The sequence below is a fragment of the Oncorhynchus mykiss genome, unplaced genomic scaffold (genome assembly GCF_013265735.2).
Source record: "Oncorhynchus mykiss isolate Arlee unplaced genomic scaffold, USDA_OmykA_1.1 un_scaffold_156, whole genome shotgun sequence".
In the NCBI taxonomy this organism is placed as follows: Eukaryota; Metazoa; Chordata; class Actinopteri; order Salmoniformes; family Salmonidae; genus Oncorhynchus; species Oncorhynchus mykiss.
The window spans coordinates 640,736-923,701 of NW_023493666.1; the positions used below are offsets into that span (position 1 = coordinate 640,736).

General features: G+C 41.4%; 5 protein-coding genes, 2 long non-coding RNA genes and 108 other non-coding genes across 117 annotated transcripts; 55 read left to right on the top strand and 60 right to left on the bottom strand.

The window, feature by feature from the left end:
- Positions 1 to 1,916: 1,916 nt before the first annotated feature.
- On the bottom strand, positions 1,917 to 1,989 carry trnar-ucg. The gene has a single exon. It is a non-coding gene; the product is annotated as a tRNA-Arg (tRNA).
- A 554-nt stretch (positions 1,990 to 2,543) lies between these two features.
- On the bottom strand, positions 2,544 to 2,616 carry trnar-ucg. The gene has a single exon. It is a non-coding gene; the product is annotated as a tRNA-Arg (tRNA).
- A 3,696-nt stretch (positions 2,617 to 6,312) lies between these two features.
- On the bottom strand, positions 6,313 to 6,385 carry trnar-ucg. The gene has a single exon. It is a non-coding gene; the product is annotated as a tRNA-Arg (tRNA).
- A 554-nt stretch (positions 6,386 to 6,939) lies between these two features.
- On the bottom strand, positions 6,940 to 7,012 carry trnar-ucg. Its single transcript has one exon. It is a non-coding gene; the product is annotated as a tRNA-Arg (tRNA).
- A 1,180-nt stretch (positions 7,013 to 8,192) lies between these two features.
- trnar-ucg lies at positions 8,193 to 8,265 on the bottom strand. The gene has a single exon. It is a non-coding gene; the product is annotated as a tRNA-Arg (tRNA).
- A 1,180-nt stretch (positions 8,266 to 9,445) lies between these two features.
- Positions 9,446 to 9,518, bottom strand: trnar-ucg. Its single transcript has one exon. It is a non-coding gene; the product is annotated as a tRNA-Arg (tRNA).
- A 1,180-nt stretch (positions 9,519 to 10,698) lies between these two features.
- trnar-ucg lies at positions 10,699 to 10,771 on the bottom strand. Its single transcript has one exon. It is a non-coding gene; the product is annotated as a tRNA-Arg (tRNA).
- A 554-nt stretch (positions 10,772 to 11,325) lies between these two features.
- Positions 11,326 to 11,398, bottom strand: trnar-ucg. Its single transcript has one exon. It is a non-coding gene; the product is annotated as a tRNA-Arg (tRNA).
- A 2,086-nt stretch (positions 11,399 to 13,484) lies between these two features.
- Positions 13,485 to 13,557, bottom strand: trnar-ucg. The gene has a single exon. It is a non-coding gene; the product is annotated as a tRNA-Arg (tRNA).
- A 996-nt stretch (positions 13,558 to 14,553) lies between these two features.
- Positions 14,554 to 14,626, bottom strand: trnar-ucg. Its single transcript has one exon. It is a non-coding gene; the product is annotated as a tRNA-Arg (tRNA).
- A 1,550-nt stretch (positions 14,627 to 16,176) lies between these two features.
- Positions 16,177 to 16,249, bottom strand: trnar-ucu. Its single transcript has one exon. It is a non-coding gene; the product is annotated as a tRNA-Arg (tRNA).
- A 466-nt stretch (positions 16,250 to 16,715) lies between these two features.
- trnar-ucg lies at positions 16,716 to 16,788 on the bottom strand. The gene has a single exon. It is a non-coding gene; the product is annotated as a tRNA-Arg (tRNA).
- Positions 16,789 to 17,702: 914 nt separating this feature from the next.
- trnar-ucg lies at positions 17,703 to 17,775 on the bottom strand. Its single transcript has one exon. It is a non-coding gene; the product is annotated as a tRNA-Arg (tRNA).
- A 554-nt stretch (positions 17,776 to 18,329) lies between these two features.
- trnar-ucg lies at positions 18,330 to 18,402 on the bottom strand. Its single transcript has one exon. It is a non-coding gene; the product is annotated as a tRNA-Arg (tRNA).
- Positions 18,403 to 19,675: 1,273 nt separating this feature from the next.
- Positions 19,676 to 19,748, bottom strand: trnar-ucg. The gene has a single exon. It is a non-coding gene; the product is annotated as a tRNA-Arg (tRNA).
- Positions 19,749 to 20,214: 466 nt separating this feature from the next.
- trnar-ucg lies at positions 20,215 to 20,287 on the bottom strand. The gene has a single exon. It is a non-coding gene; the product is annotated as a tRNA-Arg (tRNA).
- Positions 20,288 to 21,810: 1,523 nt separating this feature from the next.
- trnar-ucg lies at positions 21,811 to 21,883 on the bottom strand. The gene has a single exon. It is a non-coding gene; the product is annotated as a tRNA-Arg (tRNA).
- A 277-nt stretch (positions 21,884 to 22,160) lies between these two features.
- trnar-ucg lies at positions 22,161 to 22,233 on the bottom strand. The gene has a single exon. It is a non-coding gene; the product is annotated as a tRNA-Arg (tRNA).
- Positions 22,234 to 23,229: 996 nt separating this feature from the next.
- Positions 23,230 to 23,302, bottom strand: trnar-ucg. Its single transcript has one exon. It is a non-coding gene; the product is annotated as a tRNA-Arg (tRNA).
- A 1,551-nt stretch (positions 23,303 to 24,853) lies between these two features.
- On the bottom strand, positions 24,854 to 24,926 carry trnar-ucg. The gene has a single exon. It is a non-coding gene; the product is annotated as a tRNA-Arg (tRNA).
- Positions 24,927 to 25,392: 466 nt separating this feature from the next.
- trnar-ucg lies at positions 25,393 to 25,465 on the bottom strand. Its single transcript has one exon. It is a non-coding gene; the product is annotated as a tRNA-Arg (tRNA).
- Positions 25,466 to 26,461: 996 nt separating this feature from the next.
- trnar-ucg lies at positions 26,462 to 26,534 on the bottom strand. Its single transcript has one exon. It is a non-coding gene; the product is annotated as a tRNA-Arg (tRNA).
- A 1,551-nt stretch (positions 26,535 to 28,085) lies between these two features.
- trnar-ucg lies at positions 28,086 to 28,158 on the bottom strand. Its single transcript has one exon. It is a non-coding gene; the product is annotated as a tRNA-Arg (tRNA).
- A 466-nt stretch (positions 28,159 to 28,624) lies between these two features.
- trnar-ucg lies at positions 28,625 to 28,697 on the bottom strand. Its single transcript has one exon. It is a non-coding gene; the product is annotated as a tRNA-Arg (tRNA).
- A 554-nt stretch (positions 28,698 to 29,251) lies between these two features.
- On the bottom strand, positions 29,252 to 29,324 carry trnar-ucg. Its single transcript has one exon. It is a non-coding gene; the product is annotated as a tRNA-Arg (tRNA).
- A 277-nt stretch (positions 29,325 to 29,601) lies between these two features.
- trnar-ucg lies at positions 29,602 to 29,674 on the bottom strand. Its single transcript has one exon. It is a non-coding gene; the product is annotated as a tRNA-Arg (tRNA).
- A 996-nt stretch (positions 29,675 to 30,670) lies between these two features.
- trnar-ucg lies at positions 30,671 to 30,743 on the bottom strand. Its single transcript has one exon. It is a non-coding gene; the product is annotated as a tRNA-Arg (tRNA).
- Positions 30,744 to 32,458: 1,715 nt separating this feature from the next.
- trnar-ucg lies at positions 32,459 to 32,531 on the bottom strand. Its single transcript has one exon. It is a non-coding gene; the product is annotated as a tRNA-Arg (tRNA).
- Positions 32,532 to 34,622: 2,091 nt separating this feature from the next.
- trnar-ucg lies at positions 34,623 to 34,695 on the bottom strand. The gene has a single exon. It is a non-coding gene; the product is annotated as a tRNA-Arg (tRNA).
- Positions 34,696 to 63,986: 29,291 nt separating this feature from the next.
- LOC118947145 (zinc finger protein 2 homolog) lies at positions 63,987 to 84,845 on the top strand. Its single transcript, XM_036972404.1, has 5 exons — positions 63,987 to 64,502; positions 71,035 to 71,159; positions 74,565 to 74,728; positions 75,342 to 76,622; positions 83,002 to 84,845. The coding sequence occupies exons 4-5, from the start codon at positions 76,271 to 76,273 to the stop codon at positions 84,702 to 84,704; spliced, it is 2,055 nt and encodes a 684-aa protein (XP_036828299.1). The 5' UTR covers positions 63,987 to 64,502; positions 71,035 to 71,159; positions 74,565 to 74,728; positions 75,342 to 76,270; the 3' UTR covers positions 84,705 to 84,845.
- A 15,077-nt stretch (positions 84,846 to 99,922) lies between these two features.
- Positions 99,923 to 99,995, top strand: trnaq-uug. The gene has a single exon. It is a non-coding gene; the product is annotated as a tRNA-Gln (tRNA).
- A 2,096-nt stretch (positions 99,996 to 102,091) lies between these two features.
- trnaa-cgc lies at positions 102,092 to 102,163 on the top strand. Its single transcript has one exon. It is a non-coding gene; the product is annotated as a tRNA-Ala (tRNA).
- A 540-nt stretch (positions 102,164 to 102,703) lies between these two features.
- On the top strand, positions 102,704 to 102,775 carry trnat-ugu. Its single transcript has one exon. It is a non-coding gene; the product is annotated as a tRNA-Thr (tRNA).
- Positions 102,776 to 104,480: 1,705 nt separating this feature from the next.
- Positions 104,481 to 104,552, top strand: trnaa-cgc. Its single transcript has one exon. It is a non-coding gene; the product is annotated as a tRNA-Ala (tRNA).
- A 540-nt stretch (positions 104,553 to 105,092) lies between these two features.
- On the top strand, positions 105,093 to 105,164 carry trnat-ugu. The gene has a single exon. It is a non-coding gene; the product is annotated as a tRNA-Thr (tRNA).
- A 1,705-nt stretch (positions 105,165 to 106,869) lies between these two features.
- On the top strand, positions 106,870 to 106,941 carry trnaa-cgc. The gene has a single exon. It is a non-coding gene; the product is annotated as a tRNA-Ala (tRNA).
- Positions 106,942 to 107,481: 540 nt separating this feature from the next.
- trnat-ugu lies at positions 107,482 to 107,553 on the top strand. Its single transcript has one exon. It is a non-coding gene; the product is annotated as a tRNA-Thr (tRNA).
- Positions 107,554 to 108,944: 1,391 nt separating this feature from the next.
- trnaa-cgc lies at positions 108,945 to 109,016 on the top strand. Its single transcript has one exon. It is a non-coding gene; the product is annotated as a tRNA-Ala (tRNA).
- A 545-nt stretch (positions 109,017 to 109,561) lies between these two features.
- On the top strand, positions 109,562 to 109,633 carry trnat-ugu. The gene has a single exon. It is a non-coding gene; the product is annotated as a tRNA-Thr (tRNA).
- Positions 109,634 to 111,023: 1,390 nt separating this feature from the next.
- On the top strand, positions 111,024 to 111,096 carry trnaa-cgc. The gene has a single exon. It is a non-coding gene; the product is annotated as a tRNA-Ala (tRNA).
- A 4,046-nt stretch (positions 111,097 to 115,142) lies between these two features.
- Positions 115,143 to 115,214, top strand: trnat-ugu. The gene has a single exon. It is a non-coding gene; the product is annotated as a tRNA-Thr (tRNA).
- Positions 115,215 to 116,604: 1,390 nt separating this feature from the next.
- On the top strand, positions 116,605 to 116,677 carry trnaa-cgc. The gene has a single exon. It is a non-coding gene; the product is annotated as a tRNA-Ala (tRNA).
- Positions 116,678 to 117,111: 434 nt separating this feature from the next.
- On the top strand, positions 117,112 to 117,190 carry trnat-ugu. The gene has a single exon. It is a non-coding gene; the product is annotated as a tRNA-Thr (tRNA).
- A 1,385-nt stretch (positions 117,191 to 118,575) lies between these two features.
- trnaa-cgc lies at positions 118,576 to 118,647 on the top strand. Its single transcript has one exon. It is a non-coding gene; the product is annotated as a tRNA-Ala (tRNA).
- Positions 118,648 to 119,187: 540 nt separating this feature from the next.
- On the top strand, positions 119,188 to 119,259 carry trnat-ugu. Its single transcript has one exon. It is a non-coding gene; the product is annotated as a tRNA-Thr (tRNA).
- Positions 119,260 to 120,650: 1,391 nt separating this feature from the next.
- Positions 120,651 to 120,722, top strand: trnaa-cgc. The gene has a single exon. It is a non-coding gene; the product is annotated as a tRNA-Ala (tRNA).
- A 1,255-nt stretch (positions 120,723 to 121,977) lies between these two features.
- trnaa-cgc lies at positions 121,978 to 122,049 on the top strand. Its single transcript has one exon. It is a non-coding gene; the product is annotated as a tRNA-Ala (tRNA).
- A 540-nt stretch (positions 122,050 to 122,589) lies between these two features.
- On the top strand, positions 122,590 to 122,661 carry trnat-ugu. The gene has a single exon. It is a non-coding gene; the product is annotated as a tRNA-Thr (tRNA).
- Positions 122,662 to 124,052: 1,391 nt separating this feature from the next.
- Positions 124,053 to 124,124, top strand: trnaa-cgc. Its single transcript has one exon. It is a non-coding gene; the product is annotated as a tRNA-Ala (tRNA).
- Positions 124,125 to 124,664: 540 nt separating this feature from the next.
- Positions 124,665 to 124,736, top strand: trnat-ugu. The gene has a single exon. It is a non-coding gene; the product is annotated as a tRNA-Thr (tRNA).
- Positions 124,737 to 126,127: 1,391 nt separating this feature from the next.
- Positions 126,128 to 126,199, top strand: trnaa-cgc. Its single transcript has one exon. It is a non-coding gene; the product is annotated as a tRNA-Ala (tRNA).
- Positions 126,200 to 138,613: 12,414 nt separating this feature from the next.
- trnaa-cgc lies at positions 138,614 to 138,685 on the top strand. The gene has a single exon. It is a non-coding gene; the product is annotated as a tRNA-Ala (tRNA).
- Positions 138,686 to 139,230: 545 nt separating this feature from the next.
- trnat-ugu lies at positions 139,231 to 139,302 on the top strand. The gene has a single exon. It is a non-coding gene; the product is annotated as a tRNA-Thr (tRNA).
- A 1,391-nt stretch (positions 139,303 to 140,693) lies between these two features.
- On the top strand, positions 140,694 to 140,765 carry trnaa-cgc. The gene has a single exon. It is a non-coding gene; the product is annotated as a tRNA-Ala (tRNA).
- Positions 140,766 to 141,310: 545 nt separating this feature from the next.
- Positions 141,311 to 141,382, top strand: trnat-ugu. Its single transcript has one exon. It is a non-coding gene; the product is annotated as a tRNA-Thr (tRNA).
- Positions 141,383 to 142,777: 1,395 nt separating this feature from the next.
- Positions 142,778 to 142,849, top strand: trnaa-cgc. Its single transcript has one exon. It is a non-coding gene; the product is annotated as a tRNA-Ala (tRNA).
- A 545-nt stretch (positions 142,850 to 143,394) lies between these two features.
- Positions 143,395 to 143,466, top strand: trnat-ugu. Its single transcript has one exon. It is a non-coding gene; the product is annotated as a tRNA-Thr (tRNA).
- Positions 143,467 to 144,849: 1,383 nt separating this feature from the next.
- Positions 144,850 to 144,921, top strand: trnaa-cgc. Its single transcript has one exon. It is a non-coding gene; the product is annotated as a tRNA-Ala (tRNA).
- A 545-nt stretch (positions 144,922 to 145,466) lies between these two features.
- trnat-ugu lies at positions 145,467 to 145,538 on the top strand. The gene has a single exon. It is a non-coding gene; the product is annotated as a tRNA-Thr (tRNA).
- Positions 145,539 to 146,933: 1,395 nt separating this feature from the next.
- Positions 146,934 to 147,005, top strand: trnaa-cgc. Its single transcript has one exon. It is a non-coding gene; the product is annotated as a tRNA-Ala (tRNA).
- Positions 147,006 to 147,550: 545 nt separating this feature from the next.
- Positions 147,551 to 147,622, top strand: trnat-ugu. The gene has a single exon. It is a non-coding gene; the product is annotated as a tRNA-Thr (tRNA).
- A 1,383-nt stretch (positions 147,623 to 149,005) lies between these two features.
- trnaa-cgc lies at positions 149,006 to 149,077 on the top strand. Its single transcript has one exon. It is a non-coding gene; the product is annotated as a tRNA-Ala (tRNA).
- A 545-nt stretch (positions 149,078 to 149,622) lies between these two features.
- On the top strand, positions 149,623 to 149,694 carry trnat-ugu. The gene has a single exon. It is a non-coding gene; the product is annotated as a tRNA-Thr (tRNA).
- Positions 149,695 to 151,097: 1,403 nt separating this feature from the next.
- On the top strand, positions 151,098 to 151,169 carry trnaa-cgc. Its single transcript has one exon. It is a non-coding gene; the product is annotated as a tRNA-Ala (tRNA).
- Positions 151,170 to 151,714: 545 nt separating this feature from the next.
- trnat-ugu lies at positions 151,715 to 151,786 on the top strand. The gene has a single exon. It is a non-coding gene; the product is annotated as a tRNA-Thr (tRNA).
- Positions 151,787 to 153,169: 1,383 nt separating this feature from the next.
- Positions 153,170 to 153,241, top strand: trnaa-cgc. The gene has a single exon. It is a non-coding gene; the product is annotated as a tRNA-Ala (tRNA).
- A 546-nt stretch (positions 153,242 to 153,787) lies between these two features.
- trnat-ugu lies at positions 153,788 to 153,859 on the top strand. The gene has a single exon. It is a non-coding gene; the product is annotated as a tRNA-Thr (tRNA).
- A 963-nt stretch (positions 153,860 to 154,822) lies between these two features.
- trnaa-cgc lies at positions 154,823 to 154,894 on the top strand. Its single transcript has one exon. It is a non-coding gene; the product is annotated as a tRNA-Ala (tRNA).
- A 540-nt stretch (positions 154,895 to 155,434) lies between these two features.
- On the top strand, positions 155,435 to 155,506 carry trnat-ugu. Its single transcript has one exon. It is a non-coding gene; the product is annotated as a tRNA-Thr (tRNA).
- A 1,383-nt stretch (positions 155,507 to 156,889) lies between these two features.
- On the top strand, positions 156,890 to 156,961 carry trnaa-cgc. Its single transcript has one exon. It is a non-coding gene; the product is annotated as a tRNA-Ala (tRNA).
- A 545-nt stretch (positions 156,962 to 157,506) lies between these two features.
- trnat-ugu lies at positions 157,507 to 157,578 on the top strand. Its single transcript has one exon. It is a non-coding gene; the product is annotated as a tRNA-Thr (tRNA).
- An 898-nt stretch (positions 157,579 to 158,476) lies between these two features.
- On the top strand, positions 158,477 to 158,548 carry trnaa-ugc. Its single transcript has one exon. It is a non-coding gene; the product is annotated as a tRNA-Ala (tRNA).
- Positions 158,549 to 160,518: 1,970 nt separating this feature from the next.
- trnaa-cgc lies at positions 160,519 to 160,590 on the top strand. The gene has a single exon. It is a non-coding gene; the product is annotated as a tRNA-Ala (tRNA).
- Positions 160,591 to 161,128: 538 nt separating this feature from the next.
- trnat-ugu lies at positions 161,129 to 161,200 on the top strand. The gene has a single exon. It is a non-coding gene; the product is annotated as a tRNA-Thr (tRNA).
- Positions 161,201 to 162,558: 1,358 nt separating this feature from the next.
- trnaa-cgc lies at positions 162,559 to 162,630 on the top strand. Its single transcript has one exon. It is a non-coding gene; the product is annotated as a tRNA-Ala (tRNA).
- Positions 162,631 to 163,168: 538 nt separating this feature from the next.
- On the top strand, positions 163,169 to 163,240 carry trnat-ugu. Its single transcript has one exon. It is a non-coding gene; the product is annotated as a tRNA-Thr (tRNA).
- Positions 163,241 to 164,631: 1,391 nt separating this feature from the next.
- On the top strand, positions 164,632 to 164,703 carry trnaa-cgc. The gene has a single exon. It is a non-coding gene; the product is annotated as a tRNA-Ala (tRNA).
- A 540-nt stretch (positions 164,704 to 165,243) lies between these two features.
- Positions 165,244 to 165,315, top strand: trnat-ugu. Its single transcript has one exon. It is a non-coding gene; the product is annotated as a tRNA-Thr (tRNA).
- Positions 165,316 to 179,712: 14,397 nt separating this feature from the next.
- Positions 179,713 to 184,113, bottom strand: LOC118947141 (piggyBac transposable element-derived protein 4-like). The gene is made up of 5 exons (XM_036972400.1): positions 183,865 to 184,113; positions 182,537 to 182,701; positions 182,225 to 182,412; positions 181,071 to 182,050; positions 179,713 to 180,731 (listed from the first exon to the last, which is right to left on the bottom strand). Exons 1-5 carry the CDS (start codon positions 184,111 to 184,113, stop codon positions 179,713 to 179,715), a joined length of 2,601 nt encoding a protein of 866 aa, XP_036828295.1.
- A 4,613-nt stretch (positions 184,114 to 188,726) lies between these two features.
- LOC118947142 (piggyBac transposable element-derived protein 4-like) lies at positions 188,727 to 196,546 on the bottom strand. Its single transcript, XM_036972401.1, has 4 exons — positions 196,293 to 196,546; positions 189,997 to 190,976; positions 188,794 to 189,657; positions 188,727 to 188,761 (listed from the first exon to the last, which is right to left on the bottom strand). Exons 1-4 carry the CDS (start codon positions 196,544 to 196,546, stop codon positions 188,727 to 188,729), a joined length of 2,133 nt encoding a protein of 710 aa, XP_036828296.1.
- On the top strand, positions 192,736 to 192,807 carry trnaa-cgc. The gene has a single exon. It is a non-coding gene; the product is annotated as a tRNA-Ala (tRNA).
- trnat-ugu lies at positions 193,348 to 193,419 on the top strand. Its single transcript has one exon. It is a non-coding gene; the product is annotated as a tRNA-Thr (tRNA).
- Positions 194,811 to 194,882, top strand: trnaa-cgc. The gene has a single exon. It is a non-coding gene; the product is annotated as a tRNA-Ala (tRNA).
- trnat-ugu lies at positions 195,423 to 195,494 on the top strand. Its single transcript has one exon. It is a non-coding gene; the product is annotated as a tRNA-Thr (tRNA).
- A 5,587-nt stretch (positions 196,547 to 202,133) lies between the features above and the next one.
- On the top strand, positions 202,134 to 208,017 carry LOC110518512 (pheromone-regulated protein PRM7-like). The gene is made up of 4 exons (XM_036972402.1): positions 202,134 to 202,559; positions 202,668 to 203,360; positions 203,495 to 203,556; positions 207,994 to 208,017. Exons 1-4 carry the CDS (start codon positions 202,262 to 202,264, stop codon positions 208,015 to 208,017), a joined length of 1,077 nt encoding a protein of 358 aa, XP_036828297.1. The 5' UTR covers positions 202,134 to 202,261.
- Positions 208,018 to 208,472: 455 nt separating this feature from the next.
- Positions 208,473 to 210,530, bottom strand: LOC118947146. The gene is made up of 3 exons (XR_005041789.1): positions 210,365 to 210,530; positions 210,202 to 210,271; positions 208,473 to 208,518 (listed from the first exon to the last, which is right to left on the bottom strand). It is a non-coding gene; the product is annotated as an uncharacterized LOC118947146 (long non-coding RNA).
- Positions 210,531 to 214,237: 3,707 nt separating this feature from the next.
- LOC118947149 lies at positions 214,238 to 216,820 on the bottom strand. Of its 3 annotated transcripts, XM_036972405.1 has the most exons (4): positions 216,643 to 216,820; positions 216,483 to 216,519; positions 215,962 to 216,206; positions 214,238 to 215,765 (listed from the first exon to the last, which is right to left on the bottom strand). In XM_036972405.1, the coding sequence occupies exons 1-4, from the start codon at positions 216,801 to 216,803 to the stop codon at positions 214,352 to 214,354; spliced, it is 1,857 nt and encodes a 618-aa protein (XP_036828300.1). In that variant the 5' UTR covers positions 216,804 to 216,820; the 3' UTR covers positions 214,238 to 214,351. The 3 variants fall into 3 exon arrangements, with proteins under 3 accessions (XP_036828300.1, XP_036828301.1, XP_036828302.1); XM_036972406.1 differs by lacking the exon at positions 216,483 to 216,519 and having other exon boundaries at positions 216,643 to 216,694; XM_036972407.1 differs by having other exon boundaries at positions 215,627 to 216,206.
- Positions 216,821 to 238,591: 21,771 nt separating this feature from the next.
- On the top strand, positions 238,592 to 243,015 carry LOC118947152. Its single transcript, XR_005041794.1, has 4 exons — positions 238,592 to 238,700; positions 238,883 to 238,960; positions 239,181 to 239,289; positions 242,839 to 243,015. It is a non-coding gene; the product is annotated as an uncharacterized LOC118947152 (long non-coding RNA).
- Positions 243,016 to 248,241: 5,226 nt separating this feature from the next.
- Positions 248,242 to 248,313, bottom strand: trnat-ugu. Its single transcript has one exon. It is a non-coding gene; the product is annotated as a tRNA-Thr (tRNA).
- Positions 248,314 to 248,984: 671 nt separating this feature from the next.
- On the bottom strand, positions 248,985 to 249,056 carry trnaa-ugc. The gene has a single exon. It is a non-coding gene; the product is annotated as a tRNA-Ala (tRNA).
- Positions 249,057 to 250,427: 1,371 nt separating this feature from the next.
- trnat-ugu lies at positions 250,428 to 250,499 on the bottom strand. Its single transcript has one exon. It is a non-coding gene; the product is annotated as a tRNA-Thr (tRNA).
- Positions 250,500 to 251,170: 671 nt separating this feature from the next.
- On the bottom strand, positions 251,171 to 251,242 carry trnaa-ugc. The gene has a single exon. It is a non-coding gene; the product is annotated as a tRNA-Ala (tRNA).
- A 1,371-nt stretch (positions 251,243 to 252,613) lies between these two features.
- trnat-ugu lies at positions 252,614 to 252,685 on the bottom strand. Its single transcript has one exon. It is a non-coding gene; the product is annotated as a tRNA-Thr (tRNA).
- A 671-nt stretch (positions 252,686 to 253,356) lies between these two features.
- trnaa-ugc lies at positions 253,357 to 253,428 on the bottom strand. Its single transcript has one exon. It is a non-coding gene; the product is annotated as a tRNA-Ala (tRNA).
- Positions 253,429 to 254,797: 1,369 nt separating this feature from the next.
- On the bottom strand, positions 254,798 to 254,869 carry trnat-ugu. The gene has a single exon. It is a non-coding gene; the product is annotated as a tRNA-Thr (tRNA).
- Positions 254,870 to 255,540: 671 nt separating this feature from the next.
- trnaa-ugc lies at positions 255,541 to 255,612 on the bottom strand. The gene has a single exon. It is a non-coding gene; the product is annotated as a tRNA-Ala (tRNA).
- A 1,371-nt stretch (positions 255,613 to 256,983) lies between these two features.
- Positions 256,984 to 257,055, bottom strand: trnat-ugu. Its single transcript has one exon. It is a non-coding gene; the product is annotated as a tRNA-Thr (tRNA).
- A 671-nt stretch (positions 257,056 to 257,726) lies between these two features.
- trnaa-ugc lies at positions 257,727 to 257,798 on the bottom strand. The gene has a single exon. It is a non-coding gene; the product is annotated as a tRNA-Ala (tRNA).
- A 1,509-nt stretch (positions 257,799 to 259,307) lies between these two features.
- Positions 259,308 to 259,379, bottom strand: trnat-ugu. Its single transcript has one exon. It is a non-coding gene; the product is annotated as a tRNA-Thr (tRNA).
- A 671-nt stretch (positions 259,380 to 260,050) lies between these two features.
- trnaa-ugc lies at positions 260,051 to 260,122 on the bottom strand. The gene has a single exon. It is a non-coding gene; the product is annotated as a tRNA-Ala (tRNA).
- A 1,365-nt stretch (positions 260,123 to 261,487) lies between these two features.
- On the bottom strand, positions 261,488 to 261,559 carry trnat-ugu. The gene has a single exon. It is a non-coding gene; the product is annotated as a tRNA-Thr (tRNA).
- Positions 261,560 to 262,230: 671 nt separating this feature from the next.
- trnaa-ugc lies at positions 262,231 to 262,302 on the bottom strand. The gene has a single exon. It is a non-coding gene; the product is annotated as a tRNA-Ala (tRNA).
- A 2,079-nt stretch (positions 262,303 to 264,381) lies between these two features.
- Positions 264,382 to 264,453, bottom strand: trnaa-ugc. Its single transcript has one exon. It is a non-coding gene; the product is annotated as a tRNA-Ala (tRNA).
- A 1,346-nt stretch (positions 264,454 to 265,799) lies between these two features.
- On the bottom strand, positions 265,800 to 265,871 carry trnat-ugu. Its single transcript has one exon. It is a non-coding gene; the product is annotated as a tRNA-Thr (tRNA).
- A 671-nt stretch (positions 265,872 to 266,542) lies between these two features.
- Positions 266,543 to 266,614, bottom strand: trnaa-ugc. The gene has a single exon. It is a non-coding gene; the product is annotated as a tRNA-Ala (tRNA).
- A 1,371-nt stretch (positions 266,615 to 267,985) lies between these two features.
- trnat-ugu lies at positions 267,986 to 268,057 on the bottom strand. The gene has a single exon. It is a non-coding gene; the product is annotated as a tRNA-Thr (tRNA).
- Positions 268,058 to 268,728: 671 nt separating this feature from the next.
- Positions 268,729 to 268,800, bottom strand: trnaa-ugc. The gene has a single exon. It is a non-coding gene; the product is annotated as a tRNA-Ala (tRNA).
- A 2,098-nt stretch (positions 268,801 to 270,898) lies between these two features.
- Positions 270,899 to 270,970, bottom strand: trnaa-ugc. Its single transcript has one exon. It is a non-coding gene; the product is annotated as a tRNA-Ala (tRNA).
- Positions 270,971 to 271,963: 993 nt separating this feature from the next.
- Positions 271,964 to 272,035, bottom strand: trnaa-ugc. The gene has a single exon. It is a non-coding gene; the product is annotated as a tRNA-Ala (tRNA).
- Positions 272,036 to 273,597: 1,562 nt separating this feature from the next.
- Positions 273,598 to 273,669, bottom strand: trnaa-ugc. Its single transcript has one exon. It is a non-coding gene; the product is annotated as a tRNA-Ala (tRNA).
- A 1,560-nt stretch (positions 273,670 to 275,229) lies between these two features.
- Positions 275,230 to 275,301, bottom strand: trnaa-ugc. The gene has a single exon. It is a non-coding gene; the product is annotated as a tRNA-Ala (tRNA).
- Positions 275,302 to 276,866: 1,565 nt separating this feature from the next.
- trnaa-ugc lies at positions 276,867 to 276,938 on the bottom strand. Its single transcript has one exon. It is a non-coding gene; the product is annotated as a tRNA-Ala (tRNA).
- A 2,104-nt stretch (positions 276,939 to 279,042) lies between these two features.
- Positions 279,043 to 279,114, bottom strand: trnaa-ugc. The gene has a single exon. It is a non-coding gene; the product is annotated as a tRNA-Ala (tRNA).
- Positions 279,115 to 280,476: 1,362 nt separating this feature from the next.
- On the bottom strand, positions 280,477 to 280,548 carry trnat-ugu. Its single transcript has one exon. It is a non-coding gene; the product is annotated as a tRNA-Thr (tRNA).
- A 671-nt stretch (positions 280,549 to 281,219) lies between these two features.
- trnaa-ugc lies at positions 281,220 to 281,291 on the bottom strand. Its single transcript has one exon. It is a non-coding gene; the product is annotated as a tRNA-Ala (tRNA).
- Positions 281,292 to 282,966: the final 1,675 nt, after the last annotated feature.

Genomic DNA, 282,966 nt, shown 5'->3' on the forward strand with positions numbered 1-282,966 from the left:
AAACATGTCCATATTAGCTGATTTAATGAAATTAAACGACCACGAAAATGCCTCAAAAGCCCAATTTTCTGTTTCGAAGTCAGACGCCTTATTCACGAGGCAACACCTTCTACTTCATATTCTCCGATATAACATCAAACAGACGTTGCTTAGCAACAACAGACATCAAAGTTGTGAACCTATCCGAATGAGGACAGCTAGTGATATTTTACAAGTACGAAAAGACTATGTCCCTCAATCTTGCGATGCCGAATCAGACACAATATTTCTCAGGCCTTGCTGTCTTAGATTATTAAAGTTAAACAACAATGTACAAGTTTTTCAAAGCAACAAGAACAATGCCTTATTTCGGGAAATTGCAAACATCTTCAAATTAGCTGAGCTAATGAAATTAAACGACCCTATTTGATATCATACAGACTTTGCTATGCTACAGTAGACATCAAAGTTGTGATCCTGTCCAAATGAGGAAAGCTAGTGATATTTAACAAGTAAGAAGAGACCTTTTCCCTCAATCTTGCGATGCAGAATCATACACAATATTTCTCAGGCCTTGCAGTCTAAGATTATTAAAGTTGAATAACAATGTCCAAGCAACAAGACCAATGCCTTAGTTTGGGAAATTGCAAACATCTTCAAATTAGCTGAGCTAAGGAAATTTAACAACCACGAAGGGACTCAAACCCACAATTTTCAGATTCAAAGTCAGACACCTTATCCATTAGGCCACACAGTCTACTTAATACATCCATATTTCACATCATACAGACATTGCTTAGCAACAACAGACATCAAAGTTGTGAACCTGTCCGAATGAGGAAAGCTAATGATATTTAACAAGTACAAAGATACTCTTTTCTTCAATCTTGCGATGCAGATTCAGACACAATAATTCTCAAGCCTTGCAGTGTTAGATTATTAAAGTTGAACAACAATGTCCAAGCTTTTCAAAGCAACAAGACCAATGCCATATTTAGGGAAATTGCAAACATGTACAAATTAGCTGAGCTAATGAAATTAAACGACCCTATTTGATATCATACAGACTTTGCTATGCAACAGTAGACATCAAAGTTGTGATCCTGTCCAAATGAGGAAAGCTAGTGATATTTAACAAGTACGAAGAGACCTTTTCCCTCAATCTTGCGATGCAGAATCATACACAATATTTCTCAGGCCTTGCAGTCTAAGATTATTAAAGTTGAATAACAATGTCCAAGCAACAAGACCAATGCCTTAGTTTGGGAAATTGCAAACATCTTCAAATTAGCTGAGCTAAGGAAATTTAACAACCACGAAGGGACTCAAACCCACAATTTTCAGATTCAAAGTCAGACACCTTATCCATTAGGCCACACAGTCTACTTAATACATCCCTATTTCACATCATACAGACATTGCTTAGCAACAACAGACATCAAAGTTGTGAACCTGTCCGAATGAGGAAAGCTAATGATATTTAACAAGTACAAAGATACTCTTTTCTTCAATCTTGCGATGCAGATTCAGACACAATAATTCTCAAGCCTTGCAGTGTTAGATTATTAAAGTTGAACAACAATGTCCAAGCTTTTCAAAGCAACAAGACCAATGCCATATTTAGGGAAATTGCAAACATGTACAAATTAGCTGAGCTAATGAAATTAAACGACCCTATTTGATATCATACAGACTTTGCTATGCAACAGTAGACATCAAAGTTGTGATCCTGTCCAAATGAGGAAAGCTAGTGATATTTAACAAGTACGAAGAGACTATTTCCCTCAATCTTGCGATGCAGAATCATACACAATATTTCTCAGGCCTCGCAGTCTAAGATTATTAAAGTTGAATAACAATGTCCAAGCAACAAGACCAATGCCTTAGTTTGGGAAATTGCAAACATCTTCAAATTAGCTGAGCTAAATGAAACTAAACAACCACGAAGGGACTCGAACCCTCAATCTTCTGATTCGAAGTCAGACGCCTTATCCATTAGGCCACGCAGTCTACGTGATACATCCCTATTTGACATCATACAGACATTGCTTAGCAACAACAGACATCAAAGTTGTGAACCTGTCCGAATGAGGAAAGCTAATGATATTTAACAAGTACAAAGATACTCTTTTCTTCAATCTTGCGATGCAGATTCAGACACAATAATTCTCAGGCCTTGCAGTGTTAGATTATTAAAGTTGAACAACAATGTCCAAGCTTTTCAAAGCAACAAGACCAATGCCATATTTAGGGAAATTGCAAACATGTACAAATTAGCTGAGCTAATGAAATTAAACGACCCTATTTGATATCATACAGACTTTGCTATGCAACAGTAGACATCAAAGTTGTGATCCTGTCCAAATGAGGAAAGCTAGTGATATTTAACAAGTACGAAGAGACCTTTTCCCTCAATCTTGCGATGCAGAATCATACACAATATTTCTCAGGCCTTGCAGTCTAAGATTATTAAAGTTGAATAACAATGTCCAAGCAACAAGACCAATGCCTTAGTTTGGGAAATTGCAAACATCTTCAAATTAGCTGAGCTAAATGAAACTAAACAACCACGAAGGGACTCGAACCCTCAATCTTCTGATTCGAAGTCAGACGCCTTATCCATTAGGCCACGCAGTCTACGTGATACATCCCTATTTGACATCATACAGACATTGCTTAGCAACAACAGACATCAAAGTTGTGAACCTGTCCGAATGAGGAAAGCTAATGATATTTAACAAGTACAAAGATACTCTTTTCTTCAATCTTGCGATGCAGATTCAGACACAATAATTCTCAGGCCTTGCAGTCTTAGATTATTAAAGTTGAACAACAATGTCCAAGCTTTTCAAAGCAACAAGACCAATGCCATATTTAGGGAAATTGCAAACATGTACAAATTAGCTGAGCTAATGAAATTAAACGACCCTATTTGATATCATACAGACTTTGCTATGCTACAGTAGACATCAAAGTTGTGATCCTGTCCAAATGAGGAAAGCTAGTGATATTTAACAAGTAAGAAGAGACCTTTTCCCTCAATCTTGCGATGCAGAATCATACACAATATTTCTCAGGCCTTGCAGTCTAAGATTATTAAAGTTGAATAACAATGTCCAAGCAACAAGACCAATGCCTTAGTTTGGGAAATTGCAAACATCTTCAAATTAGCTGAGCTTAGGAAATTTAACAACCACGAAGGGACTCAAACCCACAATTTTCAGATTCAAAGTCAGACACCTTATCCATTAGGCCACACAGTCTACTTAATACATCCCTATTTCACATCATACAGACATTGCTTAGCAACAACAGACATCAAAGTTGTGAACCTGTCCGAATGAGGAAAGCTAATGATATTTAACAAGTACAAAGATACTCTTTCCTTCAATCTTGCGATGCAGATTAAGACACAATAATTCTCAGGCCTTGCAGTCTTAGATTATTAAAGTTGAACAACAATGTCCAAGCTTTTCAAAGCAACAAGACCAATGCCATATTTAGGGAAATTGCAAACATGTACAAATTAGCTGAGCTAATGAAATTAAACGACCCTATTTGATATCATACAGACTTTGCTATGCAACAGTAGACATCAAAGTTGTGATCCTGTCCAAATGAGGAAAGCTAGTGATATTTAACAAGTACGAAGAGACTATTTCCCTCAATCTTGCGATGCAGAATCATACACAATATCTCTCAGGCCTTGCAGTCTAAGATTATTAAAGTTGAATAACAATGTCCAAGCAACAAGACCAATGCCTTAGTTTGGGAAATTGCAAACATCTTCAAATTAGCTGAGCTAAATGAAACTAAACAACCACGAAGAGACTCGAACCCTCAATCTTCTGATTCGAAGTCAGACGCCTTATCCATTAGGCCACACAGTCTACGTGATACATCCCTATTTGACATCATACAGACATTGCTTAGCAACAACAGACATCAAAGTTGTGAACCTGTCCGAATGAGGAAAGCTAATGATATTTGACAAGTACAAAGATACTCTTTTCTTCAATCTTGCGATGCAGATTCAGACACAATAATTCTCAGGCCTTGCAGTCTTAGATTATTAAAGTTGAACAACAATGTCCAAGCTTTTCAAAGCAACAAGACCAATGCCATATTTAGGGAAATTGCAAACATGTACAAATTAGCTGAGCTAATGAAAATAAACGACCCTATTTGATATCATACAGACTTTGCTATGCAACAGTAGACATCAAAGTTGTGATCCTGTCCAAATGAGGAAAGCTAGTGATATTTAACAAGTAAGAAGAGACCTTTTCCCTCAATCTTGCGATGCAGAATCAGACACAATAATTCTCAGGCCTTGCAATATTAGATTATTAAAGATGAATAACAATGTCTTAGCATTTCAAAGCAACAAGAACAATGCCTTATTTCGGGAAATTGCAAACATGTCCATATTAGCTGATTTAATGAAATTAAACGACCACGAAAATGCCTCAAAAGCCCAATTTTCTGTTTCGAAGTCAGACGCCTTATTCACGAGGCAACACCTTCTACTTCATATTCTCCGATATAACATCAAACAGACGTTGCTTAGCAACAACAGACATCAAAGTTGTGAACCTATCCGAATGAGGACAGCTAGTGATATTTTACAAGTACGAAAAGACTATGTCCCTCAATCTTGCGATGCCGAATCAGACACAATATTTCTCAGGCCTTGCTGTCTTAGATTATTAAAGTTAAACAACAATGTACAAGTTTTTCAAAGCAACAAGAACAATGCCTTATTTCGGGAAATTGCAAACATCTTCAAATTAGCTGAGCTAATGAAATTAAACGACCCTATTTGATATCATACAGACTTTGCTATGCTACAGTAGACATCAAAGTTGTGATCCTGTCCAAATGAGGAAAGCTAGTGATATTTAACAAGTAAGAAGAGACCTTTTCCCTCAATCTTGCGATGCAGAATCATACACAATATTTCTCAGGCCTTGCAGTCTAAGATTATTAAAGTTGAATAACAATGTCCAAGCAACAAGACCAATGCCTTAGTTTGGGAAATTGAAAACATCTTCAAATTAGCTGAGCTAAGGAAATTTAACAACCACGAAGGGACTCAAACCCACAATTTTCAGATTCAAAGTCAGACACCTTATCCATTAGGCCACACAGTCTACTTAATACATCCCTATTTCACATCATACAGACATTGCTTAGCAACAACAGACATCAAAGTTGTGAACCTGTCCGAATGAGGAAAGCTAATGATATTTAACAAGTACAAAGATACTCTTTTCTTCAATCTTGCGATGCAGATTCAGACACAATAATTCTCAAGCCTTGCAGTGTTAGATTATTAAAGTTGAACAACAATGTCCAAGCTTTTCAAAGCAACAAGACCAATGCCATATTTAGGGAAATTGCAAACATGTACAAATTAGCTGAGCTAATGAAATTAAACGACCCTATTTGATATCATACAGACTTTGCTATGCAACAGTAGACATCAAAGTTGTGATCCTGTCCAAATGAGGAAAGCTAGTGATATTTAACAAGTACGAAGAGACCTTTTCCCTCAATCTTGCGATGCAGAATCATACACAATATTTCTCAGGCCTTGCAGTCTAAGATTATTAAAGTTGAATAACAATGTCCAAGCAACAAGACCAATGCCTTAGTTTGGGAAATTGCAAACATCTTCAAATTAGCTGAGCTAAGGAAATTTAACAACCACGAAGGGACTCAAACCCACAATTTTCAGATTCAAAGTCAGACACCTTATCCATTAGGCCACACAGTCTACTTAATACATCCCTATTTCACATCATACAGACATTGCTTAGCAACAACAGACATCAAAGTTGTGAACCTGTCCGAATGAGGAAAGCTAATGATATTTAACAAGTACAAAGATACTCTTTTCTTCAATCTTGCGATGCAGATTCAGACACAATAATTCTCAAGCCTTGCAGTGTTAGATTATTAAAGTTGAACAACAATGTCCAAGCTTTTCAAAGCAACAAGACCAATGCCATATTTAGGGAAATTGCAAACATGTACAAATTAGCTGAGCTAATGAAATTAAACGACCCTATTTGATATCATACAGACTTTGCTATGCAACAGTAGACATCAAAGTTGTGATCCTGTCCAAATGAGGAAAGCTAGTGATATTTAACAAGTACGAAGAGACTATTTCCCTCAATCTTGCGATGCAGAATCATACACAATATTTCTCAGGCCTCGCAGTCTAAGATTATTAAAGTTGAATAACAATGTCCAAGCAACAAGACCAATGCCTTAGTTTGGGAAATTGCAAACATCTTCAAATTAGCTGAGCTAAATGAAACTAAACAACCACGAAGGGACTCGAACCCTCAATCTTCTGATTCGAAGTCAGACGCCTTATCCATTAGGCCACGCAGTCTACGTGATACATCCCTATTTGACATCATACAGACATTGCTTAGCAACAACAGACATCAAAGTTGTGAACCTGTCCGAATGAGGAAAGCTAATGATATTTAACAAGTACAAAGATACTCTTTCCTTCAATCTTGCGATGCAGATTCAGACACAATAATTCTCAGGCCTTGCAGTGTTAGATTATTAAAGTTGAACAACAATGTCCAAGCTTTTCAAAGCAACAAGACCAATGCCATATTTAGGGAAATTGCAAACATGTACAAATTAGCTGAGCTAATGAAATTAAACGACCCTATTTGATATCATACAGACTTTGCTATGCAACAGTAGACATCAAAGTTGTGATCCTGTCCAAATGAGGAAAGCTAGTGATATTTAACAAGTACGAAGAGACCTTTTCCCTCAATCTTGCGATGCAGAATCATACACAATATTTCTCAGGCCTTGCAGTCTAAGATTATTAAAGTTGAATAACAATGTCCAAGCAACAAGACCAATGCCTTAGTTTGGGAAATTGCAAACATCTTCAAATTAGCTGAGCTAAATGAAACTAAACAACCACGAAGGGACTCGAACCCTCAATCTTCTGATTCGAAGTCAGACGCCTTATCCATTAGGCCACGCAGTCTACGTGATACATCCCTATTTGACATCATACAGACATTGCTTAGCAACAACAGACATCAAAGTTGTGAACCTGTCCGAATGAGGAAAGCTAATGATATTTAACAAGTACAAAGATACTCTTTTCTTCAATCTTGCGATGCAGATTCAGACACAATAATTCTCAGGCCTTGCAGTCTTAGATTATTAAAGTTGAACAACAATGTCCAAGCTTTTCAAAGCAACAAGACCAATGCCATATTTAGGGAAATTGCAAACATGTACAAATTAGCTGAGCTAATGAAATTAAACGACCCTATTTGATATCATACAGACTTTGCTATGCTACAGTAGACATCAAAGTTGTGATCCTGTCCAAATGAGGAAAGCTAGTGATATTTAACAAGTAAGAAGAGACCTTTTCCCTCAATCTTGCGATGCAGAATCATACACAATATTTCTCAGGCCTTGCAGTCTAAGATTATTAAAGTTGAATAACAATGTCCAAGCAACAAGACCAATGCCTTAGTTTGGGAAATTGCAAACATCTTCAAATTAGCTGAGCTTAGGAAATTTAACAACCACGAAGGGACTCAAACCCACAATTTTCAGATTCAAAGTCAGACACCTTATCCATTAGGCCACACAGTCTACTTAATACATCCCTATTTCACATCATACAGACATTGCTTAGCAACAACAGACATCAAAGTTGTGAACCTGTCCGAATGAGGAAAGCTAATGATATTTAACAAGTACAAAGATACTCTTTCCTTCAATCTTGCGATGCAGATTAAGACACAATAATTCTCAGGCCTTGCAGTCTTAGATTATTAAAGTTGAACAACAATGTCCAAGCTTTTCAAAGCAACAAGACCAATGCCATATTTAGGGAAATTGCAAACATGTACAAATTAGCTGAGCTAATGAAATTAAACGACCCTATTTGATATCATACAGACTTTGCTATGCAACAGTAGACATCAAAGTTGTGATCCTGTCCAAATGAGGAAAGCTAGTGATATTTAACAAGTACGAAGAGACTATTTCCCTCAATCTTGCGATGCAGAATCATACACAATATTTCTCAGGCCTTGCAGTCTAAGATTATTAAAGTTGAATAACAATGTCCAAGCAACAAGACCAATGCCTTAGTTTGGGAAATTGCAAACATCTTCAAATTAGCTGAGCTAAATGAAACTAAACAACCACGAAGGGACTCGAACCCTCAATCTTCTGATTCGAAGTCAGACGCCTTATCCATTAGGCCACGCAGTCTACGTGATACATCCCTATTTGACATCATACAGACATTGCTTAGCAACAACAGACATCAAAGTTGTGAACCTGTCCGAATGAGGAAAGCTAATGATATTTAACAAGTACAAAGATACTCTTTTCTTCAATCTTGCGATGCAGATTCAGACACAATAATTCTCAGGCCTTGCAGTCTTAGATTATTAAAGTTGAACAACAATGTCCAAGCTTTTCAAAGCAACAAGACCAATGCCATATTTAGGGAAATTGCAAACATGTACAAATTAGCTGAGCTAATGAAATTAAACGACCCTATTTGATATCATACAGACTTTGCTATGCTACAGTAGACATCAAAGTTGTGATCCTGTCCAAATGAGGAAAGCTAGTGATATTTAACAAGTAAGAAGAGACCTTTTCCCTCAATCTTGCGATGCAGAATCATACACAATATTTCTCAGGCCTTGCAGTCTAAGATTATTAAAGTTGAATAACAATGTCCAAGCAACAAGACCAATGCCTTAGTTTGGGAAATTGCAAACATCTTCAAATTAGCTGAGCTTAGGAAATTTAACAACCACGAAGGGACTCAAACCCACAATTTTCAGATTCAAAGTCAGACACCTTATCCATTAGGCCACACAGTCTACTTAATACATCCCTATTTCACATCATACAGACATTGCTTAGCAACAACAGACATCAAAGTTGTGAACCTGTCCGAATGAGGAAAGCTAATGATATTTAACAAGTACAAAGATACTCTTTCCTTCAATCTTGCGATGCAGATTAAGACACAATAATTCTCAGGCCTTGCAGTCTTAGATTATTAAAGTTGAACAACAATGTCCAAGCTTTTCAAAGCAACAAGACCAATGCCATATTTAGGGAAATTGCAAACATGTACAAATTAGCTGAGCTAATGAAATTAAACGACCCTATTTGATATCATACAGACTTTGCTATGCAACAGTAGACATCAAAGTTGTGATCCTGTCCAAATGAGGAAAGCTAGTGATATTTAACAAGTACGAAGAGACTATTTCCCTCAATCTTGCGATGCAGAATCATACACAATATTTCTCAGGCCTTGCAGTCTAAGATTATTAAAGTTGAATAACAATGTCCAAGCAACAAGACCAATGCCTTAGTTTGGGAAATTGCAAACATCTTCAAATTAGCTGAGCTAAATGAAACTAAACAACCACGAAGGGACTCGAACCCTCAATCTTCTGATTCGAAGTCAGACGCCTTATCCATTAGGCCACGCAGTCTACGTGATACATCCCTATTTGACATCATACAGACATTGCTTAGCAACAACAGACATCAAAGTTGTGAACCTGTCCGAATGAGGAAAGCTAATGATATTTAACAAGTACAAAGATACTCTTTTCTTCAATCTTGCGATGCAGATTCAGACACAATAATTCTCAGGCCTTGCAGTCTTAGATTATTAAAGTTGAACAACAATGTCCAAGCTTTTCAAAGCAACAAGACCAATGCCATATTTAGGGAAATTGCAAACATGTACAAATTAGCTGAGCTAATGAAATTAAACGACCCTATTTGATATCATACAGACTTTGCTATGCTACAGTAGACATCAAAGTTGTGATCCTGTCCAAATGAGGAAAGCTAGTGATATTTAACAAGTAAGAAGAGACCTTTTCCCTCAATCTTGCGATGCAGAATCATACACAATATTTCTCAGGCCTTGCAGTCTAAGATTATTAAAGTTGAATAACAATGTCCAAGCAACAAGACCAATGCCTTAGTTTGGGAAATTGCAAACATCTTCAAATTAGCTGAGCTTAGGAAATTTAACAACCACGAAGGGACTCAAACCCACAATTTTCAGATTCAAAGTCAGACACCTTATCCATTAGGCCACACAGTCTACTTAATACATCCCTATTTCACATCATACAGACATTGCTTAGCAACAACAGACATCAAAGTTGTGAACCTGTCCGAATGAGGAAAGCTAATGATATTTAACAAGTACAAAGATACTCTTTCCTTCAATCTTGCGATGCAGATTAAGACACAATAATTCTCAGGCCTTGCAGTCTTAGATTATTAAAGTTGAACAACAATGTCCAAGCTTTTCAAAGCAACAAGACCAATGCCATATTTAGGGAAATTGCAAACATGTACAAATTAGCTGAGCTAATGAAATTAAACGACCCTATTTGATATCATACAGACTTTGCTATGCAACAGTAGACATCAAAGTTGTGATCCTGTCCAAATGAGGAAAGCTAGTGATATTTAACAAGTACGAAGAGACTATTTCCCTCAATCTTGCGATGCAGAATCATACACAATATTTCTCAGGCCTTGCAGTCTAAGATTATTAAAGTTGAATAACAATGTCCAAGCAACAAGACCAATGCCTTAGTTTGGGAAATTGCAAACATGTTCAAATTAGCTGAGCTAAATTAAACTAAACAACCACGAAGGGACTCGAACCCTCAATCTTCTGATTCGAAGTCAGACGCCTTATCCCTTAGGCCACGCAGTCTACATGATACATCCCTATTTGACATCATACAGACATTGCTTAGCAACAACAGACATCAAAGTTGTGAACCTGTCCGAATGAGGAAAGCTAATGATATTTAACAAGTACAAAGATACTCTTTCCTTCAATCTTGCGATGCAGATTAAGACACAATAATTCTCAGGCCTTGCAGTCTTAGATTATTAAAGTTGAACAACAATGTCCAAGCTTTTCAAAGCAACAAGACCAATGCCATATTTAGGTTAATTGCAAACATGTAGAAATTAGCTGAGCTAATGAAATTAAACGACCCTATTTGATATCATACAGACTTTGCTACGCAACAGTAGACATCAAAGTTGTGATCCTGTCCAAATGAGGAAAGCTAGTGATATTTAACAAGTACGAAGAGACTATTTCCCTCAATCTTGCGATGCAGAATCATACACAATATTTCTCAGGCCTTGCAGTCTAAGATTATTAAAGTTGAATAACAATGTCCAAGCAACAAGACCAATGCCTTAGTTTGGGAAATTGCAAACATGTTCAAATTAGCTGAGCTAAATTAAACTAAACAACCACGAAGGGACTTGAACCCTCAAACTTCTGATTCGAAGTCAGACGCCTTATCCATTAGGCCACGCAGTCTACATGATACATCCCCTATTTGACATTATACAGACATTGCTTAGCAACAACAGACATCAAAGTTGTGAACCTGTCCGAATGAGGAAAGCTAATGATATTTAACAAGTACAAAGATACTCTTTCCTTCAATCTTGCGATGCAGATTAAGACACAATAATTCTCAGGCCTTGCAGTCTTAGATTATTAAAGTTGAACAACAATGTCCAAGCTTTTCAAAGCAACAAGACCAATGCCATATTTAGGGAAATTGCAAACATGTACAAATTAGCTGAGCTAATGAAATTAAACGACCCTATTTGATATCATACAGACTTTGCTACGCAACAGTAGACATCAAAGTTGTGATCCTGTCCAAATGAGGAAAGCTAGTGATATTTAACAAGTACGAAGAGACTATTTCCCTCAATCTTGCGATGCAGAATCATACACAATATTTCTCAGGCCTTGCAGTCTAAGATTATTAAAGTTGAATAACAATGTCCAAGCAACAAGACCAATGCCTTAGTTTGGGAAATTGCAAACATGTTCAAATTAGCTGAGCTAAATGAAACTAAACAACCACGAAGGGACTCAAACCCACAATTTTCGGATTCAAAGTCAGACGCCGTATCGATTAGGCCACGCAGTCTACGTGATGCATCCCTATTTGACATCATACAGACATTGCTTAGCAACAACAGACATCAAAGTTGTGAACCTGTCCGAATGAGGAAAGCTAATGATATTTAACAAGTACAAAGATACTCTTTCCTTCAATCTTGCGATGCAGATTAAGACACAATAATTCTCAGGCCTTGCAGTCTTAGATTATTAAAGTTGAACAACAATGTCCAAGCTTTTCAAAGCAACAAGACCAATGCCATATTTAGGGAAATTGCAAACATGTACAAATTAGCTGAGCTAATGAAATTAAACGACCCTATTTGATATCATACAGACTTTGCTATGCAACAGTAGACATCAAAGTTGTGATCCTGTCCAAATGAGGAAAGCTAGTGATATTTAACAAGTACGAAGAGACTATTTCCCTCAATCTTGCGATGCAGAATCATACACAATATCTCTCAGGCCTTGCAGTCTAAGATTATTAAAGTTGAATAACAATGTCCAAGCAACAAGACCAATGCCTTAGTTTGGGAAATTGCAAACATGTTCAAATTAGCTGAGCTAAATGAAACTAAACAACCACGAAGAGACTCGAACCCTCAATCTTCTGATTCGAAGTCAGACGCCTTATCCATTAGGCCACACAGTCTACGTGATACATCCCTATTTGACATCATACAGACATTGCTTAGCAACAACAGACATCAAAGTTGTGAACCTGTCCGAATGAGGAAAGCTAATGATATTTGACAAGTACAAAGATACTCTTTTCTTCAATCTTGCGATGCAGATTCAGACACAATAATTCTCAGGCCTTGCAGTCTTAGATTATTAAAGTTGAACAACAATGTCCAAGCTTTTCAAAGCAACAAGACCAATGCCATATTTAGGGAAATTGCAAACATGTACAAATTAGCTGAGCTAATGAAAATAAACGACCCTATTTGATATCATACAGACTTTGCTATGCAACAGTAGACATCAAAGTTGTGATCCTGTCCAAATGAGGAAAGCTAGTGATATTTAACAAGTAAGAAGAGACCTTTTCCCTCAATCTTGCGATGCAGAATCAGACACAATAATTCTCAGGCCTTGCAATATTAGATTATTAAAGATGAATAACAATGTCTTAGCATTTCAAAGCAACAAGACCAATGCCATATTTAGGGAAATTGCAAACATGTACAAATTAGCTGAGCTAATGAAATTAAACGACCCTATTTGATATCATACAGACTTTGCTATGCAACAGTAGACATCAAAGTTGTGATCCTGTCCAAATGAGGAAAGCTAGTGATATTTAACAAGTACGAAGAGACTATTTCCCTCAATCTTGCGATGCAGAATCATACACAATATTTCTCAGGCCTTGCAGTCTAAGATTATTAAAGTTGAATAACAATGTCCAAGCAACAAGACCAATGCCTTAGTTTGGGAAATTGCAAACATGTTCAAATTAGCTGAGCTAAATGAAACTAAACAACCACGAAGGGACTCGAACCCTCAATCTTCTGATTCGAAGTCAGACGCCTTATCCATTAGGCCACGCAGTCTACGGGATACATCCCTATTTCACATCATACAGACATTGCTTAGCAACAACAGACATCAAAGTTGTGAACCTGTCCAAATGAGGAAAGCTAGTGATATTTAACAAGTAAGAAGAGACCTTTTCCCTCAATCTTGCGATGCAGAATCAGACACAATAAATCTCAGGCCTTGCAATATTAGATTATTAAAGATGAATAACAATGTCTTAGCATTTCAAAGCAACAAGAACAATGCCTTATTTCGGGAAATTGCAAACATGTCCATATTAGCTGATTTAATGAAATTAAACGACCACGAAAATGCCTCTAAAGCCCAATTTTCTGTTTCGAAGTCAGACGCCTTATTCACGAGGCAACACCTTCTACTTCATATTCTCCGATATAACATCAAACAGACGTTGCTTAGCAACAACAGACATCAAAGTTGTGAACCTATCCGAATGAGGACAGCTAGTGATATTTTACAAGTACGAAAAGACTATGTCCCTCAATCTTGCGATGCCGAATCAGACACAATATTTCTCAGGCCTTGCAGTCTTAGATTATTAAAGTTAAACAACAATGTACAGGTTTTTCAAAGCAACAAGAACAATGCCTTATTTCGGGAAATTGCAAACATCTTCAAATTAGCTGAGCTAAGGAAATTTAACAACCACGAAGGGACTCAAACCCACAATTTTCAGATTCAAAGTCAGACACCTTATCCATTAGGCCACACAGTCTACTTAATACATCCCTATTTCACATCATACAGACATTGCTTAGCAACAACAGACATCAAAGTTGTGAACCTGTCCGAATGAGGAAAGCTAATGATATTTAACAAGTACGAAGAGACTATTTCCCTCAATCTTGCGATGCAGAATCATACACAATTTTTCTCAGGCCTTGCAGTCTAAGATTATTAAAGTTGAATAACAATGTCCTAGCAACAAGACCAATGCCTTAGTTTGGGAAATTGCAAACATGTTCAAATTAGCTGAGCTAAATGAAACTAAACAACCACGAAGGGACTCGAACCCTCAATCTTCTGATTCGAAGTCAGACGCCTTATCCATTAGGCCACGCAGTCTACGGGATACATCCCTATTTCACATTATACAGACATTGCTTAGCAACAACAGACATCAAAGTTGTGAACCTGTCCAAATGAGGAAAGCTAGTGATATTTAACAAGTAAGAAGAGACCTTTTCCCTCAATCTTGCGATGCAGAATCAGACACAATAAATCTCAGGCCTTGCAATATTAGATTATTAAAGATGAATAACAATGTCTTAGCATTTCAAAGCAACAAGAACAATGCCTTATTTCGGGAAATTGCAAACATGTCCATATTAGCTGATTTAATGAAATTAAACGACCACGAAAATGCCTCTAAAGCCCAATTTTCTGTTTCGAAGTCAGACGCCTTATTCACGAGGCAACACCTTCTACTTCATATTCTCCGATATAACATCAAACAGACGTTGCTTAGCAACAACAGACATCAAAGTTGTGAACCTATCCGAATGAGGACAGCTAGTGATATTTTACAAGTACGAAAAGACTATGTCCCTCAATCTTGCGATGCCGAATCAGACACAATATTTCTCAGGCCTTGCAGTCTTAGATTATTAAAGTTAAACAACAATGTACAGGTTTTTCAAAGCAACAAGAACAATGCCTTATTTCGGGAAATTGCAAACATCTTTAAATTAGCTGAGCTAAGGAAATTTAACAACCACGAAGGGACTCAAACCCAAAATTTTCATATTCAAAGTCAGACACCTTATCCATTAGGCCACACAGTCTACTTAATTCATCCCTATTTCACATCATACAGACATTGCTTAGCAACAACAGACATCAAAGTTGTGAACCTGTCCGAATGAGGAAAGCTAATGATATTTAACAAGTACAAAGATACTCTTTCCTTCAATCTTGCGATGCAGATTCAGACACAATAATTCTCAGGCCTTGCAGTCTTAGATTATTAAAGTTAAACAACAATGTACAAGTTTTTCAAAGCAACAAGACCAATGCCATATTTAGGGAAATTGCAAACATGTACAAATTAGCTGAGCTAATGAAAATAAACGACCCTATTTGATATCATACAGACTTTGCTATGCAACAGTAGACATCAAAGTTGTGAACCTGTCCGAAGGAGGAAAGCTAATGATATTTAACAAGTACAAAGATACTCTTTTCTTCAATCTTGCGATGCAGATTCAGACACAATAATTCTCAGGCCTTGCAGTCTTAGATTATTAAAGTTGAACAACAATGTCCAAGCTTTTCAAAGCAACAAGACCAATGCCATATTTAGGGAAATTGCAAACATGTACAAATTAGCTGAGCTAATGAAAATAAACGACCCTATTTGATATCATACAGACTTTGCTATGCAACAGTAGACATCAAAGTTGTGATCCTGTCCAAATGAGGAAAGCTAGTGATATTTAACAAGTACGAAGAGACAATTTCCCTCAATCTTGCGATGCAGAATCATACACAATATTTCTCAGGCGTTGCAGTCTAAGATTATTAAAGTTGAATAACAATGTCCAAGCAACAAGACCAATGCCTTAGTTTGGGAAATTGCAAACATGTTCAAATTAGCTGAGCTAAATGAAACTAAACAACCACGAAGGGACTCGAACCCTCAAACTTCTGATTAGAAGTCAGACGCCTTATCCATTAGGCCACACAGTCTACGTGACACATCCCTATTTAAACAACAATGTATAAGTTTTTCAAAGCAACAAGAACAATGCCTTATTTCGGGAAATTGCAAACATCTTCAAATTAGCTGAGCTAAGGAAATTTAACAACCACGAAGGGACTCAAACCCTCAATTTTCAGATTCAAAGTCAGACACCTTATCCATTAGGCCACACAGTCTACTTAATGCATCCCTATTTCACATCATACAGACATTGCTTAGCAACAACAGACATCAAAGTTGTGAACCTGTCCGAATGAGGAAAGCTAATGATATTTGACAAGTACAAAGATACTCTTTCCTTCAATCTTGCGATGCAGATTCAGACACAATAATTCTCAGTCCTTGCAGTCTAAGATTATTAAAGTTGAATAACAATGTCCAAGCAACAAGACCAATGCCTTAGTTTGGGAAATTGCAAACATGTTCAAATTAGCTGAGCTAAATGAAACTAAACAACCACGAAGGGACTCGAACCCTCAATCTTCTGATTCGAAGTCAGACGCCTTATCCATTAGGCCACGCAGTCTACGTGAAACATCCCTATTTGACATCATACAGACATTGCTTAGCAACAACAGACATCAAAGTTGTGAACCTGTCCAAATGAGGAAAGCTAGTGATATTTAACAAGTAAGAAGAGACTTTTTCCCTCAATCTTGCGATGCAGAATCAGACACAATAATTCTCAGGCCTTGCAATATTAGATTATTAAAGATGAATAACAATGTCTTAGCATTTCAAAGCAACAAGAACAATGCCTTATTTCGGGAAATTGCAAACATGTCCATATTAGCTGATTTAATGAAATTAAACGACCACGAAAATGCCTCAAAAGCCCAATTTTCTGTTTCGAAGTCAGACGCCTTATTCACGAGGCAACACCTTCTACTTCATATTCTCCGATATAACATCAAACAGACGTTGCTTAGCAACAACAGACATCAAAGTTGTGAACCTATCCGAATGAGGACAGCTAGTGATATTTTACAAGTACGAAAAGACTATGTCCCTCAATCTTGCGATGCCGAATCAGACACAATATTTCTCAGGCCTTGCTGTCTTAGATTATTAAAGTTAAACAACAATGTACAAGTTTTTCAAAGCAACAAGAACAATGCCTTATTTCGGGAAATTGCAAACATCTTCAAATTAGCTGATTTAATGAAATTAAACGACCCTATTTCACATCATACAGACATTGCTTAGCAACAACAGACATCAAAGTTGTGAACCTGTCCGAATGAGGAAAGCTAATGATATTTAACAAGTACAAAGATACTCTTTCCTTCAATCTTGCGATGCAGATTCAGACACAATAAATCTCAGGCCTTGCAGTCTAAGATTATTAAAGTTGAATAACAATGTCCAAGCAACAAGACCAATGCCTTAGTTTGGGAAATTGCAAACATGTTCAAATTAGCTGAGCTAAATGAAACTAAACAACCACGAAGGGACTCAAACCCTCAATCTTCTGATTCGAAGTCAGACGCCTTATCCATTAGGCCACGCAGTCTACGTGATACATCCCTATTTGACATCATACAGACATTGCTTAGCAACAACAGACATCAAAGTTGTGAACCTGTCCGAATGAGGAAAGCTAATGATATTTAACAAGTACAAAGATACTCTTTCCTTCAATCTTGCGATGCAGATTCAGACACAATAATTCTCAGGGCTTGAAGTCTTAGATTATTAAAGTTGAACAACAATGTCCAAGCTTTTCAAAGCAACAAGACCAATGCCATATTTAGGGAAATTGCAAACATGTACAAATTAGCTGAGCTAATGAAATTAAACGACCCTATTTGATATCATACAGACTTTGCTATGCAACAGTAGACATCAAAGTTGTGATCCTGTCCAAATGAGGAAAGCTAATGATATTTAACAAGTACGAAGAGACTATTTCCCTCAATCTTGCGATGCAGAATCATACACAATTTTTCTCAGGCCTTGCAGTCTAAGATTATTAAAGTTGAATAACAATGTCCAAGCAACAAGACCAATGCCTTAGTTTGGGAAATTGCAAACATGTTCAAATTAGCTTAGCTAAATGAAACTAAACAACCACGAAGGGACTCGAACCCTCAATCTTCTGATTCGAAGTCAGACGCCTTATCCATTAGGCCACGCAGTCTACGGGATACATCCCTATTTCACATCATACAGACATTGCTTAGCAACAACAGACATCAAAGTTGTGAACCTGTCCAAATGAGGAAAGCTAGTGATATTTAACAAGTAAGAAGAGACCTTTTCCCTCAATCTTGCGATGCAGAATCAGACACAATAAATCTCAGGCCTTGCAATATTAGATTATTAAAGATGAATAACAATGTCTTAGCATTTCAAAGCAACAAGAACAATGCCTTATTTCGGGAAATTGCAAACATGTCCATATTAGCTGATTTAATGAAATTAAACGACCACGAAAATGCCTCTAAAGCCCAATTTTCTGTTTCGAAGTCAGACGCCTTATTCACGAGGCAACACCTTCTACTTCATATTCTCCGATATAACATCAAACAGACGTTGCTTAGCAACAACAGACATCAAAGTTGTGAACCTATCCGAATGAGGACAGCTAGTGATATTTTACAAGTACGAAAAGACTATGTCCCTCAATCTTGCGATGCCGAATCAGACACAATATTTCTCAGGCCTTGCAGTCTTAGATTATTAAAGTTAAACAACAATGTACAGGTTTTTCAAAGCAACAAGAACAATGCCTTATTTCGGGAAATTGCAAACATCTTCAAATTAGCTGAGCTAAGGAAATTTAACAACCACGAAGGGACTCAAACCCAAAATTTTCAGATTCAAAGTCAGACACCTTATCCATTAGGCCACACAGTCTACTTAATTCATCCCTATTTCACATCATACAGACATTGCTTAGCAACAACAGACATCAAAGTTGTGAACCTGTCCGAATGAGGAAAGCTAATGATATTTAACAAGTACAAAGATACTCTTTCCTTCAATCTTGCGATGCAGATTCAGACACAAAAATTCTCAGGCCTTGCAGTCTTAGATTATTAAAGTTAAACAACAATGTACAAGTTTTTCAAAGCAACAAGACCAATGCCATATTTAGGGAAATTGCAAACATGTACAAATTAGCTGAGCTAATGAAAATAAACGACCCTATTTGATATCATACAGACTTTGCTATGCAACAGTAGACATCAAAGTTGTGAACCTGTCCGAAGGAGGAAAGCTAATGATATTTAACAAGTACGAAGAGACAATTTCCCTCAATCTTGCGATGCAGAATCATACACAATATTTCTCAGGCGTTGCAGTCTAAGATTATTAAAGTTGAATAACAATGTCCAAGCAACAAGACCAATGCCTTAGTTTGGGAAATTGCAAACATGTTCAAATTAGCTGAGCTAAATGAAACTAAACAACCACGAAGGGACTCGAACCCTCAAACTTCTGATTCGAAGTCAGACGCCTTATCCATTAGGCCACACAGTCTACGTGACACATCCCTATTTAAACAACAATGTATAAGTTTTTCAAAGCAACAAGAACAATGCCTTATTTCGGGAAATTGCAAACATCTTCAAATTAGCTGAGCTAAGGAAATTTAACAACCACGAAGGGACTCAAACCCTCAATTTTCAGATTCAAAGTCAGACACCTTATCCATTAGGCCACACAGTCTACTTAATGCATCCCTATTTCACATCATACAGACATTGCTTAGCAACAACAGACATCAAAGTTGTGAACCTCTCCGAATGAGGAAAGCTAATGATATTTGACAAGTACAAAGATACTCTTTCCTTCAATCTTGCGATGCAGATTCAGACACAATAATTCTCAGGCCTTGCAGTCTAAGATTATTAAAGTTGAATAACAATGTCCAAGCAACAAGACCAATGCCTTAGTTTGGGAAATTGCAAACATGTTCAAATTAGCTGAGCTAAATGAAACTAAACAACCACGAAGGGACTCGAACCCTCAATCTTCTGATTCGAAGTCAGACGCCTTATCCATTAGGCCACGCAGTCTATGTGATACACCCCTATTTGACATCATACATACATTGTTTAGCATCAACAGACATCAAAGTTGTGAACCTGTCCGAATGAGGAAAGCTAATGATATTTAACAAGTACAAAGATACTCTTTTCTTCAATCTTGCGATGCAGATTCAGACACAATAATTCTCAGGCCTTGCAGTCTTAGATTATTAAAGTTGAACAACAATGTCCAAGCTTTTCAAAGCAACAAGACCAATGCCATATTTAGGGAAATTGCAAACATGTACAAATTAGCTGAGCTAATGAAATTAAACGACCCTATTTGATATCATACAGACTTTGCTATGCAACAGTAGACATCAAAGTTGTGATCCTGTCCAAATGAGGAAAGCTAGTGATATTTAACAAGTACGAAGAGACAATTTCCCTCAATCTTGCGATGCAGAATCATACACAATTTTTCTCAGGCCTTGCAGTCTAAGATTATTAAAGCTGAATAACAATGTCCAAGCAACAAGACCTTTGTTTGGGAAATTGCAAACATATTCAAATTAGCTGAGCTAATGAAATTTAACAACCACGAAGGGACTCAAACTCACAATTTTCAGATTCAAAGTCAGACACCTTATCCATTAGGCCACACAGTCTACTTAATACATCCCTATTTCACATCATACAGACATTGCTTAGCAACAACAGACATCAAAGTTGTGATCCTGTCCAAATGAGGAAAGCTAGTGATATTTAACAAGTAAGAAGAGACCTTTTCCCTCAATCTTGCGATGCAGAATCAGACACAATATTTCTCAGGCCTTGCAGTCTAAGATTATTAAAGTTGAATAACAATGTCCAAGCAACAAGACCAATGCCTTAGTTTGGGAAATTGCAAACATCTTCAAATTAGCTGAGCTAAGGAAATGTAACAACCACGAAGGGACTCAAACCCACAATTTTCAGATTCAAAGTCAGACACCTTATCCATTAGGCCACACAGTCTACTAAATACATCCCTATTTCACATCATACAGACATTGCTTAGCAACAACAGACATCAAAGTTGTGAACCTGTCCGAATGAGGAAAGCTAATGATATTTAACAAGTACAAAGATACTCTTTCCTTCAATCTTGCGATGCAGATTCAGACACAATAATTCTCAGGCCTTGCAGTCTTAGATTATTAAAGTTGAACAACAATGTCCAAGCTTTTCAAAGCAACAAGACCAATGCCATATTTAGGGAAATTGCAAACATGTACAAATTAGCTGAGCTAATGAAATTAAACAACCCTATTTGATATCATACAGACTTTGCTATGCAACAGTAGACATCAAAGTTGTGATCCTGTCCAAATGAGGAAAGCTAGTGATATTTAACAAGTACGAAGAGACTATTTCCCTCAATCTTGCGATGCAGAATCATACACAATTTTTCTCAGGCCTTGCAGTCTAAGATTATTGAAGTTGAATAACAATGTCCAAGCAACAAGACCAATGCCTTAGTTTGGAAAATTGCAAACATGTTCAAATCAGCTGAGCTAAATGAAACTAAACAACCACAAAAGGACTCGAACCCTCAATCTTCTGATTCGAAGTCAGACGCCTTATCCATTAGGCCACGCAGTCTACGTGATACATCCCTATTTGACATCATACAGACATTGCTTAGCAACAACAGACATCAAAGTTGTGAACCTGTCCGAATGAGGAAAGCTAATGATATTTAACAAGTACAAAGATACTCTTTCCTTCAATCTTGCGATGCAGATTCAGACACAATAAATCTCAGGCCTTGCAGTCTAAGATTATTAAAGTTGAATAACAATGTCCAAGCAACAAGACCAATGCCTTAGTTTGGGAAATTGCAAACATGTTCAAATTAGCTGAGCTAAATGAAACTAAACAACCACGAAGGGACTCAAACCCTCAATCTTCTGATTCGAAGTCAGACGCCTTATCCATTAGGCCACGCAGTCTACGTGATACATACCTATTTGACATCATACAGACATTGCTTAGCAACAACAGACATCAAAGTTGTGAACCTGTCCGAATGAGGAAAGCTAATGATATTTAACAAGTACAAAGATACTCTTTCCTTCAATCTTGCGATGCAGATTCAGACACAATAATTCTCAGGGCTTGAAGTCTTAGATTATTAAAGTTGAACAACAATGTCCAAGCTTTTCAAAGCAACAAGACCAATGCCATATTTAGGGAAATTGCAAACATGTCCATATTAGCTGATTTAATGAAATTAAACGACCACGAAAATGCCTCTAAAGCCCAATTTTCTGTTTCGAAGTCAGACGCCTTATTCACGAGGCAACACCTTCTACTTCATATTCTCCGATATAACATCAAACAGACGTTGCTTAGCAACAACAGACATCAAAGTTGTGAACCTATCCGAATGAGGACAGCTAGTGATATTTTACAAGTACGAAAAGACTATGTCCCTCAATCTTGCGATGCCGAATCAGACACAATATTTCTCAGGCCTTGCAGTCTTAGATTATTAAAGTTAAACAACAATGTACAGGTTTTTCAAAGCAACAAGAACAATGCCTTATTTCGGGAAATTGCAAACATCTTCAAATTAGCTGAGCTAAGGAAATTTAACAACCACGAAGGGACTCAAACCCACAATTTTCAGATTCAAAGTCAGACACCTTATCCATTAGGCCACACAGTCTACTAAATACATCCCTATTTCACATCATACAGACATTGCTTAGCAACAACAGACATCAAAGTTGTGAACCTGTCCGAATGAGGAAAGCTAATGATATTTAACAAGTACGAAGAGACTATTTCCCTCAATCTTGCGATGCAGAATCATACACAATTTTTCTCAGGCCTTGCAGTCTAAGATTATTAAAGTTGAATAACAATGTCCAAGCAACAAGACCAATGCCTTAGTTTGGGAAATTGCAAACATGTTCAAATTAGCTGAGCTAAATGAAACTAAACAACCACGAAGGGACTCGAACCCTCAATCTTCTGATTCGAAGTCAGACGCCTTATCCATTAGGCCACGCAGTCTACGGGATACATCCCTATTTCACATCATACAGACATTGCTTAGCAACAACAGACATCAAAGTTGTGAACCTGTCCAAATGAGGAAAGCTAGTGATATTTAACAAGTAAGAAGAGACCTTTTCCCTCAATCTTGCGATGCAGAATCAGACACAATAAATCTCAGGCCTTGCAATATTAGATTATTAAAGATGAATAACAATGTCTTAGCATTTCAAAGCAACAAGAACAATGCCTTATTTCGGGAAATTGCAAACATGTCCATATTAGCTGATTTAATGAAATTAAACGACCACGAAAATGCCTCTAAAGCCCAATTTTCTGTTTCGAAGTCAGACGCCTTATTCACGAGGCAACACCTTCTACTTCATATTCTCCGATATAACATCAAACAGACGTTGCTTAGCAACAACAGACATCAAAGTTGTGAACCTATCCGAATGAGGACAGCTAGTGATATTTTACAAGTACGAAAAGACTATGTCCCTCAATCTTGTGATGCCGAATCAGACACAATATTTCTCAGGCCTTGCAGTCTTAGATTATTAAAGTTAAACAACAATGTACAGGTTTTTCAAAGCAACAAGAACAATGCCTTATTTCGGGAAATTGCAAACATCTTCAAATTAGCTGAGCTAAGGAAATTTAACAACCACGAAGGGACTCAAACCCACAATTTTCAGATTCAAAGTCAGACACCTTATCCATTAGGCCACACAGTCTACTTAATACATCCCTATTTCACATCATACAGACATTGCTTAGCAACAACAGACATCAAAGTTGTGAACCTGTCCGAATGAGGAAAGCTAATGATATTTAACAAGTACAAAGATACTCTTTCCTTCAATCTTGCGATGCAGATTCAGACACAATAATTCTCAGGCCTTGCAGTCTTAGATTATTAAAGTTAAACAACAATGTACACGTTTTTCAAAGCAACAAGACCAATGCCATATTTAGGGAAATTGCAAACATGTACAAATTAGCTGAGCTAATGAAAATAAACGACCCTATTTGATATCATACAGACTTTGCTATGCAACAGTAGACATCAAAGTTGTGAACCTGTCCGAAGGAGGAAAGCTAATGATATTTAACAAGTACAAAGATACTCTTTTCTTCAATCTTGCGATGCAGATTCAGACACAATAATTCTCAGGCCTTGCAGTCTTAGATTATTAAAGTTGAACAACAATGTCCAAGCTTTTCAAAGCAACAAGACCAATGCCATATTTAGGGAAATTGCAAACATGTACAAATTAGCTGAGCTAATGAAAATAAACGACCCTATTTGATATCATACAGACTTTGCTATGCAACAGTAGACATCAAAGTTGTGATCCTGTCCAAATGAGGAAAGCTAGTGATATTTAACAAGTACGAAGAGACAATTTCCCTCAATCTTGCGATGCAGAATCATACACAATATTTCTCAGGCCTTGCAGTCTAAGATTATTAAAGTTGAATAACAATGTCCAAGCAACAAGACCAATGTTTGCAATTTGGGAAATTGCAAACATGTTCAAATTAGCTGAGCTAAATGAAACTAAACAACCACGAAGGGACTCGAACCCTCAAACTTCTGATTCGAAGTCAGACGCCTTATCCATTAGGCCACACAGTCTACGTGACACATCCCTATTTAAACAACAATGTATAAGTTTTTCAAAGCAACAAGAACAATGCCTTATTTCGGGAAATTGCAAACATCTTCAAATTAGCTGAGCTAAGGAAATTTAACAACCACGAAGGGACTCAAACCCTCAATTTTCAGATTCAAAGTCAGACACCTTATCCATTAGGCCACACAGTCTACTTAATGCATCCCTATTTCACATCATACAGACATTGCTTAGCAACAACAGACATCAAAGTTGTGAACCTGTCCGAATGAGGAAAGCTAATGATATTTGACAAGTACAAAGATACTCTTTCCTTCAATCTTGCGATGCAGATTCAGACACAATAATTCTCAGGCCTTGCAGTCTAAGATTATTAAAGTTGAATAACAATGTCCAAGCAACAAGACCAATGCCTTAGTTTGGGAAATTGCAAACATGTTCAAATTAGCTGAGCTAAATGAAACTAAACAACCACGAAGGGACTCGAACCCTCAATCTTCTGATTCGAAGTCAGACGCCTTATCCATTAGGCCACGCAGTCTACGTGATACATCCCTATTTGACATCATACAGACATTGCTTAGCAACAACAGACATCAAAGTTGTGAACCTGTCCGAATGAGGAAAGCTAATGATATTTAACAAGTACAAAGATACTCTTTCCTTCAATCTTGCGATGCAGATTCAGACACAATAATTCTCAGGGCTTGAAGTCTTAGATTATTAAAGTTGAACAACAATGTCCAAGCTTTTCAAAGCAACAAGACCAATGCCATATTTAGGGAAATTGCAAACATGTCCATATTAGCTGATTTAATGAAATTAAACGACCACGAAAATGCCTCTAAAGCCCAATTTTCTGTTTCGAAGTCAGACGCCTTATTCACGAGGCAACACCTTCTACTTCATATTCTCCGATATAACATCAAACAGACGTTGCTTAGCAACAACAGACATCAAAGTTGTGAACCTATCCGAATGAGGACAGCTAGTGATATTTTACAAGTACGAAAAGACTATGTCCCTCAATCTTGCGATGCCGAATCAGACACAATATTTCTCAGGCCTTGCAGTCTTAGATTATTAAAGTTAAACAACAATGTACAGGTTTTTCAAAGCAACAAGAACAATGCCTTATTTCGGGAAATTGCAAACATCTTCAAATTAGCTGAGCTAAGGAAATTTAACAACCACGAAGGGACTCAAACCCACAATTTTCAGATTCAAAGTCAGACACCTTATCCATTAGGCCACACAGTCTACTAAATACATCCCTATTTCACATCATACAGACATTGCTTAGCAACAACAGACATCAAAGTTGTGAACCTGTCCGAATGAGGAAAGCTAATGATATTTAACAAGTACGAAGAGACTATTTCCCTCAATCTTGCGATGCAGAATCATACACAATTTTTCTCAGGCCTTGCAGTCTAAGATTATTAAAGTTGAATAACAATGTCCAAGCAACAAGACCAATGCCTTAGTTTGGGAAATTGCAAACATGTTCAAATTAGCTGAGCTAAATGAAACTAAACAACCACGAAGGGACTCGAACCCTCAATCTTCTGATTCGAAGTCAGACGCCTTATCCATTAGGCCACGCAGTCTACGGGATACATCCCTATTTCACATCATACAGACATTGCTTAGCAACAACAGACATCAAAGTTGTGAACCTGTCCAAATGAGGAAAGCTAGTGATATTTAACAAGTAAGAAGAGACCTTTTCCCTCAATCTTGCGATGCAGAATCAGACACAATAAATCTCAGGCCTTGCAATATTAGATTATTAAAGATGAATAACAATGTCTTAGCATTTCAAAGCAACAAGAACAATGCCTTATTTCGGGAAATTGCAAACATGTCCATATTAGCTGATTTAATGAAATTAAACGACCACGAAAATGCCTCTAAAGCCCAATTTTCTGTTTCGAAGTCAGACGCCTTATTCACGAGGCAACACCTTCTACTTCATATTCTCCGATATAACATCAAACAGACGTTGCTTAGCAACAACAGACATCAAAGTTGTGAACCTATCCGAATGAGGACAGCTAGTGATATTTTACAAGTACGAAAAGACTATGTCCCTCAATCTTGTGATGCCGAATCAGACACAATATTTCTCAGGCCTTGCAGTCTTAGATTATTAAAGTTAAACAACAATGTACAGGTTTTTCAAAGCAACAAGAACAATGCCTTATTTCGGGAAATTGCAAACATCTTCAAATTAGCTGAGCTAAGGAAATTTAACAACCACGAAGGGACTCAAACCCACAATTTTCAGATTCAAAGTCAGACACCTTATCCATTAGGCCACACAGTCTACTTAATACATCCCTATTTCACATCATACAGACATTGCTTAGCAACAACAGACATCAAAGTTGTGAACCTGTCCGAATGAGGAAAGCTAATGATATTTAACAAGTACAAAGATACTCTTTCCTTCAATCTTGCGATGCAGATTCAGACACAATAATTCTCAGGCCTTGCAGTCTTAGATTATTAAAGTTAAACAACAATGTACACGTTTTTCAAAGCAACAAGACCAATGCCATATTTAGGGAAATTGCAAACATGTACAAATTAGCTGAGCTAATGAAAATAAACGACCCTATTTGATATCATACAGACTTTGCTATGCAACAGTAGACATCAAAGTTGTGAACCTGTCCGAAGGAGGAAAGCTAATGATATTTAACAAGTACAAAGATACTCTTTTCTTCAATCTTGCGATGCAGATTCAGACACAATAATTCTCAGGCCTTGCAGTCTTAGATTATTAAAGTTGAACAACAATGTCCAAGCTTTTCAAAGCAACAAGACCAATGCCATATTTAGGGAAATTGCAAACATGTACAAATTAGCTGAGCTAATGAAAATAAACGACCCTATTTGATATCATACAGACTTTGCTATGCAACAGTAGACATCAAAGTTGTGATCCTGTCCAAATGAGGAAAGCTAGTGATATTTAACAAGTACGAAGAGACAATTTCCCTCAATCTTGCGATGCAGAATCATACACAATATTTCTCAGGCCTTGCAGTCTAAGATTATTAAAGTTGAATAACAATGTCCAAGCAACAAGACCAATGTTTGCAATTTGGGAAATTGCAAACATGTTCAAATTAGCTGAGCTAAATGAAACTAAACAACCACGAAGGGACTCGAACCCTCAAACTTCTGATTCGAAGTCAGACGCCTTATCCATTAGGCCACACAGTCTACGTGACACATCCCTATTTAAACAACAATGTATAAGTTTTTCAAAGCAACAAGAACAATGCCTTATTTCGGGAAATTGCAAACATCTTCAAATTAGCTGAGCTAAGGAAATTTAACAACCACGAAGGGACTCAAACCCTCAATTTTCAGATTCAAAGTCAGACACCTTATCCATTAGGCCACACAGTCTACTTAATGCATCCCTATTTCACATCATACAGACATTGCTTAGCAACAACAGACATCAAAGTTGTGAACCTGTCCGAATGAGGAAAGCTAATGATATTTGACAAGTACAAAGATACTCTTTCCTTCAATCTTGCGATGCAGATTCAGACACAATAATTCTCAGGCCTTGCAGTCTAAGATTATTAAAGTTGAATAACAATGTCCAAGCAACAAGACCAATGCCTTAGTTTGGGAAATTGCAAACATGTTCAAATTAGCTGAGCTAAATGAAACTAAACAACCACGAAGGGACTCGAACCCTCAATCTTCTGATTCGAAGTCAGACGCCTTATCCATTAGGCCACGCAGTCTATGTGATACACCCCTATTTGACATCATACATACATTGCTTAGCATCAACAGACATCAAAGTTGTGAACCTGTCCGAATGAGGAAAGCTAATGATATTTAACAAGTACAAAGATACTCTTTTCTTCAATCTTGCGATGCAGATTCAGACACAATAATTCTCAGGCCTTGCAGTCTTAGATTATTAAAGTTGAACAACAATGTCCAAGCTTTTCAAAGCAACAAGACCAATGCCATATTTAGGGAAATTGCAAACATGTACAAATTAGCTGAGCTAATGAAATTAAACAACCCTATTTGATATCATACAGACTTTGCTATGCAACAGTAGACATCAAAGTTGTGATCCTGTCCAAATGAGGAAAGCTAGTGATATTTAACAAGTACGAAGAGACTATTTCCCTCAATCTTGCGATGCAGAATCATACACAATTTTTCTCAGGCCTTGCAGTCTAAGATTATTGAAGTTGAATAACAATGTCCAAGCAACAAGACCAATGCCTTAGTTTGGAAAATTGCAAACATGTTCAAATCAGCTGAGCTAAATGAAACTAAACAACCACAAAAGGACTCGAACCCTCAATCTTCTGATTCGAAGTCAGACGCCTTATCCATTAGGCCACGCAGTCTACGTGATACATCCCTATTTGACATCATACAGACATTGCTTAGCAACAACAGACATCAAAGTTGTGAACCTGTCCGAATGAGGAAAGCTAATGATATTTAACAAGTACAAAGATACTCTTTCCTTCAATCTTGCGATGCAGATTCAGACACAATAAATCTCAGGCCTTGCAGTCTAAGATTATTAAAGTTGAATAACAATGTCCAAGCAACAAGACCAATGCCTTAGTTTGGGAAATTGCAAACATGTTCAAATTAGCTGAGCTAAATGAAACTAAACAACCACGAAGGGACTCAAACCCTCAATCTTCTGATTCGAAGTCAGACGCCTTATCCATTAGGCCACGCAGTCTACGTGATACATCCCTATTTGACATCATACAGACATTGCTTAGCAACAACAGACATCAAAGTTGTGAACCTGTCCGAATGAGGAAAGCTAATGATATTTAACAAGTACAAAGATACTCTTTCCTTCAATCTTGCGATGCAGATTCAGACACAATAATTCTCAGGGCTTGAAGTCTTAGATTATTAAAGTTGAACAACAATGTCCAAGCTTTTCAAAGCAACAAGACCAATGCCATATTTAGGGAAATTGCAAACATGTCCATATTAGCTGATTTAATGAAATTAAACGACCACGAAAATGCCTCTAAAGCCCAATTTTCTGTTTCGAAGTCAGACGCCTTATTCACGAGGCAACACCTTCTACTTCATATTCTCCGATATAACATCAAACAGACGTTGCTTAGCAACAACAGACATCAAAGTTGTGAACCTATCCGAATGAGGACAGCTAGTGATATTTTACAAGTACGAAAAGACTATGTCCCTCAATCTTGCGATGCCGAATCAGACACAATATTTCTCAGGCCTTGCAGTCTTAGATTATTAAAGTTAAACAACAATGTACAGGTTTTTCAAAGCAACAAGATCAATGCCTTATTTCGGGAAATTGCAAACATCTTCAAATTAGCTGAGCTAAGGAAATTTAACAACCACGAAGGGACTCAAACCCACAATTTTCAGATTCAAAGTCAGACACCTTATCCATTAGGCCACACAGTCTACTAAATACATCCCTATTTCACATCATACAGACATTGCTTAGCAACAACAGACATCAAAGTTGTGAACCTGTCCGAATGAGGAAAGCTAATGATATTTAACAAGTACGAAGAGACTATTTCCCTCAATCTTGCGATGCAGAATCATACACAATTTTTCTCAGGCCTTGCAGTCTAAGATTATTAAAGTTGAATAACAATGTCCAAGCAACAAGACCAATGCCTTAGTTTGGGAAATTGCAAACATGTTCAAATTAGCTGAGCTAAATGAAACTAAACAACCACGAAGGGACTCGAACCCTCAATCTTCTGATTCGAAGTCAGACGCCTTATCCATTAGGCCACGCAGTCTACGGGATACATCCCTATTTCACATCATACAGACATTGCTTAGCAACAACAGACATCAAAGTTGTGAACCTGTCCAAATGAGGAAAGCTAGTGATATTTAACAAGTAAGAAGAGACCTTTTCCCTCAATCTTGCGATGCAGAATCAGACACAATAAATCTCAGGCCTTGCAATATTAGATTATTAAAGATGAATAACAATGTCTTAGCATTTCAAAGCAACAAGAACAATGCCTTATTTCGGGAAATTGCAAACATGTCCATATTAGCTGATTTAATGAAATTAAACGACCACGAAAATGCCTCTAAAGCCCAATTTTCTGTTTCGAAGTCAGACGCCTTATTCACGAGGCAACACCTTCTACTTCATATTCTCCGATATAACATCAAACAGACGTTGCTTAGCAACAACAGACATCAAAGTTGTGAACCTATCCGAATGAGGACAGCTAGTGATATTTTACAAGTACGAAAAGACTATGTCCCTCAATCTTGCGATGCCGAATCAGACACAATATTTCTCAGGCCTTGCAGTCTTAGATTATTAAAGTTAAACAACAATGTACAGGTTTTTCAAAGCAACAAGAACAATGCCTTATTTCGGGAAATTGCAAACATCTTCAAATTAGCTGAGCTAAGGAAATTTAACAACCACGAAGGGACTCAAACCCACAATTTTCAGATTCAAAGTCAGACACCTTATCCATTAGGCCACACAGTCTACTTAATACATCCCTATTTCACATCATACAGACATTGCTTAGCAACAACAGACATCAAAGTTGTGAACCTGTCCGAATGAGGAAAGCTAATGATATTTAACAAGTACAAAGATACTCTTTCCTTCAATCTTGCGATGCAGATTCAGACACAATAATTCTCAGGCCTTGCAGTCTTAGATTATTAAAGTTAAACAACAATGTACACGTTTTTCAAAGCAACAAGACCAATGCCATATTTAGGGAAATTGCAAACATGTCCATATTAGCTGATTTAATGAAATTAAACGACCACGAAAATGCCTCTAAAGCCCAATTTTCTGTTTCGAAGTCAGACGCCTTATTCACGAGGCAACACCTTCTACTTCATATTCTCCGATATAACATCAAACAGACGTTGCTTAGCAACAACAGACATCAAAGTTGTGAACCTATCCGAATGAGGACAGCTAGTGATATTTTACAAGTACGAAAAGACTATGTCCCTCAATCTTGCGATGCCGAATCAGACACAATATTTCTCAGGCCTTGCAGTCTTAGATTATTAAAGTTAAACAACAATGTACAGGTTTTTCAAAGCAACAAGAACAATGCCTTATTTCGGGAAATTGCAAACATCTTCGAATTAGCTGAGCTAAGGAAATTTAACAACCACGAAGGGACTCAAACCCACAATTTTCAGATTCAAAGTCAGACACCTTATCCATTAGGCCACACAGTCTACTAAATACATCCCTATTTCACATCATACAGACATTGCTTAGCAACAACAGACATCAAAGTTGTGAACCTGTCCGAATGAGGAAAGCTAATGATATTTAACAAGTACGAAGAGACTATTTCCCTCAATCTTGCGATGCAGAATCATACACAATTTTTCTCAGGCCTTGCAGTCTAAGATTATTAAAGTTGAATAACAATGTCCAAGCAACAAGACCAATGCCTTAGTTTGGGAAATTGCAAACATGTTCAAATTAGCTGAGCTAAATGAAACTAAACAACCACGAAGGGACTCGAACCCTCAATCTTCTGATTCGAAGTCAGACGCCTTATCCATTAGGCCACGCAGTCTACGGGATACATCCCTATTTCACATCATACAGACATTGCTTAGCAACAACAGACATCAAAGTTGTGAACCTGTCCAAATGAGGAAAGCTAGTGATATTTAACAAGTAAGAAGAGACCTTTTCCCTCAATCTTGCGATGCAGAATCAGACACAATAAATCTCAGGCCTTGCAATATTAGATTATTAAAGATGAATAACAATGTCTTAGCATTTCAAAGCAACAAGAACAATGCCTTATTTCGGGAAATTGCAAACATGTCCATATTAGCTGATTTAATGAAATTAAACGACCACGAAAATGCCTCTAAAGCCCAATTTTCTGTTTCGAAGTCAGACGCCTTATTCACGAGGCAACACCTTCTACTTCATATTCTCCGATATAACATCAAACAGACGTTGCTTAGCAACAACAGACATCAAAGTTGTGAACCTATCCGAATGAGGACAGCTAGTGATATTTTACAAGTACGAAAAGACTATGTCCCTCAATCTTGCGATGCCGAATCAGACACAATATTTCTCAGGCCTTGCAGTCTTAGATTATTAAAGTTAAACAACAATGTACAGGTTTTTCAAAGCAACAAGAACAATGCCTTATTTCGGGAAATTGCAAACATCTTCAAATTAGCTGAGCTAAGGAAATTTAACAACCACGAAGGGACTCAAACCCACAATTTTCAGATTCAAAGTCAGACACCTTATCCATTAGGCCACACAGTCTACTTAATACATCCCTATTTCACATCATACAGACATTGCTTAGCAACAACAGACATCAAAGTTGTGAACCTGTCCGAATGAGGAAAGCTAATGATATTTAACAAGTACAAAGATACTCTTTCCTTCAATCTTGCGATGCAGATTCAGACACAATAATTCTCAGGCCTTGCAGTCTTAGATTATTAAAGTTAAACAACAATGTACACGTTTTTCAAAGCAACAAGACCAATGCCATATTTAAGGAAATTGCAAACATGTACAAATTAGCTGAGCTAATGAAAATAAACGACCCTATTTGATATCATACAGACTTTGCTATGCAACAGTAGACATCAAAGTTGTGAACCTGTCCGAAGGAGGAAAGCTAATGATATTTAACAAGTACAAAGATACTCTTTTCTTCAATCTTGCGATGCAGATTCAGACACAATAATTCTCAGGCCTTGCAGTCTTAGATTATTAAAGTTGAACAACAATGTCCAAGCTTTTCAAAGCAACAAGACCAATGCCATATTTAGGGAAATTGCAAACATGTACAAATTAGCTGAGCTAATGAAAATAAACGACCCTATTTGATATCATACAGACTTTGCTATGCAACAGTAGACATCAAAGTTGTGATCCTGTCCAAATGAGGAAAGCTAGTGATATTTAACAAGTACGAAGAGACAATTTCCCTCAATCTTGCGATGCAGAATCATACACAATATTTCTCAGGCCTTGCAGTCTAAGATTATTAAAGTTGAATAACAATGTCCAAGCAACAAGACCAATGTTTGCAATTTGGGAAATTGCAAACATGTTCAAATTAGCTGAGCTAAATGAAACTAAACAACCACGAAGGGACTCGAACCCTCAAACTTCTGATTCGAAGTCAGACGCCTTATCCATTAGGTCCACACAGTCTACGTGACACATCCCTATTTAAACAACAATGTATAAGTTTTTCAAAGCAACAAGAACAATGCCTTATTTCGGGAAATTGCAAACATCTTCAAATTAGCTGAGCTAAGGAAATTTAACAACCACGAAGGGACTCAAACCCTCAATTTTCAGATTCAAAGTCAGACACCTTATCCATTAGGCCACACAGTCTACTTAATGCATCCCTATTTCACATCATACAGACATTGCTTAGCAACAACAGACATCAAAGTTGTGAACCTGTCCGAATGAGGAAAGCTAATGATATTTGACAAGTACAAAGATACTCTTTCCTTCAATCTTGCGATGCAGATTCAGACACAATAATTCTCAGGCCTTGCAGTCTAAGATTATTAAAGTTGAATAACAATGTCCAAGCAACAAGACCAATGCCTTAGTTTGGGAAATTGCAAACATGTTCAAATTAGCTGAGCTAAATGAAACTAAACAACCACGAAGGGACTCGAACCCTCAATCTTCTGATTCGAAGTCAGACGCCTTATCCATTAGGCCACGCAGTCTATGTGATACACCCCTATTTGACATCATACATACATTGCTTAGCATCAACAGACATCAAAGTTGTGAACCTGTCCGAATGAGGAAAGCTAATGATATTTAACAAGTACAAAGATACTCTTTTCTTCAATCTTGCGATGCAGATTCAGACACAATAATTCTCAGGCCTTGCAGTCTTAGATTATTAAAGTTGAACAACAATGTCCAAGCTTTTCAAAGCAACAAGACCAATGCCATATTTAGGGAAATTGCAAACATGTACAAATTAGCTGAGCTAATGAAATTAAACGACCCTATTTGATATCATACAGACTTTGCTATGCAACAGTAGACACCAAAGTTGTGATCCTGTCCAAATGAGGAAAGCTAGTGATATTTAACAAGTAAGAAGAGACCTTTTCCCTCAATCTTGCGATGCAGAATCAGACACAATATTTCTCAGGCCTTGCAGTCTAAGATTATTAAAGCTGAATAACAATGTCCAAGCAACAAGACCAATGCCTTAGTTTGGGAAATTGCAAACATCTTCAAATTAGCTGAGCTAAGGAAATGTAACAACCACGAAGGGACTCAAACCCACAATTTTCAGATTCAAAGTCAGACACCTTATCCATTAGGCCACACAGTCTACTAAATACATCCCTATTTCACATCATACAGACATTGCTTAGCAACAACAGACATCAAAGTTGTGAACCTGTCCGAAGGAGGAAAGCTAATGATATTTAACAAGTACAAAGATACTCTTTTCTTCAATCTTGCGATGCAGATTCAGACACAATAATTCTCAGGCCTTGCAGTCTTAGATTATTAAAGTTGAACAACAATGTCCAAGCTTTTCAAAGCAACAAGACCAATGCCATATTTAGGGAAATTGCAAACATGTACAAATTAGCTGAGCTAATGAAATTAAACGACCCTATTTGATATCATACAGACTTTGCTATGCAACAGTAGACACCAAAGTTGTGATCCTGTCCAAATGAGGAAAGCTAGTGATATTTAACAAGTAAGAAGAGACCTTTTCCCTCAATCTTGCGATGCAGAATCAGACACAATAATTCTCAGGCCTTGCAATATTAGATTATTAAAGATGAATAACAATGTCTTAGCATTTCAAAGCAACAAGAACAATGCCTTATTTCGGGAAATTGCAAACATGTCCATATTAGCTGATTTAATGAAATTAAACGACCACGAAAATGCCTCAAAAGCCCAATTTTCTGTTTCGAAGTCAGACGCCTTATTCACGAGGCAACACCTTCTACGCCATATTCTCCGATATAACATCAAACAGACGTTGCTTAGCAACAACAGACATCAAAGTTGTGAACCTATCCGAATGAGGACAGCTAGTGATATTTTACAAGTACGAAAATACTCTGTCCCTCAATCTTGCAATGCAGAATTAGACACAATATTTCTCAGGCCTTGCAGTCTTAGATTATTAAAGTTGATTAACAATGTCAAAGCTTCAAGACCTATGCCTTAGTTAGGGAAATTGCAAACATGTTCAAATTAGCTGAGCTCATGAAATTAAACAACAACAAAGGGACTCAAACTCTCAATCTTTTGATTTGAAGTGAGACGCCTTATCCATTAGGCCACGCAGTCTTCGTGATACATCCCTGTTTGACATCATACAGACTTTGCTATGCAACAATAGACATCAACGTTGTGAACCTTTCCGAATGAGGAAAGCTAGTGATTTTTAACAAGTACAAAGATACTCTTTCCTTCAATCTTTCAATGCAGATTCAGACACAATAATTCTCAGGCCTTGCAATATTAGATTATTAAAGATGAATAACAATTTGCTAGCTTTTCAAAGCAATAAGAACAATGCCTTATTTTGGGAAATTGCAACTTGTCCATATTAGTTGAGTTATTGAAATTAACGAGCCTCTGCAAGTGCTGGCGTGTAAACTAACAAGTCCACCAACAGCATAGCCTGACAAGACTGGACACTTTTGGTTGCTCCTTGTAGCAAATCCTACCTGCTGGGGAATTATCTCAAATGGTAGAATGCTTGCTTATCATGAGAGAGGTAGTGGGATCGATGCTGGAATTCTCCAAAAACACTTTCTTTCTTGGCTCCAAGAAAGCTCCAGTTCACACTTCATGCAGCCTTGTCTTACAACAACCGACTGTCATGTAACAATGACAAGTAATGCTGATGTCACAATGTCAGATGAAAAAGAAAGACATTACTTACTTTCAGCGGTGCAGCGTAGCACACACTATTGAGGCCCACAAACAAAGCTGTGGGCAGTTTCCTTGAAGCCAAAGCAGAGCATAAAGAAAGAACAACAACTAATCCCAAAATCCAGGATCAAACCAGGGACCTTAAAATGTTCAGTCTCACTCTCTCCGAACTGAGATATTTCTGCAAGTAGCTGAACTTATTTCTGTGGCACTCTTGACGAAACACACGCATGTGAGTCACAATTTGACACTTAAAATGTACCTCATGGCCAGTACTGGGATCGAAACAACACCATTGGCGTTATTAACACCACGCTCTAACCAACTAAGCTAACCGGCCACTGGCTATGGAGCACAATTGTTGAGATGCACCGAGCCCCTGCAAGTGCTGTCGCAGAAACTAACAAGTCCACCAACAGCATAGCCTGACAAGACTGGAACCTCTTGGTTGCTCCTTGTGGCAATTACAACCGGCTGGGGAATTAGCTCAAATGGTAGAGTGCTTGCTTAGCATGCGAGAGGTAGTGGAATTGATCCGCGCATTCTCCAAAAACACTTTGTTTTTGTGGATCCAAGCAAGCTCCTGTTCACACTTCATGCAGCCTTGTCTTACAACAACCGACTGTCATGTAACAATGACAAGCAACTTTCATGTAACACTGATGTCACAATATCAGATGAAAAAGAAAGACATAACTTACTTTCAGAGGAGCAACGAAGCACACACGATTGAGGCCCACAAACAAAGCTGTTGGCAGTTTCCTTGAATGCCCCGCTAGACCGTAGCTTGTTAGGTCTGAGCTCAGCGACTATGAAAAAAGTACGCCTATAATGAAGCCTGGCCCTAAATTGCAGGTGCTTTTGGGTGACAATGGAAGAACATTTAGGGTTAGAAGCACAATTCGACCTTGGGAACATTCCTGATGTCCTCCCGATCCGTGCAAGCCTAACCGTGACCGTGTGGCATTAACCCTTAACAGTTAAAATAAGGTGTTTACATCAAACAGTTTTCAATGATTTCTCTCCCCATAGGAATACATTGCCTGCTCCCCTAAATTCAACCTGAAGCCGATGTGGGTTATGAATACCTTATGAACCTGACTTTGATAACAATCCATAACAAACCAACCAAAATAATTTTATTCTCAAACCAGTTAAGAAAAAACTAGACTTATTTTTAAATCGTTTATCTTTGTTGTTCCATAAAAAGTATCTGTGAGGGGAAAAATTGTGTTTATATGCTAATTCAAGCTAAAATTGTTTGCTTTGGCCCACTTTACTGAGATTTTATCAATATCAAAATTACATTGAAGCAAAAATTCTAAACCACCAACAGAGTCAAATAAATACTTAGGGAAGACATTCCAAATACTGATATGCTTCTTAACATACTTCAGAATCCAATTTATTTGAAAAGTATTATTTAGAGTAATGAAATTGTAATGGGTGCATGTTGGTGGCAGGGAAGTCAGGCGCAGGAGAACGAACTTGGTATAAACAGAGTCGTTTAATAAATGCTCACAAAAAATTCCAAAACCAAAATATATAAAAAGGGGTACAAAACCCCTCGCGCACCAACACATAACTAGCACAAACATACAATCAAATAATCTCCGACAAGGACATGAGGGGAAACTACACAACATGTAAAATACACAACATGTTAAATACACAACATGTAATTGATGGGATTGGTCCCAGGTGTGAAGGTAGACAAAACCAATGGATCAGTGATGGCTAGAAGGTCGGTGACGTTGACCGCCGAACACCGCCCAAATAAGGAGAGGGACCGACTTCGGCGGAAGTCGTGACAGAAATCTAAAACCTCAAGACCGCCTTGTTCTCGGGTATTAGTGAGAATATATTTTCGTAGATAGTGAGGCTTGTTCCTCCAAAAAAATTGTAAAGAATCTTATGTAAGTCCTTTACAATTTTAGGGGGTAAGTCAAGTGATAATGAGACATAAACCGATCTGGATAACCCTTCAGCTTTGGATAATAAAACCCAACCATATAACGAAATATCTCTCATCAACCAGAGGTTCAATTTCTTCTTTGTTTTCTCAATTGAGTTAAAGTTCAATTCACTCCTTTGTTTTTCATCCTCGCATATAACAATTCCAAGATAAGGTTACTTATCTTTAAGTGGGATACCATATAATTAATTCCTGTAAAACACAATCCTTTAGTGGAAATAAGACTGACTTATTGATATTAATTTTCAAACCCAAAACTAAGGAAAAGTCTTCAATACAGGAAACTGCTTTAGAAACCTCATTCCTGTCTCTTTAAAATATGGTGGTATCATCAGCCAGTTGACATAGTTTAAATTCCTTGCCAATTGCTGAAACACCTTGAAAATTCCCTTTCTTGATTTGAAGAGCCATAATCTGAGTAACCAATAAAAATCTAAATGGACTAATTGGGCAGCCCTGCCTAATGCCACGGCCAATATCAAATCTTTGGGATGTCCCGTGAGCTAATTTTACAGAGCTAGTACAACCACTATATAAAGTCACCAAACCCCAAAAAACGTATTGTTTTGAACATACACTCATGTTCTACAGTGTCAAAAGCTTTATAAAAATCAACAAACATAAGAAAACTATCAAGGATGAGGTCATTATAGTCAGTCATATCTAAGATCTAAGATCAAACTGATGTTATTACTAATGTGTCGACCATGCATAAAACTAGATTCTTCATCAATTATATGATGCAAGCCTTGTTTCAACCTCTTAGCAAATAATTTCCCATCATTATTCAACAGGCTAATGGGTCTCCAGTTGTCTATATAAAGAGTATCCTTATTAAGTTTGGGAATCAAAGTAATTACACCTTGCTTTAAGGAAGCCGGTAACTCCCCATTTCCTATTGATTCATGAAACATAGCAAGAATGAAAGGAATCAATTTATCATTGAATGCTTTATAAAACTCGCTTATTAAACCATCATTTCCAGGGGACCTATTGTCCTTAAGGCTTTTAATACAGTATTTTATCTCAATTTCAGATAACTCATCATCACAAAAATCCCTGAAATCATTATCTATCTTCTTAGCAATGTTTGCAACACGTCATGCTCTATCAACTGAGCTACGAAGGAGCACGTCGACGTCACTAGAATGATGACAAGCAATTTTAACGGATTATAAAGGGAATCATACAATCCCAAACTCATTTCTATGGCAACACATTATCGAACGTGTGTTGTCAAGAGACATCTAACCAATGTTCTATGGAACATTTTCTGTGCGAAAACAACAACTTTAGTTTGCTGCTGACAACAAACTTGTTTGATTTTTGAGACCTGAGAACAATCGACTGAAATGCCTGGGTGCTTTTCAAGACTGGAGGAGAGAGTGCGTGGACGTCGGCGTCCTACTGCGTCAACAGGTTGTTCAAATTCATTTGTGGCTTGTTTTTCGCCTTTTTCTGTTTTGCAGGGTTCGTGATCGTCGACAGGTGGACAGCGACTTCAAAGAGGGTATGTGGAGTTTACAACTCTTCTTTTACTACATTTAACAATGTCATTATAATTTTCAAAATGTGTATTTCTATCATTCAGACTTGGCAAAAATGTTTGTGCTAGAGATGTTGTAGCTAGCCAGCTTGCTAGCGAACATTAACTTTAGTAACTGTTGCTAAGCGATCAACTTTTGCTACCTAGCTAACTAGTATTAGCAATCTTGCTACGTTTTAGCGACTCAACTGGTGTGGGCCATCTCCAAGGAGACAGCCAGGCTTAGTCCAGAGGGCATCCCCTACTGTGCCACCAAAGTGCAGTCCATCACTTGGATCCAGGTAAGGCGTAAATACTACTGAAATAGTATTAGATTAGGCTTTTCTTCACTTATTCCATTTGGCCTTAACATGTATTCTCTCTCTGTCAGCGTGTGGCTGGCAGGGTGACCCACTATGCGTCTCACCTCCGCCATGAGATGTCTGTGGACGTGACGCTTGGCTGCTACCAGGTAAATAAACTATTTCCTATGTATATAGACTAGACATTACTGGGCATTTTTTAAATAGATTTGGTGTGTTTTCTAATAACGTGTGTGTGGTAAACAGGTGTGTTGTGTGTGTTTTGAGCAGCAGACTGATGTCTCAGTGGTGTACGCCACTCTCCACATGGAATGACCATAATTCATTGCCTTGTCTGTGTTTCTTTTACACCTGCTATGTAAAAGAGACAGAAGAATGCACGATGGTCAATGCTATCTGGGATCCTTGGGACATCCCTATCCTAAACCCTACCTTAACCCTTTTAAATGTCAACTTCAATGGGCTAGGGACGTCCCAAGGATGTATCTCTACCTGAAAATACATGATCTAAGTGATTGATAGTTGGTATTCAGCAGTCTTAAAGCCTTATTTATTTGAATGAACTACTAAAATAGTGATTTTGTCAGAGAGAATAAACAGCAGAGCTACACGTTATTCACTGACTGATCCATTCATCCTTCCATCCCTCCTCAGCCTTCCTCTCCTCTGAAGACCCACTGAGGGTGGAGCTCAGTCAGAGAGCTGTTGAGGGACTGGTTAGGAAGAACACTTCTATAGCCAGAGAGGTGAGAGGTCACACGTGGTTTAGATGGTAAATATTTATGTCCCCTTAGCGGTTCATCACGTAAGCAAAAGGGAAAATGTTCCATCATCTATGTTTATTTACATTCGTGCAAATTGTCCACTGATATTGGTGTAATTTCCCCTCAGGCACACACATTTGTTCTTTGATATTATGAAGGTCATTTGTGTAGAATGTACTTTTCCCCACTCATTCACCCCATCTCTTTACATTGCTTATTTATATTCAGTGGCCAGCCTCAAATTCCGAACACAATGCCCAGCCTGGTAGATCTGAACCTAATGCAGCTTGGAGGGATCAGATGACAGAAGTCACATTTAGATGCTCCATATCCACTACTTTGAGTGTTTTATATAATATGACTAAATATGTTTATTTCTGTGTTGCAGGTACAGTCAAGAAATGGAACGGCAAGGCCACAGAGCATGACATAAGCAGAGCTGTGGGAGACCACCTCAATCCCCTGGTAGAGCTGGGGGTGGTGTTTACCACTCCACCACGCCTTCAGCAGGCTGGAAAAGTGATGCTGTTTTTCATAGTAAGATGGACCAAGAGTCTGTTGATTGTCGGTCATTGGGTTCATTTGTTTTGTAAGATGTTCAAATCAAATCAAGCTTTATTTATACAGCACATTTCAGACATGGATGCAACACAATGGAAAAAAAATGCAATATCCAACCCCAAAATATAGGCTTGTTTTTTAGGAGGGGTTCTGATAGACACTATAGGGGTGTCCACTGAAAGTTGACTAGTAATAACAACTGGGACATAAAATACATCCCCCATGTGACCCACTAAATCTGCCCAAGAAGAGGAAAGACTAAAGAAAAACCCACACCAAACTTAAAGACAGAAAGACCCAGTACCCAATGTCATGCTCTAGTACATTTGGGTTGGCACATGTGAGAATGAACCCTGATATTCTAAAAGAAGAGCAACAACGTCAATATAATTATACCCGAAAATTGTCAGTTGATTGTATACATAATTGATTACTAAATGTTACATGATTTATGAATGTGAAATATCAAAACCAAATGTTTGTTAATATGTATTGTATGTATAATATAGAACATAAAGTAATATGTATAAATCACTGATATCGATTTGGGGGGAAATCCATATGTACGAAGGAGTTATTGAATCGAACAACTAAAAAACAAATGGAAATGGGAGATAGATTTTACCTCACTGGTTAGAGGACAACCTGCAGAAGACAGTCAGCTACATTTGGGAGTGATGCATTTAAATCTTGGGGTCACTAAACAAAGGAACGCAACACTTATTTGTCATCACTCATCAATATCACGTTGAAATCAATTGTGCGAGAGGAGGGAGATGAGGTTGCATGTCCTGTTAAAACTAACAGCTCAAAAACCACACAGAATCTGGGAATAATGTGTACATCACTGGTTAGAGGACAATTTGGAGAAAACAGTTGGCTACATTTAGAAGTGTTGCATTTTGATTCAAGTGGGTCACCAACATGGTAAGTGTAACACAGCTCTTTTTGTGTTAGTCACTTTTTGTTAAATCACAGAAATAGTACTCTTTCAATTCAGAGCTTGGATTTTTCCCAAGGCTAATATCCATATCACGCTGAAATCAATTGAATTAGGGCTCTACATTGTGAAACTCCTTAAAATACTCATACTACAATGTTAAAACATTCTACATTGTGACATTAATTTATTGATATCACGAAATAACTAATTTGTGTGTGTATTTTCTGATGTTTGATCAGAGATCTTTTATCAGAGTATCTCCTGTCACACTGATCACAGCTATAAGATTTCTCTCCTGTGTGTATTCTCTGGTGTGATGTCAGCTGGCCAGATGGACCAAAACTCTTCACACATTGACCACAGCTATAAGATGTCTCTCCTGTGTGTATTCTCTGGTGTTGAGTCAGAGTGCAAGATGCACCAAAACTCTTCCCATATTGACCACAGTTATAATATTTATCTCCTGTGTGTGTTCTCTGGTGTGATATCAGGCTGGTTGACTGAGTAAAACTCTTCCCACATTGAACACAGTTATAAGATTTCTATCCTGTGTGTATTCTCTGGTGTGATATCAGGCTGGTTGACTGAGTAAAACTCTTCCCACATTGAACACAGCTACAAAGTTTCTCTCCTGTGTGTGTTCTCTGGTGTAGAGTCAGAGTGCTAGATGCACCAAAACTCTCTCCACATTGACCACAGCTATAGCATTTCTCTAGACATCCACCATGAGACCCACAGCTGGTGCAGCTGTATTAACTTTTGAGGATCTGCCAAATCTTTTCAGTCTCCTGAGAGGGAAAAGATTTTGTTGTGCCCTCTCCTAGTCTTGGTTATACCCACGTGGGAGACTGAAATATGAACTGAGGTCCACACTCCAGTCCAGTTGATGGTGGTAATGCACCTTAAAGTTGGTTGCCAACTGCTATATAAAGTCCAAAGAAAAAAAAGAAGCCTGAAGGAAGGAGAAATTACGAGAAACCAATTTGGTTTACCGTTTGGGGCGTCGCAACTGGTTACCTATTTTGATGTGATATGAAAGTATCATGTGAAATTATTTTGTTGTGATATGAAATTATTATGCGAGTACAGCAATTTATGTTTCTAGAAACGTATCGCAAATTGATTGATTATCGATTCACATTTCGATGGAATATTTGACGATTTTGGCTGCCAGAGCCAGTCTACCTCTGAAAGAAACATTACAGTCCTTGGACCTTGAGGAGTAACGGGGGCAGCAATCACATGTTGAAAGAATAACAAAGCGAACTCCCTGCCCGTTTCGGTAAAAAGGGATGGGGCTGGAGAAATGCAACCATCCATGATATCAACATTATTGTTTTAACCATGTTTTGAGGATATACAGTGTTTGTTTATATTTACTGACAAACATTGGAGTAAAAGAAAGCTTAAATTTTGGGGTTTTGATGGGGTACGACAGTTGAACTAAGCTCATGAGGAAGTGAATTCTTCAAGAAACAATGGGTACATATCATTAATGTATAAGTCCCAAAATGGATGTGACAACTGCTGATTGCCCCTGTAAGAGTACATATTGGACTAATCTAATAGGACATATTGAGGACTACAGTATTTCATGCATTGCCATTGGATGCATTTGATCAATTGTTAACGTTTTGTTGATGGTCCACTCTTGATGTTCTACACGTTACAGTGTAGCTTCAGCCATTACTACAGAACAACATTAAAGTGTAGAACCCCTTTCCTGCATATTGGTTCAACGACTGCAGAGACGGTACTTACTGGTGTTAAACAAATCTCCAACCTCCTCTTCTTCCTCCTTCTCCTCTTTCAATGTGACAGTCATCTCCCCCTCCTCCTCTTTCACTCCAAAAACTGCATCCTCCTTTTTCTCTTCCTCTTCTTCTTTTACTGTAACATCCTCCTCCTCTTTCACTCTGAACGCGTCTTCCTCTTCTTTCACTGAAACGTCTTCCTCTTCTTCTTTCACGGTAACAGCCTCACCCTCTACTTGTTTTTGTATTGTAAGAGCCTCCTCTTCCTCCTCCTCTTTGATGAGAGCTTCCTTATCAGGAGGAGAGTAGCTTAGTGAACTCATGGTCGGAGAAGTTAGCTAGCTAGCATTAGCGACTAGCTCAGTTCTAAGCTAACTTAGCAAACCAGCTAGGTGACAAACAACGTAAATATATAATTAAGTGGGTCAACAGTTACATACGACAGAAGTGTGTTTAACAAACAACAAAACAGTGTAAAGAGCGTGAATGTTGTAGCTATGTTTGCTAGCAAGCTACCGAGGTGTCTGACTAGCTGTTGTTGTTGAAGGAGCGTCCCGTCTACTAGATTATACGTCACACTGGCAGCGTCGCCTGAACCTAAAAGACGCACATCGCCATCTGCTGACTGGAGTGGGCAACGCAGCAACGGAAGCAACATTTTATTTTTCATTTATTTAAAAAAAGTGTAATATTATATTAAGTCGTTCAAAAAGAAGCATGTGTTGATTGATTCGTGTTTAATGAGTTAGAATTTAAAATAAACTTTACACCCACTACACATTTGCATTGAACTATACATGGATCCTTTTGACCCCAGAGGCATATCTTTTATCATAGCCAAAATGTGGTTTATTCAATTCTCCCAATTTTTCTTGACTTTTTCAATCAACTTGTTCTTAATAAATCAAAATATGGTTTAGTGTTTCCTTTGGAGTAATTTTGACCCCAGCCAAAAACACCTTTGATAAATAGGACGTTTATTTCAAATCAAAATCAAATCACATTTTATTGGTCACATACACGTGTTTAGCAGATGTTATTGCGGGTGTTGTGAAATGCTTGTGTTTCTAGCTCCGACAGTGCAGAAATATCTAACAAGTAATATCTAACAGTTTCACTACATATACCCAATACACAGAAATCTAAGTATTTGGATCTAGGATTCTCTGTAGACATGATCCATTCCACCAGAGGGTGGAGGGGCACCTGTATCAGTGGTTTTGACCAGATAAACACCTGAAGACACACAGTATAGTGCCTCCCTTGTGCTCTCCTAAGATTGGACTTTTCTATATCACGTGACTGTGTACAAAACTGCCAATGGTAGAAAACTCTGCCAGCAGTAGAAAACTCTGCCAGCGGTAGAAAACTCTGCCAGTGGTATACAGTGCATTCGTTAAGTATTCAGACGCCTTCACCTTTTCCACATGTTGTTACGTTACAACCTTATTCTAAAATTGAATAATTCCCTTCCTCATCAATCACACAATAGCCCATAATGACAAACCAAAAACTTTTTTTTTCTCATTTTTGCAAATGTATTTGAACTATTCAAACCCTTTGCTATGAGACTCGAAATTGAGCTCAGATGCATCCTGATTCCATTGATCATCCTTGAGATGTTTCTACAACTTGATTGGAGTCCACTTGTGGTAAATTCAATTGATTAGACATGATTTGCAAAGGCACACATCTGTCTATATAAAGTCCCACAGTTTACAGTGCATGTCAGAGCAAAAACCAAGCCATGAGGTCAAAGGAATTGTCCATAAAGCTCTGAGACAGAATTGTATCGAGGCGCAGATCTGTGGAATGGTACCAAAAAATGTCTGCAGCATTGAAGGTCCCCAAGAACACAGTGGCCTCCATCATTCTTAAATTGAAGAAGTTTGGAAAAACCAAGACTCTTCCTAGAGCTGGCCACCCGGCCAAACTGGGTAATTGGGGGAGAAGTGCCTTGGCCAGGGAGGTGACCAAGAACCTGATGTTCACTCTGACAGAGCTCCAGAGTTTCTCTGTGGAGATGGGAGAACCTTCCAGAAGGACGACCATCTCTGCAGCACTCCACCAATCAGGCCTTAATGTAGGAATGATTCAATTGGCAAAATGTATTTCAATTGACAATTCTGTGAACTGTTCTGTGAAAGGAGCTTGCAGGGATTTGTTGTCTTGCATGTTGCCTACTTTGATGCTAATTAACATTTTCGAATTTGAGAGTAAAGAGACACAAATATATTGATAAAGTATTTGTATTTATTATGGATCCCCATTATTTCCTGCCAAGGCAGCAGCTACTCTTCCTGGGGTTTATTATGGATCCCCATTAGTTCCTGTCAAGGCAGCAGCTACTCTTCCTGGGGTTTATTATGGATCCCCATTAGTTCCTGTCAAGGCAGCAGCTACTCTTCCTGGGGTTTATTATGGATCCCCATTAGTTCCTGCCAAGGCAGCAGCTACTCTTCCTGGGGTTTATTATGGATCCCCATTAGTTCCTGCCAAGGCAGCAGCTACTCTTCCTGGGGTTTATTATGGATCCCCATTAGTTCCTGCCAAGGCAGCAGCTACTCTTCCTGGGGTTTATTATGGATCCCCATTAGTTCCTGTCAAGGCAGCAGCTACTCTTCCTGGGGTTTATTATGGATCCCCATTAGTTCCTGTCAAGGCAGCAGCTACTCTTCCTGGGGTTTATTATGGATCCCCATTAGTTCCTGTCAAGGCAGCAGCTACTCTTCCTGGGGTTTATTATGGATCCCCATTAGTTCCTGCCAAGGCAGCAGCTACTCTTCCTGGGGTTTATTATGGATCCCCATTAGTTCCTGCCAAGGCAGCAGCTACTCTTCCTGGGGTTTATTATGGATCCCCATTAGTTCCTGCCAAGGCAGCAGCTACTCTTCCTGGGGTTTATTATGGATCCCCATCAGTTCCTGCCAAGGCAGCAGCTACTCTTCCTGGGGTTTATTATGGATCCCCACTATTTCCTGCCAAGGCAGCAGCTACTCTTCCTGGGGTTTATTATGGATCCCCATCAGTTCCTGCCAAGGCAGCAGCTACTCTTCCTGGGGTTTATTATGGATCCCCATTAGTTCCTGCCAAGGCAGCAGCTACTCTTCCTGGGGTTTATTATGGATCCCCATTAGTTCCTGCCAAGGCAGCAGCTACTCTTCCTGGGGTTTATTATGGATCCCCATTAGTTCCTGCCTAGTAAGAAGTAAGGTCAGGGAGCGTGCTAGCCTGCCTGAACCGCCCCTTAAGAGCAAAAGATATAAATGATGAGTTATGAATTAACAGGTATAAATGATGGGTTATGAATTAACAAGTATAAATGATGGGTTATGAATTAACAGGTATAAATGATGGGTTATGAATTAACAGGTATAAATGATGGGTTATGAATTAACAGGTATAAATGATGGGTTATGAATTAACAGGTAGAAATGATGGGTTATGAATTAACTGTTACGGTGAGTGAATGAGGACCCAAAAGCGAACTAACTTAAACAGAGCTTCTTTAATAACCAAACATAGGTAGGCTCAGATAGACCGGCAGATTCCGACAGGACAGGACAAGGTTACAGCAAACATGACGATAGTCTGGCTCAGGCATGAAACACAACAAACAAGAATCCGACAAGGACAGGAACAAAAACAGAGAGAGATATAGGGACCTAATCAGAGGGAAAAAGGGAACAGGTGGGAAACGGGGTGAATGGGTAGTTAGGAGGAGACAAGGCACAGCTGGGGGAAAGAGGGGGAGAAAAGGTAACCTAACAACGACCAGCAGAGGGAGACAGGGTGAAGGGAAAGGACAGAAACACACAACATGACAATACATGACAGTACCCCCCCACTCACCGAGCGCCTCCTGGCGCACTCGAGGAGGAAACCTGGCGGCAACGGAGGAAATCCTCGATCAGCGCACGGTCCAGCACGTCCCGAGAGGGAACCCAACTCCTCTCCTCAGGACCGTACCCCTCCCAATCAACGAGGTACTGGTGACCACGGCCCCGAGGACGCATGTCCAAAATCCTGCGGACCCTGTAGATGGGTGCGCCCTCGACAAGGATGGGGGGGGGGGGGGGGGAGACGAGCGGGGGCGCGAAGAACGGGCTTAATACAGGAGACATGGAAGACCGGGTGGACGCGACGAAGGTATCGCGGAAGAAGAAGTCGAACTGCGACAGGATTAATGACCCGAGAAATACGGAACGGACCAATGAACCGCGGGGTCAACTTGCGAGAAGCCGTCTTAAGGGGAAGGTTCTGAGTGGAGAGCCAAACTCTCTGACCGCGACAATATCTAGGACTCTTAGTTCTACGCTTATTAGCAGCCCTCACAGTCTGCGTCCTATAACGGCAAAGTGCAGACCTGACCCTCTTCCAGGTGCGCTCGCAACGTTGGACAAAAGCCTGAGCGGAGGGGACGCTGGACTCGGCGAACTGAGATGAGAACAGCGGAGGCTGGTACCCGAGGCTACTCTGAAAAGGAGATAGCCCGGTCGCAGACGAAGGAAGCGAGTTGTGGGCGTATTCTGCCCAGGGGAGCTGTTCTGACCAAGACGCAGGGTTGCGAAAAGAAAGACTGCGTAAGATGCGACCAATAGTCTGATTGGCCCGTTCTGCTTGACCGTTAGACTGGGGGTGAAAGCCGGAAGAGAGACTGACGGAAGCCCCAATCAAACGGCAAAACTCCCTCCAAAATTGAGACGTGAATTGCGGACCTCTGTCCGAAACGACGTCTGACGGAAGGCCATGAATTCTGAAAACATTCTCGATGATGATTTGTGCCGTCTCTTTAGCAGAAGGAAGCTTAGCAAGGGGAATGAAATGAGCCGCCTTAGAGAACCTATCGACAACCGTAAGAATAACAGTCTTCCCCGCTGACGAAGGCAGTCCGGTGACAAAATCTAAGGCGATGTGAGACCACGGTCGAGAGGGAATGGGAAGCGGCCTGAGACGGCCGGCAGGAGGGGAGTTACCGGACTTAGTCTGCGCGCAGACCGAACAAGCAGCCACGAAACGACGCGTGTCATGCTCCCGGGTGGGCCACCAAAAACGCTGGCGAATGGAAGCAAGCGTACCCCGAACGCCAGGGTGGCCGGCTAACTTGGCAGAGTGAGCCCACTGAAGAACGGCCAGACGAGTAGGAACGGGAACGAAAAGAAGGTTCCTAGGACAAGCGCGCGGCGACGGAGTGTGAGTGAGCGCTTGCTTTACCTGCCTCTCAATTCCCCAGACAGTCAACCCGACAACACGCCCCTCAGGGAGAATCCCCTCGGGGTCAGTGGAGGCTACTGAAGAACTGAAGAGACGAGATAAAGCATCAGGCTTGGTGTTCTTAGAGCCCGGACGATAAGAAATCACGAACTCGAAACGAGCGAAAAACAGCGCCCAACTGATTAAGTCGTTTGGCAGAACGGATGTACTCAAGGTTCCTATGGTCAGTCCAAACGACAAAAGGAACGGTCGCCCCCTCCAACCACTGTCGCCATTCGCCTAGGGCTAACCGGATGGCGAGCAGTTCGCGGTTTCCCACATCATAGTTACGTTCCGACGGGGACAGGCGATGAGAAAAATACGCGCATGGGTGGACCTTGTCGTCAGAGAGGGAGCGCTGAGAAAGAATGGCTCCCACGCCCACCTCTGACGCGTCAACCTCGACAACGAACTGTCTAGAGACGTCAGGTGTAACAAGGATAGGAGCGGATGTAAAACGATTCTTGAGGAGATCAAAAGCTCCCTGGGCGGAAACGGACCACTTAAAGCACGTCTTGACAGAAGTAAGGGCTGTGAGAGGAGCTGCCACCTGACCGAAATTACGGATGAAACGACGATAGAAGTTCGCGAAGCCGAGAAAGCGCTGCAGCTCGACGCGTGACTTAGGGGCGGGCCAATCAATGACAGCTTGGACCTTAGCGGGATCCATCTTAATGCCTTCAGCGGAAATAACAGAACCGAGAAATGTGACGGAGGGGGCATGAAAAGTGCACTTCTCAGCCTTCACAAAAAGACAATTCTCTAAAAGGCGCTGGAGGACACGTCGAACGTGCTGAAGATGAATCTGGAGTGACGGTGAAAAAATCAGGATATCGTCAAGGTAAACGAAAACAAAGATGTTCAGCATGTCTCTCAGGACATCATTGACTAATGCCTGAAAGACAGCTGGAGCGTTAGCGAGGCCGAAAGGAAGAACCCGGTATTCAAAGTGCCCTAACGGAGTGTTAAACGCCGTCTTCCACTCGTCCCCCTCCCTGATGCGCACGAGATGGTAAGCGTTACGAAGGTCCAACTTAGTGAAAAACCTGGCTCCCTGCAGGATCTCGAAGGCTGAGGACATAAGAGGAAGCGGATAACGATTCTTAACTGTTATGTCATTCAGCCCTCGATAATCTATGCAGGGGCGCAGAGACCCGTCCTTCTTCTTGACAAAAAAAAACCCCGCTCCGGCGGGAGAGGAGGAGGGGACTATGGTACCGGCGTCAAGAGCTACAGACAAATAATCCTCGAGAGCCTTACGTTCGGGAGCCGACAGAGAGTATAGTCTACCCCGGGGGGGAGTGGTTCCCGGAAGGAGATCAATACTACAATCATACGACCGGTGTGGAGGAAGAGAGGTGGCCCTGGACCGACTGAACACCGTGCGCAGATCGTGATATTCCTCCGGCACCCCTGTCAAATCACCAGGCTCCTCCTGTGAAGAAGAGACAGAGGAAACAGGAGGGATAGCAGACATTAAACATTTCACATGACAAGAGACGTTCCAGGAGAGGATAGAATTACTAGACCAATTAATGGAAGGATTATGACAAACTAGCCAGGGATGGCCCAAAACAACAGGTGTAAAAGGTGAACGAAAAATCAAAAAAGAAATGGTTTCGCTATGATTACCAGAAACAGTGAGGGTTAAAGGTAGCGTCTCACGCTGAATCCTGGGGAGAGGACTACCATCCAGGGCGAACAAGGCCGTGGACTCCCTTAACTGTCTGAGAGGAATGTCATGTTCCCGAGCCCAGGTCTCGTCCATAAAACAGCCCTCCGCCCCAGAGTCTATTAAGGCACTGCAGGAAGCTGACGAACCGGTCCAGCGTAGATGGACCGACAAGGTAGTGCAGGATCTTGAAGGAGAGACAGGAGTAGTAGCGCTCACCAGTAGCCCTCCGCTTACTGATGAGCTCTGGCTTTTACTGGACATGAAGTGACAAAATGACCAGCAGAACCGCAATAGAGACAGAGGCGGTTGGTGATTCTCCGTTCCCTCTCCTTAGTCGAGATGCGGATACCTCCCAGCTGCATAGGCTCAGCTCCCGAGCCGGCAGAGGAAGATGGTAGTGATGCGGAGAGGGGGGCAACGGAGAACGCGAGCTCCTTTCCACGAGCTCGGTGACGAAGATCAACCCGTCGCTCAATGCGAATAGCGAGTTCAATCAAGGAATCCACGCTGGAAGGAACCTCCCGGGAGAGAATCTCATCCTTTACCTCTGCGCGGAGACCCTCCAGAAGACGAGCGAGCAAAGCCGGCTCGTTCCAGCCACTGGAGGCAGCAAGAGTGCGAAACTCAATAGAGTAGTCTGTTATGGATCGATTGCCTTGACATAGGGAAGACAGGGCCCTGGAAGCCTCCTCCCCAAAAACAGATCGATCAAAAACCCGTATCATCTCCTCCTTAAAGTCCTGATACTGGTTAGTACACTCAGCCCTTGCCTCCCAGATTGCCGTGCCCCACTCACGAGCCCGTCCAGTAAGGAGAGATATGACGTAGGCGACACGAGCAGTGCTCCTGGCGTAAGTGTTGGGCTGGAGAGAAAACACAATATCACACTGGGTGAGGAACGAGCGGCATTCAGTGGGCTCCCCAGAGTAACACGGCGGGTTATTGATTCTGGGCTCCGGAGATTCGAAAGCCCTGGAAGTGGCCGGTGGATCGAGGCGGAGATGGTGAACCTGTTCTGTGAGGTTGGAGACTTGGGTGGCCAGGGTCTCAACGGCATGTCGAGCAGCAGACAATTCCTGCTCGTGTCTGCCTAGCATCGCTCCCTGGATCTCGACGGCTGAGTGGAGAGGATCCGAAGTCGCTGGGTCCATTCTTGGTCGGATTCTTCTGTTACGGTGAGTGAATGAGGACCCAAAAGCGAACTAACTTAAACAGAGCTTCTTTAATAACCAAACATAGGTAGGCTCAGATAGACCGGCAGATTCCGACAGGACAGGACAAGGTTACAGCAAACATGACGATAGTCTGGCTCAGGCATGAAACACAACAAACAAGAATCCGACAAGGACAGGAACAAAAACAGAGAGAGATATAGGGACCTAATCAGAGGGAAAAAGGGAACAGGTGGGAAACGGGGTGAATGGGTAGTTAGGAGGAGACAAGGCACAGCTGGGGGAAAGAGGGGGAGAAAAGGTAACCTAACAACGACCAGCAGAGGGAGACAGGGTGAAGGGAAAGGACAGAAACACACAACATGACAATACATGACATTAACAGGTATAAATGATGGGTTATGAATTAACAGGTATAAATGATGGGTTATGAATTAACAGGTATAAATGATGGGTTATGAATTAACAGGTATAAATGATGGGTTATGAATTAACAGGTGTAAATGATGGGTTATGAATTAACAGGTATAAATGATGGGTTATGAATTAACAGGTATAAATGATGGGTTATGAATTAACAGGTATAAATGATGGGTTATGAATTAACAGGTATAAATGATGGGTTATGAATTAACAGGTGTAAATGATGGGTTATGAATTAACAGGTGTAAATGATGGGTTATGAATTAACAGGTATAAATGATGGGTTAAGAACTAACACATCCCCTGCGAGCCCAGGTATTTCAAAACATTCAGGATTTCTTACGGTCCATGTGCAATATGCAAATATGTTCCTTGCAATTATTCCAATATTTTCAAGTACATTTCATGACTGGCAGAAACTTGCTGTTTTTTTATTGGGCCATTAACTCTGTCTCAGGGATTTTTGTGATTGGCTACATTTCAGTCACATGTGTATAAGAGAGAGGTGGTGTCTAATGTCTGCAGGTAAATGCAACTGAGAAATATGATCCTTGTAATTATTCTCTGTGAATATCAGCAGTGGTAATAATTGTGAAATATTTGTGGAGCAAAATTAATATCTTAGATGGTAGCTGTAGATGGGATTCAAATGCATAATGGTATTAATACAGTGTCTAGACTACCTCTTTTGTATAAATGCCCTTCAGAATCCAAACACAGTATTGCCACGCAGCAAAATGTAGCTTATAATCATTCAAGTCAGCCTGATAAAATATTAAACAATTTGTGTACAAAGATATCTTGAAATGTGATATTTGGCCTGTATGGCAGTACTGTTACTGTATTGGCTAGTGCTTTCTCCAATATGTTCTTCTATTTTACATTACATTGTATGTCGATGCCATTTATCTTTCAATATTTATTTAATATAAATATATATATATTAATGCTTGTAAGACTATTCTTTGACACATTTTCTCTTCCTTTGAAACTCTTATAGGACAGAACATGGACACAATGCAATTGGGATCAAGAAGAAGGTACAGATATGTTGTAGGACAGCTGCGTTTGAAGTGTACATTTAACCTACATAGCAGTCAATACAAACTGAATCTGGACGTCCTCATGGGACTTGGGGCTCTGCTAGGGCTGAATTTATTTATTTTCCTTCAATTTCCCAAAAATGTTAGAAAAACAGTTACGTTGTTAAGTTACTGTGTTCTGGAGAGAAGAGAAGTTGGGGTGAAGTTACCAGGGCCGGTCATAAAGAATGCAAACCTCCTAACATAACTAAGTGGATACGAGATACACACTAAAGCTGTATTTAAGTATTCAAGTCTACAATATTGTTAGTTTACCTATGATTCATTTTGTGAATGTTGTTTTTATTGTACATCATTATGTTTTTTTTTTTTATGTCATGAAAAGCAATATACAAAGTAAATGTATTATTTATTATGGTCTGACATGTCTGCAGAAATGTTGCATTTTTGTAATGTGTTTTGTTTGGTAAATTGTTTTGTAAATATTCATTCACATTTGTGTTGCCACTAAATAATCAATGATTTATTTAAATCAATATTGTCAATATTGTTATTATTATTATTATTAAAATATGTTTTTATAATGGAGGGAGGGTGGAGTTAAAAAAATTAACCCCAAAAGGTTCTTCAAATAACTTTTAGGTGTTCCACCACAGTTTCAATTTGAAGAACACCTCAAGGATACTCCAGGAACCTTTACTTTTTAGAGTGTATATTGATAAAAGTCACCTTGTCCGAGAGACATTTACATAGTTATACACAGCCGAATTTGGGATGACTATTTTGGGGCGAAATAGCAGTTAGAACAGACAGACCTGATATCGCCCATAATTCAACGTCCTTGGACGTCACTGACTGGGTATGACCAAAGTTATTATATTTAGCTACACTTTGTAGTACATTTTTACACTATAATAAATGTTTCTGATGCCACATTGCCCGTTTTCAAAGAGAGTCGATGGTTTGTAGGGGCAGTCGCTATTTAGCTTTTTGTCTGAAAGTATTTTCTCAACTGCGATACCAACTCCAGTCAACAGATGGCGATGTGCGTCTTTCAGGTGATTCTGCCACTGTATAATATACAGTGGGGCAAAAAAGTATTTAGTCAGCCACCAATTGTGCAAGTTCTCCCACTTAAAAAGTTAATAGAGGTCTGTAATTTTCATCATAGGTACAACTTCAACTATGACAGGCAAAATGTGAAAAAAAAGTCCAGAAAATCCTATTGTAGGATTTTTAATGAATTTATTTGCAAAGGATGGTGGAAAATAAGTATTTGGTCACCTACAAACAAGCAAGATTTCTGGCTCTCACAGACCTGTAACTTCTTCTTTAAGAGGCTCCTCTGTCCACTTGTTACCTGTATTAATTGCACCCGTTTGAACTTGTTATCAGTATAAAAGACACCTGTCCACAACCTCAAACAGTCACACTCCAAACTCCACTATGTCCAAGACCAAAGAGCTGTCAAAGGACACCAGAAACAAAATTGTAGACCTGCACCAGGCTGGGAAGACTGAATCTGCAATAGGTAAACAGCTTGGTTTGAAGAAATCAACTGTGGGAGCAATTATTAGGAAATGGAAGACATACAAGACCACTGATAATCTCCCTCGATCTGGGGCTCCACGCAAGATCTCACCCCGTGGGGTCAAAATGATAATAAATCCCAGACCCACACGGGGGGACCTAGTGAATGACCTACAGAGAGCTGGGACCAAAGTAACAAAGCCTACCGTCAGTAACACACTACGCCGCCAGGGACTCAAATCCTGCAGTGCCAGACGTGTCCCCCTGCTTAAGCCAGTACATGTCCAGGCCCGTCTGAAGTTTGCTAGAGAGCATTTGGATGATCCAGAAGAAGATTGGGAGAATGTCATATGGTCAGATGAAACCAAAATATAACTTTTTGGTAAAAACTCAACTCGTCGTGCTTGGAGGACAAAGAATGCTGAGTTGCATCCAAAGAACACCATACCTACTGTGAAGCATGGGGGTGGAAACATCATGCTTTGGGGCTGTTTTTCTGCAAAGGGACCAGGACGACTGATCCGTGTAAAGGAAAGAATGAATGAAACGTGGCTGGGTCTTTCAGCATGACAATGATCCCAAACTCACCACCCTGGCAACGAAGGAGTGGCTTCGTAAGAAGCATTTCAAGGTCCTGGAGTGGCCTGGCCAGTCTCCAGATCTCAACCCCTTAGAAAATCTTTGGAGGGAGTTGAAAGTCCGTGTTGCCCAGCAACAGCCCCAAAACATCACTGCTCTAGAGGAGATCTGCATGGAGGAATGGGCCAAAATACCAGCAACAGTGTGTGAAAACCTTGTGAAGACTTACAGAAAACGTTTGACCTCTGTCATTGCCAACAAAGGGTATTTAACAAAGTATTGAGATAAACTTTTGTTATTGACCAAATACTTATTTTCCACCATAATTTGCAAATAAATTCATAAAAAAATCCTACAATGTGATTTTCTACATTTTTTTTCTCATTTTGTCTGTCATAGTTGAAGTGTACCTATGATGAAAATTACAGGCCTCTCTCAGTTTACTAGCCGCCACCAATCCCTTTTTCCTTTTCTGGTTGTTTTGTCTGTGTTCCTTTTCACACCTGGTTTCAATTGCTTTTATTTCTGTGTGTATATAGGGCACCTGTTGCCTGCCTTAATTCGTGCAGGATTAAGCTTGTGTGTATTTGCGTTCGATGATCTATGACGTTTATTGTTCTCGCTATTACGTACGTGTAGTTTAGTTTCGGAACTGAGTTTGTTCCTCCGTGTATTGGCACGAGTTTCTGTTCCTTCGAGAGCGTAGTTTTGGATTTTTATCTGTGCCAATTTTGTATTGGTGGACTATGTATATATATCTATATATATAATAAACACGCGTCTCAGAAATCCCTGCTCTCCTGCGCCTGACTCCTACACCTCTCACCGAGACGCACCTTATCACAGAGGGTTTGAAACAGAGTTTTCAAACCAATTCATGAATGTAATTGAATCTAGGTATGTCTTGCCTTTAATGTAATGGCATGGAAAAAAATGGCTGAATATTATACAATGACTTAAACAGCTCTAATAATTTTCCCCCACAGGAAATCTACACTGGCAATTATAGAATATACTATATAGCCTCGATCTGTTTAAAACAATCATTTTGACGTCATGGATGGCCAGTCTGTATTCATAGTATAGTGAATTCAGGAGGTAGCCCTGAGCTGAACTCAAACCTGGGTCCAGTGACTGTCAAGCCAACACTGTATAACTGTTATGCCAAGATGTCGGAACTTCTTGACGAGGTCGCTAGAGAGGTGTTAGAGAAAGCTATTGTAGCAACCGTAACCTATGAATGTGAGAGTTGTTACACTTTTCCTTCCCCCTTCCTCAGCTGTTTACCAAACCAAGCCTCTGGGCAGCCATTTTGTTGATGTTTAAAAAACCCACACAACCCAGCAGTATGCAGTTCAAACAATAACAAATATGTCATTCCACCACTATTTTGGTAATAAGATAAAGATGGGGTTGGAGAAATGTAACTACTTTCAAAATTCATAGACAGACCTATGGATGCAAGGACTGACCATCCATGATATCAACATTATAGTTGTAATCATGTTGAGGCTATACAGTGTTGATTTACATTGTTTCTAAACACTAGAGTAAAACAAACTTATTTGGGGATCTAATGGGGTAAAACAGTTGAACTAAGCTCATGAGGCATGTCTTATACTCTTCAAAAATCAATGGCTATAAATAATTAAAAAGTCACAATATGGATGTAGCAATTGCAGATTTCCCCTTTAACACCAAACATCAGTTCTACAAGCACAGAGTTTGTGCCTCTGTTTTTAAGACAGTACTAACTAGTGTTCATCAGGGAACGATTTCTCAAAACCATCTTATGGCTAAATTCACCGTTAGAACCATCGGATGCCTTAAGATGCGTTTGGGAAACCGGGCCCAGATATCCAGGTTCCTGCTCTTCTTCCTCCTCCTCTTTTTTCGACGTAACAGTCATCTCTCCCTCCTCTTTCAATCCATAAACTGCATCCTCTCCTTTTACTGTAACATCCTCCTCCTCTTTCACTCTGAACGCGTCTTTTTCTTCTTTCACAGCAACGGCCTCACCCTCTACTTCTTGTTTTACTGTGATACCCACCTCTTCTTTAGTAGGTGGAGAGTAGCTTAGTGACCGCATGGTCGGAGATGTTAGCTAGCTAGGCTAAGGCTAACTTAACCAGCCCGCGTCCAAATCGCTAAACAGTAAACTTCAAGCAGTGTGCTGATGCCTGTATCACTTTATCAGCAGCACGTCATCAATGACTGAAGATTCATTTCATCGAACAACCACCTGATTGGTTTGGTATTGGGCTGGTTCGACACTGCAGGCGACTGATTGATCTACAAATCACCTTGCATCATAAATAACTACTCATTATTATTTTTCAATCAGTCAGCCAGTCACCATTTACCCACAATGCAGCATGGATTTGATGCTGTCGATCTATAATAATGACATAAAGGCTATGCTGCTACGGTGTGTGATGTCATCTATAATAATGACATAAAGGCTATGCTGCTACGTGCTACGGTGTGTGATGTCATCTATAATAATGACATAGAGGCTATGCTGCCACGGTGTGTGATGTCATCTATAATAATGACATAAAGGCTATGCTGCTACGTGCTACGGTGTGGGATGTCATCTATAATAATGACATAGAGGCTATGCTGCCACGGTGTGTGATGTCATTTATAATAATGACATAGAGGCTATGCTGCCACGGTGTGTGATGTCATCTACAATAATGATGTTACGGAGCGTGAATGAGGACCCAAAAGCGAATTAACTTAAACAGAGCTTCTTTAATTACCAAACATAGGTAGGCTCAGACGGACCGGCAGATTCCGACAGGACAAGACAAGGTTACAGCAAACATGACGACAGTCTGGTTCAGGCATGAAACACAACAAACAAGAATCCGACAAGGACAGGAGCAGAAACAGAGAGAGATATAGGGACCTAATCAGAGGGAAAAAGGGAACAGGTGGGAAAAGGGGTGACGAGGTGGTTAGGAGGAGACAAGACACAGCTGGGGGAAAGAGGGGGAGAAAAGGTAACCTAACAACGACCAGCAGAGGGAGACAGGGTGAAGGGAAAGGACAGAGACAAGACACAACATGACAGTACATGACAAATGACATAAAGGCTATGCTGCTATGGTGTGTGATGTCATCTATAATAATGACATAAAGGCTATGCTGCTACGTGCTACGGTGTGGGATGTCAACTATAATAATGACATAAAGGCTATGCTGCTACGTGCTACGGTGTGGGATGTCATCTATAATAATGACATAAAGGCTATGCTGCTACGGCGTGTGATGTCATCTATAATAATGACATAAAGGCTATGCTGCTACGGTGTGTGATGTCATCTATAATAATGACATAGAGGCTATGCTGCTACGGTGTGTGATGTCATCTATAATAATGACATTGAGGCTATGCTGCTACGGTGTGGGATGTCATCTATAATAATGACATAAAGGCTATGCTGCTACGGTGTGTGATGTCATCTATAATAATGACATAAAGGCTATGCTGCCACGGTGTGTGATGTCATCTATAATAATGACATAGAGGCTATGCTGCCACGGTGTGTGATGTCATCTACAATAATGACATAAAGGCTATGCTGCTACGTGCTACGGTGTGGGATGTCATCTACAATAATGACATTGAGGCTATGCTGCTACGGTGTGGGATGTCATCTATAATAATGACATAAAGGCTATGCTGCTACGGTGTGTGATGTCATCTATAATAATGACATAAAGGCTATGCTGCTACGGTGTGGGATGTCATCTATAATAATGACATAAAGGCTATGCTGCTACGGTGTGTGATGTCATCTATAATAATGACATTGAGGCTATGCTGCTACGGTGTGTGATGTCATCTATAATAATGACATAAAGGCTATGCTGCCACGGTGTGTGATGTCATCTATAATAATGACATAAAGGCTATGCTGCTACGGTGTGTGATGTCATCTATAATAATGACATAAAGGCTATGCTGCTACGGTGTGTGATGTCATCTATAATAATGACATTGAGGCTATGCTGCTACGGTGTGTGATGTCATCTATAATAATGACATAAAGGCTATGCTGCTACGGTGTGTGATGTCATCTATAATAATGACATTGAGGCTATGCTGCTACGGTGTGTGATGTCATCTATAATAATGACATAGAGGCTATGCTGCTACGGTGTGTGATGTCATCTATAATAATGACATTGAGGCTATGCTGCTACGGTGTGTGATGTCATCTATAATAATGACATTAAGGCTATGCTGCTACGGTGTGGGATGTCATCTATAATAATGACATAGAGGCTATGCTGCTAGGGTGTGGGATGTCATCTATAATAATGACATAGAGGCTATGCTGCCACGGTGTGTGATGTCATCTACAATAATGACATAAAGGCTATGCTGCTACGTGCTACGGTGTGGGATGTCATCTACAATAATGACATTGAGGCTATGCTGCTACGGTGTGTGATGTCATCTATAATAATGACATAAAGGCTATGCTGCTACGTGCTACGGTGTGTGATGTCATCTATAATAATGACATTGAGGCTATGCTGCTACGGTGTGTGATGTCATCTATAATAATGACATTGAGGCTATGCTGCTACGGTGTGTGATGTCATCTATAATAATGACATAAAGGCTATGCTGCTACGGTGTGGGATGTCATCTATAATAATGACATAAAGGCTATGCTGCTACGGTGTGGGATGTCATCTATAATAATGACATAAAGGCTATGCTGCTACGTGCTACGGTGTGTGATGTCATCTATAATAATGACATAGAGGCTATGCTGCCACGGTGTGTGATGTCATCTACAATAATGACATAAAGGCTATGCTGCTACGTGCTACGGTGTGGGATGTCATCTACAATAATGACATTGAGGCTATGCTGCTACGGTGTGTGATGTCATCTATAATAATGACATAAAGGCTATGCTGCTACGTGCTACGGTGTGTGATGTCATCTATAATAATGACATTGAGGCTATGCTGCTACGGTGTGTGATGTCATCTATAATAATGACATTAAGGCTATGCTGCTACGGTGTGGGATGTCATCTATAATAATGACATAGAGGCTATGCTGCTACGGTGTGGGATGTCATCTATAATAATGACATAGAGGCTATGCTGCCACGGTGTGTGATGTCATCTACAATAATGACATAAAGGCTATGCTGCTACGTGCTACGGTGTGGGATGTCATCTACAATAATGACATTGAGGCTATGCTGCTACGGTGTGTGATGTCATCTATAATAATGACATAAAGGCTATGCTGCTACGTGCTACGGTGTGTGATGTCATCTATAATAATGACATTGAGGCTATGCTGCTACGGTGTGTGATGTCATCTATAATAATGACATTGAGGCTATGCTGCTACGGTGTGTGATGTCATCTATAATAATGACATAAAGGCTATGCTGCTACGGTGTGGGATGTCATCTATAATAATGACATAAAGGCTATGCTGCTACGGTGTGGGATGTCATCTATAATAATGACATAAAGGCTATGCTGCTACGTGCTACGGTGTGTGATGTCATCTATAATAATGACATAGAGGCTATGCTGCCACGGTGTGTGATGTCATCTACAATAATGACATAAAGGCTATGCTGCTACGTGCTACGGTGTGGGATGTCATCTACAATAATGACATTGAGGCTATGCTGCTACGGTGTGTGATGTCATCTATAATAATGACATAAAGGCTATGCTGCTACGTGCTACGGTGTGTGATGTCATCTATAATAATGACATTGAGGCTATGCTGCTACGGTGTGTGATGTCATCTATAATAATGACATTGAGGCTATGCTGCTACGGTGTGTGATGTCATCTATAATAATGACATAAAGGCTATGCTGCTACGGTGTGGGATGTCATCTATAATAATGACATTAAGGCTATGCTGCTACGTGCTATGGTGTGGGATGTTATCTATAATAATGACATGAAGGCTATGCTGCTACGTGCTTTGTGGGATCTCATCTATAATAATGTGGCTGTTCTAAATTCTGTGTTGTTCAAAGCCTTGAGTAATTAACCTATTTTTGAGACAATTGGCTGGAAAGCGTCAATACTTCAGGAAGCTTTGTTTCCCCATCATGGAATCTATCTATTTTTGATGTTGGGGATTTCCCTGCTATCATTCTGTATGTCTCTGCTCTTCTGATCTGCAGTCATGTTTTAGTTGGGTTTTGTTAGTTGGGTTCTAACTGGTCTCCATTAGTTGGGCTCCAGCTGCTGACCATAGCGTCACGAACCGGCTCGAAGACCGTGACAAAAAGTGAGACAACGTGGAGATAAAGAATATATTTATTAACTGAAGTAAAGTAAATACAATTAACACGGGTGTGTATTTAGTCAGTAGTGTAAGTGATTGGTCGCGTGTATACATGTGATAATGAGGGGTGTTGAACACTGCCAACGCAAACAACCAAAATTGCCACAAAAAATGGCACAACCAAAATCTGTCTGTGTCTGCATGGAGAGAGTCTCCTCAATGAATGGGGAAGAGGTGCATTTATCCTGGGACACACACGAGCCCTGGTGTGTCCCATTTCACCCGGCTCCGCCCACCGACATCCTATTAAGGAAAACAAGAGCAAAGAGAAAGAATTCGGCAGACAGAGTGGGAGGGTTGTCACAGCAGTCTGATGATATACCAGGGCCTGGGGATGCAGTTAAGTTTGTATGCAGTCTGATGATATACCAGGGCCTGGGGATGCAGTTAGGTTTGTATGCAGTCTGATGATATACCAGGGACTGGGGATGCAGTCTGGTGATATACCAGGGACTGGGGATGCAAAGTTAGGTTTGTATGCAGTCTGGTGATATACCAGGGACTGGGGATGCAAAGTTAGGTTTGTATGCAGTCTGGTGATATACCACGGACTGGGGATGCAAAGTTAGGTTTGTATGCAGTCTGATGATATACCAGGGCCTGGGGATGCAGTTAGGTTTGTATGCAGTTTGATGATATACCAGGGACTGGGGATGCAGTCTGGTGATATACCAGGGTCTGGGGATGCAAAGTTAGGTTTGTATGCAGTCTGGGGATATACCAGGGACTGGGGATGCAAAGTTAGGTTTGTATGCAGTCTGGTGATATACCACGGACTGGGGATGCAAAGTTAGGTTTGTATGCAGTCTGGTGATATACCAGGGACTGAGGATGCACAGTTAGCTTTGTTTTCCTCTAGCTACTCTCCAGTTTGCTCCCAGCAGCTTTCATAGCATGTAGATCACTGTTAAACTAGGCTGCAGAGCGTTCCTAGTTTGACAGATAATTCAACCAGTGTGACCAGTGGGTTTCTTTAAATGAATGAATATGAAACTGCCTTAAATACAGACGTGAAGGACAGTATGTTTTAAATTCTCACTCAAAATATGCACTGCTCTATTTAAACGTCTCAATATAATATTATTATTTAATGAAAGAAATGAAAAATAAACAAACATATCTTAACAGTGTTTCCCCTCCAGTCAGCAGACGGCGATGTGCGTCTTTCAGGTGATGCTGCCAGCGTGACGTATAATCTAGTGGACGGAACACTGCAACATCAACGAGTCTGCCACCTTGGTAGCCAACAGCTGAAACATTTAGACTGCATCTGTGCATATTTTCCTCTTTGTTTTAAATATACTTCTGACATCTAGTTAATTGCCCCCATTTAAATGTTATACGTACATTGTTAGTCAACTAGCTGGCTTTATAAGTTAGCCTAGCGCTAAACTAGTCGCTCATGCTAACAACTAGCTAGCTAACGTCTCCGACCATGAGCTCACTAAGCTACTCTCCTCCTGCTAAAGAAGAGGGGGTCTGCTGGACGGAGAAATAAGCTCTGGGCTGAACGTTGTCGTGAAAGAGGAGGATGTTACAGTAAAACAAGTAGAGGGCGAGGCTGTTACAGTGAAAGAAGAGAAAGATGTTTCAATGAAAGAAGAGGATGTTACAGTAAAAGAAGAAGAGGAAGGGAAAGAGGAGGATGCAGTTTAAGTGAATGAGGTGAAAGAGGGAGAGAGAACTGTCGTATTGACAGAGGAGTCAGGAGATCTGTTTACCACCGGTAAGTACTGTCTTAAAAAAGGGCACTAACTCTCCAAAGTCTTTGAACGAATGTAGCAGCATGCTAGTGAAATTCTATACTTGAAAATGTTGTTCTGTACTATAGGAATTGATGTTATAATGTTAAAGCTACGTTTTAAAATGGGTGGTTAAAGCCCTGAATGCTGATTGGCTGGCAGCCGTGGTATATGAGGCCGTGTACCAGGTATGACAAAACATGTATTTTTACTGTTCTGATTACGTTGGCAACCAGTTTATAATTGCAATAAGCCACCTCGGGTTTGTGATATATGGCCAATATACCACGGCTAAGTGCTGTATCCAGGCACTCTGCGTTGCGTTGTGCATAAGGACAGTATTTAACCATGCTATATTTGTCACGATCGCCGTATGGAGTAGACCAAAGCGCAGCGTGGTGTGAATCCATTATTTTATTGAATGATGAAGAACACTTAAACAAAAACAACCAAATGAAAGTGACGCTATGACAACGAGTGCAGACACAGGCAACTACACATAAAAAATAACTCACGAAATACCCAAAGACGATGGCTGCCTAAATATGTTTCCCAATCAGAGACAACGATAAACAGCTGCCTCTAATTGAGAACCAATCTAGGCAACCATAGACATACATAAACACCTAGATGGTAAACAACCCCATAAACCTACAAAACCCCTAGACAGTACAAAAACACATACATCACCCATGTCACACCCTGACCTAACCAAAACAATAAAGAAAACAAAGAATACTCAGGTCAGGGCGTGACAATATTGGCCATATACCACACTTCCTCGGGTCTTATTGCTTAACTGTAACATGGGTATACCATCAGAGTCCCCCCCACCACCACAAAATCACAACTTAATTGTCTCACATAATGGCAAACAAGTGATAAATGAAACGTTTGACATATGTCTATTGTAGACCTTGCATGGAGTGTGTATACACGCAAAAAGCAAATTTCTAAATCATGTTGGAGAAATACAGAAAATAACAAACATTATTGACCTGAAAAGGACAAGCGTTTTGGACAGACTATATTAGCAAAAGGACAAGCGTTTTGGACAGACTGAACATATTAGCAAAAGGACAAGCGTTTTGGACAGACTATATTAGCAAAAGGACAAGCATTTTGGACAGACTGAACATATTAGCAAAAGGACAAGCGTTTTGGGGAGACTGAACATATTAGCAAAAGGACAAACGTTTTGGGGAGACTGGACATATTAGCAAAAGGACAAGCGTTTTGGACAGACTGGACATATTAGCAAAAGGACAAGCGTTTTGGACAGACTATATTAGCAAAAGGACAAGCGTTTTGGGGAGACTGGACATATTAGCAAAAGGACAAGCGTTTTGGACAGACTGGACATATTAGCAAAAGGACAAGCGTTTTGGACAGACTATATTAGCAAAAGGACAAGCGTTTTGGACAGACTGAACATATTAGCACAAGGACAAGCGTTTTGGACAGACTATATTAGCAATAGGACAAGCGTTTTGGACAGACTATATTAGCAAAATGACAAGCGTTTTGGGGAGACTGGACATATTAGCAAAAGGACAAGCGTTTTGGACAGACTATATTAGCAATAGGACAAGCGTTTTGGACAGACTGAACATATTAGCAAAAGTACAAGCGTTTTGGACAGACTGAACATATTAGCACAAGGACAAGCGTTTTGGACAGACTATATTAGCAATAGGACAAGCGTTTTGGACAGACTGAACATATTAGCAAAAGGACAAGCGTTTTGGACAGACTGAACATATTAGCAAAAGTACAAGCGTTTTGGACAGACTGAACAAATTAGCAAAAGGACAAGCGTTTTGGACAGACTATATTAGCAATAGGACAAGCGTTTTGGACAGACTGGACATATTAGCAAAAGGACAAGCGTTTTGGACAGACTGGACATATTAGCAAAAGGACAAGCGTTTTGGGGAGACTGAACATATTAGCAAAAGGACAAGCGTTTTGGACAGACTATATTAGCAAAAGGACAAGCATTTTGGACAGACTGAACATATTAGCAAAAGGACAAGCATTTTGGGGAGACTGAACATATTAGCAAAAGGACAAACGTTTTGGGGAGACTGGACATATTAGCAAAAGGACAAGCGTTTTGGACAGACTGGACATATTAGCAAAAGGACAAGCTTTTTGGACAGACTATATTAGCAAAAGGACAAGCGTTTTGGGGAGACTGGACATATTAGCAAAAGGACAAGCGTTTTGGACAGACTGGACATATTAGCAAAAGACAAGCGTTTTGGACAGACTATATTAGCAAAAGGACAAGCGTTTTGGACAGACTGAACATATTAGCACAAGGACAAGCGTTTTGGACAGACTATATTAGCAATAGGACAAGCGTTTTGGACAGACTATATTAGCAATAGGACAAGCGTTTTGGACAGACTGAACATATTAGCAAAAGTACAAGCGTTTTGGACAGACTGAACATATTAGCAAAAGGACAAGCGTTTTGGACAGACTGAACATATTAGCACAAGGACAAGCGTTTTGGACAGACTATATTAGCAATAGGACAAGCGTTTTGGACAGACTGAACATATTAGCAAAAGGACAAGCGTTTTGGACAGACTGAACATATTAGCAAAAGTACAAGCGTTTTGGACAGACTGAACAAATTAGCAAAAGGACAAGCGTTTTGGACAGACTATATTAGCAATAGGACAAGCGTTTTGGACAGACTGGACATATTAGCAAAAGGACAAGCGTTTTGGACAGACTGGACATATTAGCAAAAGGACAAGCGTTTTGGGGAGACTGAACATATTAGCAAAAGGACAAGCGTTTTGGACAGACTATATTAGCAAAAGGACAAGCATTTTGGACAGACTGAACATATTAGCAAAAGGACAAGCGTTTTGGGGAGACTGAACATATTAGCAAAAGGACAAGCGTTTTGGACAGACTGGACATATTAGCAAAAGGACAAGCGTTTTGGACAGACTATATTAGCAAAAGGACAAGCGTTTTGGGGAGACTGGACATAATAGCAAAAGGACAAGCGTTTTGGGGAGACTGAACATATTAGCAAAAGGACAAGCGTTTTGGGGAGACTGGACATATTAGCAAAAGGACAAGCGTTTTGGGGAGACTGAACATATTAGCAAAAGGACAAGCGTTTTGGGGAGACTGGACATATTAGCAATAGGACAAGCGTTTTGGGGAGACTGGACATATTAGCAAAAGGACAAGCGTTTTGGACAGACTGAACATATTAGCAAAAGGACAAGCGTTTTGGACAGACTGAACATATTAGCAAAAGGACAAGCATTTTGGACAGACTGAACATATTAGCAAAAGGACAAGCGTTTTGGACAGACTGAACATATTAGCAAAAGGACAAGCGTTTTGGACAGACTGGACATATTAGCAAAAGGACAAGCGTTTTGGACAGACTGAACATATTAGCAAAAGGACAAGCGTTTTGGGGAGACTGGACATATTAGCAAAAGGACAAGCGTTTTGGGGAGACTATATTAGCAAAAGGACAAGCGTTTTGGGGAGACTGAACATATTAGCAAAAGGACAAGCGTTTTGGACAGACTGGACATATTAGCAAAAGGACAAGCGTTTTGGACAGACTGAACATATTAGCAAAAGGACAAGCGTTTTGGACAGACTGAACATATTAGCAAAAGGACAAGAGTTTTGGGGAGACTGGACATATTCGCAAAAGGACAAGCGTTTTGGGGAGACTGAACATATTAGCAAAAGGACAAGCGTTTTGGACAGACTGGACATATTAGCACAAGGACAAGCGTTTTGGACAGACTGGACATATTAGCAAAAGGACAAGCGTTTTGGGGAGACTGAACATATTAGCAAAAGGACAAGCGTTTTGGACAGACTGGACATATTAGCAAAAGGACAAGCGTTTTGGACAGACTGAACATATTAGCAAAAGGACAAGCGTTTTGGGGAGACTGGACATATTAGCAAAAGTACAAGCGTTTTGGACAGACTGGACATATTAGCAAAAGTACAAGCGTTTTGGACAGACTGGACATATTAGCAAATGTTTGTTAGTTGACAAAAAACATGGGCAAAATAGCCATTTGAAGGAAAGGCTGAACTACAGAATGATCATTTAGAAAAGATAGTCATTATTACTTTAGAGATGAAGTGGGACACCAACAAAATGTTATTAACATTGAATCAAATGCAACCTGAAATAGTACTATATATTATTATAGAGCTGCTCAGCCTATAAACATGACAATATATATTATAGAGCTCTGCTCAGGTTAAACATGACATTATCTATTATTATAGAGCTCTGATCAGCCTATAAACATGACATTATCTATTATTATAGAGCTGCTCAGCCTATAAACATGACAATATATATTATAGAGCTCTGCTCAGCCTAAAGACATGACATTATCTATTATTATAGAGCTCTGATCAGCCTATAAACATGACATTATCTATTATTATAGAGCTGGTCAGCCTATAAACATGACATTATCTATTATTATAGAGCTCTGATCAGCCTATAAACATGACATTATCTATTATTATAGAGCTGCTCAGCCTATAAACATGACAATATATATTATAGAGCTCTGCTCAGCTTAAACATGACATTATCTATTATTATAGAGCTCTGCTCAGCCTAAACATGACAATATATATTATAGAGCTCTGGTCAGCCTATAAACATGACATTATCTATTATTATAGAGCTCTGCTCAGCCTAAACATGACATGATCTATTATTATAGAGCTCTGCTCAGCCTATAAACATGACAATATATATTATAGAGCTCTGCTCAGCTTAAACATGACATTATCTATTATTATAGAGCTCTGCTCAGCCTAAACATGACATTATCTATTATTATAGAGCTCTGCTCAGCCTAAACATGACATTATCTATTATTATAGAGCTGCTCAGCCTATAAACATGACAATATATATTATAGAGCTCTGCTCAGCTTAAACATGACATTATCTATTATTATAGAGCTCTGCTCAGCTTAAACATGACATTATCTATTATTATAGAGCTCTGATCAGCCTATAAACATGACATTATCTATTATTATAGAGCTCTGCTCAGCCTATAAACATGACAATATATATTATAGAGCTCTGCTCAGCCTAAAGACATGACATTATCTATTATTATAGAGCTCTGATCAGCCTATAAACATGACATTATCTATTATTATAGAGCTCTGCTCAGCCTATAAACATGACAATATATATTATAGAGCTCTGCTCAGCCTAAACATGACATTATCTATTATTATAGAGCTCTGCTCAGCCTAAAGACATGACATTATCTATTATTATAGAGCTCTGCTCAGCCTAAACATGACAATATATATTATAGAGCTCTGCTCAGCCTAAACATGACATTATCTATTATTATAGAGCTCTGCTCAGCCTAAACATGACATTATCTATTATTATAGAGCTCTGCTCAGCCTATAAACATGACAATATATATTATAGAGCTCTGCTCAGCCTAAAGACATGACATTATCTATTATTATAGAGCTCTGATCAGCCTATAAACATGACATTATCTATTATTATAGAGCTCTGCTCAGCCTATAAACATGACAATATATATTATAGAGCTCTGCTCAGCCTATAAACATGACATTATCTATTATTATAGAGCTCTGCTCAGCCTAAACATGACATTATCTATTATTATAGAGCTCTGCTCAGCCTATAAACATGACAATATATATTATAGAGCTCTGCTCAGCCTAAACATGACATTATCTATTATTATAGAGCTCTGCTCAGCCTAAAGACATGACATTATCTATTATTATAGAGCTCTGCTCAGCCTATAAACATGACATTATCTATTATTATAGAGCTCTGCTCAGCCTATAAACATGACAATATATATTATAGAGCTCTGCTCAGCCTAAAGACATGACATTATCTATTATTATAGAGCTCTGCTCAGCCTAAACATGACAATATATATAATAGAGCTCTGCTCAGCCTAAAGACATGACATTATCTATTATTATAGAGCTCTGCTCAGCCTATAAACATGACATTATCTATTATTATAGAGCTCTGCTCAGCCTATAAACATGACAATATATATTATAGAGCTCTGCTCAGCCTAAACATGTCATTATCTATTATTATAGAGCTCTGCTCAGCCTAAAGACATGACATTATCTATTATTATAGAGCTCTGCTCAGCCTAAACATGACATGATCTATTATTATAGAGCTCTGCTCAGCCTAAAGACATGACATTATCTATTATTATAGAGCTGGTCAGCCTAAAATATCACATTCCCTGAGAAATTAGATTTGGAGCTCTAAATCATTTGTTTTTAAATTTCACCGTCACCAAGCTTATTTTTAATGATGTAATGTTGTGAAAACTAACCTCAGGTTATTGAGGGATCTAGTCTAGATTAAACTTCATAGGAAGACAATTGTATTTAATGCATGTTTCATTCAGGTCTCTCTGTTTAACTAAATAATCTGTTTGTCTGTTGGCAGGAGAGAGACCAGACTCTGACAGAGGGAAGAGTTCCTCAGAGGAAACAGACCCGGAGACGCCTAACCAACACCACTGCTCCCACTGTGGAAAGAGTTTTAGGTGGTCAGGGAGTCTGAAAAAGCAGGTGAGAAAACACAGGAGAAAAGCCTTTCCAACATACTAATACACAGGAGGAGAAGACATACCACTGCCCTCATTATGAAAAGACATTTACCCAGTCAGAGGACCTGAAATCACATGAGAGAATCGTTCTGACTTGTGTTTTTGACTGAGAATTTGTGGTTTTGTTTGGACTGTCAGACTTGAGTTTACTTTTTGTAAAGTTAGTTAATCGATTAATCCATTGTTTGAAAGGGTTAAAAATACACTGAAAACATCCAACATACTTTCTGTATTCCACTACAATCTACAATGCCATGTAAAACAAGATGACATGGAGGTTAAATAAAGTGTGCTTTATCAATGTAACATATTGTGACCCGTCCACTGTGGGGCTCTGTAGAGTTATAATATCCATGACAACTACAGGTCAAACAGGGAAATGGTTCACATCGTTGTCTGTATACCGCTGCAATCTACAACGCCATGTAATGGTGAATGTACACTAGATAAATAGCGGGAAATTGCTGTGTGCCGCTTAGGCCGCCCGTTGTGACTCCGTCAAGAATTCAGCAGAGCCAGTTTGTATGGTAGGTCTGGTTATTAAATGGGTACATAGTTCAATAGTGATATCCTCTAAAACACTCTGGTGACAAACTTGCTGCCCTGTTTCCAGTTGCCCACATGGCTGGGAGAACCTATTAAAGTAAGTAAGTAAATAGATTTTGAAAATGTAAAAAAAAAGCGATGTATTATTAGTTAACTAGCTACAGTCCCTGCTAACTCAAATGAGCTGCTAAATGAGCTATCTAGCCAACTTCAAATACTGTATAGATAGCTAGCTGTCACGCCCTGACCTTAGTATTCTTTGTTTTCTTTATATATTTTGGTTAGGTCAGGGTGTGACATGGGTGATGTATGTGTTTTTGTACTGTCTAGGGGTTTTGTAGGTTTATGGGGTTGTGTACTATCTAGGTGTTTATGTATGTCTATGGTTGCCTAGATTGGTTCTCAGTTAGAGGCAGCTGTTTATCGTTGTCTCTGATTGGGAACCATATTTAGGCAGCCATCTTTGGGTATTTCGTGGGTTATTGTCTATGTGCCTGTACTAGTTTTATATAGCTTCATGTTCGGTTTGTTGTTCTTGTATAGTTTGTTAAGTGTTCTTCGTCTTCATTAAAAAGTATTTATTCTAATCACGCTGCGCTTTGGTCTCCTCTTTACGACGAGCGTGACAGAATAACCCACCATAAAAGGACCAAGCAGCGTGAAAAGGAGGAACAGCGCTCTGTGGAATCGAGGACTAGGGACGAAATACTGGACGGTAAAACATCCTGGACCTGGGAGGAGGTAATGGCAGGGGACAAGACCCTGCCATGGAAGCAGGTGGATAGAGCACAGGAGGAACGGCGACGGTATATGGGTACAAGGCTAGCACGGAAGCCTGAGAGGCAGCCCCAATATGTTTGGGGGGGAGGGGCACACGAGGAGTCTGGCTATGTCAGGTAGGAGACCTGAGCCAACTCCTCATGCTTACCGTGGTGGGCGTCGTACTGGTCAGGCACCGTGTTATGCGGTGGAGCGCACGGTGTCCACAGTACGCATGCTTAGCCCGGTGCGCTACATCCCAGCTCCCCGCATCTGCCGGGCTAGGCTGAGGATCCAGCCAGGGCAGATGGTGCCAGCCCTGCTCTCCAGACAGCCAGTGTGTCTCCTCGGGCCAGGATATCCTACGCCGGCATTGTGCACGGTGTCTCCCGTATGTCTGCACAGCCCAGTGTGTCCTGTGCCTGCGCCCCGCACGTGTCGGGCTAGAGTCACCATCCAGCCAGGACGGGTTGTGCAGGCCATTAGCTTGAGACCTCCAGTGCGTCTTCACGGTCCGGTCTATCCAGTACCACCAGTGCCAACACCACGCACCAGGCCTCCACAGCCCAATACATCCTGTTCCTCCTCCCCGCACTCGCCCTGAGGTGCGTGTCTCCAGCCCGGTACCACCAGTGCCGGCACCAGTCCTATAGTGCGCCTTGGCAGTCCGGATCCGCCAGAGTCTCCCTCCAGTCCGGATCCGCCAGAGTCTCCCTCCAGTCCGGATCCGCCAGAGTCTCCCTCCAGTCCGGATCCGCCACTCACTCCAGACTCCACCATCAGTCCAGTGGCGTCCTCTAGTCCGTGGTTGGCGGTGAGGGTTCCAGCTCCAGAGACATTAAGTAAGTGTGAAGTGGAGCGGGGTCCACGTCCCAAGCCAGAACCGCCACCTCGGAGTCATGCCCACCCACACCCTCCCATATAGGTTTAGGTGTGCGGCCGGGGAGTCCATATCTTTTGGGGGGGGTGGGGAGTACTGTCACGCCCTGACCTTAGTATTCTTTGTTTTCTTTATTGTTTTGGTTGGGTCAGGGTGTGACATGGGTGATGTATGTGTTTTTGTACTGTCTAGGGGTTTTGTAGGTTTATGGGGTTGTGTACTATCTAGGTGTTTATCTATGTCTATGGTTGCCTAGATTGGTTCTCAATTAGAGGCAGCTGTTTATCGTTGTCTCTGATTGGGAACCATGTTTAGGCAGCCATCTTCTTTGGGTATTTCGTGTGTTATTTATGTCTAGTTTCCTGTGTCTGTACTAGTTTTATATAGCTTCACGTTCGGTTTGTTGTTTTTGTATAGTTAAGTGTTCATCGTCTTCATTAAAAAGTATTCTAATCACGCTGCGCTTTGGTCTCCTCTACGACGAGCGTGACAGATAGTTATCTAAGTGAATTAAATATCACCAGCTACTTAACTTCATTTTAGTTATCTATCTATTTATCACTGTAAAAAACTAACTCCAAATGACTTTGACGGTAGCTAGCAAACAGCCATGGAGGAGGGTGAAAGGATAGCAGCCCTAACTGTCAGTGAGAGAGAGGAGGCTATTCTGGATAGGGCAGGTACTTTTGTGGTGTTCCTGTCCCTAGAAGTAAGGACGGAGATAATAGTAACATTCAGTGTGGTGTAATTTGACTATAATGAAGTCTGTTTCCTGTGAGGTTCTCTCCCCTTCTCCCTATATCCTCTAGGTTATATCAGCTGTTTAGGTCAACCCCTCCTGCATCTGAACTGGCTACATAGAGGGCACAGCATGATCAGATGTGAGAGGTCACTTGGTCAGGTCAACAGGAAGTATTATTAAAGAGATGCCTTACATTGAAATACAGATAGATGCAGTAGTCCCAGAGTTAATGATCCCAGGTCAGTTTATGTTATACAGGAAGTATTATTAAATAGATGCTTTACATTGAAATACAGATAGAGATGCAGTAGTCCCAGAGTTAATGATCCAAGGTCAGTTTTGCATTTCACCTCCTGATTGATGACTAACAATGTTAGAATAAAAAATAAAAACACAAGGCTTAAACATGCTCTCTCTCTCCATCTGTCTCTTGTCTGCAGATATGTTTTGATGTGAGAGGATGCCAATCCCCAGTCCCATCATCGCCACCTCACCTGCTTTTAAGATAACCTTTGGGCCGACTAGAGACACTATTATGTAATTGTGATGAACTGAGAGAATATTTAGCTGCCTTCCCTGCTCCTATGCACATTTATTTGCCAAGGTAGAGTACATTATCAGTGAATATATTAAATGTACAGGCTACAATGTGGGGCTGTCAAGCATGGTAATAACTACATGTATGTACGACTTGCATCCTTGGCACAACATGATATTATATTCTACTCAATCCATAGGCTTCATAAATGTCATTCAGGCTGTTTTGAAGTTGATACAACTGGCTATGATAGCTGAGGTTCATAGCTCGGTTCTGAACTAATATGTATACCAAACGTTTGGGTCCATACACAGATGGGCTAGATAGCTAGCTACACATCCATGGGCATAGAGGGATTTTAATCATCCACTGCACAATAAGCAATAACATAGCATTGGGACTTTGTCTGTACATATGTGGCAATTATTTATTTCAGAAGAAGCCAGCAAAACTAGTGCTCTGTGCTCTAGGTCATTGGACACCATTAGATGTGGTTATTCCTGTTGAGTGCCATGTTGCTATGGTACTACATGCATGAAACTATTTATGTGAGACTACAGGTTCCATGTCCTAATATGAAGGCAATATGATGACGGTGGCTAAATGCCAGAGGTGATGAGTGTGACGACCCTCCCACTCTGTCTGCCGTATTTTGTCTTTGTTCTTGTTTCCTTATTAGGATGCCGGTGGGCGGAGTTGAGAGGGTCGTCAGCTACATGGGAAACACCTGGGCCCAGGTGTTTCCCAGGATAAATACACCCCTTCCCCATTCATGGAGGAGACTCTCTCCATGCAGACATTTGTAGATTGTGTTGTGGTTCTTGGTGGCCTTTTTGTTTGTTTGCTTTGGCACTTTTCAACACCCTGCATTATCACATTCATGCATACAAAACACTCACTTACGCTACTGATTACACACATCATTGTATATTTTCCTTCATTGCTTTAGTTAATAAATATATATTTTGTTACTCCTTATCTCTACGTTGTCTCCCTTTGTTACGGGCTTTGAGCCGGTTCGTGACATGAGCCAATAAGAGGAGTTACTGTAGGTGTGACGTAAGAATGACAAATGAATAAAACGTGTGTGCTGGAAGGCCGTTGTCCGGCCCGGCTTTTATTATGTAATTAAGTAATAAAAAGTCAATTTGAACTCACATGCTCCGGTATTTGTGATTTGTGAATTAACTTTATGATTAAAAAAATGCATAATCGTTTGTCTCTACATTAACTAAGATGCGATGGAACGGTTGACGAAAAATGAAACCACAGAAAAAATAGCGAGCGTTACCGAGCGTTACCCTCTCGTCAGAATATGACGATGTGCGACTTTAAGGCAATGCTGTTTGTGTGACGTTTAATCTAGTGGACGGAACGCTTCTTTCAGTAGCAGCAACAGTTAGTCAGACACCTCCGTAGCTTGCTAGACAAAATAGGCGAGCCAATAAAGCTCTTTAGACGCGTTCGTGTGTATTAGACACTGTGTTTTAAACCCACTTCTGTCGTCTAGTTAGTTATCCGGTTTAATTTCATATTTACGGTGTTGTTATTATTCAGCTAGCGGGCTGGTTAAGTTAGCATTAGCCTAGCTAGCTAATATCCCCGACCATGCGGTCACTAAGCTACTCTCCACCTACTAAAGAAGAGGTGGGTATCACAGTAAAACAAGAAGTAGAGGGTGAGGCCGTTGCTGTGAAAGAAGAAAAAGACGCGTTCAGAGTGAAAGAGGAGGAGGATGTTACAGGAGGAAGATGTTACAGGAGGAGGATGTTACAGGAGGAGGATGCAGTTTATGGATTGAAAGAGGAAGAGGGGGAGATGACTGTTACATCGAAGAAGGAGGAGGAGGAAACTGGATATCTGGGCCCGGTTTCCCAAACGCATCTTAAGGCGTCCGAACGTTCTAACGCTGAATTTAGCCATAAGATGGTTTTGAGAAACCGTTCCCTGATTAACACGAGTAAGTACTGTCTAAAAACAGAGGCACAAACTCTGCAGTTGTTGAACTGATGTTTGGTGTTAAAGCGAAAATGTGCAATTGCTACATCCATATTGTGACTTTAATTATTTATTTCTAGCCATTGATTCTTGAAGAATATAACACATGCCACATGAGCTTAGTTCAACTGTTGTACCTCATCAGATCCCCAAATATATATATTTTTACTCTGTTTAGAAACAATGTAAATCAACACTGTATAGCCTCAACATGATTAAAACTATAATGTTGATATCATGGATGATAGAAACAATGTAACAACTGCAGTTTGCCTGGTTGTGTGGGTTTTTTAAACAACAACGAAATGGCTGCCCAGAGGCTTGGTTTGGTAAACAGCTGAGGAAGGGGGAAGGAGAAGTGTAACCACTCTCACATTCATAGAGAAAGCAGCTATTGGAGTAACTGTAACCCAACACCTAGCGACCTCGTCAAGAAGTTCCGACATCTTGGCATAACAGTTATACAGTGTTGGCTTGACAGTCACTGGACCCAGGTTTGAGTTCAGCTCAGGGCTACCTCCTGAATTCACTACACTATGAATACAAAGACTGGCCATCCATGACGTCAAAATTATTGTTTTAAACAGATTGAGGCTATATACTGTAGTATATTCTATAATTGCGAAATTATTAGAGCTGTTGATAAGTCATTGTATAATATTCAACCAATTTTTGTTCATGCCATTACATTAAAGGCAAGACATACCTAGATTCAATTACATTCATGAATTTGTTTGAAACCTTTGTTTTAAACCCTCCTCAGAGTTGGTGCCTTGACGGATTTGTAAAAAATGGTTTGTCATGAAACACACTTATTTAAATTTACTTAAATGTAACCTTTTATTTAACTAGGCAAGTCAGTTAAGAACAAAATCTTATTTACAATGACTGCCTACCCCGGATGACGCTGGGCCAATTGTGCGCCACCCTATGGGACTCCCAATCACAGTCGGTTGTCATACAGCCTCGATTTGATCCAGGGTGTCTGTAGTGACACCTCAAGCCCTGAGATGCAGTGTCCGCTGCGCCACTCGGGATCCCCAAAGTCATGTTCTAGTGTTGTCCCCAACTAAAATACATCTTGGTTAACCAAGAGTAATCTGTAATTTCTACCAATCACCCCATGTGTTTTTATAAAATCTATATGTACTGAACGTAATGATGCTTTTAAGCACGCTGTTTGATTAAATAAATAAGACACAAATGACTAGAGGGAGCCGGTCATCAATATAACCTGACTAGGAGGGAGCCGGTCATCAATATAACCTGACTAGGTGGAGCCGGTCATCAATATAACCTGACTAGGTGGAGCCGGTCATCAATATAACCTGACTAGGAGGGAGCCGGTCATCAATATAACCTGACTAGGAGGGAGCCGGTCATCAATATAACCTGACTAGGAGGGAGCCGGTCATCAATATAACCTGACTAGGAGGGAGCCGGTCATCAATATAACCTGACTAGGAGGGAGCCGGTCATCAATATAACCTGACTAGGAGGGAGCCGGTCATCAATATAACCTGACTAGGAGGGAGCCGGTCATCAATATAACCTGACTAGGAGGGAGCCGGTCATCAATATAACCTGACTAGGAGGGAGCCGGTCATCAATATAACCTGACTAGGAGGGAGCCGGTCATCGATATAACCTGACTAGGAGGGAGCCGGTCATCAATATGACCTGACTAGGAGGAGCCGGTCATCGATATAACCTGACTAGGTGGAGCCGGTCATCAATATAACCTGACTAGGAGGAGCCGGTCATCAATATAACCTGACTAGGAGGGAGCCGGTCATCAATATAACCTGACTAGGAGGAGCCGGTCATCAATATCCGGTCTTGCAACCTTTCGGTTACTAGTCCAACGCTCTAACCACCAGGGTACGCTGCCGCCCCATCTTAACCAGGAGAACCCCTCCCCCTCCGCTGCTGGAATTAGTAAATTCTGCCGTTCTGCTCCTGAAGTGTTCACTAATAGACTAATAGACTAGTAATAGACTACACCAGCAGTCGGCAACCTTTTCCAGTTGGAGTGGCACATCTTGCGGGGTCAGGTCTGCGTGGTCTGCCAGGGGCCGTTTCATTTAGTATCCGTTTGGGTCGGCATGGGGAATGATTGTATTTTCCCATAGTATGTTTTACCAAAGTTGACCGACTGAAAGGGAGTGTAACTTTATGACTATTATTGGATTCTAAACTTTGAACATTGAGATTTTAAAGACATGATAGATCAGACGCAGAGTATATAAAGGAGTGAGATCTGTAGAAAGCCCGAGTGGCTGTGGAATGTGCTGGGTGGACGGGAGGAGATCACAGGATTTCTATAAGGGAAGCGGATGGACATCTGGATTAGGCGGGGGAGGGGTTGAGGTCAGGAGGTCAGGTCAGATCCCCTGAAGGGAGTTAAGAGTTTAGTGTCCTGTTACCCTTTTCCTGTCGAACCAGAAGATGTAAGGATTGGAGAGGAGGAGGAGTGTCCAAAGTGGGGTGTATATATACTTGTGATGGTGAGAACATGTTTTTGTCTGAACTACGGCTGGAACGACCCTTTGGGAATATTTAAACTTGGTTAAGCTTCTCTAGTGTCCGTGAGTTATTTACTCACGGACACTCACTTACTCAAAATTAGAACCTAACACTATAATTAGTGTTCCCTGAAGGAGGGAAATGAGGTACAACACCTGTTTGGCCCTACCCCTTCCTGGGTCGGTGAAGAGTGGTATTAAACTTAAGGAATAAATCAGAGCCTCACGCTCATCACCTGTAGAAGGCGGGGCTTCCAACGAGGTGTGAATTTAATAGTATGTTGTACCTAGTTTATCTCCTTCAGGGATCAGTAGTTATAGACATAACGTTACGCTTGTCATATGATGAACTTCAACTTACATACTGGATCTTGCTGTTGGATAGTTTTTTTGTATTCTGAAATGCACTCGAACTATGTATAATTTAGTGGCTCCTTATGGTGCGCTTAGAAAACAGTTTTCGTGGAAACAGAAATACTAAATAATTTCAGTTTGCTAAATCCAATGGTTTTTAACAGAGTCATTTTGTAATCCAAGATGGCATAGCAGTAAGACGTGTTTGTTGTAAATGTTATGTTTTTTTTTGTCTTTTTGTATATATTACAATCTCTTAGAACATTTTTAAATTAAATATACCTTCCGGCAGCCCGCCTCACCCAATGTGATACGGATCTGCTATTTTTTTAGACCGTATACCTAGAACCTCCATCAGAAGCTAACCAGCTAATTATCTACTAGCTGTTTAGTCATTGTTAGCCACTGTTAGCGGCCTTTATCTTTTTTTAGCTCAGACACCAGCCGCTTTTAGCTTGTCAGTCTACACAGTGCAATATCATCCATGAGCATATCGGACTGTTTTTCTCCACCACATCACCATATTCCTGCCGTAAACTCTGGACAATTACACTGGATAATCTCAGCTAGTTAGCTGCTACCGAGTGGCCCAGCCCCAAAGCTAGCCTTGAGCAACTTTTCAGATAAGTCAGGAACCAATACACACAGTCAGTTAGGAAAGCAAAAGCTAGCTTTTTCAAACAGATATTTGCATCCTGTAGCTCTAACTCCAAAAAGTTTTGGGACACTGTAAAGTCCATGGAGAATAAGAGCACCTCATCCCAGCTGCCCACTGCACTGAGGCTAGGAAACACTGTCACCACCGATAAATCCACGATAATCGAGAATTTCAAGAAGCATTTCTCTACGGCTGGCCATGCTTTCCTCCTGGCTACCCCAACCCCGGACAACAGCTCCCCACCCCCCGCAGCTACTTGCCCAAACCTCCTCAGCTTCTCCTTCACCCAAATCCAGATAGCTGATGTTCTAAAAGAGTTGCAAAACCTGGGCCCGTACAAATCAGCTAGGCTAGACAATCTGGACCCTCTCTCAATTTATCTGCCGCCTTTGTGGCAACCCCTATTACCAGTCTGTTCAACCTCTCTATCGTCAGAGATTCCTAAAGATTGGAACACTTCTGCGGTCATCCCCCTCTTCAAAGGGGGTGACACTCTAGACCCAAACTGTTACAGACCTATATCCATCTTGCCCTGCCTTTCTAAAGTATTCAAAAGCCAAGTTAACAAACAGATCACTGACCATTTTGTATCCCACCGTACCTTCTCCGCTGTGCAATCCGGTTTCCGCGCTGGTCACGGGTGCACCTCAGCCCCGCTCAAGGTCCTAAACTATATCATAACCGCCATCGATAAGAGACAATACTGTGCAGCCATCTTCATCAACCTGGCCAAGGCTTTTGACTCTTGTAAATCACCATATTCTTATCGGCAGACTTAACAGCCTTGGTTTCTCAAATGACTGACTCTCCTGGTTCACCAACTACTTCTCAGACAGAGTTCAGTGTGTCAAATCGGAGGGCCTGATGTCCGGACCTCTGGCAGTCTCTATGGGGGTACCACAGGGTTCAAATCTATGGCCGACACTTTTCTCTGTATATACCAACAATGTTGCTCTTGCTGCGGGTGATTCCTTGATCCAGCTTTACGCAGATGACACCATTCTGTAAACATGGGGCCCTTCTTTGGGCACAAACCTTCAAACAAGCTTCAATGCCATACAACACTCCTTCCGTGGCCTCCAACTGCTCTTAAACGCTAGTTAAACTAAATATGCTCTTATGCTCTTCAACCAATCGCTGCCCGTACCCACCCGTCCAGCATCACTACTCTGGACGGTTCTGACTTAGAATATGTGGACAACTATAAATACCTAGGTGTCTGGTTAGACTCTCCTTCCAGACTCATGTTAAGCATCTCCAATCCAAAATTAAATTTAAAAAACTGCTTCCTATTTTGCAACAAAGCCTCCTTCACTCACGCTGCCAAACATACCCTCGTAAAACTGACTATCCTACCGATCCTTGACTTCGGTGATGTCATTTTCAAAATAGCCTCCAACACTCTACACAGCAAACTGGATGAAGTCTATCACAGTGCCATCCATTTTGTCACCAAAGCCCCATATACCACCCACCACTGCGACCTGTATGTATGCTCTCGTCGGCTGGCCCTTGCTACATATTCGTCTCAGTCATCTATAAGTCTTTGCTAGGCCACCTTAACTCAGCTCACTGGTCACCATAGCAACACCCACCCATATCACGTGCTCCAGGAAGTATATCTCACTGGTCATCCCCAAAGCCAACACCTACTTTAGCCGCCTTTCCTTCCAGTTCTCTGCTGCCAATGACTGGAACAAATTGCAAAAGTCACTGAAGCTGGAGACTCTCCCTCACTAACTTTAAGCATCAGCTATCTGAGCAGTTTACCGATCGCTGCAGCTGTACACAGCCCATCTGTAAATAGCCCATCCAACTGCCTACCTCATCCCCGTGTTTTTATTGACTTTTTTTGCTCTTTTGCACACCAGTATTTCTACTTGCACATCATCATCTGCACATCCATCACTCCAGTGTTAATTTGTAATTACTTTGCTACTATGGCCTATTTATTGCCTTACCTCCTTACTCTATTTGCACACACTGTATATAGATTTTCTACTGTGTTATTGACTGTACCTTTGTTTATCCCAAGTGTATGTAACTGTTGTTTTGTCTCACTGCACTGCTTTATCTTGGCCAAGTCGCAGTTGTAAATGAGAACTTGTTCTCGACTGGCCTACCTGGTTATATAAAGATGAAATACAAAAAAAATCGTAACTTTATTACTAGCAACACCCAAATGGATACTGTCTAACGCGGTTCTTCAATAATTACACAATTGTTAATACTGTAGCAAACATTATATTAAGCAGGGCATTCAAATGAGCCTTACAATTATAATCCAAAGTAGTGTGAAATGTACTCATAAGCATTCTGGAAATGGAGGTTCCTCCCCTGAGTTTTCCCCCATTCACATTCAGAATACATTGTGAAAAACTACAATTTTTACTCATCATTTTTGCTCCAGGCAGATATACTACATCCATAATTTCCGGTTTCCTCATTAGCAGGGAGGTGTTTCTGCAATCAAATTGTTTGTGCATCGCCCTTGTGCCGCAATTTTGAAAAACACAGAAAGGGGCCTATATTGGAGACCAAAAGTTGTCTGGCACACTGCTTAGAGTTTCAACAACATGAGTAACTTATTTCTAGTCTACAATCATCAATGTTACTACTAATGTGAAAACAAGGCAAAATATGACTTCTTGCTCATTTTAAGACAATTGTCAAATAATTTTAGCATTCATTACAGATGTCAATTGTTGTACAATATCATGGCTACTCTGTTGGCCTCACCTTTCTTTTACAGTGGTTTTCCGCTGTTGTGGGCCTTTAATCATCTGACTTTGTTGCTCACACAGGAGAGAGACGGTACTATCGTGGATCCTCTGGGGAGCCTCAACAACATCATGATGCTGAAGAAGCAGAGAAGTGTCTCTCCAGATCTCTTCCCACAGGGAAGAGAACTCACTGCTGCTCTGACATTGGGAAGATATTCACCTCATCAGGCATTAAAATTCATCAGAGAATCCACACAAGAGAGAAACCTTATAGCTGTGGTCAATGTTGGAAGAGTTTTGGTCAATCTGGAGAGCTGACAGTGCACCAGAGAATACACACAGGAGAGAAACCTTATAGCTGTGATCAATGTGGGGAGTGTTTTGCTACATCTAACCCTCTGACAGTGCACCAGAGAACACACACAGGAGAGAAACCTTATAGCTGTGATCAATGTGGGAAGAGTTTTTCTACATCTAAAGGTCTGACAGTGCACCAGAGAACACACACAGAAGAGAAATCTTATAGCTGTGATCAATGTGGGAAGAGTTTTGGTCAATCTGGAGAGCTGACAGTGCACCAGAGAATACACACAGGAGAGAAACCTTACAGCTGTGATCAATGTGGGAAGAGATTTGCTACATCTGGCTCTTTGACAGTGCACCAGAGAATCCACACAGGAGAGAAATCTTATAGCTGTGATCAATGTGGGAAGAGTTTTGGTCAATCTGGAGAGCTGACAGTGCACCAGAGAATACACACAGGAGAGAAACCTTACAGCTGTGATCAATGTGGGAAGAGTTTTGCTACATCTAAAGGTCTGACAGTGCACCAGAGAACACACACAGAAGAGAAATCGTATAGCTGTGATCAATGTGGGAAGGGTTTTCCTAGATCTGACCATCTGACAGTGCACCAGAGAATACACACAGGAGAGAAATCGTATAGCTGTGATCAATGTGGGAAGAGATTTGCTACATCTGGCTCTCTGACAGTGCACCAGAGAACACACACAGGAGAGAAACCTTATAGCTGTGGTCAATGTGGGAAGAGATTTGCTACATTTGGCTCTCTGACAGTGCACCAGAGAATACACACAGGAGAGAAACCTTATAGCTGTGATCAATGTGGGAAGAGATTTGCTACATTTGGCTCTCTGACAGTGCACCAGAGAATCCACACAGGAGAGAAACCTTATAGCTGTAATCAATGTGGGAAGAGTTTTGGTCAATCTAGAGAGCTGACAGTGCACCAGAGAATACACACAGGAGAGAAATCGTATAGCTGTGATCAATGTGGGAAGCGTTTTCCTAGATCTGACCATCTGACTGTGCACCAGAGAACACACACAGGAGAGAAATCGTATAGCTGTGATCAATGTGGGAAGGGTTTTTCTAGATCTGACCATCTGACAGTGCACCAGAGAACACACACAGGAGAGAAACCTTATAGCTGTGGTCAATGTGGGAAGAGTTTTGCTAAATCTAACCATCTGACAGTGCACCAGAGAACACACACAGGAGAGAAACCTTATAGCTGTGATCAATGTGGGAAGAGTTTTGGTCAATCTGGAGAGCTGACAGTGCACCAGAGAACACACACAGGAGAGAAACCTTATAGCTGTGGTCAATGTGGGAAGAGTTTTGCTACATCTAACTATCTGACAGTGCACCAGAGAACACACACAGGAGAGAAACCTTATAGCTGTGGCCAATGTGGGAAGAGTTTTGCTACATCTTACCGTCTGACAGTGCACCAGAGAATACACACAGGCGAGAAACCTTAGCTGTGGTCAATGTGGGAAGAGTTTTAGTCAATCTGGATATCTGACAGTGCACCAGAGAATACACACAGGAGAGAAATCGTATAGCTGTGATCAATGTGGGAAGAGATTTGTTACATCTGGCTCTCTGACACTACACCAGAGAACACACACAGGAGAGAAATCTCATAGCTGTGACCAGAGATAATCTGATAAAGGATCTCTGATTGAATATTAGAAAATATATACTTGAAGGAGTTGTTTCATGATTTCGATTAATTCATGTCACAATGTAGAATGTTTTAACATTGTAGTAAGAGTATTTTAATGATGTCACAATGTAGAAGCCTAAACGTTTGCCCCCTTATGAATTGATTTCAACATGATATGGATATTAGCCTTGGGGGAAATCCTGGCGAAAAATCCCGGCTCTGAAATGGAAGAGTACTATTTATGCGATTTAACAAAAATTGACAAACAAAATAAGAGATCAAATCAAATGTATTTATATAGCCCTTCTTACATCAGCTGATATCTCAAAGTGCTGTTCAGAAACCCAGCCTAAAACCCCAAACAGCAAGCAATGGAGGTGTAGAAGCACAGTGGCTAGGAAAAACTCCCTAGAAAGGCCAAAACCTAGGAAGAAACCTAGAGAGGAACCAGGCTAAGAGTGGTGGCCAGTCCTCTTCTGGCTGTGCCGGGTGGAGATCATGACAGAACATGGCCAAGATCTTCAAATGTTCATAAATGACCAGCATGGTCAAATAATAATAATCACAGTAGTTGTCGAGGGTGCAACAGGTCAGCACATCAGGATCGCCGATCATTAAGAGTATCTCTACCGCTCCTGCTGTCTCTAGAGAGTTGAAAACAGCAGGTCTGGGACAGGTAGGACGTCCGGTGAACAGGTCCATAGCCACCGGCAGAACAGCTGAACCTGGAGAAGCAGCATGGCCAGGTGGACTGGGGACAGCAGCCCTGAGGCATGGTCCTAGGGCTCAGGTCCTCAGAGGGAGAGAAAGAAAGATAGAATTAGAGACAGCATACTTAAATTCACACAGGACCCCGGATAAGACAGGAGAAGTACTCCAGATATAACAAACTGACCCTAGCCCCCCGACACAAACTACTGCAGCATAAGGAGGGGTCAGGAGACCGATGATACCCCATGACAGGGCCAAACAGGCAGAATATAACCCCACCCACTTTGCCAAAGCACAGCCCCCACACCACTAGAGGGATATCTTCAAACACCAACTTACCATCCTGGCCAGGCAGAGACAGCAAGGGCGGTTTGTTGCTCCAGAGACTTTCCGTTCGCCTTCACACTCCTGGGCCAGACTACACTCAATCATAGGACCTACTGAAGAGATGAGTCTTCAGTAAAGACTTAAAGGTTGAGACCGAGTCTGCGTCTCACATGAGTAGGCAGGCCATTCCATAAAAATGGAGCTCTTTGGAGCTGTTTGCTTAGAAATTCTAGGGACAATTAGGAGTTGTGTTACACTTACCACGTTGGCGACCCACTTGAATCAAAATGTAGCTAGCTGTTTTCTACAAATTGTCCTCTAACCAGGGATGTACACATTACTCCCAGATTCCGTGTGGTTTTTGAGCTGTTAGTTTTAACAGGATGTGCAACATAATCTCTCTCCTCTTGCACAAATGATTTTAGAATGATATCGATGATTGATGACAAATAAGTGTTGCATTCCCTTGTTTAGCGACCCCTAAATTTAAATGCATCACTCCAACTGCAGCTGACTGTCTTCTGTAGGTTGTCCTCTAACCAGTGAGGTAAAATATATCTCCCATTTCCATGTGTTTTTTTTTGTTGTGTCAGTTTCAACAGCACTACAACCTAATTTCCCCCCTAATCAATATCAGTAATTTATTGCTACTTGTCAAAACAACAACAGCGTTTATAAAGAGCTTCTTTTAAAAAATACAAGTAATGTGATTATTGTGGCAGATGTTTGTGTATATAACACATGTTAGGTTTTCAATTTATCCCAAACTGTTTCTGCATATTGGTTATTGATTTGGACAAAAACTGTGTTTTGACATTGGGCTATCCCACCAAGCAAAATGTCATTGAAAAGACGTTGAAAATATGACTATGCAATCAAATATTGCATATTTACATTTCATGTAACATTTGGTAGTGATATTTATTCATGCAACCAACTGACAATTTTTTGGTACAATTATGTTGACATTGTTGCCCTGTTTTTAGAATATCAGGGTTAATTCTCACATGTGCCAAACCAAATGTACTAGAGCATGATATTGGGGACTGGGCCCTGATACAACAACATGCCTATCGAGTGAACCCTGAAAGGAGAGAGAAGCTCTGCAGTGAGGTGGAAAGTTACTACGGATATCGCAGGAGTTTCCTCTTGAAATCAGACATGTCCGTGGTAAGGAAAACTAGGTTGCTGATTATCTCTGGGGTGGGCAGTCAAAAATATTTGTGTTTTGCGTTTAGCCAGTGTGTTACCATGATCACAATTTATTTGGAGTTTTGTCTCTTCTTTTTTTCCGTATTGAAACTGCACTGTTAGTTAGGGGCTCGTAAGGAAGCTTTTCACTGTTGTATTCGGCGCATGTGACTAATACCTCGTTAGTCAGTATGTGTTACACCTGTGCTGGCTTGTCCATCTCGCTAGTGGGAAGGTGTTTTACCTGAGCTGGTCCAGGTTCTATTTAAGAGTGTCTGGCCCAGTGCTCCAGTTGTCTTGATAGATGTGGAGAGTCAACCTTTAGTTGCTCCACCTTTTTGGTTTACTTCCTGTCTTTAAGTTTGTTGTGGGTTTTTCTTTTGTTTGCATCTTCTTGGGCAGATTTAGTGGGTCTCATGGTGGGTGTCTTTCATGTCCCAGTTGTTGTTACTAGTCAACTTTCAGTGGACACCCCCATAGTGTCTTTCAGAGCCCCTCCTAAAAAACAAGATAATATTTTGGGTTGGATATTGCATCCAATTAATATTTCAATCAATGGAATTTCCTTAATGTTCATTAGTCTTTCAGTTGTTAATCTTCTGTTGTGTACTAAATATTTTTGTTTATTTTCATTTTGTTTTTTTCCTGTGAAGCCGTTGTGTTGCATCCATGTCTGAAATGTGCTGTATAAATAAAGCTTGATTTGATTTCAACAAATGAACCCAACAACTGACCAATCAACAGACTCTTGGTCCCTCTTAGTATGAAAAACAGTATCAATCCCACTTTTCCAGCCTGCTGAAGGCGTGGTGGAGTGGTAAACACCACCCCCAGCTCTACCAGGGGATTGAGGTGGTCTCCCACAGCTCTGCTTATGTCATGCTCTGTGGCCTTGCCGTTCCATTTCTTGACTGTACCTGCAACACAGAAATAAACATATTTAGTCATATTATATAAAACACTCAAAGTAGTGGATATGGAGCATCTAAATGTGACTTCTGTCATCTGATCCCTCCAAGCTGCATTAGGTTCAGATCTACCAGGCTGGGCATTGTGTTCGGAATTTGAGGCTGGCCACTGAATATAAATAAGCAATGTAAAGAGGTGGGGTGAATGAGTGGGGAAAAGTACATTCTACACAAATGACCTTCATAATATCAAAGAACAAATGTGTGTGCCTGAGGGGAAATTACACCAATATCAGTGGACAATTTGCACGAATGTAAATAAACATAGATGATGGAACATTTTCCCTTTTGCTTACGTGATGAACCGCTAAGGGGACATAAATATTTACCATCTAAACCACGTGTGACCTCTCACCTCTCTGGCTATAGAAGTGTTCTTCCTAACCAGTCCCTCAACAGCTCTCTGACTGAGCTCCACCCTCAGTGGGTCTTCAGAGGAGAGGAAGGCTGAAGAGGGATGGAAGGATGAATGTATCAGTCAGTGAATAACGTGTAGCTCTGCTGTTTATTCTCTCTGACAAAATCACTATTTTAGTAGTTCATTCAAGTAAATAAGGCTTTAAGACTGCTGAATACCAACTATCAATCACTTAGATCATGTATTTTCAGGTAGAGATACATCCTTGGGACGTCCCTAGCCCATTGAAGTTGACATTTAAAAGGGTTAAGGTAGGGTTTAGGATAGGGATGTCCCAAGGATCCCAGATAGCATTGACCATCGTGCATTCTTCTGTCTCTTTTACATAGCAGGTGTAAAAGAAACACAGACAAGGCAATGAATTATGGTCATTCCATGTGGAGAGTGGCGTACACCACTGAGACATCAGTCTGCTGCTCAAAACACACACAACACACCTGTTTACCACATGCACGTTATTAGAAAACACACCAAATCTATTTAAAAAATGCCCAGTAATGTCTAGTCTATATACATAGGAAATAGTTTATTTACCTGGTAGCAGCCAAGCGTCACGTCCACAGACATCTCGTGGCGGAGGTGAGACGCATAGTGGGTCACCCTGCCAGCCACACGCTGACAGAGAGAGAATACATGTTAAGGCCAAATGGAATAAGTGAAGAAAAGCCTAATCTAATACTATTTCAGTAGTATTTACGCCTTACCTGGATCCAAGTGATGGACTGCACTTTGGTGGCACAGTAGGGGATGCCCTATGGACTAAGCCTGGCTGTCTCCTTGGAGATGGCCCACACCAGTTGAGTCGCTAAAACGTAGCAAGATTGCTAATACTAGTTAGCTAGGTAGCAAAAGTTGATCGCTTAGCAACAGTTACTAAAGTTAATGTTCGCTAGCAAGCTGGCTAGCTACAACATCTCTAGCACAAACATTTTTGCCAAGTCTGAATGATAGAAATACACATTTTGAAAATTATAATGACATTGTTAAATGTAGTAAAAGAAGAGTTGTAAACTCCAAATACCCTCTTTGAAGTCGCTGTCCACCTGTCGACGATCACGAACCCTGCAAAACAGAAAAAGGCGAAAAACAAGCCACAAATGAATTTGAACAACCTGTTGACGCAGTAGGACGCCGACGTCCACGCACTCTCTCCTCCAGTCTTGAAAAGCTCTCTCCTCCAGTCTTGAAAAGCACCCAGGCATTTCAGTCGATTGTTCTCAGGTCTCAAAAATCAAACAAGTTTGTTGTCAGCAGGAAACTGAAGTTGTTGTTTTCGCACAGAAAATGTTCCATAGAACGTTGGTTAGATGTCTCTTGACAACACACGTTCGATAATGTGTTGCCATAGAAATGAGTTTGGGATTGTATGATTCCCTTTATAATCCGTTAAAATTGCTTGTCATCATTCCAGTGACGTCGACGTGCTCCTTCGTAGCTCAGTTGATAGAGCATGACGTGTTGCAAACATTGCTAAGAAGATAGATAATGATTTCAGGGATTTTTGTGATGATGAGTTATCTGAAATTGAGATAAAAGACTGTATTAAAAGCCTTAAGGACAATATGTCCCCTGGAAATGATGGTTTAATAAGCAAGTTTTATAAAGCATTCAATGATAAATTGATTCCTTTCATTCTTGCTATGTTTCATGAATCAATAGGAAATGGGGAGTTACCGGCTTCCTTAAAGCAAGGTGTAATTACTTTGATTCCCAAACTTAATAAGGATACTCTTTATATAGACAACTGGAGACCCATTAGCCTGTTGAATAATGATGGGAAATTATTTGCTAAGAGGTTGAAACTAGGCTTGCATCATATAATTGATGAAGAATCTAGTTTTATGCATGGTCGACACATTAGTAATAACATCAGGTTGATCTTAGATCTTAGATATGACTGACTATAATGACCTCATCCTTGATAGTTTTCTTATGTTTGTTGATTTTTATAAAGCTTTTGACACTGTAGAACATGATTGTATGTTCAAAACAATACGTTTTTTGGGGTTTGGTGACTTTATATAGTGGTTGTACTAGCTCTGTAAAATTAGCTCACGGGACATCCCAAAGATTTGATATTGGCCGTGGCATTAGGCAGGGCTGCCCAATTAGTCCATTTAGATTTTTATTGGTTACTCAGATTATGGCTCTTCAAATCAAGAAAGGGAATTTTCAAGGTGTTTCAGCAATTGGCAAGGAATTTAAACTATGTCAACTGGCTGATGATACCACCATATTTTAAAGAGACAGGAATGAGGTTTCTAAAGCAGTTTCCTGTATTGAAGACTTTTCCTTAGTTTTGGGTTTGAAAATTAATATCAATAAGTCAGTCTTATTTCCACTAAAGGATTGTGTTTTACAGGAATTAATTATATGGTATCCCACTTAAAGATAAGTAACCTTATCTTGGAATTGTTATATGCGAGGATGAAAAACAAAGGAGTGAATTGAACTTTAACTCCATTGAGAAAACAAAGAAGAAATTGAACCTCTGGTTGATGAGAGATATTTCGTTACATGGTTGGGTTTTATTATCCAAAGCTGAAGGGTTATCCAGATCGGTTTATGTCTCATTATCACTTGACTTATCCCCTAAAATTGTAAAGGACTTACATAAGATTCTTTACAATTTTTTTGGAGGAACAAGCCTCACTATCTACGAAAATATATTCTCACTAATACCCGAGAACAAGGCGGTCTTGAGGTTTTAGATTTCTGTCACGACTTCCGCCGAAGTCGGTCCCTCTCCTTATTTGGGCGGTGTTCGGCGGTCAACGTCACCGACCTTCTAGCCATCACTGATCCATTGGTTTTGTCTACCTTCACACCTGGGACCAATCCCATCAATTACATGTTGTGTATTTAACATGTTGTGTATTTTACATGTTGTGTAGTTTCCCCTCATGTCCTTGTCGGAGATTATTTGATTGTATGTTTGTGCTAGTTATGTGTTGGTGCGCGAGGGGTTTTGTACCCCTTTTTATATATTTTGGTTTTGGAGTTTTTTGTGAGCATTTATTAAACGACTCTGTTTATACCAAGTTCGTTCTCCTGCGCCTGACTTCCCTGCCACCAACATGCACCCATTACAATTTCATTACTCTAAATAATACTTTTCAAATGAATTGGATTCTGAAGTATGTTAAGAAGCATATCAGTATTTGGAATGTCTTCCCTAAGTATTTATTTGACTCTGTTGGTGGTTTAGAATTTTTGCTTCAATGTAATTTTGATATTGATAAAATCTCAGTAAAGTGGGCCAAAGCAAACAATTTTAGCTTGGATGTTAGCGTATAAACACAATTTTTTCCCCTCACAAATACTTTTTATGGAACAGCAAAGATAAACAATTTAAAAATAAGTCTAGTTTTTTCTTAACTGGTTTGAGAATAAAATTATTTTGGTTGGTTTGTTATGGATTTTTATCAAAGTCAGGTTCATAAGGTATTCATAACCCACATCGGCTTCAGGTTGAATTTAGGGGAGCAGGCAATGTATTCCTATGGGGAGAGAAATCATTGAAAACTGTTTGATGTAAACACCTTATTTTAACTGTTAAGGGTTAATGCCACACGGTCACGGTTAGGCTTGCACGGATCGGGAGGACATCAGGAATGTTCCCAAGGTCGAATTGTGCTTCTAACCCTAAATGTTCTTCCATTGTCACCCAAAAGCACCTGCAATTTAGGGCCAGGCTTCATTATAGGCGTACTTTTTTCATAGTCGCTGAGCTCAGACCGAGCAAGCTACGGTCTAGCAGGGCATTCAAGGAAACTGCCAACAGCTTTGTTTGTGGGCCTCAATCGTGTGTGCTTCGTTGCTCCTCTGAAAGTAAGTTATGTCTTTCTTTTTCATCTGATATTGTGACATCAGTGTTACATGAAAGTTGCTTGTCATTGTTACATGACAGTCGGTTGTTGTAAGACAAGGCTGCATGAAGTGTGAACAGGAGCTTGCTTGGATCCACAAAAACAAAGTGTTTTTGGAGAATGCGCGGATCGATTCCACTACCTCTCGCATGCTAAGCAAGCACTCTACCATTTGAGCTAATTCCCCAGCCGGTTGTAATTGCCACAAGGAGCAACCAAGAGGGTCCAGTCTTGTCAGGCTATGCTGTTGGTGGACTTGTTAGTTTCTGCGACAGCACTTGCAGGGGCTCGGTGCATCTCAACAATTGTGCTCCATAGCCAGTGGCCGGTTAGCTTAGTTGGTTAGAGCGTGGTGTTAATAACGCCAATGGTGTTGTTTCGATCCCAGTACTGGCCATGAGGTACATTTTAAGTGTCAAATTGTGACTCACATGCGTGTGTTTCGTCAAGAGTGCCACAGAAATAAGTTCAGCTACTTGCAGAAATATCTCAGTTCGGAGAGAGTGAGACTGAACATTTTAAGGTCCCTGGTTTGATCCTGGATTTTGGGATTAGTTGTTGTTCTTTCTTTATGCTCTGCTTTGGCTTCAAGGAAACTGCCCACAGCTTTGTTTGTGGGCCTCAATAGTGTGTGCTACGCTGCACCGCTGAAAGTAAGTAATGTCTTTCTTTTTCATCTGACATTGTGACATCAGCATTACTTGTCATTGTTACATGACAGTCAGTTGTTGTAAGACAAGGCTGCATGAAGTGTGAACTGGAGCTTTCTTGGATCCAAGAAAGAAAGTGTTTTTGGAGAATTCCAGCATCGATCCCACTACCTCTCTCATGATAAGCAAGCATTCTACCATTTGAGATAATTCCCCAGCAGGTAGGATTTGCTACAAGGAGCAACCAAAAGTGTCCAGTCTTGTCAGGCTATGCTGTTGGTGGACTTGTTAGTTTACACGCCAGCACTTGCAGAGGCTCGTTAATTTCAATAACTCAACTAATATGGACAAGTTGCAATTTCCCAAAATAAGGCATTGTTCTTATTGCTTTGAAAAGCTAGCAAATTGTTATTCATCTTTAATAATCTAATATTGCAAGGCCTGAGAATTATTGTGTCTGAATCTGCATCGCAAGATTGAAGAAAAGAGTATCTTTGTACTTGTTAAATATCATTAGCTTTCCTCATTCGGACAGGTTCACAACTTTGATGTCTGTTGTTGCTAAGCAATGTCTGTATGATGTCAAATAGGGATGTATTAAGTAGACTGTGTGGCCGAATGGATAAGGTGTCTGACTTTGAATCTGAAAATGGTGGGTTTGAGTCCCTTCGTGGTTGTTCAATTTCCTTAGCTCAGTTAATTTGAAGATGTTTGCAATTTCCCGAAATAAGGCATTGTTCTTGTTGCTTTGAAAAACTTGTACATTGTTGTTTAACTTTAATAATCTAAGACTGCAAGGCCTGAGAAATATTGTGTCTGATTCGGCATCGCAAGATTGAGGGACATAGTCTTTTCGTACTTGTAAAATATCACTAGCTGTCCTCATTCGGATAGGTTCACAACTTTGATGTCTGTTGTTGCTAAGCAACGTCTGTTTGATGTTATATCGGAGAATATGGAGTAGAAGGTGTTGCCTCGTGAATAAGGCGTCTGACTTCGAAACAGAAAATTGGACTTTTGAGGCATTTTCGTGGTCGTTTAATTTCATTAAATCAGCTAATATGGACATGTTTGCAATTTCCCGAAATAAGGCATTGTTCTTGTTGCTTTGAAATGCTAAGACATTGTTATTCATCTTTAATAATCTAATATTGCAAGGCCTGAGAATTATTGTGTCTGATTCTGCATCGCAAGATTGAGGGAAAAGGTCTCTTCTTACTTGTTAAATATCACTAGCTTTCCCCATTTGGACAGGATCACAACTTTGATGTCTACTGTTGCATAGCAAAGTCTGTATGATATCAAATAGGGTCGTTTAATTTCATTAGCTCAGATAATTTGTACATGTTTGCAATTTCCCTAAATATGGCATTGGTCTTGTTGCTTTGAAAAGCTTGGACATTGTTGTTCAACTTTAATAATCTAAGACTGCAAGGCCTGAGAATTATTGTGTCTGAATCTGCATTGAAAGATTGAAGGAAAGAGTATCTTTGAACTTGTTAAAAATCACTAGCTTTCCTCATTCGGACAGGTTCACCATTTTGATGTCTACTGTTGCATAGCAAAGTCTGTATGATGTCAAATAGGGTCGTTTAATTTCATTAGCTCAGCTAATTCGTACATGTTTGCAATTTCCCGAAATAAGGCATTGGTCTTGTTGCTTTGAAAAGCTTGGACATTGTTGTTCAACTTTAATAATCTAAGACTGCAGGACCTGAGAAATATTATGTCTGATTCGGCATCGCAAGATTGAGGGACATAGTCTTTTCGTACTTGTAAAATATCACTAGCTTTCCTCATTCGGATAGGTTCACAATTTTGATGTCTGTTGTTGCTAAGCAACGTCTCTTTGATGTTATATCGGAGAATATGGAGTAGAAGGTGTTGCCTCATGAATAAGGCGTCTTACTTCGAAACAGAAAATTGGGCTATTGAGGCATTTTCGTGGTCGTTTAATTTCATTAATTCTGCTAATATGGACATGTTTGCAATTTCCCGAAATAAGGCATCGGTCTTGTTTCTTTGAAAGGCTTGGACATTGTTATTCATCTTTAATAATCTAATATTGCAAGGCCTGAGAATTATTGTGTCTGATTCTGCATCGCAAGATTGAGGGAAAAGGTATCTTCTTACTTGTTAAATATCACTAGCTTTCCTCATTCGGACAGGTTCAAAACTTTGATGTCTATGGTTGCATAGCAAAGTCTGTATAATGTCAAATAGGGCTGTATCACATAGACTGCGTGGCTCGAGTCCCTTCGTGGTCTTTTAATTTCATTAGCTCAGCTAGTTTGAACATCTTTGCAATTTCCCTAAATAAGGCATTGGTCTTGTTGCTTGGACATTGTTATTCAACTTTAATAATCTAATATTGCAAGGCCTGAGAATTATTGTGTCTGGTTCACAACTTTGATGTCTGTTGTTGCTAAGCAAAGTCTGTATGATGTCAAATAGGGATGGACCACGTAGAGTGGGTGGCCTAATGGATAAGGCGTCTAACTTCGATTCAGAAGATTAAGGGTTCGAGTCCCTTCGTGGTCTTTTAATTTCATTAGCTCAGCTAGTTTGAACATCTTTGCAATTTCCCTAAATAAGGCATTGGTCTTGTTGCTTGGACATTGTTATTCAACTTTAATAATCTAATATTGCAAGGCCTGAGAATTATTGTGTCTGAATATGCATCGAAAGATTAAAGGAAAGAGTATCTTTGTACTTGTTAAAAATAACTAGCTTTCCTCACGCAGATAGGTTCACAACTTTGATGTCTGTTGTTGCTGAGCAACGTCTGTTTGATGTCATATCGGAGAATATGGAGTAGAAGGTGTTGCCTCGTGGATAAGGCGTCTTACTTCGAAACAGAAAATTGAGGTTTTGAGACATTTTCGTGGTCGTTTAATTTAATTAAATCAGCTAATATGGACATGTTTGCAATTTCCCAAAATAAGGCATTGTTCTTGTTGCTTTGAAAAGCTAAGACATTGTTATTCATCTTTAATGATCTAATATTGCAAGGCCTAAGAATTATTGTGTCTGGTTCACAACTTTGATGTCTGTTGTTGTTAAGCAAAGTCTGTATGATGTCAAATAGGGATGGGCCACGTAGAGTGGGTGGCCTAATGGATAAGGCGTCTAACTTCGATTCAGAAGATTAAGGGTTCGAGTCCCTTCGCGGTCTTTTAATTTCATTAGCTCAGCTAATTTGAACATCTTTGCAATTTCCCGAAATAAGGCATTGGTCTTGTTGCTTGGACATTGTTATTCAACTTTAATAATCTAATATTGCAAGGCCTGAGAATTATTGTGTCTGATTCTGCATCGCAAGATTGAGGGAAAATATATCTTCTTACTTGTTACATATCACTAGCTTTCCTCATTTGGACAGGTTCAAAACTTTGATGTCTACTGTTGCATAGCAAAGTCTGTATGATGTCAAATAGGGTCGTTTAATTTCATTAGCTCAGCTAATTCTTACATGTTTGCAATTTCCCTAAATAAGGCATTGGTCTTGTTGCTTTGAAAAGCTTGGACATTGTTGTTCAACTTCAATAATCTAAGACTGCAAGACTTGAGAAATATTATGTCTGATTCGGCATCGCAAGATTGAGGGACATAGTCTTTTCGTACTTGTAAAATATCACTAGCTTTCCTCATTCGGATAGGTTCACAATTTTGATGTCTGTTGTTGCTAAGCAACGTCTGTTTGATGTCATATCGGAGAATATGGAGTAGAAGGTGTTGCCTCGTGGATAAGGCGTCTTACTTCGAAACAGAAAATTGAGGTTTTGAGGCATTTTCGTGGTCGTTTAATTTCATTAAATCTGCTAATATGGACATGTTTGCAATTTCCCGAAATAAGGCATTGGTCTTGTTTCTTTGAAAGGCTTGGACATTGTTATTCATCTTTAATAATCTAATATTGCAAGGCCTGTGAATTATTGTGTCTGAATCTGCATCGCAAGATTGAGGGAAAAGGTATCTTCTTGTTAAATATCACTAGCTTTCCTCATTCGGACAGGTTCACAACTTTGATGTCTACTGTTGCATAGCAAAGTCTGTATGATGTCAAGTAGGGTCGTTTAATTTCATTAGCTCAGCTAATTCTTACATGTTTGCAATTTCCCTAAATAAGGCATTGGTCTTGTTGCTTTGAAAAGCTTGGACATTGTTGTTCAACTTTAATAATCTAAGACTGCAAGGCTTGAGAATTATTGTGTCTGAATCTGCATCGAAAGATTGAAGGAAAGAGTATCTTTGTACTTGTTAAAAATCACTATCTTTCCTCATTCGGACAGGTTCACCATTTTTATGTCTATGGTTGTATAGCAAAGTCAGTATAATGTCAAATAGGACTGTATCACATAGACTGCGTGGCCTAATGGATGAGGCGTCTGACTTCGAATCAGAAGATTGAGGGTTCGAAACCCTTCGTGGTTGTTTAATTTCATTAGCTCAGCTAATTTGTACATGTTTGCAATTTCCCTAAATATGGCATTGGTCTTGTTGCTTTGAAAAGCTTGGACATTGTTGTTCAATTTCAATAATCTAAGACTGCAAGACTTGAGAAATATTATGTCTGATTCGGCATCGCAAGATTGACGGACATAGTCTTTTCGTACTTGTAAAATATCACTAGCTTTCCTCATTCGGATAGGTTCACAATTTTGATGTCTGTTGTTGCTAAGCAACGTCTGTTTGATGTCATATCGGAGAATATGGAGTAGAAGGTGTTGCCTCGTGGATAAGGCGTCTTACTTCGAAACAGAAAATTGAGGTTTTGAGGCATTTTCGTGGTCGTTTAATTTAATTAAATCTGCTAATATGGACATGTTTGCAATTTCCCGAAATAAGGCATTGGTCTTGTTTCTTTGAAAGGCTTGGACATTGTTATTCATCTTTAATAATCTAATATTGCAAGGCCTGTGAATTATTGTGTCTGATTCTGCATCGCAAGATTGAGGGAAAAGGTATCTTCTTGTTAAATATCACTAGCTTTCCTCATTCGGACAGGTTCACAACTTTGATGTCTATGGTTGCATAGCAAAGTCTGTATAATGTCAAATAGGGCTGTATCACATAGACTGCGTGGCCTAATGGATAAGGCGTCTGACTTCGAATCAGAAGATTGAGGGTACCTTTGTGGTTGTTTAATTTCATTAGCTCAGCTAATTTGAACACGTTTGCAATTTCCCGAAATAAGGCAATGGTCTTGTTGTTCAACTTTAATAATCTAAGACTGCAAGGCCTGAGAATTATTGTGTCTGAATCTGCATCGAAAGATTGAAGGAAAGAGTATCTTTGTACTTGTTAAAAATCACTAGCTTTCCTCATTCGGACAGGTTCACAATTTTTATGTCTATGGTTGCATAGCAAAGTCTGTATAATGTCAAATAGGGCTGTATCACATAGACTGCGTGGCTCGAGTCCCTTCGTGGTCTTTTAATTTCATTAGCTCAGCTAGTTTGAACATCTTTGCAATTTCCCTAAATAAGGCATTGGTCTTGTTGCTTGGACATTGTTATTCAACTTTAATAATCTAATATTGCAAGGCCTGAGAATTATTGTGTCTGGTTCACAACTTTGATGTCTGTTGTTGCTAAGCAAAGTCTGTATGATGTCAAATAGGGATGGACCACGTAGAGTGGGTGGCCTAATGGATAAGGCGTCTAACTTCGATTCAGAAGATTAAGGGTTCGAGTCCCTTCGTGGTCTTTTAATTTCATTAGCTCAGCTAGTTTGAACATCTTTGCAATTTCCCTAAATAAGGCATTGGTCTTGTTGCTTGGACATTGTTATTCAACTTTAATAATCTAATATTGCAAGGCCTGAGAATTATTGTGTCTGAATCTGCATCGAAAGATTAAAGGAAAGAGTATCTTTGTACTTGTTAAAAATAACTAGCTTTCCTCACGCAGATAGGTTCACAACTTTGATGTCTGTTGTTGCTGAGCAACGTCTGTTTGATGTCATATCGGAGAATATGGAGTAGAAGGTGTTGCCTCGTGGATAAGGCGTCTTACTTCGAAACAGAAAATTGAGGTTTTGAGACATTTTCGTGGTCGTTTAATTTAATTAAATCAGCTAATATGGACATGTTTGCAATTTCCCAAAATAAGGCATTGTTCTTGTTGCTTTGAAAAGCTAAGACATTGTTATTCATCTTTAATGATCTAATATTGCAAGGCCTAAGAATTATTGTGTCTGGTTCACAACTTTGATGTCTGTTGTTGTTAAGCAAAGTCTGTATGATGTCAAATAGGGATGGGCCACGTAGAGTGGGTGGCCTAATGGATAAGGCGTCTAACTTCGATTCAGAAGATTAAGGGTTCGAGTCCCTTCGCGGTCTTTTAATTTCATTAGCTCAGCTAATTTGAACATCTTTGCAATTTCCCGAAATAAGGCATTGGTCTTGTTGCTTGGACATTGTTATTCAACTTTAATAATCTAATATTGCAAGGCCTGAGAATTATTGTGTCTGATTCTGCATCGCAAGATTGAGGGAAAATATATCTTCTTACTTGTTACATATCACTAGCTTTCCTCATTTGGACAGGTTCAAAACTTTGATGTCTACTGTTGCATAGCAAAGTCTGTATGATGTCAAATAGGGTCGTTTAATTTCATTAGCTCAGCTAATTCTTACATGTTTGCAATTTCCCTAAATAAGGCATTGGTCTTGTTGCTTTGAAAAGCTTGGACATTGTTGTTCAACTTTAATAATCTAAGACTGCAAGGCTTGAGAATTATTGTGTCTGAATCTGCATCGAAAGATTGAAGGAAAGAGTATCTTTGTACTTGTTAAAAATCACTAGCTTTCCTCATTCGGACAGGTTCACAATTTTTATGTCTATGGTTGCATAGCAAAGTCTGTATAATGTCAAATAGGGTTGTATCACATAGACTGTGTGGCCTAATGGATAAGGCGTCTGACTTTGAATCAGAAGATTGAGGGTTCGAGTCCCTTTGTGGTTGTTTAATTTCATTAGCTCAGCTAATTTGAACATGTTTGCAATTTCCCTAAATAGGCATTGGTCTTGTTGCTTTGAAAAGCTTGGACATTGTTGTTCAACTTCAATAATCTAAGACTGCAAGACTTGAGAAATATTATGTCTGATTCGGCATCGCAAGATTGAGGGAAAAGGTATCTTCTTGTTAAATATCACTAGCTTTCCTCATTCGGACAGGTTCACAACTTTGATGTCTACTGTTGCATAGCAAAGTCTGTATGATGTCAAATAGGGTCGTTTAATTTCATTAGCTCAGCTAATTCTTACATGTTTGCAATTTCCCTAAATAAGGCATTGGTCTTGTTGCTTTGAAAAGCTTGGACATTGTTGTTCAACTTTAATAATCTAAGACTGCAAGGCTTGAGAATTATTGTGTCTGAATCTGCATCGAAAGATTGAAGGAAAGAGTATCTTTGTACTTGTTAAAAATCACTATCTTTCCTCATTCGGACAGGTTCACCATTTTTATGTCTATGGTTGTATAGCAAAGTCAGTATAATGTCAAATAGGGCTGTATCACATAGACTGCGTGGCCTAATGGATGAGGCGTCTGACTTCGAATCAGAAGATTGAGGGTTCGAAACCCTTCGTGGTTGTTTAATTTCATTAGCTCAGCTAATTTGAACATGTTTGCAATTTCCCTAAATAGGCATTGGTCTTGTTGCTTTGAAAAGCTTGGACATTGTTGTTCAATTTCAATAATCTAAGACTGCAAGACCTGAGAAATATTATGTCTGATTCGGCATCGCAAGATTGACGGACATAGTCTTTTCGTACTTGTAAAATATCACTAGCTTTCCTCATTCGGATAGGTTCACAATTTTGATGTCTGTTGTTGCTAAGCAATGTCTGTTTGATGTCATATCGGAGAATATGGAGTAGAAGGTGTTGCCTCGTGGATAAGGCGTCTTACTTCAAAACAGAAAATTGAGGTTTTGAAGCATTTTCGTGGTCGTTTAATTTCATTAAATCTGCTAATATGGACATGTTTGCAATTTCCCGAAATAAGGCATTGGTCTTGTTTCTTTGAAAGGCTTGGACATTGTTATTCATCTTTAATAATCTAATATTGCAAGGCCTGAGAATTATTGTGTCTGAATCTGCATCGCAAGATTGAAGGAAAGAGTATCTTTGTACTTGTTAAAAATCGCTAGCTTTCCTCATTCAGATAGGTTCACAATTTTGATGTCTGTTGTTGCTAAGCAACGTCTGTTTGATGTCATATCGGAGAATATGGAGTAGAAGGTGTTGCCTCGTGGATAAGGCGTCTTACTTCGAAACAGAAAATTGAGGTTTTGAGGCATTTTCGTGGTCGTTTAATTTCATTAAATCTGCTAATATGGACATGTTTGCAATTTCCCGAAATAAGGCATTGGTCTTGTTTCTTTGAAAGGCTTGGACATTGTTATTCATCTTTAATAATCTAATATTGCAAGGCCTGTGAATTATTGTGTCTGATTCTGCATCGCAAGATTGAGGGAAAAGGTATCTTCTTGTTAAATATCACTAGCTTTCCTCATTCGGACAGGTTCACAACTTTGATGTCTACTGTTGCATAGCAAAGTCTGTATGATGTCAAATAGGGTCGTTTAATTTCATTAGCTCAGCTAATTCTTACATGTTTGCAATTTCCCTAAATAAGGCATTGGTCTTGTTGCTTTGAAAAGCTTGGACATTGTTGTTCAACTTTAATAATCTAAGACTGCAAGGCCTGAGAATTATTGTGTCTGAATCTGCATCGAAAGATTGAAGGAAAGAGTATCTTTGTACTTGTTAAAAATCGCTAGCTTTCCTCATTCAGATAGGTTCACAATTTTGATGTCTGTTGTTGCTAAGCAACGTCTGTTTGATGTCATATCGGAGAATATGGAGTAGAAGGTGTTGCCTCGGGGATAAGGCGTCTGACTTCGAATCAGAAGATTGAGGGTTTGAGTCCCTTCGTGGTTGTTTAACTTCTTTACCTCAGCTAATTTGAATATGAAAACTTGTTCTCAACTAGCTTACCTGGTTAATAATAGGTGAAATAAAAAAAAATAAGAAACATTTTTTTTTTCCCAGAAAGGGGATGTAGCTCAGTGGTAGAGCGCATGCTTCGCATGTGTGAGGTCCTGGGTTCAATCCCCAGCTTCTCCATTAAAATTTTTGCAATGGCCCATCTCCTACTTTCCAGAATGTTGAAATTCTCAGCAGGAAACAGAGATGTGCTAAATCATTTGCTCTTGTAATCTGAAGAACATGTGTTCAATCCCTGTTCTTACATTTATGGAACAGAAGTGGCATGGTTGCCAACTTCAATTGCATCATTTTCAAAAACTGAAGTTCATGGGTTAGATGACTGTCCATACTTGCTTGTATTTAGAATTGCTGCTATCATTTCATTGCAGTTTCAATGGAGTGGTGTATATAAAAAGTACATTGTATTAATTGCATTTTATCTGCAAATAAAATGGGATCCAAGCTCAGAGGGGGAGTGCATGCTATTTTAGTATGAGGTCCTTGGTTCAATCCCAAGGTTCTCCACTGAGTATTTGTGTGCCAAATAAACATTACACAACTCCTACTTTTCAGAATGTTAAAATTCTCACAGGAAACAGAGATGTTATTTGTGTGCCAAATTCACATTACACAACTACTACTTTCCAGAATGTTGATAAATATCTTGCAGCATAGAGTGGCATGGTGGCCAAGCGGTAAGGCATCGGTCTTGTAAACCGAAGATCATAGGTTCAAATCCCATCCGTACCTTACTAAAAGATAGCTGGTACCATGTGAAGGTTCTTTCACTGGAGGACTTTGAAGAAAAAAAAGTTTTCTCAAAATGGCAACCCTGCTATTATATAGTAAGGGCCTCTACGGTAGAGCTAATACTTGAAATGCATGCGCTCTGAAGTTAATCCCCAAATTCTCTGATGAGTATATTTAGTTGTGAAATTAGCTTTTGCACAACTCTACTTTCCAGAATGTTCCTGTTCATGTTCGTGGTTGTTTAATTTCATTAGCTCAGCTAATTTGAACATGTTTGCAATTTCCCTAAATAGGCATTGGTCTTGTTGCTTTGAAAAGCTTGGACATTGTTGTTCAATTTCAATAATCTAAGACTGCAAGACCTGAGAAATATTATGTCTGATTCGGCATCGCAAGATTGACGGACATAGTCTTTTCGTACTTGTAAAATATCACTAGCTTTCCTCATTCGGATAGGTTCACAATTTTGATGTCTGTTGTTGCTAAGCAATGTCTGTTTGATGTCATATCGGAGAATATGGAGTAGAAGGTGTTGCCTCGTGGATAAGGCGTCTTACTTCAAAACAGAAAATTGAGGTTTTGAAGCATTTTCGTGGTCGTTTAATTTCATTAAATCTGCTAATATGGACATGTTTGCAATTTCCCGAAATAAGGCATTGGTCTTGTTTCTTTGAAAGGCTTGGACATTGTTATTCATCTTTAATAATCTAATATTGCAAGGCCTGAGAATTATTGTGTCTGAATCTGCATCGCAAGATTGAAGGAAAGAGTATCTTTGTACTTGTTAAAAATCGCTAGCTTTCCTCATTCAGATAGGTTCACAATTTTGATGTCTGTTGTTGCTAAGCAACGTCTGTTTGATGTCATATCGGAGAATATGGAGTAGAAGGTGTTGCCTCGTGGATAAGGCGTCTTACTTCGAAACAGAAAATTGAGGTTTTGAGGCATTTTCGTGGTCGTTTAATTTCATTAAATCTGCTAATATGGACATGTTTGCAATTTCCCGAAATAAGGCATTGGTCTTGTTTCTTTGAAAGGCTTGGACATTGTTATTCATCTTTAATAATCTAATATTGCAAGGCCTGTGAATTATTGTGTCTGATTCTGCATCGCAAGATTGAGGGAAAAGGTATCTTCTTGTTAAATATCACTAGCTTTCCTCATTCGGACAGGTTCACAACTTTGATGTCTACTGTTGCATAGCAAAGTCTGTATGATGTCAAATAGGGTCGTTTAATTTCATTAGCTCAGCTAATTCTTACATGTTTGCAATTTCCCTAAATAAGGCATTGGTCTTGTTGCTTTGAAAAGCTTGGACATTGTTGTTCAACTTTAATAATCTAAGACTGCAAGGCCTGAGAATTATTGTGTCTGAATCTGCATCGAAAGATTGAAGGAAAGAGTATCTTTGTACTTGTTAAAAATCGCTAGCTTTCCTCATTCAGATAGGTTCACAATTTTGATGTCTGTTGTTGCTAAGCAACGTCTGTTTGATGTCATATCGGAGAATATGGAGTAGAAGGTGTTGCCTCGGGGATAAGGCGTCTGACTTCGAATCAGAAGATTGAGGGTTTGAGTCCCTTCGTGGTTGTTTAACTTCTTTACCTCAGCTAATTTGAATATGAAAACTTGTTCTCAACTAGCTTACCTGGTTAATAATAGGTGAAATAAAAAAAAATAAGAAACATTTTTTTTTTCCCAGAAAGGGGATGTAGCTCAGTGGTAGAGCGCATGCTTCGCATGTGTGAGGTCCTGGGTTCAATCCCCAGCTTCTCCATTAAAATTTTTGCAATGGCCCATCTCCTACTTTCCAGAATGTTGAAATTCTCAGCAGGAAACAGAGATGTGCTAAATCATTTGCTCTTGTAATCTGAAGAACATGTGTTCAATCCCTGTTCTTACATTTATGGAACAGAAGTGGCATGGTTGCCAACTTCAATTGCATCATTTTCAAAAACTGAAGTTCATGGGTTAGATGACTGTCCATACTTGCTTGTATTTAGAATTGCTGCTATCATTTCATTGCAGTTTCAATGGAGTGGTGTATATAAAAAGTACATTGTATTAATTGCATTTTATCTGCAAATAAAATGGGATCCAAGCTCAGAGGGGGAGTGCATGCTATTTTAGTATGAGGTCCTTGGTTCAATCCCAAGGTTCTCCACTGAGTATTTGTGTGCCAAATAAACATTACACAACTCCTACTTTTCAGAATGTTAAAATTCTCACAGGAAACAGAGATGTTATTTGTGTGCCAAATTCACATTACACAACTACTACTTTCCAGAATGTTGATAAATATCTTGCAGCATAGAGTGGCATGGTGGCCAAGCGGTAAGGCATCGGTCTTGTAAACCGAAGATCATAGGTTCAAATCCCATCCGTACCTTACTAAAAGATAGCTGGTACCATGTGAAGGTTCTTTCACTGGAGGACTTTGAAGAAAAAAAAGTTTTCTCAAAATGGCAACCCTGCTATTATATAGTAAGGGCCTCTACGGTAGAGCTAATACTTGAAATGCATGCGCTCTGAAGTTAATCCCCAAATTCTCTGATGAGTATATTTAGTTGTGAAATTAGCTTTTGCACAACTCTACTTTCCAGAATGTTCCTGTTCATGTTCGTGGTTGTTTAATTTCATTAGCTCAGCTAATTTGAACATGTTTGCAATTTCCCTAAATAGGCATTGGTCTTGTTGCTTTGAAAAGCTTGGACATTGTTGTTCAATTTCAATAATCTAAGACTGCAAGACCTGAGAAATATTATGTCTGATTCGGCATCGCAAGATTGACGGACATAGTCTTTTCGTACTTGTAAAATATCACTAGCTTTCCTCATTCGGATAGGTTCACAATTTTGATGTCTGTTGTTGCTAAGCAATGTCTGTTTGATGTCATATCGGAGAATATGGAGTAGAAGGTGTTGCCTCGTGGATAAGGCGTCTTACTTCAAAACAGAAAATTGAGGTTTTGAAGCATTTTCGTGGTCGTTTAATTTCATTAAATCTGCTAATATGGACATGTTTGCAATTTCCCGAAATAAGGCATTGGTCTTGTTTCTTTGAAAGGCTTGGACATTGTTATTCATCTTTAATAATCTAATATTGCAAGGCCTGAGAATTATTGTGTCTGAATCTGCATCGCAAGATTGAAGGAAAGAGTATCTTTGTACTTGTTAAAAATCGCTAGCTTTCCTCATTCAGATAGGTTCACAATTTTGATGTCTGTTGTTGCTAAGCAACGTCTGTTTGATGTCATATCGGAGAATATGGAGTAGAAGGTGTTGCCTCGTGGATAAGGCGTCTTACTTCGAAACAGAAAATTGAGGTTTTGAGGCATTTTCGTGGTCGTTTAATTTCATTAAATCTGCTAATATGGACATGTTTGCAATTTCCCGAAATAAGGCATTGGTCTTGTTTCTTTGAAAGGCTTGGACATTGTTATTCATCTTTAATAATCTAATATTGCAAGGCCTGTGAATTATTGTGTCTGATTCTGCATCGCAAGATTGAGGGAAAAGGTATCTTCTTGTTAAATATCACTAGCTTTCCTCATTCGGACAGGTTCACAACTTTGATGTCTACTGTTGCATAGCAAAGTCTGTATGATGTCAAATAGGGTCGTTTAATTTCATTAGCTCAGCTAATTCTTACATGTTTGCAATTTCCCTAAATAAGGCATTGGTCTTGTTGCTTTGAAAAGCTTGGACATTGTTGTTCAACTTTAATAATCTAAGACTGCAAGGCCTGAGAATTATTGTGTCTGAATCTGCATCGAAAGATTGAAGGAAAGAGTATCTTTGTACTTGTTAAAAATCGCTAGCTTTCCTCATTCAGATAGGTTCACAATTTTGATGTCTGTTGTTGCTAAGCAACGTCTGTTTGATGTCATATCGGAGAATATGGAGTAGAAGGTGTTGCCTCGGGGATAAGGCGTCTGACTTCGAATCAGAAGATTGAGGGTTTGAGTCCCTTCGTGGTTGTTTAACTTCTTTACCTCAGCTAATTTGAATATGAAAACTTGTTCTCAACTAGCTTACCTGGTTAATAATAGGTGAAATAAAAAAAAATAAGAAACATTTTTTTTTTCCCAGAAAGGGGATGTAGCTCAGTGGTAGAGTGCATGCTTCGCATGTGTGAGGTCCTGGGTTCAATCCCCAGCTTCTCCATTAAAATTTTTGCAATGGCCCATCTCCTACTTTCCAGAATGTTGAAATTCTCAGCAGGAAACAGAGATGTGCTAAATCATTTGCTCTTGTAATCTGAAGAACATGTGTTCAATCCCTGTTCTTACATTTATGGAACAGAAGTGGCATGGTTGCCAACTTCAATTGCATCATTTTCAAAAACTGAAGTTCATGGGTTAGATGACTGTCCATACTTGCTTGTATTTAGAATTGCTGCTATCATTTCATTGCAGTTTCAATGGAGTGGTGTATATAAAAAGTACATTGTATTAATTGCATTTTATCTGCAAATAAAATGGGATCCAAGCTCAGAGGGGGAGTGCATGCTATTTTAGTATGAGGTCCTTGGTTCAATCCCAAGGTTCTCCACTGAGTATTTGTGTGCCAAATAAACATTACACAACTCCTACTTTTCAGAATGTTAAAATTCTCACAGGAAACAGAGATGTTATTTGTGTGCCAAATTCACATTACACAACTACTACTTTCCAGAATGTTGATAAATATCTTGCAGCATAGAGTGGCATGGTGGCCAAGCGGTAAGGCATCGGTCTTGTAAACCGAAGATCATAGGTTCAAATCCCATCCGTACCTTACTAAAAGATAGCTGGTACCATGTGAAGGTTCTTTCACTGGAGGACTTTGAAGAAAAAAAAGTTTTCTCAAAATGGCAACCCTGCTATTATATAGTAAGGGCCTCTACGGTAGAGCTAATACTTGAAATGCATGCGCTCTGAAGTTAATCCCCAAATTCTCTGATGAGTATATTTAGTTGTGAAATTAGCTTTTGCACAACTCTACTTTCCAGAATGTTGACATTTTAAGAAGGAAATAGATGTGCTAAGTCATCTGTTTTTGTAAACTGAAGCACATGGGTTCAATCCTAGGTTCAAGCCTTGTTCGACATTTATGGAAGCTAGATGATATTATGGAAATGTACTTTCATTAGAACAGTGTAAAGAATTGTATTGATATGGCCACTACGACCTGTATGCTCTAGTCGGCTGGCCCTCGCTACATATTCTTCGCCAGACCCACTGGTTCCAGGTCATCTTTTTAGTCTATGCTAGGTAAAGCTCCGCCTCATCTCAGCTCACTGGTCACGATAACAACACCCACCCGTAGCACGCGCTCCAGCAGGTATATCTCACTGGTCATCCCCAAAGCCAACACCTCCTTTGGCCGCCTTTCCTTCCAGTTCTCTGCTGACAATGACTGGAACGAATTGCAAAAATCGCAGAAGCTGGAGACATATTTCCCTCACTAACTTTCAGTGTTGCCAACTTAGCGACTTAGTCGCTATATTTAGCAAGTATTCAGACCCCTCTGAATACTTGCAGACATTTTCATTTTACTCACCTTTTGTCTCTTCCACAATGTTATTCCTCACTCCTACAGTGACCATCACAATTGCATGCACATGGACAATTATGCAATTTAGGTGATGACATCATTTAGCAACTTCTAGCGACTTTTAGGACAGCCAATAGCTACTTTCCTTACTGAGGTGTTGGCAACACTGCTAACTTTAAACATCGGCTATTTGAGCAGCTAACTGATCGTTGCAGCTGTACAAAGCCCATCTGTAAATAGCCCACCCAATCTACCTACCTCATCCCCATATTGTTTTAATATACTTTCTGCTCTTTGCACACCAGTATTTCTACTTGCACATCATCATCTGCTCATCTATCACTGCAGTGTTAATTTGCTAAATTGTAAATACTTCGATACTATGGCCTATTTATTGCCTTACCTCCATTTGCACGCACTGTATATAGACTTTCTTTTTTTTCTTCTATTGTGTTATTGACTGTACGCTTGTTTATTCCATCTGTAACTCTGTGTTGTTGTTTGTGTTGCGCTGCTTTGCTTTATCTTGGCCAGGTCGCAGTTGAATATGAAAACTTGTTCTCAACTAGCTTACCTGGTTAATAATAGGTGAAATAAAAAAAAATAAGAAACATTTTTTTCTTTCCCAGAAAGGGGATGTAGCTCAGTGGTAGAGCGCATGCTTCGCATGTGTGAGGTCCTGGGTTCAATCCCCAGCTTCTCCATTAAAATTTTTGCAATGGCCCATCTCCTACTTTCCAGAATGTTGAAATTCTCAGCAGGAAACAGAGATGTGCTAAATCATTTGCTCTTGTAATCTGAAGAACATGTGTTCAATCCCTGTTCGTACATTTATGGAACAGAAGTGGCATGGTTGCCAACTTCAATTGCATCATTTTCAAAAACTGAAGTTCATGGGTTAGATTAGATGACTGTCCATACTTGCTTGTATTTAGAATTGCTGCTATCATTTCATTGCAGTTTCAATGGAGTGGTGTATATAAAAAGTACATTGTATTAATTGCATTTTATCTGCAAATAAAATGGGATCCAAGCTCAGAGGGGGAGTGCATGCTATTTTAGTATGAGGTCCTTGGTTCAATCCCAAGGTTCTCCACTGAGTATTTGTGTGCCAAATTCACATTACACAACTCCTACTTTTCAGAATGTTAAAATTCTCACAGGAAACAGAGATGTTATTTGTGTGCCATATTCACATTACACAACTACTACTTTCCAGAATGTTGATAAATATCTTGCAGCATAGAGTGGCATGGTGGCCAAGCGGTAAGGCGTTGGTCTTGTAAACCGGAGATCATGGGTTCAAATCCCATCCGTACCTTACTGAAAGATAGCTGGTACCATGGGAAGGTTCTTTCACTGGAGGACTTTGAAGAAAAAAAAGTTTTCTCAAAATGGCAACCCTGCTATTATATAGTAAGGGCCTCTACGGTAGAGCTAATACTTGAAATGCATGCGCTCTGAAGTTAATCCCCAAATTCTCTGATGAGTATATTTAGTTGTGAAATTAGCTTTTGCACAACTCTACTTTCCAGAATGTTGACATTTTAAGAAGGAAATAGATGTGCTAAGTCATCTGTTTTTGTAAACTGAAGCACATGGGTTCAATCCTAGGTTCAAGCCTTGTTCGACATTTATGGAAGCTAGATGATATTATGGAAATGTACTTTCATTAGAACAGTGTAAAGAATTGTATTGATATGGCCACTACGACCTGTATGCTCTAGTCGGCTGGCCCTCGCTACATATTCGTCGCCAGACCCACTGGTTCCAGGTCATCTTTTTAGTCTATGCTAGGTAAAGCTCCGCCTCATCTCAGCTCACTGGTCACGATAACAACACCCACCCGTAGCACGCGCTCCAGCAGGTATATCTCACTGGTCATCCCCAAAGCCAACACCTCCTTTGGCCGCCTTTCCTTCCAGTTCTCTGCTGACAATGACTGGAACGAATTGCAAAAATCGCTGAAGCTGGAGACATATTTCCCTCACTAACTTTCAGTGTTGCCAACTTAGCGACTTAGTCGCTGTATTTAGCAAGTATTCAGACCCCTCTGAATACTTGCAGACATTTTCATTTTACTCACCTTTTGTCTCTTCCACAATGTTATTCCTCACTCCTACAGTGACCATCACAATTGCATGCACATGGACAATTATGCAATTTAGGTGATGACATCATTTAGCAACTTCTAGCGACTTTTAGGACAGCCAATAGCTACTTTCCTTACTGAGGTGTTGGCAACACTGCTAACTTTAAACATCGGCTATCTGAGCAGTTAACTGATCGCTGCAGCTGTGCAAAGCCCATCTGTAAATAGCCCACCCAATCTACCTACCTCATCCCCATATTGTTTTAATATACTTTCTGCTCTTTGCACACCAGTATTTCTACTTGCACATCATCATCTGCTCATCTATCACTCCAGTGTTAATTTGCTAAATTGTAAATACTTCGATACTATGGCCTATTTATTGCCTTACCACCATTTGCACGCACTGTATATAGACTTTCTTTTTTTTCTTCTATTGTGTTATTGACTGTACGCTTGTTTATTCCATCTGTAACTCTGTGTTGTTGTTTGTGTTGCGCTGCTTTGCTTTATCTTGGCCAGGTCGCAGTTGAATATGAAAACTTGTTCTCAACTAGCTTACCTGGTTAATAATAGGTGAAATTAAAAGAAATAAGAAACATTTTTTTCTTTCCCAGAAGGTGGATGTAGCTCAGTGGTAGAGCGCATGCTTCGCATGTATGAGGTCCTGGGTTCAATCCCCAGCTTCTCCATTAAAATTTTTGCAATGGCCCATCTCCTACTTTCCAGAATGTTGAAATTCTCAGCAGGAAACAGAGATGTGCTAAATCATTTGCTCTTGTAATCTGAAGAACATGTGTTCAATCCCTGTTCTTGTCCCTGTACTTCCGGCGCCGACAGAGATGGCCGCCTCGCTTCGCGTTCCTAGGAAACTATGCAGTTTTTTGTTTTTTTACGTGTTATTTCTTACATTAGTACCCCAGGTCATCTTAGGTTTCATTACATACAGTCGAGAAGAACTACTGAATATAAGATCAGCATCAACTCACCATCAGTACGACCAAGAATATGTTTTTCGCGACGCGGATCCTGTGTTCTGCCTTACAAACAGGACAACGGAGTGGATCCTATGCAGCGACCCAAAAAAACGACTCCGAAAGAGAGGGAAACGAGGCGGTCTTCTGGTCAGACTCCGGAGACGGGCACAGCGCGCACCACTCCCTAGCATTCTTCTTGCCAATGTCCAGTCTCTTGACAACAAGGTTGATGAAATCCGAGCAAGGGTAGCATTCCAGAGGGACATCAGAGACTGTAACGTTCTTTGCTTCACGGAAACGTGGCTTACTGGAGAGACGCTATCCGAAGCGGTGCAGCCAACAGGTTTCTCCACGCATCGCGCAGACAGGAAAAAACATCTTTCTGGTAAAAAGAGGGGCGGGGGCGTATGCCTTATGACTAACGTGACATGGTGCGACGAAAGAAACATACAGGAACTCAAATCCTTCTGTTCACCTGATTTAGAATTCCTCACAATCAAATGTAGACCGCATTATCTACCAAGAGAATTCTCTTCGATTATAATCACAGCCGTATATATCCCCCCCCAAGCAGACACATCGATGGCTCTGAACAAACTTTATTTAACTCTCTGCAAACTGGAAACAATTTATCCGGAGGCTGCATTCATTGTAGCTGGGGATTTTAACAAGGCTAATCTGAAAACAAGACTCCCCAAATTTTATCAGCATATCGATTGCGCAACCAGGGGAGGAAAGACCTTGGACCATTGTTACTCTAACTTCCGCGACGCATATAAGGCCCTGCCCCGCCCCCCTTTCGGAAAAGCTGACCACGACTCCATTTTGTTGATCCCTGCCTACAGACAGAAACTAAAACAAGAGGCTCCCACGCTGAGGTCTGTCCAACGCTGGTCCGACCAAGCTGACTCCACACTCCAAGACTGCTTCCATCACGTGGACTGGGAGATGTTTCGTATTGCGTCAGATAACAACATTGACGAATACGCTGATTCGGTGTGCGAGTTCATTAGAACGTGCGTTGAAGATGTCGTTCCCATAGCAACGATTAAAACATTCCCTAACCAGAAACCGTGGATTGATGGCAGCATTCGTGTGAAACTGAAAGCGCGAACCACTGCTTTTAATCAGGGCAAGGTGTCTGGTAACATGACCGAATACAAACAGTGCAGCTATTCCCTCCGCAAGGCTATCAAACAAGCTAAGCGCCAGTACAGAGACAAAGTAGAATCTCAATTCAACGGCTCAGACACAAGAGGCATGTGGCAGGGTCTACAGTCAATCACGGACTACAGGAAGAAACCCAGCCCAGTCACGGACCAGGATGTCTTGCTCCCAGGCAGACTAAATAACTTTTTTGCCCGCTTTGAGGACAATACAGTGCCACTGACACGGCCTGCAACGAAAACAAGCGGTCTCTCCTTCACTGCAGCCGAGGTGAGTAAGACATTTAAACGTGTTAACCCTCGCAAGGCTGCAGGCCCAGATGGCATCCCCAGCCGCGCCCTCAGAGCATGCGCAGACCAGCTGGCCGGTGTGTTTACGGACATATTCAATCAATCCCTATACCAGTCTGCTGTTCCCACATGCTTCAAGAGGGCCACCATTGTTCCTGTTCCCAAGAAAGCTAAGGTAACTGAGCTAAATGACTACCGCCCCGTAGCACTCACATCCGTCATCATGAAGTGCTTTGAGAGACTAGTTAAGGACCATATCACCTCCACCCTACCTGACACCCTAGACCCACTCCAATTTGCTTACCGCCCAAATAGGTCCACAGACGATGCAATCTCAACCACACTGCACACTGCCCTAACCCATCTGGACAAGAGGAATACCTATGTGAGAATGCTGTTCATCGACTACAGCTCGGCATTCAACACCATAGTACCCTCCAAGCTCGTCATCAAGCTCGAGACCCTGGGTCTCGACCCCGCCCTGTGCAACTGGGTACTGGACTTCCTGACGGGCCGCCCCCAGGTGGTGAGGGTAGGCAACAACATCTCCTCCCCGCTGATCCTCAACACTGGGGCCCCACAAGGTTGCGTTCTGAGCCCTCTCCTGTACTCCCTGTTCACCCACGACTGCGTGGCCACGCACGCCTCCAACTCAATCATCAAGTTTGCGGACGACACAACAGTGGTAGGCTTGATTACCAACAACGATGAGACGGCCTACAGGGAGGAGGTGAGGGCCCTCGGAGTGTGGTGTCAGGAAAACAACCTCACACTCAACGTCAACAAAACTAAGGAGATGATTGTGGACTTCAGGAAACAGCAGAGGGAACACCCCCCTATCCACATCGATGGAACAGTAGTGGAGAGGGTAGCAAGTTTTAAGTTCCTCGGCATACACATCACAGACAAACTGAATTGGTCCACTCACACAGACAGCATCGTGAAGAAGGCGCAGCAGCGCCTCTTCAACCTCAGGAGGCTGAAGAAATTCGGCTTGTCACCAAAAGCACTCACAAACTTCTACAGATGCACAATCGAGAGCATCCTGGCGGGCTGTATCACCGCCTGGTATGGCAACTGCACCGCCCTCAACCGTAAGGCTCTCCAGAGGGTAGTGAGGTCTGCACAACGCATCACCGGGGGCAAACTACCTGCCCTCCAGGACACCTACACCACCCGATGTCACAGGAAGGCCATAAAGATCATCAAGGACATCAACCACCCGAGCCACTGCCTGTTCACCCCGCTATCATCCAGAAGGCGAGGTCAGTACAGGTGCATCAAAGCTGGGACCGAGAGACTGAAAAACAGCTTCTATCTCAAGGCCATCAGACTGTTAAACAGCCACCACTAACACTGAGTGGCTGCTGCCAACACACTGACACTGACTCAACTCCAGCCACTTTAATAATGGGAATTGATGGGAAATGATGTAAATATATCACTAGCCACTTTAAACAATGCTACCTTATATAAATGTTACTTACCCTACATTATTCATCTCATATGCATACGTATATACTGTACTCTATATCATCGACGGTATCCTTATGTAATACATGTATCACTAGCCACTTTATACTATACTATGCCACTTTGTTTACATACTCATCTCATTTGTACATACTGTACACGATACCATCTACTGTATCTTGCCTATGCTGCTCTGTACCATCACTCATTCATATATCCTTATGTACATATTCTTTATCCCCTTACACTGTGTACAAGACAGTAGTTTTGGAATTGTTAGTTAGATTACTTGTTATTACTGCATTGTCGGAACTAGAAGCACAAGCATTTCGCTACACTCGCATTAACATCTGCTAACCATGTGTATGTGACAAATAAAATTTGATTTGATTTGATTTGATTTGTTCGTACATTTATGGAACAGAAGTGGCATGGTTGCCAACTTCAATTGCATCATTTTCAAAAACTGAAGTTCATGGGTTAGATTAGATGACTCTCCATACTTGCTTGTATTTAGAATTGCTGCTATCATTTCATTGCAGTTTCAATGGAGTGGTGTATATAAAAAGTACATTGTATTAATTGCATTTTATCTGCAAATAAAATGGGATCCAAGCTCAGAGGGGGAGTGCATGCTATTTTAGTATGAGGTCCTTGGTTCAATCCCAAGGTTCTCCACTGAGTATTTGTGTGCCAAATTCACATTACACAACTCCTACTTTCCAGAATGTTAAAATTCTCACAGGAAACAGAGATGTTATTTGTGTGCCATATTCACATTACACAACTACTACTTTCCAGAATGTTGATAAATATCTTGCTGCATAGAGTGGCATGGTGGCCAAGCGGTAAGGCGTCGGTCTTGTAAACCGAAGATCATGGGTTCAAATCCCATCCGTGCCTTACTGAAAGATAGCTGGTACCATGGGAAGGTTCTTTCACTGGAGGTCTTTGAAGAAAAAAAAGTTTTCTCAAAATGGCAACCCTGCTATTATATAGTAAGGGCCTCTACGATAGAGCTAATACTTGAAATGCATGCGCTCTGAAGTTAATCCCCAAATTCTCTGATGAGTATATTTAGTTGTGAAATTAGCTTTTGCACAACTCTACTTTCCAAAATGTTGACATTTTAAGAAGGAAATAGATGTGCTAAGTCATCTGTTTTTGTAAACTGAAGCACATGGGTTCAATCCTAGGTTCAAGCCTTGTTCGACATTTATGGAAGCTAGATGATATTATGGAAATGTACTTTCATTAGAACAGTGTAAAGAATTGTATTGATATGGCCACTACGACCTGTATGCTCTAGTCGGCTGGCCCTCGCTACATATTTGTCGCCAGACCCACTGGTTCCAGGTCATCTTTTTAGTCTATGCTAGGTAAAGCTCCGCCTCATCTCAGCTCACTGGTCACGATAACAACACCCACCCGTAGCACGCGCTCCAGCAGGTATATCTCACTGGTCATCCCCAAAGCCAACACCTCCTTTGGCCGCCTTTCCTTCCAGTTCTCTGCTGACAATGACTGGAACGAATTGCAAAAATCGCTGAAGCTGGAGACATATTTCCCTCACTAACTTTCAGTGTTGCCAACTTAGCGACTTAGTCGCTGTATTTAGCAAGTATTCAGACCCCTCTGAATACTTGCAGACATTTTCATTTTACTCACCTTTTGTCTCTTCCACAATGTTATTCCTCACTCCAACAGTGACCATCACAATTGCATGCACATGGACAATTATGCAATTTAGGTGATGACATCATTTAGCAACTTCTAGCGACTTTTAGGACAGCCAATAGCTACTTTCCTTACTGAGGTGTTGGCAACACTGCTAACTTTAAACATCGGCTATCTGAGCAGTTAACTGATCGCTGCAGCTGTGCAAAGCCCATCTGTAAATAGCCCACCCAATCTACCTACCTCATCCCCATATTGTTTTAATATACTTTCTGCTCTTTGCACACCAGTATTTCTACTTGCACATCATCATCTGCTCATCTATCACTCCAGTGTTAATTTGCTAAATTGTAAATACTTCGATACTATGGCCTATTTATTGCCTTACCACCATTTGCACGCACTGTATATAGACTTTCTTTTTTTTCTTCTATTGTGTTATTGACTGTACGCTTGTTTATTCCATCTGTAACTCTGTGTTGTTGTTTGTGTTGCGCTGCTTTGCTTTATCTTGGCCAGGTCGCAGTTGAATATGAAAACTTGTTCTCAACTAGCTTACCTGGTTAATAATAGGTGAAATTAAAAGAAATAAGAAACATTTTTTTCTTTCCCAGAAGGTGGATGTAGCTCAGTGGTAGAGCGCATGCTTCGCATGTATGAGGTCCTGGGTTCAATCCCCAGCTTCTCCATTAAAATTTTTGCAATGGCCCATCTCCTACTTTCCAGAATGTTGAAATTCTCAGCAGGAAACAGAGATGTGCTAAATAATTTGCTCTTGTAATCTGAAGAACATGTGTTCAATCCCTGTTCGTACATTTATGGAACAGAAGTGGCATGGTTGCCAACTTCAATTGCATCATTTTCAAAAACTGAAGTTCATGGGTTAGATTAGATGACTGTCCATACTTGCTTGTATTTAGAATTGCTGCTATCATTTCATTGCAGTTTCAATGGAGTGGTGTATATAAAAAGTACATTGTATTAATTGCATTTTATCTGCAAATAAAATGGGATCCAAGCTCAGAGGGGGAGTGCATGCTATTTTAGTATGAGGTCCTTGGTTCAATCCCAAGGTTCTCCACTGAGTATTTGTGTGCCAAATTCACATTACACAACTCCTACTTTAGTGGTGGCCAAGTGGTAAGGTGTCGGTCTTGTAAACCGAAGATCATGGGTTCAAATCCCATCTGTGCCTTACTGAAAGATAGCTGGTACCATGGGAAGGTTCTTTCACTGGAGGTCTTTGAAGAAAAAAAAGTTTTCTCAAAATGGCAACCCTGCTATTATATAGTAAGGGCCTCTACGGTAGAGCTAATACTTGAAATGCATGCGCTCTGAAGTTAATCCCCAAATTCTCTGATGAGTATATTTAGTTGTGAAATTAGCTTTTGCACAACTCTACTTTCCAAAATGTTGACATTTTAAGAAGGAAATAGATGTGCTAAGTCATCTGTTTTTGTAAACTGAAGCACATGGGTTCAATCCTAGGTTCAAGCCTTGTTCGACATTTATGGAAGCTAGATGATATTATGGAAATGTACTGTCATTAGAACAGTGTAAAGAATTGTATTGATATGGCCACTACGACCTGTATGCTCTAGTCGGCTGGCCCTCGCTACATATTCGTTGCCAGACCCACTGGTTCCAGGTCATCTTTTTAGTCTATGCTAGGTAAAGCTCCGCCTCATCTCAGCTCACTGGTCACGATAACAACACCCACCCGTAGCACGCGCTCCAGCAGGTATATCTCACTGGTCATCCCCAAAGCCAACACCTCCTTTGGCCGCCTTTCCTTCCAGTTCTCTGCTGACAATGACTGGAACGAATTGCAAAAATCGCAGAAGCTGGAGACATATTTCCCTCACTAACTTTCAGTGTTGCCAACTTAGCGACTTAGTCGCTGTATTTAGCAAGTATTCAGACCCCTCTGAATACTTGCAGACATTTTCATTTTACTCACCTTTTGTCTCTTCCACAATGTTATTCCTCACTCCAACAGTGACCATCACAATTGCATGCACATGGACAATTATGCAATTTAGGTGATGACATCATTTAGCAACTTCTAGCGACTTATAGGACAGCCAATAGCTACTTTCCTTACTGAGGTGTTGGCAACACTGCTAACTTTAAACATCGGCTATCTGAGCAGTTAACTGATCGCTGCAGCTGTGCAAAGCCCATCTGTAAATAGCCCACCCAATCTACCTACCTCATCCCCATATTGTTTTAATATACTTTCTGCTCTTTGCACACCAGTATTTCTACTTGCACATCATCATCTGCTCATCTATCACTCCAGTGTTAATTTGCTAAATTTGCAAATACTTCGATACTATGGCCTATTTATTGCCTTACCACCATTTGCACGCACTGTATATAGACTTTCTTTTTTTTCTTCTATTGTGTTATTGACTGTACGCTTGTTTATTCCATCTGTAACTCTGTGTTGTTGTTTGTGTTGCGCTGCTTTGCTTTATCTTGGCCAGGTCGCAGTTGAATATGAAAACTTGTTCTCAACTAGCTTACCTGGTTAATAATAGGTGAAATTAGAAGAAATAAGAAACATTTTTTTCTTTCCCAGAAAGGGGATGTAGCTCAGTGGTAGAGCGCATGCTTCGCATGTATGAGGTCCTGGGTTCAATCCCCAGCTTCTCCATTAAAATTTTTGCAATGGCCCATCTCCTACTTTCCAGAATGTTGAAATTCTCAGCAGGAAACAGAGATGTGCTAAATCATTTGCTCTTGTAATCTGAAGAACATGTGTTCAATCCCTGTTCGTACATTTATGGAACAGAAGTGGCATGGTTGCCAACTTCAATTGCATCATTTTCAAAAACTGAAGTTCATGGGTTAGATGACTGTCCATACTTGCTTGTATTTAGAATTGCTGCTATCATTTCATTGCAGTTTCAATGGAGTGGTGTATATAAAAAGTACATTGTATTAATTGCATTTTATCTGCAAATAAAATGGGATCCAAGCTCAGAGGGGGAGTGCATGCTATTTTAGTATGAGGTCCTTGGTTCAATCCCAAGGTTCTCCACTGAGTATTTGTGTGCCAAATTCACATTACACAACTCCTACTTTCCAGAATGTTAAAATTCTCACAGGAAACAGAGATGTTATTTGTGTGCCAAATTCACATTACACAACTACTACTTTCCAGAATGTTGATAAATATCTTGCTGCATAGAGTGGCATGGTGGCCAAGAGGTAAGGCGTCGGTCTTGTAAACCGAAGATCATGGGTTCAAATCCCATCCGTGCCTTACTGAAAGATAGCTGGTACCATGGGAAGGTTCTTTCACTGGAGGTCTTTGAAGAAAAAAAAGTTTTCTCAAAATGGCAACCCTGCTATTATATAGTAAGGGCCTCTACGATAGAGCTAATACTTGAAATGCATGCGCTCTGAAGTTAATCCCCAAATTCTCTGATGAGTATATTTAGTTGTGAAATTAGCTTTTGCACAACTCTACTTTCCAAAATGTTGACATTTTAAGAAGGAAATAGATGTGCTAAGTCATCTGTTTTTGTAAACTGAAGCACATGGGTTCAATCCTAGGTTCAAGCCTTGTTCGACATTTATGGAAGCTAGATGATATTATGGAAATGTACTTTCATTAGAACAGTGTAAAGAATTGTATTGATATGGCCACTACGACCTGTATGCTCTAGTCGGCTGGCCCTCGCTACATATTTGTCGCCAGACCCACTGGTTCCAGGTCATCTTTTTAGTCTATGCTAGGTAAAGCTCCGCCTCATCTCAGCTCACTGGTCACGATAACAACACCCACCCGTAGCACGCGCTCCAGCAGGTATATCTCACTGGTCATCCCCAAAGCCAACACCTCCTTTGGCCGCCTTTCCTTCCAGTTCTCTGCTGACAATGACTGGAACGAATTGCAAAAATCGCTGAAGCTGGAGACATATTTCCCTCACTAACTTTCAGTGTTGCCAACTTAGCGACTTAGTCGCTGTATTTAGCAAGTATTCAGACCCCTCTGAATACTTGCAGACATTTTCATTTTACTCACCTTTTGTCTCTTCCACAATGTTATTCCTCACTCCAACAGTGACCATCACAATTGCATGCACATGGACAATTATGCAATTTAGGTGATGACATCATTTAGCAACTTCTAGCGACTTTTAGGACAGCCAATAGCTACTTTCCTTACTGAGGTGTTGGCAACACTGCTAACTTTAAACATCGGCTATCTGAGCAGTTAACTGATCGCTGCAGCTGTGCAAAGCCCATCTGTAAATAGCCCACCCAATCTACCTACCTCATCCCCATATTGTTTTAATATACTTTCTGCTCTTTGCACACCAGTATTTCTACTTGCACATCATCATCTGCTCATCTATCACTCCAGTGTTAATTTGCTAAATTGTAAATACTTCGATACTATGGCCTATTTATTGCCTTACCACCATTTGCACGCACTGTATATAGACTTTCTTTTTTTTCTTCTATTGTGTTATTGACTGTACGCTTGTTTATTCCATCTGTAACTCTGTGTTGTTGTTTGTGTTGCGCTGCTTTGCTTTATCTTGGCCAGGTCGCAGTTGAATATGAAAACTTGTTCTCAACTAGCTTACCTGGTTAATAATAGGTGAAATTAAAAAAAATAAGAAACATTTTTTTCTTTCCCAGAAAGGGGATGTAGCTCAGTGGTAGAGCGCATGCTTCGCATGTATGAGGTCCTGGGTTCAATCCCCAGCTTCTCCATTAAAATTTTTGCAATGGCCCATCTCCTACTTTCCAGAATGTTGAAATTCTCAGCAGGAAACAGAGATGTGCTAAATCATTTGCTCTTGTAATCTGAAGAACATGTGTTCAATCCCTGTTCGTACATTTATGGAACAGAAGTGGCATGGTTGCCAACTTCAATTGCATCATTTTCAAAAACTGAAGTTCATGGGTTAGATGACTGTCCATACTTGCTTGTATTTAGAATTGCTGCTATCATTTCATTGCAGTTTCAATGGAGTGGTTTATATAAAATTTACATTGTATTAATTGCATTTTATCTGCAAATAAAATGGGATCCAAGCTCAGAGGGGGAGTGCATGCTATTTTAGTATGAGGTCCTTGGTTCAATCCCAAGGTTCTCCACTGAGTATTTGTGTGCCAAATTCACATTACACAACTCCTACTTTTCAGAATGTTAAAATTCTCACAGGAAACAGAGATGTTATTTGTGTGCCATATTCACATTACACAACTACTACTTTCCAGAATGTTGATAAATATCTTGCAGCATAGAGTGGCATGTTGCCAACTTAGCGACTTAGTCGCTGTATTTAGCAAGTATTCAGACCCCTCTGAATACTTGCAGACATTTTCATTTTACTCACCTTTTGTCTCTTCCACAATGTTATTCCTCACTCCAACAGTGACCATCACAATTGCATGCACATGGACAATTATGCAATTTAGGTGATGACATCATTTAGCAACTTCTAGCGACTTTTAGGACAGCCAATAGCTACTTTCCTTACTGAGGTGTTGGCAACACTGCTAACTTTAAACATCGGCTATCTGAGCAGTTAACTGATCGCTGCAGCTGTGCAAAGCCCATCTGTAAATAGCCCACCCAATCTACCTACCTCATCCCCATATTGTTTTAATATACTTTCTGCTCTTTGCACACCAGTATTTCTACTTGCACATCATCATCTGCTCATCTATCACTCCAGTGTTAATTTGCTAAATTGTAAATACTTCGATACTATGGCCTATTTATTGCCTTACCACCATTTGCACGCACTGTATATAGACTTTCTTTTTTTTCTTCTATTGTGTTATTGACTGTACGCTTGTTTATTCCATCTGTAACTCTGTGTTGTTGTTTGTGTTGCGCTGCTTTGCTTTATCTTGGCCAGGTCGCAGTTGAATATGAAAACTTGTTCTCAACTAGCTTACCTGGTTAATAATAGGTGAAATTAAAAAAAATAAGAAACATTTTTTTCTTTCCCAGAAAGGGGATGTAGCTCAGTGGTAGAGCGCATGCTTCGCATGTATGAGGTCCTGGGTTCAATCCCCAGCTTCTCCATTAAAATTTTTGCAATGGCCCATCTCCTACTTTCCAGAATGTTGAAATTCTCAGCAGGAAACAGAGATGTGCTAAATCATTTGCTCTTGTAATCTGAAGAACATGTGTTCAATCCCTGTTCGTACATTTATGGAACAGAAGTGGCATGGTTGCCAACTTCAATTGCATCATTTTCAAAAACTGAAGTTCATGGGTTAGATGACTGTCCATACTTGCTTGTATTTAGAATTGCTGCTATCATTTCATTGCAGTTTCAATGGAGTGGTGTATATAAAATTTACATTGTATTAATTGCATTTTATCTGCAAATAAAATGGGATCCAAGCTCAGAGGGGGAGTGCATGCTATTTTAGTATGAGGTCCTTGGTTCAATCCCAAGGTTCTCCACTGAGTATTTGTGTGCCAAATTCACATTACACAACTCCTACTTTTCAGAATGTTAAAATTCTCACAGGAAACAGAGATGTTATTTGTGTGCCATATTCACATTACACAACTACTACTTTCCAGAATGTTGATAAATATCTTGCAGCATAGAGTGGCATGGTGGCCAAGTGGTAAGGCGTCGGTCTTGTAAACCGGAGATCATGGGTTCAAATCCCATCCGTACCTTACTGAAAGATAGCTGGTACCATGGGAAGGTTCTTTCACTGGAGGACTTTGAAGAAAAAAAAGTTTTCTCAAAATGGCAACCCTGCTATTATATAGTAAGGGCCTCTACGGTAGAGCTAATACTTGAAATGCATGCGCTCTGAAGTTAATCCCCAAATTCTCTGATGAGTATATTTAGTTGTGAAATTAGCTTTTGCACAACTCTACTTTCCAGAATGTTGACATTTTAAGAAGGAAATAGATGTGCTAAGTCATCTGTTTTTGTAAACTGAAGCACATGGGTTCAATCCTAGGTTCAAGCCTTGTTCGACATTTATGGAAGCTAGATGATATTATGGAAATGTACTTTCATTAGAACAGTGTAAAGAATTGTATTGATATGGCCACTACGACCTGTATGCTCTAGTCGGCTGGCCCTCGCTACATATTCGTCGCCAGACCCACTGGTTCCAGGTCATCTTTTTAGTCTATGCTAGGTAAAGCTCCGCCTCATCTCAGCTCACTGGTCACGATAACAACACCCACCCGTAGCACGCGCTCCAGCAGGTATATCTCACTGGTCATCCCCAAAGCCAACACCTCCTTTGGCCGCCTTTCCTTCCAGTTCTCTGCTGACAATGACTGGAACGAATTGCAAAAATCGCAGAAGCTGGAGACATATTTCCCTCACTAACTTTCAGTGTTGCCAACTTAGCGACTTAGTCGCTATATTTAGCAAGTATTCAGACCCCTCTGAATACTTGCAGACATTTTCATTTTACTCACCTTTTGTCTCTTCCACAATGTTATTCCTCACTCCTACAGTGACCATCACAATTGCATGCACATGGACAATTATGCAATTTAGGTGATGACATCATTTAGCAACTTCTAGCGACTTTTAGGACAGCCAATAGCTACTTTCCTTACTGAGGTGTTGGCAACACTGCTAACTTTAAACATCGGCTATCTGAGCAGTTAACTGATCGCTGCAGCTGTGCAAAGCCCATCTGTAAATAGCCCACCCAATCTACCTACCTCATCCCCATATTGTTTTAATATACTTTCTGCTCTTTGCACACCAGTATTTCTACTTGCACATCATCATCTGCTCATCTATCACTCCAGTGTTAATTTGCTAAATTGTAAATACTTCGATACTATGGCCTATTTATTGCCTTACCACCATTTGCACGCACTGTATATAGACTTTCTTTTTTTTCTTCTATTGTGTTATTGACTGTACGCTTGTTTATTCCATCTGTAACTCTGTGTTGTTGTTTGTGTTGCGCTGCTTTGCTTTATCTTGGCCAGGTCGCAGTTGAATATGAAAACTTGTTCTCAACTAGCTTACCTGGTTAATAATAGGTGAAATTAAAAAAAATAAGAAACATTTTTTTCTTTCCCAGAAAGGGGATGTAGCTCAGTGGTAGAGCGCATGCTTCGCATGTATGAGGTCCTGGGTTCAATCCCCAGCTTCTCCATTAAAATTTTTGCAATGGCCCATCTCCTACTTTCCAGAATGTTGAAATTCTCAGCAGGAAACAGAGATGTGCTAAATCATTTGCTCTTGTAATCTGAAGAACATGTGTTCAATCCCTGTTCGTACATTTATGGAACAGAAGTGGCATGGTTGCCAACTTCAATTGCATCATTTTCAAAAACTGAAGTTCATGGGTTAGATGACTGTCCATACTTGCTTGTATTTAGAATTGCTGCTATCATTTCATTGCAGTTTCAATGGAGTGGTGTATATAAAAAGTACATTGTATTAATTGCATTTTATCTGCAAATAAAATGGGATCCAAGCTCAGAGGGGGAGTGCATGCTATTTTAGTATGAGGTCCTTGGTTCAATCCCAAGGTTCTCCACTGAGTATTTGTGTGCCAAATTCACATTACACAACTCCTACTTTTGAGAATGTTAAAATTCTCACAGGAAACAGAGATGTTATTTGTGTGCCATATTCACATTACACAACTACTACTTTCCAGAATGTTGATAAATATCTTGCAGCATAGAGTGGCATGGTGGCCAAGTGGTAAGGCGTCGGTCTTGTAAACCGGAGATCATGGGTTCAAATCCCATCCGTACCTTACTGAAAGATAGCTGGTACCATGGGAAGGTTCTTTCACTGGAGGACTTTGAAGAAAAAAAAGTTTTCTCAAAATGGCAACCCTGCTATTATATAGTAAGGGCCTCTACGGTAGAGCTAATACTTGAAATGCATGCGCTCTGAAGTTAATCCCCAAATTCTCTGATGAGTATATTTAGTTGTGAAATTAGCTTTTGCACAACTCTACTTTCCAGAATGTTGACATTTTAAGAAGGAAATAGATGTGCTAAGTCATCTGTTTTTGTAAACTGAAGCACATGGGTTCAATCCTAGGTTCAAGCCTTGTTCGACATTTATGGAAGCTAGATGATATTATGGAAATGTACTTTCATTAGAACAGTGTAAAGAATTGTATTGATATGGCCACTACGACCTGTATGCTCTAGTCGGCTGGCCCTCGCTACATATTCGTCGCCAGACCCACTGGTTCCAGGTCATCTTTTTAGTCTATGCTAGGTAAAGCTCCGCCTCATCTCAGCTCACTGGTCACGATAACAACACCCACCCGTAGCACGCGCTCCAGCAGGTATATCTCACTGGTCATCCCCAAAGCCAACACCTCCTTTGGCCGCCTTTCCTTCCAGTTCTCTGCTGACAATGACTGGAACGAATTGCAAAAATCGCAGAAGCTGGAGACATATTTCCCTCACTAACTTTCAGTGTTGCCAACTTAGCGACTTAGTCGCTATATTTAGCAAGTATTCAGACCCCTCTGAATACTTGCAGACATTTTCATTTTACTCACCTTTTGTCTCTTCCACAATGTTATTCCTCACTCCTACAGTGACCATCACAATTGCATGCACATGGACAATTATGCAATTTAGGTGATGACATCATTTAGCAACTTCTAGCGACTTTTAGGACAGCCAATAGCTACTTTCCTTACTGAGGTGTTGGCAACACTGCTAACTTTAAACATCGGCTATTTGAGCAGCTAACTGATCGCTGCAGCTGTACAAAGCCCATCTGTAAATAGCCCACCCAATCTACCTACCTCATCCCCATATTGTTTTAATATACTTTCTGCTCTTTGCACACCAGTATTTCTACTTGCACATCATCATCTGCTCATCTATCACTGCAGTGTTAATTTGCTAAATTGTAAATACTTCGATACTATGGCCTATTTATTGCCTCACCACCATTTGCACGCACTGTATATAGACTTTCTTTTTTTTCTTCTATTGTGTTATTGACTGTACGCTTGTTTATTCCATCTGTAACTCTGTGTTGTTGTTTGTGTTGCGCTGCTTTGCTTTATCTTGGCCAGGTCGCAGTTGAATATGAAAACTTGTTCTCAACTAGCTTACCTGGTTAATAATAGGTGAAATTAAAAAAAATAAGAAACATTTTTTTCTTTCCCAGAAAGGGGATGTAGCTCAGTGGTAGAGCGCATGCTTCGCATGTATGAGGTCCTGGGTTCAATCCCCAGCTTCTCCATTAAAATTTTTGCAATGGCCCATCTCCTACTTTCCAGAATGTTGAAATTCTCAGCAGGAAACAGAGATGTGCTAAATCATTTGCTCTTGTAATCTGAAGAACATGTGTTCAATCCCTGTTCGTACATTTATGGAACAGAAGTGGCATGGTTGCCAACTTCAATTGCATCATTTTCAAAAACTGAAGTTCATGGGTTAGATGACTGTCCATACTTGCTTGTATTTAGAATTGCTGCTATCATTTCATTGCAGTTTCAATGGAGTGGTGTATATAAAAAGTACATTGTATTAATTGCATTTTATCTGCAAATAAAATGGGATCCAAGCTCAGAGGGGGAGTGCATGCTATTTTAGTATGAGGTCCTTGGTTCAATCCCAAGGTTCTCCACTGAGTATTTGTGTGCCAAATTCACATTACACAACTCCTACTTTTCAGAATGTTAAAATTCTCACAGGAAACAGAGATGTTATTTGTGTGCCATATTCACATTACACAACTACTACTTTCCAGAATGTTGATAAATATCTTGCAACATAGAGTGGCATGGTGGCCAAGCGGTAAGGCGTCGGTCTTGTAAACGCAAAGATCATAGGTTCAAATCCCATCCGTACCTTACTGAAAGATAGCTGGTACCATGGGAAGGTTATTTCACTGGAGGACTTTGAAGAAAAAAAAGTTTTCTCAAAATGGCAACCCTGCTATTATATAGTAAGGGCCTCTACGGTAGAGCTAATACTTGAAATGCATGCGCTCTGAAGTTAATTCCCAAATTCTTTGATGAGTATATTTAGTTGTGAAATTAGCTTTTGCACAACTCTACTTTCCAAAATGTTGACATTTTAAGAAGGAAATAGATGTGCTAAGTGTTGATAATGGGATATGTAGGAGGGCGAGCCGGTCAAGGATCGATTCAGACAAGGTGGTCTATTGTATGACAAGTGACAGTTTAATTATGAGTAAAGATATCTGGTACAACGTATACGGGCCCATTTCATTCGGTTCTTAAGGAACCAGCAGAAAAGAAGCCCCGCTAACAGTTTGCACATGTCTCATATACAGAACAGAAAGTAGGTTGATTCTAGAAGATCGGGTCTTCGGGTTGGTTCAGGCTGAGGTGTAGTCTTCTTGGATTGGCCCTGTTGGGCCGTCCGTCATCCCTCTGAGTCTTGTTCTTTGTCACACAATGTTCAGCTAAAAAAGGAGATTAGGTGTGTGCGCTGGTTTCTGCAAGTCAAGGCTGTCTCTTCCTCCCAATGTGTGGGTGTATGTCTTATCTGTGTGTCCTCGGCAGTTAGTGTGTGTAATGTGTGTGTGCTGTGTGTGTGGGTGTGGGAGCTATCCTGTATGGGACCTAACATGTTTTACTGTGAAAATACGTTGTCTCAGTTATAGCAATGTAATAGCAGTAGGCTGGTCACCTGCATAAGAAATAGCACTTCCTTACAAATCCCTCTCTTCACGTCTCCCCAGAGACGTGACACAACCTAACTAGATCCAGACACAAAAAGAAAACTTTTCCCAGAAGGAAAAGTTTTGTGATTCCCTCTCTTCACATCTCCTAAGAGATGTGACATAAACTAGGCTAACAATTACAAAGTTTAAAATACCTTCATGTTCTCCATTCGATCCCACTATGTACTAGATTGACTACCAGCCACCTAGGAACTTGCAACCCTCATGTCAAAAGAGAACAACAGCTCATTGAAAAACAGAACAAAAGAAAATGATGTGAATTTTAAGCCCCCTTTTTGACACCCACTAGGGTGTCACTCATTATCCCTTATTTCAGCAGTCATAGCATTTCATGAAAAGAAAAACAAAACCTAGTAGGCACTCTCAACCTCATCCTCAAATTCGGGCAGGTCATTAGCAAGCAGAGGAAACATCTGGGAAAGGGGGGAAGGGTCAATAGCTCTAGAGATAACCCTAGTGGTATGGGAACGGATACATGGAATGCAACAGCATCCACAGAGAACCAAAATGGCCGCGAACACCGAAATGGAGACCAAAATGGAGGAGACCAGGGTTTTATATTTACCAAAGGCACTCATCCAGGAGTCCCACATTGAGGTATCAATCCCAGAATGAGATTTCATTTTACCATTAAGAGTCCTCAAACCTTCTAGGGCTACGGTCAAGCTACCATCGGAGGCTGTGTTATTAGGGATGAAAGTACAACACTGTTCACCAAACATAGTGCAAGCTCCACCTTTCTCTGCCGGTAGCATATCCACTGCAATGCGATTCTGGAATGTATTCTATCCACATTTTTATTAACAGTGCACCACCAACAAATGGAGGACTCAAACCCAGCTGCCACCTGATCCACCAACTTGTACTCGTCAGGAACTCCCCTTGGGACTCCAATGGCGTCTATGTACGTCGGATCACCACTAGATGGGGTGGTGGCACGCCTGGAACGTCCCCTCCAATATTCAGGGTTCACCCTCTGGACCCTAAGGATGAGGTCTCCAGCCTCTGTAGGGTAGATAGAAACAGGCAAAAGGAGAGTAACAAGTGCACAGCTTCCAGTAGTATTGGAGGGTAATTTATCAAACAGGACAGTGTTGCCACACCACCACCCCACATCTGCTCTGGATATTGGCCTGAAACTCCCAACAATGTTGATTGTATCCAGACACCAATTCCCAGGAACCTGTCCCACATTAGTACCGCCTCCCGTCATTTTGACACAGGTGAAATGTGCCCTGGCAACCTTGTTGGAAAACAATAGTTTCCTAGCAGTAGATTTAGTCATGGGATAGACAGCATCCCAGGCAGAGCAATTACAACTGGGGTTATCCGTAGTCATTAATGGGATTAAACATGTTAGAGTCACATCTGTAACAGACTTCTTAAAACACGGTATGATGCAAGCAGCACAACACATCAATAATAAAAATACAAGAATTAGGGTCAGAAATCCAGTAACCACCATACCAGTGTACTTACCAAACCAGGCTCCCAACCAAAAGAACAGTCCAGACTCCTCCACCCCGCCATGGTCCTCATCTCAACAGATAGTGCACCAAGCCCATTAAAGGCCTTAGCTATACCACCATCTGGAGTGGTGTTATTAGGAATATACGTGCAACATTGTTCACCGAACATCTTGCAGACTGTCTGGCAACCCTAGATGTGGCCTCAAGCTGTTCAGACAGACCAGTGAGTGCATCACGGGGGTAATTCACAAAACGCTGTTGATTATAGTAGATATAACTGATCCATGCAGTCTGTCTAGCATCCACTATGGCTGGACCTATAATAGGTAGTAAGTGCCAGAGTCCATCATTCCTACCCAAGGCCTGAAACTCATGAGGAACCCCCACTGGCACTCCCAACAGGTTAGTGTGTATGTCAACTACATCCTCTGTCCATGGAGCACTACATCTATGTCTCCCATGGGATGGAATGTTTTCAGGTCCCCTGGATACAGAACCCAACAGCTGTTCAGAAGTAACATCAACAATGGTCAGTGGAATTATCAAACTGGTCAGAGCACACGTACCGTGCCAGTCTCCTCTAAGAATGGGTCTCAGTACTCTTTTGGGTCCACATATCCACCACACATCAGCCAGACCACTAGTTTGGTTTAGGCCTGTAACTGGACAAGTGGCATAAATGGTTATGTTACTGCTGCAATCAGCTTCAGGCAATCTCCCATAGTCCATGCCACTACCTGTACCCGTGATGCAACTGTAATTGCCCCCATATGCCTTAACACCCCAAGGGGCCCGATGAGGAGGTACTGTAGGAAACACAAGGCTCAAAGAGGAACAGAGGGTTGAATTGGGCTGAACCTGGTAAAAACCTCTCAGAATACACAACCACCCCTCTCCTTCTCCTATAGCAAATGGGTGTGTAGCCAGAACAAGTCTAGCATGACTACAAATAGTGCAGTCCTTTCTTCTCAGGGTTTTAGCTGTGTACCTCATATAAGACAGCCACAAATTGTCCCTACCATCAAAACCAGTCTCAGTGCCTAATTGATCAATAGCTGTGTAGTCTCTAACATTAATTACCTGAATGGGATTTTTTAACACAGTGGTGGTAGGTGGCAGGTTCGGTCCAGGGGTGGTAGAGGAGTGTGTCTGGCCCTGGTTCGTCTGGGACCTCTGGTTTTGGCAGCTCCCTAATAGAAAACACACCCATCGTGTCTGTCCCGGTCCTTTGTAGTCCGAGGGTGTAAGTGCCTGCATCAGAGAGCTTAATAGTTTTGATGGTTAGTAGGATTTCATCACCTTTACAAAGTTCAACAGTGCTCCCAGGTTTTCCCCATATGATGGAAAACCTATCCACCTTTGTGGGATCCCCTATGCTATAAGAATACCCTCTTCTCCAATCCTAGAATTGTCCCAAGTTGGTTATCGTGTAATCCCCATATGGACACCCTCCCCCATTACACAGGTACACTGACACTCCTGTAAAGCCCCACCCTCTCCCAGAGAACACATCACTAGCAAGAGCCAGACACATCTTCACTTCTATGAACAAAAACAGGGGTGACAGGACAGGGAGGGTTACTTCATTCGAGAGATGGCCCCCGGAATTCTGTTAATTCCAGTTCTCCTCTCGAACACTGTTTATTGTTCGACAGTGTCATGTGTCCTACCCTCCCCCGTGCGATATGAATCCGGGTAGCTCTTTCAGCTAGCTGTCACCAGGAGTCCTTGTATGGTCCCCCCAACAAGCCTCTGGGACTGGATTGAGTGACTTCACCTGTAGTTCACCTGTAATGCATAAAATCCTGGACATACAGGCTTGGTTAACAAACAGTTTCTCATATGTTTTATCTGATTATATCTTTAGTTTCTTATCCAATAGGCCCCATCCTATCCTAGACCACAATTTACCCATCCCCCTTTTGATACCTGGCTCTGCCCAGGTAACAACCTTACCTACTCTAAATAATGACTTAGGTAAGATTAGTATATTATCCTTCTGTTCTGACATTATCATGTAGGAGCGCCCCTTTCATTTTCCACATGTCCAATTCTCCCTTTTGTCTCCACTCAGTAACTGTTATCTACACATTCTGTTATCTTTGCTCGTCCTGGCTCCCTTTTAAAACTTCTCCTCTCTGCTCTCCAACCTTCAAGGTCTCTGCAGTGCAGGGGAGGGCTCTTCTGTCTGCCTTTTCCCCTTATCTGTCTGTAGCTCGTTTTCTCATGTTTCCAAATTTGAACTAAATGTCTCACTGTTTGGCTTTATCTAAACTCATGGATTTTTTTTTTTTAGAAAAACATGTCTATGGTGGCACTTTCTAAAGTCCTTATATAGGTTAATTAAACCCCACTATAATTAATTTACCTTAAAAAATAAAATAGAAAAAAAAAAAAAAAAAACACACCGTATTACCCATGACCACAAATTAAATATTCAAATGGCACCCCCTATATACAGGTGTTAAAACCAAACACAAATATCTCAATTTCTTCCCTGCCCTGTTGGCTCAAAATATGTCCCAAATACTTAACATGAGTCTACCATAAATAAAACTTATCCTAGCTAAATTTTCACACCACGTTCATCAGAGAAAATATATTGACACTATAATGTAAATTTCACTGCCTTTTTGTATTAAATTACCTTAATATCAGTATTACAAATTACCCTAGATTATCCATCCAAATGGCTTTCCAATGAGGCTGATCAGACCACAAAGGAAAGTTACAATGGAGGTCATAAGTCATACCACCCCTTCAAAGAAGTGTTTCTTACTATATTAAACAACATTCCTCTATCAAAAGATTTCACCTATTTAATTAAGACTCAGAAAATAAAAACGTATAATATTTCATATGTGAGTGTACCCCTTTAAGATATCTTGTCTCTGGGAACATGGAAATCCCCTTAAACCCAAAATGTTTGCTACAAACAAAACCTAATAATTATAATAATACCTTCAAATAATTTGTTTTAAATTTCCTCAATGTTTCATGTAACTCATTCAGTCTTTAAAGGATTGTCTCCCCAAAATGCTTTATACCCTGCCAATAAACTCACACAATTGTGATAAACGTGCACTGTCCCTTTAACATAAAATAATATCAGCCTGCAATCCACTCTGCGGGCCTTTCATTGTTCCCCATAATGAAAACAGATTCTAATGTTAGTATACCTTAACCTCCTGTTTAATTTCAGTGGTGTTATCTGAACAATCAAACCAAAATCAATAACCGGGAAGTACTTGTGTAAATTAATTAAGAACAAAATAAATCTACCTTATTTCTCAGCACTTGGTTAGAACATCACTCCCGTTTTACATCGACCACACCCTTCGCCCCGTCCCTAGTGTATATCTTATCTATTATTCAGTGGCTCAATTAATGTTTAACGTAAGTATGTTCAGATGTTGATTATGTAATTCTACAATATTAGTATAGTTCAAACCTCATAATATAAATCTACACACAGAATTTTACGTTAATAGAGTTTAACACTTTTTCCAACAGTCATGCACACGCCCTCAATATTCTATGATATAACTCTCATCAGCAAGCCTGCGACTTTTTCAACATTCTCACCGGTACCAGCTCCAACTGAAATACCTAATGTACCACACTCGCTTGGTCCCCGACCTCATTCATACCGATATTAGTTCCCGACTGAATATCAAGCGTATTTCATGCACACGATTTGAGTCTCACAAATCTTCATTTACGCCAGTAAGCTTCAACTTACACCATACACACACAAATCTTCACTCACCCCAGCAAGCAGACCAGTGGGAGACACAATGGCCCCGCCTTCTGTCCATTCTCTGTACAGCTTCTCACCCCGTCTCTTCCACTCCTTACCCTCTCTGCCTTCATTCAATTCTAGAGTGGTCTCCTCGATAGCCCAAGTTCCTATTTTTTAGTTCCGCTTCTGCTCTTTCTCTCTGTTTAGTCCCTTGATTCTTAAATAAACGGCTCTTGTTTCTTTCTACCTCCTTGTCTCTAGCCTCCTGCAACGTCTCTCTTAACCCACATTCCATTGTTTTCAACTGGGCCCCTGTTGGCGGCCCCCCTCCTAGATAACCTGCTTGTGTCCATCTTAACTTCAATCCTTCCCAAACCTTCTTTATTGACTTCCACTGTTCCTTTCCTCCTGACCTATCTTGCATACGTTGATCTAGAAAATCATTGAATTTTAATTTTGGAGGTTGCGGAGTCGCCATTTTAGTTTAATAATAGTTACGTGTTTTTAGAAATATTTTGTACACTCTCTGGATATACTTAGCCCGCCACTGGTTCGCGCCAGTGATGTATTCTTAGGAGACACTATTACTCATACTCTGTCTTAACTCAGAGCTTCTCCGTCATAAATCCAGAATTTTCGGCAATAATGTTTTAATGATTAAACACGAGCCCCCAATTCAGGAAATGATCTTCAACATTAATGTTTTAACAATTTGGATAATATATATATATATATTTTTTTTTTTAGAATTTAGGAAATACTTTTTCCACAATAATTTTAAATATTGGTAATGATATCAGGGACTTGTGAAACGCCGTTTACATTTAGTCTATAGTCAACACACAAATATTCTTACATGGACATAGTCTTAAACAAAATTGATCAATTAGAACATCTTATTCTATGACATCGCACATTAGTACATTTATCACATTCATTCTGGCCACAACACAAAGCGGACTTTTCAGTCCAACATACATTAATCTATTGTAGACACCTCACCGGACACAGCCGGCTATTGGATTTTAACCTCACCGGACACAGCCTGGCTATTGGTTATCACTACGCCTAATTGGAGTTTCTATATACTACTTTTGCAGACGCACGACCGGTCACTAGCCGGACTATCAGTAGCAACTCTGGTCACGCCCTTTTTCAGACGCCCGACCGGTCACTAGCCGGACAATCGGTAGCAACTCTGGTCACGTCTATGTTCAATTATAGATCACCTTACCGGACTCAAGCCGGACCGGTCACTAGCCGGACTATCGGTAGCACTCTATAATGACTATTTTATCCCTTACCGGTGTCTGCCACCGGACCGTTCGCAAGCCGGACTATCAGAATATTCTACGTTGTAAGTTAATTTAGGTCTACTTCTAAATATCCCTTACCGGTGTCTGCCACCGGACCGTTCTCAAGCCGGACTATCGGAATATTCTAACTACTACTCATCCCTTACCAGTGTCTGCCACCGGACCGTTCTCATGCCGGACTATCGGGATATTCTAATTACCACATATGTTTACTTCACTGTCAATTTCAAGTCCATTATTTATGTAAAATTTACACAAAAATTCTTACCCACACTCGGTACTACTGATCGTAATTTGGTATGACTATTCGACAATATGCAAAGTTTGATAAAACAGGTTTTGCTTACCTTATTTTGTGGTCGACCAGAGATCAGTTTCCCGAGTTGAGCAGAATTGTTGTCCACCCCCGAATGGTTTTCACCTGTCCTCCGGGAACCGTCCTTTCACCAACTCGCCCCCTCACACCCACATCAACCACTCTGGACTGGGTCGTTAGTAAACCATCTCTCTGCTACCAAGTTTCTGTTGATAATGGGATATGTAGGAGGGTGAGCCGGTCAAGGATCGATTCAGACAAGGTGGTCTATTGTATGACAAGTGACAGTTTAATTATGAGTAAAGATATCTGGTACAACGTATACGGGCCCATTTCATTCGGTTCTTAAGGAACCAGCAGAAAAGAGCGCAGATAACAGAGTGCATGTATGTTATATACAGTACAGAAAGTAGGTTGATTCTAGAAGATCGGGTCTTCGGGTTGGTTCAGGCTGAGGTGTAGTCTTCTTGGATTGGCCCTGTTGGGCCGTCCGTCATCCCTCTGAGTCTTGTCGTGTCGTTCCTTGTCACACAATGTTCAGCTAAGAAGGAGATTAGGTGTGTGCGCTGTCCTCAGTCACACAATGTTCGGCTAGAAAGGAGATTAGGTGTGTGCGCTGGTTTCTGCAAGTCAAGGCTGTCTCTTCCTCCCAATGTGTGGGTGTATGTCTTATCTGTGTGTCCTCGGCAGTTAGTGTGTGTAATGTGTGTGTGCTGTGTGTGTGGGTGTGGGAGCTATCCTGTATGGGACCTAACATGTTTTACTGTGAAAATACGTTGTCTCAGTTATAGCAATGTAATAGCAGTAGGCTGGTCACCTGCATAAGAAATAGCACTTCCTTACACTAGCTTTCCTCATTCAGATAGGTTCACAATTTTGATGTCTGTTGTTGCTAAGCAACGTCTGTTTGATGTCATATCGGAGAATATGGAGTAGAAGGTGTTGCCTCGTGGATAAGGCGTCTTACTTCGAAACAGAAAATTGAGGTTTTGAGGCATTTTCGTGGTCGTTTAATTTAATTAAATCTGCTAATATGGACATGTTTGCAATTTCCCGAAATAAGGCATTGGTCTTGTTTCTTTGAAAGGCTTGGACATTGTTATTCATCTTTAATAATCCAATATTGCAAGGCCTGTGAATTATTGTGTCTGATTCTGCATCGCAAGATTGAGGGAAAAGGTATCTTCTTGTTAAATATCACTAGCTTTCCTCATTCGGACAGGTTCACAACTTTGATGTCTACTGTTGCATAGCAAAGTCTGTATGATGTCAAATAGGGTCGTTTAATTTCATTAGCTCAGCTAATTCGTACATGTTTGCAATTTCCCTAAATAAGGCATTGGTCTTGTTGCTTTGAAAAGCTTGGACATTGTTGTTCAACTTTAATAATCTAAGATTTCAAGGCCTGAGAATTATTGTGTCTGAATCTGCATCGAAAGATTGAAGGAAAGAATATCTTTGTACTTGTTAAAAATCACTAGCTTTCTCATTCGGACAGGTTCACAATTTTTATGTCTATGGTTGCATAGCAAAGTCAGTATAATGTCAAATAGGGCTGTGTCACATAGACTGCGTGGCCTAATGGATGAGGCGTCTTTTTTTCGAATCAGAAGATTGAGGGTTCGAATCCCTTCGTGGTTGTTTAATTTCATTAGCTCAGCTAATTTGAACATGTTTGCAACTTCCCGAAATAAGGCATTGGTCTTGTTGCTTTGAAAAGCTTGGACATTGTTGTTCAACTTCAATAATCTAAGACTGCAAGACCTGAGAAATATTATGTCTGATTCGGCATCGCAAGATTGACGGACATAGTCTTTTCGTACTTGTAAAATATCACTAGCTTTCCTCATTCGGATAGGTTCACAATTTTGATGTCTGTTGTTGCTAAGCAATGTCTGTTTGATGTCATATCGGAGAATATGGAGTAGAAGGTGTTGCCTCGTGGATAAGGCGTCTTACTTCAAAACAGAAAATTGAGGTTTTGAAGCATTTTCGTGGTCGTTTAATTTCATTAAATCTGCTAATATGGACATGTTTGCAATTTCCCGAAATAAGGCATTGGTCTTGTTTCTTTGAAAGGCTTGGACATTGTTATTCATCTTTAATAATCTAATATTGCAAGGCCTGAGAATTATTGTGTCTGAATCTGCATCGCAAGATTGAAGGAAAGAGTATCTTTGTACTTGTTAAAAATCACTAGCTTTCCTCATTCAGATAGGTTCACAATTTTGATGTCTGTTGTTGCTAAGCAACGTCTGTTTGATGTCATATCGGAGAATATGGAGTAGAAGGTGTTGCCTCGTGGATAAGGCGTCTTACTTCGAAACAGAAAATTGAGGTTTTGAGGCATTTTCGTGGTCGTTTAATTTCATTAAATCTGCTAATATGGACATGTTTGCAATTTCCCGAAATAAGGCATTGGTCTTGTTTCTTTGAAAGGCTTGGACATTGTTATTCATCTTTAATAATCTAATATTGCAAGGCCTGTGAATTATTGTGTCTGATTCTGCATCGCAAGATTGAGGGAAAAGGTATCTTCTTGTTAAATATCACTAGCTTTCCTCATTCAGATAGGTTCACAATTTTGATGTCTGTTGTTGCTAAGCAACGTCTGTTTGATGTCATATCGGAGAATATGGAGTAGAAGGTGTTGCCTCGTGGATAAGGCGTCTTACTTCGAAACAGAAAATTTAGGTTTTGAGGCATTTTCGTGGTCGTTTAATTTAATTAAATCTGCTAATATGGACATGTTTGCAATTTCCCGAAATAAGGCATTGGTCTTGTTTCTTTGAAAGGCTTGGACATTGTTATTCATCTTTAATAATCCAATATTGCAAGGCCTGTGAATTATTGTGTCTGATTCTGCATCGCAAGATTGAGGGAAAAGGTATCTTCTTGTTAAATATCACTAGCTTTCCTCATTCGGACAGGTTCACAACTTTGATGTCTACTGTTGCATAGCAAAGTCTGTATGATGTCAAATAGGGTCGTTTAATTTCATTAGCTCAGCTAATTCGTACATGTTTGCAATTTCCCTAAATAAGGCATTGGTCTTGTTGCTTTGAAAAGCTTGGACATTGTTGTTCAACTTTAATAATCTAAGACTGCAAGGCCTGAGAATTATTGTGTCTGAATCTGCATCGCAAGATTGAAGGAAAGAGTATCTTTGTACTTGTTAAAAATCGCTAGCTTTCCTCATTCAGATAGGTTCACAATTTTGATGTCTGTTGTTGCTAAGCAACGTCTGTTTGATGTCATATCGGAGAATATGGAGTAGAAGGTGTTGCCTCGTGGATAAGGCGTCTTACTTCGAAACAGAAAATTGAGGTTTTGAGGCATTTTCGTGGTCGTTTAATTTCATTAAATCTGCTAATATGGACATGTTTGCAATTTCCCGAAATAAGGCATTGGTCTTGTTTCTTTGAAAGGCTTGGACATTGTTATTCATCTTTAATAATCTAATATTGCAAGGCCTGTGAATTATTGTGTCTGATTCTGCATCGCAAGATTGAGGGAAAAGGTATCTTCTTGTTAAATATCACTAGCTTTCCTAAATTCGGACAGGTTCACAACTTTGATGTCTACTGTTGCATAGCAAAGTCTGTATGATGTCAAATAGGGTCGTTTAATTTCATTAGCTCAGCTAATTCGTACATGTTTGCAATTTCCCTAAATAAGGCATTGGTCTTGTTGCTTTGAAAAGCTTGGACATTGTTGTTCAACTTTAATAATCTAAGACTGCAAGGCCTGAGACTTATTGTGTCTGAATCTGCATCGCAAGATTGAAGGAAAGAGTATCTTTGTACTTGTTAAAAATCACTAGCTTTCCTCATTCAGATAGGTTCACAATTTTGATGTCTGTTGTTGCTAAGCAACGTCTGTTTGATGTCATATCGGAGAATATGGAGTAGAAGGTGTTGCCTCGGGGATAAGGCATCTGACTTCGAATCAGAAGATTGAGGGTTCGAGTCCCTTCGTGGTTGTTTAACTTCTTTACCTCAGCTAATTTGAATATGAAAACTTGTTCTCAACTACCTTACCTGGTTAATAATAGGTGAAATTAAAAAAAATAAGAAACATTTTTTTCTTTCCCAGAAAGGGGATGTAGCTCAGTGGTAGAGCGCATGCTTCGCATGTGTGAGGTCCTGGGTTCAATCCCCAGCTTCTCCATTAAAATTTTTGCAATGGCCCATCTCCTACTTTCCAGAATGTTGAAATTCTCAGCAGGAAACAGAGATGTGCTAAATAATTTGCTCTTGTAATCTGAAGAACATGTGTTCAATCCCTGTTCGTACATTTATGGAACAGAAGTGGCATGGTTGCCAACTTCAATTGCATCATTTTCAAAAACTGAAGTTCATGGGTTAGATTAGATGACTGTCCATACTTGCTTGTATTTAGAATTGCTGCTATCATTTCATTGCAGTTTCAATGGAGTGGTGTATATAAAAAGTACATTGTATTAATTGCATTTTATCTGCAAATAAAATGGGATCCAAGCTCAGAGGGGGAGTGCATGCTATTTTAGTATGAGGTCCTTGGTTCAATCCCAAGGTTCTCCACTGAGTATTTGTGTGCCAAATTCACATTACACAACTCCTACTTTCCAGAATGTTAAAATTCTCACAGGAAACAGAGATGTTATTTGTGTGCCAAATTCACATTACACAACTACTACTTTCCAGAATGTTGATAAATATCTTACAGCATAGAGTGGCATGGTGGCCAAGCGGTAAGGCGTCGGTCTTGTAAACCGAAGATCATGGGTTCAAATCCCATCCGTGCCTTACTGAAAGATAGCTGGTACCATGGGAAGGTTCTTTCACTGGAGGACTTTGAAGAAAAAAAAGTTTTCTCAAAATGGCAACCCTGCTATTATATAGTAAGGGCCTCTACGGTAGAGCTAATACTTGAAATGCATGCGCTCTGAAGTTAATCCCCAAATTCTCTGATGAGTATATTTAGTTGTGAAATTAGCTTTTGCACAACTCTACTTTCCAGAATGTTGACATTTTAAGAAGGAAATAGATGTGCTAAGTCATCTGTTTTTGTAAACTGAAGCACATGGGTTCAATCCTAGGTTCAAGCCTTGTTCGACATTTATGGAAGCTAGATGATATTATGGAAATGTACTTTCATTAGAACAGTGTAAAGAATTGTATTGATATGGCCACTACGACCTGTATGCTCTAGTCGGCTGGCCCTCGCTACATATTCGTCGCAAGACCCACTGGTTCCAGGTCATCTTTTTAGTCTATGCTAGGTAAAGCTCCGCCTCATCTCAGCTCACTGGTCACGATAACAACACCCACCCGTAGCACGCGCTCCAGCAGGTATATCTCACTGGTCATCCCCAAAGCCAACACCTCCTTTGGCCGCCTTTTCTTCCAGTTCTCTGCTGACAATGACTGGAACGAATTGCAAAAATCGCTGAAGCTGGAGACATATTTCCCTCACTAACTTTCAGTGTTGCCAACTTAGCGACTTAGTCGCTGTATTTAGCAAGTATTCAGACCCCTCTGAATACTTGCAGACATTTTCATTTTACTCACCTTTTGTCTCTTCCACAATGTTATTCCTCACTCCTACAGTGACCATCACAATTGCATGCACATGGACAATTATGCAATTTAGGTGATGACATCATTTAGCAACTTCTAGCGACTTTTAGGACAGCCAATAGCTACTTTCCTTACTGAGGTGTTGGCAACACTGCTAACTTTAAACATCGGCTATCTGAGCAGCTAACTGATCGCTGCAGCTGTACAAAGCCCATCTGTAAATAGCCCACCCAATCTACCTACCTCATCCCCATATTGTTTTAATATACTTTCTGCTCTTTGCACACCAGTATTTCTACTTGCACATCATCATCTGCTCATCTATCACTCCAGTGTTAATTTGCTAAATTGTAAATACTTCGATACTATGGCCTATTTATTGCCTTACCACCATTTGCACGCACTGTATATAGACTTTCTTTTTTTTCTTCTATTGTGTTATTGACTGTACGCTTGTTTATTCCATCTGTAACTCTGTGTTGTTGTTTGTGTTGCGCTGCTTTGCTTTATCTTGGCCAGGTCGCAGTTGAATATGAAAACTTGTTCTCAACTAGCTTACCTGGTTAATAATAGGTGAAATTAAAAAAAAAAAGAAACATTTTTTTCTTTCCCAGAAAGGGGATGTAGCTCAGTGGTAGAGCGCATGCATCGCATGTATGAGGTCCTGGGTTCAATCCCCAGCTTCTCCATTAAAATTTTTGCAATGGCCCATCTCCTACTTTCCAGAATGTTGAAATTCTCAGCAGGAAACAGAGATGTGCTAAATCATTTGCTCTTGTAATCTGAAGAACATGTGTTCAATCCCTGTTCGTACATTTATGGAACAGAAGTGGCATGGTTGCCAACTTCAATTGCATCATTTTCAAAAACTGAAGTTCATGGGTTAGATTAGATGACTGTCCATACTTGCTTGTATTTAGAATTGCTGCTATCATTTCATTGCTGTTTCAATGGAGTGGTGTATATAAAAAGTACATTGTATTAATTGCATTTTATCTGCAAATAAAATGGGATCCAAGCTCAGAGGGGGAGTGCATGCTATTTTAGTATGAGGTCCTTGGTTCAATCCCAAGGTTCTCCACTGAGTATTTGTGTGCCAAATTCACATTACACAACTCCTACTTTCCAGAATGTTAAAATTCTCACAGGAAACAGAGATGTTATTTGTGTGCCAAATTCACATTAGACAACTACTACTTTCCAGAATGTTGATAAATATCTTAAAGCATAGAGTGGCATGGTGGCCAAGCGGTAAGGCGTAGGTCTTGTAAACCGAAGATCATGGGTTCAAATCCCATCCGTGCCTTACTGACAGATAGCTGGTACCATTCTTTCACTGGAGGTCTTTGAAGAAAAAAAAGTTTTCTCAAAATGGCAACCCTGCTATTATATAGTAAGGGCCTCTACGGTAGAGCTAATACTTGAAATGCATGCGCTCTGAAGTTAATCCCCAAATTCTCTGATGAGTATATTTAGTTGTGAAATTAGCTTTTGCACAACTCTACTTTCCAAAATGTTGACATTTTAAGAAGGAAATAGATGTGCTAAGTCATCTGTTTTTGTAAACTGAAGCACATGGGTTCAATCCTAGGTTCAAGCCTTGGTTCAAGCCTTGTTCGACATTTATGGAAGCTAGATGATATTATGGAAATGTACTTTCATTAGAACAGTGTAAAGAATTGTATTGATATGGCCACTACGACCTGTATGCTCTAGTCGGCTGGCCCTCGCTACATATTCGTCGCCAGACCCACTGGTTCCAGGTCATCTTTTTAGTCTATGCTAGGTAAAGCTCCGCCTCATCTCAGCTCACTGGTCACGATAACAACACCCACCCGTAGCACGCGCTCCAGCAGGTATATCTCACTGGTCATCCCCAAAGCCAACACCTCCTTTGGCCGCCTTTCCTTCCAGTTCTCTGCTGACCATGACTGGAACGAATTGCAAAAATCGCAGAAGCTGGAGACATATTTCCCTCACTAACTTTCAGTGTTGCCAACTTAGCGACTTAGTCGCTATATTTAGCAAGTATTCAGACCCCTCTGAATACTTGCAGACATTTTCATTTTACTCACCTTTTGTCTCTTCCACAATGTTATTCCTCACTCCTACAGTGACCATCACAATTGCATGCACATGGACAATTATGCAATTTAGGTGATGACATCATTTAGCAACTTCTAGCGACTTTTAGGACAGCCAATAGCTACTTTCCTTACTGAGGTGTTGGCAACACTGCTAACTTTAAACATCGGCTATTTGAGCAGCTAACTGATCGCTGCAGCTGTACAAAGCCCATCTGTAAATAGCCCACCCAATCTACCTACCTCATCCCCATATTGTTTTAATATACTTTCTGCTCTTTGCACACCAGTATTTCTACTTGCACATCATCATCTGCTCATCTATCACTGCAGTGTTAATTTGCTAAATTGTAAATACTTCGATACTATGGCCTATTTATTGCCTTACCACCATTTGCACGCACTGTATATAGACTTTCTTTTTTTTCTTCTATTGTGTTATTGACTGTACGCTTGTTTATTCCATCTGTAACTCTGTGTTGTTGTTTGTGTTGCGCTGCTTTGCTTTATCTTGGCCAGGTTGCAGTTGAATATGAAAACTTGTTCTCAACTAGCTTACCTGGTTAATAATAGGTGAAATAAAAAAAAATAAGAAACATTTTTTTCTTTCCCAGAAAGGGGATGTAGCTCAGTGGTAGAGCGCATGCTTCGCATGTATGAGGTCCTGGGTTCAATCCCCAGCTTCTCCATTAAAATTTTTGCAATGGCCCATCTCCTACTTTCCAGAATGTTGAAATTCTCAGCAGGAAACAGAGATGTGCTAAATCATTTGCTCTTGTAATCTGAAGAACATGTGTTCAATCCCTGTTCGTACATTTATGGAACAGAAGTGGCATGGTTGCCAACTTCAATTGCATCATTTTCAAAAACTGAAGTTCATGGGTTAGATTAGATGACTGTCCATACTTGCTTGTATTTAGAATTGCTGCTATCATTTCATTGCAGTTTCAATGGAGTGGTGTATATAAAAACTACATTGTATGAATTGCATTTTATCTGCAAATAAAATGGGATCCAAGCTCAGAGGGGGAGTGCATGCTATTTTAGTATGAGGTCCTTGGTTCAATCCCAAGGTTCTCCACTGAGTATTTGTGTGCCAAATTCACATTACACAACTCCTACTTTCCAGAATGTTAAAATTCTCACAGGAAACAGAGATGTTATTTGTGTGCCAAATTCACATTAGACAACTACTACTTTCCAGAATGTTGATAAATATCTTAAAGCATTGAGTGGCATGGTGGCCAAGCGGTAAGGCGTCGGTCTTGTAAACCAAAGATCATGGGTTCAAATCCCATCCGTGCCTTACTGAAAGATAGCTGGTACCATTCTTTCACTGGAGGTCTTTGAAGAAAAAAAAGTTTTCTCAAAATGGCAACCCTGCTATTATATAGTAAGGGCCTCTACGGTAGAGCTAATATTTGAAATGCATGCGCTCTGAAGTTAATCCCCAAATTCTCTGATGAGTATATTTAGTTGTGAAATTAGCTTTTGCACAACTCTACTTTCCAAAATGTTGACATTTTAAGAAGGAAATAGATGTGCTAAGTCATCTGTTTTTGTAAACTGAAGCACATGGGTTCAATCCTAGGTTCAAGCCTTGTTCGACATTTATGGAAGCTAGATGATATTATGGAAATGTACTTTCATTAGAACAGTGTAAAGAATTGTATTGATATGGCCACTACGACCTGTATGCTCTAGTCGGCTGGCCCTCGCTACATATTCGTCGCCAGACCCACTGGTTCCAGGTCATCTTTTTAGTCTATGCTAGGTAAAGCTCCGCCTCATCTCAGCTCACTGGTCACGATAACAACACCCACCCGTAGCACGCGCTCCAGCAGGTATATCTCACTGGTCATCCCCAAAGCCAACACCTCCTTTGGCCGCCTTTCCTTCCAGTTCTCTGCTGACAATGACTGGAACGAATTGCAAAAATCGCTGAAGCTGGAGACATATTTCCCTCACTAACTTTCAGTGTTGCCAACTTAGCGACTTAGTCGCTGTATTTAGCAAGTATTCAGACCCCTCTGAATACTTGCAGACATTTTCATTTTACTCACCTTTTGTCTCTTCCACAATGTTATTCCTCACTCCAACAGTGACCATCACAATTGCATGCACATGGACAATTATGCAATTTAGGTGATGACATCATTTAGCAACTTCTAGCGACTTTTAGGACAGCCAATAGCTACTTTCCTTACTGAGGTGTTGGCAACACTGCTAACTTTAAACATCGGCTATCTGAGCAGTTAACTGATCGCTGCAGCTGTGCAAAGCCCATCTGTAAATAGCCCACCCAATCTACCTACCTCATCCCCATATTGTTTTAATATACTTTCTGCTCTTTGCACACCAGTATTTCTACTTGCACATCATCATCTGCTCATCTATCACTCCAGTGTTAATTTGCTAAATTGTAAATACTTCGATACTATGGCCTATTTATTGCCTTACCACCATTTGCACGCACTGTATATAGACTTTCTTTTTTTTCTTCTATTGTGTTATTGACTGTACGCTTGTTTATTCCATCTGTAACTCTGTGTTGTTGTTTGTGTTGCGCTGCTTTGCTTTATCTTGGCCAGGTCGCAGTTGAATATGAAAACTTGTTCTCAACTAGCTTACCTGGTTAATAATAGGTGAAATTAAAAAAAAAAAGAAACATTTTTTTCTTTCCCAGAAAGGGGATGTAGCTCAGTGGTAGAGCGCATGCATCGCATGTATGAGGTCCTGGGTTCAATCCCCAGCTTCTCCATTAAAATTTTTGCAATGGCCCATCTCCTACTTTCCAGAATGTTGAAATTCTCAGCAGGAAACAGAGATGTGCTAAATCATTTGCTCTTGTAATCTGAAGAACATGTGTTCAATCCCTGTTCGTACATTTATGGAACAGAAGTGGCATGGTTGCCAACTTCAATTGCATCATTTTCAAAAACTGAAGTTCATGGGTTAGATTAGATGACTGTCCATACTTGCTTGTATTTAGAATTGCTGCTATCATTTCATTGCTGTTTCAATGGAGTGGTGTATATAAAAAGTACATTGTATTAATTGCATTTTATCTGCAAATAAAATGGGATCCAAGCTCAGAGGGGGAGTGCATGCTATTTTAGTATGAGGTCCTTGGTTCAATCCCAAGGTTCTCCACTGAGTATTTGTGTGCCAAATTCACATTACACAACTCCTACTTTCCAGAATGTTAAAATTCTCACAGGAAACAGAGATGTTATTTGTGTGCCAAATTCACATTAGACAACTACTACTTTCCAGAATGTTGATAAATATCTTAAAGCATAGAGTGGCATGGTGGCCAAGCGGTAAGGCGTAGGTCTTGTAAACCGAAGATCATGGGTTCAAATCCCATCCGTGCCTTACTGACAGATAGCTGGTACCATTCTTTCACTGGAGGTCTTTGAAGAAAAAAAAGTTTTCTCAAAATGGCAACCCTGCTATTATATAGTAAGGGCCTCTACGGTAGAGCTAATACTTGAAATGCATGCGCTCTGAAGTTAATCCCCAAATTCTCTGATGAGTATATTTAGTTGTGAAATTAGCTTTTGCACAACTCTACTTTCCAAAATGTTGACATTTTAAGAAGGAAATAGATGTGCTAAGTCATCTGTTTTTGTAAACTGAAGCACATGGGTTCAATCCTAGGTTCAAGCCTTGGTTCAAGCCTTGTTCGACATTTATGGAAGCTAGATGATATTATGGAAATGTACTTTCATTAGAACAGTGTAAAGAATTGTATTGATATGGCCACTACGACCTGTATGCTCTAGTCGGCTGGCCCTCGCTACATATTCGTCGCCAGACCCACTGGTTCCAGGTCATCTTTTTAGTCTATGCTAGGTAAAGCTCCGCCTCATCTCAGCTCACTGGTCACGATAACAACACCCACCCGTAGCACGCGCTCCAGCAGGTATATCTCACTGGTCATCCCCAAAGCCAACACCTCCTTTGGCCGCCTTTCCTTCCAGTTCTCTGCTGACCATGACTGGAACGAATTGCAAAAATCGCAGAAGCTGGAGACATATTTCCCTCACTAACTTTCAGTGTTGCCAACTTAGCGACTTAGTCGCTATATTTAGCAAGTATTCAGACCCCTCTGAATACTTGCAGACATTTTCATTTTACTCACCTTTTGTCTCTTCCACAATGTTATTCCTCACTCCTACAGTGACCATCACAATTGCATGCACATGGACAATTATGCAATTTAGGTGATGACATCATTTAGCAACTTCTAGCGACTTTTAGGACAGCCAATAGCTACTTTCCTTACTGAGGTGTTGGCAACACTGCTAACTTTAAACATCGGCTATTTGAGCAGCTAACTGATCGCTGCAGCTGTACAAAGCCCATCTGTAAATAGCCCACCCAATCTACCTACCTCATCCCCATATTGTTTTAATATACTTTCTGCTCTTTGCACACCAGTATTTCTACTTGCACATCATCATCTGCTCATCTATCACTGCAGTGTTAATTTGCTAAATTGTAAATACTTCGATACTATGGCCTATTTATTGCCTTACCACCATTTGCACGCACTGTATATAGACTTTCTTTTTTTTCTTCTATTGTGTTATTGACTGTACGCTTGTTTATTCCATCTGTAACTCTGTGTTGTTGTTTGTGTTGCGCTGCTTTGCTTTATCTTGGCCAGGTTGCAGTTGAATATGAAAACTTGTTCTCAACTAGCTTACCTGGTTAATAATAGGTGAAATAAAAAAAAATAAGAAACATTTTTTTCTTTCCCAGAAAGGGGATGTAGCTCAGTGGTAGAGCGCATGCTTCGCATGTATGAGGTCCTGGGTTCAATCCCCAGCTTCTCCATTAAAATTTTTGCAATGGCCCATCTCCTACTTTCCAGAATGTTGAAATTCTCAGCAGGAAACAGAGATGTGCTAAATCATTTGCTCTTGTAATCTGAAGAACATGTGTTCAATCCCTGTTCGTACATTTATGGAACAGAAGTGGCATGGTTGCCAACTTCAATTGCATCATTTTCAAAAACTGAAGTTCATGGGTTAGATTAGATGACTGTCCATACTTGCTTGTATTTAGAATTGCTGCTATCATTTCATTGCAGTTTCAATGGAGTGGTGTATATAAAAACTACATTGTATGAATTGCATTTTATCTGCAAATAAAATGGGATCCAAGCTCAGAGGGGGAGTGCATGCTATTTTAGTATGAGGTCCTTGGTTCAATCCCAAGGTTCTCCACTGAGTATTTGTGTGCCAAATTCACATTACACAACTCCTACTTTCCAGAATGTTAAAATTCTCACAGGAAACAGAGATGTTATTTGTGTGCCAAATTCACATTAGACAACTACTACTTTCCAGAATGTTGATAAATATCTTAAAGCATTGAGTGGCATGGTGGCCAAGCGGTAAGGCGTCGGTCTTGTAAACCAAAGATCATGGGTTCAAATCCCATCCGTGCCTTACTGAAAGATAGCTGGTACCATTCTTTCACTGGAGGTCTTTGAAGAAAAAAAAGTTTTCTCAAAATGGCAACCCTGCTATTATATAGTAAGGGCCTCTACGGTAGAGCTAATATTTGAAATGCATGCGCTCTGAAGTTAATCCCCAAATTCTCTGATGAGTATATTTAGTTGTGAAATTAGCTTTTGCACAACTCTACTTTCCAAAATGTTGACATTTTAAGAAGGAAATAGATGTGCTAAGTCATCTGTTTTTGTAAACTGAAGCACATGGGTTCAATCCTAGGTTCAAGCCTTGTTCGACATTTATGGAAGCTAGATGATATTATGGAAATGTACTTTCATTAGAACAGTGTAAAGAATTGTATTGATATGGCCACTACGACCTGTATGCTCTAGTCGGCTGGCCCTCGCTACATATTCGTCGCCAGACCCACTGGTTCCAGGTCATCTTTTTAGTCTATGCTAGGTAAAGCTCCGCCTCATCTCAGCTCACTGGTCACGATAACAACACCCACCCGTAGCACGCGCTCCAGCAGGTATATCTCACTGGTCATCCCCAAAGCCAACACCTCCTTTGGCCGCCTTTCCTTCCAGTTCTCTGCTGACAATGACTGGAACGAATTGCAAAAATCGCTGAAGCTGGAGACATATTTCCCTCACTAACTTTCAGTGTTGCCAACTTAGCGACTTAGTCGCTGTATTTAGCAAGTATTCAGACCCCTCTGAATACTTGCAGACATTTTCATTTTACTCACCTTTTGTCTCTTCCACAATGTTATTCCTCACTCCAACAGTGACCATCACAATTGCATGCACATGGACAATTATGCAATTTAGGTGATGACATCATTTAGCAACTTCTAGCGACTTTTAGGACAGCCAATAGCTACTTTCCTTACTGAGGTGTTGGCAACACTGCTAACTTTAAACATCGGCTATCTGAGCAGTTAACTGATCGCTGCAGCTGTGCAAAGCCCATCTGTAAATAGCCCACCCAATCTACCTACCTCATCCCCATATTGTTTTAATATACTTTCTGCTCTTTGCACACCAGTATTTCTACTTGCACATCATCATCTGCTCATCTATCACTCCAGTGTTAATTTGCTAAATTGTAAATACTTCGATACTATGGCCTATTTATTGCCTTACCACCATTTGCACGCACTGTATATAGACTTTCTTTTTTTTCTTCTATTGTGTTATTGACTGTACGCTTGTTTATTCCATCTGTAACTCTGTGTTGTTGTTTGTGTTGCGCTGCTTTGCTTTATCTTGGCCAGGTCGCAGTTGAATATGAAAACTTGTTCTCAACTAGCTTATCTGGTTAATAATAGGTGAAATTAAAAAAAATAAGAAACATTTTTTTCTTTCCCAGAAAGGGGATGTAGCTCAGTGGTAGAGCGCATGCTTCGCATGTATGAGGTCCTGGGTTCAATCCCCAGCTTCTCCATTAAAATGTTTGCAATGGCCCATCTCCTACTTTCCAGAATCTTGAAATTCTCAGCAGGAAACAGAGATGTGCTAAATCATTTGCTCTTGTAATCTGAAGAACATGTGTTCAATCCCTGTTCGTACATTTATGGAACAGAAGTGGCATGGTTGCCAACTTCAATTGCATCATTTTCAAAAACTGAAGTTCATGGGTTAGATTAGATGACTGTCCATACTTGCTTGTATTTAGAATTGCTGCTATCATTTCATTGCAGTTTCAATGGAGTGGTGTATATAAAAAGTACATTGTATTAATTGCATTTTATCTGCAAATAAAATGGGATCCAAGCTCAGAGGGGGAGTGCATGCTATTTTAGTATGAGGTCCTTGGTTCAATCCCAAGGTTCTCCACTGAGTATTTGTGTGCCAAATAAACATTACACAACTCCTACTTTTCAGAATGTTAAAATTCTCACAGGAAACAGAGATGTTATTTGTGTGCCAAATTCACATTACACAACTACTACTTTCCAGAATGTTAATAAATATCTTGCAGCATAGAGTGGCATGGTGGCCAAGCGGTAAGGCGTCGGTCTTGTAAACCGAAGATCATGGGTTCAAATCCCATCTGTACCTTACTGAAAGATAGCTGGTACCATGTGAAGGTTCTTTCACTGGAGGACTTTGAAGAAAAAAAAGTTTTCTCAAAATGGCAACCCTGCTATTATATAGTAAGGGCCTCTACGGTAGAGCTAATACTTGAAATGCATGCGCTCTGAAGTTAATCCCCAAATTCTCTGATGAGTATATTTAGTTGTGAAATTAGCTTTTGCACAACTCTACTTTCCAAAATGTTGACATTTTAAGAAGGAAATAGATGTGCTAAGTCATCTGTTTTTGTAAACTGAAGCACATGGGTTCAATCCTAGGTTCAAGCCTTGGTTCAAGCCTTGTTCGACATTTATGGAAGCTAGATGATATTATGGAAATGTACTTTCATTAGAACAGTGTAAAGAATTGTATTGATATGGCCACTACGACCTGTATGCTCTAGTCGGCTGGCCCTCGCTACATATTCGTCGCCAGACCCACTGGTTCCAGGTCATCTTTTTAGTCTATGCTAGGTAAAGCTCCGCCTCATCTCAGCTCACTGGTCACGATAACAACACCCACCCGTAGCACGCGCTCCAGCAGGTATATCTCACTGGTCATCCCCAAAGACAACACCTCCTTTGGCCGCCTTTCCTTCCAGTTCTCTGCTGACCATGACTGGAACGAATTGCAAAAATCGCAGAAGCTGGAGACATATTTCCCTCACTAACTTTCAGTGTTGCCAACTTAGCGACTTAGTCGCTATATTTAGCAAGTATTCAGACCCCTCTGAATACTTGCAGACATTTTCATTTTACTCACCTTTTGTCTCTTCCACAATGTTATTCCTCACTCCTACAGTGACCATCACAATTGCATGCACATGGACAATTATGCAATTTAGGTGATGACATCATTTAGCAACTTCTAGCGACTTTTAGGACAGCCAATAGCTACTTTCCTTACTGAGGTGTTGGCAACACTGCTAACTTTAAACATCGGCTATTTGAGCAGCTAACTGATCGCTGCAGCTGTACAAAGCCCATCTGTAAATAGCCCACCCAATCTACCTACCTCATCCCCATATTGTTTTAATATACTTTCTGCTCTTTGCACACCAGTATTTCTACTTGCACATCATCATCTGCTCATCTATCACTGCAGTGTTAATTTGCTAAATTGTAAATACTTCGATACTATGGCCTATTTATTGCCTTACCACCATTTGCACGCACTGTATATAGACTTTCTTTTTTTTCTTCTATTGTGTTATTGACTGTACGCTTGTTTATTCCATCTGTAACTCTGTGTTGTTGTTTGTGTTGCGCTGCTTTGCTTTATCTTGGCCAGGTCGCAGTTGAATATGAAAACTTGTTCTCAACTAGCTTACCTGGTTAATAATAGGTGAAATAAAAAAAAATAAGAAACATTTTTTTCTTTCCCAGAAAGGGGATGTAGCTCAGTGGTAGAGCGCATGCTTCGCATGTATGAGGTCCTGGGTTCAATCCCCAGCTTCTCCATTAAAATTTTTGCAATGGCCCATCTCCTACTTTCCAGAATGTTGAAATTCTCAGCAGGAAACAGAGATGTGCTAAATCATTTGCTCTTGTAATCTGAAGAACATGTGTTCAATCCCTGTTCGTACATTTATGGAACAGAAGTGGCATGGTTGCCAACTTCAATTGCATCATTTTCAAAAACTGAAGTTCATGGGTTAGATTAGATGACTGTCCATACTTGCTTGTATTTAGAATTGCTGCTATCATTTCATTGCAGTTTCAATGGAGTGGTGTATATAAAAAGTACATTGTATTAATTGCATTTTATCTGCAAATAAAATGGGATCCAAGCTCAGAGGGGGAGTGCATGCTATTTTAGTATGAGGTCCTTGGTTCAATCCCAAGGTTCTCCACTGAGTATTTGTGTGCCAAATTCACATTACACAACTCCTACTTTCCAGAATGTTAAAATTCTCACAGGAAACAGAGATGTTATTTGTGTGCCAAATTCACATTAGACAACTACTACTTTCCAGAATGTTGATAAATATCTTAAAGCATTGAGTGGCATGGTGGCCAAGCGGTAAGGCGTCGGTCTTGTAAACCGAAGATCATGGGTTCAAATCCCATCCGTGCCTTACTGAAAGATAGCTGGTACCATTCTTTCACTGGAGGTCTTTGAAGAAAAAAAAGTTTTCTCAAAATGGCAACCCTGCTATTATATAGTAAGGGCCTCTACGGTAGAGCTAATATTTGAAATGCATGCGCTCTGAAGTTAATCCCCAAATTCTCTGATGAGTATATTTAGTTGTGAAATTAGCTTTTGCACAACTCTACTTTCCAAAATGTTGACATTTTAAGAAGGAAATAGATGTGCTAAGTCATCTGTTTTTGTAAACTGAAGCACATGGGTTCAATCCTAGGTTCAAGCCTTGTTCGACATTTATGGAAGCTAGATGATATTATGGAAATGTACTTTCATTAGAACAGTGTAAAGAATTGTATTGATATGGCCACTACGACCTGTATGCTCTAGTCGGCTGGCCCTCGCTACATATTCGTCGCCAGACCCACTGGTTCCAGGTCATCTTTTTAGTCTATGCTAGGTAAAGCTCCGCCTCATCTCAGCTCACTGGTCACGATAACAACACCCACCCGTAGCACGCGCTCCAGCAGGTATATCTCACTGGTCATCCCCAAAGCCAACACCTCCTTTGGCCGCCTTTCCTTCCAGTTCTCTGCTGACAATGACTGGAACGAATTGCAAAAATCGCTGAAGCTGGAGACATATTTCCCTCACTAACTTTCAGTGTTGCCAACTTAGCGACTTAGTCGCTGTATTTAGCAAGTATTCAGACCCCTCTGAATACTTGCAGACATTTTCATTTTACTCACCTTTTGTCTCTTCCACAATGTTATTCCTCACTCCAACAGTGACCATCACAATTGCATGCACATGGACAATTATGCAATTTAGGTGATGACATCATTTAGCAACTTCTAGCGACTTTTAGGACAGCCAATAGCTACTTTCCTTACTGAGGTGTTGGCAACACTGCTAACTTTAAACATCGGCTATCTGAGCAGTTAACTGATCGCTGCAGCTGTGCAAAGCCCATCTGTAAATAGCCCACCCAATCTACCTACCTCATCCCCATATTGTTTTAATATACTTTCTGCTCTTTGCACACCAGTATTTCTACTTGCACATCATCATCTGCTCATCTATCACTCCAGTGTTAATTTGCTAAATTGTAAATACTTCGATACTATGGCCTATTTATTGCCTTACCACCATTTGCACGCACTGTATATAGACTTTCTTTTTTTTCTTCTATTGTGTTATTGACTGTACGCTTGTTTATTCCATCTGTAACTCTGTGTTGTTGTTTGTGTTGCGCTGCTTTGCTTTATCTTGGCCAGGTCGCAGTTGAATATGAAAACTTGTTCTCAACTAGCTTATCTGGTTAATAATAGGTGAAATTAAAAAAAATAAGAAACATTTTTTTCTTTCCCAGAAAGGGGATGTAGCTCAGTGGTAGAGCGCATGCTTCGCATGTATGAGGTCCTGGGTTCAATCCCCAGCTTCTCCATTAAAATGTTTGCAATGGCCCATCTCCTACTTTCCAGGATCTTGAAATTCTCAGCAGGAAACAGAGATGTGCTAAATCATTTGCTCTTGTAATCTGAAGAACATGTGTTCAATCCCTGTTCGTACATTTATGGAACAGAAGTGGCATGGTTGCCAACTTCAATTGAATCATTTTCAAAAACTGAAGTTCATGGGTTAGATGACTGTCCATATACTTGCTTGTATTTAGAATTGCTGCTATCATTTCATTGCAGTTTCAATGGAGTGGTGTATATAAAAAGTACATTGTATTAATTGCATTTTATCTGCAAATAAAATGGGATCCAAGCTCAGAAGGGGAGTGCATGCTATTTTAGTATGAGGTCCTTGGTTCAATCCCAAGGTTCTCCACTGAGTATTTGTGTGCCAAATTCACATTACACAACTCCTACTTTTCAGAATGTTAAAATTCTCACAGGAAACAGAGATGTTATTTGTGTGCCATATTCACATTACACAACTACTACTTTCCAGAATGTTGATAAATATCTTGCAGCATAAATATCTTGGCATGGTGGCCAAGCGGTAAGGCGTCGGTCTTGTAAACCGAAGATCATGGGTTCAAATCCCATCCGTACCTTACTGAAAGATAGCTGGTACCATGGGAAGGTTCTTTCACTGGAGGACTTTGAAGAAAATTTTTTTTTCTCAAAATGGCAACCCTGCTATTATATAGTAAGGGCCTCTACGGTAGAGCTAATACTTGAAATGCATGCGCTCTGAAGTTAATCCCCAAATCCCCGCCTTTCCTTCCAGTTCTCTGCTGACCATGACTGGAACGAATTGCAAAAATCGCAGAAGCTGGAGACATATTTCCCTCACTAACTTTCAGTGTTGCCAACTTAGCGACTTAGTCGCTATATTTAGCAAGTATTCAGACCCCTCTGAATACTTGCAGACATTTTCATTTTACTCACCTTTTGTCTCTTCCACAATGTTATTCCTCACTCCTACAGTGACCATCACAATTGCATGCACATGGACAATTATGCAATTTAGGTGATGACATCATTTAGCAACTTCTAGCGACTTTTAGGACAGCCAATAGCTACTTTCCTTACTGAGGTGTTGGCAACACTGCTAACTTTAAACATCGGCTATTTGAGCAGCTAACTGATCGCTGCAGCTGTACAAAGCCCATCTGTAAATAGCCCACCCAATCTACCTACCTCATCCCCATATTGTTTTAATATACTTTCTGCTCTTTGCACACCAGTATTTCTACTTGCACATCATCATCTGCTCATCTATCACTGCAGTGTTAATTTGCTAAATTGTAAATACTTCGATACTATGGCCTATTTATTGCCTTACCACCATTTGCACGCACTGTATATAGACTTTCTTTTTTTTCTTCTATTGTGTTATTGACTGTACGCTTGTTTATTCCATCTGTAACTCTGTGTTGTTGTTTGTGTTGCGCTGCTTTGCTTTATCTTGGCCAGGTCGCAGTTGAATATGAAAACTTGTTCTCAACTAGCTTACCTGGTTAATAATAGGTGAAATTAAAAAAAATAAGAAACATTTTTTTCTTTCCCAGAAAGGGGATGTAGCTCAGTGGTAGAGCGCATGCTTCGCATGTATGAGGTCCTGGGTTCAATCCCCAGCTTCTCCATTAAAATTTTTGCAATGGCCCATCTCCTACTTTCCAGAATCTTGAAATTCTCAGCAGGAAACAGAGATGTGCTAAATCATTTGCTCTTGTAATCTGAAGAACATGTGTTCAATCCCTGTTCGTACATTTATGGAACAGAAGTGGCATGGTTGCCAACTTCAATTGCATCATTTTCAAAAACTGAAGTTCATGGGTTAGATGACTGTCCATACTTGCTTGTATTTAGAATTGCTGCTATCATTTCATTGCAGTTTCAATGGAGTGGTGTATATAAAAAGTACATTGTATTAATTGCATTTTATCTGCAAATAAAATGGGATCCAAGCTCAGAGGGGGAGTGCATGCTATTTTAGTATGAGGTCCTTGGTTCAATCCCAAGGTTCTCCACTGAGTATTTGTGTGCCAAATAAACATTACACAACTCCTACTTTTCAGAATGTTAAAATTCTCACAGGAAACAGAGATGTTATTTGTGTGCCAAATTCACATTACACAACTACTACTTTCCAGAATGTTAATAAATATCTTGCAGCATAGAGTGGCATGGTGGCCAAGCGGTAAGGCGTCGGTCTTGTAAACCGAAGATCATGGGTTCAAATCCCATCCGTGCCTTACTGAAAGATAGCTGGTACCATTCTTTCACTGGAGGTCTTTGAAGAAAAAAAAGTTTTCTCAAAATGGCAACCCTGCTATTATATAGTAAGGGCCTCTACGGTAGAGCTAATATTTGAAATGCATGCGCTCTGAAGTTAATCCCCAAATTCTCTGATGAGTATATTTAGTTGTGAAATTAGCTTTTGCACAACTCTACTTTCCAAAATGTTGACATTTTAAGAAGGAAATAGATGTGCTAAGTCATCTGTTTTTGTAAACTGAAGCACATGGGTTCAATCCTGGGTTCAAGCCTTGTTCGACATTTATGGAAGCTAGATGATATTATGGAAATGTACTTTCATTAGAACAGTGTAAAGAATTGTATTGATATGGCCACTACGACCTGTATGCTCTAGTCGGCTGGCCCTCGCTACATATTCGTTGCCAGACCCACTGGTTCCAGGTCATCTTTTTAGTCTATGCTAGGTAAAGCTCCGCCTCATCTCAGCTCACTGGTCACGATAACAACACCCACCCGTAGCACGCGCTCCAGCAGGTATATCTCACTGGTCATCCCCAAAGCCAACACCTCCTTTGGCCGCCTTTCCTTCCAGTTCTCTGCTGACAATGACTGGAACGAATTGCAAAAATCGCAGAAGCTGGAGACATATTTCCCTCACTAACTTTCAGTGTTGCCAACTTAGCGACTTAGTCGCTGTATTTAGCAAGTATTCAGACCCCTCTGAATACTTGCAGACATTTTCATTTTACTCACCTTTTGTCTCTTCCACAATGTTATTCCTCACTCCAACAGTGACCATCACAATTGCATGCACATGGACAATTATGCAATTTAGGTGATGACATCATTTAGCAACTTCTAGCGACTTATAGGACAGCCAATAGCTACTTTCCTTACTGAGGTGTTGGCAACACTGCTAACTTTAAACATCGGCTATCTGAGCAGCTAACTGATCGCTGCAGCTGTGCAAAGCCCATCTGTAAATAGCCCACCCAATCTACCTACCTCATCCCCATATTGTTTTAATATACTTTCTGCTCTTTGCACACCAGTATTTCTACTTGCACATCATCATCTGCTCATCTATCACTCCAGTGTTAATTTGCTAAATTGTAAATACTTCGATACTATGGCCTATTTATTGCCTTACCACCATTTGCACGCACTGTATATAGACTTTCTTTTTTTTCTTCTATTGTGTTATTGACTGTACGCTTGTTTATTCCATCTGTAACTCTGTGTTGTTGTTTGTGTTGCGCTGCTTTGCTTTATCTTGGCCAGGTCGCAGTTGAATATGAAAACTTGTTCTCAACTAGCTTACCTGGTTAATAATAGGTGAAATTAAAAAAAATAAGAAACATTTTTTTCTTTCCCAGAAAGGGGATGTAGCTCAGTGGTAGAGCGCATGCTTCGCATGTATGAGGTCCTGGGTTCAATCCCCAGCTTCTCCATTAAAATTTTTGCAATGGCCCATCTCCTACTTTCCAGAATGTTGAAATTCTCAGCAGGAAACAGAGATGTGCTAAATCATTTGCTCTTGTAATCTGAAGAACATGTGTTCAATCCCTGTTCGTACATTTATGGAACAGAAGTGGCATGGTTGCCAACTTCAATTGCATCATTTTCAAAAACTGAAGTTCATGGGTTAGATTAGATGACTGTCCATACTTGCTTGTATTTAGAATTGCTGCTATCATTTCATTGCAGTTTCAATGGAGTGGTGTATATAAAAAGTACATTGTATTAATTGCATTTTATCTGCAAATAAAATGGGATCCAAGCTCAGAGGGGGAGTGCATGCTATTTTAGTATGAGGTCCTTGGTTCAATCCCAAGGTTCTCCACTGAGTATTTGTGTGCCAAATTCACATTACACAACTCCTACTTTCCAGAATGTTAAAATTCTCACAGGAAACAGAGATGTTATTTGTGTGCCAAATTCACATTACACAACTACTACTTTCCAGAATGTTGATAAATATCTTGCAGCATAGAGTGGCATGGTGGCCAAGCGGTAAGGCGTTGGTCTTGTAAACCGAAGATCATGGGTTCAAATCCCATCCGTGCCTTACTGAAAGATAGCTGGTACCATTCTTTCACTGGAGGTCTTTGAAGAAAAAAAAGTTTTCTCAAAATGGCAACCCTGCTATTATATAGTAAGGGCCTCTACGGTAGAGCTAATACTTGAAATGCATGCGCTCTGAAGTTAATCCCCAAATTCTCTGATGAGTATATTTAGTTGTGAAATTAGCTTTTGCACAACTCTACTTTCCAAAATGTTGACATTTTAAGAAGGAAATAGATGTGCTAAGTCATCTGTTTTTGTAAACTGAAGCACATGGGTTCAATCCTGGGTTCAAGCCTTGTTCGACATTTATGGAAGCTAGATGATATTATGGAAATGTACTTTCATTAGAACAGTGTAAAGAATTGTATTGATATGGCCACTACGACCTGTATGCTCTAGTCGGCTGGCCCTCGCTACATATTCGTTGCCAGACCCACTGGTTCCAGGTCATCTTTTTAGTCTATGCTAGGTAAAGCTCCGCCTCATCTCAGCTCACTGGTCACGATAACAACACCTACCCGTAGCACGCGCTCCAGCAGGTATATCTCACTGGTCATCCCCAAAGCCAACACCTCCTTTGGCCGCCTTTCCTTCCAGTTCTCTGCTGACAATGACTGGAACGAATTGCAAAAATCGCAGAAGCTGGAGACATATTTCCCTCACTAACTTTCAGTGTTGCCAACTTAGCGACTTAGTCGCTGTATTTAGCAAGTATTCAGACCCCTCTGAATACTTGCAGACATTTTCATTTTACTCACCTTATGTCTCTTCCACAATGTTATTCCTCACTCCAACAGTGACCATCACAATTGCATGCACATGGACAATTATGCAATTTTACCTGGTTAATAATAGGTGAAATAAAAAAAAATAAGAAACATTTTCTTCTTTCCCAGAAAGGGGATGTAGCTCAGTGGTAGAGCGCATGCTTTGCTTGTATGAGGTCCTGGGTTCAATCCCCAGCTTCTCCATTAAAATTTTTGCAATGGCCCATCTCCTACTTTCCAGAATGTTGAAATTCTCAGCAGGAAACAGAGATGTGCTAAATCATTTGCTCTTGTAATCTGAAGAACATGTGTTCAATCCCTGTTCGTACATTTATGGAACAGAAGTGGCATGGTTGCCAACTTCAATTGCATCATTTTCAAAAACTGAAGTTCATGGGTTAGATGACTGTCCATACTTGCTTGTATTTAGAATTGCTGCTATCATTTCATTGCAGTTTCAATGGAGTGGTGTATATAAAAAGTACATTGTATTAATTGCATTTTATCTGCAAATAAAATGGGATCCAAGCTCAGAGGGGGAGTGCATGCTATTTTAGTATGAGGTCCTTGGTTCAATCCCAAGGTTCTCCACTGAGTATTTGTGTGCCAAATAAACATTACACAACTCCTACTTTTCAGAATGTTAAAATTCTCACAGGAAACAGAGATGTTATTTGTGTGCCAAATTCACATTACACAACTACTACTTTCCAGAATGTTGATAAATATCTTGCAGCATAGAGTGGCATCGTGGCCAAGCGGTAAGGCGTTGGTCTTGTAAACCGAAGATCATGGGTTCAAATCCCATCCGTACCTTACTGAAAGATAGCTGGTACCATGGGAAGGTTCTTTCACTGGAGGACTTTGAAGAAAAAAAAGTTTTCTCAAAATGGCAACCCTGCTATTATATAGTAAGGGCCTCTACGGTAGAGCTAATACTTGAAATGCATGCGCTCTGAAGTTAATCCCCAAATTCTCTGATGAGTATATTTAGTTGTGAAATTAGCTTTTGCACAACTCTACTTTCCAGAATGTTGACATTTTAAGAAGGAAATAGATGTGCTAAGTCATCTATTTTTGTAAACTGAAGCACATGGGTTCAATCCTAGGTTCAAGCCTTGTTCGACATTTATGGAAGCTAGATGATATTATGGAAATGTACTTTCATTAGAACAGTGTAAAGAATTGTATTGATATGGCCACTACGACCTGTATGCTCTAGTCGGCTGGCCCTCGCTACATATTCGTCGCCAGACCCACTGGTTCCAGGTCATCTTTTTAGTCTATGCTAGGTAAAGCTCCGCCTCATCTCAGCTCACTGGTCACGATAACAACACCCACCCGTAGCACGCGCTCCAGCAGGTATATCTCACTGGTCATCCCCAAAGCCAACACCTCCTTTGGCCGCCTTTCCTTCCAGTTCTCTGCTGACAATGACTGGAACGAATTGCAAAAATCGCAGAAGCTGGAGACATATTTCCCTCACTAACTTTCAGTGTTGCCAACTTAGCGACTTAGTCGCTATATTTAGCAAGTATTCAGACCCCTCTGAATACTTGCAGACATTTTCATTTTACTCACCTTTTGTCTCTTCCACAATGTTATTCCTCACTCCTACAGTGACCATCACAATTGCATGCACATGGACAATTATGCAATTTAGGTGATGACATCATTTAGCAACTTCTAGCGACTTTTAGGACAGCCAATAGCTACTTTCCTTACTGAGGTGTTGGCAACACTGCTAACTTTAAACATCGGCTATTTGAGCAGCTAACTGATCGCTGCAGCTGTACAAAGCCCATCTGTAAATAGCCCACCCAATCTACCTACCTCATCCCCATATTGTTTTAATATACTTTCTGCTCTTTGCACACCAGTATTTCTACTTGCACATCATCATCTGCTCATCTATCACTGCAGTGTTAATTTGCTAAATTGTAAATACTTCGATACTATGGCCTATTTATTGCCTTACCACCATTTGCACGCACTGTATATAGACTTTCTTTTTTTTCTTCTATTGTGTTATTGACTGTACGCTTGTTTATTCCATCTGTAACTCTGTGTGGCCAGGTCGCAGTTGAATATGAAAACTTGTTCTCAACTAGCTTACCTGGTTAATTATAGGTGAAATAAAAAAAAATAAGAAACATTTTTTTCTTTCCCAGAAAGGGGATGTAGCTCAGTGGTAGAGCGCATGCTTCGCATGTATGAGGTCCTGGGTTCAATCCCCAGCTTCTCCATTAAAATTTTTGCAATGGCCCATCTCCTACTTTCCAGAATGTTGAAATTCTCAGCAGGAAACAGAGATGTGCTAAATCATTTGCTCTTGTAATCTGAAGAACGTGTTCAATCCCTGTTCGTACATTTATGGAACAGAAGTGGCATGGTTGCCAACTTCAATTGCATCATTTTCAAAAACTGAAGTTCATGGGTTAGATGACTGTCCATACTTGCTTGTATTTAGAATTGCTGCTATCATTTCATTGCAGTTTCAATGGAGTGGTGTATATAAAAAGTACATTGTATTAATTGCATTTTATCTGCAAATAAAATGGGATCCAAGCTCAGAGGGGGAGTGCATGCTATTTTAGTATGAGGTCCTTGGTTCAATCCCAAGGTTCTCCACTGAGTATTTGTGTGCCAAATAAACATTACACAACTCCTACTTTTCAGAATGTTAAAATTCTCACAGGAAACAGAGATGTTATTAGTGTGCCAAATTCACATTACACAACTACTACTTTCCAGAATGTTAATAAATATCTTGCAGCATGGAGTGGCATGGTGGCCAAGCGGTAAGGCGTCGGTCTTGTAAACCAAAGATCATGGGTTCAAATCCCATCCGTACCTTACTGAAAGATAGCTGGTACCATGTGAAGGTTCTTTCACTGGAGGACTTTGAAGAAAAAAAAGTTTTCTCAAAATGGCAACCCTGCTATTATATAGTAAGGGCCTCTACGGTAGAGCTAATACTTGAAATGCATGCGCTCTGAAGTTAATCCCCAAATTCTCTGATGAGTATATTTATTTGTGAAATTAGCTTTTGCACAACTCTACTTTCCAGAATGTTGACATTTTAAGAAGGAAATAGATGTGCTAAGTCATCTATTTTTGTAAACTGAAGCACATGGGTTCAATCCTAGGTTCAAGCCTTGTTCGACATTTATGGAAGCTAGATGATATTATGGAAATGTACTTTCATTAGAACAGTGTAAAGAATTGTATTGATATGGCCACTACGACCTGTATGCTCTAGTCGGCTGGCCCTCGCTACATATTCGTCGCCAGACCCACTGGTTCCAGGTCATCTTTTTAGTCTATGCTAGGTAAAGCTCCGCCTCATCTCAGCTCACTGGTCACGATAACAACACCCACCCGTAGCACGCGCTCCAGCAGGTATATCTCACTGGTCATCCCCAAAGCCAACACCTCCTTTGGCCGCCTTTCCTTCCAGTTCTCTGCTGACAATGACTGGAACGAATTGCAAAAATCGCAGAAGCTGGAGACATATTTCCCTCACTAACTTTCAGTGTTGCCAACTTAGCGACTTAGTCGCTATATTTAGCAAGTATTCAGACCCCTCTGAATACTTGCAGACATTTTCATTTTACTCACCTTTTGTCTCTTCCACAATGTTATTCCTCACTCCTACAGTGACCATCACAATTGCATGCACATGGACAATTATGCAATTTAGGTGATGACATCATTTAGCAACTTCTAGCGACTTTTAGGACAGCCAATAGCTACTTTCCTTACTGAGGTGTTGGCAACACTGCTAACTTTAAACATCGGCTATTTGAGCAGCTAACTGATCGCTGCAGCTGTACAAAGCCCATCTGTAAATAGCCCACCCAATCTACCTACCTCATCCCCATATTGTTTTAATATACTTTCTGCTCTTTGCACACCAGTATTTCTACTTGCACATCATCATCTGCTCATCTATCACTGCAGTGTTAATTTGCTAAATTGTAAATACTTCGATACTATGGCCTATTTATTGCCTTACCACCATTTGCACGCACTGTATATAGACTTTCTTTTTTTTCTTCTATTGTGTTATTGACTGTACGCTTGTTTATTCCATCTGTAACTCTGTGTGGCCAGGTCGCAGTTGAATATGAAAACTTGTTCTCAACTAGCTTACCTGGTTAATTATAGGTGAAATAAAAAAAAATAAGAAACATTTTTTTCTTTCCCAGAAAGGGGATGTAGCTCAGTGGTAGAGCGCATGCTTCGCATGTATGAGGTCCTGGGTTCAATCCCCAGCTTCTCCATTAAAATTTTTGCAATGGCCCATCTCCTACTTTCCAGAATGTTGAAATTCTCAGCAGGAAACAGAGATGTGCTAAATCATTTGCTCTTGTAATCTGAAGAACGTGTTCAATCCCTGTTCGTACATTTATGGAACAGAAGTGGCATGGTTGCCAACTTCAATTGCATCATTTTCAAAAACTGAAGTTCATGGGTTAGATGACTGTCCATACTTGCTTGTATTTAGAATTGCTGCTATCATTTCATTGCAGTTTCAATGGAGTGGTGTATATAAAAAGTACATTGTATTAATTGCATTTTATCTGCAAATAAAATGGGATCCAAGCTCAGAGGGGGAGTGCATGCTATTTTAGTATGAGGTCCTTGGTTCAATCCCAAGGTTCTCCACTGAGTATTTGTGTGCCAAATAAACATTACACAACTCCTACTTTTCAGAATGTTAAAATTCTCACAGGAAACAGAGATGTTATTTGTGTGCCAAATTCACATTACACAACTACTACTTTCCAGAATGTTAATAAATATCTTGCAGCATGGAGTGGCATGGTGGCCAAGCGGTAAGGCGTCGGTCTTGTAAACCAAAGATCATGGGTTCAAATCCCATCCGTACCTTACTGAAAGATAGCTGGTACCATGTGAAGGTTCTTTCACTGGAGGACTTTGAAGAAAAAAAAGTTTTCTCAAAATGGCAACCCTGCTATTATATAGTAAGGGCCTCTACGGTAGAGCTAATACTTGAAATGCATGCGCTCTGAAGTTAATCCCCAAATTCTCTGATGAGTATATTTATTTGTGAAATTAGCTTTTGCACAACTCTACTTTCCAGAATGTTGACATTTTAAGAAGGAAATAGATGTGCTAAGTCATCTGTTTTTGTAAACTGAAGCACATGGGTTCAATCCTAGGTTCAAGCCTTGTTCGACATTTATGGAAGCTAGATGATATTATGGAAATGTACTTTCATTAGAACAGTGTAAAGAATTGTATTGATATGGCCACTACGACCTGTATGCTCTAGTCGGCTGGCCCTCGCTACATATTCGTCGCCAGACCCACTGGTTCCAGGTCATCTTTTTAGTCTATGCTAGGTAAAGCTCCGCCTCATCTCAGCTCACTGGTCACGATAACAACACCCACCCGTAGCACGCGCTCCAGCAGGTATATCTCACTGGTCATCCCCAAAGCCAACACCTCCTTTGGCCGCCTTTCCTTCCAGTTCTCTGCTGACCATGACTGGAACGAATTGCAAAAATCGCAGAAGCTGGAGACATATTTCCCTCACTAACTTTCAGTGTTGCCAACTTAGCGACTTAGTCGCTATATTTAGCAAGTATTCAGACCCCTCTGAATACTTGCAGACATTTTCATTTTACTCACCTTTTGTCTCTTCCACAATGTTATTCCTCACTCCTACAGTGACCATCACAATTGCATACACATGGACAATTATGCAATTTAGGTGATGACATCATTTAGCAACTTCTAGCGACTTTTAGGACAGCCAATAGCTACTTTCCTTACTGAGGTGTTGGCAACACTGCTAACTTTAAACATCGGCTATTTGAGCAGCTAACTGATCGCTGCAGCTGTACAAAGCCCATCTGTAAATAGCCCACCCAATCTACCTACCTCATCCCCATATTGTTTTAATATACTTTCTGCTCTTTGCACACCAGTATTTCTACTTGCACATCATCATCTGCTCATCTATCACTGCAGTGTTAATTTGCTAAATTGTAAATACTTCGATACTATGGCCTATTTATTGCCTTACCACCATTTGCACGCACTGTATATAGACTTTCTTTTTTTTCTTCTATTGTGTTATTGACTGTACGCTTGTTTATTCCATCTGTAACTCTGTGTTGTTGTTTGTGTTGCGCTGCTTTGCTTTATCTTGGCCAGGTCGCAGTTGAATATGAAAACTTGTTCTCAACTAGCTTACCTGGTTAATAATAGGTGAAATAAAAAAAAATAAGAAACATTTTTTTCTTTCCCAGAAAGGGGATGTAGCTCAGTGGTAGAGCGCATGCTTCGCATGTATGAGGTCCTGGGTTCAATCCCCAGCTTCTCCATTAAAATTTTTGCAATGGCCCATCTCCTACTTTCCAGAATGTTGAAATTCTCAGCAGGAAACAGAGATGTGCTAAATCATTTGCTCTTGTAATCTGAAGAACATGTGTTCAATCCCTGTTCGTACATTTATGGAACAGAAGTGGCATGGTTGCCAACTTCAATTGCATCATTTTCAAAAACTGAAGTTCATGGGTTAGATGACTGTCCATACTTGCTTGTATTTAGAATTGCTGCTATCATTTCATTGCAGTTTCAATGGAGTGGTGTATATAAAAAGTACATTGTATTAATTGCATTTTATCTGCAAATAAAATGGGATCCAAGCTCAGAGGGGGAGTGCATGCTATTTTAGTATGAGGTCCTTGGTTCAATCCCAAGGTTCTCCACTGAGTATTTGTGTGCCAAATAAACATTACACAACTCCTACTTTTCAGAATGTTAAAATTCTCACAGGAAACAGAGATGTTATTTGTGTGCCAAATTCACATTACACAACTACTACTTTCCAGAATGTTGATAAATATCTTGCAGCATAGAGTGGCATGGTGGCCAAGCGGTAAGGCATCGGTCTTGTAAACCGAAGATCATAGGTTCAAATCCCATCCGTACCTTACTAAAAGATAGCTGGTACCATGTGAAGGTTCTTTCACTGGAGGACTTTGAAGAAAAAAAAGTTTTCTCAAAATGGCAACCCTGCTATTATATAGTAAGGGCCTCTACGGTAGAGCTAATACTTGAAATGCATGCGCTCTGAAGTTAATCCCCAAATTCTCTGATGAGTATATTTAGTTGTGAAATTAGCTTTTGCACAACTCTACTTTCCAGAATGTTGACATTTTAAGAAGGAAATAGATGTGCTAAGTCATCTGTTTTTGTAAACTGAAGCACATGGGTTCAATCCTAGGTTCAAGCCTTGTTCGACATTTATGGAAGCTAGATGATATTATGGAAATGTACTTTCATTAGAACAGTGTAAAGAATTGTATTGATATGGCCACTACGACCTGTATGCTCTAGTCGGCTGGCCCTCGCTACATATTCTTCGCCAGACCCACTGGTTCCAGGTCATCTTTTTAGTCTATGCTAGGTAAAGCTCCGCCTCATCTCAGCTCACTGGTGTAAGGAAGTGCTATTTCTTATGCAGGTGACCAGCCTACTGCTATTACATTGCTATAACTGAGACAACGTATTTTCACAGTAAAACATGTTAGGTCCCATACAGGATAGCTCCCACACCCACACACACAGCACACACACATTACACACACTAACTGCCGAGGACACACAGATAAGACATACACCCACACATTGGGAGGAAGAGACAGCCTTGACTTGCAGAAACCAGCGCACACACCTAATCTCCTTTCTAGCCGAACATTGTGTGACTGAGGACAGCGCACACACCTAATCTCCTTTTTTAGCTGAACATTGTGTGACAAAGAACGGGAACCAGAGGGATGACGGACGGCCCAACAGGGCCAATCCAAGAAGACTACACCTCAGCCTGAACCAACCCGAAGACCCGATCTTCTAGAATCAACCTACTTTCTGTTCTGTATATGAGACATGTGCACTCTGTTATCTGCGCTCTTTTCTGCTGGTTCCTTAAGAACCGAATGAAATGGGCCCGTATACGTTGTACCAGATATCTTTACTCATAATTAAACTGTCACTTGTCATACAATAGACCACCTTGTCTGAATCGATCCTTGACCGGCTCACCCTCCTACATATCCCATTATTAACAGAAACTTGGTAGCAGAGAGATGGTTTACTAACGACCCAGTCCAGAGTGGTTGATGTGGGTGTGAGGGGGCGAGTTGGTGAAAGGACGGTTCCCGGAGGACAGGTGAAAACCATTCGGGGGTGGACAACAATTCTGCTCAACTCGGGAAACTGATCTCTGGTCGACCACAAAATAAGGTAAGCAAAACCTGTTTTATCAAACTTTGCATATTGTCGAATAGTCATACCAAATTACGATCAGTAGTACCGAGTGTGGGTAAGAATTTTTGTGTAAATTTTACATAAATAATGGACTTGAAATTGACAGTGAAGTAAACATATGTGGTAATTAGAATATCCCGATAGTCCGGCATGAGAACGGTCCGGTGGCAGACACCGGTAAGGGATGAGTAGTAGTTAGAATATTCCGATAGTCCGGCATGAGAACGGTCCGGTGGCAGACACCGGTAAGGGATATTTAGTAGTAGACCTAATATTAATAGAATATTCTGATAGTCCGGCTGTGAACGGTCTGGTGGCAGACACCAGTAAGGAATAAAATATAGTCTAGGATAGATTTTCACCGATAGTCCGGCTAGTGACCGGTCCAGCTGTGTCTGGTAAGGTGGTCTATTATTGAGTATTGATGTGATCAGGATTATATTCTTTGTATAAGTGATATTCGTTCGGGCGTCTGAAAAAGGGCGTGATCAGTTTTATCATTAACATCTGAGTGTGATTCGATCATCCATCTGCAAAAGATAAATTCAATTAGTGTTTTAGAGAAAACCAATAGCCGGTAGTGTCCGGTGAGGTAAAATCCAATAGCCGGTAGTGTCCGGTGAGGTGTCTACAATAGATTAATTGTTAGTTGGACTGAAAAGTCCGCTTTGTGTTGTGGCCAGAATGAATGTGATAAATGTACGAATGTGTGATGTCATAGAATAAGATGTTCTAATTGATCAATTTTGTTTAAGACTATGTCCATGTAAGAATATTTGTGTGTTGACTATAGACTAAATGTAAACGGCGTTTCACAAGTCCCTGATATCATTACCAATATTTAAAATTATTGTGGAAAAAGTATTTCCTAAATTCTAAAAAAAAAAATATATATATATTATATGAGGTTTGAACTATACTAATATTGTAGAATTACATAATCAACATCTGAACATACTTACGTTAAACATTAATTGAGCCACTGAATAATAGATAAGATATACACTAGGGACGGGGCGAAGGGTGTGTTCGATGTAAAACGGGAGTGATGTTCTAACCAAGTGCTGAGAAATAAGGTAGATTTATTTTGTTCTTAATTAATTTACACAAGTACTTCCCGGTTATTGATTTTGGTTTGATTGTTCAGATAACACCACTGAAATTAAACAGGAGGTTAAGGTATACTAACATTAGAATCTGTTTTCATTATGGGGAACAATGAAAGGCCCGCAGAGTGGATTGCAGGCTGATATTATTTTATGTTAAAGGGACAGTGCACGTTTATCACAATTGTGTGAGTTTATTGGCAGGGTATAAAGCATTTTGGGGAGACAATCCTTTAAAGACTGAATGAGTTACATGAAACATTGAGGAAATTTAAAACAAATTATTTGAAGGTATTATTATAATTATTAGGTTTTGTTTGTAGCAAACGTTTTGGGTTCAAGGGGATTTCCATGTTCCCAGAGACAAGATATCTTAAAGGGGTACACTCACATATGAAATATTATACGTTTTTATTTTCTGAGTCTTAATTAAATAGGTGAAATCTTTTGATAGAGGAATGTTGTTTAATATAGTAAGAAACACTTCTTTGAAGGGGTGGTATGACTTATGACCTCCATTGTAACTTTCCTTTGTGGTCTGATCAGCCTCATTGGAAAGCCATTTGGATGGAGAATCTAGGGTAATTTATAATACTGATATTAAGGTAATTTAATACAAAAAGGCAGTGAAATTTACATTATAGTGTCAATATATTTTCTCTGATGAACGTGGTGTGAAAATTTAGCTAGGATAAGTTTTATTTATGGTAGACTCATGTTAAGTATTTGGGACATATTTTGAGCCAACAGGGCAGGGAAGAAATTGAGATATTTGTGTTTGGTTTTAACACCTGTGTATAGGGGGTGCCATTTTGAATATTTAATTTGTGGTCATGGGTAATACGGTTTGTTTTTATTTTTTATTTTTAAGGTAAATTAATTATAGTGGGGTTTAATTAACCTATATAAGGACTTTAGAAAGTGCCACCATAGACATGTTTTTCAAAAAAAAAAAATCCATGAGTTTAGATAAAGCCAAACAGTGAGACATTTAGTTCAAATTTGGAAACATGAGAAAACGAGCTACAGACAGATAAGGGGAAAAGGCAGACAGAAGAGCCCTCCCCTGCACTGCAGAGACCTTGAAGGTTGGAGAGCAGAGAGGATAAGTTTTAAAAGGGAGCCAGGACGAGCAAAGATAACAGAATGTGTAGATAACAGTTACTGAGTGGAGACAAAAGGGAGAATTGGACATGTGGAAAATGAAAGGGGCGCTCCTACATGATAATGTCAGAACAGAAGGATAATATACTAATCTTACCTAAGTCATTATTTAGAGTAGGTAAGGTTGTTACCTGGGCAGAGCCAGGTATCAAAAGGGGGATGGGTAAATTGTGGTCTAGGATAGGATGGGGCCTATTGGATAAGAAACTAAATATATAATCAGATAAAACATATGAGAAACTGTTTGTTAACCAAGCCTGTATGTCCAGGATTTTATGCATTACAGGTGAACTACAGGTGAAGTCACTCAATCCAGTCCCAGAGGCTTGTTGGGGGGACCATACAAGGACTCCTGGTGACAGCTAGCTGAAAGAGCTACCCGGATTCATATCGCACGGGGGAGGATAGCACACACTGACACTGTCGAACAATAAACAGTGTTCGAGAGGAGAACTGGAATTAACAGGATTCCGGGGGCCATCTCTCGAATGAAGTAACCCTCCCTGTCCTGTCACCCCTGTTTTTGTTCATAGAAGTGAAGATGTGTCTGGCTCTTGCTAGTGATGTGTTCTCTGGGAGAGGGTGGGGTTTTACAGGAGTGTCAGTGTACCTGTGTAATGGGGGAGGGTGTCCATATGGGGATTACATGATAACCAACTTGGGACAATTCTAGGATTGGAGAAGAGGGTATTCTTATAGCATAGGGGATCCCACAAAGGTGGATAGGTTTTCCATCATATGGGGAAAACCTGGGAGCACTGTTGAACTTTGTAAAGGTGATGAAATCCTACTAACCATCAAAACTATTAAGCTCTCTGATGCAGGCACTTACACCCTCGGACTACAAAGGACCGGGACAGACACGATGGGTGTGTTTTCTATTAGGGAGCTGCCAAAACCAGAGGTCCCAGACGAACCAGGGCCAGACACACTCCTCTACCACCCCTGGACCGAACCTGCCACCTACCACCACAGTGTTAAAAAATCCCATTCAGGTAATTAATGTTAGAGACTACACAGCTATTGATCAATTAGGCACTGAGACTGGTTTTGATGGTAGGGACAATTTGTGGCTGTCTTATATGAGGTACACAGCTAAAACCCTGAGAAGAAAGGACTGCACTATTTGTAGTCATGCTAGATTTGTTCTGGCTACACACCCATTTGCTATAGGAGAAGGAGAGGGGTGGTTGTGTATTCTGAGAGGTTTTTACCAGGTTCAGCCCAATTCAACCCTCTGTTCCTCTTTGAGCCTTGTGTTTCCTACAGTACCTCCTCATCGGGCCCCTTGGGGTGTTAAGGCATATGGGGGCAATTACAGTTGCATCACGGGTACAGGTAGTGGCATGGACTATGGGAGATTGCCTGAAGCTGATTGCAGCAGTAACATAACCATTTATGCCACTTGGCCAGTTACAGGCCTAAACCAAACTAGTGGTCTGGCTGATGTGTGGTGGATATGTGGACCCAAAAGAGTACTGAGACCCATTCTTAGAGGAGACTGGCAAGGTACGTGTACTCTGACCAGTTTGATAATTCCACTGACCATTGTTGATGTTACTGCTGAACAGCTGTTGGGTTCTGTATCCAGGGGGCCTGAAAACATTCCATCCCATGGAAGACATAGACGTAGTGCTCCATGGACAGAGGATGTAGTTGACATACACACTAACCTGTTGGGAGTGCCAATGGGGGTTCCTCATGAGTTTCAGGCCTTGGGTAGGAATGATGGACTCTGGCACTTGCTACCTATTATAGGTCCAGCCATAGTGGATGCTAGACAGACTGCATGGATCAGTTATATCTACTATAATCAACAGCGTTTTGTGAATTACCCCCGTGATGCACTCACTGGTCTGTCTGAACAGCTTGAGGCCACATCTAGGGTTGCCAGACAGTCTGCAAGATGTTCGGTGAACAATGTTGCACGTATATTCCTAATAACACCACTCCAGATGGTGGTATAGCTAAGGCCTTTAATGGGCTTGGTGCACTATCTGCTGAGATGAGGACCATGGCGGGGGTGGAGGAGTCTGGACTGTTCTTTTGGTTGGGAGCCTGGTTTGGTAAGTACACTGGTATGGTGGTTACTGGATTTCTGACCCTAATTCTTGTATTTTTATTATTGATGTGTTGTGCTGCTTGCATCATACCGTGTTTTAAGAAGTCTGTTACAGATGTGACTCTAACATGTTTAATCCCATTAATGACTACGGATAACCCCAGTTGTAATTGCTCTGCCTGGGATGCTGTCTATCCCATGACTAAATCTACTGCTAGGAAACCATTGTTTTCCAACAAGGTTGCCAGGGCACATTTCACCTGTGTCAAAATGACGGGAGGCGGTACTAATGTGGGACAGGTTCCTGGGAATTGGTGTCTGGATACAATCAACATTGTTGGGAGTTTCAGGCCAATATCCAGAGCAGATGTGTGGTGGTGGTGTGGCAACACTGTCCTGTTTGATAAATTACCCTCCAATACTACTGGAAGCTGTGCACTTGTTACTCTCCTTTTGCCTGTTTCTATCTACCCTACAGAGGCTGGAGACCTCATCCTTAGGGTCCAGAGGGTGAACCCTGAATATTGGAGGGGACGTTCCAGGCGTGCCACCACCCCATCTAGTGGTGATCCGACGTACATAGACGCCATTGGAGTCCCAAGGGGAGTTCCTGACGAGTACAAGTTGGTGGATCAGGTGGCAGCTGGGTTTGAGTCCTCCATTTGTTGGTGGTGCACTGTTAATAAAAATGTGGATAGAATACATTCCAGAATCGCATTGCAGTGGATATGCTACTGGCAGAGAAAGGTGGAGCTTGCACTATGTTTGGTGAACAGTGTTGTACTTTCATCCCTAATAACACAGCCTCCGATGGTAGCTTGACCGTAGCCCTAGAAGGTTTGAGGACTCTTAATGGTAAAATGAAATCTCATTCTGGGATTGATACCTCAATGTGGGACTCCTGGATGAGTGCCTTTGGTAAATATAAAACCCTGGTCTCCTCCATTTTGGTCTCCATTTCGGTGTTCGCGGCCATTTTGGTTCTCTGTGGATGCTGTTGCATTCCATGTATCCGTTCCCTTACCACTAGGGTTATCTCTAGAGCTATTGACCCTTCCCCCCTTTCCCAGATGTTTCCTCTGCTTGCTAATGACCTGCCCGAATTTGAGGATGAGGTTGAGAGTGCCTACTAGGTTTTGTTTTTTCTTTTCATGAAATGCTATGACTGCTGAAATAAGGGATAATGAGTGACACCCTAGTGGGTGTCAAAAAGGGGGGCTTAAATTTCACATCATTTTCTTTTGTTCTGTTTTTCAATGAGCTGTTGTTCTCTTTTGACATGAGGGTTGCAAGTTCCTAGGTGGCTGGTAGCCAATCTAGTACATAGTGGGATCGAATGGAGAACATGAAGGTATTTTAAACTTTATAATTGTTAGCCTAGTTTATGTCACATCTCTTAGGAGATGTGAAGAGAGGGAATCACAAAACTTTTCCTTCTGGGAAAAGTTTTCTTTTTGTGTCTGGATATAGTTAGGTTGTGTCACGTCTCTGGGGAGACGTGAAGAGAGGGATTTGTAAGGAAGTGCTATTTCTTATGCAGGTGACCAGCCTACTGCTATTACATTGCTATAACTGAGACAACGTATTTTCACAGTAAAACATGTTAGGTCCCATACAGGATAGCTCCCACACCCACACACACAGCACACACACATTACACACACTAACTGCCGAGGACACACAGATAAGACATACACCCACACATTGGGAGGAAGAGACAGCCTTGACTTGCAGAAACCAGCGCACACACCTAATCTCCTTTCTAGCCGAACATTGTGTGACTGAGGACAGCGCACACACCTAATCTCCTTTTTTAGCTGAACATTGTGTGACAAAGAACGGGAACCAGAGGGATGACGGACGGCCCAACAGGGCCAATCCAAGAAGACTACACCTCAGCCTGAACCAACCCGAAGACCCGATCTTCTAGAATCAACCTACTTTCTGTTCTGTATATGAGACATGTGCACTCTGTTATCTGCGCTCTTTTCTGCTGGTTCCTTAAGAACCGAATGAAATGGGCCCGTATACGTTGTACCAGATATCTTTACTCATAATTAAACTGTCACTTGTCATACAATAGACCACCTTGTCTGAATCGATCCTTGACCGGCTCACCCTCCTACATATCCCATTATTAACAGAAACTTGGTAGCAGAGAGATGGTTTACTAACGACCCAGTCCAGAGTGGTTGATGTGGGTGTGAGGGGGCGAGTTGGTGAAAGGACGGTTCCCGGAGGACAGGTGAAAACCATTCGGGGGTGGACAACAATTCTGCTCAACTCGGGAAACTGATCTCTGGTCGACCACAAAATAAGGTAAGCAAAACCTGTTTTATCAAACTTTGCATATTGTCGAATAGTCATACCAAATTACGATCAGTAGTACCGAGTGTGGGTAAGAATTTTTGTGTAAATTTTACATAAATAATGGACTTGAAATTGACAGTGAAGTAAACATATGTGGTAATTAGAATATCCCGATAGTCCGGCATGAGAACGGTCCGGTGGCAGACACCGGTAAGGGATGAGTAGTAGTTAGAATATTCCGATAGTCCGGCATGAGAACGGTCCGGTGGCAGACACCGGTAAGGGATATTTAGTAGTAGACCTAATATTAATAGAATATTCTGATAGTCCGGCTGTGAACGGTCTGGTGGCAGACACCAGTAAGGAATAAAATATAGTCTAGGATAGATTTTCACCGATAGTCCGGCTAGTGACCGGTCCAGCTGTGTCTGGTAAGGTGGTCTATTATTGAGTATTGATGTGATCAGGATTATATTCTTTGTATAAGTGATATTCGTTCGGGCGTCTGAAAAAGGGCGTGATCAGTTTTATCATTAACATCTGAGTGTGATTCGATCATCCATCTGCAAAAGATAAATTCAATTAGTGTTTTAGAGAAAACCAATAGCCGGTAGTGTCCGGTGAGGTAAAATCCAATAGCCGGTAGTGTCCGGTGAGGTGTCTACAATAGATTAATTGTTAGTTGGACTGAAAAGTCCGCTTTGTGTTGTGGCCAGAATGAATGTGATAAATGTACGAATGTGTGATGTCATAGAATAAGATGTTCTAATTGATCAATTTTGTTTAAGACTATGTCCATGTAAGAATATTTGTGTGTTGACTATAGACTAAATGTAAACGGCGTTTCACAAGTCCCTGATATCATTACCAATATTTAAAATTATTGTGGAAAAAGTATTTCCTAAATTCTAAAAAAAAAAATATATATATATTATATGAGGTTTGAACTATACTAATATTGTAGAATTACATAATCAACATCTGAACATACTTACGTTAAACATTAATTGAGCCACTGAATAATAGATAAGATATACACTAGGGACGGGGCGAAGGGTGTGTTCGATGTAAAACGGGAGTGATGTTCTAACCAAGTGCTGAGAAATAAGGTAGATTTATTTTGTTCTTAATTAATTTACACAAGTACTTCCCGGTTATTGATTTTGGTTTGATTGTTCAGATAACACCACTGAAATTAAACAGGAGGTTAAGGTATACTAACATTAGAATCTGTTTTCATTATGGGGAACAATGAAAGGCCCGCAGAGTGGATTGCAGGCTGATATTATTTTATGTTAAAGGGACAGTGCACGTTTATCACAATTGTGTGAGTTTATTGGCAGGGTATAAAGCATTTTGGGGAGACAATCCTTTAAAGACTGAATGAGTTACATGAAACATTGAGGAAATTTAAAACAAATTATTTGAAGGTATTATTATAATTATTAGGTTTTGTTTGTAGCAAACGTTTTGGGTTCAAGGGGATTTCCATGTTCCCAGAGACAAGATATCTTAAAGGGGTACACTCACATATGAAATATTATACGTTTTTATTTTCTGAGTCTTAATTAAATAGGTGAAATCTTTTGATAGAGGAATGTTGTTTAATATAGTAAGAAACACTTCTTTGAAGGGGTGGTATGACTTATGACCTCCATTGTAACTTTCCTTTGTGGTCTGATCAGCCTCATTGGAAAGCCATTTGGATGGAGAATCTAGGGTAATTTATAATACTGATATTAAGGTAATTTAATACAAAAAGGCAGTGAAATTTACATTATAGTGTCAATATATTTTCTCTGATGAACGTGGTGTGAAAATTTAGCTAGGATAAGTTTTATTTATGGTAGACTCATGTTAAGTATTTGGGACATATTTTGAGCCAACAGGGCAGGGAAGAAATTGAGATATTTGTGTTTGGTTTTAACACCTGTGTATAGGGGGTGCCATTTTGAATATTTAATTTGTGGTCATGGGTAATACGGTTTGTTTTTATTTTTTATTTTTAAGGTAAATTAATTATAGTGGGGTTTAATTAACCTATATAAGGACTTTAGAAAGTGCCACCATAGACATGTTTTTCAAAAAAAAAAAATCCATGAGTTTAGATAAAGCCAAACAGTGAGACATTTAGTTCAAATTTGGAAACATGAGAAAACGAGCTACAGACAGATAAGGGGAAAAGGCAGACAGAAGAGCCCTCCCCTGCACTGCAGAGACCTTGAAGGTTGGAGAGCAGAGAGGATAAGTTTTAAAAGGGAGCCAGGACGAGCAAAGATAACAGAATGTGTAGATAACAGTTACTGAGTGGAGACAAAAGGGAGAATTGGACATGTGGAAAATGAAAGGGGCGCTCCTACATGATAATGTCAGAACAGAAGGATAATATACTAATCTTACCTAAGTCATTATTTAGAGTAGGTAAGGTTGTTACCTGGGCAGAGCCAGGTATCAAAAGGGGGATGGGTAAATTGTGGTCTAGGATAGGATGGGGCCTATTGGATAAGAAACTAAATATATAATCAGATAAAACATATGAGAAACTGTTTGTTAACCAAGCCTGTATGTCCAGGATTTTATGCATTACAGGTGAACTACAGGTGAAGTCACTCAATCCAGTCCCAGAGGCTTGTTGGGGGGACCATACAAGGACTCCTGGTGACAGCTAGCTGAAAGAGCTACCCGGATTCATATCGCACGGGGGAGGATAGCACACACTGACACTGTCGAACAATAAACAGTGTTCGAGAGGAGAACTGGAATTAACAGGATTCCGGGGGCCATCTCTCGAATGAAGTAACCCTCCCTGTCCTGTCACCCCTGTTTTTGTTCATAGAAGTGAAGATGTGTCTGGCTCTTGCTAGTGATGTGTTCTCTGGGAGAGGGTGGGGTTTTACAGGAGTGTCAGTGTACCTGTGTAATGGGGGAGGGTGTCCATATGGGGATTACATGATAACCAACTTGGGACAATTCTAGGATTGGAGAAGAGGGTATTCTTATAGCATAGGGGATCCCACAAAGGTGGATAGGTTTTCCATCATATGGGGAAAACCTGGGAGCACTGTTGAACTTTGTAAAGGTGATGAAATCCTACTAACCATCAAAACTATTAAGCTCTCTGATGCAGGCACTTACACCCTCGGACTACAAAGGACCGGGACAGACACGATGGGTGTGTTTTCTATTAGGGAGCTGCCAAAACCAGAGGTCCCAGACGAACCAGGGCCAGACACACTCCTCTACCACCCCTGGACCGAACCTGCCACCTACCACCACAGTGTTAAAAAATCCCATTCAGGTAATTAATGTTAGAGACTACACAGCTATTGATCAATTAGGCACTGAGACTGGTTTTGATGGTAGGGACAATTTGTGGCTGTCTTATATGAGGTACACAGCTAAAACCCTGAGAAGAAAGGACTGCACTATTTGTAGTCATGCTAGATTTGTTCTGGCTACACACCCATTTGCTATAGGAGAAGGAGAGGGGTGGTTGTGTATTCTGAGAGGTTTTTACCAGGTTCAGCCCAATTCAACCCTCTGTTCCTCTTTGAGCCTTGTGTTTCCTACAGTACCTCCTCATCGGGCCCCTTGGGGTGTTAAGGCATATGGGGGCAATTACAGTTGCATCACGGGTACAGGTAGTGGCATGGACTATGGGAGATTGCCTGAAGCTGATTGCAGCAGTAACATAACCATTTATGCCACTTGGCCAGTTACAGGCCTAAACCAAACTAGTGGTCTGGCTGATGTGTGGTGGATATGTGGACCCAAAAGAGTACTGAGACCCATTCTTAGAGGAGACTGGCAAGGTACGTGTACTCTGACCAGTTTGATAATTCCACTGACCATTGTTGATGTTACTGCTGAACAGCTGTTGGGTTCTGTATCCAGGGGGCCTGAAAACATTCCATCCCATGGAAGACATAGACGTAGTGCTCCATGGACAGAGGATGTAGTTGACATACACACTAACCTGTTGGGAGTGCCAATGGGGGTTCCTCATGAGTTTCAGGCCTTGGGTAGGAATGATGGACTCTGGCACTTGCTACCTATTATAGGTCCAGCCATAGTGGATGCTAGACAGACTGCATGGATCAGTTATATCTACTATAATCAACAGCGTTTTGTGAATTACCCCCGTGATGCACTCACTGGTCTGTCTGAACAGCTTGAGGCCACATCTAGGGTTGCCAGACAGTCTGCAAGATGTTCGGTGAACAATGTTGCACGTATATTCCTAATAACACCACTCCAGATGGTGGTATAGCTAAGGCCTTTAATGGGCTTGGTGCACTATCTGCTGAGATGAGGACCATGGCGGGGGTGGAGGAGTCTGGACTGTTCTTTTGGTTGGGAGCCTGGTTTGGTAAGTACACTGGTATGGTGGTTACTGGATTTCTGACCCTAATTCTTGTATTTTTATTATTGATGTGTTGTGCTGCTTGCATCATACCGTGTTTTAAGAAGTCTGTTACAGATGTGACTCTAACATGTTTAATCCCATTAATGACTACGGATAACCCCAGTTGTAATTGCTCTGCCTGGGATGCTGTCTATCCCATGACTAAATCTACTGCTAGGAAACCATTGTTTTCCAACAAGGTTGCCAGGGCACATTTCACCTGTGTCAAAATGACGGGAGGCGGTACTAATGTGGGACAGGTTCCTGGGAATTGGTGTCTGGATACAATCAACATTGTTGGGAGTTTCAGGCCAATATCCAGAGCAGATGTGTGGTGGTGGTGTGGCAACACTGTCCTGTTTGATAAATTACCCTCCAATACTACTGGAAGCTGTGCACTTGTTACTCTCCTTTTGCCTGTTTCTATCTACCCTACAGAGGCTGGAGACCTCATCCTTAGGGTCCAGAGGGTGAACCCTGAATATTGGAGGGGACGTTCCAGGCGTGCCACCACCCCATCTAGTGGTGATCCGACGTACATAGACGCCATTGGAGTCCCAAGGGGAGTTCCTGACGAGTACAAGTTGGTGGATCAGGTGGCAGCTGGGTTTGAGTCCTCCATTTGTTGGTGGTGCACTGTTAATAAAAATGTGGATAGAATACATTCCAGAATCGCATTGCAGTGGATATGCTACTGGCAGAGAAAGGTGGAGCTTGCACTATGTTTGGTGAACAGTGTTGTACTTTCATCCCTAATAACACAGCCTCCGATGGTAGCTTGACCGTAGCCCTAGAAGGTTTGAGGACTCTTAATGGTAAAATGAAATCTCATTCTGGGATTGATACCTCAATGTGGGACTCCTGGATGAGTGCCTTTGGTAAATATAAAACCCTGGTCTCCTCCATTTTGGTCTCCATTTCGGTGTTCGCGGCCATTTTGGTTCTCTGTGGATGCTGTTGCATTCCATGTATCCGTTCCCTTACCACTAGGGTTATCTCTAGAGCTATTGACCCTTCCCCCCTTTCCCAGATGTTTCCTCTGCTTGCTAATGACCTGCCCGAATTTGAGGATGAGGTTGAGAGTGCCTACTAGGTTTTGTTTTTTCTTTTCATGAAATGCTATGACTGCTGAAATAAGGGATAATGAGTGACACCCTAGTGGGTGTCAAAAAGGGGGGCTTAAATTTCACATCATTTTCTTTTGTTCTGTTTTTCAATGAGCTGTTGTTCTCTTTTGACATGAGGGTTGCAAGTTCCTAGGTGGCTGGTAGCCAATCTAGTACATAGTGGGATCGAATGGAGAACATGAAGGTATTTTAAACTTTATAATTGTTAGCCTAGTTTATGTCACATCTCTTAGGAGATGTGAAGAGAGGGAATCACAAAACTTTTCCTTCTGGGAAAAGTTTTCTTTTTGTGTCTGGATATAGTTAGGTTGTGTCACGTCTCTGGGGAGACGTGAAGAGAGGGATTTGTAAGGAAGTGCTATTTCTTATGCAGGTGACCAGCCTACTGCTATTACATTGCTATAACTGAGACAACGTATTTTCACAGTAAAACATGTTAGGTCCCATACAGGATAGCTCCCACACCCACACACACAGCACACACACATTACACACACTAACTGCCGAGGACACACAGATAAGACATACACCCACACATTGGGAGGAAGAGACAGCCTTGACTTGCAGAAACCAGCGCACACACCTAATCTCCTTTCTAGCCGAACATTGTGTGACTGAGGACAGCGCACACACCTAATCTCCTTTTTTAGCTGAACATTGTGTGACAAAGAACGGGAACCAGAGGGATGACGGACGGCCCAACAGGGCCAATCCAAGAAGACTACACCTCAGCCTGAACCAACCCGAAGACCCGATCTTCTAGAATCAACCTACTTTCTGTTCTGTATATGAGACATGTGCACTCTGTTATCTGCGCTCTTTTCTGCTGGTTCCTTAACCCTCCCGTTGTCCTCCTATTATGCCTAGCACACAGTGTCCCCCCCGGGTCACCCTGTCCCGTCTTGGCTAAAGGCCCAGTGGGCACAAGTTTGACAGTATGCGTGTGAACAGCCTTTGCAGATGTATTTGTTACACCTGCAGCACGCGGTGTAGGTCTTGGCGTCCTTCTTGGGTGGGCAGAGCTGACACCTCTTCCTCTTACTCGCCACCGGCGGGGCGGCTGGGGCGGCGGCGGCCGGGCCAGCGGCTTGCTCCCGGGCTGGCGGACGAGCCTCGGCGGTGGCACTCTGTAGGACTTTGACAAGTGCGGACGCGGCTTGGGTGCGGGGGAGCCGCTGCCTTCTTTGTATCAAGGGCTTCACGAGTGCCTTTCCGAGCTGCTCCAGGAACACCCTCCTCTTGTTCCGCTTCCCAGGCATCCAGTCGGGCTTGATCTCTCGCCATATGACAAAGGCGTTGTAGGAGGACACGTCGAGGATGTTGTGGAAGATGACCAGGGGCCAGCGGGCGGTCATCCGTCTGCAGCTGTAGGTCCCGACCACCTTGTCTAGGTTGTCCACGCCGCCCTTGTTGCAGTTGTAGTCTAGGATGAGGGCCGGCTTCCGGTCGCGGCGATCGCTAACGTCGGGCTCCGCGTGCAGCGTGCTCAGAAGTAGCACGTTCTTATTTCTCTTTGCCAGGTAGGACACTAGAGTGGCGGTGGGCGTGAAGGCGAACCTGGAGGACAGGACCTGTCTGCCCTTTGACTGGAGCAGCGCGGGCGGGAGCTCGGCCTTGTTCTTTCTCACCGTGCCCACCATGGTGAGGTTCCTCTCGAGGAGCCGCTGGCCCAGTTCGTAGGAGGTGAAGAAATTGTCACACGTGACGTTGTGACCGCCCGGCAGTCCCTCGGTCAGATCGAGGACGACGCGGGCGCCCTGGTTCTTCTCGGGGCCTCCGCCGGCCGCCTTGCCGGTGTAGACTTGCATCTTCCAAGCGTAGCTGGACTTGGCGTCGCAGGCCACCCACGACTTGATGCCGTATTTGGCCGGCTTGCTGGGAATGTACTGTCGGAAAGGACAGCGTCCTTTCGGTGGTGAGAAGGGAGGGGAGAGGAGATTAGCAGCGTCATCGTTAAAGCGGGGACACTGCGTTTATGTTACACAAATCAAATCAAATCAAATTTATTTATATAGCCCTTCGTACATCAGCTGATATCTCAAAAGTGCTGTACAGAAACCCAGCCTAAAACCCCAAACAGCAAGCGATGTAGGTGTAGAAGCACGGAGCCGCCGCCGCCGCCGCCGCTTACTACTGCCCATTGCTACTACTGCGGATTGCTACTACTGCCCATTGCTACTACTGCCCACGCTACTAGTGCTACCTCTCTATGCTACACGCACATACACAGATACATAGACGGTACCTCTGAACGGGACCAGTTGTTCGTCCACCGTCAGGTCGGGCCCCGGGTTGTAGAGGGCCGGCAGCCGCTCCTCCCACAGGTCCCATACCTCTCTTATGGCCGCCAGTCTGTCGGTGGCGAGTCTGGCGGGTCTCGACTGGCGGTCGTCGAATCGCAGCAGCCTCGAGTACTTGTGAAACACCTTGAGCGGCATGGTGGCGCGGAACACGGTCCTGCCGCTCTCGGCGTCCCACAGGCTGGCCGCGGCCTCGCCTCGGGACCTGTAGACGCCGGCTAGGATCAGCAGCCCTACGTAGGCGCGCAGGTCGGTGGAGTCCATGGGTCGCCAGCCGTCGCCGTATTTTCTCACCCCCTGCAGATTTGTCATGTCCACAATGATCCTTTCTATCGCCGGTGTGACAAACAGCCGGAAGGCGGACTCGATGTCGAGCGCTCGCGACGCGGCGTAGGCCGTGGGGCCCGGCGTCACGACGGAGCGGGGGCGGCGGATGGCGCGGGTCCGGTCCGGGCCGCGATAGGCCACGGAGGACCATTTGATTTTGCCGTTCTTTGACAGCAACGTCTCCCTTTGGGCTCGGGCGGCTGCCGCCGCGTCCTCTCTGTCTCGCTCTGGCTCTCTGGCTGTGTCTCGCTCTCGGGCAGCGGCCGTGTCTCCCTCTCGCTCTCCCTCTCGCTCTTCCTCCGAAGAGGAGCACGACCGTGAGGCCGAGTCGTCGTCGTCGTCGTCCGCATCACGCTCGGGGTTGTATTCCTCACCGTCTTCATCTTCCGAAACGTCCTCCTCTTCGGATTCCATGTAGTCTTCCTCGTCTTCTTGGTCGACACTGGAGGATATCTGTTCCAGGACCTGAGCCGCGCTCAAACAAGGACTGCGAGGCGTCGTAGGCGGAGGGCTCGCGCTCGGCGGGGTCGTATTCCTCCTCATCATCGTCCTCATCATAGTCCTCATCTTCTTCTTCTTCTTCTTCTTCTTCTTCTTCCTGACAATATTAGTAGCCTCTGTACGGCCGGCTTACAGTCGTAGGCGGAGGGCTCACGCTCGGCGGGGTCGTATTCCTCCTCGTCGTTGTCCTCGTCTTCTTCTTCTTCCTTCTTCTTCCTTCTTCTTCTTCTTCTTCCTGACAATATTAGTAGCCTCTCTACGGCGGCCTCACAGTGGCCACGTGAATAGGACGAGGCACGCGAACGGACGAGGCACGCGAGCGGACGAGGCACGCGAGCGGTCGGCCCTGTCTGCTCCTTCGGACCCTTCGGCCCCTCCGGTACGCTTGGCAGGCCTCCCCGTGTGATTGCAACGAGGTCTTGCACTGAGTTCTTGTGGACAAGTGGTGCCAGGGTCACTCTGACCCGGCCCAGACACAGGGGAACAACTTGTAACACAGGGCCAGGGTTACTCTGACCCAGACCAGACAGTGGTAGGAGGGTTACAACATAAACCTTGCTAACGCTGCCGGGGTCACTCTGACCCACACAGACAGGGGGGGAATCAACTCGTAACGCTGGCCGGGGTCACTATGACCCGGCCCAGACAGGGGTAGGAGGGTTACAACATACACCTTGCTAAGGCTGCCAGGGTCTCTCTGACCCACACAGACACGGGTGATCAACTCGTAACCCTGCCCGGGGTCACTCTGACCCACACAGACACGGGGGGATCAACTCGTAACCCTGCCCGGGGTCACTCTGACCCGCCGAGACAACACGAGGGTTATTACATTTATTTCTTATACCACACTACCACCAGGTGGATACTAGTCAAACGTCCTGCCCCAGAATTCACACGCGACACATTCCGGGCAAGGGCCCTGTGTGCGAAGTGACAGGCTGTCCCCGATTATCAACTAACTATTTCCAAAAGTCTTCCAAAAGTATTGTAAACTATAGAAATAACATATAATGTTGGTTAGGACCACTGTGTCTGGTGAGCATGATAGTAATCCTAACCATCCTGTCACCCGGTGTGTTTCGGCATGTACCTTCCCGTCGCTCCCCCTACTGTTGGTTTCATGTCCTTCTTCATCCCATGTAGGTGATAGTGGCTGCACTTCGTCCCTGTCTATTGGTTTGTCTCTCATACACACTGTCCTAGTCTCTGGCTAAATATCTCTGTGTCTATAATATATGCACCTGACTTAGGCTACAATATGCCACTCTGTCTCAGTCTCACAGAGTGCATTCGGGAGTTGCTTGCTAGGGCTGACCGATTCACCATTTCTGTCAGGGGTATGTGCTACATTTCCATCCCCATGTAAACACTAAGTTGTACCTGAAATAGAGTTGGGAATGTGATGCATAGTGCTACCCCTCGTCTGTGTAAGTGCTGGGAGTGCAGAGTCTATCCTATGTGTGATATGAAACACTGTGAGGTATGCCTTGCATAGTAATGAGGGGTAGAGATGGATAGTAAATGTAACAACAGGACCTGAACTGTGAGAAGGGCTGTTGAGCTTTTTATTCATATTCTGTGTCATCAGTACATGCTGTACAGTGATTTTGTAATGATTTGAAATGAGCCTCAGGTCTTGGTAGCTGGCAGTGGAGTCCATGTCTTGAGGGCTGGCTGTTCCATCAATGGCTGTGGTCACTGGCCACATAAGGCTATGGGGACCATGTCCAGGTTGGATCAGTGTCTTTCCACTTGTGAGTGTGTGTAGAGTGAATAGGATGGTGATGTTCTCTTTTTACCCTTATCGTATCTATACTTTGCTTACTCTTCTCCTCTCCTCGCTGACTTGACGGGGGATTGTGATGCGTGATGGAGCAGCTGCCCTGGTTCAATGTGAACACGTCTCACGGGATAGTCGCACAAACTTTTCACTCTCGGGGAGACGTAGCACGCCATGATGGCTAATAGGGCGTCGAGATGGTGGTAGTGCGTTAACGGCACATACAAGGGTCTGGTGAAGAGACTGTCCGTTGGGCCTATAGTCACATCGCCACCTTCGGCGCTGCCGGCTCTCACGTTCACACGGTCCAGCTTTTCCTTCTCGTAATCTGTCAGGGTCCTGTCCTTCAAGAGGAGGCAGTCGTACCAGGCTGCCATATCCTTAGTAAAGTCTGTGGTTACCTGAGGTGGATGAAGGAGTTACGAGGGTAGGATAGGATAGGATAGGATAGGGGCTAAGCTTAGGTTGTCCTAAGAGTTTGATTAGAGAGCGAAGATAGTTGTAGTTGCTGTCAGAGAGCTATTCAAAGGTTTGCAATGTCTCTGTTGAAACCTCTATAACCAACGTCGTGTTCTTTCCGTGTGTATGGCTAATGGACTGATATTACCCCCTGGGTGTGTGAGGACTGGAGGCTCTAAGTACATCTCAGCAAATTGCCTGTGTGTGGTGGGATGCTGCATATACCCCTTCTTCAAGAATGAATTTCTTGACACCCTCTACCACTGTCCTAGCTGCAATGTTGCTCTGGTTGTAATAAAGAAGTGACGATGACCGCTAATATGAACGGGACAGTGTATGGGTTCTCATCGCCATACACACCTAACACTTGGCATGTGCCTATTTACAATATATGACTTTTTGTGAACATGTGTCAATAAAAACTCACCACTCTCAGTACATTGTTCCCTTGTCATTTATTCACATACATAGCAAAGCTTATGAGGGGTATGGTCAAGTGAAACAGGATAGTGGGCCACTGGGTTGGACAAAAGTTCCCTTGCTGTCGCCAATGTATCATTTGTTTCCGTGATCTAATAAGGTACTAAATAGAAAATAGGCCACGTGTTATATAACAATTGTTTAGAATGGCACGTAGGGTCTATTCTTGAGGGACTGCATGCAAGGTTGGTGTCATGTCTTCCCAAGGCCCCAGTACAAAGCATCTGCTTCTCTCTATTGTTGATGTAGCTCCTGACAAAATGGAATGTAAGCACAAAATACACTTAGGGTTCCTTGTAAAATATAATAATTGCCGGGAGGGTTAAGCAAAGGTCTTCCAATGATCTCAGGTGAGCACAGAGGGGCTGGTGACTGCCTGTGTGGTCGAACTGCGGTACAACTCCACGTTCCCCTTTGCCCCTCAGCTGTATGGGCTGAGACTTTGTGGGGGAGGGCTAGAGGTCCTTAAATGAAACTTGACTGTGAATTGTAAGAGTTGATGCTTCTGCTGAAGTAGTCACGAGCTGTGTAGGGGATGGCCCCGGTCTCGGGGATGTCTCGTGGAGCATCAACCGTGGTGGCTACTTCGTGCTTCGCCTTAAGCACGGTTGACGTCAGCACCATGGTCACCACGTACATGATGTAGATTATGATGTTGAACACTGCGATAGCGCACTCCATGTTATGCAACCTTTGTGCGTCGCTTATCATAGGTTGGTAAAGCAGCTCCATGCAGCCCGCGATCACAGCCATGAAGAGCTCAATGTTCATCATGATGAGGCACGCAATCACGGTCCTGGTGCTCCTGACGGCCTCTGGACGCTTGTAGGGGCCTTCGGAGTCGTCCATTTTGCGCTTGCTCTTGGAGGCAAAGTAGCTGAGTACTATGCTCACCACCATGGCAAGACAGCCGAGCGTGATGAGGGCAATCCCCGAGTGGATGTACGCGTACTCGTAGTCAGGTCTGCCTTCGGAAGAGGAAGTGGTACTCGAGTCTGAGTCCTGCCTGCATGTGGTCCTTGAACCATGCTTGTTGTTGATGAAGTAGAGAATGTTGTTGGGGATGGTAAGAAACCCCACCGTGAGAGATGTGATGACAGCAATGGAGGCTCCCAGCTTGCCCCTGAAACGGGCTGCGCTCAGTATGGGGCCGTTTGGGACCCAAGACTTTCTGCTGTTAAACAGCTCCTTGCTCCCGGATATCAGAGACTCAACGCCTCCCATGATTGTTTTTTTGCGATTCATATCTCTAATCTCTAACAGGGGATCCCTTGATCCTTGATCCCGGTTCCCAGCTTCTGCTTTGTACTTCTTTACTTACTGACTGTTCAACTTGGCCGTGCCACTTTCTGTTTCTCACAAAGGGATACGGTTATCACAGCAGCAACCTACCGCTCATAGAACATTTAATACAATGAAGCTCCAGGACCCTGTGATCGAGTTCCGGGGCTCCGGTGGTGAGCTGTGTGCCAAGTCTACAGCCGACCATCGTTGGTACAAAGTTAAGGGTATCACCAGAACCCTAACTTCTATCATGTGCTGCAGGAAGCGCTCAGCCGGGCACAATATGATAAGCATGGATCTGTTCACCAGGGTTGTGAAGGAACTGAACGCCAACCCCGAGAGCTCGCTTGAGTGGCTGCCTGAGTACCTAAGAAACCTTAACGCGCCCGATTCCAAGGGGTCTGCGTTCAAGGAAGCGCTGCTGCAACTTTTCAGGTGTAGAGCCCTGACTCCAGACGCCTGCAGACGTCTGTGGGATAGGAGCCGTATGTCCACAGGCATAGGCGTTGCGGTAGACTCTCAGTGCAAGGGCGTGTTCAACGGAAAGAAGAGACTGTGCGACGTAGGCCCCGTATCCCGCCTCATTCTCACGCAGCTCGAGGCTCTGCGTCTTGCTCCCATTTGCGCAGGCCTCAAGGTTGCCGGTGTGCCAACGCCCGATAGGTTCCATAAACACGGATCCTACACGTACCACAATGGCTGTACGCAGGGCTGCAAGTCCATCCACTGCACATGGGGCTTCTACACAGAGGTGGACCTAGTGGCCCACGACACCGTAACCGGAAACGTAACACTGCTGGAGCTTAAGACCCGGAACAAAGACATTCTTGACCAGGCCACCTTGTGGCGATACAACACGCAACTGTGGCTTACGTGGCTGATGTTCTCGCTCACGTACCCCAGCATGGCAGAGCGATCTGCTGCGTATCTGGTGATAGTCAGGCCAGGCACCAACCAGGTTACCATACGGAGTTGTTTAAGGCCAACGATCTCTAAGACTATGCGCCGCAAGTTCCCGTGGCTGAAATGTTTCTGCTCCCAGGTGCTCAACTGTCTGGCTCCTACGTGTGTGAACATGAGAGTCGAGAGACTCGAGGCCAGCGGAGAGTCAAATGCAAGGGGAGAGTCCTCCCGATTAGAGCCTACCGATCTGTGTTACAGGAACATACTTTTCAACCAAGCCAAAGTGAACACCAGGAAGAGTGTACCGGTGACAATCAACCGAGAAGTCAATTCAGTCTCTCCTGTTTGGAATCAACCAGGGTGAAGAGTACTAAACGTGCATCTAGTGTCCTTGCTAGCACCGCAATAGAGCCCTTGCAAACCTTCCAAACAGGGCTCGCGTGCCGCTAGCGCTAGATCAGGTCGTTGTAGCAGGGCCCATTGGCCAACGAGGGCCGAGAGCTCCAACCTCGCAGCGTTCACCCGCTGAGGTGCACGACAAAGACTCCGACCAAGAGGGACCCAGGGCTACATATTGCCCGGTTACACTGTCCCTCTAGATAAACTTTAGACCAACGCAGTCCCGCTCCCGTTCCACGGAATAACACATTGACCGAAATGGGGTTGAAACACAAGGCCATTCACGCGATGCTCGCAAACCCTCACCTGGCTCCGTTTGAATTGATCGACAGACCGTGGCAAAAACAGGATTGGACTCTGATAGACCATCTCATGGTAATCCACAAAGTGAAGGACACTGACTATATCTGGGATGATCCTCAGACGTCCATAGTTAGCATGGCCAGAACCCTGGCGAGTTGTTACATCTCGGAAAGGGCAGGCAGTCAGTGTGTAGTCCTTGTAAAGGACGGAGCGAGAGCTCCTAAACCTGCTGTGAGGGAAATGAGACTAAAACATACCCCCGTACCTCACATTGACTTCTGTAAGCGTAATCTGTGTGCAATAGAATACACCATGATGAAGCTTTTGGCCGACATGGGTATGAAAAACAAGCTGTTTCTAGTGACCGGAGCCAAGGGAGACTCCTCTGAGGATCAGCTCCTAGAGGGAACCTCGGTCGATAACCTGGTGTCTTTCCACCAGAGGTACCTGGAGTACCAGGAGTGCCAGGACGACTGTCTATTCGCCAACACGCTCGAAGAGCTGAACCCTCCTGAGTGTGGACTGTCAGACCTAGATGCCAGTTATGCCGACGGCTCGATAGACAGGCCTGAGGGACACGAGGGCATCTTTATGGCAACCTTCGCGGACCCCATGACTATACAATTGTCTACACTGAGAGACGCCTGTCTAGCATGTACGAGCACAGAGGCCGACACACTGCTCGTGGAGTTGGCAAACGTTCTGAAAGGTAGCGTGACCGTGTGCACAGGAGACTCGGACCTGGTGGCCGTGCTGACGGCTTGTGGCCGCGAGGGCATTACTATGAGGCTAGACAATAAGAGCTACCGCGAGGAGCGAGACATGCACATGTCGACCTTCGGGGAGCTGCTGTTTGACATTCCTGACAAGCACCCACCCAAGCTTAGTTTTAAGGACTTGGCTTCAAGTGACGATAGGTTCCGAGTGCTCTGCGACATCGGCGCTGAGGACGAGTACCTGCTTCAGATGACTCGAAAGGAACACGACTCATTCGAGGTCATTCTGGACAAGCACGGTATCGTCAACTTTAACCCTCCCGTTGTCCTCCTATTATGCCTAGCACACAGTGTCCCCCCCGGGTCACCCTGTCCCGTCTTGGCTAAAGGCCCAGTGGGCACAAGTTTGACAGTATGCGTGTGAACAGCCTTTGCAGATGTATTTGTTACACCTGCAGCACGCGGTGTAGGTCTTGGCGTCCTTCTTGGGTGGGCAGAGCTGACACCTCTTACTCGCCACCGGCGGGGCGGCTGGGGCGGCGGCGGCCGGGCCAGCGGCTTGCTCCCGGGCTGGCGGACGAGCCTCGGCGGTGGCACTCTGTAGGACTTTGACAAGTGCGGACGCGGCTTGGGTGCGGGGGAGCCGCTGCCTTCTTTGTATCAAGGGCTTCACGAGTGCCTTTCCGAGCTGCTCCAGGAACACCCTCCTCTTGTTCCGCTTCCCAGGCATCCAGTCGGGCTTGATCTCTCGCCATATGACAAAGGCGTTGTAGGAGGACACGTCGAGGATGTTGTGGAAGATGACCAGGGGCCAGCGGGCGGTCATCCGTCTGCAGCTGTAGGTCCCGACCACCTTGTCTAGGTTGTCCACGCCGCCCTTGTTGCAGTTGTAGTCTAGGATGAGGGCCGGCTTCCGGTCGCGGCGATCGCTAACGTCGGGCTCCGCGTGCAGCGTGCTCAGAAGTAGCACGTTCTTATTTCTCTTTGCCAGGTAGGACACTAGAGTGGCGGTGGGCGTGAAGGCGAACCTGGAGGACAGGACCTGTCTGCCCTTTGACTGGAGCAGCGCGGGCGGGAGCTCGGCCTTGTTCTTTCTCACCGTGCCCACCATGGTGAGGTTCCTCTCGAGGAGCCGCTGGCCCAGTTCGTAGGAGGTGAAGAAATTGTCACACGTGACGTTGTGACCGCCCGGCAGTCCCTCGGTCAGATCGAGGACGACGCGGGCGCCCTGGTTCTTCTCGGGGCCTCCGCCGGCCGCCTTGCCGGTGTAGACTTGCATCTTCCAAGCGTAGCTGGACTTGGCGTCGCAGGCCACCCACGACTTGATGCCGTATTTGGCCGGCTTGCTGGGAATGTACTGTCGGAAAGGACAGCGTCCTTTCGGTGGTGAGAAGGGAGGGGAGAGGAGATTAGCAGCGTCATCGTTAAAGCGGGGACACTGCGTTTATGTTACACAAATCAAATCAAATCAAATTTATTTATATAGCCCTTCGTACATCAGCTGATATCTCAAAAGTGCTGTACAGAAACCCAGCCTAAAACCCCAAACAGCAAGCGATGTAGGTGTAGAAGCACGGAGCCGCCGCCGCCGCCGCCGCTTACTACTGCCCATTGCTACTACTGCGGATTGCTACTACTGCCCATTGCTACTACTGCCCACGCTACTAGTGCTACCTCTCTATGCTACACGCACATACACAGATACATAGACGGTACCTCTGAACGGGACCAGTTGTTCGTCCACCGTCAGGTCGGGCCCCGGGTTGTAGAGGGCCGGCAGCCGCTCCTCCCACAGGTCCCATACCTCTCTTATGGCCGCCAGTCTGTCGGTGGCGAGTCTGGCGGGTCTCGACTGGCGGTCGTCGAATCGCAGCAGCCTCGAGTACTTGTGAAACACCTTGAGCGGCATGGTGGCGCGGAACACGGTCCTGCCGCTCTCGGCGTCCCACAGGCTGGCCGCGGCCTCGCCTCGGGACCTGTAGACGCCGGCTAGGATCAGCAGCCCTACGTAGGCGCGCAGGTCGGTGGAGTCCATGGGTCGCCAGCCGTCGCCGTATTTTCTCACCCCCTGCAGATTTGTCATGTCCACAATGATCCTTTCTATCGCCGGTGTGACAAACAGCCGGAAGGCGGACTCGATGTCGAGCGCTCGCGACGCGGCGTAGGCCGTGGGGCCCGGCGTCACGACGGAGCGGGGGCGGCGGATGGCGCGGGGCCGGTCCGGGCCGCGATAGGCCACGGAGGACCATTTGATTTTGCCGTTCTTTGACAGCAACGTCTCCCTTTGGGCTCGGGCGGCTGCCGCCGCGTCCTCTCTGTCTCGCTCTGGCTCTCTGGCTGTGTCTCGCTCTCGGGCAGCGGCCGTGTCTCCCTCTCGCTCTCCCTCTCGCTCTTCCTCCGAAGAGGAGCACGACCGTGAGGCCGAGTCGTCGTCGTCGTCGTCCGCATCACGCTCGGGGTTGTATTCCTCACCGTCTTCATCTTCCGAAACGTCCTCCTCTTCGGATTCCATGTAGTCTTCCTCGTCTTCTTGGTCGACACTGGAGGATATCTGTTCCAGGACCTGAGCCGCGCTCAAACAAGGACTGCGAGGCGTCGTAGGCGGAGGGCTCGCGCTCGGCGGGGTCGTATTCCTCCTCATCATCGTCCTCATCATAGTCCTCATCTTCTTCTTCTTCTTCTTCTTCTTCTTCTTCCTGACAATATTAGTAGCCTCTGTACGGCCGGCTTACAGTCGTAGGCGGAGGGCTCACGCTCGGCGGGGTCGTATTCCTCCTCGTCGTTGTCCTCGTCTTCTTCTTCTTCCTTCTTCTTCCTTCTTCTTCTTCTTCTTCCTGACAATATTAGTAGCCTCTCTACGGCGGCCTCACAGTGGCCACGTGAATAGGACGAGGCACGCGAACGGACGAGGCACGCGAGCGGACGAGGCACGCGAGCGGTCGGCCCTGTCTGCTCCTTCGGACCCTTCGGCCCCTCCGGTACGCTTGGCAGGCCTCCCCGTGTGATTGCAACGAGGTCTTGCACTGAGTTCTTGTGGACAAGTGGTGCCAGGGTCACTCTGACCCGGCCCAGACACAGGGGAACAACTTGTAACACAGGGCCAGGGTTACTCTGACCCAGACCAGACAGTGGTAGGAGGGTTACAACATAAACCTTGCTAACGCTGCCGGGGTCACTCTGACCCACACAGACAGGGGGGGAATCAACTCGTAACGCTGGCCGGGGTCACTATGACCCGGCCCAGACAGGGGTAGGAGGGTTACAACATACACCTTGCTAAGGCTGCCAGGGTCTCTCTGACCCACACAGACACGGGTGATCAACTCGTAACCCTGCCCGGGGTCACTCTGACCCACACAGACACGGGGGGATCAACTCGTAACCCTGCCCGGGGTCACTCTGACCCGCCGAGACAACACGAGGGTTAAGAACCGAATGAAATGGGCCCGTATACGTTGTACCAGATATCTTTACTCATAATTAAACTGTCACTTGTCATACAATAGACCACCTTGTCTGAATCGATCCTTGACCGGCTCACCCTCCTACATATCCCATTATTAACACTGGTCACGATAACAACACCCACCCGTAGCACGCGCTCCAGCAGGTATATCTCACTGGTCATCCCCAAAGCCAACACCTCCTTTGGCCGCCTTTCCTTCCAGTTCTCTGCTGACAATGACTGGAACGAATTGCAAAAATCGCAGAAGCTGGAGACATATTTCCCTCACTAACTTTCAGTGTTGCCAACTTAGCGACTTAGTCGCTATATTTAGCAAGTATTCAGACCCCTCTGAATACTTGCAGACATTTTCATTTTACTCACCTTTTGTCTCTTCCACAATGTTATTCCTCACTCCTACAGTGACCATCACAATTGCATGCACATGGACAATTATGCAATTTAGGTGATGACATCATTTAGCAACTTCTAGCGACTTTTAGGACAGCCAATAGCTACTTTCCTTACTGAGGTGTTGGCAACACTGCTAACTTTAAACATTGGCTATTTGAGCAGCTAACTGATCGCTGCAGCTGTACAAAGCCCATCTGTAAATAGCCCACCCAATCTACCTACCTCATCCCCATATTGTTTTAATATACTTTCTGCTCTTTGCACACCAGTATTTCTACTTGCACATCATCATCTGCTCATCTATCACTGCAGTGTTAATTTGCTAAATTGTAAATACTTCGATACTATGGCCTATTTATTGCCTTACCTCCATTTGCACGCACTGTATATAGACTTTCTTTTTTTTCTTCTATTGTGTTATTGACTGTACGCTTGTTTATTCCATCTGTAACTCTGTGTTGTTGTTTGTGTTGCGCTGCTTTGCTTTATCTTGGCCAGGTCGCAGTTGAATATGAAAACTTGTTCTCAACTAGCTTACCTGGTTAATAATAGGTGAAATAAAAAAAAATAAGAAACATTTTTTTCTTTCCCAGAAAGGGGATGTAGCTCAGTGGTAGAGCGCATGCTTCGCATGTGTGAGGTCCTGGGTTCAATCCCCAGCTTCTCCATTAAAATTTTTGCAATGGCCCATCTCCTACTTTCCAGAATGTTGAAATTCTCAGCAGGAAACAGAGATGTGCTAAATCATTTGCTCTTGTAATCTGAAGAACATGTGTTCAATCCCTGTTCGTACATTTATGGAACAGAAGTGGCATGGTTGCCAACTTCAATTGCATCATTTTCAAAAACTGAAGTTCATGGGTTAGATGACTGTCCATACTTGCTTGTATTTAGAATTGCTGCTATCATTTCATTGCAGTTTCAATGGAGTGGTGTATATAAAAAGTACATTGTATTAATTGCATTTTATCTGCAAATAAAATGGGATCCAAGCTCAGAGGGGGAGTGCATGCTATTTTAGTATGAGGTCCTTGGTTCAATCCCAAGGTTCTCCACTGAGTATTTGTGTGCCAAATAAACATTACACAACTCCTACTTTTCAGAATGTTAAAATTCTCACAGGAAACAGAGATGTTATTTGTGTGCCAAATTCACATTACACAACTACTACTTTCCAGAATGTTGATAAATATCTTGCAGCATAGAGTGGCATGGTGGCCAAGCGGTAAGGCATCGGTCTTGTAAACCGAAGATCATAGGTTCAAATCCCATCCGTACCTTACTAAAAGATAGCTGGTACCATGTGAAGGTTCTTTCACTGGAGGACTTTGAAGAAAAAAAAGTTTTCTCAAAATGGCAACCCTGCTATTATATAGTAAGGGCCTCTACGGTAGAGCTAATACTTGAAATGCATGCGCTCTGAAGTTAATCCCCAAATTCTCTGATGAGTATATTTAGTTGTGAAATTAGCTTTTGCACAACTCTACTTTCCAGAATGTTGACATTTTAAGAAGGAAATAGATGTGCTAAGTCATCTGTTTTTGTAAACTGAAGCACATGGGTTCAATCCTAGGTTCAAGCCTTGTTCGACATTTATGGAAGCTAGATGATATTATGGAAATGTACTTTCATTAGAACAGTGTAAAGAATTGTATTGATATGGCCACTACGACCTGTATGCTCTAGTCGGCTGGCCCTCGCTACATATTCTTCGCCAGACCCACTGGTTCCAGGTCATCTTTTTAGTCTATGCTAGGTAAAGCTCCGCCTCATCTCAGCTCACTGGTCACGATAACAACACCCACCCGTAGCATGCGCTCCAGCAGGTATATCTCACTGGTCATCCCCAAAGCCAACACCTCCTTTGGCCGCCTTTCCTTCCAGTTCTCTGCTGACAATGACTGGAACGAATTGCAAAAATCGCAGAAGCTGGAGACATATTTCCCTCACTAACTTTCAGTGTTGCCAACTTAGCGACTTAGTCGCTATATTTAGCAAGTATTCAGACCCCTCTGAATACTTGCAGACATTTTCATTTTACTCACCTTTTGTCTCTTCCACAATGTTATTCCTCACTCCTACAGTGACCATCACAATTGCATGCACATGGACAATTATGCAATTTAGGTGATGACATCATTTAGCAACTTCTAGCGACTTTTAGGACAGCCAATAGCTACTTTCCTTACTGAGGTGTTGGCAACACTGCTAACTTTAAACATCGGCTATTTGAGCAGCTAACTGATCGCTGCAGCTGTACAAAGCCCATCTGTAAATAGCCCACCCAATCTACCTACCTCATCCCCATATTGTTTTAATATACTTTCTGCTCTTTGCACACCAGTATTTCTACTTGCACATCATCATCTGCTCATCTATCACTGCAGTGTTAATTTGCTAAATTGTAAATACTTCGATACTATGGCCTATTTATTGCCTTACCTCCATTTGCACGCACTGTATATAGACTTTCTTTTTTTTCTTCTATTGTGTTATTGACTGTACGCTTGTTTATTCCATCTGTAACTCTGTGTTGTTGTTTGTGTTGCGCTGCTTTGCTTTATCTTGGCCAGGTCGCAGTTGAATATGAAAACTTGTTCTCAACTAGCTTACCTGGTTAATAATAGGTGAAATAAAAAAAAATAAGAAACATTTTTTTCTTTCCCAGAAAGGGGATGTAGCTCAGTGGTAGAGCGCATGCTTCGCATGTGTGAGGTCCTGGGTTCAATCCCCAGCTTCTCCATTAAAATTTTTGCAATGGCCCATCTCCTACTTTCCAGAATGTTGAAATTCTCAGCAGGAAACAGAGATGTGCTAAATCATTTGCTCTTGTAATCTGAAGAACATGTGTTCAATCCCTGTTCGTACATTTATGGAACAGAAGTGGCATGGTTGCCAACTTCAATTGCATCATTTTCAAAAACTGAAGTTCATGGGTTAGATGACTGTCCATACTTGCTTGTATTTAGAATTGCTGCTATCATTTCATTGCAGTTTCAATGGAGTGGTGTATATAAAAAGTACATTGTATTAATTGCATTTTATCTGCAAATAAAATGGGATCCAAGCTCAGAGGGGGAGTGCATGCTATTTTAGTATGAGGTCCTTGGTTCAATCCCAAGGTTCTCCACTGAGTATTTGTGTGCCAAATAAACATTACACAACTCCTACTTTTCAGAATGTTAAAATTCTCACAGGAAACAGAGATGTTATTTGTGTGCCAAATTCACATTACACAACTACTACTTTCCAGAATGTTGATAAATATCTTGCAGCATAGAGTGGCATGGTGGCCAAGCGGTAAGGCATCGGTCTTGTAAACCGAAGATCATAGGTTCAAATCCCATCCGTACCTTACTAAAAGATAGCTGGTACCATGTGAAGGTTCTTTCACTGGAGGACTTTGAAGAAAAAAAAGTTTTCTCAAAATGGCAACCCTGCTATTATATAGTAAGGGCCTCTACGGTAGAGCTAATACTTGAAATGCATGCGCTCTGAAGTTAATCCCCAAATTCTCTGATGAGTATATTTAGTTGTGAAATTAGCTTTTGCACAACTCTACTTTCCAGAATGTTGACATTTTAAGAAGGAAATAGATGTGCTAAGTCATCTGTTTTTGTAAACTGAAGCACATGGGTTCAATCCTTGTTCGACATTTATGGAAGCTAGATGATATTATGGAAATGTACTTTCATTAGAACAGTGTAAAGAAAGGGTCAATTGTATTGATATGGCCACTACGACCTGTATGCTCTAGTCGGCTGGCTCTCGCTACATATTCGTCGCCAGACCCACTGGTTCCAGGTCATCTTTTTAGTCTATGCTAGGTAAAGCTCCGCCTTATCTCCCGTAGCACGCGCTCCAGCAGGTATATCTCACTGGTCATCCCCAAAGCCAACACTTCCTTTGGCCGCCTTTCCTTCCAGTTCTCTGCTGTAGCCACTGTAGAGAACAAATCCCATGCTTTTGTTTGAGGTTAACATTTTGTGTAATTCCACTAAGATTTATAGGGTGAAAATGCAAGCTTGTATTAGTTAGTAACACACACTGTCCGCATTAGGGAAATTTGCGCAATATACAATTTACTATGGCAAAGAAATTCAACATGTCAATTTAAGATGATTGTATTTGTTGCCTACTCACAAAGTATTACCAAAAGTACAGTGTAGGATCGGAGGGGCTGGGGAATGGAATGGACGGACCCCGATCCGGACGTCCGCGGGTGGCCAACAGGTTATCCAGCTGTTCGAGGGTAAGGGTGGTGTCCCTGCAGGGCCCTCTCATTCCATCCCACGCTGGCAGCCAGGGTCCTGAAGTCCAGGTGACGGAGGAGTGGACAGCGGTGTGGGTTGTGGTGTTGGTTGGGGTGAAGTTGATGGAGGTGTGGGAAAACCCCCTCTCTCCCATCGTTCCTTGGTGAACAGCACAAGTCGTGACACAACTAAACACCCTGGATTCTTTACACACACATTGAAAGGCAGAAATTTGGACTCATCAGACCAAAGTACAGATTTCCACCAGTCTAAGGTCCATTGCTCGTGTTTCTTCGCCCAAGCAAGTCTCTTCCTATTATTGGTGTGCGTCCTTTAGTAGTGGTTTCAATGGAGCAATTCGACCATGAAGGCCTGATTCACGCAGTCTCTTCCGAACAGTGTATGTTGAGATGTGTGTTTCTTGAACTCTGTGAAGCATTTATCTGGGCTCCAATCTGAGGTGCAGTTAACTCTACTGAACTTATCCTCTGCAGCAGAGGGAACTCTGGGTCTTCCTCATGAGAGCCAGTTTCATCATAGCGCTTCATGGTTTTTGCGACTGCACTAGAAGAAACTTTCAAGGGCTTCAGTGGTATAATTTACAACCTTCATGGCTGCTGTAATTGTGCTATGCTTCTTCCTGAAGCCTGATTGGTACATTAATACAATAGAGTTAGTAAATAAAAACTAATTTAGCTGTTCACTCACAAGGGTTTCAAGTATTTTCACCAGGGGTGACAGCTTTGAGATTGGCCTATAATTATTTAAAAGAGTTGGATCTCTCCCTTTTAAAAGTGGTAGGACAAATGCTGATTTCCAGATCTTTGGAATTTCATTACATTCCAGGGTTAGATTGAACAGATATGTAAGTGGTTCAGCTATGTAATCAGCTGCCAGATTTAAAAAGAAGGGATCCAAAAGATCAGGACCTGCAGGCTTTCTCTGATTTAAGGATTTCAGGGCTTAAAGTACCACCTGCACTGAGAATGGCAAAAAGCTAAAAGTTTGACCCGCTCTCACTGGTTCTTCCACACAGGGTTGTACAGAGACAGAGGACACTGAATCAAACAGCCTACCAGATGATACAAAGTAACTCATTGAAACAATTTAGTTTTGTCATATACAGCAACAGAGTCCTTCAAAAAACATGACGGTAATTAATTAACATTACTGTTACCAGACATAGACTTAATAGCCTTCCAAAACTTTCTAGGGTCTGTAACGATTGTCGTCGGGAGAAGGAGAAGAGGACCAAGGTGCAGCGTGGTAAGTATTCATAATACTTTTAATAAATACGAATACTTGAACAAAAACAACAACACGACAAACGAACAGTTCTGCAAGGTGCAATACACACAAAACAGAAAACAACTACCCACAACCCATAGTGGGAAAACAGGCTGCATAAGTATGGTTCTCAATCAGAGACAACGATTGACAGCTGCCTCTGATTGGGAACCATACCAGGCCAAACACATAGAAATCTAACACACAGAACAAAACATAGAATGGCCACCCCAACTCATGCCCTGACCAAACTAAAATAGAGACATAAAAAAAGGAACCAAGGTCAGGACGTGACAGGGTCATTCAGGTTATCAGTGGTAACAGACATAAAATATTCAGATTTGACCTTCCTGAGAAGAAAATAACACTTGTTTCATAACTGCCTAAAAATAAGCCAATCAGCATCAGAACAGGATTTCCTTGCTTTAGCCGAGGCTAGATTACGGTTGTGAATAATACAAGACAGCTCAGAAGAAAACCATGGATTAACCCGCAGTTTAACTCTGAACCTGCAGAATGGGGCATGTTTGTTTACTATTTGGAAAAAACCATAATGAAAGAATTTCCCAGCAGTTTCCACACCAGGGATAAACTCAATCTGCTCAAGTCAAAATAAAACAAATCATGACAGAAAGCCTGCTCATTAAAACACTTCAAATTTCTCTTACGAATAAAACGTGGGTTTGTTTTAGGAACCTTAGTATTTCTAACAGCAACAACAGCACAATGGTCACTTAAATCATTACAAAAAACACCAACCGCAGAATATTTATGTGGAACATTTGTCAATATCAAAACAATCAGGGTAGATTGATCTGGGCATTTAAGATTTGGGCGAGTGGGTGAGTTAATCAACTGGGTAGGATTCATAGAATTACAAAACATTTTTTAAATCATCAGACACCGGCTTTAACCAACACCAGTTGAGATCACCAATCAAGATCATTTCACTGTAAAGAAGTTTAGACATAAGGTGAGTCAAAGAAGAAAATGCATCACCAAGAGCACAGTGGGGGTCTATAACAGCCCATCACAGTTATAGAGAGACCCTTTGAAACCTCAATATTCAAAGCAAGAAATTCCAACTGTTTACATATAGTTTCAGACTTTGCCACACTTACAGGGAATTTTAGTTTTTACATATTTAGCCACACCCCCACCTTTCTTAAAACGATCAGTGCGATAAACATTGTAACCACAAAAAACAGACTTGCTGAGCCAGGTTTCAGAAAACACAATTACATCAGCATCAGTTGATTTAGTCCAAATCCTAACCCCATCAATTTTTGACAACATTTAAATTAAAAATACCAAAACCAGATCTTGATTTAAAATCAGAGGGGGTTTGGAGACATTGTATATCAGGGCCAGGGTTAGGTTGCACGTTACCTGATATCAACAAAAGAAGAACTAGGCACCTCGGTTTAATAACATTGTACGGCTTCTCTTTTTTAAGAGACCTACCGCAAGCGAATTCTACAAGTGAGTTTCCAGACAATACAAAACAGTCATTTAAAACCATTAGACCTTGGTAGTGACACAAATTCGTACTGTTCACATCATGCCACAAATACATCGGCACTTGGACGAGTGGACCGAGTGAAAAAGAGCGAGTTCCTGCAGACAAAATGTCTAATGGTCGGGAGAGCACATTGTCAGATGTCCTCACCCAGCAGCAATGTTCGTTTTCTCCAGAGTTCAGTAAAGTCAGTGCAAGGTGCAATATACACAAAATTGTCATTTTCTCTGACAAATGTAAAAAATAGAGACCAAAGAATGTAAGGGGAGAGAAGGACAGCTGTATATATGAGTCTGAATGTGAGTATTTGCGCGTGTGAGTAGATTGGGTGTTGAGGTCGTAGGTACAACTGTAAGCAATTCCGTTCTCAAATGTCTGTTTAATGTGAGAAACAAAATGAAAAACACCTGTTAGACCATTACAATGCAGACTGTCATGCATTTTTACTATTACCAACAAGACAACGTGAGAGATCGTGATACGTGTCATGGAGACTTATAACGGATACTTTCCAACACCAAAAGTTCCCGCGCTGAGCGATATTGTTTACTACACTATTATGCATACAATCCAAATCATACGTTTATTGTCATTCATACTCTTATTTTTAACCGAATTTCTTTGCAAAGGTGTTCCTTGTGTCAATTCAGAGCTTGGAAATATTGTAATAATGTGCTTAAGAGGATAACAGGATAACACAACAACCACATTTTCAATTGACAATCATTGCTTTAAATGGATGTGGTCGATAGATTTGTATAGGTGTAGCAGTGTGATGTTGTTCCCCTAGATTATGCACCAAATTGCACACAAGGACCAATTCAAATAGGCCAGGTCAAGAGGGGATGTTAATCATTTGATAAAATAATAATTCAGTGTGTTTTTTTTATTGAATTACAGCTGCATAGCTAATGTTTTTTTTTGGTGTAAAAACACTTTTTCACATCAATATCGTACATAGATGTGATTGTATTTTTTGGTTTGGTCCATCGCGGGTTATCTGTATTTCCATACCCCCTTATTGTTCACTTTTGCCTGACCTTCGGCTTGCGAGGTATGTTGTCCTTGGCTCCGAAATTGTTCAATATAAAACCGTGGTAATGTTACACAACGTACTGTTATGCTACCATAAATTTGTTACAATGTGGATAATATAAAGATGTATGTTAACAAGGTTCACAAAGCTCGCTAACTAGGGTATCTATTGTAAGTTGTGAGTATTTGGGACAGTGTTTGAGTGAGTGTCCATGTGCTTGCGCAGGTGCCTGAGAGCTAGGACTGCGCCAATGGTTAACATAATGTGTGTTGTTGTCCCTTCGTGTGCAGGGCAAATAAAAAATAATTCAACTAGCAGTCCTCCAGTTGTGGCAGCGTCCTAATTAAAAGTACACAATGCAGAACGAACCACGCTACATTGGCATATATAAACAATGTATTTAACTTGTAAACCAAGGTTGGATTAGCTGGTCTAAACAACATGCACCCCGATAATCGAGTCATGAATCGGGATGGGCTCCTACATCCTCATATACACATTATGACATAATAAAGAGTTGAATCTTTCACAAAATAAAGACAAAGAAGCATACCCATTTATACAGGTTCTACACGTTCTATTTCTCCATGGCAATAGAATGTAAACATTCTATTTTGCGCCAAACATCGCCTACAACTCAATTCTAAGTGCAGCATATTGGACGACTCCACAGTCATTGATAATTTGCGACTTTAAGTCATTCCTGTTATCTCTAGAGCATCCCGTATATCTATAGCGCTGCATTTCTTCCCCATCTTACCATGGATAGGGTTTGGTGCATTCCGGAGTTCACTTATGGTCCCACAAAGGTAATCTTAGGAGAAATTCATTTTAGCATACTGTAAATGCCTGTGCATAATGTGCATAACAAAGCATCATTATTTTCATGATCTTCAAAGGAATTCTGTAGAAGCAGTCTTTATTTTCAGACTCTGCAGGCCTGCTGGGAGGAAACATATTACAATAAACAGGTAAGATTCATATCCCACAAAAACATAAACAACAGAAAGAGAGTTGTATTTCAAGACAGTTTAGAGAAGGTGGTCATAAGAGTTCTTAATATCACTTGCAAATTGTGAGGCATGAGCAGTTGTGAAATTTTGCGAGAGGCCCTTCTGAAAGCACATGATATGGTATTTCGTGGCACGGTCTCACACCTTACCTCATCTTGCAGAAGAAGCTCATGGTCCACTATCTGCTGCTCCAGAGTCAAGGCCAGGTCCCTCCCCATGTCACCACGGAGCACATGAGCAACTGGCTGGTGTCTCAGGGCAAAAAATCCCTTAGGGAGAGGTGAGTACCACGTCAGCACTCACCTTCACTGCCATTCCCTGCCACCAGCAGCACTCCAGGAGATGTGGGTAAAATAAACAACAGAAAAATCAGAAGCCAGGAAAGTTGAACTGCTCTGTGTTTTATTTGAAGGGTGTGGAAGGAAACCCTGGAGGAGGGAAACGACCTCGCTCGGCTGGTAAGAGAATGAGAGTTAGAGACACTACAAGTTAGTGAGCTCTTTACTAGCCTTTCAACAACGAGTTAGCACAGCAGAATAGATCTATTGTGAAATTACACTAATGGGACTTCCTGTGTCATACTGCAGGCCTGGGAAGTAAACACTTGCCTAAAAATGATGGACATAGAGCACGAGGCTTTCTGCAAGCTCCGCCGCTCCATGCACCCCACCTCGCCAGCTGACATGTGAGTTCCATGTACTGCCCTGCATATGACTTGATCCATTTATCTACACATCTGGTACTACGCAGAAACAGACTAAGACAGTATTCTCTGTGAGTACATTGCACATCGTTTAGCTTTGTCTTCTCCTTTTTATTGATTTCAGAGATCCTAAGGTCCACAGCATCGTGGAGAGAGCTGTGAGGAGCATTCTGGGCGAGCAGTCCAATGAGTCCAGTAGCAACCTGCTCAGCCCATCTCAGGTGGTGGTGGAGGTGGTGCCCAGGCTCCTCCTGGCCCTGTGGCTTCATCCAGAGGAAGGCCATTCAGAGCACCCAATCCTAATAGGTGGGATGGCCGTGGGCATGGTGGCGGCCGTAGTGGAGAAGCTCTCCTGCATGTTAAAGGACCCTTCCCCTCACATCCCTTTCTCCCGGGCTGCTGCTTTTGACTCTGTGTGGTTGATCCTCGGGAGAATCAGTCAGTCCTTCTCCACCGATGACCTGCAGAGCCCTTTTTATATGAGCTCTGTTTGTGCCTTTGTGGCGGACGAGGTGCAGAGCTGCTTCCAGCCCCCTGCAGCCACCCTACCAGTCCCCCCTGTCCTCACGGTGGCCGCTTACACCACACTACCAGCTGACATCCAAGCAGGTGAGTAGCACTGATAGAGAGCACTCTGACAGATGCCTGTTCTGATGACATCTTGGTTCCTTGTAGTAGTAGAGCTCATCCGGATTGTTGTTGTCACCCATAACACAGACCCGGCTTCTTCCCACCTCGAGGTTGTAGACATCACCCCTAACACAGAGGCATATCAGGCTTCTTTCCACCTGGAGGTTGTGGACATCACCCGTAAGACAGAGGCAGACCCGGCATCTTCCCACCTGGAGGTTGAGGACATCACCACTAACACAGAGGCAGACCCGGCATCTTCCCACCTGGAGGTTGAGGACATCACCACTAAGACAGAGGCAGACCCGGCATCTTCCCACCTGGACGTTGAGGACATCACCACTAACACAGAGGCAGATCCGGCTTCTTCGCACCTGAATGTTGTGGACATCACCAGTAACACAGAGGCAGACCCAGGTTCTTCCCATCTGAATGTTGTGGACATCACCACTAACACAGAGGCAGATCCGGCTTCTTCCCACCTGAATGTTGTGGACATCACCTCTAACACAGAGGCAGATCCGGCTTCTTCCCACCTGAATGTTGTGGACATCACCTCTAACACAGAGGCAGATCCGGCTTCTTCCCACCTGAATGTTGTGGACATCGCCTCTAATACAGAGGCAGACCCGGCTTCTTCCCACCTGAATGTTGTGGACATAACCCCTAATACAGAGGCAGAGCCCATCTCTTCCCTCTTGGAGGTTGTGGATGTCACACCTGAAGAAAGGACTCTCACGATGGCCGTCTCCGCCACTCTGCCAGCTGACATCCAAGCAGGTGAGTAACACTTAGAGAGCACTCTGACAGGTGCCGTTTGTCATGACATCTTAGTAGAACCTTTCAACTGGCCAGTGTTTAGAAGCTACGGATTGCATTTGTTTACATTCTGGTCCTCTTTTTTCCCTTTCCAGAGGATGTTGCTGTGGTCATCCCGGATGTCACCCCACACGTCACCAAGGACGTGACACTGGATGTTCCATGCAGAGCTAGGAAAGGGGCAGTCCGGCGATTATTTTGCAGGCTTTGGAGGGCAGTGTGCTGCTGCGTCTGCCACAAGGAAGAGGAGGAACAATATTAATTATTCATCAGACCTTCAGAAATGGGATTGAACCATAGACCATTAAATTATAAAATTATAATTGGACTCAATTCTGCTTTTCTTCTGTTTACTACTTCATTTCAGAAAATGTCTATAAACTTTCACTTTGCAAGTGTGGAGTAGGTTGTGTAAATAAGTGGAAAACATCCCAATTTAATGCTTTTAATAATTTACTTGTCCATTTAAAAACAAATGTATTATTTGACAACAAAAAAACAGAGGGCGCTCAACCAACGTTGAGTTGAGGTGCAACCAAAAATTTGAATCATCATAGAAAAGGAAAAAGCTCAACTCTTGCTCACTATAAAAAATGCATTGTTTTATTCAGGCAATGTTAAAAGATTAACGTTTCGGCCCTGTCTATGATGATATACAAGTTGTGTTTGCCCAGTAAAAGGGTGACCCAGACTCACCCTGGTTCTTGAGGGTTGAAGACAGTGAAAAATTATCATTAAGTATCACAACACTGCTGCTCATTCATATTCAAACGCACTTCAGAGTATGGACACAAACATGGACGCCCCCCCCCCCACACACACAATGAACTTACCTGTACATATCAGAATCATACATTCGACAGACACCTCTTCCCCCACATGTATTGATCCCCCACCTCAAACATGTTGAGTCAATTCCAGATGCTGGAATGGTGCTGGAATGCAGGTGCAGTAGGGCCTAGTATGTAATGATGTGATACCATGTGTACCCCATATCCTGTGTTTGTGTTGATGTTTTTTTTTTTATTAAAATTATATTTAAACAGGGTTTAAGAGTCACACTGAGATTAAACATCTATTTTACCAGAGTACCCTGTAAAAGTTGAAGTCATATTGAACAACTACCAGAGAGAACCTTCTCTACATAGGAATTGCATACCATATATTTTCCATACATCAAAATAATACTTTATTGTCAATCAGCAATTACTAACTTAGATAAGGCCTCAACAAGGCCCCAGTTAATGGTTGAAAATAACTTATGCCTTTCAAGCATTGATCAATGACACTCTTAGGGATTTGTTGGATCGGTTCGTCTTTGTTTACCTCGACGACATCCTGATCTTCTCCAAAAACACCTCCGGAACACATACAGCCCTGTCCCACCTCACTCAAGCAGGTTTTTGCAGGAATCCCGACACTGACAGGGCATTCATAGAGCTCAAGGGACGTTTCACCTCCGGACCCATCCTCGTTCATCCTGATCCTACTCGTCCCTTTGTGGTAGAGGCGGACGCCTGGGACACCGGAGCTGGTGCGGTACTTTCACAGTGGAAAGAGGAGGACAAGGAACTGCACCCATGCTCCTTTCTCTCTAAACGGTTCTCGCCAGCGGAATGCAACTACAATATAGGTAACCGGGAGCTCTTGGCAGTTAAGTGGGCCCTTGAGGGGTGGAGACACTGGTTGGAACCACTGCTTCAACTTCTGGTCTCTTCTATGCACCTGGGTCCAACCTTACCACGTCACAGTTATAGCATCTCTTAATCCCTTCTCTTAACATGTATGGCCCCAAAACATAATCAAGCAGCTGACCAATTACGCAAGACTTTAGTTCTAAGTTAACTGAGATTAATCAACAACTGGATACATTTCTTAATTTCTAAAGTGAAACTTTCCTCCGCATTGGAGTATCTCTACAAGTACAAGTTTAACCAGTATTTCAGTTGTTTTACCATCCCATGAAGAAGTGTGGCAGGCCTGTGAGGAAGAATCCTACAGCCATGAGGAAACAGCCCATAGCAATGAGCCTGGGCCGGTGCAGCTTCGCCCCAAAATGGCTGACCACAGCCAGGAACAGCAGGTTACCTGCAAGAAACCACAACACTACAGTAGCCAGGAATCTCAAATTATAAACGCTGTTTTTTTTTAGACTATAAATGGCATATCAGTTTGGATACTAGGCTACAACTGGGACAACATTTCGTTTTGCAGGGGGGTGTATATGTAAGGGGCTTAATTCAGTTGTATTCCAGCCACTAGGGGATACTCTGGTGAAGCCCATTTGAAATAAAGAAATATAGTTGAAGTGAATTGGGAAGAGTAAGAATGAAAAACTAAAGAAAGACTGTAAACGGCTGTTACCTGTGCTAACATGATTTAAAGTGAAGTAAACCGTACTTTTCGCATTGTAGTTTATATGATAAGCTCATTGGAAGGGTAACATATACAGGATGTACAGAAATGGGTATAAACACGTGACACAGAAAATACAAATATTGACATTTAGGAAATCAAAATGCATCTAAATATAGTTTGTTCTGTCTATGAAAAACCTTTTTTTTTTAATTGTAAAAAAAATATATATACGTATAAAATATACTTGTCTGTACAGTAAGTAAATATTGGAAATCCAAAAAGCACAAAAATATGTTTTTGTAAAGTTTAAAATAAAATATATGTGTAGGAGGACCGCTACCTCCGCCTTTGTGCAAGGAGGAGCACTGCCAGAGCCCTGCAAAATGACATCCAGCAGGCCACAAATGTGCATGCGTCTGCTCAAACGGTCAGAAACAGACTCCATGAGGGGGGTATGACGTCCACAGCTTACAGCCCAACACCGTGCAGTATGTTTGGCATTTCCCAGAGAACACCAAGATTGGCAAATTCGCCACTGGTGCCCTGTGCTCTTCACAGATGAAAGCATGTTCACACTGAGCACATGTGACAGACGTGACAGTCTGGAGACGCCGTGGAGAACGTTCTGCTGCCTGCAACATCCTCCAGCATGACCGGTTTGGCCATGTGCTGGTGTGGTTGGCCCTGGGTTCCTCCTAATGCAAGACAAAGCTAGACCTCATGTGGCTGGAGTGTGTCAGCAGTTCCTGCAAGAGGAAGGCATTGATGCTATGGACTGGCCCACCCGTTCCCCAGACCTGAATCCAATTGAGCACATCTGGGACATCATGTCTCGCTCCATCCACCAACGCCACGTTGCACTACAGACTGTCCAGGAGTTGGCGGATGCTTTAGTCAAGGTCTGGGAGGAGATCCCTCAGGAGACCATCCGCCACCTCATCTGGAGCATGCCCAGGCGTTGTAGGGAGGTCATACAGGCACGTGGAGGCCACACACACTACTGAGCCTCATTTTGACTTGTTTTAAGGACATTACATCAAAGTTGGATCAGCCTGTAGTGTGGTTTTCCACTTTAATTTTGAGTGTGACTCCAAATCCAGACCTCCATGGGTTGATAAATTTGATTTCCATTGATAATTTTTGTGTGATTTTGTTGTCAGCACATTCAACTATGTAAAGAAAAAAGTATTTAATAAGAATATTTCATTCATTCAGATCTAGGATGTGTTATTTTAGTGTTTCCTTTATTTTTTTGAGCAGTGTATATACTTTTCTGTAACGTAAAGCAATGCAGAAGCAATAAGCATTGTAAATGATGATATAACACATCAAATTAATGTGAACATGAGGACACAAAGGAGAGATTCATTGAAAGATCATCTTTTAATACATTTTTAATGCTAAAGTTTTTTAATGCTGAAAAAATCTATGTATTGCAAATCCAATCTGGGCAAATGGCCTGTTGGGCAAAAATAAAAATTAGATAACATCCTTGCTACTTCAGTCATTTGCCATGTTAAAGTAAAATCTCATTTAATGATGAATGGATACAATTTGGAAGGATTTTCCAGAGTCATATCTCAGTAGGGTAGAGTGTCAGGTGGTACAACCATTGGTGCCATGAGGTCAAAGTGTGAAGGAGGGAGCAAGCCAGAGAGTCTAGGAAGCAGTCCAGACCCACGGCTTTGAGGCTTTGAGTTGGTCCCATCATTGTAATGCATTGTAGGGTATCTGCTGCCCCATAGACCTGCTGGTAGTGGGAAAGGTGTTAGCAGGAGACCACCAGGGACATCTATGATCGGCTGACACGGTCTTGGTTAAACCACATGTATTCTAAAGCAATATTCACTTGCTTTCATAGAGTAAGGATTCACTCCTTTGGGGACACTGCCAGTGTTCTCCTGATATCCATATGTCCCCATTCGTGGAGGTGATTGTACACACTTGTTCTGTAAAACACATCAACACATTTTCCAAATTGTTAGTAATATTATCACAGTTGAAATACAATGTTTGTTCACTGTTTTTAATTTCATTGAATTTAAGTGTGTACCTCAGCCTTGGGCTCAGTTTTGTTAACCCATCTGTGCAGAGTTGGATCCCAGACAATCTGAGGAAGAAGATATTAGCAATGTGAAGCAAGCCACAATTTTTACAAATTTTAATCCACTCAATTGTCTCTACATAGAATTTTGTGTTAATAACCAGTTCCTTACAGATCTCTCTTTGTCCTCAGGTAGATGAACCTCCTTCTTATTAACTCTTCCACTCCCAAAGACCCAGCCACAGTCTGGCACTGAGGGTTGGCCTCGGAGTGTTCCGGCTTGGTAATGGACATCATAGCAGGATGCTCAACATATCTAAGTCGGACATCTGTAATAAGTGGAAGAAGTCAGGCCACTCTGATCATGTCACCACACAGAACAATTACTAGCTGACAGGTAGGAACGTCTCGCTCTGAAACTCTGTTACAACCCAATCTTAACCTACACGCAGTCACAGGGATTACTGGGAGTTTACTCCAGTACTCTGCCATCGCATTGTTTTGGTTGCAAAATCAACAATTCCCTGCATATTATGTGAGGGCTTACAAATGTGACCAATCGCCAAACTATTTCTGCATAAAATAGTCACATCATCACGCTATCACAATGGTAATTTCTTTACTAATTAGGTACGTTTAAGTGACCTCTTCTCTTGGAATAGAAATCGGAAGGAGGATCTCCTTCCTCTGTACAGCAACATCAGCTGCTGTGATGATCTGCAGGTATAAAATAGAGCATATAGTCATTCTCTAAAAAATCAACCACTTGGAATCTATAGCATCATTGACACATAGTACACTGAGTGTATTAAACATGATTAAGAACACCTTCTCTTTCTGTGACACAGACTAATCAGGTGAAAGCTATAATCCCTTATTGATGTTAATTGTTAAATCTTCTTCTCAGTGTAGATGAAGGGGAGGAGACGGGTTAAAGATGGACTTTTAGACAATTGAGACATGGATTGTGTATGTGTGTCATTCAGAGGGTGAATGGGCAAGACCAAACATTTAAGTCCCTTTGAACAGAGTATGGTAGTAGGTGCCAGAAGCTGTTGGGTTTTTCAGCTCAACAGTTTTCCCTGAGTATCAACAATGGTCCACCACCAAGGGGGGGGGACCTCAAAAGGAAGGTGTTCTTAATGTTTTGTTCACTCAGTGTAGATCATTCCCTAGCATATACTTTCATTTGTATGTGTACTGATACTGTAAATACACAAATTATATTAATGTTATCTACAATATATTATAATACCGTAAGCCTCCCTGCTGCAGGGGCATTTCCTCCTACACTTTTGAGCTGATTTTCTTCACTTTAGCAATATTTTGTATCTTTGTTCATTTTTACATTTATTGTGTTTGGAATGGCACTGCTACTACAGGAGATGATGCTATCATAAAGTATTTAATGTAAGTATGTAGGATAATTACCCATAATGCTCACTGACTGAACATTCAAAATTACCATAGCAATTATTGACGCATTCACATGTCATCGGAAACTTGGAACCTCAGAGTTAAAATGAATGTACGTTATTAGCGTAGAGCTTCCTACTGGTTGATTCTAATACTTCACAAGTGGGAAACTTTCCATGACGAGTTAGTCATTCCATGACGAGTTAGTGAGTCAGAAATGTCAGAATTTCCTAGTTCGACTTGAAGGGCCTTCTATGATGTAGGGCAGGTCAGTAACCAAATTATTTTAATGTGCCAAGTCGCACAGACTTTTATGGTCACACAAGTTGCCACCGGTGGATTCAAAATGAGTAGCCTAACAATTATTTACATGGCCCCAGGTACATTTGCAACCAAATAATTTTTCTGTGAGAAATCAATAATAGTTGCACTCATAGGGTAACAGTCAGCAATTGACAGTGAGCAATGAGCAAGATAAGCATAGACGGCAAGTTGACAATAGCTTATTATTAGTGTAAAGTCATTGTATTTCTATGTTTGCAGTCCTCAAAGATTGAATTGCATTGAATTTAATTAATCAGATCCAATGATTTACTGCCCTTAGGGTGGGGTACCGCTAGTCATCATTATTATAATCACCATCTCAATTATTATCACCATACCATCATAAACTTATTCTTCTGTATCTGAGACTCATCTGACACTACCTTAGACATGGCAGTCTACAACTCAATACACTGTCCCTGCATGGTGTTCAGCGTCCCCTGCATGTGGTTAATCGAATGCTTAACATCGTTCAGCAGGATCTGAATCTCAAGCCTGCAAGAAATCAGGTGGTTCAACACACTGAGACGACGGGAGGCTTCAGACCATGCCCATTGGACCATCTTTAGGATTCGTTCTCACTTAACACCAATCTAATTAGGAATGGAACTTTGTGCAGAAGATGTTACTATAGTGTTATTTAGAAGAGAAAAAGTGTACTTTGTCAGGCGCCAAAAGGATGACGGCATGTCTCCCTGCTCCAGTGAGCTCTGCTGGCAGGTCTTGCTCACTGTTGGAGGAACGGGAGCCAAATTAGAGGAAAAATATCTATGGTAAGATAATGTAATATAATCTTTAAACCCATCAGAAGTATAGTGCTTACCTCCATGAAAATATTGGTCCATGTTATTTATGGCTGCATTGTCCCAATGTTGACCACTAGTTCCAACTTGTGATGAGAAGGTCTTGATGAAACCATCAAGTCAACATTTTGTTAGACATTTCAGAGATAGCATTAGCAATTGTACACGAGACAGTGCTTCCAGATATTGAGGTATCTTCCTTCTGAGGTATGTAAAAACAATATTGTGTGTGAGTACTCACATGAAAGGTATCCATGATTCTAGATGAAGCCAATCATGTATATGATTACCATCCTATGGGTCAGCAATGGAATGATTGCTACACAGCTTTCAGGAGACGTTATGTCTTGGGCCTGGATGAATCATTGAAATACAAGTAATATTGTGAATTTGTGATGAATAATTGCCATTGTAATTTGGAATATTCCATCAAAGTTATTTGTTTTGACAGTCAAAACCACTAACTCTTACGATTAATCACTTGACTTGAGTAACTTGAGTTGACGGAAGTAGCAACTTTATATTCTGACCTAGACACTAACTTGTGCAATGCCTAATGCACAATCTATGCATGTTATTGGCTCATCATAGTATATAGCCGAGGGTCTCATAGTCCAAAAACAGCATTGGTCATTGGACTGCTCGGTCAAAACAACTCACTTTTATGATTAATCACTTGACTGGAGTAATTTGAGTTCGGAACTAAAACATTAAAAGTAGGCTATAGCTTGATGCATGTCCTTACCTTGGACAAGCGTATCCAAAAGGCCTATCCAGTCGTGCGTGAAGATACCTTTAGGCAGATAAAAGCGCGGTACGGGTTGAGACACGTTCAGTAATGTGAATCTGTAACACTGATGTAAAAGCACGTTTTCATTTATAATTTACACTGTAGAATGACCTGCAAGCCAATCAGAATCTAGTTTTAAACAACACTGTGGGTTCCATGGAACGTCACAAACATATTAGGCCACTTGCGTCACAGATTACAGTCACTGGTCAAGATGGCGACATGAGAGGGTGGAACATTTCTAGCTGAGGAACAATTTTTGGGTTTTCTCACAAAGTTTATAGATTTAGACTGCAGTTGCAATTTGTTATTTTCACAAAAATGATATCTAACCATACAATGAATAATTTTGTAATTATTCAAACCATTGACATATTTTTGACGATTTCCAACGAACAAGCTAGCTATCGAAATGTTTCAGCGTGTGCCGTTAAGTTAGCCTGCTAACGTCTTCATAGCTAGTAGCATGTAATCAGGACATGACCAAACTGTTGCTGAGATAATGGATGTTGAAACTTCCAAGGAGAAAAGAGGCATTGTTGAAACTCACTCATATGCTTGCAGTGTAAAAAATGGGGGTGAATGCGATTCATACCCGAATACCACAACCAAGGAGCAACTTCCAAAGAAGCTGAGAAGTGAACCATCAATGAGCCAGCTACAGGACAACATCGTCCGCATCCTCACGGCTAAAATCAAAGAGAGTACAGATAACATCATGAATTTGGTGTAAAAGAACACTGTCAGTATCGTTAACCTGAAGAAATCGATTGATTTCAGTGCTGAGGAAGTAAAAACTCCGAAGCAGCAGAACGCAACATTGAACATTCAGGTTGCAAAGCAGGAGAAGAAACTCACTGAAATGGAGTCAAAGGTAAACGAGTATGACCGGTATAGTCGGAGATGGAATCTTCGAATTTATGGAATTGCAGAAAAATCTGACGAGAACATCAAAGCAAGAGTGAAGGACATTTGCAGGGCAATAGGAGGAGCGAAATGTTGTTGCAGGTTCTCTGGATGTAGTGCACCACCTGGGTCGGCTGACAGATGGGGAAAACAACCAGCCACCACGACCAGTGATCATGAGATTCATCTCCAGGACAGTGAGGGACATGACATGGAAAAGTGCAAAGAAAAATTACTATTTAAAGAAGAACAACCTGAGGTTCAAGGAGGATCTGACAGCATTTGATAAAGAAGCTCAGAATCGTCTGTGGCTGGATTTATCAAGTGAGTTGTGCAGGACTGAGTTTTATTTGCATCTGATAAAACTTTATATTTCTTGAGGAAAGAGCATTGTTTGTGTGAGCCAAACTTTTTTTTATATATATTTATTTTATGGCAGGGAAATTCGCACTAACACTTAACGTTAGCTTGATGGCTATTCGTTTTTACCAATTTATGGTACAATGTTATTTGCAATTGTATAAATATATATATATATAGAATTTAGGTCACCCACCTGCGTGGTGCAAAGGACTGTTTTTATTTGCAACTAGTAAGAACTTTTCTTTTTGTTAGACCCTGGTTCATGTGAACGTATACAAGTTTAATATTCTTCATCTAGTCACTGTGATAGTAAATGTCCATTTCTGTTTTTTCTATTAATGCTAGGCGAATCGTAATATTTTTAAGAGAGAGGAATGAGGTTTCTAAAGCAGTTTCCTGTATTGAAGACTTTTCCTTAGTTTCGGGTTTGAAAATGAATATCAGTAAGTCAGTCTTATTTCCATTCAAAGATTGTGTTTTACATCCTCCAACATGGAGCCCACGATGGAACGAGTCAAGAGGCCTTTCTCTGAGGTGCTCATCCTCTCTGACATAGACACTCTCCTCTGGATTGTCATCAGAGTCTGACTAATTAAGGCTTTGGAATAATTTACCATGCTGGTCTGGCTGCCTTCATGTTCCCTGTAAGTCATTTGTGTAGAAGTAGCTGTTCTGCATATGGATTCGGCATGTTTGGGGGCCTCAACCACATTGTCTAGGAGGACCGGTTGTTGCTGGGCAAGAAAATCCTTGACCTTGATGAACACATTGTTGAACAGGTTAACAGTGCCTGGCCAAATAATCTTTCCTTTCACATTGGCCCCGTTGTGAACACTGACAGGAAGGGTTGAAGCTGACAGGGATCTCTCTAACTGGCCAGACACTGAAGCATCAGACATTTTAGTCATCTGGGTGAAGCTATTAAGGTCTTTAGTGATGCTTATGACGATGTTGGATGCTGCAGAATTGGTGTGCAGAGAAGAGGTGAACAAAGGTGGAGTTCCACTCTTCTGAAGGATTTTGACATCTCTATCATCACCATCGTTACTGGACTCTGCACAAATGTCTGCACTTCTACCATCAAGGCTGGTATTTACAATGCCAATTAACCCTGATTGAAGGATCCCACCAGCCATATGTGAGGCTTTAGTTTGAAACTCATCAGTACATAGTTTGTCAAAGGCTGTGGATTTAAGACTTCTAGAGGATGCCTCCTCCTCATCATTGTTGATCTCACCATGCAAATTGTCCTGTGTATTGACAGCATAGTCATCAACAGATAGATATGATTTGGAGGCGGCAAGGACGTCAATCTGAGAAACAACGGCATCCAAAAGCTTGGACAGGTCTTCTGTATCTCCTTTTAGGCTAGAGAAGCATTCCTTCATGGATTCCTCAGAGTGATACACAGTGAGGATCTGACTAATGACCTCCTTGGTACACGTTTGAAGGTCCGCTTGGATTTCAAGAGAATCCCTGTTACAAGTCACCTGAGAATCTAAACTTTCACTAGGAGCCTGTTTGAGAGTCTCATCATGTATTGGTGTAACACCGTCGATGACCTTTACAGAGTCTTGGCAGGAAGTGAGAAAACGCCTCAGCATTTCTCCAAATCTATGATATATAATACGAGCAGCATGAAGGGTGCTCACTTTTGAAATTCTGAAATTGTCAGAGTGATGTGCCTGCATGGACTGAACAATAGTCTCCACATCTGTTACAAAAGTGTCCAGCAATTTAGATGCTTCAGAGTCTCCCAGTAAGCTGTTTGTAAAGGGGTTGACAGATCTCAGAGCTTCGCTCACTACCTTTCTAGCCTTTGTCTGGAAAGACACACTGGAGAGTTTCTTCATATTTATAACTGGAAGACTCAGGGTAGATTCACTGTTGGTGGTGCTGTCCTGCAGACCAAGTGGAAAAGTGAGATGGGAGAGACATTGTTCACTGTCTAACAACTCAGATGGTGAGGGGAACACGAACTGCTGAAATCATTCAAGTCAGACATGATGCCATCCACAAATAGAATGGCCTCCAGAGACTCTTCAGAATCACACTCTCCAACAGAAGATGAGAACTTCTCCATCACCTCAGTCTTATACAAGACAAGAACCTGGCTGGCAATCGCTTTTGTGGTGTCAAGGAGGACTTGGTCTTGCAAATACTTTTTGAGAGCCAAGAGAGGTTGTGGGGTCTCACTTTGTCCTTTTTGTTCATTCATAGATGAGGGGGTTATTAAAAGTGGTTTACAAGAAATGGAGTCCGATGTGTCAGCCTCACCATTACTGGAATGACCGACGTCCAGGCACAAAGTTGGAACCATTGTGAAATAATCTTTTGTGCTCTCCACAAATGTACTTGCGAGATACCCTTTTTCTGGACAGGTAAGAATCCTCTTCAGCGTATTTTTCATGTCGTAGTAACAGCCAACAGTGTAAGACCAGATCTTACTCTGATGGTTTTCAAGAAGGATCTGCTCACTCTGTGCAGGAGAGCAGGATGCCCTGATAGACTGGGTAAGATTGTCCATGTCTGAAACAAAGGTACTTACCAACTCAGAGGCCTCAGGGTCAATCATAAGGTCTCTGATCTCACCTATCCGAGGAGTTGGACTAGATGATATAGTGCCAGAACAACATGATGTACAACCCCTGAATATTTTAACAATCTCCCGGATCGATTCAGTGGCCTTGGTCTGAAACTCCTCAGTGAGTAGTCTATCCATACTTTGTGTTGACAGACGAATACTAGATTTGGCACCTTTGATATTGAGGTTGCTCTCTCCTTGTTTTAGCATCTCCTCAGGACTTTTACAAGCTTCAAGCATCTTCATATGGTCACCAACAACACAAAGCAGTTCCCTCTTGTCGGGGTCATTTTCTTCCTTATTGCTGAAGTTCAAAACAGTGCCACTGAGGGCTGTCATGACCTGTCCTGTTAAATGTGTCATATCCACCTCAACACCATCCTCTCTGAGAACAACAATCTGCTCAACACTCTTCCCATTAATATACATCTGAAGTATGTTGGAAACGCCAGACACCATCTCCTCAACAACCTTGGTTCTGGAGACACCACCACTGGCAAAAATAACAGGGTACATTCGGCCAGAGATGGGAGTTTGGATGGCCACAGAGATTATGGAATTGACCTTCTTTGACACTTCTCCAACAATAACCCGGGATAGACTTTGAGTGTCTACCTGGTCCTCTCTTTGGATACAGAGGACATTGTTCAGCGACTCTTTGAAGGAATCCTGGACACCAGTGAGGAGACTGTCCTCAGTAATCCCAAAAAAGTCCCTGAGTGGCTCAGATGATATAGACTCACCATCTCCCTGAGTATTTGGCAACACTGTCTGAGACCTTTGAGAATACAAAGCAAACAATACAGCATTCCATATTCAATAGTAGACACGGTAGTGACATTAATACATCATTCAGTAATCAGTTAAACTGGTCATTAAGAGTAAACTGTTATACAGATAACAAAACATATTTTCACAAAATGGGTTATGAATAGTTAGGTGAAACCGGTTTCTTTAGGAATGACTGAACATACCCATTACGTGAGGAGCTTGATTTGGCCGTGCAAGACCTTGAGGATTTGCTGCTGCCTCTCTTGCGAACCTTCAGGTTTGTGCTAGAGGATCTCTCTGATTCTGTCAGACACTTGCCGGATACTGGAGACACATGGCTGTATATCCGTACAAAACGGAAAATTGCAGGGATGATGACCTCCAGGATGGCCTCAGATACAAACCGCACAATCTCCAGGCACATCTCTGCAAGCAATGCCCTCATCACCTGTAGGACCGAAACAGTGTAGGTGGATTACTCATAGCCGGGCTCTGAAACCAAGCTCCTCGAAGAGATACCAACAATCTCACATATGTTCATGAGAATCATGAAAGTGGCATACATTGGAAAGCATGAAAAGCAGTAGGCTACTAAAAAGCTTTTTGAATGTAACTGTTTGTGATAATGTGGATGATACTGTAGATAGATAAAAGGTTTGTATCTAATATTCTTGAAACATCTATTAATATATCTATGAATCATTTTCAGGGTTAAGGGACTTACAGGGTCCATCCTGCCAATGCTTAACTGCCTCCATTGCCTATAGGAGATAATTAGATGTTTTTAGCACCAAAAAGCACACCAACACACAATACAACATACAATTTATAAAATCATCCAGATGACATTGCATTCAAATACTACAATAGAAGTTTGGACATACTCCTCAGTAAGTTTTTCCAGAAACCGGATGATAATCGGGTTGAAAGCATCCGGATCGATTGGCGGGAGGTCAAGAGCCCTGGTCTGACAAGCCCTGGAGACACACTCACTTAGGATCTTTTCATTAGATTGTCCCTGGTGAGATGTCCCCTGAACTGTCATCCCAGAAAATTCCACAGATGTAGAGGGACCTGTGTCCAAAGCAGCATTCACCAAGGTAAAGAAGTCAGAAAACATGTAACCTCCTGAGGCAAGTATGTATTAGCCAACTTTGTGTACTTTGTGAAGTTAAATGCCCAAGAAAGTATAACATTGGCACTCTGCTATTAGTCCTCTGCTCAATAGATGTCTATACTAAAATACATTTACATGCAAAAGGATTAGAGTTTAATTTATGACCTGCATCTGTATCAGTGATCTGGTCCACTTTGTTTCTCTTGGTCCTCTTGGTCTAAAAATACAATACAGTCAATGATATACACATAGATACTGTATGAAGCCATTCCAATACAGCCCTTTGAGTAGAGCAAGGGTAAGACTGGTTGTAGGGCTGTCCCTAAAAAATCTTCGTCGACCGAGAGTCATCCTGTTCTAATGTTAAAATGTATTTTTCCATATCAGACACAGCCTATGTGTCACACCCTGGTCAAAGTATTTTGTGTTTATCTTTATTTATTTGGTCAGGCCAGGGTGTGGCATGGGGTTTTTGTATGTGGTGTGTATGGGGATTGTAGCTAGTGGGGTGTTCTAGCTAAGTCTATGGCTGTCTGAAGTGGTTCTCAATCAGAGGCAGGTGTTTATCGTTGTCTCTGATTGGGAACCATATTTAGGCAGCCATATTCTTTGAGTTTGTCGTGGGTGATTGTCCTTTGTGTCCTTAGTGTCAGTTTGCACCAGTTTAGGCTGTTTCGGTTTTCATTACGTTTATTATTTTGCACTGTTTGTATTTAGATTCGTGTTGCTATAGTCAATAAACATGGATCGTAATCTACACGCCGCATTTTGGTCCGACTCTCCTTCTCATAAAGAAAACCGTTACAGAATCACCCACCACAAAGGGACCAAGCAGCATGTCAACAGGCAGGAACAGCCCAAAGTGGAGTACAGTATGGACTATACTTCTTGGGAGGAGATAGACAGGTGGGCGGTCGACCCAGGGAGAGTGCCGGAGCCCGCCTGGGATTCGATGGAGCAGTGCGCGGAAGGATATAGGAGAATGGAGTTTGCGAAGCAAGCAAGGCGGCGCGGACGGAGGCCCCATAGTCAGCCCCAAAAAATTATTGGGGGGGGGCTCAGGGAGAGTGTGGCAGAGTCAGGAGCCAGACCTCCCTGTTTATCGTGAGGAGCCAAGGAGGAGACCAGAACCAGAGCCGGTGTTGGAGGTGAGCGAAACAGAGACTGTGAAGGAGTTAATGGGGAAATTGGAGGAGAGAGAAATGAGGGAGTTGCTGTGTTGGTGTTTTAAACATGGAATTCGCCCGACGGAGCGTGTCGGGGATTTGATGGCACCTGGGTCAGCGCTCCACACTCGTCCTGAGGTGCGTGTTAGTCGGCTGGTGAAGATGGTGCCAGTCTCACGTACCAGGCCTCCTGTGCACCTCCCTAGCCTTGCACGTCCTGTGCCAGCACCGCTCTCAAGATCTCCAGTACGCCTTCACGGTCTAACCCATCCTGTGCCACCTCCACACTCCACACCCCAGCCCTCCGGTAGCAGCTCCCCGCACCAGGCTTCCTGTGCGTGTCCTCGGCCCAGTACCACCAGTGCCAGCACCACGCATCAGGCCTACAGTGCGCCTCGCCTGTCCAGCGCTGTCGGAGCCCTCCTCCTCTCCAGCGCTGTCGGAGTCTCCCGCCTGTTTAGCGCTGTTAGAGCCTTCCTTCTCTACAGCGCTGCCGGAGTCTCCCGCCTGTTCAGAACTGCCAGTTTGCATAGAGCTGCCAGTTTGCAAGGAGCTGCCAGTCTGCATAGAGCTGCCAGTCTGCAAGGAGCTGCCAGTCTGCAAGGAGCTGCCAGTCTGCAAGGAGCTGCCAGTCTGCAAGGAGCTGCCAGTCTGCAAGGAGCTGCCAGTCTGCAAGGAGCCGCCAGAGCTGCCAGTCTGCAAGGAGCTGCCAGTCTGCAAGGAGCTGCCAGTCTGCAAGGAGCCGCCAGAGCTGCCAGTCTGCAAGGAGCCGCCAGAGCTGCCAGTTAGCATGGAGCAGCCAGGGCCGCCAGTCAGCATGGAGCAGCCAGGGCCGCCAGTCAGCATGGAGCAGCCAGGGCCGCCAGTCAGCATGGAGCAGCCAGGGCCGCCAGTCAGCATGGAGCAGCCAGGGCCGCCAGTCAGCATGGAGCAGCCAGGGCCGCCAGTCAGCATGGAGCAGCCAGGGCCGCCAGTCAGCATGGAGCAGCCAGTCAGCATGGAGCAGCCAGTCAGCATGGAGCAGCCAGAGCTGCCAGTCATCATGGAGCAGCCAGTCAGCATGGAGCAGCCAGATCTGCCAGTCGACCAGACTCTCCCAGATCTGCCAGTCGACCAGACTCTCCCAGATCTGCCAGTCGACCAGACTCTCCCAGATCTGCCAGTCGACCAGACTCTCCCAGATCTGCCAGTCGACCAGACTCTCCCAGATCTGCCAGTCGACCAGACTCTCCCAGATCTGCCAGTCGACCAGACTCTCCCAGATCTGCCAGTCGACCAGACTCTCCCAGATCTGCCAGTCGACCAGACTCTCCCAGATCTGCCAGTCGACCAGACTCTCCCAGATCTGCCAGTCGACCAGACTCTCCCAGATCTGCCAGTCGACCAGACTCTTCCAGATCTGCCAGTCGACCAGACTCTTCCAGATCTGCCAGTCGACCAGACTCTTCCAGATCTGCCAGTCGAACAGGATCTGCCGAAACCGCCAGCCGAACAGGATCTGCCGAAACCGCCAGCCAGCCAGGATCTGGTAGATTCATCAACCTGCCTGAGCTTCCTCTCACTCCTGAGCTTCCTCTCACTCCTGAGCTTCCTCTCACTCCTGAGCTTCCCCTCAGTTCCGAGCTGCCTCAGTCCCGAGCTGCCCCTCAGTCCCGATCTGCTCCTCAGTCCAGTGGGGTTCTGGGTGAGGACTACTAGGCCATGGTCGGCGGCGAGGGTGGACTATCCAGGGACGCGAGGAGAAGGGACTAAGACATTGATTGAGTGGGGTCCACGTCCCGCGCCGGAGCCGCCACCATGGACAGACGCCCACCCGGACCCTCCCTATTGTTTTGAGGTGCGTTCGGGAGTCCGCACCTTAGGGGGGGGGTTCTGTCACACCCTGGTCAAAGTATTTTGTGTTTATCTTTATTTATTTGGTCAGGCCAGGGTGTGGCATGGGGTTTTTGTATGTGGTGTGTATGGGGATTGTAGCTAGTGGGGTGTTCTAGCTAAGTCTATGGCTGTCTGAAGTGGTTCTCAATCAGAGGCAGGTGTTTATCGTTGTCTCTGATTGGGAACCATATTTAGGCAGCCATATTCTTTGAGTTTGTCGTGGGTGATTGTCCTTTGTGTCCTTAGTGTCAGTTTGCACCAGTTTAGGCTGTTTCGGTTTTCATTACGTTTATTATTTTGCACTGTTTGTATTTAGATTCGTGTTGCTATAGCCAATAAACATGGATCGTAATCTACACGCCGCATTTTGGTCCGACTCTCCTTCTCATAAAGAAAACCGTTACACTATGTGTTTGAATACAATCATCTACATAGGCACTGAGCTAGTCTGATGCTTTAAGCACACTGTTTAATTAAATAATTAAGACACACAAATGACTCAAGAAAGAGCCCGATGGTGACACTGTATTAAAATAAATGACAGCGAGTGCCTGTGTGACAGGTGCACGTTGTCTCGCTCTCCTCCTTACTGCAGCGAAAAGGCACCACATAACAGCAAGTGTTTATTGTGCTGTCCATGCTGAAGACGCAATATCATTTCAGCCATTTAGTTTCTTCCTTACAGTTCTGGAAACTTCTTTACAGTTATGGAAACTTTAGAGTGTTTTCTATCCTAATCTGACAATTATATGCATATTCTAGTTTCTGGGGCTGAGAAATAGGCCGTTTCAAATGGGTACGTTTTTTAGCCAAAAATGAAAATACTGCCCCCTACGCGCAAAAGGTTAAGCAAATGTTAAGCAATACCAGTCTGTTCTAACGACTAAAAATTATAAAGCCATTATTACAGCATAGCAAATATTAAAAACAGCCGAATCTGTGAAATTGCTTAATTCAACATTTTGCCGGTGCATGAGGCTTGGTGCTCACAGTATCAGTAGGCTATTAAACAAATACTCAAACAGGCAATATAAGCTATATCTGTCTTACTCCTGTATATATGTATACAGTACCAGTCAAAAGTTTGGACACACCTACTCATTCAAGGCTTTTCTTTATTTGTACTATTTTCTACATTGTAGAATAGTAGTGAAGACATCAAAACTATGAAATAACACATGGAATCATTTAGGTACCAAAAAGTGTTAAACAAATCAAAATATATTTTATATTTGAGATTCTTCAAAGTAGCCATCCTTTGCCTTGATGGCAGCTTTACACACTCTTGGCATTCTCTCAACCAGCTTCACCTGGAATGCTTTTCCAACAGTCTTGAAGGAGTTCCCACATATGCTGAGAACTTATTGGCTGCTTTTCCTTCACTCTGTGGTCCAATTCATCCCAAAACATCTCAATTGGGTTGAGGTTGGGTGATTGTGGTAGTCAGGTCATCTGATGCAGCCCTCCATCACTCTCCTTCTTGGTCAAATAGCCCTTACACAGCCTGGAGACGTAAACCAGAAGGGATGGCGTATCACTGCAGAATACTATGGTAGCCATGCTGGATAAGTGTGCCTTGAATTCTAAATAAATCACAGACAGTGTCACCAACAAAGCGCCCCCACATTATCACACCTCCTCCATGCTTCATGGTCGGAACCACACATGCGGAGATCATCTGTACGCCTACTCTCACAAAGACATTGTTGGAATTTGGACAGATTTCCACCAGTCTAATGTTCATTGCTTGTGTTTCTTGGCCCAAGCAAGTCTCTTCTTCTTATTGGTGTCCTTTAGTAGTGCTTTCTTCGCAGCAATTTGACCACGAAGGTCTGATTCACGCAGTCTCCTCTGAACAGTTGATGTTGAGATGTGTCTGTGACTTGAACTCTGTGAAGCATTTATTTGGGCAGCAATGTGAGGTGCAGTTAACTCTAAAGAACGTATCCTCTGCAGCCGAGTTAACTCTGTCTTCCTTTCCTGTGGCGGTCCTCATGAGAGCCAGTTTCATCATAGTGCTTGATGGTTTTTGCGACTTGATGGTTTTTGCACTTGATGAAAAGTTCAGAGTTCTTTACATTTTCCGGATTGACTGAACTTCATGTCTTAAAGTAATGACGGACTGCTGTTTCTCTTTGCTTATTTGAGCTGTTCTTGCCATAATATGGACTTGGTCTTTTACCAAATAGGGCTATCTTATGTATACCAACCCTACCTTGTCACAACACAACTGATTGGCTCAAATGCATTAAGAAGGAAAGAAATTCCTTTACTTAATTTTTAACAAGGCACACATGTTAATTTATGAAATGCATTCCAGGTGACTACCTCATGAAGCTGGTTGAGAGAATGCCAAGCATGTGCAAAGCTGTCATCAAGGCAAAGGGCTACTTTGAAGAATCTCAAATGTAAAATATATTTTGATTTGTTTAAGACTTTTTTGATACCTACATGATTCCATATGTGTTATTTCATAGTGTTGATGTCTTCACTATTATTCTACAATGTAGAAAATAGTAAAAATAAAGAAAAACCCTTTCGACTGGTAATATATACACTGCTCAAAAAAATAAAGGGAACACTCAAAAAACACATCCTAGATCTGAATGAATGAAATATTCTTCTTAAATACTTTTTTTCTTTACATAGTTGAATGTGCTGACAACAAAATCACACAAAAATTATCAATGGAAATCAAATTTATCAACCCATGGAGGTCTGGATTTGGAGTCACACTCAAAATTAAAGTGGAAAACCACACTACAGGCTGATCCAACTTTGATGTCATGTCCTTAAAACAAGTCAAAATGAGGCTCAGTAGTGTGTGTGGCCTCCACGTGCCTGTATGACCTCCCTACAACGCCTGGGCATGCTCCAGATGAGGTGGCGGATGGTCTCCTGAGGGATCTCCTCCCAGACCTTGACTAAAGCATCCGCCAACTCCTGGACAGTCTGTGGTGCAACGTGGCGTTGGTGGATGGAGCGAGACATGATGTCCCAGATGTGCTCAATTGGATTCAGGTCTGGGGAACGGGCGGGCCAGTCCATAGCAGCAATGCCTTCCTCTTGCAGGAACTGCTGACACACTCCAGCCACATGAGGTCTAGCATTGTTTTGCATTAGGAGGAACCCAGGGCCAACCACACCAGCATATGGTCTCACAAGGGGTCTGAAGATCTCATCTCGGTACCTAATGGCAGTCAGGCTACCTCTGGCGAGCACATGGAGGGCTGTGCGGCCCCCCAAAGAAATGCCACCCCACACCATAACTGACCCTCCGCCAAACCGGTCATGCTGGAGGATGTTGCAGGCAGCAGAACGTTCTCCACGGCGTCTCCAGACTGTCACATCTGTCACATGTGCTCAGTGTGAACCTGCTTTCATCTGTGAAGAGCACAGGGCGAATTCGCCAATCTTGGTGTTCTCTGGCAAATGAAAAACGTCCTGCACGGTGTTGGGCTGTAAGCACAACCCCCACCTGTGGACGTCGGGCCCTCATACCACCCTCATGGAGTCTGTTTCTGACCGTTTGAGCAGACACATGCACATTTGTGGCCTGCTGGTGGTCATTTTGCAGTGCTCTGGCAGTGCACCTCCTACTACTCCTTGCACAAAGGCGGAGGTAGCGGTCCTGCTGCTGGGTTGTTGCCCTCCTATGGCCTCCTCCACGTCTCCTGATGTACTGGCCTGTCTCCTGGTAGCGCCTCCATGCTCTGGACACTACGCTGACAGACACAGCAAACCTTCTTGCCACAGCTCGCATTGATGTGCCATCCTGGATGAGCTGCACTACCTGAGCCACTTGTGTGGGTTGTAGACTCCGTCTCATGCTACCACTAGAGTGAAAGCACCGCCAGCATTCAAAAGTGACCAAAACATCAGCCAGGAAGCATAGGAACTGAGAAGTGGTCTGTGGTCCCCACCTGCAGAACCACTCCTTTATTGGGGGTTTCTTGCTAATTGCCTATAATTTCCACCTGTTGTCTATTCCATTTGCACAACAGCATGTGAAATGTATTATCAATCAGTGTTGCTTCCTAAGTGGACAGTTTGATTTCACAGAAGTGTGATTGACTTGGAGTTACATTGTGTTGTTTAAGTGTTCCCTTTATTTGAGCAGTGTATATGGATGATTTACAAAGCCAGGCACATTTAACAATTAGGCTTTTGATTATAGACCTAATTTAGTTGGGTTTTCCTCTCTCCTCAATTTTCTTAGACAATTAGGCTAAGGAAAGGGCTGTTTCCCCATCTCTGCTACTGCTGCTGCCTCTGCAGCATTGTTCTCAATCCCAAATATGCTGGTTAACTTTGCTATTATGCACATAGCAACATAGGAAAGGGCTGCAATTCTACGGAGCACTGATTATGTTTCAGAACCATGGACAGCGACCGTATCTAATGCAGGAGAAAGCGCATTTGTTATAAAATAATATTTTATTTATTAGTGTTGCACCATTATTTTTACATGATATAACCATATACAATGTCAGTATCACGTCTTAGCGTGATGGACTGTGCAATCCCTGTGGCCTCGGCAATGGATTAGTCAACTGAGACAGGCGCGAATCAGACAGGTGCGAATCAGACAGGTGCCATGTGCACCATGAAGAAAACAAACTTTTGCGGCTGCTCGACTTAAGAAATCCCAGTCAACCAACAGCCTATCGACCAAACTGTAGACCAAATGGGGTCAGCCCTAGATTTACTATTAGGAGATAAAAGGGTATTGCATGGGCAATAGAACAACATGCTGTAGGGGCAGGTTATAGATATGAAAGATATCACAAATATCCACATCTCTGCTCAATCTATTCCCTTACCTTGACTTTATTTCTCTTCACGGCATCCTGCTGCATCTGAGGCAGGGGATCCTTCTTCACCTTTTCCTCATCTTCACCATTCTGATTATCAACAAAATCTCTCTCAGCCGCATCACTATCAGTGCTCTGTTCAACTGTGGACCTGTTGGCACTGGTCCTCCTCTTGGTCTAAAAAGACAATACAGTCAATGACATACTGTATGTTGCCGTTGCTATACAGGCCGTTGAGAAGAGCTACAGTAAACAATTGGTGATTGATTATTAAGAGATGGAAGTCTGTTGTAAGGACAATTTACCTTCCAACCTCCCAACAACATGTTATATGGCATATTGGACAGGTTTAAAGTGTGGACAGGTAAGACCCCAGATTTCCCTTTCTCTCCTCAGTCTAGTCTCTCACCTTAACTTTTCTCCTTGTCACAGCCTTCAGCTCGATCTGAGGCAGGGGATCCTTCACTTCACTATCTTCTGGATAGTTTAAACCCAGGATATCATTCTTCATTTTCTGGACTTGACCTTCCAAACTTTGATGATCATGTGGATCATCTTCATTTAAACTCTGATTGGAAGAAATGAGACCATTCTTTAAATGCTCATGGATATGGACAATATACCACAGCTAAGAGCTGTTCTTACACATGACACCTTGCACAGTTATTATAAACTGGTTACCAACTTAATTAGAAGAGGACAAATAAATGTTTTACGCTCTGATATACCATAGCTTTCAGCCAATCAGCATTCAGGGCTCAAAACACCCAGTTTATAATGGCCAATATATACAATTTTTTAACAGAACAGGTTTTCGCTATAAATACACATAGATTCTATTGCCTGATATCAAGATTCGTAATTAATGTGTTATGGAGTCACCTATTATTATTATAGTTTAGGTAGAATTATGATAAATAGCCTACTACTGTTATCTTTGCAAGGATCATATTTGATGTATAACAAGTCCCATAGGTTATTACAATGCATACATTGTTTTACAATATTAAAAATGATAATATTAGCGGCACATTAATTATTTCTCCTACTTGAGACGCAGACGTCTCAAGTAGGCACCTGGAAATGCAAATGCGCTACGCTAAATGCTAAATGTACTCGTTAAAACTCAAACGTTCATTAAAATATACATGTAGGGTATTGAATTAAAGCTACACTCGTTGTGAATCTAGCCAACAAGTCAGATTTTTAAAATGCTTTTCGGCGAAAGCATGAGAAGCTATTATCTGATAGCATGCAACACCCCAAAATGCCTGAAGGCGACGTAAACAAAATAATTAGCGTAGCCGGCGCTACACAAAAACGCAGAAATAAAATATAAAACATTCATTACCTTTGATGATATTCTTTGTTGGCACTCCTATATGTCCCATAAACATCACAAATTGGTCTTTTTCCCGATTAAATCCGTCCATGAATGCCCAAAATATCCATTTGTATAGCCTGTCTGCATCACGAAAAAAGCTCTCTTCCAACACGCAACGTCATGTTTAAAAATGATATAAGTTGCCTATATTCTTTGACAAAACACTTCAACCTACTTTTATAACACAACTTTAGGTATTTGTAAACGTTAATAAGCGATCAAATTGATCACTGGGCGATCTGTATTCAATAGCAGCTACAAAAGAAAACAATGTCCATTTTTAAATCTTCCAAAATCGATTGAGGTAGGCTGGATGGAATCACGGATCTATTGATAATGTCTCAATGGATTTTTGTCAATGAAAATGACGTTTTTGCGACATCGTGTGGAAGCTGTAGGAATTGCATCCGTCTCCATATTAAATTTGGTTTCCTTTAAATAATCCATGAAAGGGGCGCATGGATACTTTTTTCAGATTTCAGTGACCAGTTTTTCTTGCGCTTTTCGATGAAACACACGCTCTGTTATAGTCACAGCCGTGATTTAACCGGTTTTAGAAACTTCAGAGTGTTTTCTATCCACACATACTAATCATATGCATATACTATATTCCTGGCATGAGTAGCAGGACGCTGAAAAGTTGCGCGATTTTTAACAGAATGTTCGAAAAAGGAGGGGGTAGGATAAAGAGGTTAAACTGCATTGACTCCTTGTCCAAGTCCTGAATCCACTATAAGGCCATATCAACCACATTCAAAGCCCAATAGTGATCTACTGAAACCATACTCACCATCTCAGGGGGTGCTCAGATCCTCAACCACTGACCTCCACACCATCCTCAAAACCAGCAGTCCTCTTTTGGAGGCAGATTGGTCAGTGCTCCTGTATGGCACCAACATTGTGGATTTTCATCCAATACTTCTGGACTATGAGAACATTCTTTGGACAATAAAATTAGGTAAAATGGAAGCTGGCTACAGTCTCAGTTTTATCCTCCAAGACAGTGTGAGGATGCACAACAATACCTGTTGTTTAACTTGATGATCAGGGCCAGATTACCGAATGGGCCCGACCTCCAGGCAATATCATCATAAATCCAAAACTAAAAGTATAGTGGATGTATATTACAGTACGTGGACGTTTTACAATTTGTGAGCTCATTTCATACTTTGAAGCCATGTTTTATATAAATTTGTGCATATTTTGTAGAAAGTCGTGAGCATTTGAAAACATTTAGTGGGGATGTTTTATATCAATTTGCTTACTGGTGCTCTTACTAAATGCCGTCCCTAGGAGGGGTGCGTCACTTGAGTGGGTTGAGTCACTGACGTGATCTTCCTGCCTGGGTTGGCGCCCAGTATGCTCTCTCTAATTATCTCGTTCTCTCTATCTCTCTCTTTCTTTCTTTCTTTCTTTCTTTCTTTCTTTCTTTCTTTCTTTCTTTCTTTCGCTCCTTGCTGTCCACAGTCCACCTGGCTGTGCTGAACAACTTGGCCATGTTCTGTTATAATCTCCACTCGGCACAGCCAGAAGAGGACTTGCCACCCCTCATAGCCTGGTTCCTCTCTAGGTTTCTTCTTAGGTTCTGGCCTTTCTAGGGAGTTTTTCCTAGCCACCGTGCTTCTACACCTGCATTGCTTGCTGTCAGGAGGAATGGGCCAAAATTCACCCTACTTATTGCGGGAAGCTTGTGGAAGGCTACCCGAAATGTTTTACCCAAGTATAACAATTTTAAGGCAATGCTACCAAATACTAATTGAGTGTATGTAAACTTCTGACCCACTGGGAATGTGATGAAAGAAATACAAGCTGAAATAAATCATTCTCTCTACTATTATTCTGACATTTCACATTCTTAAAATAAAGTGGTGATCCTAACTGACCTAAAACAGGGAATTTTACTAAGATTAAATTTCAGGAATTGTGAAAAGGAATTGTGAGTTTAAATGTATTTGGCTAAGGTGTATGTAAACTTTCGACTTCAACTGCATATCTTCCCCTATAGGCAACAATGGTACGACCTCAGAGTTCCACAAGCAATTTGTTGTTTACGTTACAACGTGGGCATGTCTCATTGCCAACAATAGTGAAGCAGGCATTGTGACGTAGAACAATGGGCTGGGCATAGAACATTCGGAAAGAGAGTTGGTGCCACGGTGCTCAATAGAACTAATAGGAGCTGGCAGGGTGAAAAATGCTCTAAAATAAGGCCTGTTTTTTTTTACTATTTAAAAACTATGGCAAGAAGCTGGGATATGGTAATATGAAACTGGGCTCCATGGCGGATGCAATGAACTAGTTTTTTAATCAGAATAAAGCATTGTTAAAAATTTGATGAGTCCAGCCTAACTGGAGCATCTAGGCTAGTCACTTCTCAGGGAAAGGATGCTCTTCAGTCGGTCTCTTGTCCACCAAGTGATAAGAACACTCATAGGGTCGGTTTGGTGGTTTCTTCAAGTTCAATGCTTTGAGCCAAAGCCGAAGAGACTCCTCATCCATAGGAGGTGGGTGCAAATCAAAAGGTGCACAGCTGCACAACTGCACTCCAATCTCAAAAAGGTTTGGTGGACAAAACAGTCCTGCTCCATGAACAGCTTCCGTTTCTGCCAGTAATTGTGGCATCCCCTTACCGAACATTTAATGCCCATATTGCATGAATCCATGTTTGGGAAGTTATCGAGTTAGCTAGCTGCGAACTACTGTCCGGAAGTGCTTAACCGGAAGTCCCCCACACAAAAAAATATTAACAGACCCCGCCCATATTTCCATTGAAAACGAGACAGAACCAAACCAATCAGTTAAGTATATAGTGGGTGAAGGCATTCACAGCTGACCGCTCTGACGGGTGAGGGCATTCCAGCCAACCATTTTTTACTTGGTCCTTCTAGCCGGATTAAGTGACCAACAATTTTTTTACATGGTCCGTCATTTCTCCGGATTTAGCTACCAATAGATTTTACAGATAACCAAGATACAGTGGGGAGAACTAGTATTTGATAACCTGCTAAATCGGCAGTGTTTCCCACTTACAAAGCATGTAGAGGTCTGTAATTTTTTATCATAGGTACACTTCAACTGATAGAGACGGAATATAAAACAAAAATCCAGAAAATCACATTGTATGATTTTTAAGTAATTAATTTGCATTTTATTGCATGACATAACTATTTGATACATCAGAAAAGCAGAACTTAATATTTGGTACAGAAACCTGTGTTTGCAATTACAGAGATCATACGTTTCCTGTAGTTCTTGACCAGGTTTGCACACACTGCAGTAGGGATTTTGGCCCACTCCTCCATACAGACCTTCTCCAGATCCTTTAGGTTTCGGGCCTGTCGCTTGGCAATTAGGACTTTCAGCTCCCTCCAAAGATTTCCTATTGGGTTCAGGTCTCAAGACTGGCGAGACCACTCCAGGACCTTGAGATGCTTCTTACGGAGCCACTCCTTAGTTGCCCTGGCTGTGTGTTTCGGGTCATTGTCATGCTGTAAGACCCAGCCACGACCCATCTTCAATGCTCTTACTGAGGGAAGGAGGTTGTTGGCCAAGATCTTGCGATACATGGCCCCATCCATCCTCCCCTCAATACGGTGCAGTCGTCCTGTCCCCTTTGCAGAAAAGCATCCCCAAAGAATGATGTTTCCACCTCCATACTTCACGGTTGGGATGGTGTTCTTGGGGTTGTACTCATCCTTCTTCTTCCCCCAAACACGGCGAGTGGAGTTTAGACCAAAAAGCTCTATTTTTGTCTCATCAGACCACATGACCTTCTCCCATTCCTCGTCTGGATCATTCAGATGGTCATTGGCAAACTTCAGACGGGCCTGGACATGCGCTGGCTTGAGCAGGGGGACCTTGCGCGCGCTGCAGGATTTTAATCCATGACGGCGTAGTGTGTTACTAATGGTTTTCTTTGAGACTGTGGTCCCAGCTCTCTTCAGGTCATTGACCAGGTCCTGCTATGTAGTTCTGGGCTGATCCCTCACCTTCCTCATGATCATTTATGCCCCACACGGTGAGATCTTGCATGGAGCCCCAGACCGAGGATGGTTGACCATCATCTTGAACTTCTTCCATTTTCTAATAATTGCGCCAACAGTTGTTGCCTTCTCACCAAGCTACTTGCCTATTGTCCTGTAGCTCATCCCAGCCTTGTGCAGGTCTATAATTTTATCCCTGATGTCCTTACACAGCTCTCTGGTCTTGGCCATTGTGGAGAGGTTGGCGTCTGTTTGATTGAGTGTGTGGGCAGGTGTCTTTTATACAGGTAACGAGTTCAAACAGGTGCAGTTAAGTACATACAATACAGGTAATGAGTGGAGAACAGGAGGACTTCTTAAAGAAAAACTAACTGGTCTGTGAGAGACGGAATTCTTACTGGTAGGTAGGTGATCAAATACTTATGTCATGCAATAAAATGAAAATTAATTACTTAAAAATCATACAATGTGAGTTTCTGGATTTTTGTGAATGAATTACTTAAAAATCATACAATGTGAGTTTCTGGATTTTTGTTTTAGATTTTGTCTCTCGAAGTTGAAGTGTACCTATGATAAAAAGTACAGACCTCTACATGCTTTGTAAGTAGGAAAACCTGCAAAATCGGCAGTGTATCAAATACTTGTTCTCCCCACTATACATGTAATACCCTTGTTTTGAACTAGGTATTGAGTTTATTCTTGTTAAAACCAAGTACTGAGTATATTTGTTATAATTAATTGGTATTATATTTAAAGGGTGATTGAATTGCTCCTAAATTGTAATGTTGTTAATGTATTTCCTTTTGAATAAATATTTATTTAATGTGTAAGTGAATAGTTGGGTTTGATTTGAAGTGAATGTTTTGACCAATAAGGTCGCTTGTTAAGCTGTGGCCAATGGGAGAGTGGACCTGGTTAATGGGAGGCTTGGGGGAAACAAAGAGGGAAAGAGACGTTGAGAAAAGATATACGTTTTACATTAGGACCGTTGGTGAAGAAAGTTATAAAAGAAGACGACAAAACAAGAACAAAACCCATACCTACTAAGACATGAAGGGAAATGCCGATTTTATAAGAGAGTTGTTATAATTTTGTTAAGACTTAGTAAAGACTGAAGCTACCGTCTCATCGTGGAGGTATTTGACAGCCTTGAGGTTAGCCTAGCATCGTGTAACACCGAGAGATAATTGGTTGGGAAAGCTTAACGAGTTCGTGTTCCCATGGGATATCGGTTACGGCTAAGGAGTACTGTCTGCTTTGATAGCGGTGCTTGCTGTGGATGTTGTGAGGAAACCTGCAAGGAACTGCCATACTTCGCTGAAGGAATATCTACAAGTAGTGAGTAATCACAACGTGAGGTGCTTCTGGACTTTGTGTGTCGTCGGTTTTTTAAGCTCCAACGGGTTATTAAACTTGAAATAATTTAGACATGGGTTGTGCACGACTCACTGGGGTATATAGTCTTTATTTATTTTTAATGTTGTGCTATGAAAATGTAATACACATATTGAACCTTATGTATCTTTCCTTGGTGGAGTCATTTACTGTTTCAATTTAATTGAATGTATGGGATAGCCTATCCTGATGCAATAACAGAAACCTATAATTTCATCTGAAGTTAATACCCTGTTGTCATCACCCTAGACAGTTTACGATAGGAATTCTTATTGGAGATGTCCTTCCCACATAGCATCCCATGCTGTTGAGATACTCTACATAAGTTAATAATGTGAGAGTCATATTCGAGCCTGGTGAGAGTTCTTGGCCTAACCACAGGGGTTACTTGAAAAGACTCATGAGACCATAGGCCTACTGGTAAAATGCACATGAGGGGGTACTTCAGGCAGAGCAAAATTCAGTTGGTGGTACAGTAACCAAAAAAGTTGGGAACCACTGGTATAGCCTATGCGCACGGTTGACTGTCTCTCTGCCTGCCCCGATCCTCACTCTCCCTGGCCTGCTCCCTTTATGAAAAACGCTAGTGTGCGTTTCTCTTCGGTCTGTTGCGTGTTGAATAGCTCAGCATACTCATTGATAGCCCTTACTTTAGTGAACTTGCACGAGACATTGCAAGCCAAGAAATTGCACAATACATAATTTCAATACCCTATTGTTTTGTTTTGCACACTTCGTACAAAATAATACAATGCAGTACTACAGGATATTTCTTAACGTAACTCTTTATTAGTTAGCTATAACAGGCATGTTCACATATCGCCAACCAGGATCAATCTGCCATGACCTAACCATTTGGGTGGTCTTAACCAATCATAGCACAGTATAATATGGCGGTAAAATGCGTCCAATTACAATTCCGTATGTTTACACAAATGAATAGTACATCCCCCTTCTTTTAAAACAAAAGAAATGTTTACATATTCTAAGGGTTTCTTTTGAATACATGCTCTGTAGTTTGATCTCAAGGTAGGTAACCATTTATATTGCATACTACACCAACTGATTCAACAGACTCAAACAATAATCCAACATACTGTTACTTTTCAAACAAGGGATTCTCAGCAACTCAGCTTTCACTGTAGAAATAACATCTTAACATTTCAAACCACTACAATACCAAAGCATTTCAAGTGAACTTTCAATAACAAGTTTACAGTCTGGAACTCTTTTAGGGCAGCGATCCGCCTACACCCTTTGACATTTCACAGGTCTAGGACAGCTCTGGGCCTGACCTCTCTTCCTGACCTTGTGCGATATGATGCTGAGCATGCTTCTGTCAGTCAACAGTTCTTGTGGTGTCGCAGGTAAGTATGGTGTATGTTGTGCTGTATGTGTGTGTTTAGTCCATCACGTTCTCTTTCAGGGAAACGGTTCATCTCATCAGTGTGTTGTTCTTTTGTGTTCAGTAGGTGACGACGATTGCAGTGTGATCCTTCTGCGGTGCGGACGTGATATGAACGTTCTGTGTCAGCTGGCTGGATGACGACTACTGGCTTCCAGAGGCCATGCTCCTGGATTCTAACTGACTCTCCGTCAATCAGTGGTGGCAGTGGTCTAGCTGACCTGTCGTAGTGTCGCTTTTGTTGTTGTCTCTGTGCACGTTTTCCATGCATTTCCTATTAGCTGTTAGCTGTTCCTGTTGGTTGGTGCTGGGAAGGATTGAGCGAAGTCTGCGGCTCATCAACAGCTGGGCTGGTGATTTGAAGTTGTCAACTGGGGTGTTGCGGTATTCAAGAAGACTGAGGTAGGGGTCTCTCGTCTGCTTTTGCTTTGTCCATGAGTGATTTAGCAATCTGCACAGATTTTTCAGCAAGGCCATTACTTTGAGGGTAATATGGGCTTGTGGTGACTTGTAAACTCCCATGCTTTTGTGAAGGATTCAAACTCATTTGATTTGTAACAGTGCCCATTGTCAGATATTAAAGTCTCTACAATGCCATGCCTGGCAAAGGCTGCTTTCAGCTTGTGTATCACGGCTGCAGATGTGGTGCTGTGAAGCTTGTTGAGTTCGAAGTATCTGCTGTAGTAGTCCACTGTTACGATGTAGTCCTCGTTGGGATACAGTGAGGTAATATTGGCTCTTTGGTGTTAGAGGGGCGTCGTTCAAGACATATGGCGCATTTACCAACAATGTCCTCTATTTGTTTGCACATTCCGGGCCAAAACAAAATGTCCCGGGCTCTCTGTTTATTCAGAGATTCATAAAAAATCCTACAATGTGATTTTCTGGATTTTTTTTCTTCTAATTTTGTCTGTCATAGTTGAAGTGTGATAAAAATGACAGGCTTCTCTCATCTTTTTAAGTGGGAGAACTTGCACAATTTGTGGCTGACTAAATACTTTTTTGCCCCACTATGTACTGATGGAAATGTTTACATCTGAACAGAATGGCGTAGAGCTCCTTTTCGATTTGAACGTAGTTTATTTCCGTCTGTGAGAGATTTGGAAGCGTAGCCGATGGGCTTTCCTTTTTGCAGTAGCACTGCACCTAGTCCATACTTCGACGTGTCCACTTGGAGTCTGAGCTCTTTGTCGGGGTCGTAGTAGGCAAAGATTGGTCCTGGTGCTCTCGTGATCACGTCTTTCACATTCTGGAAAGTAATGTCGTGTTGCTTGTCCTAGAGAGACTCACTGGACTGCTTTAGCAGTTGACGCAGGGGTGCCTTAGCATTGGAGAGGCTGGATGCAAACTTGGCTAAGTAGTTGACTATGCCAAGCACTGTTTCCAGCTCTGCACGGTTCTTTGGTGGCTCCATTTCTTTTATGGCTAAGATCTTCTGTGGATCCTTGATTCCAGTCGCTGACCTCTGTAACTTCGACTGTGTTCTTCTCGGTGTTGAGCCGGACTCCTCTCTCGCGGGACCTTTGCAGCATCGTGCTGAGGTTTCGGTCGTGCTCCTCTTTGGTTCGACCGTAGACAAGGATGTCGTCCACAACTCCGCCGAGGTCTTCGTACACTTCGTCAATCTTTCGCTGAAACTCGTCTTGGGCTGCGATAATCTCAAAAGGCAGGCGACGGAACCTGTAGCGTCCAAACGGTGTGTTGAATGTTGTGAGCTTAGATGACTCTTCTGTGAGCTTGTTAGCCCAGTAGCCTGATCTAGCGTCCATGACACTGAAGTAGTGTGCTCCCGCTAGCTTGTGTGTGATGCCATCTAGTGACAGTAAAGGATCACGGGGGCGTTTGATAGCCTTGTTCAAGTCTCTTGGGTTGAGACATACTCGGAGCTTGCCTATGCGAGGTTTCTCCACCACCACTAACGCGTTCACCCAGTCAGTCGGTTCTGTAACCTTGGTGACTATGTCACATTGCTCCATGCTCTCCAACTCTTTCTTCAGGCGGGCACGGAGAGCAAGGGGAATCTTTCTCGTTGGGTAGACCACAGGGGTTGCGTCTGGGTCAAGGTGAATGGTACATTCTCCTGGGAATAATCCTATTCCTGTAAAAACATAAGCAAACTCCTCCAGTGAATTGTCTCTCTACTGGTGCTATCACTGATAAAACTAGCTTGATGAGGTCCATGTCTAAGCATGCTTTAAGACCTAGCACTGCAGGTGCTCTAGTGTCAACAACATAAAAGTCCAACATCATGTCACTTTCCTTGTATTTGCATTTGAAAGTGCCTGTGCCTTTTACTGGGAGCTGTTCACCATCATAACCAGTCAGTCTGCGCGTGGTGGGCTGTAGCTCGTACTCCGATGTCAAGCTGCGGTACTTATTCAGAGGAATAATGTTTACTTGTGCACCAGTGTCTAGTTTTCAACATTAGCTTTGTGCCTTGTGTTCCTCTCTCAATGTCAGCAAAGGCTTGCTCTGTCTCTGATATTTGACTTTTCTGTGTCACTGAATCAATAAACAGTTCAGCAGCGTTTTACTCTTTGATTGACATTTCATCTTCACTCACTGAGTACTGTTTTTCCACGGTAAGCTCTGCACACTTTTGCAAAGTGATTCCATTTTCCACATTTATCACACTGTTTGCCTTTAGCTGGGCAATTTCCTTGTTTGCCATGTACTATGTATCCACATGTTTTGAGTCTGTCGCTCTGTTTTGGAGTTATGTCTCTCTCCGTTCTAAAACACTCTCTGTGCACCTGAGGTGTGCTTTGATGTCTGCCTGACTGCACTGCTTGTTCACGTGATGCGCTCGTGCTGCCGCGCAAAATGGTTTTCATCTGAGCCTGTGCTAGCTCGTGAGATCTGGCTATGTCGATAGCTTTGTCCAGCGTTACCTCAGACCCAACATTCAAAAGTTTCTCTCTCACTCGCGGTGAGTGTATTCCAACCACATTACGGTCCCTGACCATCTCATCCTTGTTTGCATAATCACAGTCTTTCACAAGCAGACGCAGCTCTGTCACAAACTGTTCAAAAGACTCGCTAGCTCCCTGTACTTTCTCATGGAATTTGTACCGAGCTAAAATCGTATTGGTCTTCGGCACAACATATGCTTCAAAAAGATCGTAGTATGTTTTCAGTACCTTTGATTCAGCCTCGGTAAGTGTCCATGTAAATATCTCTCACTTTTTCACCGATCCAGAGGAGCAGGTAGTAGCGTTTTTCCTCTTCTCTGTCCTTCAGAGGACCCGTGAACCTTAGCTCCACATGCTGTTTGTACTTACGCCATGCATCGGGTAAGTTTGTAGACTCCCAGTCCATTCGAGCTGAAGGAACTCCAGAAAAATCCATCTTGTAAGGCCTTTTATTCTGACACCATGTCTTGTTTTGCACACAATAATACAATGCCGTGGGTGTGGAGTCAGACGCTGGAAACAGAGAGTGCAATGCTGTGCTCTTTAATGCACAAACGCAACACAGGGTGCTCCCAACCAAACTGCCCCAAACACGGGGGACGAAAATAGTACAACCGAAATACACGACCAGGAACAAACACGTTCCTCTACTACAGAACCGAAGGTCACAATAATTAATCCCGCACAAAGAAACAGGCGGGCCGGCTGTCTAATAAAGCCCAACTAATCATTCACGAACAGGTGCTAACAATAAACATACAAGGAGGGGGAGGAAAGACAATCAGTGGCAGCTAAGTCGAAGTCGACTCCCAACCACTACCTGTGAGATTCAGTCTGACTAGTAGCAGCTTTGTCTTCTCTTCCCTAGCAGTTGAAACTCAAACATTAAACAACAGCTTGTGAACAAAACAATGTAAATAGCCAAGAAACACAAGGACAAAGTCTCCCTCCAGTAGTCTTTAGTTTAAAGTATTTCATTCCTGTGCGCAGCGCTTTTAAAAATGTATCTTTCACTCAGATCTTCATGTGCGCACAACCCCCAGCCAGACAGTGTTGCAGCACAAGGCGGGATAGGCTATATAGAATTCGTAGTTCTTTGACTTTGCGATTTAATTTACCAGCTATGGAACAAAACAGCAGAAATACAGCTGCTGCGGTATTTATTTTACAATAAATGTGATCATGCTTGACTATTTTTATTTACAAGTAAGTGAAATGCTGGAATTACACAATGTTAACCTCAGATCACAATGACAAGATTGATTGTTTTAAACAGATCTGTCACGAGTTCCGCCGAAGTCGGTTCCTCTCCTTGTTCGGGCTGCGTTCGGTGGTCGACGTCACCGGTCTTCTAGCCATCGCCGATCCATCTTTCATTTTCCATTTGTTTTGTCTTGTTTTCCCACACACCTGGTTTACATTTCCTCATTGCTTGACGTGTATATAACCCTCGTTTCCCCCATGTCTGTGTGTGGAATTGTTTGTTGTAAAGTGTATGTGCACTTCAGACTGGTTTGCGACGGGTTATTTCAACCCACATTTTGTTGTTCTGGGTGCTGTTGGTTTTTTCCTCCATTAAACTGCTCCGGTTATTACCCAGTTCTGCTCTCCTGCGCCTGACTTCACTGCAGCTCGTTTCGCAACTCTTTCAAGATCAATATCTTAGGGTTTGATTTTTTTCAAGCGCTGGGATGCGCAGAACTTAGAACACGGAGTTAATGAAATGCCCAGGAAATGGCACAGAAAATTTGGGGCGGTCTCTCCGTAAAAGTCAATGGCCACACACCAATACATGGATTTGACAGTCAAATTATTACTTAAATAGCAGTCAACTGTTGTTACTGTTGTTATTCTATAGAGGGTCGTGATTCGTTTAGGTTAACTATATAGTATTTATGCTGCAGTAGTTTGTGTCGGGGGGCTAGGGTCAGTTTGTTATATCTGGAGTACTTCTCCTGTCCTATTCGGTGTCCTGTGTGAATCTAAGTGTGCGTTCTCTAATTCTCTCCTTCTCTCTTTCTCTCTCTCGGAGGACCTGAGCCCTAGGACCATGCCCCAGGACTACCTGACATGATGACTCCTTGCTGTCCCCAGTCCACCTGGTGCTGCTGCTCCAGTTTCAACTGTTCTGCCTTATTATTATTCAACCATGCTGATCATTTATGAACATTTGAACATCTTGGCCATGTTCTGTTATAATCTCCACCCGGCACAGCCAGAAGAGGACTGGCCATCCCACATATGCTCTCTCTAATTCTCTCTTTCTTTCTCTCTCTCGGAGGACCTGAGCCCTAGGACCATGCCCCAGGAATACCTGACATGATGACTCTTTGCTGTCCCCAGTCCACCTGACTGTGCTGCTGCTCCAGTTTCAACTATTCTGCCTTATTATTATTCGACCATGCTGGTCATTTATGAACATTTGAACATCTTGACCATGTTTTGTTATAATCTCCACCCGGCACAGCCAGAAGAGGACTGGCCACCCCACATAGCCTGGTTCCTCTCTAGGTTTCTTCCTAGGTTTTGGCCTTTCTAGGGAGTTTTTCCTAGCCACCGTGCTTCTTCACCTGCATTGCTTGCTGTTTGGGGTTTTAGGCTGGGTTTCTGAACAGCACTTTGAGATATCAGCTGATGTACGAAGGGCTATATAAAATAAATTTGATTTGATTTGAACTAACAAAAAAAGTGGTCTGGTCCCTTTTCCATGATCGAAGCCTCCCAAAATCAACATCCAATATTCCAAAATATAGATAAAAGCCTTCAAGTACTCATCTGACCCACTTCTTCAGGGCCAGCCAGGCCCCCTGTCGCCCCCCAGGCGCCCTGAAACCCAACCCCCATAAGAAGAAGCCCAAATACGACCTGCCCTTGCCCAGTATACATACAAGGTAAGAGGACAACACTGGTTTTTCGTCTTGTAGTTAAACTTGTTTTATACACAGTTTAAAGGGATAGGTCATCCCAATTACAAAATTACTTAAGTTGCGTTTACATTTCATTTGAAATCCAATGCATCCAAAATGTACATTAGTCTTTCCTGGTTCATAACATCTTTTTTGGTCCCTTTCAGATCACAGCCATGTCAGGTGGGCGTCAGGCTTGTAAGAGACATTAATTATCTGTGAGATTCAGTGAACAAGGCTGAAAGGTGAGATTCTATCTCTCTTAATTACTCATTATACTGAATAGATAATCATGAGCTAACATTGTACCACCTTATTTGCTGTAACAGACAGTATTTTTAGGGAAGCAAGGCATTTGTGTAGGATGTGCATTGTAGAGTATGTTCTTTATCATGTATTTCTCAGTCTATTCTAGTCATTCATCTAATCTTGTCATTTGATTTCTATGGTATTTCTCTCCATTAGGACTGGGTATTGGCTCCTACTGGTTACTCTGCCTTCTACTGTGATGGAGAATGCCTCTACCCTCTGTTCCTGCATGAACTCCACCACCCACACTATGATCCAACTAGTGGTCAGTATGCACTACTACACCCTCACTCACATGAATGCTAACATTACTGGTTTCAGTGGGAAAGATGGTAAATGGTTCAGACATTAATGGCAAATATAAAAAACTAAGATACCGAAGTTACCGGAGTCTACAATGGCAGACTGTTAATGTAGGGATAGTGAGAAGTAACATTCAAGACTGAAGCAATTATCCCCTCTAGTGGTATACTTTATACTGTACCAGGTTACTACACACACTGATAATACAAAACATTGAGGACACCTGCTCTTTCCTTGAGACTGACCAAATGAAAGCTATGACCCCTTATTGATATCACTTGTTGAATCCACTTCAGTCAGAGTAGATGAAGGGGAGTTAAAGAAATATTTTAAAACCTTGAGAGAATTGAGACATGGATTGTGTGTGTCATTCAGAGGGTGATTCGGCAAGAGAAAAGATTTTACTGTCTTTGAACGGGGTATGTTAGTAGGTGCCAGGCCCACCGGGAAAAGTGTGTCAAGAACTGCAGCACTGCTGTTTTTCTCATGTTCAACCGTTTCCCATGTGTATCAAGAATGGTCCACCACCCAAAGGACGTCCAGCCAACTTGACACAACATGGGCCAGCATCCTTGTGGAACGCTTAGGGCAGCTTGTAGAGTCCATGCCCAGACGAAATGAGGCTGTTCTGAGGGGAAAAGGGTGTGCAACTCAATATTAGGAAGATGTTCCTAATGTATTGTGCACTCAGTGTATGTAGTCCTACATGTTTTTAAATAGTACAGTATCACAAACTACAGTACAAAACCATATAAAGTGTGGGCCTGTAGTATCTGTAAATCAACTAAATGTTGTTTTTTATTTCCATATGCAGATAATAAAGCATCAATTTTCATGTAATATTCTAATATTAGGAAGAGGAAATAGTCATAAAATCAAATGGATGAAAAGACGGAAACAAATGTTTTTGAACTACAACTTATTTTATTTTAAAATGTCAAATTCAGTGCAAAGTAATGTAGTGCATTGGTGTCTAGATCCCTGTTGGGTGGCAAAGTGTCACACGAATCCTGTGGGGAGAGAAACAAGAGAATACATTAAATTAATGGGTGTTAACTAATCAGGGTTCAACAAAGCACTTCAAGTCCTCAATTCCTTCAAAAGAGAGAGAGAGAAGGAGAATGGAGTATGGAGGAGAGAGAAGGAGAAAGGAGTATGGTCCCTGCAGTAGGACTACATGCTGGCCATGAGGTTCTCCAAATGGTACTCCAGGAGGCTGGAGAGCTCAGTGACCAGAGACTCTGGGTTAAAGTACCAGGCCAGCTGCTGGCCAAACATGTCATCTAGCAGAGCCATCAGTCCGCCCTGAAGAGACCACCACACAACACATATAAAATGGCTCTGAGTTATTAGCTTATCAAGAGGAGAGAGATAATTAGAAATACTCCCCCTAAAATGGCATTGGGACCTGGTTAACCATGAATATGGAAGTAAACAGGAAGTAACCTCTTGACTCTTACATTGAGCAGCAGCAGGTATCTGTCAGCCTCTGGCTCCATGTTGGCAGCAGTGGGCAGGAAGGAGGACATGAGAGCGTACAGACGCTCCACGATCCCACCAGGGTGCTAAAGGAAACAAAGGAGGAGAGAAGAGAAGAATAATTTAATTGAAACTGCTAATAGAGAAAGATCAAAACATGTACCAGTGGGATGATACTTACCACCATTAGGGACTTCTGAGCTGTCATCATCCCAAACAGCACCAGCTCAAAGAGGACATCTATCATGTTCACATGATCGATCTAGGACAAGAAAACAAGAATGATTTCATAGAGATCAGCTACTGTGATGTATAAAAGACATGCATGTGGAAGAACTCAGTGAGACTTGAAAAAGTTAATGAACTCACCTTTGCCTCAGCCAGCTCCCTCTCAATGTCATTCCGCTTGGAGGGGTCACTCAGGTAGTCCACAAAGTCGTTATAGGTATGGATGAACTTGGCCTCGTCCTATGACAAAGAAAAGAGCATCTTAGTGAACAAAACACATTTCCCCCCAGGGATGCTCTCTTTCCCTTGAAAGAGAATGAGTTAGTGAGTTACCATGTGGTTGGCCTGAACCAGAGCGCCCAGGAGGACCTTTCCCGCCACAAACAGATGGTTCCTGCTCAGGGTGGAACCAAGCAGGGTCTAGGAAAGAGGGCAGAGTTAGGGTGAGACATCTTCCTCTAGGAGACAGAACAAGAAGTCACAGAGAAAAAGAAAAGTGGGTTCACTCGCAGTGAAGGCCTGGCGCAGGGAGACGAGCCTCAGGGCGACGAGCCGCAGGGCGATGTCCTCCACTCTCTTGGTGGTAAGGTAGAGGCTGTGAAAGGGAGGGAATGGAGCATGTCAACCATTAGAGTCAATGGGGGATAACAGCATTATGACCACTTGTTCTGCACATTACAATACATTCATGTTGGAAACAGTAAACATTAACAGTGATGTGACTGTGTGGGGGGGTTTCTTACCCTGATCACAACAGGCCCACAGTACAGGGGGCTGAACCTAATCAGAATCAACTGCCAATTGCCAGTGGTCTCCTAAAGCAGACAAGAGATTTGTTTCATGTCAAAGAGAGACAACTTGAATATCAGGGATATTTTTCAAACATAAACCACAAACTTTCAGAAAATGGATGATAGCAGCATTCTGGACATCAAGGAGGACTGGCAGCTGTGGAATATCTGGCACATTCCAATGGCACATCCAACTGGACCTCATCCAGGACAGTTGTTTCTAAAATGAGGAACATTGGAATATAAAATAAACAATTGTTAAGGAAATAAAACGTAGCAAGATAGCTAATACTAGCTAGGTAGCAAAAGTCGATCGCTTAGCAACAGTTACTAAAGTTAATGTTAGCTAGCAAGCTAGCTACAACATCTCTAGCACTAGCATTTTTGCCAAGTCTGAATGATTGAAATACACGGCATTTATACACGCAAATTATAATGACATTGTTAAATGTAGTAAAAGAAGAGTTGTAAACTCCACATACCCTCTTTGAAGTCGCTGTCCACCTGTCGACGATCACGAACCCTGCAAAACAGAAAAAGACGAAAAACAAGCCACAAATGAATTTGAACAACCTGTCGACGCAGTAGGACGCCGACGTCCACGCACTCTCTCCGCCAGTCTTGAAAAGCACCCAGGCATTTTCCAGTCGATTGTTCTCAGGTCTCAAAAATCAAACAAGTTTGTTGTCAGCAGCAAAGTTGTTGTTTTCGCACAGAAAACATTCCATAGAACGTAAGTTAGATGTCTCTTGGCAACACGTTCGATAAGGATTGTCCTGTTGAATAATGATGGGAAATTATCACGTTAGATATTTTCGCATCAGCTCTTTTTCAGAGCATATCTGATTGGTCAAAAGAGCAATTACTCAAAAAAATTACTGAATTGGGCTGCCTTTCTCAACGAAGCCATAGAAACCTGGACATGCTCCAATGTTCTGAAATGTTCCATCCTGTCAGTACTGATGTTGAATGGCATTAAATACACTTTTTTTGTTCTCTCCCAACCCCTGTAGGTTTGTTGAACATTAATAGAAATGAAACTCCAGCACACTGGTAGCACTAAAGACGGGTGAGTATAACTTTTCCAGGTGAGTTGAACCTGCCTGTGGGTGCGGTGGGGATATTCCTGGGAGGTCTACTGATGAAGAGGTACGGTGGCCCCCTTGAACTTTGCGACCTTTTGCCACATTTCAGGCTTCAAACAAAGATATAAAACTGTATTTTTTTGTGAAGAATCAACAACAAGTGGGACACAATCATGAAGTGGAACGACATTTATTGGATATTTCAAACTTTTTTAACAAATCAAAAACTGAAAAATTGGGCGTGCAAAATTATTCAGCCCCCTTAAGTTAATACTTTGTAGCGCCACCTTTTGCTGCGATTACAGCTGTAAGTCGCTTGGGGTATGTCTCTATCAGTTTTGCACATCGAGAGACTGAAATTTTTTCCCATGCCTCCTTGCAAAACAGCTTGAGCTCAGTGAGGTTGGATGGAGAGCATTTGTGAACAGCCGTTTTCAGTTCTTTCCACAGATTCTCGATTGGATTCAGGTCTGGACTTTGACTTGGCCATTCTAACACCTGGATATGTTTATTTTTTAACCATTCCATTGTAGATTTTGCTTTATGTTTTGGATCATTGTCTTGTTGGAAGACAAATCTCCGTCCCAGTCTCAGGTCTTTTGCAGACTCCATCAGGTTTTCTTCCAGAATGGTCCTGTATTTGGCTCCATCCATCTTCCCATCAATTTTAACCATCTTCCCTGTCCCTGCTGAAGAAAAGCAGGCCCAAACCATGATGCTGCCACCACCATGTTTGACAGTGGGGATGGTGTGTTCAGTGTAATGAGCTGTGTTGCTTTTACGCCAAACATAACATTTTGCATTGTTGCCAAAAAGTTCAATTTTGGTTTCATCTGACCAGAGCACCTTCTTCCACATGTTTGGTGTGTCTCCCAGGTGGCTTGTGGCAAACTTTAAACAACACTTTTTTTATGGATATCTTTAAGAAATGTCTTTCTTCTTGCTACTCTTCCATAAAGGCCAGATTTGTGCAATATACGACTGATTGTTGTCCTATGGACAGAGTCTCCCACCTCAGCTGTAGATCTCTGCAGTTCATCCAGAGTGATCATGGGCCTCTTGGCTGCATCTCTGATCAGTCTTCTCCTTGTATGAGCTGAAAGTTTTGAGGGACGGCCAGGTCTTGGTAGATTTGCAGTGGTCTGATACTCCTTCCATTTCAATATTATCGCTTGCACAGTGCTCCTTGGGATGTTTAAAGCTTGGTAAATCTTTTTGTATCCAAATCCGGCTTTAAACTTCTTCACAACAGTATCTCGGACCTGCCTGGGTTCCTTGTTCTTCATGATGCTCTCTGCGCTTTTAACGGACCTCTGAGACTATCACAGTGCAGGTGCATTTATACGGAGACTTGATTACACACAGGTGGATTGTATTTATCATCATTAGTCATTTAGGTCAACATTGGATCATTCAGAGATCCTCACTGAACTTCTGGAGAGAGTTTGCTGCACTGAAAGTAAAGGGGCTGAATAATTTTGCACGCCCAATTTTTCAGTTTTTGAGTTGTTAAAAAAGTTTGAAATATCCAATAAATGTCGTTCCACTTCATGATTGTGTCCCACTTGTTGTTGATTCTTCACAAAAAAATACAGTTTTATATCTTTATGTTTGAAGCCTGAAATGTGGCGAAAGGTCGCAAAGTTCAAGGGGGCCGAATACTTTCGCAAGGCACTGTATAAGCTTGGCTTTGTGTCTGGAGCCCAACTGTCTCTCATCACCTCCTTCATGGCCTACCTCCTTCTCCCTCTGCAGTCTGGCACTAAGTGTGACACCGTTCAGGTGGCTGGTCTGACCGTGTCCTACAACGGGTAAATATGACATCTGATTGGTTGGTGGGTTGATTAAAACAAAAGTTTTGATCATTAGAATACGAGGGAGAGTTTGACCAAAACACACATGGGCTTGTGCCGGGGCTCCCTCTTGTGGGAATATACAGTATGGTTGTTACTGAGCCAGGAATCCTGGCTGTTTTGTCACTGTGCGTATGTCAATGATAGTTCAGCAACAATTATTTAAACATCATTATTACCAGACATTTTCTGTTCCCCAGGTCGCCTGGTGTACGATGGCAGCATGTTGTCAGAATGTAACAGAGACTGCTCCTGCTTGGCTGGGGAGTGGGACCCTGTGTGTTCAGACAACGGCATCACCTACACCTCCCCCTGCCTCGAAGGCTGCGCCAGCTTTACAGGTTACGGCAAGAACACGGTACCAATACTATTAATTTACTGAGTGTACAATGCTGGCCCATGTTGACTCCAATGCTTCCCACAGTTGTGTCAAGTCGGCTGTATGTCTTTTGAGTGGTGGACCATTCTTGATACACACGGGAAAATGTTGAGCGTAATAAAAAAAACCAGCAGCGTTGCAGTTCTTGACACAAACTGGTACCCCTGGCACCTACTACCATGACCCGTTTAAAGGCACTTAAATATTTTGTCTTGCCCATTCACCCTCTGAATGGCACACATACACAATCCATGTCTCAATTGCCTCAAGCCTTACAATATACTTAAAAAAAACGTTATCCTCTTTATCTCTACTGATTGAAGTGGATTTAACTAGTGACATCCATAAGGGATTATAGCTTTAACCTGGATTCACCTGGTCAGCATATGTCATGGAAAGATCAGGGTTTCTTATTATTTTATACACTCAGTGTAACTCATTGGCACTGAAATGAGTTATTTTCAACCATTAACTGGGGCCTTGTTGAGGCCTTATCTAAGTAAGTAATTGCTGACTGACAATTAAGTATTATTTTGATGTATGGAAAAAATATGGTATGCAATTCATATGTAGAGAAAGTTCTCTCTGGTGGTTGTTCAATATGACATCAACTTTTACAGGGCACTCTGGTAAAATAGATGTTTAATCTCAGTGTGACTCTTAAACCCTGTTTAAATAAAAGTTTAATAAAAAAAAAACATCAACACAAACACAGGATATGGGGTACACATGGTATCACATCATTACATACTCGGCCCTACTGCACCTGCATTCCAGCACCATTCCAGCATCTGGAATTGACTCAACATGTTTGAGGTGGGGGATCAATACATGTGGGGGAAGAGGTGTCTGTCGAATGTATGATTCTGATATGTACAGGTAAGTTCATTGTGTGTTTGTGTGGGGGGAGGTGTGTTTGAATATCAATGAGCAGCAGTGTTGTGATGTGTCCTATTCCGTCCTTGCAGAGTGATTTTTCTTGGCCTCATCACATGTCTCAGTGGCTCCTCCTTAGGAGGGAGGGGGACACCACCACGGGACAGACCCCACACTCATCGCTAGAGATCGAACTTCAGACTCCCTCCAAAACCACTGAACCCCTCAACACACCGAAAGAGATTACGGTGCACACCGTTAGAGGGAGCTGGAACAGGATAACTCCCTCCAAACTCACAAAGACACAGAGGAGGAGGAACTATCCAACACTCAGGGAGAGAGAACGAGTGACCTCAGTTGAACACAGACAGAAAGAGAAGGTGGAAGAGGCGTTAGATAGAGGAGGATATTACCCCAGAGGCCATTCCTCCTGTTCATGTGAGCAAGAAAGAGCAGAAGGCTTCTGATTAGCCAAATGGCAGGTAGAGGTCATAGTGATTCACACCCACAGAGAGAAAGATAACCCACACAACCACTTGGTTGAGATGAACCACACAGAGGTAGAGGCAGAGGGCCTTCAGGGCTAGCCAGTCAGCCTGCCTGCTCTGATCCTCAAGTCAATTGTATTTAAATTCATGTTCATTAACAATTTTTATTCAAGAATTGAAAAGTGTAATTTACATAATGATCATTTTTCACTGTCTTCAACCCTCAAGAACCAGGGTGAGTCTGGGTCACACTTTTCCTGTGCAAACCGAACTTGCATATCATCATAGACAGGGCCGAAACGTTAATCTTTTAACCTTGCCTGAATAAAACAATGCATTTTTTTTTTATAGTGAGCAAGAGTTGGGCTTTTTCCTCCTGATGAATAATTAATATTTTTCCTCCTCTTCCTTGTGGCAGACGCAGCAGCACACTGCCCTCCAAAGCCTGCAAAATAATCGCCGGACTGCCCCTTTCCTAGCTCTGCATGGAACATTCATATTCAACTGCGACCTGGTCACACAGAGTTACAGATGGAATAAACAAGCGTACAGTCAATAACACAATAGAAGAAAAAAAAGAAAGTCTATATACAGTGCGTGCAAATGGAGGTAAGGCAATAAATAGGCCATAGTAGCGAAGTATTTACAATATAGCAAATTAACACTGGAGTGATAGATGAGCAGATGATGATGTGCAAATAGAAATTAGATAGATTGAATGGGCTATTTACAGATAGGCTTTGTACAGCTTCAGCGATCAGTTAGCTGCTCAGATAGCCGATGTTTAAAGTTAGCAGTGTTGCCAACACCTCAGTAAGGAAAGTAGCTATTGGCTGTCCTAAAAGTCGCTAGAAGTTGCTAAATGATGTCAGCACCTAATTTGCATAATTGTCCATGTGCATGTAATTGTGATGGACACTGTAGGAGTGAGGAATAACATTGTGGAAGAGACAAAAGGTGAGTAAAATGAAAATGTCTGCAAGTATTCAGAGTGGTCTGAATACTTGCTAAATATAGCGACTAAGTCGCTAAGTTGGCAACACTGAAAGTTAGTGAGGGAAATATGTCTCCAGCTTCAGCGATTTTTGCAATTCGTTCCAGTCATTGTCAGCAGAGAACTGGAAGGAAAGGCGGCCAAAGGAGGTGTTGGCTTTGGGGATGACCAGTGAGATATACCTGCTGGAGCGCGTGCTACGGGTGGGTGTTGTTATCGTGACCAGTGAGCTGAGATAAGGCGGAGCTTTACCTAGCATAGACTAAAAAGATGACCTGGAACCAGTGGGTCTGGCGACGAATATGTAGCGAGGGCCAGCCGACTAGAGCATACAGGTCGTTGTGGCCATATCAATACAATTGACCCTTTCTTGACACTGTTCTAATGAAAGTACATTGCCATAATATCATCTAGCTTCCATAAACATCGAACAAGTCTTGAACCCAGGATTGAACCCATGTGCTTCAGTTTACAAAAACAGATGACTTAGCACATCTATTTCCTTCTTAAAATGTCAACATTCTCAAAAGTAGAGTTGTGCAAAAGCTAATTTCACAACTAAATATACTCACCAGAGAATTTGGGGATTAACTTCAGAGCGCATGCATTTCAAGTATTAGCTGTACCGTAGAGGCACATCCCCTTACTATATAATAGCAGGGTTGCCATTTTGAGAACTTTTTTTTTCTTCAAAGTCCTTCAGTGAAAGAACCTTCCCATGGTACCAGCTATCTTTCAGTAAGGCACGGATGGGATTTGAACCCATGATCTTCGGTTTACAAGACCGACGCCTTACCGCTTGGCCACCATGCCACTCTATGCTGCAAGATATTTATCAACATTCTGGAAAGTTGTAGTTGTATAATGTGAATTTGGCACACAAATAACATCTCTGTTTCCTGTGAGAATTGCAACATTCTGGAAAGTAGGACATGGGCCATTGCAAAAATATTAATGGAGAAGCTGGGGATTGAACCCAGGACCTCATACATGCAAAGCATGTATAAAAATAACATCTCTGTTTCCTGTGAGAATTTCAACATTCTGGAAAGTAGGAGTTGTGTAATGTGAATTTGGCACACAAATACTCAGTGGAGAACCTTGGGATTGAACCAAGGACCTCATACTAAAATAGCATGCACTCCCCCTCTGAGCTTCGATCCCATTTTATTTGCAGATAAAATGCAATATTAATACAATGTACTTTTTATATACACCACTCCATTGAAACTACAATGAAATGATAGCAGCAATTCTAAATACAAGCAAGTATGGACAGTCATCTAACCCATGAACTTCAGTTTTTGAAAATGATGCAATTGAAATTGGCAACCATGACACTTCTGTTCCATAAATGTACGAACAGGGATTGAACACATGTTCTTCAGATTACAAGAGCAAATTATTTAGCACATCTCTGTTTCCTGCTGAGAATTTCAACATTCTGGAAAGTAGGACATGGGCCATCATTGCAAAAATATTAATGGAGAAGCTGGGGATTGAACCCAGGACCTCATACATGCAAAGCATGCGCTCTACCACTGAGCTACATCCCCTTTCCGGGAAAGAAGAAAATGTTTTTTTTATTTTTTTATTTCACCTATTATTAACCAGGTAAGCTAGTTGAGAACAAGTTTTCATATTCAACTGCGACCTGGCCACACAGAGTTACAGATGGAATAAACAAGCGTACAGTCAATAACACAATAGAATAAAAAAAAGAAAGTCTATATACAGTGCGTGCAAATGGAGGTAAGGCAATAAATAGGCCATAGTAGCGAAGTATTTACAATTTAGCAAATTAACACTGGAGTGATAGATGAGCAGATGATGATATGCAAATAGAAATACAGGTGTGCAAAGAGCAGAAAGTATATTAAAACAATATGGGGATGAGGTAGGTAGATTGGATGGGCTATTTACAGAAAGGCTTTGTACAGCTTCAGCGATCAGTTAGCTGCTCAGATAGCCGATGTTTAAAGTTAGCAGTGTTGCCAACACCTCAGTAAGGAAAGTAGCTATTGGCTGTCCTAAAAGTTGCTAGAAGTTGCTAAATGATGTCAGCACCTAATTTGCATAATTGTCCATGTGCATGTAATTGTGATGGACACTGTAGGAGTGAGGAATAACATTGTGGAAGAGACAAAAAGTGAGTAAAATGAAAATGTCTGCAAGTATTCAGAGTGGTCTGAATACTTGCTAAATACAGCGACTAAGTCGCTAAGTTGGCAACACTGAAAGTTAGTGAGGGAAATATGTCTCCAGCTTCAGCGATTTTTGCAATTCGTTCCAGTCATTGTCAGCAGAGAACTGGAAGGAAAGGCGGCCAAAGGAGGTGTTGGCTTTGGGGATGACCAGTGAGATATACCTGCTGGAGCGCGTGCTACGGGTGGGTGTTGTTATCGTGACCAGTTAGCTGAGATAAGGCGGAGCTTTACCTAGCATAGACTAAAAAGATGACCTGGAACCAGTGGGTCTGGCGACGAATATGTAGCGAGGGCCAGCCGACTAGAGCATACAGGTCGTTGTGGCCATATCAATACAATTGACCCTTTCTTTACACTGTTCTAATGAAAGTACATTGCCATAATATCATCTAGCTTCCATAAACATCGAACAAGGCTTGAACCCAGGATTGAACCCATGTGCTTCAGTTTACAAAAACAGATGACTTAGCACATCTATTTCCTTCTTAAAATGTCAACATTCTCAAAAGTAGAGTTGTGCAAAAGCTAATTTCACAACTAAATATACTCACCAGAGTATTTGGGGATTAACTTCAGAGCGCATGCATTTCAAGTATTAGCTCTACCGTAGAGGCACATCCCCTTACTATATAATAGCAGGGTTGCCATTTTGAGAACTTTTTTTTTCTTCAAAGTCCTTCAGTGAAAGAACCTTCCCATGGTACCAGCTATCTTTCAGTAAGGCACGGATGGGATTTGAACCCATGATCTTCGGTTTACAAGACCGACGCCTTACCGCTTGGCCACCATGCCACTCTATGCTTCAAGATATTTATCAACATTCTGGAAAGTTGTAGTTGTATAATGTGAATTTGGCACACAAATAACATCTCTGTTTCCTGTGAGAATTGCAACATTCTGGAAAGTAGGACATGGGCCATTGCAAAAATATTAATGGAGAAGCTGGGGATTGAACCCAGGACCTCATACATGCAAAGCATGTATAAAAATAACATCTCTGTTTCCTGTGAGAATTTCAACATTCTGGAAAGTAGGAGTTGTGTAATGTGAATTTGGCACACAAATACTCAGTGGAGAACCTTGGGATTGAACCAAGGACCTCATACTAAAATAGCATGCACTCCCCCTCTGAGCTTCGATCCCATTTTATTTGCAGATAAAATGCAATATTAATACAATGTACTTTTTATATACACCACTCCATTGAAACTACAATGAAATGATAGCAGCAATTCTAAATACAAGCAAGTATGGACAGTCATCTAACCCATGAACTTCAGTTTTTGAAAATTATGCAATTGAAATTGGCAACCATGCCACTTCTGTTCCATAAATGTACGAACAGGGATTGAACACATGTTCTTCAGATTACAAGAGCAAATTATTTAGCACATCTCTGTTTCCTGCTGAGAATTTCAACATTCTGGAAAGTAGGACATGGGCAATCATTGCAAAAATATTAATGGAGAAGCTGGGGATTGAACCCAGGACCTCATACATGCAAAGCATGCGCTCTACCACTGAGCTACATCCCCTTTCTGGGAAAGAAGAAAATGTTTCTTTTTTTTTTTTATTTCACCTATAATTAACCAGGTAAGCTAGTTGAGAACAAGTTTTCATATTCAACTGCGACCTGGCCACACAGAGTTACAGATGGAATAAACAAGCGTACAGTCAATAACACAATAGAAGAAAAAAAAGAAAGTCTATATACAGTGCGTGCAAATGGAGGTAAGGCAATAAATAGGCCATAGTAGCGAAGTATTTACAATTTAGCAAATTAACACTGGAGTGATAGATGAGCAGATGATGATGTGCAAATAGAAATACAGGTGTGCAAAGAGCAGAAAGTATATTAAAACAATATGGGGATGAGGTAGGTAGATTGGATGGGCTATTTACAGAAAGGCTTTGTACAGCTTCAGCGATCAGTTAGCTGCTCAGATAGCCGATGTTTAAAGTTAGCAGTGTTGCCAACACCTCAGTAAGGAAAGTAGCTATTGGCTGTCCTAAAAGTTGCTAGAAGTTGCTAAATGATGTCAGCACCTAATTTGCATAATTGTCCATGTGCATGTAATTGTGATGGACACTGTAGGAGTGAGGAATAACATTGTGGAAGAGACAAAAAGTGAGTAAAATGAAAATGTCTGCAAGTATTCAGAGTGGTCTGAATACTTGCTAAATACAGCGACTAAGTCGCTAAGTTGGCAACACTGAAAGTTAGTGAGGGAAATATGTCTCCAGCTTCAGCGATTTTTGCAATTCGTTCCAGTCATTGTCAGCAGAGAACTGGAAGGAAAGGCGGCCAAAGGAGGTGTTGGCTTTGGGGATGACCAGTGAGATATACCTGCTGGAGCGCGTGCTACGGGTGGGTGTTGTTATCGTGACCAGTGAGCTGAGATAAGGCGGAGCTTTACCTAGCATAGACTAAAAAGATGACCTGGAACCAGTGGGTCTGGCGACGAATATGTAGCGAGGGCCAGCCGACTAGAGCATACAGGTCGTTGTGGCCATATCAATACAATTGACCCTTTCTTTACACTGTTCTAATGAAAGTACATTGCCATAATATCATCTAGCTTCCATAAACATCGAACAAGGCTTGAACCCAGGATTGAACCCATGTGTTTCAGTTTACAAAAACAGATGACTTAGCACATCTATTTCCTTCTTAAAATGTCAACATTCTCAAAAGTAGAGTTGTGCAAAAGCTAATTTCACAACTAAATATACTCACCAGAGAATTTGGGGATTAACTTCAGAGCGCATGCATTTCAAGTATTAGCTCTACCGTAGAGGCACATCCCCTTACTATATAATAGCAGGGTTGCCATTTTGAGAACTTTTTTTTTCTTCAAAGTCCTTCAGTGAAAGAACCTTCCCATGGTACCAGCTATCTTTCAGTAAGGCACAGATGGGATTTGAACCCATGATCTTCGGTTTACAAGACCGACGCCTTACCGCTTGGCCACCATGCCACTCTATGCTGCAAGATATTTATCAACATTCTGGAAAGTTGTAGTTGTATAATGTGAATTTGGCACACAAATAACATCTCTGTTTCCTGTGAGAATTGCAACATTCTGGAAAGTAGGACATGGGCCATTGCAAAAATATTAATGGAGAAGCTGGGGATTGAACCCAGGACCTCATACATGCAAAGCATGTATAAAAATAACATCTCTGTTTCCTGTGAGAATTTCAACATTCTGGAAAGTAGGAGTTGTGTAATGTGAATTTGGCACACAAATACTCAGTGGAGAACCTTGGGATTGAACCAAGGACCTCATACTAAAATAGCATGCACTCCCCCTCTGAGCTTCGATCCCATTTTATTTGCAGATAAAATGCAATATTAATACAATGTACTTTTTATATACACCACTCCATTGAAACTACAATGAAATGATAGCAGCAATTCTAAATACAAGCAAGTATGGACAGTCATCTAACCCATGAACTTCAGTTTTTGAAAATGATGCAATTGAAATTGGCAACCATGCCACTTCTGTTCCATAAATGTACGAACAGGGATTGAACACATGTTCTTCAGATTACAAGAGCAAATTATTTAGCACATCTCTGTTTCCTGCTGAGAATTTCAACATTCTGGAAAGTAGGACATGGGCCATCATTGCAAAAATATTAATGGAGAAGCTGGGGATTGAACCCAGGACTTCATACATGCAAAGCATGCACTCTACCACTGAGCTACATCCCCTTTCTGGGAAAGAAGAAAATGTTTCTTTTTTTATTTTATTTCACCTATAATTAACCAGGTAAGCTAGTTGAGAACAAGTTTTCATATTCAACTGCGACCTGGCCACACAGAGTTACAGATGGAATAAACAAGCGTACAGTCAATAACACAATAGAAGAAAAAAAAGAAAGTCTATATACAGTGCGTGCAAATGGAGGTAAGGCAATAAATAGGCCATAGTAGCGAAGTATTTACAATTTAGCAAATTAACACTGGAGTGATAGATGAGCAGATGATGATATGCAAATAGAAATACAGGTGTGCAAAGAGCAGAAAGTATATTAAAACAATATGGGGATGAGGTAGGTAGATTGGATGGGCTATTTACAGAAAGGCTTTGTACAGCTTCAGCGATCAGTTAGCTGCTCAGATAGCCGATGTTTAAAGTTAGCAGTGTTGCCAACACCTCAGTAAGGAAAGTAGCTATTGGCTGTCCTAAAAGTTGCTAGAAGTTGCTAAATGATGTCAGCACCTAATTTGCATAATTGTCCATGTGCATGTAATTGTGATGGACACTGTAGGAGTGAGGAATAACATTGTGGAAGAGACAAAAAGTGAGTAAAATGAAAATGTCTGCAAGTATTCAGTGGTCTGAATACTTGCTAAATACAGCGACTAAGTCGCTAAGTTGGCAACACTGAAAGTTAGTGAGGGAAATATGTCTCCAGCTTCAGCGATTTTTGCAATTCGTTCCAGTCATTGTCAGCAGAGAACTGGAAGGAAAGGCGGCCAAAGGAGGTGTTGGCTTTGGGGATGACCAGTGAGATATACCTGCTGGAGCGCGTGCTACGGGTGGGTGTTGTTATCGTGACCAGTGAGCTGAGATAAGGCGGAGCTTTACCTAGCATAGACTAAAAAGATGACCTGGAACCAGTGGGTCTGGCGACGAATATGTAGCGAGGGCCAGCCGACTAGAGCATACAGGTCGTTGTGGCCATATCAATACAATTGACCCTTTCTTTACACTGTTCTAATGAAAGTACATTGCCATAATATCATCTAGCTTCCATAAACATCGAACAAGGCTTGAACCCAGGATTGAACCCATGTGCTTCAGTTTACAAAAACAGATGACTTAGCACATCTATTTCCTTCTTAAAATGTCAACATTCTCAAAAGTAGAGTTGTGCAAAAGCTAATTTCACAACTAAATATACTCACCAGAGAATTTGGGGATTAACTTCAGAGCGCATGCATTTCAAGTATTAGCTCTACCGTAGAGGCACATCCCCTTACTATATAATAGCAGGGTTGCCATTTTGAGAACTTTTTTTTTCTTCAAAGTCCTTCAGTGAAAGAACCTTCCCATGGTACCAGCTATCTTTCAGTAAGGCACGGATGGGATTTGAACCCATGATCTTCGGTTTACAAGACCGACGCCTTACCGCTTGGCCACCATGCCACTCTATGCTGCAAGATATTTATCAACATTCTGGAAAGTTGTAGTTGTATAATGTGAATTTGGCACACAAATAACATCTCTGTTTCCTGTGAGAATTGCAACATTCTGGAAAGTAGGACATGGGCCATTGCAAAAATATTAATGGAGAAGCTGGGGATTGAACCCAGGACCTCATACATGCAAAGCATGTATAAAAATAACATCTCTGTTTCCTGTGAGAATTTCAACATTCTGGAAAGTAGGAGTTGTGTAATGTGAATTTGGCACACAAATACTCAGTGGAGAACCTTGGGATTGAACCAAGGACCTCATACTAAAATAGCATGCACTCCCCCTCTGAGCTTCGATCCCATTTTATTTGCAGATAAAATGCAATATTAATACAATGTACTTTTTATATACACCACTCCATTGAAACTACAATGAAATGATAGCAGCAATTCTAAATACAAGCAAGTATGGACAGTCATCTAACCCATGAACTTCAGTTTTTGAAAATGATGCAATTGAAATTGGCAACCATGCCACTTCTGTTCCATAAATGTACGAACAGGGATTGAACACATGTTCTTCAGATTACAAGAGCAAATTATTTAGCACATCTCTGTTTCCTGCTGAGAATTTCAACATTCTGGAAAGTAGGACATGGGCCATCATTGCAAAAATATTAATGGAGAAGCTGGGGATTGAACCCAGGACCTCATACATGCAAAGCATGCGCTCTACCACTGAGCTACATCCCCTTTCTGGGAAAGAAGAAAATGTTTCTTTTTTTATTTTATTTCACCTATAATTAACCAGGTAAGCTAGTTGAGAACAAGTTTTCATATTCAACTGCGACCTGGCCACACAGAGTTACAGATGGAATAAACAAGCGTACAGTCAATAACACAATAGAAGAAAAAAAAGAAAGTCTATATACAGTGCGTGCAAATGGAGGTAAGGCAATAAATAGGCCATAGTAGCGAAGTATTTACAATTTAGCAAATTAACACTGGAGTGATAGATGAGCAGATGATGATATGCAAATAGAAATACAGGTGTGCAAAGAGCAGAAAGTATATTAAAACAATATGGGGATGAGGTAGGTAGATTGGATGGGCTATTTACAGAAAGGCTTTGTACAGCTTCAGCGATCAGTTAGCTGCTCAGATAGCCGATGTTTAAAGTTAGCAGTGTTGCCAACACCTCAGTAAGGAAAGTAGCTATTGGCTGTCCTAAAAGTTGCTAGAAGTTGCTAAATGATGTCAGCACCTAATTTGCATAATTGTCCATGTGCATGTAATTGTGATGGACACTGTAGGAGTGAGGAATAACATTGTGGAAGAGACAAAAAGTGAGTAAAATGAAAATGTCTGCAAGTATTCAGAGTGGTCTGAATACTTGCTAAATACAGCGACTAAGTCGCTAAGTTGGCAACACTGAAAGTTAGTGAGGGAAATATGTCTCCAGCTTCAGCGATTTTTGCAATTCGTTCCAGTCATTGTCAGCAGAGAACTGGAAGGAAAGGCGGCCAAAGGAGGTGTTGGCTTTGGGGATGACCAGTGAGATATACCTGCTGGAGCGTGTGCTACGGGTGGGTGTTGTTATCGTGACCAGTGAGCTGAGATAAGGCGGAGCTTTACCTAGCATAGACTAAAAAGATGACCTGGAACCAGTGGGTCTGGCGACGAATATGTAGCGAGGGCCAGCCGACTAGAGCATACAGGTCGTTGTGGCCATATCAATACAATTGACCCTTTCTTTACACTGTTCTAATGAAAGTACATTGCCATAATATCATCTAGCTTCCATAAACATCGAACAAGGCTTGAACCCAGGATTGAACCCATGTGCTTCAGTTTACAAAAACAGATGACTTAGCACATCTATTTCCTTCTTAAAATGTCAACATTCTCAAAAGTAGAGTTGTGCAAAAGCTAATTTCACAACTAAATATACTCACCAGAGAATTTGGGGATTAACTTCAGAGCGCATGCATTTCAAGTATTAGCTCTACCGTAGAGGCACATCCCCTTACTATATAATAGCAGGGTTGCCATTTTGAGAACTTTTTTTTTCTTCAAAGTCCTTCAGTGAAAGAACCTTCCCATGGTACCAGCTATCTTTCAGTAAGGCACGGATGGGATTTGAACCCATGATCTTCGGTTTACAAGACCGACGCCTTACCGCTTGGCCACCATGCCACTCTATGCTGCAAGATATTTATCAACATTCTGGAAAGTTGTAGTTGTATAATGTGAATTTGGCACACAAATAACATCTCTGTTTCCTGTGAGAATTGCAACATTCTGGAAAGTAGGACATGGGCCATTGCAAAAATATTAATGGAGAAGCTGGGGATTGAACCCAGGACCTCATACATGCAAAGCATGTATAAAAATAACATCTCTGTTTCCTGTGAGAATTTCAACATTCTGGAAAGTAGGAGTTGTGTAATGTGAATTTGGCACACAAATACTCAGTGGAGAACCTTGGGATTGAACCAAGGACCTCATACTAAAATAGCATGCACTCCCCCTCTGAGCTTCGATCCCATTTTATTTGCAGATAAAATGCAATATTAATACAATGTACTTTTTATATACACCACTCCATTGAAACTACAATGAAATGATAGCAGCAATTCTAAATACAAGCAAGTATGGACAGTCATCTAACCCATGAACTTCAGTTTTTGAAAATGATGCAATTGAAATTGGCAACCATGCCACTTCTGTTCCATAAATGTACGAACAGGGATTGAACACATGTTCTTCAGATTACAAGAGCAAATTATTTAGCACATCTCTGTTTCCTGCTGAGAATTTCAACATTCTGGAAAGTAGGACATGGGCCATCATTGCAAAAATATTAATGGAGAAGCTGGGGATTGAACCCAGGACCTCATACATGCAAAGGATGCGCTCTACCACTGAGCTACATCCCCTTTCTGTGAAAGAAGAAAATGTTTCTTTTTTTATTTTATTTCACCTATAATTAACCAGGTAAGCTAGTTGAGAACAAGTTTTCATATTCAACTGCGACCTGGCCACACAGAGTTACAGAGTTACAGAGTTACAGAGTTACGCTCCACCACTGAGCTACATCCCCTTTCTGGGAAAGAAGAAAATGTTTCTTATTTTTTTTTATTTCACCTATAATTAACCAGGTAAGCTAGTTGAGAACAAGTTTTCATATTCAACTGCGACCTGGCCACACAGAGTTACAGATGGAATAAACAAGCGTACAGTCAATAACACAATAGAAGAAAAAAAAGAAAGTCTATATACAGTGCGTGCAAATGGAGGTAAGGCAATAAATAGGCCATAGTAGCGAAGTATTTACAATTTAGCAAATTAACACTGGAGTGATAGATGAGCAGATGATGATATGCAAATAGAAATACAGGTGTGCAAAGAGCAGAACGTATATTAAAACAATATGGGGATGAGGTAGGTAGATTGGATGGGCTATTTACAGATAGGCTTTGTACAGCTTCAGCGATCAGTTAGCTGCTCAGATAGCCGATGTTTAAAGTTAGCAGTGTTGCCAACACCTCAGTAAGGAAAGTAGCTATTGGCTGTCCTAAAAGTTGCTAGAAGTTGCTAAATGATGTCAGCACCTAATTTGCATAATTGTCCATGTAATTGTGATGGACACTGTAGGAGTGAGGAATAACATTGTGGAAGAGACAAAAAGTGAGTAAAATGAAAATGTCTGAATACTTGCTAAATACAGCGACTAAGTCGCTAAGTGGGCAACACTGAAAGTTAGTGAGGGAAATATGTCTCCAGCTTCAGCGATTTTTGCAATTCGTTCCAGTCATTGTCAGCAGAGAACTGGAAGGAAAGGCGGCCAAAGGAGGTGTTGGCTTTGGGGATGACCAGTGAGATATACCTGCTGGAGCGCGTGCTACGGGTGGGTGTTGTTATCGTGACCAGTGAGCTGAGATAAGGCGGAGCTTTACCTAGCATAGACTAAAAAGATGACCTGGAACCAGTGGGTCTGGCGACGAATATGTAGCGAGGGCCAGCCGACTAGAGCATACAGGTCGTTGTGGCCATATCAATACAATTGACCCTTTCTTTACACTGTTCTAATGAAAGTACATTGCCATAATATCATCTAGCTTCCATAAACATCGAACAAGGCTTGAACCCAGGATTGAACCCATGTGCTTCAGTTTACAAAAACAGATGACTTAGCACATCTATTTCCTTCTTAAAATGTCAACATTCTCAAAAGTAGAGTTGTGCAAAAGCTAATTTCACAACTAAATATACTCACCAGAGAATTTGGGGATTAACTTCAGAGCGCATGCATTTCAAGTATTAGCTCTACCGTAGAGGCACATCCCCTTACTATATAATAGCAGGGTTGCCATTTTGAGAACTTTTTTTTTCTTCAAAGTCCTTCAGTGAAAGAACCTTCCCATGGTACCAGCTATCTTTCAGTAAGGCACGGATGGGATTTGAACACATGATCTTCGGTTTACAAGACCGACGCCTTACCGCTTGGCCACCATGCCACTCTATGCTGCAAGATATTTATCAACATTCTGGAAAGTTGTAGTTGTATAATGTGAATTTGGCACACAAATAACATCTCTGTTTCCTGTGAGAATTGCAACATTCTGGAAAGTAGGACATGGGCCATTGCAAAAATATTAATGGAGAAGCTGGGGATTGAACCCAGGACCTCATACATGCAAAGCATGTATAAAAATAACATCTCTGTTTCCTGTGAGAATTTCAACATTCTGGAAAGTAGGAGTTGTGTAATGTGAATTTGGCACACAAATACTCAGTGGAGAACCTTGGGATTGAACCAAGGACCTCATACTAAAATAGCATGCACTCCCCCTCTGAGCTTCGATCCCATTTTATTTGCAGATAAAATGCAATATTAATACAATGTACTTTTTATATACACCACTCCATTGAAACTACAATGAAATGATAGCAGCAATTCTAAATACAAGCAAGTATGGACAGTCATCTAACCCATGAACTTCAGTTTTTGAAAATGATGCAATTGAAATTGGCAACCATGCCACTTCTGTTCCATAAATGTACGAACAGGGATTGAACACATGTTCTTCAGATTACAAGAGCAAATTATTTAGCACATCTCTGTTTCCTGCTGAGAATTTCAACATTCTGGAAAGTAGGACATGGGCCATCATTGCAAAAATAGTAATGGAGAAGCTGGGGATTGAACCCAGGACCTCATACATGCAAAGCATGCGCTCCACCACTGAGCTACATCCCCTTTCTGGGAAAGAAGAAAATGTTTCTTATTTTTTTTTATTTCACCTATAATTAACCAGGTAAGCTAGTTGAGAACAAGTTTTCATATTCAACTGCGACCTGGCCACACAGAGTTACAGATGGAATAAACAAGCGTACAGTCAATAACACAATAGAAGAAAAAAAAGAAAGTCTATATACAGTGCGTGCAAATGGAGGTAAGGCAATAAATAGGCCATAGTAGCGAAGTATTTACAATTTAGCAAATTAACACTGGAGTGATAGATGAGCAGATGATGATATGCAAATAGAAATACAGGTGTGCAAAGAGCAGAAAGTATATTAAAACAATATGGGGATGAGGTAGGTAGATTGGATGGGCTATTTACAGAAAGGCTTTGTACAGCTTCAGCGATCAGTTAGCTGCTCAGATAGCCGATGTTTAAAGTTAGCAGTGTTGCCAACACCTCAGTAAGGAAAGTAGCTATTGGCTGTCCTAAAAGTTGCTAGAAGTTGCTAAATGATGTCAGCACCTAATTTGCATAATTGTCCATGTAATTGTGATGGACACTGTAGGAGTGAGGAATAACATTGTGGAAGAGACAAAAAGTGAGTAAAATGAAAATGTCTGCAAGTATTCAGAGTGGTCTGAATACTTGCTAAATACAGCGACTAAGTCGCTAAGTGGGCAACACTGAAAGTTAGTGAGGGAAATATGTCTCCAGCTTCAGCGATTTTTGCAATTCGTTCCAGTCATTGTCAGCAGAGAACTGGAAGGAAAGGCGGCCAAAGGAGGTGTTGGCTTTGGGGATGACCAGTGAGATATACCTGCTGGAGCGCGTGCTACGGGTGGGTGTTGTTATCGTGACCAGTGAGCTGAGATAAGGCGGAGCTTTACCTAGCATAGACTAAAAAGATGACCTGGAACCAGTGGGTCTGGCGACGAATATGTAGCGAGGGCCAGCCGACTAGAGCATACAGGTCGTTGTGGCCATATCAATACAATTGACCCTTTCTTTACACTGTTCTAATGAAAGTACATTGCCATAATATCATCTAGCTTCCATAAACATCGAACAAGGCTTGAACCCAGGATTGAACCCATGTGCTTCAGTTTACAAAAACAGATGACTTAGCACATCTATTTCCTTCTTAAAATGTCAACATTCTCAAAAGTAGAGTTGTGCAAAAGCTAATTTCACAACTAAATATACTCACCAGAGAATTTGGTGATTAACTTCAGAGCGCATGCATTTCAAGTACTAGCTCTACCGTAGAGGCACATCCCCTTACTATATAATAGCAGGGTTGCCATTTTGAGAACTTTTTTTTTCTTCAAAGTCCTTCAGTGAAAGAACCTTCCCATGGTACCAGCTATCTTTCAGTAAGGCACGGATGGGATTTGAACCCATGATCTTCGGTTTACAAGACCGACGCCTTACCGCTTGGCCACCATGCCACTCTATGCTGCAAGATATTTATCAACATTCTGGAAAGTTGTAGTTGTATAATGTGAATTTGGCACACAAATAACATCTCTGTTTCCTGTGAGAATTGCAACATTCTGGAAAGTAGGACATGGGCCATTGCAAAAATATTAATGGAGAAGCTGGGGATTGAACCCAGGACCTCATACATGCAAAGCATGTATAAAAATAACATCTCTGTTTCCTGTGAGAATTTCAACATTCTGGAAAGTAGGAGTTGTGTAATGTGAATTTGGCACACAAATACTCAGTGGAGAACCTTGGGATTGAACCAAGGACCTCATACTAAAATAGCATGCACTCCCCCTCTGAGCTTCGATCCCATTTTATTTGCAGATAAAATGCAATATTAATACAATGTACTTTTTATATACACCACTCCATTGAAACTACAATGAAATGATAGCAGCAATTCTAAATACAAGCAAGTATGGACAGTCATCTAACCCATGAACTTCAGTTTTTGAAAATGATGCAATTGAAATTGGCAACCATGCCACTTCTGTTCCATAAATGTACGAACAGGGATTGAACACATGTTCTTCAGATTACAAGAGCAAATTATTTAGCACATCTCTGTTTCCTGCTGAGAATTTCAACATTCTGGAAAGTAGGACATGGGCCATCATTGCAAAAATATTAATGGAGAAGCTGGGGATTGAACCCAGGACCTCATACATGCAAAGCATGCGCTCTACCACTGAGCTACATCCCCTTTCTGGGAAAGAAGAAAATGTTTCTTATTTTTTTTTATTTCACCTATAATTAACCAGGTAAGCTAGTTGAGAACAAGTTTTCATATTCAACTGCGACCTGGCCACACAGAGTTACAGATGGAATAAACAAGCGTACAGTCAATAACACAATAGAAGAAAAAAAAGAAAGTCTATATACAGTGCGTGCAAATGGAGGTAAGGCAATAAATAGGCCATAGTAGCGAAGTATTTACAATTTAGCAAATTAACACTGGAGTGATAGATGAGCAGATGATGATATGCAAATAGAAATACAGGTGTGCAAAGAGCAGAAAGTATATTAAAACAATATGGGGATGAGGTAGGTAGATTGGATGGGCTATTTACAGATAGGCTTTGTACAGCTTCAGCGATCAGTTAGCTGCTCAGATAGCCGATGTTTAAAGTTAGCAGTGTTGCCAACACCTCAGTAAGGAAAGTAGCTATTGGCTGTCCTAAAAGTTGCTAGAAGTTGCTAAATGATGTCAGCACCTAATTTGCATAATTGTCCATGTAATTGTGATGGACACTGTAGGAGTGAGGAATAACATTGTGGAAGAGACAAAAAGTGAGTAAAATGAAAATGTCTGAATACTTGCTAAATACAGCGACTAAGTCGCTAAGTGGGCAACACTGAAAGTTAGTGAGGGAAATATGTCTCCAGCTTCAGCGATTTTTGCAATTCGTTCCAGTCATTGTCAGCAGAGAACTGGAAGGAAAGGCGGCCAAAGGAGGTGTTGGCTTTGGGGATGACCAGTGAGATATACCTGCTGGAGCGCGTGCTACGGGTGGGTGTTGTTATCGTGACCAGTGAGCTGAGATAAGGCGGAGCTTTACCTAGCATAGACTAAAAAGATGACCTGGAACCAGTGGGTCTGGCGACGAATATGTAGCGAGGGCCAGCCGACTAGAGCATACAGGTCGTTGTGGCCATATCAATACAATTGACCCTTTCTTTACACTGTTCTAATGAAAGTACATTGCCATAATATCATCTAGCTTCCATAAACATCGAACAAGGCTTGAACCCAGGATTGAACCCATGTGCTTTAGTTTACAAAAAACAGATGACTTAGCACATCTATTTCCTTCTTAAAATGTCAACATTCTCAAAAGTAGAGTTGTGCAAAAGCTAATTTCACAACTAAATATACTCACCAGAGAATTTGGGGATTAACTTCAGAGCGCATGCATTTCAAGTATTAGCTCTACCGTAGAGGCACATCCCCTTACTATATAATAGCAGGGTTGCCATTTTGAGAACTTTTTTTTTCTTCAAAGTCCTTCAGTGAAAGAACCTTCCCATGGTACCAGCTATCTTTCAGTAAGGCACGGATGGGATTTGAACCCATGATCTTCGGTTTACAAGACTGACGCCTTACCGCTTGGCCACTAGGCTGCAAGATATTTATCAACATTCTGGAAAGTTGTAGTTGTATAATGTGAATTTGGCACACAAATAACATCTCTGTTTCATGTGAGAATTGCAACATTCTGGAAAGTAGGACATGGGCCATTGCAAAAATATTAATGGAGAAGCTGGGGATTGAACCCAGGACCTCATACATGCAAAGCATGTATAAAAATAACATCTCTGTTTCCTGTGAGAATTTCAACATTCTGGAAAGTAGGAGTTGTGTAATGTGAATTTGGCACACAAATACTCAGTGGAGAACCTTGGGATTGAACCAAGGACCTCATACTAAAATAGCATGCACTCCCCCTCTGAGCTTCGATCCCATTTTATTTGCAGATAAAATGCAATATTAATACAATGTACTTTTTATATACACCACTCCATTGAAACTACAATGAAATGATAGCAGCAATTCTAAATACAAGCAAGTATGGACAGTCATCTAACCCATGAACTTCAGTTTTTGAAAATGATGCAATTGAAATTGGCAACCATGCCACTTCTGTTCCATAAATGTACGAACAGGGATTGAACACATGTTCTTCAGATTACAAGAGCAAATTATTTAGCACATCTCTGTTTCCTGCTGAGAATTTCAACATTCTGGAAAGTAGGACATGGGCCATCATTGCAAAAATATTAATGGAGAAGCTGGGGATTGAACCCAGGACCTCATACATGCAAAGCATGCGCTCTACCACTGAGCTACATCCCCTTTCTGGGAAAGAAGAAAATGTTTCTTATTTTTTTTTATTTCACCTATAATTAACCAGGTAAGCTAGTTGAGAACAAGTTTTCATATTCAACTGCGACCTGGCCACACAGAGTTACAGATGGAATAAACAAGCGTACAGTCAATAACACAATAGAAGAAAAAAAAGAAAGTCTATATACAGTGCGTGCAAATGGAGGTAAGGCAATAAATAGGCCATAGTAGCGAAGTATTTACAATTTAGCAAATTAACACTGGAGTGATAGATGAGCAGATGATGATATGCAAATAGAAATACAGGTGTGCAAAGAGCAGAAAGTATATTAAAACAATATGGGGATGAGGTAGGTAGATTGGATGGGCTATTTACAGATAGGCTTTGTACAGCTTCAGCGATCAGTTAGCTGCTCAGATAGCCGATGTTTAAAGTTAGCAGTGTTGCCAACACCTCAGTAAGGAAAGTAGCTATTGGCTGTCCTAAAAGTTGCTAGAAGTTGCTAAATGATGTCAGCACCTAATTTGCATAATTGTCCATGTAATTGTGATGGACACTGTAGGAGTGAGGAATAACATTGTGGAAGAGACAAAAAGTGAGTAAAATGAAAATGTCTGAATACTTGCTAAATACAGCGACTAAGTCGCTAAGTGGGCAACACTGAAAGTTAGTGAGGGAAATATGTCTCCAGCTTCAGCGATTTTTGCAATTCGTTCCAGTCATTGTCAGCAGAGAACTGGAAGGAAAGGCGGCCAAAGGAGGTGTTGGCTTTGGGGATGACCAGTGAGATATACCTGCTGGAGCGCGTGCTACGGGTGGGTGTTGTTATCGTGACCAGTGAGCTGAGATAAGGCGGAGCTTTACCTAGCATAGACTAAAAAGATGACCTGGAACCAGTGGGTCTGGCGACGAATATGTAGCGAGGGCCAGCCGACTAGAGCATACAGGTCGTTGTGGCCATATCAATACAATTGACCCTTTCTTTACACTGTTCTAATGAAAGTACATTGCCATAATATCATCTAGCTTCCATAAACATCGAACAAGGCTTGAACCCAGGATTGAACCCATGTGCTTCAGTTTACAAAAACAGATGACTTAGCACATCTATTTCCTTCTTAAAATGTCAACATTCTCAAAAGTAGAGTTGTGCAAAAGCTAATTTCACAACTAAATATACTCACCAGAGAATTTGGTGATTAACTTCAGAGCGCATGCATTTCAAGTACTAGCTCTACCGTAGAGGCACATCCGCCTTACTATATAATAGCAGGGTTGCCATTTTGAGAACTTTTTTTTTCTTCAAAGTCCTTCAGTGAAAGAACCTTCCCATGGTACCAGCTATCTTTCAGTAAGGCACGGATGGGATTTGAACCCATGATCTTCGGTTTACAAGACCGACGCCTTACCGCTTGGCCACCATGCCACTCTATGCTGCAAGATATTTATCAACATTCTGGAAAGTTGTAGTTGTATAATGTGAATTTGGCACACAAATAACATCTCTGTTTCCTGTGAGAATTGCAACATTCTGGAAAGTAGGACATGGGCCATTGCAAAAATATTAATGGAGAAGCTGGGGATTGAACCCAGGACCTCATACATGCAAAGCATGTATAAAAATAACATCTCTGTTTCCTGTGAGAATTTCAACATTCTGGAAAGTAGGAGTTGTGTAATGTGAATTTGGCACACAAATACTCAGTGGAGAACCTTGGGATTGAACCAAGGACCTCATACTAAATCAGCATGCACTCCCCCTCTGAGCTTCGATCCCATTTTATTTGCAGATAAAATGCAATATTAATACAATGTACTTTTTATATACACCACTCCATTGAAACTACAATGAAATGATAGCAGCAATTCTAAATACAAGCAAGTATGGACAGTCATCTAACCCATGAACTTCAGTTTTTGAAAATGATGCAATTGAAATTGGCAACCATGCCACTTCTGTTCCATAAATGTACGAACAGGGATTGAACACATGTTCTTCAGATTACAAGAGCAAATTATTTAGCACATCTCTGTTTCCTGCTGAGAATTTCAACATTCTGGAAAGTAGGACATGGGCCATCATTGCAAAAATATTAATGGAGAAGCTGGGGATTGAACCCAGGACCTCATACATGCAAAGCATGCGCTCTACCACTGAGCTACATCCCCTTTCTGGGAAAGAAGAAAATGTTTCTTTTTTTTTTTTATTTCACCTATAATTAACCAGGTAAGCTAGTTGAGAACAAGTTTTCATATTCAACTGCGACCTGGCCACACAGAGTTACAGATGGAATAAACAAGCGTACAGTCAATAACACAATAGAAGAAAAAAAAGAAAGTCTATATACAGTGCGTGCAAATGGAGGTAAGGCAATAAATAGGCCATAGTAGCGAAGTATTTACAATTTAGCAAATTAACACTGGAGTGATAGATGAGCAGATGATGATATGCAAATAGAAATACAGGTGTGCAAAGAGCAGAAAGTATATTAAAACAATATGGGGATGAGGTAGGTAGATTGGATGGGCTATTTACAGAAAGGCTTTGTACAGCTTCAGCGATCAGTTAGCTGCTCAGATAGCCGATGTTTAAAGTTAGCAGTGTTGCCAACACCTCAGTAAGGAAAGTAGCTATTGGCTGTCCTAAAAGTTGCTAGAAGTTGCTAAATGATGTCAGCACCTAATTTGCATAATTGTCCATGTGCATGTAATTGTGATGGACACTGTAGGAGTGAGGAATAACATTGTGGAAGAGACAAAAAGTGAGTAAAATGAAAATGTCTGCAAGTATTCAGAGTGGTCTGAATACTTGCTAAATACAGCGACTAAGTCGCTAAGTTGGCAACACTGAAAGTTAGTGAGGGAAATATGTCTCCAGCTTCAGCGATTTTTGCAATTCGTTCCAGTCATTGTCAGCAGAGAACTGGAAGGAAAGGCGGCCAAAGGAGGTGTTGGCTTTGGGGATGACCAGTGAGATATACCTGCTGGAGCGCGTGCTACGGGTGGGTGTTGTTATCGTGACCAGTGAGCTGAGATAAGGCGGAGCTTTACCTAGCATAGACTAAAAAGATGACCTGGAACCAGTGGGTCTGGCGACGAATATGTAGCGAGGGCCAGCCGACTAGAGCATACAGGTCGTTGTGGCCATATCAATACAATTGACCCTTTCTTTACACTGTTCTAATGAAAGTACATTGCCATAATATCATCTAGCTTCCATAAACATCGAACAAGGCTTGAACCCAGGATTGAACCCATGTGCTTCAGTTTACAAAAACAGATGACTTAGCACATCTATTTCCTTCTTAAAATGTCAACATTCTCAAAAGTAGAGTTGTGCAAAAGCTAATTTCACAACTAAATATACTCACCAGAGAATTTGGGGATTAACTTCAGAGCGCATGCATTTCAAGTATTAGCTCTACCGTAGAGGCACATCCCCTTACTATATAATAGCAGGGTTGCCATTTTGAGAACTTTTTTTTTCTTCAAAGTCCTTCAGTGAAAGAACCTTCCCATGGTACCAGCTATCTTTCAGTAAGGCACGGATGGGATTTGAACCCATGATCTTCGGTTTACAAGACCGACGCCTTACCGCTTGGCCACCATGCCACTCTATGCTGCAAGATATTTATCAACATTCTGGAAAGTTGTAGTTGTATAATGTGAATTTGGCACACAAATAACATCTCTGTTTCCTGTGAGAATTGCAACATTCTGGAAAGTAGGACATGGGCCATTGCAAAAATATTAATGGAGAAGCTGGGGATTGAACCCAGGACCTCATACATGCAAAGCATGTATAAAAATAACATCTCTGTTTCCTGTGAGAATTTCAACATTCTGGAAAGTAGGAGTTGTGTAATGTGAATTTGGCACACAAATACTCAGTGGAGAACCTTGGGATTGAACCAAGGACCTCATACTAAAATAGCATGCACTCCCCCTCTGAGCTTCGATCCCATTTTATTTGCAGATAAAATGCAATATTAATACAATGTACTTTTTATATACACCACTCCATTGAAACTACAATGAAATGATAGCAGCAATTCTAAATACAAGCAAGTATGGACAGTCATCTAACCCATGAACTTCAGTTTTTGAAAATGATGCAATTGAAATTGGCAACCATGCCACTTCTGTTCCATAAATGTACGAACAGGGATTGAACACATGTTCTTCAGATTACAAGAGCAAATTATTTAGCACATCTCTGTTTCCTGCTGAGAATTTCAACATTCTGGAAAGTAGGACATGGGCCATCATTGCAAAAATAGTAATGGAGAAGCTGGGGATTGAACCCAGGACCTCATACATGCAAAGCATGCGCTCCACCACTGAGCTACATCCCCTTTCTGGGAAAGAAGAAAATGTTTCTTATTTTTTTTTATTTCACCTATAATTAACCAGGTAAGCTAGTTGAGAACAAGTTTTCATATTCAACTGCGACCTGGCCACACAGAGTTACAGATGGAATAAACAAGCGTACAGTCAATAACACAATAGAAGAAAAAAAAGAAAGTCTATATACAGTGCGTGCAAATGGAGGTAAGGCAATAAATAGGCCATAGTAGCGAAGTATTTACAATTTAGCAAATTAACACTGGAGTGATAGATGAGCAGATGATGATATGCAAATAGAAATACAGGTGTGCAAAGAGCAGAAAGTATATTAAAACAATATGGGGATGAGGTAGGTAGATTGGATGGGCTATTTACAGAAAGGCTTTGTACAGCTTCAGCGATCAGTTAGCTGCTCAGATAGCCGATGTTTAAAGTTAGCAGTGTTGCCAACACCTCAGTAAGGAAAGTAGCTATTGGCTGTCCTAAAAGTTGCTAGAAGTTGCTAAATGATGTCAGCACCTAATTTGCATAATTGTCCATGTAATTGTGATGGACACTGTAGGAGTGAGGAATAACATTGTGGAAGAGACAAAAAGTGAGTAAAATGAAAATGTCTGCAAGTATTCAGAGTGGTCTGAATACTTGCTAAATACAGCGACTAAGTCGCTAAGTGGGCAACACTGAAAGTTAGTGAGGGAAATATGTCTCCAGCTTCAGCGATTTTTGCAATTCGTTCCAGTCATTGTCAGCAGAGAACTGGAAGGAAAGGCGGCCAAAGGAGGTGTTGGCTTTGGGGATGACCAGTGAGATATACCTGCTGGAGCGCGTGCTACGGGTGGGTGTTGTTATCGTGACCAGTGAGCTGAGATAAGGCGGAGCTTTACCTAGCATAGACTAAAAAGATGACCTGGAACCAGTGGGTCTGGCGACGAATATGTAGCGAGGGCCAGCCGACTAGAGCATACAGGTCGTTGTGGCCATATCAATACAATTGACCCTTTCTTTACACTGTTCTAATGAAAGTACATTGCCATAATATCATCTAGCTTCCATAAACATCGAACAAGGCTTGAACCCAGGATTGAACCCATGTGCTTTAGTTTACAAAAAACAGATGACTTAGCACATCTATTTCCTTCTTAAAATGTCAACATTCTCAAAAGTAGAGTTGTGCAAAAGCTAATTTCACAACTAAATATACTCACCAGAGAATTTGGGGATTAACTTAAGAGCGCATGCATTTCAAGTATTAGCTCTACCGTAGAGAGCTAATACTATATAATAGCAGGGTTGCCATTTTGAGAACTTTTTTTTTCTTCAAAGTCCTTCAGTGAAAGAATGGTACCAGCTATCTTACCAGCTATCTTTCAGTAAGGCACGGATGGGATTTGAACCCATGATCTTCGGTTTACAAGACTGACGCCTTACCGCTTGGCCACTAGGCTGCAAGATATTTATCAACATTCTGGAAAGTTGTAGTTGTATAATGTGAATTTGGCACACAAATAACATCTCTGTTTCATGTGAGAATTGCAACATTCTGGAAAGTAGGACATGGGCCATTGCAAAAATATTAATGGAGAAGCTGGGGATTGAACCCAGGACCTCATACATGCAAAGCATGTATAAAAATAACATCTCTGTTTCCTGTGAGAATTTCAACATTCTGGAAAGTAGGAGTTGTGTAATGTGAATTTGGCACACAAATACTCAGTGGAGAACCTTGGGATTGAACCAAGGACCTCATACTAAAATAGCATGCACTCCCCCTCTGAGCTTCGATCCCATTTTATTTGCAGATAAAATGCAATATTAATACAATGTACTTTTTATATACACCACTCCATTGAAACTACAATGAAATGATAGCAGCAATTCTAAATACAAGCAAGTATGGACAGTCATCTAACCCATGAACTTCAGTTTTTGAAAATGATGCAATTGAAATTGGCAACCATGCCACTTCTGTTCCATAAATGTACGAACAGGGATTGAACACATGTTCTTCAGATTACAAGAGCAAATTATTTAGCACATCTCTGTTTCCTGCTGAGAATTTCAACATTCTGGAAAGTAGGACATGGGCCATCATTGCAAAAATATTAATGGAGAAGCTGGGGATTGAACCCAGGACCTCATACATGCAAAGCATGCGCTCTACCACTGAGCTACATCCCCTTTCTGGGAAAGAAGAAAATGTTTCTTTTTTTATTTTATTTCACCTATAATGGTGGTCTGAATACTTGCTAAATACAGCGACTAAGTCGCTAAGTTGGCAACACTGAAAGTTAGTGAGGGAAATATGTCTCCAGCTTCAGCGATTTTTGCAATTCGTTCCAGTCATTGTCAGCAGAGAACTGGAAGGAAAGGCGGCCAAAGGAGGTGTTGGCTTTGGGGATGACCAGTGAGATATACCTGCTGGAGCGCGTGCTACGGGTGGGTGTTGTTATACCAGTGAGCTGAGATAAGGCGGAGCTTTACCTAGCATAGACTAAAAAGATGACCTGGAACCAGTGGGTCTGGCGACGAATATGTAGCGAGGGCCAGCCGACTAGAGCATACAGGTCGTTGTGGCCATATCAATACAATTGACCCTTTCTTTACACTGTTCTAATGAAAGTACATTGCCATAATATCATCTAGCTTCCATAAACATCGAACAAGGCTTGAACCCAGGATTGAACCCATGTGCTTTAGTTTACAAAAAACAGATGACTTAGCACATCTATTTCCTTCTTAAAATGTCAACATTCTCAAAAGTAGAGTTGTGCAAAAGCTAATTTCACAACTAAATATACTCACCAGAGAATTTGGGGATTAACTTCAGAGCGCATGCATTTCAAGTATTAGCTCTACCGTAGAGAGCTAATACTATATAATAGCAGGGTTGCCATTTTGAGAACTTTTTTTTTTCTTCAAAGTCCTTCAGTGAAAGAACCTTCCCATGGTACCAGCTATCTTTCAGTAAGGCACGGATGGGATTTGAACCCATGATCTTCGGTTTACAAGACTGACGCCTTACCGCTTGGCCACTAGGCTGCAAGATATTTATCAACATTCTGGAAAGTTGTAGTTGTATAATGTGAATTTGGCACACAAATAACATCTCTGTTTCCTGTGAGAATTGCAACATTCTGGAAAGTAGGACATGGGCCATTGCAAAAACATTAATGGAGAAGCTGGGGATTGAACCCAGGACCTCATACATGCAAAGCATGCGCTCTACCACTGAGCTACATCCCCTTTCTGGGAAAGAAGAAAATGTTTCTTTTTTTTTTTTATTTCACCTATAATTAACCAGGTAAGCTAGTTGAGAACAAGTTTTCATATTCAACTGCGACCTGGCCACACAGAGTTACAGATGGAATAAACAAGCGTACAGTCAATAACACAATAGAAGAAAAAAAAGAAAGTCTATATACAGTGCGTGCAAATGGAGGTAAGGCAATAAATAGGCCATAGTAGCGAAGTATTTACAATTTAGCAAATTAACACTGGAGTGATAGATGAGCAGATGATGATGTGCAAATAGAAATACAGGTGTGCAAAGAGCAGAAAGTATATTAAAACAATATGGGGATGAGGTAGGTAGATTGGATGGGCTATTTACAGAAAGGCTTTGTACAGCTTCAGCGATCAGTTAGCTGCTCAGATAGCCGATGTTTAAAGTTAGCAGTGTTGCCAACACCTCAGTAAGGAAAGTAGCTATTGGCTGTCCTAGAAGTTGCTAAATGATGTCAGCACCTAATTTGCATAATTGTCCATGTGCATGTAATTGTGATGGACACTGTAGGAGTGAGGAATAACATTGTGGAAGAGACAAAAAGTGAGTAAAATGAAAATGTCTGCAAGTATTCAGAGTGGTCTGAATACTTGCTAAATACAGCGACTAAGTCGCTAAGTTGGCAACACTGAAAGTTAGTGAGGGAAATATGTCTCCAGCTTCAGCGATTTTTGCAATTCGTTCCAGTCATTGTCAGCAGAGAACTGGAAGGAAAGGCGGCCAAAGGAGGTGTTGGCTTTGGGGATGACCAGTGAGATATACCTGCTGGAGCGCGTGCTACGGGTGGGTGTTGTTATCGTGACCAGTGAGCTGAGATAAGGCGGAGCTTTACCTAGCATAGACTAAAAAGATGACCTGGAACCAGTGGGTCTGGCGACGAATATGTAGCGAGGGCCAGCCGACTAGAGCATACAGGTCGTTGTGGCCATATCAATACAATTGACCCTTTCTTTACACTGTTCTAATGAAAGTACATTGCCATAATATCATCTAGCTTCCATAAACATCGAACAAGGCTTGAACCCAGGATTGAACCCATGTGCTTTAGTTTACAAAAAACAGATGACTTAGCACATCTATTTCCTTCTTAAAATGTCAACATTCTCAAAAGTAGAGTTGTGCAAAAGCTAATTTCACAACTAAATATACTCACCAGAGAATTTGGGGATTAACTTCAGAGCGCATGCATTTCAAGTATTAGCTCTACCGTAGAGAGCTAATACTATATAATAGCAGGGTTGCCATTTTGAGAACTTTTTTTTTTCTTCAAAGTCCTTCAGTGAAAGAACCTTCCCATGGTACCAGCTATCTTTCAGTAAGGCACGGATGGGATTTGAACCCATGATCTTCGGTTTACAAGACTGACGCCTTACCGCTTGGCCACTAGGCTGCAAGATATTTATCAACATTCTGGAAAGTTGTAGTTGTATAATGTGAATTTGGCACACAAATAACATCTCTGTTTCCTGTGAGAATTGCAACATTCTGGAAAGTAGGACATGGGCCATTGCAAAAACATTAATGGAGAAGCTGGGGATTGAACCCAGGACCTCATACATGCAAAGCATGCGCTCTACCACTGAGCTACATCCCCTTTCTGGGAAAGAAGAAAATGTTTTTTTTTTTTTTTATTTCACCTATAATTAACCAGGTAAGCTAGTTGAGAACAAGTTTTCATATTCAACTGCGACCTGGCCACACAGAGTTACAGATGGAATAAACAAGCGTACAGTCAATAACACAATAGAAGAAAAAAAAGAAAGTCTATATACAGTGCGTGCAAATGGAGGTAAGGCAATAAATAGGCCATAGTAGCGAAGTATTTACAATTTAGCAAATTAACACTGGAGTGATAGATGAGCAGATGATGATGTGCAAATAGAAATACAGGTGTGCAAAGAGCAGAAAGTATATTAAAACAATATGGGGATGAGGTAGGTAGATTGGATGGGCTATTTACAGAAAGGCTTTGTACAGCTTCAGCGATCAGTTAGCTGCTCAGATAGCCGATGTTTAAAGTTAGCAGTGTTGCCAACACCTCAGTAAGGAAAGTAGCTATTGGCTGTCCTAGAAGTTGCTAAATGATGTCAGCACCTAATTTGCATAATTGTCCATGTGCATGTAATTGTGATGGACACTGTAGGAGTGAGGAATAACATTGTGGAAGAGACAAAAAGTGAGTAAAATGAAAATGTCTGCAAGTATTCAGAGTGGTCTGAATACTTGCTAAATACAGCGACTAAGTCGCTAAGTTGGCAACACTGAAAGTTAGTGAGGGAAATATGTCTCCAGCTTCAGCGATTTTTGCAATTCGTTCCAGTCATTGTCAGCAGAGAACTGGAAGGAAAGGCGGCCAAAGGAGGTGTTGGCTTTGGGGATGACCAGTGAGATATACCTGCTGGAGCGCGTGCTACGGGTGGGTGTTGTTATCGTGACCAGTGAGCTGAGATAAGGCGGAGCTTTACCTAGCATAGACTAAAAAGATGACCTGGAACCAGTGGGTCTGGCGACGAATATGTAGCGAGGGCCAGCCGACTAGAGCATACAGGTCGTTGTGGCCATATCAATACAATTGACCCTTTCTTTACACTGTTCTAATGAAAGTACATTGCCATAATATCATCTAGCTTCCATAAACATCGAACAAGGCTTGAACCCAGGATTGAACCCATGTGCTATAGTTTACAAAAAACAGATGACTTAGCACATCTATTTCCTTCTTAAAATGTCAACATTCTCAAAAGTAGAGTTGTGCAAAAGCTAATTTCACAACTAAATATACTCACCAGAGAATTTGGGGATTAACTTCAGAGCGCATGCATTTCAAGTATTAGCTCTACCGTAGAGAGCTAATACTATATAATAGCAGGGTTGCCATTTTGAGAACTTTTTTTTTCTTCAAAGTCCTTCAGTGAAAGAACCTTCCCATGGTACCAGCTATCTTTCAGTAAGGCACGGATGGGATTTGAACCCATGATCTTCGGTTTACAAGACTGACGCCTTACCGCTTGGCCACTAGGCTGCAAGATATTTATCAACATTCTGGAAAGTTGTAGTTGTATAATGTGAATTTGGCACACAAATAACATCTCTGTTTCCTGTGAGAATTGCAACATTCTGGAAAGTAGGACATGGGCCATTGCAAAAACATTAATGGAGAAGCTGGGGATTGAACCCAGGACCTCATACATGCAAAGCATGCGCTCTACCACTGAGCTACATCCCCTTTCTGGGAAAGAAGAAAATGTTTCTTTTTTTTTTTTATTTCACCTATAATTAACCAGGTAAGCTAGTTGAGAACAAGTTTTCATATTCAACTGCGACCTGGCCACACAGAGTTACAGATGGAATAAACAAGCGTACAGTCAATAACACAATAGAAGAAAAAAAAGAAAGTCTATATACAGTGCGTGCAAATGGAGGTAAGGCAATAAATAGGCCATAGTAGCGAAGTATTTACAATTTAGCAAATTAACACTGGAGTGATAGATGAGCAGATGATGATGTGCAAATAGAAATACAGGTGTGCAAAGAGCAGAAAGTATATTAAAACAATATGGGGATGAGGTAGGTAGATTGGATGGGCTATTTACAGAAAGGCTTTGTACAGCTTCAGCGATCAGTTAGCTGCTCAGATAGCCGATGTTTAAAGTTAGCAGTGTTGCCAACACCTCAGTAAGGAAAGTAGCTATTGGCTGTCCTAGAAGTTGCTAAATGATGTCAGCACCTAATTTGCATAATTGTCCATGTGCATGTAATTGTGATGGACACTGTAGGAGTGAGGAATAACATTGTGGAAGAGACAAAAAGTGAGTAAAATGAAAATGTCTGCAAGTATTCAGAGTGGTCTGAATACTTGCTAAATACAGCGACTAAGTCGCTAAGTTGGCAACACTGAAAGTTAGTGAGGGAAATATGTCTCCAGCTTCAGCGATTTTTGCAATTCGTTCCAGTCATTGTCAGCAGAGAACTGGAAGGAAAGGCGGCCAAAGGAGGTGTTGGCTTTGGGGATGACCAGTGAGATATACCTGCTGGAGCGCGTGCTACGGGTGGGTGTTGTTATCGTGACCAGTGAGCTGAGATAAGGCGGAGCTTTACCTAGCATAGACTAAAAAGATGACCTGGAACCAGTGGGTCTGGCGACGAATATGTAGCGAGGGCCAGCCGACTAGAGCATACAGGTCGTTGTGGCCATATCAATACAATTGACCCTTTCTTTACACTGTTCTAATGAAAGTACATTGCCATAATATCATCTAGCTTCCATAAACATCGAACAAGGCTTGAACCCAGGATTGAACCCATGTGCTTCAGTTTACAAAAACAGATGACTTAGCACATCTATTTCCTTCTTAAAATGTCAACATTCTCAAAAGTAGAGTTGTGCAAAAGCTAATTTCACAACCAAATATACTCACCAGAGAATTTGGGGATTAACTTCAGAGCGCATGCATTTCAAGTATTAGCTCTACCGTAGAGGCACATCCCCTTACTATATAATAGCAGGGTTGCCATTTTGAGAACTTTTTTTTTCTTCAAAGTCCTTCAGTGAAAGAACCTTCCCATGGTACCAGCTATCTTTCAGTAAGGCACGGATGGGATTTGAACCCATGATCTTCGGTTTACAAGACTGACGCCTTACCGCTTGGCCACTAGGCTGCAAGATATTTATCAACATTCTGGAAAGTTGTAGTTGTATAATGTGAATTTGGCACACAAATAACATCTCTGTTTCCTGTGAGAATTGCAACATTCTGGAAAGTAGGACATGGGCCATTGCAAAAACATTAATGGAGAAGCTGGGGATTGAACCCAGGACCTCATACATGCAAAGCATGCGCTCTACCACTGAGCTACATCCCCTTTCTGGGAAAGAAGAAAATGTTTCTTTTTTTTTTTTATTTCACCTATAATTAACCAGGTAAGCTAGTTGAGAACAAGTTTTCATATTCAACTGCGACCTGGCCACACAGAGTTACAGATGGAATAAACAAGCGTACAGTCAATAACACAATAGAAGAAAAAAAAGAAAGTCTATATACAGTGCGTGCAAATGGAGGTAAGGCAATAAATAGGCCATAGTAGCGAAGTATTTACAATTTAGCAAATTAACACTGGAGTGATAGATGAGCAGATGATGATGTGCAAATAGAAATACAGGTGTGCAAAGAGCAGAAAGTATATTAAAACAATATGGGGATGAGGTAGGTAGATTGGATGGGCTATTTACAGAAAGGCTTTGTACAGCTTCAGCGATCAGTTAGCTGCTCAGATAGCCGATGTTTAAAGTTAGCAGTGTTGCCAACACCTCAGTAAGGACAGTAGCTATTGGCTGTCCTAAAAGTTGCTAGAAGTTGCTAAATGATGTCAGCACCTAATTTGCATAATTGTCCATGTGCATGTAATTGTGATGGACACTGTAGGAGTGAGGAATAACATTGTGGAAGAGACAAAAAGTGAGTAAAATGAAAATGTCTGCAAGTATTCAGAGTGGTCTGAATACTTGCTAAATACAGCGACTAAGTCGCTAAGTTGGCAACACTGAAAGTTAGTGAGGGAAATATGTCTCCAGCTTCAGCGATTTTTGCAATTCGTTCCAGTCATTGTCAGCAGAGAACTGGAAGGAAAGGCGGCCAAAGGAGGTGTTGGCTTTGGGGATGACCAGTGAGATATACCTGCTGGAGCGCGTGCTACGGGTGGGTGTTGTTATCGTGACCAGTGAGCTGAGATAAGGCGGAGCTTTACCTAGCATAGACTAAAAAGATGACCTGGAACCAGTGGGTCTGGCGACGAATATGTAGCGAGGGCCAGCCGACTAGAGCATACAGGTCGTTGTGGCCATATCAATACAATTGACCCTTTCTTTACACTGTTCTAATGAAAGTACATTGCCATAATATCATCTAGCTTCCATAAACATCGAACAAGGCTTGAACCCAGGATTGAACCCATGTGCTTTAGTTTACAAAAAACAGATGACTTAGCACATCTATTTCCTTCTTAAAATGTCAACATTCTCAAAAGTAGAGTTGTGCAAAAGCTAATTTCACAACTAAATATACTCACCAGAGAATTTGGGGATTAACTTAAGAGCGCATGCATTTCAAGTATTAGCTCTACCGTAGAGAGCTAATACTATATAATAGCAGGGTTGCCATTTTGAGAACTTTTTTTTTCTTCAAAGTCCTTCAGTGAAAGAATGGTACCAGCTATCTTACCAGCTATCTTTCAGTAAGGCACGGATGGGATTTGAACCCATGATCTTCGGTTTACAAGACTGACGCCTTACCGCTTGGCCACTAGGCTGCAAGATATTTATCAACATTCTGGAAAGTTGTAGTTGTATAATGTGAATTTGGCACACAAATAACATCTCTGTTTCATGTGAGAATTGCAACATTCTGGAAAGTAGGACATGGGCCATTGCAAAAATATTAATGGAGAAGCTGGGGATTGAACCCAGGACCTCATACATGCAAAGCATGTATAAAAATAACATCTCTGTTTCCTGTGAGAATTTCAACATTCTGGAAAGTAGGAGTTGTGTAATGTGAATTTGGCACACAAATACTCAGTGGAGAACCTTGGGATTGAACCAAGGACCTCATACTAAAATAGCATGCACTCCCCCTCTGAGCTTCGATCCCATTTTATTTGCAGATAAAATGCAATATTAATACAATGTACTTTTTATATACACCACTCCATTGAAACTACAATGAAATGATAGCAGCAATTCTAAATACAAGCAAGTATGGACAGTCATCTAACCCATGAACTTCAGTTTTTGAAAATGATGCAATTGAAATTGGCAACCATGCCACTTCTGTTCCATAAATGTACGAACAGGGATTGAACACATGTTCTTCAGATTACAAGAGCAAATTATTTAGCACATCTCTGTTTCCTGCTGAGAATTTCAACATTCTGGAAAGTAGGACATGGGCCATCATTGCAAAAATATTAATGGAGAAGCTGGGGATTGAACCCAGGACCTCATACATGCAAAGCATGCGCTCTACCACTGAGCTACATCCCCTTTCTGGGAAAGAAGAAAATGTTTCTTTTTTTATTTTATTTCACCTATAATTAACCAGGTAAGCTAGTTGAGAACAAGTTTTCATATTCAACTGCGACCTGGCCACACAGAGTTACAGATGGAATAAACAAGCGTACAGTCAATAACACAATAGAAGAAAAAAAAGAAAGTCTATATACAGTGCGTGCAAATGGAGGTAAGGCAATAAATAGGCCATAGTAGCGAAGTATTTACAATTTAGCAAATTAACACTGGAGTGATAGATGAGCAGATGATGATATGCAAATAGAAATACAGGTGTGCAAAGAGCAGAAAGTATATTAAAACAATATGGGGATGAGGTAGGTAGATTGGATGGGCTATTTACAGAAAGGCTTTGTACAGCTTCAGCGATCAGTTAGCTGCTCAGATAGCCGATGTTTAAAGTTAGCAGTGTTGCCAACACCTCAGTAAGGAAAGTAGCTATTGGCTGTCCTAAAAGTTGCTAGAAGTTGCTAAATGATGTCAGCACCTAATTTGCATAATTGTCCATGTGCATGTAATTGTGATGGACACTGTAGGAGTGAGGAATAACATTGTGGAAGAGACAAAAAGTGAGTAAAATGAAAATGTCTGCAAGTATTCAGAGTGGTCTGAATACTTGCTAAATACAGCGACTAAGTCGCTAAGTTGGCAACACTGAAAGTTAGTGAGGGAAATATGTCTCCAGCTTCAGCGATTTTTGCAATTCGTTCCAGTCATTGTCAGCAGAGAACTGGAAGGAAAGGCGGCCAAAGGAGGTGTTGGCTTTGGGGATGACCAGTGAGATATACCTGCTGGAGCGCGTGCTACGGGTGGGTGTTGTTATCGTGACCAGTGAGCTGAGATAAGGCGGAGCTTTACCTAGCATAGACTAAAAAGATGACCTGGAACCAGTGGGTCTGGCGACGAATATGTAGCGAGGGCCAGCCGACTAGAGCATACAGGTCGTTGTGGCCATATCAATACAATTGACCCTTTCTTTACACTGTTCTAATGAAAGTACATTGCCATAATATCATCTAGCTTCCATAAACATCGAACAAGGCTTGAACCCAGGATTGAACCCATGTGCTTCAGTTTACAAAAACAGATGACTTAGCACATCTATTTCCTTCTTAAAATGTCAACAGAGTTGACAGAGTTGTGCAAAAGCTAATTTCACAACTAAATATACTCATCAGAGAATTTGGGGATTAACTTCAGAACACATGCATTTCAAGTATTAGCTCAACCATAGAGGCACAACCCCTTACTATATAATACCAGGGTTGCCATTTTGAGAACTTTTTTTTCTTCAAAGTCCTTCAGTGAAAGAACCATGGTACCAGCTATCTTTCAGTAAGGCACATATGGGATTTGAACCCATGATCTTCGGTTTACAAGACCGACGCCTTACCGCTTGGCCACCATGCCACTCTATGCTGCAAGATATTTATCAACATTCTGGAAAGTTGTAGTTGTATAATGTGAATTTGGCACACAAATAACATATCTGTTTCCTGTGAGAATTTCAACATTCTGGAAAGTAGGACATGGGCCATTGCAAAAATATTAATGGAGAAGCTGGGGATTGAACCCAGGACCTCATACATGCAAAGCATGTATAAAAATAACATCTCTGTTTCCTGTGAGAATTTCAACATTCTGGAAAGTAGGAGTTGTGTAATGTGAATTTGGCACACAAATACTCAGTGGAGAACCTTGGGATTGAACCAAGGACCTCATACTAAAATAGCATGCACTCCCCCTCTGAGCTTCGATCCCATTTTATTTGCAGATAAAATGCAATATTAATACAATGTACTTTTTATATACACCACTCCATTGAAACTACAATGAAATGATAGCAGCAATTCTAAATACAAGCAAGTATGGACAGTCATCTAACCCATGAACTTCAGTTTTTGAAAATGATGCAATTGAAATTGGCAACCATGCCACTTCTGTTCCATAAATGTACGAACAGGGATTGAACACATGTTCTTCAGATTACAAGAGCAAATTATTTAGCACATCTCTGTTTCCTGCTGAGAATTTCAACATTCTGGAAAGTAGGACATGGGCCATCATTGCAAAAATATTAATGGAGAAGCTGGGGATTGAACCCAGGACCTCATACATGCAAAGCATGCGCTCTACCACTGAGCTACATCCCCTTTCTGGGAAAGAAGAAAATGTTTCTTATTTTTTTTTATTTCACCTATAATTAACCAGGTAAGCTAGTTGAGAACAAGTTTTCATATTCAACTGCGACCTGGCCACACAGAGTTACAGATGGAATAAACAAGCGTACAGTCAATAACACAATAGAAGAAAAAAAAGAAAGTCTATATACAGTGCGTGCAAATGGAGGTAAGGCAATAAATAGGCCATAGTAGCGAAGTATTTACAATTTAGCAAATTAACACTGGAGTGATAGATGAGCAGATGATGATATGCAAATAGAAATACAGGTGTGCAAAGAGCAGAAAGTATATTAAAACAATATGGGGATGAGGTAGGTAGATTGGATGGGCTATTTACAGAAAGGCTTTGTGCAGCTTCAGCGATCAGTTAGCTGCTCAGATAGCCGATGTTTAAAGTTAGCAGTGTTGCCAACACCTCAGTAAGGAAAGTAGCTATTGGCTGTCCTAAAAGTTGCTAGAAGTTGCTAAATGATGTCAGCACCTAATTTGCATAATTGTCCATGTGCATGTAATTGTGATGGACACTGTAGGAGTGAGGAATAACATTGTGGAAGAGACAAAAAGTGAGTAAAATGAAAATGTCTGCAAGTCTTCAGAGTGGTCTGAATACTTGCTAAATACAGCGACTAAGTCGCTAAGTTGGCAACACTGAAAGTTAGTGAGGGAAATATGTCTCTGGCTTCAGCGATTTTTGCAATTCGTTCCAGTCATTGTCAGCAGAGAACTGGAAGGAAAGGCGGCCAAAGGAGGTGTTGGCTTTGGGGATGACCAGTGAGATATACCTGCTGGAGCGCGTGCTACGGGTGGGTGTTGTTATCGTGACCAGTGAGCTGAGATAAGGCGGAGCTTTACCTAGCATAGACTAAAAAGATGACCTGGAACCAGTGGGTCTGGCGACGAATATGTAGCGAGGGCCAGCCGACTAGAGCATACAGGTCGTAATGGCCATATCAATACAATTGACCCTTTCTTTACACTGTTCTAATGAAAGTACATTTCCATAATATCATCTAGCTTCCATAAACGTCGAACAAGGCTTGAACCCATGTGCTTCAGTTTACAAAAACAGATGACTTAGCACATCTATTTCCTTCTTAAAATGTCAACATTCTGGAAAGTAGAGTTGTGCAAAAGCTAATTTCACAACTAAATATACTCATCAGAGAATTTGGGGATTAACTTCCGACCGCATGCATTTCAAGTATTAGCTCTACCGTAGAGACACATCCCCTTCCTATATAATAGCAGGGTTGCCATTTTGAGAAATCTTATTCTGTCTTCAAAGTCCTCCAGTGAAAGAACCTTTTCATGGTACCAGCTATCTTTCAGTAAGGCACGGATTGGATGGTTTAGTGAGGTCCTCGGATCGGCCCCGCTGAGGTCGGTCACGGCCCTGGCGGAGCGCCGAGAAGATGATCAAACTTGACTATCTAGAGCAGGGGTGTCAAAGTCAAATGGACGGAGGGCCAAATAAAAAAATCAGCTACAAGACGAGGGCCGGACTGTTCGAATGTTCATTGAAACATTTTTAAATGACGCATATAGTCTAGTGAACCTAATTGAACCTACTGAAAACCTAACAAATATATTACAATATGATCAGATAAATAAAGCAATATTTTCTTATGGCTCTGTCAGTAATCTT

What these genes read in the sequence shown, in the direction of transcription:
- LOC118947145 (XM_036972404.1), top strand. Translation starts at nt 76,271, where the DNA reads ATGCGGTCACTAAGCTACTCTCCACCTACTAAAGAAGAGGTGGGTATC. An exon ending in CCGTTCCCTGATTAACACGA is followed by an intron (nt 76,623 to 83,001) that starts GTAAGTACTGTC and finishes TTGCTCACACAG; the next exon opens with GAGAGAGACGGTACTATCGT.
- LOC118947141 (XM_036972400.1), bottom strand. Translation starts at nt 184,113, where the DNA reads ATGGCAGCCTGGTACGACTGCCTCCTCTTGAAGGACAGGACCCTGACA. An exon ending in AAAGTTTGTGCGACTATCCC is followed by an intron (nt 182,702 to 183,864) that starts GTGAGACGTGTT and finishes TGTGTGGGTCAG; the next exon opens with AGTGACCCCGGGCAGGGTTA. An exon ending in TTCCCCCCCTGTCTGTGTGG is followed by an intron (nt 182,413 to 182,536) that starts GTCAGAGTGACC and finishes GGGCCGGGTCAG; the next exon opens with AGTGACCCTGGCACCACTTG.
- LOC118947142 (XM_036972401.1), bottom strand. Translation starts at nt 196,546, where the DNA reads ATGGGAGAGAGGGGGTTTTCCCACACCTCCATCAACTTCACCCCAACC. An exon ending in ACAACTGGTCCCGTTCAGAG is followed by an intron (nt 189,658 to 189,996) that starts GTACCGTCTATG and finishes CACCACCGAAAG; the next exon opens with GACGCTGTCCTTTCCGACAG. An exon ending in AGCCGCCCCGCCGGTGGCGA is followed by an intron (nt 188,762 to 188,793) that starts GTAAGAGGTGTC and finishes CCACCCAAGAAG; the next exon opens with GACGCCAAGACCTACACCGC.
- LOC110518512 (XM_036972402.1), top strand. Translation starts at nt 202,262, where the DNA reads ATGGCCGTGGGCATGGTGGCGGCCGTAGTGGAGAAGCTCTCCTGCATG. An exon ending in ACCAGCTGACATCCAAGCAG is followed by an intron (nt 202,560 to 202,667) that starts GTGAGTAGCACT and finishes CCCATAACACAG; the next exon opens with ACCCGGCTTCTTCCCACCTC. An exon ending in GCCAGCTGACATCCAAGCAG is followed by an intron (nt 203,361 to 203,494) that starts GTGAGTAACACT and finishes TTCCCTTTCCAG; the next exon opens with AGGATGTTGCTGTGGTCATC.
- LOC118947149 (XM_036972405.1), bottom strand. Translation starts at nt 216,803, where the DNA reads ATGACAGTTCAGGGGACATCTCACCAGGGACAATCTAATGAAAAGATC. An exon ending in GCATTGGCAGGATGGACCCT is followed by an intron (nt 216,207 to 216,482) that starts GTAAGTCCCTTA and finishes TCGGTCCTACAG; the next exon opens with GTGATGAGGGCATTGCTTGC. An exon ending in TCAAGCTCCTCACGTAATGG is followed by an intron (nt 215,766 to 215,961) that starts GTATGTTCAGTC and finishes GTATTCTCAAAG; the next exon opens with GTCTCAGACAGTGTTGCCAA.